This window comes from Onychostoma macrolepis, chromosome 07 (genome assembly GCF_012432095.1).
Source record: "Onychostoma macrolepis isolate SWU-2019 chromosome 07, ASM1243209v1, whole genome shotgun sequence".
NCBI classification, from domain to species: domain Eukaryota; kingdom Metazoa; phylum Chordata; class Actinopteri; order Cypriniformes; family Cyprinidae; genus Onychostoma; species Onychostoma macrolepis.
This window is the reverse complement of record NC_081161.1, coordinates 42,658,588-42,946,945: the sequence shown is the minus strand read 5'-3', so window position 1 is coordinate 42,946,945 and position 288,358 is coordinate 42,658,588. Positions and strand designations below refer to the sequence as shown.

The window sequence follows — 288,358 nt, the reverse complement described above, 5'->3', positions numbered from 1 at the left end:
CATCCAAGATGTAGATGAGTTTGTTTCTTCATCAGATTTGGAGAAATTGAGCATCAGTTGCTCACCGGTGGATGCTCTGCAGTGAATGGGTGCCATCAGAATGAGAGTCCAAACAGCTGATAAAAACATCACAGTAATCCACACCACTCCAGTCCATCAGTTAATGCCTTGAGAAGACAAAAGCTGCATGTATGTAAGAAACAAATCCATCTTTAAGGAAGTTTTTAAATTTAAACCATTGCTTCTGGCCAAAATACGAGTAATCCATAATAACGTTTCCTCCAGTGGAAAAAGTCTATTTACTGTTGTCTTCTCACATCAAAATCCACCCACATATTTGTTTAGAACAGTTTTGGACTGGTTTCGCTTGTAAACAGTGTTTGATTTGTGCATATTTCTCTCCCGATTCAGATGAGACAACTTTTCACTGGATAAAAAAATATTATGGATAGAGGACTCGTATTTTAGCCAGAAGCAACAGTTTGCAGTTTCTTAAAAACACACAGTTTTTCATTTCACATGTCATTAACTGATGTACTGGAGTAGTGTGGATTACTTGTGGATTATTGTGATGTTTTTATCAGCTGTTTGGACTCTCATTCTGACGGCACCCATTCACTGCAGAGCATCCATTGCTGAGCAAGTGATGCAATGCTACATTTCTCCAAATCTGTTCCAATGAATAAACAAACACATCTACATCTTGGATGACCTGAGGATGAGTAAATTTTCATTTGTGGGTGAACTATTCTTTCAAAACAGCTACTGTTTTGTAGTAAATCAATAATCCTTCTATTTAATGCACATAATAATGAGCTTGTGCGTATAATTATTATAAACTCGCGAAGAATCAGATCTCTTTAATATCTCTCCTAAGAACCCCATTTGCCGTAGAAATCTCAACAATGTCTCAGACGGTGAGCAATGAAGTCCTCTGCGTATTCAAAAGCCACTGAATCTTAAAACTGCTTTTTTATGTGCTCATTCAACACTTCCTTGATTTGTAATTATAATCTTCCTGAACTCAGACTCAAAAATAGCATCAAGAAAAAAAAAAAAAGGTTCTTCAAGAAAGCGACTCGCTGCTGAAATCGAACTCAGCTCCCTCTTCTCCTATTCTTTCTCTGCTTCTCTTCCTGTGTTTCTCCCTGTGTGACGCTTAATTGCATAACTCTGTGTGTAGGCTGCTCGGGGCTTTATGTAAGGAGGCCTACGCTGCAATCGGAGATCATCTGTCTCTCCTCGGATGTTATCTGGTTAGGGTTTGCGGTATGGAGGTTACTGACCCATCAGTTTTGTGTGCTGATGGCACTCGCTCTCAGATTCTCTTGCAGTGGGTTAGTGCTTGCGTTTGTGGGTGGTAAAGTCATCTGGGCCGTTGATGTTTATGTAATAAACCCTCTCCATAAACCTCTACAACGTACACATGAAATAAACAAAGTGGGACTGAGATACAATAGCTGGCATTGTGCTGCTGAATGAAGCGTCTGGTATATTCCGATACCGTTCACACCGTTGAACCGTTTTTCTCACAATTTCCAGTCAAGGCTGCGTTTAGCCAGAGGAGAATGTAATTTATTGTATCTGAATGTTTTTTGGGGGGGGGAGAAAAAAAGCTGGAAGCTGGATGGAAATGTCAAGGTTTATGACTCACTCAGTGTGTTTGTGAAAGAAGTCTCTTCTCACAGAGTCTGCATTCATTTGATCAAAAATACAATAAAAACAGTGAAATATTTTTAGAATTGAAAATAACTGGTTACTATTTGAATATAATGTAAAATACTTAATATTTATGTAAAATGACTTTTTTCCCCTGTGATTTAAAGCTGAATTTTCAGCATCATTACTCCAGTCTTCAGTGTCACGTGATTCTTCAGAAATCATTCTAATATGCTGATTTGCTGCTCAAAAAACAATTCTGATTATTATCAATGTTGAAAACAGTTGTGCTGCATCATATTTTTTTAAAAACAGTGATGCATTTTTTTCAGTATTTTTCGATAAATATGAGGTTCAAAAGAAACATTCAGTTTTTTGTTTTTTTCGGTAACCAATTTAGATCAATTTAATTAATCCTTGATGAATATAAGGGGAAAAAAACAACTTAATAATTCTTCATACAACTTATTAAGTCTTCTGAAATTAGTTATATATATATAATTTTAGAAGTTTTCTATAATTTATTTCACAGTAGAATTTGAAAATATTTGAAAACAGAGACTAAATATTAATAAATAAATATTTGACGAAAAAAAAAAGTTTTTTCTTGGCACAAAGAACAAGAATTTGGACTGTAAATTATGATGCAGTGATATTTGCTTGGACGTTAGAATTTTTTTTTTTTTTGCCAGAACATTCAAGCCCAGTGCATTTTCATTGTAATAGAGCTCAATTAAAGCACAAAGTCAGTTTTGAAAAATAAATGGTACACATGTTAATTAAATAATTAATTTAGTGTAATACTATCAGTCTTCTATTCAAGCTGATATGATGATTTGATGTGCTAATTAATTCCTGACATTTTCAGGCACAAATAGCACCATTTTCTGAGAGTGACCGATAAAGAAAACCAACACATTGAATTTGTTAGTGTAACACTGCCAAACTCTGTGTGTTTGTGTGCTTGGCAAACCTCTCTGTATTGAGACTCTCGATGCACGAATGCAATTACATGCACATTTCTGCTTTTGGAAGCTGCAAAACCAGTGTATGTAGATTGTGCTCGTGACATTTACCGAAGCAGATCCTATTTAAATCGATCACAAAAACTAAACCTCAGAGTTTCAGCAGTTGCACACTGTTGCATGGTTACTTTTATGTCATCGCTGGCCTTTCTTCATTGTGAAGCGTATAAAACACCGACTGCAGCTGAATCTACCTGTCTGATGGTGTTTGAGGAGGGGACGTGGGCTTCAAAAACGAGATAAAAATATCGCAAAGAGCTCTGATTGTGCCGGAGAGCTCTCTGACACCGCTAGAGAGCGAAAGGGCAAGAGGAGCAGAAATTAAAAAACATCCTCTCTACTTTGCCAACAGTTCCTCGCCGTTTTAAGCGCAGTCTGTCTTGTGCGCGAGCGTGTTTCGGGTGAGTAGGTGTCTGTGGATGAGTGGGACTGCCTGGTAGGACGTGTAGGCATCTGTTGCCATGACAACCATCTGCTGTTATGCATAAGCATCCTCTCGGGCTGCCCACACAGTGTCATTGCAACGAGATATAGAGAGAGCGAGCGTTTGAAGCAGTGACTACTGCACGGCTCATTGTCTGCGTGTTTCATGTAGGCCCAGACAGAACCTGCAGAGTTTTTCAGCAGTTTCTCTGCAGGTAAAAAGTGTTAAACTGTGAGAACTGCAGTGCACATTTGCATAAACAGTGTTGGGTGTAATGCATTACTAAGTAATTAAGTACTGTCATTTAATCACTTTTCCCTTGAAAAAGTAATTGGATTACTCTTAATTTTTCTGTAATTTAACTACAGTTACTTCTGATGTAATTGCATTAAATATGTGACTCTGGACCACAAAACCAGTCATAATTAGCACAGGTGTATTTGTAGCAATAGCCAACAAACAATACATTGCATGGGTCAAAATTATTATTTTTTCTTTTATGCCAAAAATCATTCAGATATTACACAAAGATCATGTTCCATGAAGATATTTTGTGAATTTCCTACCGTAAATACATCAAAACGTAATTTTTGATTAGTAATATGCATTGCTAAGAACTTCATTTGGACGACTTTAAAGGTGATTTTCTCAATATTTTGATTTTTTTTTTTCGGATTCCAGATTTTCAAATAGTTGTATCTCAGCCAAATATTGTCCTAACATAACAAACCATACATTAATGAAAAGCTTATTTCCGCTGATAAAAATAAAAGCTGATTCAGCTTTCAGTTGATGTATAAATTTTAATTTAAAAAAAACTGACCCTTGTGACTGGTTTTGTGGTCCAGGGTCACAATATAGACTATGGAACAATTCTATATAAAACAATAGTGGATTTAACATAAAAATTAAATGTATGTTTTTAATGTAACCTACTCCCTTTAAATGCTCTGGTCTGTTCACTATTAATGTATGCAGTTTTACGTCATTTATATGAGAGAATTAAAAGAGCAGTTTCATGTCCATCCTTGTATCTGAGGCTGATATGGGATTTAGAAAGTAATTAGTAAAAAGTAATGCGTATACTTTTTAGAGAGTGTAACTAGTAATCTAATCACACTGTTATTAGCTGTTATAAGATGTAATTAGCAGCTAGTAACAAATTACTTTTTTAGAGTAACTTACTCGACACTGATTATAAATATAATACGTTGGTCACATTTTACAGTACAGTCCCTTTAGTTAATGATATTGACATTAACTAACAATGAACATTTTTTCTACAATATTTATTGATCTTTGTGAACATTAGTTGATGAAAATTGCAACTGTTCATTAATTTTCATATTACAGGGTTCCCACGGGTCCTTGAAATCCTTGAAAGTTTGTGAATCTGATAAAATATCTTCAAGGCCCTGGAAAGTTTTTGAAAATAAACAAACATAGATACAGGTCCTTGAAAATTCCATATTATTCTCTCCGGTCTGCTAAAGGCCAATTCACACCGCACAGACAAACGCCAACAAACTGCAACAAACTAGTCTGTTGGAGTTTGTTGGATCAGTGTGTTACCCCTGTTGGCGTTTGTTGGCGTTGGTTGGAGTTTGTTTTCACCCGACTGAACATGCTTAATCTGCGTTTGTTGGGTCGTGGAATGTCTGAGCAGTGTGAAAGGGTTTTCCAACAAACTACAACAAACTCTGACGTGGCCACGAACCGTTTCCATGACGATGCACATATTTCACTTAAAGCGTGCTCCACCCACGGCCTCTTTTCTTTTATTCGCCATCTTTTCAGGTGAAGAATGACACGCAAAGACATTAATAACAATAAAATTTTGATTCTGGTTACAGGATCATCAGTTTCGTCCCCAATCAGACTTACACCATCAACACCAGACGCGAGCGGCACGGTGCAACGTGACAAAATACAATAGAGGTTCTATTGATTATAATCAGTGACGCTGTCTACACTGGATGCGGCGCGATGGGACAACTGTCGCGTCCGGTGTAGACACAATGTTACTTGACTCTTTGCGATTCGAAGTTTGTTGGTGTTTGTTGGGGCATTGTGAACATGACAGTTATTTTTAATAAAATTCTAAATCCAACAGCCAATTTGAGCCAACTTGTTTGTTGGTGTTTGTTGGCGTTTGTCTGTGCGGTGTGAATTGGCCTTAATGTGTTATTTCGCCAACACTTTGTACATACCAGCTTGCTTGATTTACGTTGCACATTTATGCGTTACGTTAAGTGTTTCCCATGAGGTACTTTGTGTCGTTCGTTGCCATGACGTTCACACACACACGAAACTACTAGGATGGTACCTCAACGTTTCACAGACACACCGTGAAACATTGCAAAAATAGGCTGAAACCGCTGAAACGTGAGACTGGAAAATGCAAGTTTCAAGATATTTGGCTCACCAAAGAAGATTACAAAGAATGGCTTGCCAGAGATCCAAAGGATGTAATGTTGAATTGCTTTGCTCGTTAAGATAATGTAAAGCCATGAGGCAAGAAAAACTTAAAAGCATATTCATATATCTTAAAACTTCTGGTTACATGAGCCTAAGCTCTTTTCAATAAAATCCATGCAAAAGTTAATATCAGATCATTTTAGAATACAGTATAGTATGTACCAAATATTATTCAATTTTATGCAAAACAGAAATATGACAAATATCAGATTTCTGTCATATGGCCAAAAATAAATGCAAAAAAAAAAAAAAAAGCTTTTTTGCATAGTTGTGTTTGACACAAACTGTAACAATGTATCTTACAAGGTGATGCGATGTAACCTTTGCTCTCACTTGAAATGTGTCCCCACATTAAGTCCTTGAATTTGAGGGTATTGGACCTGGAACATCCTTGAAAGGTCCTTGAATTCGAAGTTAACCAAGGTGTGGGAACCCTGATATTAGCTCAGGTCCATTAAATAATATTAAAAGATACAACTTTTAATGTAAGACACTACAGGTTGAATAGGGTACAACAAAAGTACATTAATAATTTAAAATAAATTTTAAATATACATTGTTCACTGTTAGTTCATAATGATTACTAGTGTAGTGAACAAATAGAGCAAATATATTTAATAAACAGAATTTTGTGAATGAAGGAGTTTCCATGAAGTTTTTGCATGTTTGTTGACCCCTGTCCCCTGTGTTATAGATGGACTCGAGGAGTTTGAGTGTTTTGGATCGTCTTCTCCTCACACACTCCATATGGTTGCAGCTGTCAATCAACCCTGACTCCGCCCACCAGATCCTGCAACGTGAGATAGTTGGGGTGAGAGAATCCCAACAGCCTCTTACAATCAAATCATCATGTTTTATCACTGTTATTCACAACCTAAAGTCATAATTACAGTAATAATGCAGTGATGCACCTCTGTATAACCTTTGACTGTGTAACAATGTCCAGTATGATGGGTGTAATTTGCAGCTAATCAACTAATTACACTTCAGAAAAACACACTGAACTGGAGACAGCCTGTTGCATTACCTTCAGTCGGTTTTATTTTCAGGTTTATTTTCTTGTACTTGATGCTGACTTCTCAATATCTTTGTTTTATTCCATTATATATCAACTGTATTGTTATATATATTAATTTAACATGTACAACATCATCTAATGGGGGGGGGGGGTAACGCATTACAAGTAACACAAGTTACATAATCAGATTACTTTTTTCAAGTAACTAGTAAAATAACGCATTACTTTTTAATTTACAAGAAAATATCTGAGTTACTTTTTCAGATAAGTAACGCCAGTTACTTTTTTCCCATTTATTGATTGAAAGCTGTCCTGTCCGCATGTTGAGAGAAATCTGGAGTAAGGTGTTACTTTAGTTCCAGAATAAATGTGAACATGCATTAATTCATCTCACTCACAAAAAAAAAAAAAACCTGCAATAATTAAATATGTTAAATAAAACAAATATCCTTTATGTATTTAATCCTATTTTATAAACCAATGTCTTTGCTGTTGACCTTCAATGATCCAATTCAACCATACTAATAAGCAAAAATTACTCAAGATAAACTATCATTTGTTCTTCTTTTTTTATTGCTGAAAAGTGTTGAACTTTCTTCTTCTGTGTTCTTCTGTACAGACGTGATTTTACTTTTCCTTCAGCCTGTGGCTTTTGGTGTGAAAGGGCTTTTACGTTTGCCAAAAATAAAACTTTTTATATTAAAAACAAACAAGCAAACCCAGCCCAGATTTAAAAAGTAACTCAAAAGTAACGTAATGCATTACTTTCCATAAAAAGTAACTAAGTAACGTAATTAGCTACTTTTTTAGGGAGTAACGCAATATTGTAGTGCATTACTTTTAAAAGTAACTTTCCCCAACACTGGGTTAATGAATGCTGTACCTCCCCTCTTTGTCCACAGACGTTTCTGGTGTGTAAGTGTAGCGCCTCCCACAGGAAGGTTTTGTGTGTGCGGCTGCAGGATGGAGGAGTGTCACAGTATCCCATCCGTGAGGAAGACTCCAGTGAGTTCAACATGTCACAGCTTTTAAACTAAGCTAATGGTATTTTCTATCCCCTAAACCTAACAAACAAGCCTTTGGTCAACCATACTGTTTATTTGTTGTTATATTGTGCTGTGGAGCTTCTATTATTTTTAAGCAAATTATAATTACTATAGACTAATTAAAATCCTAAACAACTGTTTTTTTTAACATGCAATGTAAGTTATTATTTTGTCTATGCATGTCTGCCTGACATGCATTTTATTTAGTACTCCTCAATAAGACAAGCTTGCACAATTTCATTATCCAAAAAAAAAAGAAGGTTTTATGCCTGGTAGTAATATCTTCTATGTTAAATTATTGCATCTTCTTTTTCACCGTCTAGCATTTTCTCTTGAAAGTTCTGCCCTGAGCTTCCCTGATCTCTGCAGACTAGTGGCATTTTACACTGTCAGCAGGTAACAAACATCAAACATTATAGGAAAATGATTTGTGTAAATTAAACAAGTGTTTTATCTATGATGTCATTTCTGCTCTTTATGTATGTGTTCAACAGAGATGTATTGCCTTTCCCACTTGAGCTCCCAGATGCAATTATACAGGCCACAACACACACCCAGCTGGAAAGCATTTCGCATTTGGGTTTAGGTAAGAATGCATGTTTATCACGACCGTTTCCACCCCTCTTTCTGACCTTTAAAACTAAACTAGCCATTTTTGCTGATGTACCTTTAACACTTACATGTAAACACCCACTTAGCATCCTTAACACCCTCTTGCAACCAGCTGCAGCGCTTTTCTGTGCTTATGCCCACTTGCGGGTGTGCAGTTTTGTCCTCTATAGTTTTAAATTTTCCCATCCATCCTTCAATAACAGCCTCTTTGCAAAGTTAGTGTTTCCTTTTGACAACATCTCAAAATCTGTTGAAATGTACTGCTAAAATAGTGCTGAAATGTACTGCTCAAACTCAGGGATAATTGTTTGGTGCTGGGAGCAAGAGTGACTCGGCAACATTTGGCAAACTTTCCCAACACCTTACCCTTATATTTAGTTACCAACTAACAAAAACCACATGGCTAAGCCATTACAGCTAGCATGCCAAATAACACCCTTATTACCATACCAAAACAGGGCAGATCATGTTTCACTAAACCGATATTGCAAAAGGATCTCATGTTATGTTTTCATGGTACATTGAAATCTTTAGTTTTGATAAATACTGGAATATGGCTCAAATGCTCTAAAATTCCTAAGAAATATATATTTTTCTCAATCTCAATTCCACTTTTTGCTATCTTCCATGGCTTTTTCAGAGTTCTGGAGCTCTCAGACGTCTCCTGGCCTTCCTAACGGCCCCCCTCCGCCCTCAGCGCCTCACCGAACATTCAGATTGATCAGCCCATGTTTCGTCAACCCCCTGTTCCTTCAGCCTCCCCAACCCAGCAGAACCGCCTCACACAAACGCCACCGCTTTAAACGCAGCCTCAGGGTCCGTGTGTCCAATGAAACCTCTCTCAGCCTGTCAGGTGGAGAATCGGACCTAATCCAAGGGGAGACACATGGACAGAATTCCAACCAGGGCGGCCCGAGACGAACGGGAGGGTTAAATGTGCTCAGGAGGACCCCAGCACTTACTCCCACTTCAGAAGAAGAAGATGACCAGATGTTGGGACACATACCACCTGTAAGTTTGTGTACCCTTAGCTGACTGATATTTTGCAGAGTGAGTCATGTTTCCCTTTCAACGTGGGATTCAGACACGGTTGTCCAACCCTTTGTCTTGGAGGTCCGTTTTACTCCAATACACCTGAATATTATCCACTGAATATTTGTATGTTTCTCTCATTTAACACATTCGATTCAACGCATCAGCTCATTAGTAGAGTCTGCAAGACTTGGGTGTGACCTTTGAGAGAGACATACAAAATATGCAGTGATTTGAGATGCCCAGGAGAGGTTTGAGAAGCACTGCTCTTGAAGACCTTGATTAGCTGGATCAGGTGTGTCTAATTAGGGCTAGAGCTAAACTCTCCTTAGCTCTAGAATCTTTAATCCTGCCCTTGGCCCTCCCAGGATTAGACACACCTGGATTAGGGTCTTAAACAACATTAGCAACCTATTATTTCCCTCTGTTTTTAGGGCTAGTTAATTGTTAAAGTGGGGGTAGGCTTGGGGTTAAGACTTTGTTTGCTAGGATCAGTGTATTTCTGGATCAGTGTTCTTGTTGGTGCTGGAAGTCTGATCATTCAAGTAAGATTTTAGGTATAGGGAGGAGGTTAGGCCAGAGGGTGTCCAATCCTGCTCTTGGAGGGCCACCTTTCAACAGAATTTGTTCTAGTCCTAATTAAACACACTTGAACGGGCTAATCAAGATCTTCAGAAACTTTCAGGCAGGTGTGTTGGAGCTAAACTCTGCAGGAAAGTGGCCCTCTAGCAGCAGAATTGGACTATTAGGCTTTGGTTGGGATATGGCGGGGTAGCCAACCCAGTTCCTGGAGGGACACCTTTCTGCAGACTTCAGTTCCAACTCTCTTCAAAAACGCTTGTTGCTTTCAAGTGATTCCGAACACCTTTTTTATTGTGTGTTTGATTAGGGTTGGCGCTAAACTCTGTAGTGTGGTAGCCCTCCAGGTGTAGGGTTGGCTACCCCTGGGATATGGGGTTGAGCAAAATTCTGATCAACCCTCATTTCACTCTCATATTAGGGATAGTTAATAGTTATGCATATGGAAAGGGTTTAGAGTGTCTTCGTTTTACAGTAACGTTGTTTTGGGACCAACAAAATGCAACACATCCTACTTGGCTTAATCTGTGGTTTTCAGTCATGGTCCCGAGGACACACTGCTCTTTTTTTTTTATCTGACATACACCATTTAGTTTATGGAGCTCTTTTCGAACCAGCTGATGATCGGTGTGTTAAATAAGAGTGATGGGTCCCCAGGACCAGGATATCACAGTCCCCATGCAACTGTGCAGTAGTTAGCGCGGGTGGAAAGAGGTTTGCACAAATATAACCATTACTGTTTAACTGCCTCCTACAAACAATATAATGATAATCCACATACTGTGCCTACACTGCACTTGTGGTTCTGGAAGGTCATGATCGTGATGTGTGTTTGAAACTGTTTCCCTAGTGCCAAGTTCTAAAAATAACATTGTTTTTTTTTACCTTACCCTCTCCACATCGTGTGGTTCTCTAGAGTAATTCCTTACCCCAGCAAGGCAACACTGAACTCAACAAAGATACTGAAGATGGTGAGGTGTGTCTGGCTTTGGAAAGGACTCGAGCTCCTTCCCTTGCTGAACTGGACAGCAATAGTTCCTTCAGCAGTCTGGAGGAGGAGGAAGCCCAGGCGGACCTTGCCCACCAATGGCCGCCTGCCGCACGTGGCACCCGTTTTCCCTCAGCAAACCCCACATCGACTCTGCGCCGCATGACCGCCGCTTTTGTTTGTGTGTTCGCTCCGGAGCGCCGAGTTGCCAGATTGGTGGACGAACTCTCGCACGACAAGCGCTCCACATTTGGGTCGCTGGTGCAGGACTTTTTAGAGAAGCAGAGGCAGGAGATGGAGGCCTCAAAGCATAGTTCTGCTGTGGAGCTGCTTCAGGGGGTGAGAAGATTTCTGTCCCAAGCCAAAAGTCTCCTTCTGGAAGCAGGAGAAATAGAACCTCCAATTGAGACACTGGTGCCTGAGAATGAGAAAGGTAAGGAGGCATCACTTGAGGTTTGATCAGTGACCCAATGTTGATGCATTACTTCCTGTAGCTCAAACAGTAGAGCAGATGCTTACAATGCCAAGGTTATGAGTTAAATTTCCAGTGAACTTTTAAAATTTATATCTTGTGTAAAGGAGGCCAGCTGGTAAGAACTGCACAAACCCCACTCTCCTGATTTCAAGAGGCGTTAGACGCTGTGGGCTTTAGCCTCTTTGTTAGCATGCCTGCCTCCCATGCTGGCGATCTGGGTTCGAGACTTGCTCAGAGTAAGGCGGTTAGGACCGGAGGGGTTATATTGGTGCCATGACCCAGTTGGGAGTGAGGTTTAGGGGGGTGAGTGTAAATCCGCAGCCAACAGTAACAACATCCTTGTTAGCGTGCCTGCCTTCCATACCGGCGACCTGGGTTCGAGTCCTGCTCGGAGTGGGGTGGTTAGGGTGGGTTACACTTGCATGCAATATGTGAAACCTCCAAGTTTTTGGTTACCAGACCAGCAATCACTAGGCCAGGGCTTCTCAACTCTGGCCCTCGAGGACTACTTTCCTGCAGAGTTTACCTCCAACCTTTATCAAACTCCTCTAGTAATTCTAGTAAACTTTCTAGTAATTCTGAAGACCTTGATTAGATTGTTCAGGTGTGTTTGATTAGGGTTGCCGCTAAACTCTGCAGGAAAGTGGACCTTGAGGGCCAGAGTTGAGAACCCCTGCACTAGGCTACACCACCCCCCCAATTTTAACCAGTAATATAGAATAAAATATTAATGAAAATAGACCTGTTTACTTTTAATTAAAGAAAATATGAGTCAGTTGCCAGGACATTGCTAGAAAGTTGCCTGGATGTTTTGAGCGGTTTGAAGATGGTCATCCTTATGATAGTCTTGTCTTTAAATTTGGCTCAAGTTCCTCTTTTAATGTCTTTTTGATGTCTTATCTATTAAATAACTATTTGCTCATTTTAATGTCTGTCAGGCGAAAACTGAAGGTCTGATTGTTCATGAAAGTAAACAATCAACAAGAAGCGTGATGCTTCATTCAAGTTCTGTTCACAGCACAAATGGTGCAGTTAAGTTGCACTAAGTTTAATACACTAGGATGCACTAGGAGTTTGTTCAGATCATTAACCCTAAGCATGAGCAATATTAATTGTGATGCTTGACTTGGCAAACACCACTAAGGCTTTTACAGGAAGTAAATGACTCAACGCTATGAATTGCATCATGGAAACCAATCAGTAGGTTTTAAAAACTCTAAAACCACTGGAGTGGATAAAAGATGTGATTGGTTTCCTAGAATCCTTTGAAATAATGAATTTCTGGAAAATAGCATTAATGTTTGAATTGCAATGTTACATGTAGCTTTTTATTAGCACAGCTGTAACATAGTTTTGGTGTGAGATGATGACTCCCGTTCTATGATGCACTTGTAAAATTGTATATACGTATTTCCAAAAATGTTCCTTGCAGAGTTTCTGTAGGTAAATGATGTTACTGTTAATGCAGCATGCTAACTTCTGGCAGCACCGCAGAGCTTAAGACACAAGTTTAAGTTACTGTGCTCTATTTTTGTACTGCAGAACAATTACGTCAGTCAAATAAGAACATCCAATCCTTTATAAACCTGCATAGCTGGGATTATGAGCTGCTCATGAGATATCTCCCCCAAATCAAAGCAAGAAATCTAAAAGCCGGCCACATCCCCGGAGATGGATACTGTTTCAGATGTTGGTGGAGGCATTCGTATTTTCCACTTTGCATTTATCATTAGCACATAGCACATTCCCACGCATACTTCAGGAAGCGTGTGGAGAGAGAGAGAAGATATAGAAGGAGGGATGGGGAGGAGATGTTGCTCAGTGCACAGATTTTCTTGTTTGCTATAATGTGTCTGGCTCTTTCTTCTGCTGTACAAACATTAATTTGCCATTGAACATGGCTTATTTATTTTCGTCAAGTTGCTCAATGGCTGTGTGCCTTTGTGTTCACTAGCAAGGACATAACCGTGTTTACATAGAGCTACAGGAAAAACGTGCACGTTCCAAATAGTTTTAGGCAAACATGAGTAGGCCAGTATGCAATCTGTGCCATATCTTCTCATTTTCTGCTAAATCAGTTAAGGCCTTGCCTTAAATCAGTGTAAAACTTAAGCATTCATTTTGGTTAATCAAAGCATTATTAAATTAGAAATTAATTTATGAAGAAATATTCTGGGTTCAATACAAGATGTGCTCTATTGGCAGCATTGATGGAAAAATTTGCATGCACAGTAATGCATTTACAATTTTAGTCTACAGGTCAAGGCCTTGCACCACAATAAACATTAAAATACAGACTTTTTCTAAAGCATGGTGACTATTTTGTGTGAAATTCATTTAAAATCACTAACCTTGTCTATTGAAAGTTACATCCAATATTTCAATCCCTGACAAGGCCATACAAAGCCATCAAACACTGTAAATTGCACACAAGGACACCAGAAAGAGACTGTTATCATTCAGAAATATCCACCCACAGTATTTCACAGGGACGATTTAGAAACTTTACAGCTTTAAATAACACCATGTGCTTTAACAACAATACAAGATGCATATTTCCTGTCATGTGACCCACAGATCTTGCCCTGGAAAAGGCTCTGTTTGGCTGTGTGTTGAAGCCGTTGAAGGTTCAGCTGCAGCAGACGCTCGTTTCCCTCCACACTAAGGATGGCTCTTTACAGAAGATCACCGACAGCTTGCTGGCCTACCAGGAGGGGGCGCTGGAGCGCTTGGCTGTACGAGTCGGCGTCCTGGACATTCGCGGCATGGACAGAGCGAAGGCAAAGCTCACACTGATGCAGCGCAGCCATTCGCCCATTGACAAGGTGCTGCTTCTGCTGCAGGTGTGCAAGAGTGTTTACAAAGCCATGGGAACACAACCTGGTGAGCAAAGATTTAGATACTGGTTTCGCTGTTTCACTGTTAAATTTTAAGGGGTCATGAACTGTTTGTGCCTTGTTTGTAAACGAATCCGTGGTAAAATTAAGTGAACAAAGGACTGAGTTCTTACTGACGTGGTCTGGATCTTCATTAAAAATCAAGTTCATTCATTCTTTCCTAACGTTGGGATCAAAAGGAAGGCAATGCAAAGACTGTTTTTCCACAGCTTGGCACTGCACAGCACCTTGTTGTCTTCGGAGCATCTTTATCATTTGGTTTCTGCGTAGACCTGCGTGTGTCTCTCTCTTTATTTACACTGCATGCACGAATCGGTGGGCGGGGCTAAACAGGCAGTGATGTAGAAACAGGTGTTGATCTTCTACCGCGGAGGCGGTGCTTATCCACACTATTACATCATATAGTTGCACATTCCACAAGCATTCCAAACGAAAGGTTTTCAAACTGCCTTCAATATAAGCTGTTTTTAGACTAACAATAAAGTTTTAGGAAACATACAGGATGTTTTTATAGCACAGTGACCTCTTTCTTAGGGATTTTTGATTTCTTAGTTCATGACCCCTTTAATACTTATTTCTTCTTTGCAGATCAGGATGTGGGGTCTGAGGACTTCCTACCAGCGCTGTCCTTTGTGCTAGTTAAATGTAATATCCCGCAACTGCTGCTGGAGACGGAGTACATGATGGAGCTGCTTGAGCCGTCATGGCTGACAGGAGAAGGTAAAGGAGAACTCGCCTCAAAAATAAGCACATACAGACTCTGTTTAAAATCCACGTTCGTTAAGACTCACTTCTAACGGATCCAATCAGCAGATGGCACTTTTATGCTACCGTGTAAGATAACCGTAAGATAATTTGTTAGGTAACAGGTACTGCATGCATCCTTGACAGAATCCCAGACTGGGAGGAACAGAATCAAAGGGATATTCAAAGGAAATTATAAATATGCAAATTTACATTAATTACAGGAAATGTCAATCAAAATGATTTCATTTAAAAATTAACCAGCTCTAAAGATCATGAAACTCATGATTTTTACAATAAAACACAAACCTTTCAAGAAAGACCTAACATGCGCTCCGAGCTGCAAGTGGGTGTGATTTCCACATCATTTATCATTTATCTTCATCAACTTCAATAGCCATATTCCCAGTGAAGAACTGCATTACCTGAACAGAGCAACAGCAATCAAAAGTTGCTGTTACCATGGAAACCCAGCAGCGAACACACTTCCATGAAGTCTTATGAATTATGTAATCCAGTTGATCTACCTACACTTTAGAACTAGTTATGTACTTTCTTTTTGAATTTAGATTTTCTTTAAAAGTTTTAATTGTTGATGACCCTGAACTGAGGAGTTTATATGGTTGTTTTTTGTAGGTGGATACTATTTGACAAGTGTGTATGCCAGCCTATGTTTGATCCAGAGCAAGCCTGGGGCCACGCCCACCTGCAGTCTGACCAATGAGGCTCAAGAGTACTTGAGGGAGTGGAGCAGGAGGCGGGGCCAAGAAGCCAAGACCCAGAAAGACAGTCAGCTGAAACAGGTTGAAACCATAGACTGTGTGTGTGTGTGTGTGTGTATATATATATATATATATATATATATATATATATATATATATATATATATATATATATATATATATATATCCTGTTATATATTATTTATTTAATAATTTTTGTTCCAAAACAATTGACTTGTTAGATATAATGTAACAAAATTTGTGATTAGGACAGACTGTTCACCAGGAAATAATGTACGACAGGTTTGATTGGATTTTGAAGTGGTGAAACAAGTTAGGTAACATTTATAAATGAATGTTTTTTTCTCTGCCCACACAGGCTTGATTACATCAGCCGAAATTTTGAGAATATATTTTGATGATTGATTATGAAAACCAGTTTTTTTTTTTTAAATAGTGTTAACAGTTTAATCATGCACACTGAAACTGTATTATGAATATAAACACTTGATTATTTATTTATTTGCAATGAATGGGTGCCGTCAGAATGAGAGTCCAAACAGCTGATAAAAACATCACAATAATCCACACCACTCCAATCCATCAATTAATGACTTGAGTAGCCAAAAGCTGCATATTTGTAAGAAACAAATCCATCAAGATGTTTTTAACTTTACACCATTTATTCCAGCTAAAATACGTCTCCATAATATTACTTTCTCCAGTGAATAAATCCATCTCATCTGAATCAGAAGAGAAATATGTACAGATTAAGCACCGTTTACAAGCCAAAACACTTCATAACAAATATGTCGATGGATTTTGATGTAAGAGGACTTTTGAGATAGTTTTTCACTGCAGGAAGCGTTATTATAGATTATGGACTCATTTTTAACCGAAAGCAAAGTTTTTAAGTTAAAACTTCTTAATGATAGATTTGTTTCTTACAAACATGCAGCTTTCGCTTCACAGTATGTTAACAGATGGACTGGAGTGGTGTGGATTATTGTGATGTTTTATCAGCTGTTTGCACTCTCATTCTGACGGCACCCATTCACTGCAGTGAATTGCTGCATTGCTGAGCAAGTGATGCATTGCTACATTTCTCATAATTTTCATCTTGTGTGAACTATTCCTTTAAATCAGCTATGTGTGTTTGTGTTTCTTCTTCAGAGGTTCGTGCGAGTGTTATTCCAGGACGACAGTCGTAGTGCAGTGCGAACACTCCTCTGGAAGGCGGGGGAAAACGTCGACGCTTTAGCCCAAACCTGCGCCGGTCTGTTCGGCGTGACGGAGCCGCAGCACTACTGTCTGTTCTGGAGGAGTGAAGGGGAAATGCGTCCTCTGCCGGCCCACATTCAGCCCCATCAGCTGGCCGCGCATGAGGGAGTGTCGCTGTCGTACCTCCGCTGCGATCACGACTTCAGCAAGATGCGCAGACTGACCAGAGGAGGCGCCGTAGATCTGGGCGAGTCGGTGTGCGAGGAGTGAAGAGACGCAGGTGCAGAATGTGACTTTTACATTTATATTTGTTGTCACGTTCGTGGCAAGAGGATTATGGATGTCACAAAGTATTTGAATGCTGTATATGTGTTCAGTTCTATGGATGATGGTGATTATTTTCGTGTGTGTTTGGGTGTGTTGTGTGTAATCAGAAAGCACAATAGCATTTCAAATGAATCGAAGCAAGACACTTGGTAATAATGCAAAAAGCAATATCTGCCAAACAGGAGATCTGGAAACGCTGTCCAGCGATCTGAGATTCAGCGGTCACTTATCGATTGGCTTGCAGAGGTGTGCATTGCAGAGTAATACCAAAGTGTTGTTGAATATAAACAAAAAATAAAAATAAAAATGAGTTATGTTTAAACAATACATCATATATGTACACATCTGACATGCTCTGAGTAATGGCTCTGTGTCTGCACTGGACGCATGTAGCATGCTGCATTGAATCACTGGAGCTGTTTACACTGGACGTGTCTGACGCGATGCACTTTCAGTTCATGCTTTCATTCGTCTGAAATACAAAAACATATTTACAAATATCATGTGTGAATTGATAGATATTAATTTTATTTAATTCTACATTGGTGTCCATAAGGCCACATAAAAATCTGGATTTTATTTACTTATTTATTTTTTTGATGAGATTTTCCCCTAAAAAAATCACATTCATATTTTCATTTGAAGCACCATTGCAGCTCAAGATCTCAAATTGTTTTTAAGAACATGCATCAACTTCACTCAAATGCTGATTAATTTATTTTTAATAAGTATGTTTTATCAAATTAGAAAAATAGGCAAATATAATTATTTCATATGTAACATCTATTTCATATATTAATTTTTATACCAATTATTTTTTGTTAAAATATGTGGTTGTATATTTACCATTAAAAAAGGTAAAGATATTTTAATGTTTTATCTCTTCTGCTCACCAAGGCTGCATTCATTTGATCAAAAATACAGTAAAAACAGTGATATTGTGAAATACTATTATAATTTAAAATAACTGTTTTCTATGTGAATATATATTCAAATGTAATTTATTTCTGTGATGCGCAGCTGAATTTTCAGCATCATTATTCCAGTCTTCAGTGTCACACGATCCTTCAGAAATCATTCTAATGTGCTGATTTGCTGCTCAAGAAACATATGTTGAAAACAGTTGTGCTGATTCATATTTTTGTGGAAACCTTGATACGTTTAATTTTTCAGAATTCTTTGATAAATAGCAAGTTAAAAAGCACAGCGTTTATTTGTAACATAAGTGTCTTTAGTGTCACTTATGATCAATTTAATGCATCTTTACTGACAAAAAGTAGTAATTTCTTAAATTAAAAAAAAGTCTCACAGACCCCAAACTTGCGAACAACAGTGCAGATTATTTTTATTGTTGTATATACAGTAACTATATCTATATAGTTGGAAACAAAGTTATTCACACATTCTGCTCTTGCTGAACTCGTAACATTGACCTATATTGTATATTTATATATATTTATATTTCGTTGTGAGATGACGTGCAGCTTCAGCATCTCCAGTGTAGACAGCGACACGCTTCCAGTGTGAATACAGTGTGATTCTGGAGTGTGAAGGAGTCTGGAGTATGTTGTGAGTTTTGCAGTAACACTGCTGGCACTACAGTTGGTTTGTGGTACTCTGATTTTACAAGTTTTACTTGAACTGCACTGTCTATTTTATTCACTGAATATTACCTGATCACCGTGGACTTGTTCACTGAATCACCACTGGCCTGATATTTGTGTTTATTTGATTTTTTTCCTTCATATCCTTCTGAAAGCAGACTATTTCAGTGTGTGAAGGATGTAGTGAACATGTGGCGTCATGATCATTTGTGAATACTCATGTAAATAGACTCCAAAGAACCAGCTGGTTGTGTTTTGCAGACGTGTTCAGCACTAATATTGTATGTTGTGGCGCTCGCTGAATGTACGGCTCTGGTTTCAGCTCACGGTGGGCAGATAAACGCAGACACTGTCAGGAGTTGCCCACAATTCAGATCATCCCGGGAAGCAAATGTTGTTAAATCAGGATGAATTTCCCTCTCGGATTGAGGAGAGGAAGGTGATTCTCAAAATGGCCATCAAGTGTCAAACTTGGGTGTTTCATAGGCAGGTTTTAGTTTTAAACCAGGGTCATATGCATGAAACGGTGCCGTTTGTGCCTGAAAAATGCTGGATTTTTACAAAAGATTGTATTGTTTTCAAACCAGAATTAGTACCCCATTTAAATTACTAACTATTAGCCAGAAAACAAAACATGGTCACTGCCTTACACAGCATTTAATGTTACTGTTACCATAAAAAAAGCTATTTGGACCGTGTTTGGACTGTAATTTCTATACTTATAATTTGAATAGATAATTCTAGTAGTATCACTAGTTTTGTGTGCCTTACAACATTAAATAAAAAACTTTAATTAAAATGATACTTGCATTTTTAAATGAATGCAAATATAATTTAAAATGCAATCAATTTAAAAATGCAATCACATAATTTTTGCATTTTAATTGAATTCATTTTTTAATTTTATATTTATTTTGGGGACATTTTTTTACACTGATGTTCAACTCCAAATAATTATCCTGCATTCCAATTAATAGCAATCAAACTGCAGTTGGGTTGTTTTGATTAAATAATAATAACTACAAAATACAGCTAACTAACACAATAAAGCATAATAAAAACATGATTTATGAAAATTAATCAAAACTAGTTATCTGTTTTTGCAAATAAACTCTTCATACACACACACACACACACACATATATATATGCATACATATACGCACACACACACACACACACACATATACATATATATATATATATATATATATATATATAAGCCGTCAAATGATTTATCGCGATTAATTGCAACCAAAATAAAAGTTTTTGTTCACATAATATATGTGTGTACTGTGTATATTTATTATGTCTATATACACACACATACATGTTAATATTTAAGAAAAATATGCTATGTTTATGCATTAAATATATTTGTCTGTAATATAAATAATATAAATATATACATGCATGTGTTTGTATTTATATAATAAATATACACAGTACAAACACATATATTATGTGAACAAAAACTTATTTTGGTTGCGATTAATCGTTTGACAGCACTAATATATGTGTGTGTGTGTGTGTGTGTGTATATGTATATGCATGTGTATATGTATATATATATATATATATATATATATAGCTGATTTGTATTACTAATATTCGGGCTTGAACATCAGTGTCAAAATGTCTGATAATTTGGTTAATTTTAGTTAATTCTAACACTATATAGCCCATTAAAATGTAATGGTGATGTATGGGAATAATATGCAAATATTTCTCATTTAATTTTTTAATGATTTTCTTTCACATTAAACACTTGACAGAGTTCAGTGGATCATTGGACGTGTAGACACACACACACACACAGAGACGGCAGCGTTTCCTGCGAATGTCCCTCCAAACGACTGTTTGATCAAACGCTCTCTCACCGGGTTCACTCTGACTCTGAATGTGACGTTGTAATACTTTCTTTCTACAGTGAACTGTGCAACTATAATGTAATGCTTCTTCTATGATTCATGGGGCTCTGATTATGACTTCAGTTCAGCTTTGATGCTTTTTATTGCTGGATCAGTTGAACTCGTGGCCAATGCATGCGTTCGTTTGTGATGCGGTTCATTGTGATGCATGAATGAACAATATGCTTCATATGGCATCATCACGCTCAGATTAATTTCTTTGAATGTTTACTGCCTTGGGAACGATGCTGTACGCTTGTTCACTGACATACAGTATTAAACATGCAGTATTATGAATGCAAACGCCTGACATCTGTCTCTCTGGAGCCTCTGGTTGCCAATCATGGATTATTGTTTGCTGTTTTATACACTCACATCGACCTGAAGTAAGTTTGTAGTCTTTGTAGTCCACCAGATGGCAGCAGCAACTTAGTATAATGTAGTTTTGCAGCTCTTTTTCTGATTTGAATCATATTTGGTGGATTGTTGGAAAAATAACAATAAGAAATATTCATTATCAACAAATGACTTTTATTGGTCTGTTTTAATATGTAAAAATGTTTAGCCAGGTCAAACTCTTCTCTCAATGTCTTTGGTTTCAATTTGCCATTTATTTCATTACATTCCTTTTTTGTGTACAGTACATGATGTGATTCAGACTTTATACTTTGAAGTCAGAATTTGCTTGGATAGAAATCTCAAGTTTTCAGTGAGTTAAATCTGACAAAACCATAACTGGTTTAAAATGAAAAACTGTTCATAAATAAAGAAAAATATTTAATTTGTTATTTCTAAAAATAACATTTGGTGTCTTACACTGTAAAAAAAAAAAAAGTTGAGCGAACTTAAAAAAACATTTTTTACCAGCTTCAGCAGATTTTTGAGTTTGCTCAACTTGTTTTTGTGGGAGATTCTCAAATTTTTGTTGTATAAACTTAAAACAACAAGTTGAGAAAACTCAAAAATCTGCTGAAGTTTGTTGCCTTAAAATTTTAAGTTGGCTCAACTTTTTTTTTTTACAGTGTGGTTTGGTTTTGCTTAGTTTATAGTAATTTTAGGTGCTTTCATCTTTTATAGAGAGAGAGAGCGCTTTCATTTTTATTTCAGTATTAGTTTAATTTTAAATTTACGTAAAACGTTTTTACCTTTTCATCTAATATTTTTTTTAATTTCAGCTTTATTCAAAATTAAAATTTCTACTTTGAGCAGAAATTTGCTTGGCCGAAAGTCTCCAGGAATTAGTTAAATCTGACAAAATAGCCTTGAGGACTCATTCAAAGAGAAAAACAGCTCATAAATAGAGTAAAAATGCTTTATTTTTATTTTTAAAATGATAACGTTTGGTGTTTTAGTTTGGTAAGACAGCAGTAATAATATTAAATCTCATTGAGATATTATTACAGTTTTTATTCATATTTTGAATTAGTTTTTATTTTATATGATCTGTTTTCATATTAAATTTTAATTTTGTTTTTGTCATTTTTATTTTATTTTTTTTTTTAAATATGTCTACATTTATTTCCATTAATTTTAGTTATTTCAGTTTAGTTATTTTAGTACATGAAGATCAACTAAATGAAAATGAGAAATGTTGCCTTAGCAACTAAATGGAAATAAAATAAGTTTTAGTTTTTTTAATATTTTTATTTTATTTTCAGTAGAGTTTATTTTAATTCAAGTAACGAAAAATGTTTTGTGGTTTTAGTTCACTATAATAACCCCGACTGTGACCTTTTAGTATGAATGAGTATTTATTGGATCATTTATTTTGATAGCTAGGTAGTGTTTGAGCTGTATTTTCAGGCCTGTAACCATCCTCAGATGTCTGTGATGTGCAGTGGTAAAGCGTGCGAGTCTGCACATCTTCTCATCTCACTGCTACTCCCAGTTTGTCCAGCACCTTCAGGCCTTTCTCCTCGTACTCGGCTCTCGAGAGCCAGAAGGACTCCTTGTCTTTCATGATGTTGGCCAGCACCGCTCCTCCCATGAACACCATGTGTTTGCGCCGCGGAGGGTCTTCAATGCGGATTTTAAATTTCTGTGTGCGAGAGAAAGTTCAAGAAAACAGTGAGGACAACTTCGAAATCAGCTTGACTGAAGCTAAATTAATTACAACTAATACAAGTGTTCAGTTTCTGTATCTTTAGAATCTGAAATATTTTTATAAGTTTATTTTGAGCGGTGCCTCTGTTATCTTCATTTACATGTCAGCAGCAGCTCTCTCTCTTGCTTTTCTAAGGCCTTTGTGATGTAAAACTGCTCACCTGGGGCCTCGTGGATGAATGTTTTGTACACACTAATTGAGTTTTTGAACACTAGAGATCAGCCAATAATGGATTCTGCGATTAATTACAGTCGTTGAAAAAAAAAAAAAAAGCGAATTCCCAGTTAATCAGTCAAAAGATTTTAAAAACTATATACTGAACTGGATTAGGTAAAAATTTATATTATGGCATTTTATGAGGTACATTAATTTGAAAAAAAGATATTTTGAGAGAATATATCTTTATATATATTTTTGTACTGCATCAGTGTTTTACAACATTTTCAGTTGGCATTTATTTTTATATTTTCATTTTAATTATTGTAATTTTGTTGTGTTTTTATCATTTTTACTAGTATTTGTATTATAAATATTTCTATATAATTATTTGTTAATTCAAATTCAACTTTAACTTATTTCAGTTAATTATCAGTTAAGTTTCAGTTAAGTTTTTCTTAATAAAAATAGAAAAATTTGAATTGAAATTGAATTTTCTAATTTTGTAGTGTTTTTCTAATTTCTAAAGTTTTTTAACGAATTTTTCATCTAATATATATATATATATATATATATATATATATATATATATATATATATATAAAATTTGAGCTTTATTTCAATTACCGAAAACATTTTATTTATTTTTTTTAGCCCACTAGAAATTAATTTTTGTCTTGTTTTAAGCATAAATTTGTCATTTTAAGGTTTATGCTTAAAATAAGGAAAAAAGTATTTTCTAATGGGAAAATAATACAAATAATCTTAAAATAAAGTCTTATTATTGAACATTATTTTGCTTCTCACATAAATTTATCTTGTTTTGAGGGTGTTTCTACTAGGGAGAAAAATCTAGAAATCCTAGCGTATAAATGAGCAACATTAGCGTTAGCATAACAGCTTACAGAAAGTTTCTCAGTGTCTCCCTTCAGCACTCTCTCCAGATACAGCTGCTTGATCTCGCGCTCCAAACGGGAAGGAAGTCCCGGGTACATGGTGGTTCCTCCGGACAGGACGATGTGCTTGTACAAATCCGACCTTTAGATGGACGGTAAGACATGAAGGAACATTCCAGATGGAAATCAATTTAATTTCACATAAATAACAACTGCACTTTAAAAAAAATAAAAGTTGACCTATCTCAAAAAAAAAAAAGGCAATTTATCATACTCAACTTGTTAAGTTAACTCAACTAGCAAACGACAACTTAAAAATTTAGTTCACCTAATGAATAAAAGTCAGTCTATTGAATTTGAAAATATTTGTCATATCAACTAAAGATTGTTTAGCATTTAACAATGCTAATCCTCTTTAACAATCTTCTTTCTTTTAGATTTATGTTTATTTTCAAAAGCTACTTCATAATATGGATGGTATCTGCCTCTTAAAACTAAAGGCAAATGTTTATGCTGATAGACAAATGTATTAAATCTAGAAGTTGCAATGAGATGCACATATACAGTACCTCAGTGCATGATTCTCAACCATGGTGAGGATCAACAAATGTTAAATCAGTAAAAATATGAACTCTGATGCACATGACAGCTAACTGACAGAGACAACAGCAGCAGCATAAATTAAGCCAGTAAAATGTAAAACAATGATAATATTTGAATAATAATTACCATTAAAATGTTTTCAATCTGCATTGCATGCTGGGAACTTGTGCAATATTGTTCAATGTAAAATAGTTTTTTCAGATGACTCAATTTGAAAAGCTGGGGGAACATTTGGATATGTTGTGAACAAATACTTGAGTATCTAAGTCAAGGCAAACAAAACAACTTTTGCTAGCGACATGTTTACAGTATTTTTGTTCGGTTCACGCAAAAAAATTGCATCTACTAAAAATTCTTTTTTCAGGATACTTTTTTTTTTTTAGTAGAACTTTTCGAAAGCTGGATTTTTTAGTCTGTGACATGCTGAAAATGACCTCAGAAAAAGTGCCTCGGTTGTATTTAACCTGAAATATCTCTTTAAAAAACTAGCTGTGCTGAGGAAAGTCTCTCCCAAAGGCCTTGGATAAAAATATCTCCTAACTTGTTAGCAGAGAAACATTTGCAGGACAAATCTGTCCAATTACTGACCATACGTCAAGTCAACTTTTGCACCGAGTCAAGCATTAAGCGTCTAACTGAGGATGATGCTGTTGAATTACTCTGACCTGAGGTCAATGTCTGCTGCCTGGATGGTGTTGAAGAGCAGTTCGGCCACACCAACACCCTCCACGTTAATGAGATGAGGCTGGAAAAGAGCTTCTGGTGCGCCGAACCTCTCGCCTCCGACCATTATCGTCCGCCCGTCTGGTAACTGCACACAAAAAAGGTCAGTAAAATTTTTATTTTCTGTAAAGAGGCCAGTCAAGTTTAAATATACATGCATAGAGCAGCTCTTTTGTGCCCCCTATTTGCAGATACATAGACTGCATTAGTGCCTGACTGCTTTTTGAGTGTTTTTTTTTTTTTCATTCATTTTTCTTACAGGGATTATTTTAAAGTTTTCATTAAAGAGTTAAAAGCCATGAACCAAACCAACCTGCTACAAGGTGAATCACTACACTGATTTGAAGCAAAAAAAGTATTTGAAAATTGAACAAAGAGACAAAGCTACAAGTCTGGCTTTAATGAGGGGGAAAAAAAGACAATCCCATGAAGCATTAAAAATGACATAATCGCATTAAAAACTATGGTGAAATACAAAACTAATGTAAAGTTGTTGATTTTTTTAACAATATTTTACATTTATTACCAAATATCATTATATATGCAAATATTTTGTGTATAAGTATTGTGAGAGCATAGAGAGACAGACTTGATTACATTATTTGCATGCTTCATGGGAGTGGGTGGAGCTAAAGAGCTCTTGGCTACTCTCTGATTGGTGGAATTTTTGCACAGCATCATGGGTAATGTATTTTTTTGTAATTTTTTTTTTCACAAATTCCACTGTTTAAAATTTATATTTTTTAAATAAATTGAAATAATGCTAACAGATGGTTTGAACAAAAACATATACCACTGATTAACAACCAAGGTCTGTCTTTAAATATTTATCATTAAAAATAATTTTTTAATAGAAATTGATGGTTTAATTGCAAATGTCAACTGGAAAGTTAAAGTAATATGCACTATATATGTGACTCTCAGTTAATTTTGCCTTGGGACCCAAATTTGAAATGGAGAAGCAATGTAGTATCAAACTTAGCCTATTTTTGTTCATTGTTTGCGAGGACATTTCCTAGAATATCTACAATTTCATCAAGTGTAAGTGTATTTTGTGTGTTTTTAAGTGCATTACCGAGTAGGACTCCACCAGGACAGTGGTCTCATTGGCCAGTTTCTGTTCCTGCTCAATGTTGTAGCCAACAAAACACAGATTCTCCTTCATCATCCGCACCGTCTCGAAGTCCGCCGTGTGGTTGAAGGCATAGCCTCGCAGAAGCAAAAGCTGCATGGATGAAATATAATGGATGAAAGATGTATTTTACATCTTACAAGTGCATCTGTGAATTACTACTGATTACAGTAAAGCATTTACAATGCATGTCAAGAGTCCTGACATTAATATGTCACAGTTTACACAAAATATGAAGCAGCACAACTGTTTTCAACATTAATAATAATCAGAAATGTTTCTTGAGCAGCAAATCAGCATGTTAGAATGATTTCTGAAGGATCGTGTGACTCTGAAGACTGGAGTAATGCTGCAAAAAATTTAGCTTTGCACCACAAGAATAAATTACTTTTATAATATAAATTAATTTTATAATATATTCAAACAGAAAACAGTTACTGTAAATTGTAATAATATTGCAAAATAGTAGGTTTTGATCAAATAAATGCATCCTTCTGCGTACCATAAATTGAAGAACACTGGTGTCCAAAACAACTTTGGACCTCACTGATTTTCACTGTATGGATACAGAAGTTTGAAAAGACATGAGCAGAGGTAGAAAGTCCAGGGGTCAGAAAGTAATACGTTTATTCCAGTCATGAACTCAGCCAGCTAATTTCACCAATTAGTTCTACCTCCTGGCTGAAAAACTGTGCTAATTAGCAAATCCAGTTGACTGGAACAAAATACTGAGGAGGACTTTTACTTTCTGAACCTGGACTTTCCACCTCTGGACATGAGGATGAGTAAATGATGACAAATTGCTTGTTTTTGAGGTGAACTGTCTCTTTTAACATGTACTGAACTGGTAACGTTGCACTAAAGTGGTCGTCCTCAGTTTCCATGGTGAGAAAAGAAAAGTGGAAAGGGAAATGTCACCTTAATCAGATAGCGCGTGATGTCGCGTCCTGCGATGTCTAAGCGGCGTGTGAGGTGCGGCAGAGAAAAGCCCTCATAAACAGGACAGATGTGAGTCACACCGTCTCCGGAGTCGATCACCACACCGGTCAACAAACCTGCCACACAAACACAGCACACACTCTGGGTTGCCAAGTCTGCGGTTTTTGGAAGTGGGCCCCTTTTAAACAGTTGTTGCGAGTTGATTTTGTGTTTGACATTTTCAATGTTGGGAAGGTTACTTTGGAAATGTAATAGGTACCCTATTTAAAATGTAACGAGTAGTGTAACTATTTCAATTACTTTATTAAAGTAACTGATTACATTTGATTACTTTTTGGTTACTTTTCTAAATTTCTAACGGATGTTTTCAACTGTTAATCATTTTAAAACATGTAAAGCAGGCAGGGTTAACCTTACAGTAGTGCTCAACACTGATTACTGTCAGACTTCCAGAATCATTCTTCACCTGAATTAAGATTATAGTAATTTAATTTTAAAGCACAGCCACCACAAAATCAGACTTTAGCACCTCTTCTTACTTTGAGGCCATTCTGAGGTTAAATACAGATTTAAAATCATTACAAGAAAGCGTTTAATAGCTATGGTTCTGTTTTTGAAATCAAATCTTTGCATAGCTATGATAGGAAACACTGGCATCTAACAATGCCTTGGAAAAAAGAGTTAATCTTAAAAAAAATTAAAGCATTTACTTAAACCCAAATAGGAAATAAAACAGTTAAGCATGTGTCCTGAAACATTGGTGTCTCATATTTTAAAGCAGTCAATGCAATTTGGGAAAGAAATCAATCATATCTGCCTGTGTGTGAAAATATTAAGATGTAACCCCCTATGTAATCGTTAACGATTTCATAAATAACTGTAATTTAATTACACATTTTTTCTCAGTAAATGTAACGAATGTAACCGTTACATTTATTTTGTAATGTAACTACGTAACGCCGTTACATGTAACTACACTGTAAAAAAAAAAAAAAAATAAAAAGTTTGAGCCAACTTAAAATTTTAAGGCAACTAGCTTCAGCAGATTTTTGAGTTTGCTCAACTTATTTTTGTGGGAGATTCTCAAATTTTTGTTATATAAACTTAAAACGACAAGTTGAGAGAACTCAAAAATCTGCTGAAGCTGGTTGCCTTAAAATAATTTTTTTTTTTTTTTTACAGTGTAGTCACTCCCCAAAACTGGACATATTGCATATTTGACTGAAATGTTTATATTGATATAGTTATGCTAATAAAAATGCTACCCATTTAATATCTACCAGTGACAAAACTGTGCTAGATTACAAATTTTATGAAGGAGGGAGGGTACCATTCAGAAAAAACAAACTGATTATGAGTGATTTTTCAAATCGCCACTGCAACTGCCGTAAAAAGCTCTGGTTGCCTTTTAAACATTCAGCTCAGACGAGCGCTAGGACTGCACATGCGCATTGGCTGGATCAACCATAACGCTATTTGAGCTTAAAGGGATAGTTCACCCAAAAATGAAAATTCTGTCATTAATTACTCACCCTCATGTCGTTCCAAACCTGTAAGACCTTTGTTCATCTTCGGAACACAAATGAAGATATTTCTTGATCGTGTGAGGATCCTTGCTGTCTATGAAGAGCTCTCAGATTTCATCAGAAATAATTTGTGTTCCAGATGAACGAAGAACTTACGGGTTTGGAACAACATGAGGGTGAGTAATTAATTATATCATTTTAATTTTTGGGTGACCTATCCCTTTAAGAAGTTCACCGGCCAGTTTTACCCTGAGCGTAGAGAGTCAGCACGGCCTGAATGGCCATGTAGATGCCGTGGAACTTGTAGGTCTCGAACATGACCTCGGCGATCTTCTGCCGGTTCTTCAGCGGGTTCAAGGGCGGCTCCGTCAGCAGGACCTTACAGTCGGGAGGGCTGATGTTGAGCCGCTGCGGGCCGAAGGTGTGATCCCACAGGTGCAGCATGTCCTCCCAGCAGCGGACCATCCCATTCTCCATGGGGTACGAGACCTCCAGCATGGAGCGGCATTCGCTCGCCTCTTCACCAACCATCAGATCCTGCAGAGAGGTGAACACTGTTGACTTCAGTATTGAACGAGTAAAAAACAATAACAAATTATTAAAGCATTGAGGGTACTGAATGAACCTTATTTATTTTAATAAGTAGCCTAATATTTATTCAATTCATTTAAAAATGCATCCGTGTATTCAATGAATTATATATTCTGCAAATTGTTCTATTGGCTATAGTTTCTGCAGCAAAAATAATGAATCTCATGCAACTCTAATAATCTGCTGTCTAATGTCAACAGTCTTGATATGTTTTTAAATAAAATTATGTTGTATATCTGAGAAATATTAATCTATATTAGAATAATAGATAAGACAGTGTATATATTGTTAATATTACTTTTTTTTTTGTGGTTATTGAAACAGTCTTGAAATGTATGAGAGTACAAGAGATATATTATAGCATTAAATAATATCGAATAAGGCACTTAAATGTACAATAAAAGATATATTAAAATGAGGAATAGAACTATTCTAAATTTTAAAAAAATCTGTAATAAATGAGAGGTGTTTTTATTTTTATGTTGTTAAATGAGTGTAATTTATTTATATATTATTTTAGCATTATATATTTATTAATGGTTTGAATTGTTTTAATATTTTCAGGTTGTATTTCAGTTTAAGTTTTAGTAGTTTTAAGATCTTTTGTCATTTGTATTGTTTTTAAAGTATTTTTAAGTATTTATATTTTCTAACTTTATTTAGTTTTTATTTGTTTTAACAGTTTTATTTCAATGTAATTGTATTGTTTTAAATGTATTTACTTCACTACTTGGTATTACAACATTTTAAAATTTCATTCATTTTTTCCTATAATATTTTTTATATTTTTATTTCAGCTTTATCTTTTTTTTTTTTTTTGGCTGGATAACTCACCTTGATCTCTATATTCCCGACTTTTGTATCTGACCGAATGATGGGACGTCCCACCAGGGCTGGGAAGATGTGATCGGGAAAATTGGAGCCAGCAAAACCACACTTGACAAACTGCAGACATTACGTGGGAAGATGTCAAGTGAGTGGTGTAAAAAGTAAACCTCAGTTCTCTTATACCTGTTTCAGGTTTGTAAGGTCATGCTGCAGATATCGCACTGAATTAGCTTGTTTTGAAGAACTGCAACTTCCCCAGCTCCCTCTAACTTCCCTGCTTTCACTAAACTGTGTTTTAAAGCTTCAGGTCATCAACCTCCAGACTAGCTCATGATGTAGAGAAGCACAACACTGACAAGCTTCAAAGTTTAAAGCACTTCCTCATTTGCGACCAATAACTGTGTATCTTTTCCCCTGCCACCTTTTAAGGTGAAGTGAACAGTGTTTGTGGGCAGACGTGTTCAAACAGATTTCAGCAATGCAACAGGCCCCTGCACGAGCCCACGTCAGGCATGCAATGCAGTCAATACACTGAAGTCATGGAAAAAAGCTTCTGAAATCTCATGTGTTTAAAAGTTTTGTTAAGAATGTTAGAAGCTTTTAAAACAGCAATATATTTAGTTCTATGTAAGTTTCTGAGTTTCTTTCAACATTAATTTAAAGACAAATGTGACCTGGACCACGAAACCAGTCATAAGGATCAATTTTTCGAAATTGAGATGTATACATAATCTGAAAACTGAATAAATCAGCTTTCCATTGATGTATGGTTTGTTATGATAGGACTATATTTGGCTGAGATACAATTATTTGTATTATTTGATATATTTACGGTACAAAATTTACAAAATATCTTCACGGAGCATGATCTTTACTTAATATCCTAATGATTTTTGGCATAAAAGAAAAATCACTTTGACCCATACAGTGTATTTTTGGCTATTGCTACAAACATACCTGTGCTACTTATGACTGGTTTTGTGGTTCTGTGTCACAAATAGTGTTGATGTTCAATCCTGTGCATCAGTATCAAGTATTTAAATCAGTGATATTCCATAGCAGCAGATATATTGCTTATCTAGAGTTTTAGCCTCATAATTATAACTTGTGTATCTCTTACCCCCGTCCCATTGTCACAGACGATCACTTTCCTCCCGCTGCTGTCCATGCTGGTTCAGATGAGCTGCAGGGACTGTCCGTGCATTCGGTGAGGATGTAGGCGCTCGTCAGTCTCAGTCTGGCTGTTTTGTGAAGTGAGGTCAGATTTAAAGGAGGAACACAGCGGCTCCGCCTTCACTGCAATCGGTCAAATCCCAAAGGAAAAACCTTGCACAGTTACACTCTAAAATTATGTCATTTCATGGAAAAGTAATGCACAAATCTTAGAGTAAAACCTGTTAATTGCTGAACTGCCAATTATCTTATCACACAGTAAATATATTATATTTTGAAAAAAATATATATTTTAAATATGTAAACAAGATATAATTTAAATTACTGTAAAATATTGTGAAAAATGATACATAAAGAAAGCAGTATGTATACTTTTACAGTAAAAAAAATTAGTTGAACTCTGTAATTTAATGGAAAACCATTGCAGAAATCTTACAGTGAAACCTGTTAATTGCTGAACTGTAAGTCACGTTGTCATACAATAAAATACTACGTTTTAAAAGATAATACATGTCATTTAAAATGACCTTATAATTGAGAAAATGTTTAGAATATTTAACAAAGCAACTTTTACGGTAAAACGGTAAAATAAAAAAATTAGATCCCAAAAGAAAAACCTTTTATCTTGCAGAGTTACACTTTAAAAATGTGCAATTTAATGGAAAATAATGCAAAAAGTTGTATAGTAGAAAACTGTTGATTGTTGAAATTATTTTACAGTAACTGTATTTTATTTGTATATGAATTTTTATGCATTATATTTTAGAAAACAATAGATATTTAAAAAAATATATGGTTAAAAACAGGAGTATTGTGAAATATTATTATAATTTAAAATAACTGTTTTCTATTTTCAACCTAGAATTAAACTGCTGGTTTCGTCTGGCCAGAAGAGAACGGCACACTTTCTCGACTCACTATTTCCCGGTTTAATACTGTAAAGCTGCTTTGACACAATCTGCATTGTAAAAAAGCACTATATAAATAATGAAATGAATAACGATATGTAAATTACTGTAAAATATTACCTTATAATTGAGAAAATATATACATAAAAGTATAAAACATAAAATATATACATAAAATATTAAACTGCTTTTTATGAAAATAAGGTGAAAATATATTATATTTAGCAATGCAATACATATACTTTTAGAATAAAATACATGTATGGATCAGAAGATCAGAATTTCTTCTTTTGTGTTTTACAGAAAGTCATGACCGTAAGTAAATTCTGATAATATTTTAATTTATTCCTTCAAATGGTGATTTAGGTTTTGTAAAGCTGTATTATTTGAACGGGTCATTTAGTTGATGGTTATAAGCTACTTGTACACTTGTTACAAGTGTACAACAGCCTTCGTCTTACCAGCTGTTTAGCATCTACAATTCACACTTTGAGTCTCTTAGCTTCAAAAATAATTTCATTTATTTCAAAATTGCAAACAACAGACAAATGAAAACAAGACAGTCCCGTTCTTCATGTGACTTCGGTGAGTATGGGTGTGGAAATTATTAATGACGGACGATCATAGTTTGATGTCGTCCTCAAAGTGTAGGCACATAAAAAGCTGAGTGACTCTGTTCACTGAAATGATGTGTCATCTGTGAGATGTTAATATAGAAACCTGTTCCGTCGTTGTTTATGAATTCAGAAATTCACAGCATATTTCAAGGTAAGCAGCATTAATATTCCATTACATGCGAGTTAATCTACGTTCATCCAGACTACATGATTATATTCACAGTTCAATGGACCTAAATCTTCATTTAACAACAAAATGCACAAGCAACTGACACAACCTACACTATATTCTTATGAAAACATACAGCAGCAAGTTACTTCTACCTTCTGTTTTCAGCGTGTTTCTTTTTTTGGACAAGCATATCAAACCGTTTCACGTTTGTAGTGCTATGAAAGGCCTGGCTGGACGATCTAGACTAGACTTTCAATACAAAATTTGCATAATATATGTCCTTCTGCGTGATATGCCTCATATTTTGTGCCACCTGAGTATTAGAATGATTGAAAAAGCCAATGAACCTGAAGAGATTGATTTGGCACGTGCCTTTTGAGAGGTCCAGTCTTAAAATTGTAGCTCCTCTTTGGTCAGGGACGGACCAAACACGAAAAAGGGAGTAACTGAGAACTTTGTCCTTTTTAGTCAGATTTCTTAACAGCAAATCGAGCTGATTTCTCAGTCTTTCCTTTAAGTGCATGTATAAGCAGCAGTCCAGATGCTTCAGACTCTCATGTGTTTCCGGCGCAGGCGTTCTTCACGACTCAAAGTCGCTGTCGCTGCTGACGGATATGTCCGGCGTGGAGGCCCCGGTCCCCCGCGGCCCCGTGCCCGAGCTGCAGTCGCTGTTCTCCCCTGGGCTCCGGGGACGACACGGTGAGGAGCCCTGGAGGTGCGCGTTGTGCTCCGAGGAACATTCTGGAGAGCTTCCAGAGGGAAGGAGGGAGGAATCTTGCTGCATCCTGGGGAAAAAAAGAGAGGTAGATGAATATTTACTCTTGAGATGCAAATCAATAATATACAATAATGAAAATTCCACTATGAAGAACCTTCATGGAACCATTGATGCCAAAAAAGAACCGTTATTTTTAAGAGTGTGAAAGGACCATAAGGGAAGTCCATGTAACTTGAGCACTTTATTAACCCTTCTGAAGCTATACAATATTTGGTGTCAGAAACGCACCCAAATTTAACTTGTAACTCATATGCGAATATAGTCATATGCATACTTTTATGGTGCTTTTGTCCTAATATTAATTAATGGACCTGAGCAAACATGAATTAACAAAGAACAGTTTTACACTTTTATTACTTAACAATTGAGAAAATGTTTAGAATATTTAACAAAGCAACTTTTACAGTAAAACAGTAAAATAAAAAAACCTTTTATCTTGCAACCGTTACACTTTAAAAATGTGCAATTTAATGGAAAATAATGCAAAAAGTTTTATGGTAGAAAACTGTTGATTGTTGAACTTATCTTACAGTTACTGTATTTTATTTGTATTTGAATTTTTATGCATTATATTTTAGATAACAATAGATATTTTAAAATGTAAAATAACTGTTTTCTATTTTCAACCTAGAATTAAACTGCTGGTTTCGTCTGGCCAGAAGAGAACGTATTTCCCGGTTTAATACTGTAAAGCTGCTTTGACACAATCTGCATTGTAAAAAGCGCTATATAAATAATGAAATGAATAACGATATATAAATTACTGTAAAATATTACCTTATAATTGAGAAAATATATACATAAAAGCAATATACATACTTATACAGTATAATATTAAACTGCTTTTTATGAAAATAAGGTGAAAATATATTATATTTAGCAATGCAATACATATACTTTTAGAATAAAATACGGTTATTTTTTTACAAGTATGGATCAGAAGATCAGAATTTCTTCTTTTGTTTTACAGAAAGTCATTTACGTTATTAGTGTCTTTAGTATATTTAATATATTGTAGTATTTATTAAAGTTATATATATATATATATATATATATATATATAATACTAAAAATATAAGTTTTCAAGTATTTTAGTATTTTATAATGCTTTTGTAATTTTTATTAGATTTGGGTTTTTATATTTCTAATATAGCTTTAATTTCAGTTGTAGTGTAATTTTTGTACTTAAACTAATTGCAGTTAGTTGTTGAGGCAACATTTCTCGTTTTTATTTTATTCAAGCTATATTTCAAATAATGAAAATGATTTTAATAGTTTCGGTTAACATTAACAACACCAAATGAGCAATAAAATACAAATTGGCTAACTAATCATCATGTTGTCTTGTTTTTTGTTTCTCAGCCATTCATTTTTACAGTGTAGCTGTAATAGAGCATGTTGGTTTCGTTTGTGTACCTGTTTTTAGCAGACGCCGCTCTGTCCCGCTGTCTTCTGTTTTTGAACCAGTTGCCCACCTGAGTGGGTGTGAGTCCCGTGGCCTGAGCCAGATGACGCTTTCTGGAGGGGTTTGGATAGGGATCCTGCAGGTACCATTCCCTCAGGAGGCTACGGTTCGCTCCTGAAAACACAAAACCCAGAGTCCAAAAAATCACATTGACTTCAAAGTTACAGTAGCGTTCAAAAATTTGTTGGTAAGAGTAATAATAATAATTTGTTGGAGTTGGTAAGATTTTGAATATTTTTAAAGAAGTCTTTTCTGCTCACCAAGGCTACATTTATTTGATCAGATATACAGTACAACAGTGAAATATTATTAAAATTTAAAATAACTGTTTTCTATTTGAATATATTTTAAAATGTAATTTATTTCTGTGATCAAAGCTGAATTTTCAGCATCATTACTCCAGTCTTTAGTGTCACATGATCCTTCAGAAATCATTATAATATGCTGATTGGCTGCTCAAGAAAGTATTATTATCAATGTTGAAAATGGTTGTACTGCTTCATATTTTTGTGGAAATTGTAATACTTTTTAGGGGGGTTGAATAAAAAGTTCAAAAGAACAGAACTGATTTAAAATATAAATATTTTTAAAACATTATAAAAGTCTTTATTATCACTTTTGATCAATTTAATGCATCCCTGCTGAATAAGTGTTTTTTTTTATTTACCGACTCCAAACATTGAAATGCTAGAGTAGAGTGAATCACAAATTCATCCTTTTTTTTTTAACTAATTTCTTTAATTTTCCAAGAATGTTCCTCGTTTTTTGCATAAATCCTCAGATCTTTGTGCACATTTTCAGAAATGCTTAATGTCTTTTAAAAAGCTCGAGATGGATAACAGCATTAAATCTCATTAAAGCACATTTAAAATAATCAGTCTGCAGGGTAGGATGTATTTATAGATCACTATAACCTGGAGAAACATTGTTATCTGGGTGCTAAAGAGGATCAGTCTCATTACACTGACAAAAAAAACAAAAAAAAAATGCCAGTAACATCTATTCTAAATGAACCAGTTTTGTTCAAGTCAAGAATCAGCTTTCCTTCATATGCACTGTTTACAGTGTTGATTTGTTGCAATTAGCTTCACAGTATACACTCGTAGTCGTGCAATAGTCGATATTTCATCATGATGTCCTTGGAAATCCAAGCTAAGAAGGGCAGAAGTTGTTATTAGGCTTAAAGCACTGTTCTGGGATCAGGCCTTCTGAAGTCAATCCCGGTTTGTGTGTTAAGGCGCTAGTGATCATATACGTCTTATCTCGTTTACCGTCTGCTGCAGTGATTACGCTTCATTTCCTGCATTTCCACCTTTGTGAAGTGAACCGGCACGCAGACCACTTTATAATCCACTTTCTGTTTCAATTCACATTCGGCCTGTCTGCAAAAACAATCACGGACTCAGAGAATCGTTATGAGGGCTTTGCAAAGCAGTTTAGCTGTGAGTTAATCTGGCCACTCGCGTCTGGAGCAGGGTGAAAAGGTAGAAAGTCATCATGGGGAATGAGAGCTTAACTGCCACAGGTGGTCCTCCTCGGCTCAAGAGGCTTAAGAAGCGCCGGCGGCGTCTCAATGCGCCGGGAGAGTCTCTGCCTGCAGGAGCTCGGCATGCTCTCATAGCTGCTGAAGAATAATGCAGTGTTTGCATTGTGGCGTGGAGAATGAAGCGCAATTAATTCCTCATTTGTTTGCACTGCGACTGTTTAAATGTAGAGCTATTTCTACTTCCAAATGACTTTGTTTGTCATTGCCTAATATAGTCAGGTTGATTCAGTCACATTCAATTATATTTTTGCCTGGAATTGAGCCAGGAGAAGTAGATTTTACAACAAGAAGCACTTTTGTTTTTAGATGACGAAACATTTTAGTGCACAAACAATCAGATGCAAAGCCTGATTCATGTACACTTTGTTTTGAAGTATTGCACTTTCAGCATGCTTCTGTCATTTAGACTTTGTTAGACTTTAAGTTACACTGTAATTGTTTTTCAAAGTTGTAAATAAAGACGATTGTAGCTCGTTTAACAAAAATAAATAAATTTTCAGTGTTTTTGCTTAAAAATGTCATGTTTAATTCAGTGTTACTTGCCGTTTCTTTCTAATCATTTGTGAAATTTAGTAATTTCTGACTGAAAATTATTACATTTTTTAGTGTATATATATATATATATAGTGTGTGTGTGGTGTTCTAGTTGATCAACAGATATTGATTTTGTAATATTTTTCATAATATTTACATTAAATTCACTATATTACAAATATTATATAATTTATATAAAGTCATTCTGAAAATAAAACTTTTGTAGCCTACCTTATTTACCCGTAAGGGTGCATATTAGTAGGCTACTTTAAAGGTACATACTGCGGTGGCCAAAATGATTAGAACTTTAGTATTTTCAGCAGTAAAACATGGTTTTAAGTCAGATATTTCTATCTTTTGCTGTAGTGTGTCAGTAGGAAATATCAGTTTACATTTCCAAACATTCATTTTGCCATTAATTGTAGTAATCCAGTGAGATCTTTGTTTGCTCCACACAGAGATCTGATCTGATCATCATCAGTCTGTCTGGAATGATATGAAGAAACAGAACAAACTGAGACTCAATCCAGAAGAACTGTGTCTCCAAGACGCTTCAAGAAGTGCACCGAGGGCAAAAGGATGCTCACACCAAATGTTGATTTAATTTAGTTACTAGAAGTTAATTAATAAAGAAAATCTATTTATGACATTATCATGACAGCATCCTCATTTTACAGCATTTTTGCACAAGTGCCTAAAACTTTTAACAGTACTGTAGCTACTGACTTCATTTTTTAGTTACTCCCTAACATGGATTTTCCTGAGAATGTTTTGCATGTGTCTCACCTTAAAGCAATGCGCCTTCTCTCCAGCCCATTTTAAGCTAGCAATATAATCATTTTTAAACAATAGTTGACTTAAATAAAACAACCCAGCATGTTGGGTAAAAACATTAACCCAACCAGCTGGGTCAAAATAACCCAGCATGTGTTCTGTGCAATATTTACCCAGCGCTGGGTTGCCAAGTAACCCAAGTCGGGTTGTTTTTCTTAGTTACTCCCCAACACAGATTTTCCTGAGAGTGCACAATGAAGTTTTGCGCGTTTCCCGTGTGTCTCACCTTAAAGCAGTGCGTCTTCTGCTCTCCGTCCCAGATGGTCCGAGGAAGGGGGAACTTCTTCCGGATTCGGTACTTCTCCACGGGACCCAGCGGCCTCCCCCTCAGGCGCTCCGCCTCGCGATAGTGCGCGTCCAGCCACAGGTCCTGCAGCTTGGCGTGAGACTCCCGAGTGAAGCGGTGGCTCTGCAGGATCTGATAGAGAGCCTCGAAGTTCCCGCCGTGGAAGGCGACCAGCGCCCGGGCGCGCATCACCGACTCCTGCCGGTTGAGCAGCTCTCCGGCGGAACCGGGCACCGCGGCGGGCAGCGACCAGAGGAAGCGACCCAAGCGCTCCATGTCTCCAGTCTCCTCCAGATTCTCGCAGACTCGAGCCACCTGCTCAGGTGTGAACAGCGGCAGAGGAAACATGGCTAGGTTTTAGGGTTGCGTTGGCGCGTCTGTTTATATCACCATTGCGCGCAAGTTTAGCTTTCCAATCACTCCAGGATACACCTGTTATATAATGCCCCTCTAAAGCGACCGATTTCCCGGTAGGATCTGGGGGGGATCGCGGAACGGCGGTGTCTTCCAGTTCTAGTAAAGGAGGAGCGGCAGAAGTCAAGCCTATTTATAGAGAGATAGAATTAGCATCTTTGCGCTTGTTTTGAGGAGGATTATGCGCCTCGGTCATTAGCCGCTCGGCGGGGGTGCTGTTCGCGGAGGGACTGACGGGATGATCGGGTTGTTTGACTAACTGAGGAGCACATTAACTGTCACAGACTTATTTCTTTCTGCTGGATGAATGGAAACCTGATGCAGCCAGTGAAAACCGTTCTGGTCTATATAGCACATGATCATTCATATAGCACTATGAATGCATGAACCATGATGCATGTTTTTTTTTTTTTTGCATTTAGAATAATTTAGCATTTAATTATTACATCTATCAAACGAGTTGCAGATTATTTCTGGTTGATGACTGACTAGTCACTTGCTTCTTACTAGTAGGTGAAATAAGAATATGGCAATTTCTATTTAAATATTTTAAAATAATTAATAATAATAATAAATAAACTATAATAAAATGTTAATTACAAAGAACAAATATTTAACAATATTTGTAGTAATTAAAAAATATTTATAAATATTCTTTATAAAAATTATTATTAATATTGTCTATCTTTGTAACCCATAAAACCTATGCCTTGTTGGTGAAAATGAGTAGAAAACTTAATTTAAAAATCAAAACAATTATAAAAAATATTATTTTGCACAGACAAAATGCTGAACTGTGCCAAAAATGGAATTGAGAAAAATTCCTTTTTTTAAAATTATTATTATTTTTTTTTTTTGATTGAATTTTGATCAAACTGATGTAGATTTTCACACTTTTCTCTGAACAGTTCAGCCAGTCCTGAACTGAGGAGCACATTAACTGTCAGAGACTTATTTCATTCTGCTGGATGAATGGAACCTGATGCAGTCAGTGAAAAGCGTTCTGGTTTATATAGCACATGATACCTGTTCTACCTGTGAATGAGATGCAGTGCTCAGCGATGTGAGATTGAGAGATTATTAGCACAATTTTAACTACTCTGTTAAAAATGAAGGTACACTGTAAAAAGTGATAAGTTTACTTAACTTAAAAAAATTTAGGAAACCCGGTTAAGTAAATGATCATTTAAAAAAATAAGTTAATTGAATTGTCAAGTTCACTTAACTTTTTTTTATTATTATTATGTACTTAATCATTTTAAGGCAACGGGTTTCCTCAATTTTTTAAGTTAAGTCAACTTATCACTTTTTACAGTGTAGGCTATCTTGTTTGGTGTTGATGTTTCCATGAACATCCATGGAACTTTTCCATTCCACAGAAGGTTCTATATAGTGGAAGAAGGATCTTTTTTAGATTATTAAAGATTCCTAATATTTCGAAAAAGTGGTTCTTTTAAAGAACTGTTTGCTTCTTTGAGGAAATGGTTCTTCTATGTCGTTGCTGTGAAAACCCACTACTGAAACCTTTAAGTAGCCTACATTAAAGGTAATGAAATGTCTTCGTTATGGGGTTAACAGAACTATTCAAGCTGATATAAATACACCTTACTGTTCTTATTTTAGATATCAAATTATCATGTAGGATGCATTTTTGCATGCACTATTCACGTCTGATTTCTTGAAAGTTTGAAAAATTAAACTCATGTCTTATGTTAAAATATTTGCTGGTATAAAGATATAATGGCATTGATGAACATGCAAGTGATTTTTTTGTAATTTACAAATTGTGCACGTACATGATGCATGCATTTTTTTTTTCTTAAAAATAAGTTGCATTTATAATAATTTAGCATTTAATTATTAAATCTATCAAACGAGTTGCAGATCATTTCTGGTAAATAACCGACTAGTCACTTGCATGTTAAATAAGAATATAACAATTTCTATTAAAATATTTTAAAATAATTAATAATAATAAATAAATACATAAACTAATTTGCATTACAAATAACAAATATTTGTAACCCATAAAACCTACTGCCTTGTTGGTGAAAATGAGTAAAAACTTTAAATTTAAAAATCAAAATAATTATAAAAACATTATTTTGCACAGACAAAATGCTGAACTGTGCCAAAACTGGAATTGAGAAAAATGTCCAAAAGTTTTCACACTTTTATTTTCAGATTTATTTTTGATTTTTTTGGCTGCATTTTCCCTTATTGGACAGAAAGATGCTCTAAGCATTTGTAGCCTTCTCAGTGAATCCTTCTTCTGTTTCGCTCGGGCGCTGTATGTGATAAACAGGCTCATGCAGTCAGAAGGTAAATGGACCAGAGGCCTGGGGTGTTGTCATACTGCCTTTAATTGGGATTTGATCGGAGCGAGGCGCTTAGGCCATGGAAATCACGATCACATGCCGGTCTGAGGAGACGTTTCGAGATGCATGTTGCCTAAATCGCTTCAGAATCCACCACAATCCCGAATGACTAATACCTCTTTAATTAATCTGGACGCGGTTGCACCGTCTCCTCTGTGACCCTGGAGCAGCTCTGAGCGCCTGATGCCCAACAGCACCTTAGGCCACTTTATTACAATAATATCCCCCTCCAGATCTCCTGCCCATTAATCAGGCCGGCACAAGACAATTTTACTATTAATCCGGTTTAACATAAGCATCTGTCAACAAATTGGTTAAACAAACCTGCAACTATACCCTTACTGCGGAAATATGCCGGGCTGAGGCTGATTACACGTCTTGTGGACTCACTGTCAGTTTTCATGAGTTTTTTAGTAATCAAAGTTCTTGACGTTTCATTACACTTTCTTCAGATCAGTGTGTTTTGTTTCACAACTTATGTAACTTAATGTTAATAAATAAATATCTGACATCAGCTGTATATATATATATAGCATGGAGAATAATATATATTAATAATAATAATATCTTTTAAAGTTTATATATATATGCATTTTTATTCTTCCTAAGATTAAAAAAAAAAACATAATGGCACCTTATAAAAAAGACCTACTAATAATAGTAATATAATACTAATAATACATATACTAGGTACTAATTTTTGATTGCTTCTCTTGTCATCATCTGTAAGTTGCTTTGGATAAAAGCATCTGCTAAATGTAATGTAGTTATAATGATGTCACAATAATATCATACTTTTATTGAGGATTTTATATAGGAAACAGATCATATCAAATATACATAGACATATCGAATAATTAATAAATAAACAAACAAACTAATACACAATCATTCAGAATCATTATTAAGGAGACACAGACCTGAAATATAGATATAGACACAATTTCCTTTATTTTATACTTTTATCATATGCATTTTGTTTTCCAGTCAACATACATTAACATTTTTTAATATAATGACAGAATTTATGCTTTTTTTTTTTTTAACACTCTTTGATAGAATGATTCAAATATTTAAAATTCGCTTTAAATCACTTTTTTTAGTTCCAGTTTTGTGGAATGACCATTCTGGGTTTTTTTTTTAAAGTTCATAATCACCGTTACATTTCTGAAGAAAGTATTGACTTCATCGGTCATCGGCATGGATTTTAAATTTTTTTTGTTCAGACCTTCTCATGAATCTTTAAAAGAAGCACTGTGTGCTGAAACAGATCGTGTCTGTGCAGCGTCTGCAGACTGCATATGGCTCATAATCGTGCTCTCGGGGCAACTGATGTTAAATCTTCATACGGACTGCTCAGTAAAGGTTGCAGTCAGGTGAAGGTCGAGATTTGGAGGCTTTTATCTGATCTGTCTAGATCTACATTGATCTGTCATTATGGGGGGATTTGTGTATTCTGAAAGTTTGTTGTCATGAAGCACAAAAGCCTTTGTTATTCCATTAACATCTGTTACCTGTAATAAATCACTGCTAATACACTCTTGCAGGACATTAATAATGATCTAATTAATAATACTTAAATAAGAATACTCAAAAAGTCCTATTATTATTATTATCATAATTATTACTGTATTTGTGTGTATATAAAATATCAGTCGTTTTTTTTTTTTACAAAAAATTGTTTATGCATATATTAATACCTTTACAGCACAAAAGTTAAAAATAAACAAAAATATAATAATAATGATGATGATGATGATAATAATATTTATTATTATTATTATTATATGAGCTGATTTTAGCCATTTTAATTTGACAAATTATATAATTAAAATTAAAAACATTAAAGTGATCAAATTTATTAATCTGACTCTCAGATGCTGCTATTAACACACACACATTTGTTTTTGTGAAAAGTGGGGACATCCCATAGGTGTAATGGTTTTTATACTGTACAAACTGTATGTGCTATTGCCCTACACCAACACTACACCTAACCTACCCCTTACAGGAGACTTTGTGCTATTTCAGATTTTCAATAAAGTCCATTCTGTGTGATTTATAAGCGTTTTGAAGTGGGGACATGGGGTAATGTCCTGAAAAGTCACCCTCTGCTTGTAATACCTGTCATACCCTTTTCATTATACAAATTTATGTCCTCATTTGTCACAAAAATGCACGCACGCGCGCGCACACACACACACACGCAGCACGCAAACATGTCCAATCTGTTTTAACACTTCAAGAACAGACTGACTCCAAATCTGCTTAACACTTCCCAAGCTTCTACAAGAGGATGAATCATAAGATGAAGATGGGCTGTGTGTGTGTGTGTGTGTGTGTGTGTGTGTCTCACTTATTGACTTATTGATCGATACTTCAGTCAGTGAATGAGAGTAAAACACTTGGCTTGTAATCCAACAATTTTGTGGTCTTCATTCTCCTTTAATCTGTAAAACATTATGAGTGATTTGGAAATTGTGAATTTAATTTTCCCTCTAAAACCTTAATTAATTAAGGTTCTATGATCACTTTTATAAATCACTGTTATTACTTTTATTTCAGTCGGTTTCAGTGTGTCAGTGTCATGTTTTTGTTTTGTAAAAATATTGGTAAATATGCAAAACCTTTAAAATAATAGTACAATTTTATTATCTAAAGTGATAATATTGAGTAAATGAGAGTAAATGATTTTGTTTTAATATGCAAAACATAATAAGTGCATTATCATACATAATGCTGTAGCTGTTATTTCTGTCATTATTTTTTAAATAACATTAAAATATTACTTTTTAATAAATTAAAAAATTAAATTAAAAAAATTAATTAAAAAGCAAAACATGGCTTTAAGAAATCTTGTTTTTAATTGATTCAGATGTTCTAAGGTGATTAAGTTTGTTATTGTTTTTCAAAAACAATTACATTTAATTAAATTTTATTTAAATCAGTTAAAAGGAATAGCTGCCATTTCTGTCATTATTTTTTAATATTACAATATTACATTTAAATAAATTTAAATGATAAATTAAAACAATGCTTTTAAATGTTTGATGTTCCAATGTTTTTCCAAATTTTAGTTAACATGGAAAACCTTTAAAAAATTAAATATTAAATTGAAATCAATAAAAAGTAATAGGTGGATTATCAAAAAATGAATAATGCTGTAGCTGTCATTATTATTATTGCTTTTTTGCTGCACACCAACCAGACCAACAGATTGCAGTTCCTACAGACAGATTAAAAAATTACAAAATCAATCAAATGCTAATTGTATGCACAATATGCTTATTAATTATCTGGTCTTTGTTTATATGGTTTATGATTGGATAAGCCGAGTTCATGTATGAAGTGTCTCTTCACATTATTTCCAGTCTTTGCCATGGAACCCCACTTGGCATAATTAATTAGGCTTAAATTGGGCTCCTTAACGTGGCCAGCGGGCAGAAGCTGCGGGTGGGATGGAGAATTACCACGGCCTAGAAACCCACACAAACACACTTAACAAGTAAATGGGTGGAGAACTAATTAGTGTTATCTGCTTATCATGGAGCACCTCATTTACCCAAGACAAGAGCGACACACAATCACAAAAATGTGCTTAAGGGCTGAAACACACACACACACACACACACACACACTAATACCCTATTGCAAACAGCTAATTACAAACTCGTTTGCAAATCAATGCCACACTGTTGCCATATCCCCTCCTCCCTCCACACAAAACACACTAAATAAACGGCTGCTCCACTTCCCCGCGTTTCGTTGTGGAGTGGAGGAGGAAAGATAAACTGTTTTCCAATCAGCAAAATAGGAAGAGTACAAACACACACACGTTTGTTTCTCTATCATGGTGACTTGTGTTGTGTGTGGGTTTTTTATATTTATTATATTATATTATTAAAGATATTTTAGGGCATTAAGCTGTTTTATCTACTGGGCAACTAATTTTCTTTTTATATTTTTATTTCTTTATTTGTATTTTTATATAATTTAATACAAAATACTATAATATAATATAATATAATATTTAGGAATTTTAGGACATTTTATTAAGTCGTTTTACTCATATATTATATATTATATATTATATATATATATATATTATATTATATTATATTATATTATATATTATATATATTATATAAAAGATATTTTAGGGCATTAAGCTGTTTTATCTACTGGGTCAGTAATTGCATTTTATATTTTTAATTTCTATATATATATTTGTATATAATATAATATAATATAATATAATATAATATAATATAATATAATATAATATAATATAATATAATATAATATAAATTCAAGAATTTTAGGCCATTATATTATTTGATTTTATAATTTTATTATTTGACTTGTCTTTCTTATATTTGTATTTTTGTCTTTTTTTTATTATATTATATTTATTATTTTTAGGGCATTTTATTGCGCGGTTGCATTTATTGGGTATAGATAAATCTAAGAATGTAAACACAAACAGGTAAGCTGAATAATTAAAAAATTCCCATTTAGTTTAATGTTAAGATGTAAATGTGATTTTCAGGACTTGTAAGGTGGTGAAGTTTATTGTTGGTTTGATTTGGGAATTTATTCAGTCTTTGATTTCGGTATGTGGTCACAAACTCACCTGCTGACCTTATTCACGCTTATTCACAAGTGTTTATTCACATTTTATAGTTCAAGAAGTTCTAGCAAGCTCTGTTGATTATTAAAGAAAATATACAATGGACAAGAAGACATGTGATGCTTTTGGTTGTATTGAAGTTGTGTTGAATCTGAAAGTGAGAAAATCATATTCCAGTGACTGTTGTTGTTGAACTGCAGTGAACACACAGCTCTCAGACAGTAAATGCCCCACCACTTAAGATCAGCTTACTAAAGCTAACCAGTGGAGCTAATTTAAGCATCTCCATTCGTAGAAAATAGCTGGCAGTGGAAGCGTCTCCAGTTTGTTTGTTTGTTGGCTGAATGTGATTGGCCTCTGACACAATCAGAGAGAGAGTCTCAGTGTTCAGACTCTCATACAGGACATCAATATTCCTCGTTACTCCATTAGAGGAACTATTCTGGTTTCTAGGCAAATTTTTACTGACGTGTCTTAAGTATTATTACTTTTTGTCATTGTTTTGTTTAGGATGAGTATATTAACAACAGGAGTTTAAAAAGGTCAGTAAGATTTTTTTTTTAAATACTTTTATTCATAAAAGACACATTCAATTGATTAAAGTAACGGTATAGATATTTATAATATTACAAAAGATTTCTATTTCGAATAAATTCTGTTCTTTTAAACTTTTGTATTCATCAAAAAAAAAAAAAAAAAAAATCATCATCAAAAAATGTCACAGTTTCCACAAACATATGAAGCAGCACAATTGTTTTCAACATTGATAATAATCAGAAATGTTTCTCGAGCAGCAAATCATCATATTAGACTGATTTCTGAAGGATCGTGTGACATGAAGACTGGAGTAATGATGCTGAAAATTCAGCTTTGATCACAGCAATAAATTATATTTGAACAGATATTCAGATAGAAAATTTTTATTTTAAATTGTAGTAATATTTCACAATTTCTCTGTATTTTTGATTATTAAACGCAGCCTTGGTGAGCAGAAGAGACTTCTTTCAAAATCAAAATGCAGTGTAAATCTGTCTCACAACCACTTAAAAAGATCAATAAACAAAAGTGATGATATATAGATGTTATGATTGGCTTCTCTTGACCTCTGTAGTGATACCTGATCATAACAGCACTTCTGGTTTGCAGGATTTATTGGGGCTCAGGAATAAATGATTTGTATGATATAACAGGTGTTACTGGAGTTGTTTAGGAATCCTGCAGGGCTCATCCTGACGGCTTATTCTCACCTAATACTTTAATACTCATTAAGGCCTGCCTCTGTGACTTCCAGCATCACCCTGATCCGCTCACAAGCCCCGCCCACAGGACCTGTCCATCACAGAACAGCAAAAGAATTACAATGTTATAGTCTACTCTTGACTATATATGAGTCCAGAATGCAGCACTGTGTTAAAGTCTTTTATTCTGTTCAGCACAAGATTTAAGTGTACATTCAGGTGTTTTACTGTTTAAGAAATTGCACATCTGCATTAACTTACAGTAATAGAATGTTAAAAATTTATTCAAAATATGCTAAATCTTTCTGCCAGTGATATCAGAATGACCTTCTGACCTAATGATGTTTCCTCCTCTCTGTCTCTCTTTCCTCTGCTTTTATTCTCCTTTTCTGAATCATTTTTACACTTGCTGTTTCTTCAGTTGTCAAGCTTCAACTTCAAAAGAAAAAAAATATATACATTTCAGCTCTAGAAATAAAGTGCTACATTCACTCTTAAGATTTTTTTTTTTTAAAGTGGCAGTATTGTTTTATTAGACACATGATAATTTTTTTTTAAAAGGAAATGGTCAGTTTCTCAGTCACTTGTGTTGTGTGTGTGAGAGAAACAGATGAAGGTGTGTCTTGTTATAAATGCAATTGCATCATTTTGTGTTGCATTTAAAGCAGTATTCTTCGTTCACTTGATTCAGCTTTACTTTAAAGTGTTTTCATTTAAGCGTTGCGTCATGTACTGAGGTGAGCACCTGGGCGTCCATCTGTGTTTGTGTAAAATCCAATGAAGCGCAGGCTATAATGCTGCTGGATTGCTCTCCTGTGTCACTCCTGCTGTTTTAGTGTCGTCTTTCATTAGAGCTGCCCTACACATGATCACGGTATTAGCAGGATCGGTTTAAAACACCGGCAGCCAAAGCATCCAATGACACATGTCTCACTGCCCCACTGATGACAGACAGCTTACCTTCTCTCAGAGCTGCCTTTGATTAGGTGAGATGATGTGGACCTCATGTTGTACAACATTAACGAACCGTGTAAGGGAGGTTATAGAATAATATAGATAGATAGATAGATAGATAGATAGATAGATAGATAGATAGATAGATAGATAGATATTACATGATAAAAACTGTAATATATTTTTCTTATACACTATATATGCTAGATAGATAGATAGATATTATACAATATACTGGATAGATGGATAGATGGATAGATAGATAGATAGATAGATAGATAGATAGATAGATAGATAGATAGATAGATAGATAGATAGATAGATATTATACAATATACTAGATAGATAGATAGATAGATAGATAGATAGATAGATAGATAGATAGATAGACAGATAGATAGATAGATAGATAGATAGATAGATATTACACAATATGTAGACATATAATGTAATATATTTTTATTATGCACTATATTCGATAGATAGATATTATACAATATACTGGATAGATAGATAGATAGATCGATAGATAGATAGATAGATAGATATTACATGATAAAAACTAATATATTTTTCTTTACTATATATGATAGATAGATAGATAGATAGATAGATAGATAGATAGATAGATAGATAGATAGATAGATAGATAGATAGATATTATACAATATACTGGATAGATGGACAGATAGATAGATAGATAGATAGATAGATAGATAGATAGATAGATAGATAGATAGATAGATAGATAGATAGATAGATAGATAGATAGATAGATAGATAGATAGATAGATATTATACAATATACTAGATAGATAGATAGATAGATATTACATGATAAAAACTGTAATATATTTTTCTTATACACTATATATGATAGATAGATAGATAGATAGATAGATAGATAGATAGATAGATAGATAGATAGATAGATAGATAGATAGATAGATATACAATATACTGGATAGATAGATAGATAGATAGATAGATAGATAGATAGATAGATAGATAGATAGATAGATAGATAGATAGATAGATATTATACAATATACTAGATAGATAGATAGATAGATATACAATATACTGAATAGATAGATAGATAGATAGATAGATAGATAGATAGATATTACATGATAAAAACTGTAATATATTTTTCTTATACACTATATATGATAGATAGATAGATAGATAGATAGATATACAATATACTAGATAGATAATAGATAGATAGATAGATAGATAGATAGATAGATATTATACAATATACTGGATAGATAGATAGATATTACACAATATGTAGACATATACTGTAATATATTTTTATTATACACTATATTCGATAGATAGATAGATAGATAGATAGATAGATAGATAGATATTATACAATATACTGGATAGATAGATATTATACAATATACTAGATAGATAGATAGATAGATAGATAGATAGATAGATAGATAGATAGATATTACACAATATGTAGACATATACTGTAATATATTTTATTATACACTATATTCGATAGATAGATAGATAGATAGATAGATAGATAGATAGATAGATAGATATTACACAATATGTAGACATATACTGTAATATATTTTATTATACACTATATTCGATAGATAGATAGATAGATAGATAGATAGATATGATAGATAGATATATACATTATATTTTATACAATATACTGGATAGATAGATAGATAGATAGGCAGATATGATACGATATATATTATACAATATACTGAATAGATAGATAGATAGATAGATAGATATAGATAGATAGATAGATATGATACGATATATATTATACAATATACTGGATAGATAGATAGATAGATAGATAGATAGATAGATAGATAGATAGATAGATAGATAGATAGATAGATAGATAGATAGATATGATACAATATATATTATACAATATACTAGATAGATAGATAGATAGATAGATAGATAGATGAAGATAGATAGATAGATATGATACAATATATATTATACAATATACTGAATAGATAGATAGATAGATAGATAGATAGATAGATAGATAGATAGATAGATAGATAGATAGATAGATAGATATTCTTTTCACATGCAAGTGACTAGTCTATTTGTAGTCAACCAGAAATGATCTGCAGTTGTTTGCAACAAACTCTTTGCAAAAATACTCTTGTCTTAACTAAAGGGGTTTGTTGAAACTGATCACTGGGCTTTGTTTTTGTAGAGTCGACACCCACCTGTGCTTTATCTAGCAGCGACTGGCATCAGCCTCTCAGCCCAGTCTGTGTTTACTGGAGTCAGTAACAAAATCTGCTCACACTCTCGTGAGTTGCGTGTGATGAGAAACAAATCGGTCAACCGGACGGAGATGCTCGGCCCAAACCCCCTCACGAGGCCCAGCTGTCCGAGCCTGCCCTTCTCTCCCGGCTCAGGGTGGCTAATCTCAGGCCTGCCTCCCTCCTGCTAGCGCTGCTGCTAATTGCTTGTGTCATAAAGCTCTGTGACCCAAATAAGCCTTGCTCCCCAAAGCTGCTGGGATAAGCCCCACTTTACCTCACCAAACCTGCTTAATAAAACGTCTTATCCACACCAACCCCTCACCCATCATGCCTTCTGCTTCCTCTCCCACATTTCTTTAGGCAAGAGAAGAGAGAGAACAAGAGGTTCAATGCAAACATGTACAGAATGTACAGAGATGACAGACGTCGTACGTTTTCAGAGACATCGCAGATGAAACCTTGAGCTGTTCTGTAAATGGCTTTGGATTAAAGGAACAGTTCACCCAAAAAATCAGGCCGTCCAAGATGTAGATGAGTTTGTTTCTTCATCAGAACAGATTTGGCGAAATGTAGCAGTGCATCACTTGCTCAGCAATGGATCCTCTGCAGTGAATGGGTGCCGTCACAATGAGTCCAAACAGCTGATAAAAACATCACAATAATCCACAAGTAATCCACACCACTCCAGTCCATCAGTTAATGTCTTATGAAGTGAAAAGCTGCGTGTTTGTGAGAAAAGAATCCATCATTAAGATGTTTTTACCTTCAAACTGTTGCATCTGTTTTGACATTATCTAAAACAACCAAAATAGCAGCTTTTTCAAGTTAAAGACTGTTAGCTGTATAAATTTCCCTATAGCTTTACTCTTGATAAAAAGGCTTTATACAGAATAGTTTCAATTTGATATGGAATAATACATTTTGGCATCCTGACAGTTACCATGGCAACTAATTTATTTCAAACAGTGTGAACATTCCAAATAGAATTTCTAAACTGTCTTGTAGGTATTTACGGCAATTCCAACATGACATGAAGGTGTTTGCGAAGTTCATAAATAGAATTGTAAACAACTAATGTAATCAGCAAAAACAGCTATTGTAATTTGTGAATGAAAAACTGTTATTCCCAGCTAACAAACATATGTTTTGCTACTGTTCCCAATAAGCTATTTCTAAATGTTCTCAAGGTTCAAAACATCCAGTTTATTAGGCTAAATGCTTTAAAAACTTTTTTTTTTTTTTATATAAATATGAACAGTAAAGGAACATGCCGTTTTATCATTTTTATCATTATGGTTATTGTTACTTTTGAATAATCTGTAACGTTCTGAAACAAGTAGTAGGCCTGACATTTAAAAAAGAATGTTAAATGAACATCCAACTACAATGTTTCAGAAAGAAAGAAAAAAATCCATGAACCATGTACAGTCATGGCCAAAAAATATCGGCACCCTTGCAATTCTGTCAGAAAATGCAACACTTCTCTCAGAAAATTGTTCCAATTGCAAATGTTTTGGTATTCACATGCTTATTGTTTTTGTTTGCGCTGCAACAACACAAAAAAAAAAAAAACAGAGAAGAAAAGTCAAACTTGATAAAATTTCAAAAACTCAAAAATGGACTGGACAAAATTATTGGCACCTTGTCAAAATTGTAAGAAATAATTGCTTTTCAAGCATGTTGATGCTCCTGTAATTTGTATTTAGACACTCCTGTGGCAAGTAACAGGTGTGGGCAATATAGTAATCACACTTGCAACCAGTTAAAATGGAGAAAAGTTGACTTTGTGTTGTGTGTCACACTGAGCATGGAGAAAAGAAAGAAGTGTAAAGAGTTGTCTGTGGATTTGAGAGAAAAAATCCATAGCACTGTACTCATTCATGGTTACAGGAAGCGATTGATTTCAGTTATTTTTTCCGAAGGGAGTGCTACCAAATATTAAGTTAAGGGTGCCAATAATTTTGTCCAGTGCATTTTTGGGGTTCTGTGTGGAGTTGTATCAGATTTGACTTTTCTTCTGTTTTTTTGTTTTGTTTTTTTGTGTGTGTGTGTTTTTCCAATGCAAACAAACAAAAAAATTAAAAATAAAAGTGTGAGTACCAAAACATTTGCAACTGCAACAGTTTTCTGAGAGAAGGGTTGCATTTTCTGTCAGAATTGCAAGGGTGCCGATATTTTCGGCCATGACTGTATAAATAATGTTCTTCTGCTAATGTTTTGAAAACATTAAATACCAGATAATTTAGAATGAACGTACCATACTCCTTACCTTTGTTAATAACTTTGAGAGCATTAGCCAAAGTTCTCAGAACGTTTTCTGTTAGCTGGGTTGTCAATAATATATTACACTACAAAACATTTTGCCTCTCCAGTTACGTTTGTGTCTTTACAATAAGTTAATTGATATATAGGCTATTGGATAATTAAGAATGGTGTCAAACTAATCGAAATGAATCGCATGCCATATGAAGAGCAGCAGTTTACTTCTGTGGTTGTTTAATCACGTTTAGCAGCAGATGTAAACTGAAATGAATGTTTGTTTGCGTTCTCCTCAGCATGGGGTTATTGAAGCGTGTAAACGTGTAGCCTAAATGCTGTTCTGCCAGATCAAGATCTGGTCCATCTAATCAGAGGTGAAGAGCAGCTAAACCTTATGACACACATACACACAGACACCAATTCACACGAACACAAGGTGGCACAGCAAACACGTGCCTCACTTTGGCGCAAATCAAACGGGTCCACCCGATTTTCTGCTCTCTAATCATAATTGTAAAATCGCGCGTTTTTTCCACACACACGATCATCTAGTTAAAGTTACCCAAAACTCTCCTAAGCAATCCTCTCAGCCTGTCAGAACGTCAAGAAATGTGTTGCAAGTGACCAATTGATTCCTGTATTATTTCCTTGGTCTTAAAATGTACAAAAAATAGTTGCTTTGTTACCCTGATAGCACACCTACATCTTGGAGACGTCTATTTGACGTCTGCATTTACATCTGCAAGATGTATTTTTTAGAGTGTTTGCTCATCTGCAATACGTCTATAGGACGTTTCCTTTTAGAAGTCAAATAGACGTCTAGATGTCTTTAAGATGTTTATGATTTAGAATGTATGTAAAACTGACTTTTGAAAGACGTCTGTCGACGTTTGGAGACAGCAGATGCTTTCCAGATCAAGAGATCTTTAACAGACATCTTGCAGACCTATGTGTGCTATCTGGGTATGAATTTGCTTTGCTAACACAAACACTAAAAGTTCACTTTCAGGACGGACTGACCCAGAAGCTGAAGAAAAAATAGCGGCTTAACCTGCTGTAATGTAAGTAGTTTCGGGTAAAACACTAACATAACACAGTTTTTTATTTTTAACATAACACAGGTGAGGCATGAAACAGCTGGAGGGACGGTTGTCTCCCGCCTCACACTTTACTCCCTCTACTGGTTCAGTTATAAAATGACACTCAGATGTTTATTAGTGTAGGCTTCAGACTAATAAACTCATATATTCCAATGTAATCCACCTTATTTTTAATGCAAGAGCGCGCGCGCGCGCGGCCATTTGTAACTTGAGTGTAGGACTTCCGGTGTCATTGTCTTCCAGGATTTACTGTTGCACAAAACAACTCGCTGTGCTTCAAACTGGTATTTCTTATCAAATTATATTGTCATATGAAGTCTTTATAACTGTTTAATGCATTGTCTTAATTATAAATAGGCTACATTGGTTTGTAGCACAAATAGTTTTCCTGTTTAGGCTGCTGCATTTTGTTGTTCTTTTAGCGTTAAATGAATCTTGCACAGTCTTGCAGATTCACAGAAAATAGCGAATTTCAACAACAACAACAAAAAAAGTTGGATAGAAAGGGGTCAAAGTGTAAAAATGTGAGTGAAAATTGCAACATTATTATTTTTTTTATTATTTTGCCTACTTTTGTGGCCTTGATCTATCTGTTCACATCCATTTTTTGCTTTAGCTCCCAGATTTTACATCAACACAGTATCAAAACTGTTATAAATAAACTTAAAATCAAACATTTATAAAACGTTAAAATAAGACCCAACAATACACAAAATAGCAGTTTAGTTTCTTAATGTCTCTCAGCTTGCATTCATTGTATTAAACAGTCCAGATTGTAGTTCTGTCTCACTTAATTTTGTCAATAATTTGTAAATGATGCATTTCCATGATCATCTAGTGAAATTACTGTACATCCAATTAAATTGTCTTTTTTTAGGCACAAATATATCTGTCACTTGGTAGAAACGACTGAAATTAAGACAGATGCCAATTAAATATCACATCTGTCTAATTTTGCTAGTTTCTACAGATGCATTTGCACCAAAATGCATTGAGTTTGACTGGATGCATCTTGACACCAACAAACAAAAACTATATACAGGTATATATAGGCTATATTAAGTGTTTTCTATCATCTGAACTTTGCACAGTTATGTTCTTAATTTCAATTTAGTTTTTCCTTGCCGTAAATCACTCTATAACAGACCTACAGTGTTATATTATCAGAAACATATAATGTGCAATAATTCATCTGCTATAGAAGTTAGACTGAAAAAGACCAACACAAATGTTGTAGATTTATTGTAAGATACAAAACAAACAAGTCAATATTAATAATAAAAGCAAAAGAACTTCATTCAACAATAACTAAAACAGTGTTAGTTTCATGTATAACCAAATAAGTACATGTCCACTTTATGTTACAATTTTATAAAACACTTTACAATCTTTTTTTTTGTTTTGTTTTGTTTCAGTATCACAACGAGGTTTCTGATTTGACAGTGTTTTTCCAGTGTCACAACATTCATGCTTCCATTACTACACAACACTATCAGGGTAATCGGAGTTAAATAACCAAAGTGTTGCTTTTATGACATAAAAAATAAATAAATAATTGGCAAAATAATAGTACAAATGTAAAACTAATGTAAAAATAAACTCTTTCAATATCAGGCAAGATTTTCACATCAGAAAAAAAAAAGAAGAAAAATACTATAAAGTAAAAGAAAATGGGTTGGATTTTCCCAAAACAAAGGACAATATATACGAGCCCCAGTCAGTGTTAAACACTACAAATCTGACATATACAGTATTGCCTGTTCAGTCTAATCATCTGCAGTCACTACAACTGTACATTCCTGCATTAATCTAGTGTTGCTTAATTGTCATCTACCCCTAATCCACAGTATAATTAAAACACTAATATGAGTTTCAGACGCCGCTCCCTGTGTGTGTGTGTAATATCATCAGGCTCTGTGAGCGTCTTTAGAGTTGTTATTAGCATAAAGGTGGCCTATCGACCTTAATATGTTAATAGCTTTACAACTAATCTCTGGGTCTTTACAAGACCTCGTCTCGTCAGTAACTCAAACACACGTCACAACATGAGATCGAGAACTGTATACGTACTCATCATTGTAATGTCATTAGCTATTGCATGTCATTTCTCAAATCGTTTCTCAGATTAAGGCAAGACACTACAGGCAATAACTGTTTTTTCATGCACTGGACAGTTTTGAAACAACATAACCTGTTTCAGACTAGTTGATTAATCTATTATTTTAATCTATTTGTGTCTGTAGATTTCAATTAAAATACTTGTTTTATAGGGTTTTATTTCTCTACTTCAGCAGCACTTACACCAAATCTTAAAATTTGAGGGTTTTTACAAAGAGGTTTGGTTATATATCACTTGCCTGACTTTATTCAACATTTTATTTCTAAACACATTTTTCTTAGTGATATAAAAAAGAAATCCAAATGCATCTGTGCAAACATTTGACTTTTATGTGTCAACAAAATGAAACAATTTTGAACCTGGCTTAATTCATGTTCAGATTTATGTTCTGGAAATGTATGCAAATTAGTGTATTAATTAGATATTGACATAATTTGCATATTTAGACATACCATTTTAGATAACTTGCTATACAAAAAAATGTTTCTTAATGTAATCAATCAACTAGAAAATTATAGCGATATATATTAGTTAATGTTTTGTACCCTATTCACCTGGGGTGCCTTGCCTTAAATTTGGGGAAGAAAGTGAAAAAAATGCATTGAAAACCTCAGAAAAGTAAGATGAAAAACAGCATAAAAAATCAAATAAATAAGTTAATTTTGAGACATTTTACCTTGCTCTCAAATTTCAAAGTAGTCACAAATGTACTGAAAACAAAAATGATAAATAAAAAGGACCATCTTTATTTAGTTTCTCTCTTTAAAGCGTGAAGGATCATGTCTTCAGCTTATTGATGAAAGAATGATCTCCTTTGACTGTAGAGTTTTTGATGTTTGAAATGAGATACAAACAGGTTCTTTGTTTCAGTTTTGTGCATCTGTGATTCTCAGATGAAGTCTGGAAGATGTTGGTTAGGATTAGACGTGATCTCTCTCATCGCCATCTGTTTTCTCAGCAGTGGCGAGGCGAGCTGGGATACTTGGCCTTCAGGCTCTCCTTGAAGCTGCGGAAGAGGATGCGGTTCTTGCGGTTCTCCTCGTCCTTTCTGCTGTGAAACTCTCCCTGGACCTTGAACCCTTTGTGCACCACAAACGCATTGCTCACCACAGAGAAGCGGTACCCGGAGATGTGAAGCTCACAGGCCTGAAGAGAAGAGAGAAATCAGTCAGCAGGTAAATTAATGAATAACAAAAATAAATTCATATTTTACACCACAAGAGGGCTCTCAGTTCACACCGGAACTCAGTCCACTTTCTATTTACACTATACAAAATATTAATTAGTATTATTGCAATATATATATATATATATATATATATATATATGCATTTACAAAAAAAAAAGCAACATTTTATAATTCATGTATTAAATACTTAACTTTGTTGGTGTAATTTTACAGCATACATATACATATATGTTTAGAATATTATATTAATATTAATTATTAGTTTTGGGGGTTAAAACAAACAAACTGCTACAATAATTAATATTAATTATATATTAATTATATTTGCCCACTTAAAAAAAGAAAAAAAGAAGGGTTTATCATTTTTATGGTAGGTTTAAATTAACTGATAGAGACAGAATATCAAACAAAAAATCCAGAAAAAGCAGCATACAAATGTAAAAAAAAAAAAGGTTTACATTTTAGTAAGTCAAATAAGTATTTGACCCCTTCGCAAAACATGACTTAGGCCTAGTACTTGGTGGCAAACCCTTGTTGGCAATCACAGAGGTCAGACGCTTCTTGTAGCTGGTCACCAGGTTTGCACACATCTCAGGAGGGATTTTGTCCCACTCCTCTTTGCAGATCCTCTCCAAGTCATTAAGGTTTCGAGGCTGACGTTTGGCAACTCCAACCTTCAGCTCCCTCCACAGATTTTCTATGGGATTGAGGTCTGGAGACTGGCTACGCCACTTCAAGACCTTAATGTGCTTCTTCTTGAGCCACTCTTTTGTTGCATTGGCCGTGTGTTTCGGGTCACTGTCATGCTGGAATACCCATCTTCAGTGTTCTGGCTGAGGTTCTCGTCCAAGATTTTACAAAACATGGCCCTGTCCATTTACCCCTCAATGTGGTAAAGTCGTCCTGTACCCTTAGCAGAAAAACACCCCCAAAGCATAATGTTTCCACCTCCATGTTCTTGGCATGATGATGTCCTTGGGGTCATAGGCAGCATTCCTCCTCCTCCAAACACGGCGAGTTGAGTTGATGCCAAAGAGCTGGATTTTCGTCTCATCTGACCACAACACTTTCACCCAAGCCTTCTTTGAATCATTCAGATGTTCATTGGCAAACTTCAGACGGCCTGTACATGTGACTTCTTGAGCAGAGGGACTTTGTGGGCGCTGCAGGATTTCAGTCCTTCACGGCGTAGTGTGTTACCAATGTTTTGCTTGGTGACTATGGTCCCAGCTGCTTTGTGATCATTAACAAGCTCCTCCCGTGTAGTTCTGGGCTGATCCCTCACCTTTATCATGATCATCCTTACCCCATGAGGCAAGATCTTGCATGGAGCTCCAGACCGAAGCCGACTGATGGTTGTTTTGTGTTTCTTCCATTTCTGAATAATCACACCAACAGTTGTCTCCTTCTCACCAAGCTTCTTGCTGATGGTTTTGTAGCCCATTCCAGCCTTGTGTAGATATACAATCTTTGGTCTTGCCCATGGTAGTGGAGAGGTTGGAATGGAAGATACAGATTCTATGGACAGGAGTCTTTTATACACACAGCGAGCTGAAATTAGGAGTATCTTCTTAAAGTGACAGGACTAATCTGTGTTCCACATGTGCACATAACCAATCTGTGGGAGCCAAAATTCCTGCTGGCTGGTAGGGGATCAAATACTTATTTGACTTACTAAAATGTAAATCTTTTTTTAACATTTGTATGCTGCTTTTTTCTGTATTTTGTGTTTGATATTCTGTCTCTATCAGTTAAAATAAACCTACCATAAAAATGATAAACCCTTCTTTTTTTTTTTTTTTAAGTGGGCAAACTTACAAAATCAGCAGGGGATCAAATAATTATTTTCCCCACTGTATGGTATTCTGGAAACATCATATAATATGTTTAGGATATTATATTAAATTATTGTAAAGTTATTATATATATATATATATATATATATATATATATATATACACAAACAATATTTTTAAAAAATATTATAGTTATATAATTTGATACTCTAAATATCATAATATTGCCTAATATTCCAAACACACACACGTGTGCATGCTGTGAAAATGTAAACATCTTTTTAAAATTATTATTATATTATTTTATGTATATTATTTTATTATGCATTATAATATATATATATGATTATATATTAATTGCTTGTTGGTTTTAATTGCTTCTATTGTCCTGTATTGTATGCATCTGCCAAATGACAATGTAAATATGAATATATAAACAATATAATGCATGTTTAAAATATTGTAGTATATTATTATATTTAGAATATCATAATATTATATTACAACATTAATTGTAAGAGTGTGTAAAAAAAAACAAAAAACAAAAACAAAATATATATATATATATATATATATAATTAATCGACTCACAATTTATGCATGTACAGTCATGGCCAAAAACGTCGGCACCCTTGGTAAATATGATCAAAGAAGGCTGTGAAAATTAATCTGCATTGTTAATCCTTTTGATCTTTTATTTAAAAAAAAATCACAAAAATCTAACCTTTCATTGGATAATAAGAATTTAAAATGGGGGGAAATATCATTATGAAATAAATGTTTTTCTCAAATACATGTTGGACACAATTATTGGCACCCCTAGAAATTCTTATGAGTAAAATTTATCTGAAGTATATTAACATTCATATTCACAATTTTGATCACTCCAGGGTGATTATGAACATGAAATTATCCAGCCATGGCTTCCTGTTTCACAGAAATATAAATAGGAGGGAAAACAAAGCCAAATTCCCTTAATCATCCATCACAATGAGAAAAACCAAAGAATATATTTCTGATGTGCAGCAAAAGATAATTGAGCTTCACAAATTAGTGAAGTGGCTTTAAGAAAAGAGCTAGAGCAGTGAAAATTCCCATTTCCACCATCAGGGCAATAATTAACAATTTCCAATCAACATAAAATGTTAGGAAACTGCCTGGAAGAGGACGTGTGTCTATATCGTCCTAATGCACGGTGAGGAGGAGAGTTTGAGTGGCTAAAGACTCTCCGAGGACCACAGCTGGAGAATTGCAGAAAATAGTTGAGTTTCTGGGTCAGAAAACCTTAAAATAATTTGTCAAACAGCACCTACATCAGCACATGTTGTTTGGGAGGGTTTCAAGAAAAATTCTCCTCGCTCATCCAAAAACAAACTCCAGCATATTCAGTTATCAGACACGACTGGAACTTCAAATGGGACTGGCTTCTATGGTCAGATGAAACTAAAAAATGAGCTTTTTAGCAGCAAACACTCAAGATGGGTTTGGTGAACACAGGGATAAAAAGTACCCATGTGTACAATGAAATATACTGCTGTATTTTTGATGTTGTGGGCCTATATTTCTGCTGGAGGTCCTGGACATCTTGTTTAGACACATGGCATCATGGATTCTATCAAATACCAACAGATAAAAAATCAATAAGTGACTGACTCTGTTAGAAATCTTATAATGGGCCATGTTTGGATCTTCCAACCGTACAATAATCCAAACACAAACCTCAAAAACAACACAAAAATGGGTCACTGAGCACAAAACCAAGCTTCTGCTGCCATTCCAGTCCTCTGACCTGAACCCTGTAGAAAATGAGTGGTGAACTGAAGAGAAGAAGCACCATCATGGAGCTGTGAATCTAAAGGGTCTGGAGTGATTCTGGATGAAGGAATGGTCTCTGATCTCTTGCAGGTGTCTCTAACCTCATCAGGCATTATAGGAGAACATTTAGAGCTGTTAAACTGGCAAATAGAGGTTTCAAAAAGTATTGAATAAAAGGGTGACATTAATTGTGGCCAATGCGTATTAGAGAAAAACATTTATTTCATAATGATATTTCCCTCAATTTTAAATTCTTATTATCCAATGAAAGGTTAGATTTTTGTGAATTTTTTAAATAAAAGATTAAAAGGATCAACAATACAGATTAATTTTCACAGCCTTCTTTGATCATATTTACCAAGGGTGACGATATTTTTGGCCATGACTGTATGTATGCAATAATATTATAATTAATATAAATACTAATAATACTAGTAATAAATCATGTTCATAAATTCAATTTTTTTTTTATTTAACATGAATTATATATATTACACATATATGTATGTGTGTATGAATGTGTATGTATGTGTGTGTGTGTTAACGAACAAGAAGGTAGCTAGTCTGACTGACACTGAGTCCAACTGAATTTGGATGACTTTTTGCATGATGCAACTTATAAAATAAAAAATGTTTTGCTAGACTTTTCCAGTCTGTATTGGACTGTGTGCGGCCTGCTACCTTCTTGTTCGTTTTCAAGTATTCCCTTGGCTCTACGCACCTGCAGTAAAAGGGTTTCTTTTTTCCTATTTGGAGCGCTAAAATCTTTCTTTAGTGTGTGTGTGTTTGTTTGTTTTGCATTTGGCGAATCGATTGGTCGCGTATACACTTCCTGCAGGGGTCCACCTCTCCGTCCCTCACCTGACTGATGCGGTTGAAGCCGTACTGCCTGAAGTTCTCGTCGTAGAGAGGAACCGTTCGAGCGCCGATGTAGAAAGGCTCCCACGGATCGGCCCAGTTTATAGTGTACGCCACTTCCAGTGGCCCTGAGCCCCTGCTGGCCAGATTGACCCACTGCGAGTAATTCGTAGGAGCCTGACAGCGAGGGCAAAGCTCATCGTAAAACGGCCGCACCTCACCCACTTGATAGAGCTGCACCAACTCCGGCTTCGTCTCGGGCATCTTACGAGTGTGTCTGATCTCGAACGCAGGAAGCACGAGGACTTCGTCCACAGCCGGTTCACGCCTCATTAGCATGGTCACGAATTGGTGGTGCAGATTGGCGCTGGGCATCATGTCGATATCGATGACCAGGATGTAAGCGGCATCTGTGCCGCTGCGAGCCACATTGCGAAGAAGGTTGTTGGGGTACGAGACATTGTTCCCAATCGCGTAGTTTTTATACTTGTCTCTGTGCGATTCAAGCTTGGCGAAAACGCCGGAGCAGCCCATCTCCTCCAGACCGGCGAAATGCTCTCGATCTTGCTCTGGGAAACTCGCCATTTCGCCCGAGTGGCAAACAAGATGGAAATCCACCAATGCTTGAACCTTCGGGCAAAACAGGCTGAGGGCGTAAACGAACGCCGTCGCGAACTTGACATCTTGACCGTTGGCGAATATCGCAACGGATAGCGGATTCTGCCAGCGATCCAGCAAAGAGCTTAAATGGTGAAGGTTGTTGATGGTCGTATGCGTGGCCAAAGCCAGGTGGTGCGATCTGGGATCCGCGCCTGGCTTCTGATTGGTCGAGAAGTCGCTTTTGATTAGGTTCTTATACACGCGGTACTGTCCACTCCCATCGAAGATCCCACCTGTGGATAAAGAGTATCTGAGATGTTCCCGTCTGGGGTTCTTCTCTCCTTGGTTTGCGGTCTTTTTGGAGCCAAAGAGCTCAGAATACTTGTAGCGCTGCTGTTTGCCGTGCAACTTTGAGAGGAAAGACAGATATAAAAGCTGCAACAGCGCAACGATGAGAAGGGCACTGAGTACCACCTTAAACACGGAGCATTTTTTAGAGAAATGCATTACAATTACTAGCACCTTTTGGTTAATGCTAATGAAATAAAGAGTGCTCACACAGATCAGCTAGGGTTAGCCAGCTATGCAGCCCTCATGCATGCAGCAGCCGACTCTGCATTGATTTGCATTGCAGCCAGATGTAGTGCGGGTCAGTTTAAAGGAGATTTGACTTGCATATTTGGATGCATGCATTGAAAAGACGCCTGTGAACAGCAGAAGAGAAACGCGTTCGTGAAGCGCGCACACACTGCGCATGGCGGCGCATGTTTGTTTACTGTTCCGGTTAACGTTACCGTAAACACCGTAAAATGGGCTCGGCTCACTACTTGTGCTCTGGCGTGCCTGTACGTGTCTGTTTCGACTCCATAAACACTTCCTGTTAGCAACAGCCAGAAGAAATACCAGTAAACACTTATTAGACATCAAAAAATAGATGTGTTGTGACCTAAAAGTGCATTTGTATGGAATCAAAAGGATCATGTACATGCACATGTGTGTATCAGACGAGGTGGCCGAGTGGTTAAGGCGATGGACTGCTAATCCATTGTGCTCTGCACGCGTGGGTTCGAATCCCATCCTCGTCGGAAATTATTTTTTAATTTATATTTTATCTTGGTTAAAATGACAGACCGGAAGTCCTGCAGTTTTGGTGTATTACGTGCTAAATGTGCTCAGTAAGCGCTAATCATCAAGTACAATGATGTTTTTGCACATGGTGCCATAGTAATGCTTAGGTTTAAAATTATAAAATATACAATAATATAATAAAAAATATTTTAAACATAATATTGTAATCGGTGATCTTGAGACGGCATTTTCGAGACTTTGCAGCCCCCTACAGTTAAGCGAGTGGAATTTCCTGTCGTAAAAGTCGACGTAATTACAGTAGATAGCTGTGCACGTGCGTTTGTTGCTGCCGTAAAGCAATCTGTCCTTTTCGCGGAATTTCATGCCCGCTCACCAAACTTGCATTTAAAAAACAAACAACAGCAACAAAAAACTTTTCACATAACTAATAGATACTTAACAATAATGGTAAACGTAATTGATAATAAAACATAAAAATAAATAAATTTAAAACAAATTGCACACACACAAAAAAAATAAGGAACTATTAGGGGTATTAAAATCAAATCTTCAACACTAATTCTGAAAAAGTCCTTAAGATGGATAAAAGTTCCTTATGCCTCCAATGCTATCAATATGTCTATCACTAATGATAGACTTTAAACTATTAAAAAAAATGGGTATCTTTTTTTTATCATTGTTTATGAATGTGATATTTACCTATATATTAGTAAACCCCAGAATAGAGGTTTGGGGCAGTGTGAGAAAAAAACTAAAGCTGTTTGACGTATTCGTCAGTGTATCATCAGAATGATTTTGAAACTTATAGTAAAAAAAAAAAAAACAACACAAAAAAACTTGCATACAGCTACTTTGAAGTAGTGTCATCCACATACCATGGTATATGCATATGGTAATTGTTCTGTATCATGGTATATATTGTAAAATATTCCATAAAAACTAGAGTTGTAAAATTATTGTCACACAGAAGTCGCTTTCAAAACAAAGAGAAATCATTTACAGTATAGGGCTGCATAATTTAGTAAAAAAGTACATTTTCTCACAGAATTTGAACTGTGATATAAACATTGTTTGAATAATAATAGCAAAATTATTTTTATATTTTTTGAAAATCTATAAAACATGAAGACAAATATATTACTATTGTACAAATATACTGTATTGTACTATTTACACTAAATTATTAACTAAATTAGCAACACATGCTTTTTAAAAATTTTTGCTCCAATTTATTGACAAACAAAACACGCAACGCTGTGAACAGATCTTGCTGAATTATGTATTTTTAATTCAATAACCAAAACAACCACAAAAACAAAACAAACATAAAAAGGCGTCGTCCACAGGCGTACAGTCGTGACACGATAAACAATGGATTCGAGCTGCGGTCAACAGTCAGAGGTCCAGGGTACGAGACAGTCGCTGGCCGTCGTTTCACTCTGCACCAAATATTACTAAATATTACGTCTTCCCAAAGCAGAAGAAAGTGAAAGTCAAGCCTCAAAACCATTTTGAACATGGTGAATTCATGCAGTCCATTTAGACATGAAATGAAACAGGTTTTATTTGTAATAAACGGGACTGAAAAGTAAATAATGAAAAACAATTTAGCCGCAGCATCCTCGTTGTGAACGGCCGTAAATGTTCGGATAGGAAAGGTGTTGTTGTGAGTGTTGTGTTTTAATATTACCAATGTACAAAACATGCATGAAAACCGAGACTTTCACTCTCTTTCGTGTTTTATAACTGGCATCTGTAAGACTAAATAGAAACATGCCAACTCAGTCTCTCCGCAAATATTAAAGCGCCAACGATTTCTAACCAGCGTTTACAGAAAAATCCACTAGGAGACGAGCACTCCGGCGCCTCCTTTAGAGCCTCCTCCTTCACTCTCTTTGGCTTGACTGGCGTCGGCTTTGCCCTGTTTGTCATCCTCTCCGACTAATCTGATGTTGTAGCGTTCACGGTACTCCGTCAGCTCCCGCCCTTTCGCCTGCATCTGTGTGTTAACGGACTCCACGATCTTCGTAATCTGATCGGAAGGAGAGAAGCGTTAATAATGCATCGTTTAAGACGGCCAAAGGTTTGTGAATCCAGCAGCAGATTTGTACCTGTTCTTTATTGTTTTCTAATGCAGGCAGGACTTCTTTGACCGTCCTCTCCACAAGCACACCGCCCACTAAACGAAAGCACTTCCGCGACGGATCGACTTCCTTTAGCGTGTCAATGACAAGGCTGTGGAGAGGAAGTGATGAGCATTAGAACAAGAGTGCATGTGTTTGCACTGCCTTTCAAACAACCACTCCAGTCCAGCAATTAACATCTTGTGAAGTGAAAAGCTGTGTGTTTGTAAGAAACAAATCCATCATTGAGACATGTTTAACTAGAATACAAGCCCTAAATCCTTAACATTGATTCTCCTGTGAAAAAGTCTGAATCAGCAGAGAAATATGCACGGATTACAAGTGAAAACCAGTCCAAAACAGCTCTAACAAATATGTGGGTGGATTTTGATGTGAGAGACAACAGGAGATGGGACTTTTTTACCGGAGGAATTGTTATTATGGATTCATATGACTGGAAGTGACAGTTTAAAGCAGTTTAAGTTAAAATGTGAAGAATTTGTTTCTTACAAACACGCAGCTTTTCGCTTCACAAGACGTTAACTGATGGACTGCAGCGGTGTGGATTATCGTGATGTTTTTATCAGCTGAGGATCCATGTGGGAAGGGAAGGGAAGTCAGTTTTATTAAACACACCTGTGTTCGTTGATCTCCATCTCAAACTCTGCAGCTTTGGAGGCCATACTGCGCTGCTCCTGTCGCATCCTCTGGAAAGTAGCCACCACCTGATTCAAACAAACACAAGCACACATATTAATAACACACATATTAATAAGGTAGTAAATTGTAAAAAATTAAATAATAATAATAGTAAGATCGTTAGATTCAAATATACAGGTGCATTTAGAAAAAACGTTTTCTGTCCCCTTTATGACTTGGGGAGGGGGGAAGCTTGCTAAAATTATTTTTATGAGGTAATTATTATATGGTCTCTTGTTAATGATTTAGTTTCCTAAATGTTAAGAGCACTAAAATGTACTTTTTTTCACATTATTATTTTAACTTTTGGACTTTCATGTAATAAATATTTATATTTATTACAAACTATATTTACAATTTATATTTATTAAATAATTAAAATGATTAAAGTTACAATGTAATCAAATTATTAAAATTTTAAAATATAAATTTAAATAAATATATGTGAGATAACATTAATATTTCATAATAGTTTATATTATATGTGACCCTGGAGCACAAAACCAGTCTTAAGTCGCTGGGGTATATTAGTAGCAATAGCCAAAAATACATTGTATGGGTCAAAATTATTGATTTTATGCCAAAAATCATTAGGATATTAAATAAAGATCATGTTCAATGAAGATATTTTGTAAATTTCTTACCGTAAATACATCAAAACTTAATTTTTGATTAGTAATATGCATTGCTAAGAACTTCATTTGGACAACTTTAAAGGCGATTTTCTCAATATTTTGATTTTTTTTGCACCCTCAGATTCCAGATATTCAAATAGTTGTCTCTCGGCCAAATATTGTCCGATCCTAACAAACCAAACATCAATGGAAAGCTTATTTATTCAGCTTTCAGATGATGTATAAATCTCAATTTCGAAAAATTGACTGGTTTTGTGGTCCAGGGTCACAAAACCAGTCTTAAGTCGCTGGGGTATATTAGTAGCAATAGCCAAAAATACATTGTATGGGTCAAAATGATCAATTTTTATTTTATGCCAAAAATCATTAGGACATTAAGTAAAGATCATGTTCCATTAAGATATTTAGTTAATTTCCTATCATAAATATATCAAAACTTAATTTTTGATCAGTAATATGCATTGCTGAGAACTTCATTTGGACAACTTTAAAGGCAATTTTCTCAATATTTTGATTTTTTTGCACCCTCAGATTCCAGACATTCATATAGTTGTATCTCAGTCAAATATTGTCTGATCCTAACAAACCATACATCAGCTGAAAGCTTATTTATTCAACTTTCAGATGATGTAGAAATCTCAATTTCGAAAAATCGACACTTATGACTGGTTTTGTGGTCCAGGGTCACATATGTATATACAAATTACGCACATTATGAAACCTGTTAAACACGTAAAATCTATGTTAGACCAAGGAATGCCTTTAATTGACGGGACTTCTGTCGTGTAAGTGTTGTATGACAGGAATAGTGACAGATTCCTTATAGAGACAGGAGGGCATGTGCTAGTTTAATGGGTGGAGACATTCAACCTAACGTCAAATACCCAGATTATATAGATTTATAAAAATTACAGTATCTTTTATGTCTCGTGCGCTGATCTGGGGTTTGCATTGCATTGGCGACTATAAACTAGCTCGCGCGCGTCTCAGTCTGAACCGAAAACAATACACACATTACACACCCAATCTACATGCTTCACAGCCCGTCTACAACGCGAGCGAGCCGACAAAACCTGAACGCATCCATTTGAATGCACTGAGGGGCGTCGGGCGCTCGCGGCTTTGTTGTTTACAGGAGACGCGTTACTCGCTCGCGGCGCAGATAAAGCATTCACGCGCTACTGTAATAAACCCGACGCGTCGTTACCTGCTCGGCAGACGGAGCGGACTGCTTTCCGCCGCTTTTACCGCTCGTGCTGTTGCTGCTGTTCGCCGCCATGATGAACTGCACACAGCACCGCAGTCAGGACCCCCAACGGTCACATGAAGGGCTGACCGCGAACACTCCTGACTGAAATTACCGCTCTCTTAGAACAAAGGGTATAAGTTATTTTCTTAGAATAGAAAGCGCAGTACGATTTTTTTTTAAACCACACATAAAATGCCAATTTCTAATATTGGTTTCCTATTTTAATACTATTTAAAATCTGAATTTTCAGCATCAGTCTTCAGTGTCACATGATCCTTCAGAAATCATTCTGATATGCTGATTTATTATGAGTGTTGAAACTGTTGTGCTGCTTCGTATTGTTTTTTTTGGAACATGTGATACTTTTTTTCTTTGATTCTTTGATGAATACAAAGTTAAAAAGAGCAACATTTGTTCAAAATAGAAATCTTTTTTCTAACAATATAAGTCTTTACTATGTCTTTTTATTCATTTAACACATCCCTCCTGAATAAAAGTATTAATTTCTTTAAAAAAAAGAAAGAAAGAAAGATAGAAAAAATGTACTGACCCCAAACTTTTGAATAGCATTGTGTATTGTAACACAAAATTTATTTTTTAAATAAAAGCTGTTTTTTTTACTTTTTATTAATCAGAGAATCCTAATATATATATATATATATATATATATATATATACCCAAAAATATAAAGCTGTTTCCAACATTGATAATAAATCAGCATATTAGACTGATTTCTGAAGGATCATGTGACACTGAAGACTGGAATAATGATGCTGAAAATTCAGCGCTGCGTCGCAGAAATTAATTCTATTTTAAAGTATATTAAAATAGAAAACTGTTATTTTAAATTGTAATAATATTTAACAAAATAACATTTTTTTCTGTATTTTTGATCAAATACATGCAGCCTTGATGAGCAGAAGAAACCGCTTTAAAAAACATTAGAAATCTTACTGATCCCAAACTTTTGAGCGGCAGTGTATATATATATATATATATATATATATATATATGGAAATCTAATTTTAAAGTAAATATATAAAAATGCTTATTTTTTAGTGATCACACAACGACTCTCATGTGATTGGTCCTTCCTGCTCTGCGCTGAGAAAAGTAACAGGTAACACGTGACAGCGCTGTCTCTGCGCTGTTTCTGAAATTATAATAATTAAACATGAGTAATAATGCTGGTAAATATATAATGATACTGATACTGGTGATAAACAATTTAATGAAAATGCAAGGTACGTAAATATAAGAATTATTACTTAGGTTCAAAGTACTGTCCAATCAGAGGCAGCGACCTGGCGTCTAAGCCCCGCCCACTCTGAACTTCTGTCTCGTGCTAATCGACCTTTTAGTTTGGATTGCACGCGTATTTTAGTCAAACATAAACTGTAATCTGTGACAAAATGACAAGGTTGTTCTTTAATTCACATTCGTATTCTGCGAACAGAGCCAGTTCTGTCGTGCGTGTTTAATATGTCAGCCGTAGGGTCAGTTACTGCTTTAGCAGTGGGTGAAATGAGCTCAAAGTGCAAGCTGTGATTCATCAGAGAGTCCTTCAGTCAATGCGTCTGTTTGCCGCACTGATACCGAGCAGGCCTTCTCTCGCAGCGGCTCTGTGTGCTCTGAGATCGAGGGCAGAGCGAGCACACACCAGGTGAGTGCTTCTGCTTTAGTTTGGTTTGATTTGATTGCTTGTGCAGTGCAACGCTCCTCATGTCCTTGCATTTTAATATCAGATCCTCTTTGATGATTTGTGAATGTGCATGAGGTTCTGATGAGAGAGGTGTTAATCAATATATGCAATTACTGCATTTGTTGTAATTGCATTATAAACAGACAGCTATAACTAGCCTGCAGTTCTCATTAATGTCCGCTTGGAGGCGCAACAGTGGCAGTCTAACCAGTGTAGATATAGAAATAATGCATTTATTACTAATGCAAGTATTACTCATTTACACACTTGTGAGCTCTTATTTTCTTTAATGAAATGCAATAACTATGTTTAGTTTATTTTGTGTTTTTCAAATTTTATTCAAACTTATGCAATTTTTATATTTGTTTTCATGGAACTATACAATAATTCACATCTAAATTGTGCTTTATGAATAAATAGAAATATATCATCAAAATATTGATACAAAAATGAATGCATTAAACTTTAACAATTGAATTAATGTTTTAAAACGCAATTTTACAAAAAAGTCCTTTTATTTTTTGGTGCTGCACGATAGAGGTTTACTGTTTAAATTAAAAATATACATTTTTTAAAAATCACTCAATTTCCATTTTCAAAGCTTTAGATTATTGAATACTTTTAATAAACAAATCATATTTAATATATATTATTACTTTGAGATGTACGTTCTACTCTACAATAGTAATATATTTGTCAATTTCTTTGTTAAACCAAACTTTTATTTTGGCGGGTTGTAGATAAGACCTTTGAGTTTCTGTGTGTTTTAATAAATTGTATTATTAATTATTAATTATTACTAAGTTGAGAAGTACATTCTACTGTATAATTGTAATATATTGCTGACGATTTTATATATATATATATATATATATATATATATATATATATATATATATATATTAGTGCTGTCAAACAATTAATTGCGATTAATCGCATCCAAAATAAATGTTTTTGTTTACATAATGTATGTGTGTGTACTGTGTATATTTATAATGTGTATATATATATATATATATATATATATATATATATATATATATATATATATATATATATATATACACACACACATACATGTATACATTTCAGAAAAATGTGTTATGTTCATATATTAAATATATTTATATATAATATAAATTATATAAATATAAACATGTAAATACATGTAAATATTTTCAAAATATATACTGTATGTGTGTATTTATATATATACATAATAAATATACATAGAACACACATTATATAAACGAAAACCTTTATTTTGGATGCGATTAATTGTGATTAATCGTTTGACAGCACTAATAAATAAATAAATATATTGGTGGGTTGTACTGAAGACCTTTGAGTTTCTGTGTGTTTTAATAAATTGTATTATTTTTTTGAGATGTACAGTATTTTTATGATATTTCTGTTGTAATAAAACTGTTAAATTGAACTTGTGTTTTAGCGGGTTGTAGTTCTGTGTGTCTCTGAGATGTTTTTCTCAGATGAAATGCAGCTCAGATCGGCTCTGGAGATGGTACTAGAAACAGGCACGTTCTTCATTTGTTTTGACAGGATGTCATCGTCGTCATCACTTCCTGTGGCGGCCGTTTGTCAGATGACCGCCACCCCTGACAAAGAGGCCAACTTCAGCGCAGGCTCGCGATTGGTGGAGCAGGCCAAAGAGGGCGGGGCCTGTATGGTGTTCCTGCCGGAGGGCTTGGATTACATCGGCTCGAGCCGCGACGAGACGCTGCATCTGTCTGAGAGTCTGGAGGTGACATTATCAGCCGCTACGCTCACCTGGCCAGGTACGACACACACACACACACACACACACACACACACACACAGCACTGATGCAGACGACTGACCAGATCTGACTCTGAGGAGCTCTTTGTGTGTGTTGAAGGAAGCTGGACGTGTGGCTGTCTCTGGGGGGATTTCACGAGAGAGGACACGACTGGGAAACAGACCGCCGCATTTATAACAGCCATGTCATCATTAACGGACAAGGTACATATAGTCTAGTCTGTCCTAGGCATAGTTCTCCACAAAATCAAAGAAAAAAATATGAGACATTATATTTTGTGAAAAAGAAAAAGGTTATACTTTATTTTAAGGTGTCTTTGTTACAGTGTAATTATACATCTATGGACTGAGTAATATTAAATAACTACATTACAATACTACTATATGGTTGGGGGTTAGGATTAGGGTTACTTTGCATGTAATTATGCATAATTTAGTGTTATTATAATAATAAGTACATGTAACAAGGACACCTTAAAATAAAGTGTTACCAAGAAAAATTATAAGTTTATTTTAGGGTCATTTTTGCGCTGTACATTGCACATGTGAGGTTTTTTTTTGTAATTTTCTGGAGATTAATGAGGTGACTTATTACTGTGATGCATATGTTTTTAATATTTAATTATTAACTCATTAGAAAATATCTAATATTAATGTAATACTTTATTTACATATATGAAATATTTACACTTTGATATTTTAATATTTATAAAACTATTATAATACAATGATTTTTTTTAAAACAATTTACGTTGAAATGTACACTATTTGTCTGGAAATATTGTAAAACAATTATTAAAATAATAAAATCAGTATAAAGTAAAAGAAAATGCTACAATGTTTAAATACAGAAAATACAAAAAAAAATTCTACAGTGTCATTTAAACTAATTTAAGTTATATTTTATGTTTTTGGCATTACAGTGATGGTTTTTTTATTTTATGTACATATATTTTTTTTTCCATATTTTTAAAATCAATTTTTCATATTTAAAAAAATACAGCAATTCTAATTTAAGCTTTTAAGTTATTTAATTGTCAGGAAAATATTGTCACAAGGAAAAATTGTTCTCACATAAGCTTTTTATTTTTGTAATTCTCGGGTGATTTAGATTATTAATTACTATGATACATATGTTTTTTGTTTTATATTTAAAAAATACTATAATACGTTGATAAAAAAAAATAAAAAAAAGTGTAAATTAAAGGCAGAACATACTGTCATGTTTAAATACAGAAAATACTCATTTGTGATATTTATGGTATTTAATTTTGATGTTTCAATAATTATTTATTTATATTTTGATTTGATTTTATCAGCATCAATAGCTGTTTTCATTTGTTAGATCACATTTTTTAGATGTTTAAATACGTTTAATTGTCATGAAAATATTGTCACAATGCAAAAAAAAAAAAAAAAGGAATGAATTTTTTGTGGAATGTGTTGACGGTGTTCTGTCACAGTCAGCAGAAGTGTGTGTAATGTGTTGTGTGTGTGTGTGTGTGTGTGTGTGTGTGTGTGTGTTCAGGCGAGCTGGTGTCTGTGTACAGGAAAGCTCATTTGTTTGATGTGGAGTTGACGAGTAAAGGAGTGTCTCTGAAGGAAAGTGCTTTCACCATTCCCGGACCTCGACTGGTGCCTCCCGTCCAGACGCCCATCGGAAAGGTACTTCAGCCCAAAACGACAGACACAAGCAGCCATACAGCGCTCAGTCTTCATATGAAGGTGTATTGTAATGCCGTGATGGTGTTGTGTTGATTGCAGGTTGGTCTTGGCGTCTGCTATGATCTGCGTTTTCCTGAGCTGTCCTCAGCGCTGCAGAGACACGGAGCAGAGATCCTCACTTACCCATCAGCCTTCACCGTGGCCACAGGAACAGCTCACTGGGAGGTCAGGATATCTTATGGGTCAATAACACAGCCCCGCTGGTTAACACAAAGATTGCAGATTTCGCAAAAAAAATAATTTTCATTATTTTCAGGTGTTATTAAGGGGATTTTATTTTAAAAATACTGTAATGCAATTTTTTTTATTATTGAAATGAGCACAAATTAAAGACTACAAATACTAAATACTACAAATATTAAATGCTATAATGTACAGAAGATACTACAATGATATTTAAATAATAATTTAAATAATATATTATAATTGTTCTGCATTACAGTAATGAGGATTTCCATATCAGCATCAGTAGCTATTTCCATGGCAAGATCAAATTGTTTTAAAACAAAATACATAAATTTGGATGTTTGAATATATTACATTTTCATGAAAATGTTGTCACAATGTCACAGGCTTCTTTTTCTTTATGCTAAATGTAATTTTATTTATTTATAAAATGTCATTTATTATTTTATCAGCTTTAATGCACTTTTCAGAATATCAGAAGCGGTAAAAGATCAAAAGATTTGGTTTTTAATGTCAAAAAGAAGTTTTTATAATATTTAATTTTAACTTGTCTGCAAAGGAGTGGTAAAAATACTGATGCTCTTTGGATGCAGTGAAACAGCCACAGACGAAGCAGAAAACATCCGGCTCACGTTTGCACTTTCTTCTGTCACTGGCCATAATTGTAATTATGTAAAATAATGTCAAACATGTGAAAATGGGCTGAGAGTTGAACAAATCAGCGTATTTTGGCTCAGAGGAAGACGGGAGCTGTGTCTTTGTGGCAGTTGTTCTGGTGTTTATGGATAATCCAAGACACAAATGCTCGTCAAAAACAAAAATCCTACAAAATGCACATCATATTTCATGAGAAAGTGTGACGTGCTCGAGCAGAACAGACACTATTTTTGGACTCAACACCCTGAAATTAGTCAGAAACAAGTATTGGATTTCATTCATTCAAATACGATGCAGGATGCTGTTATGAAATAAACTCTGATTCTGATATTCCCGTTGAAAAAAACGATTCAACTCTGTGAAGAGTAAAATCGGATGAGATGCCAAGCAAATCACGATACAATTGGAGCAGGAGTTAATATGAATGTACCTCTGAGAGGAACTGACGTCTTTTCTTGCCTCTGAAGGATGCGTATTAAAGTAGTGTTCGCAAGCGCAGCTCTGCTTCGTTTACAGCGCTAACCAGTGTTACCAACTCATTTTCAGGGGAAGTTGCTAAAGGAAGGTCGGTTTGTTGCTAAAGTTGCTTAATGACTTTGTAATTACGACGGAAAATTGTGCCACTACATCAAGTCTCGGCAAAAAATATATTTTATATATGTTAATTTAGATTTGTTTGTAAAATAATATAACTGTATTTTTAAATATAACATTGAATTGAGCACTCACACATTTTTGAACAATTACAATTTAATTAATTTTTTTTTTTTTATTTATTAGCTGGTAAACTAGTAAAACTACACATTCTGAACAGTTATAGTTTTAAGCAGTGTATTAGCAGTTAGTTAGTCTGCTACACTCTAAGAAAAGTCTGTAAAAATAGGGCACAATCTATATGTTAATATTATTTTCCCTATTGATTTTTCACAGGTTTTTAACAGCATTTTAAATTACGTATTGTATTTTGTGTTTTCAGGTTACAGGATTACAATGGATAGTTGATAATTGATAATGGATGATGCATAATGTCCTGGAAAATTACTAGTACTTTTCCTTTTTTTTTTATATATATATATTTTTCTTACAGTGTCAACAATTGCAGGTACAAGCTAACAGCAAGGTGTACCATGAACAATTATTAAATTATTATTATTGTTATTATTAAATTGAACAATTGCAAATAGCAGCTAACTTAAGTCATGTGATGTGTGTGCTGCTAGGCATCTTTGGTTTCCTCTTTTTGTGTAATTTAGATGGAAAATGTGTGCCTTTTTATCGTTTGAGTCAATTATCAAAAGTTGCTAAAAGTTGCCAAATTGTAAAAAATAGCTAAATTTGTTGCTAGGTGCTTTTGGAAGAAAAAGTTGCTAGGGTAGTCTGAAAAGTTAATAAATTTAGCAACAAAATTGCTAAGTTGGCAACACTGGCTGGTAACCCAGGAAACACTGTATCATTGCTGTTCATAGCGCCACCTGCTGGCAGAGAGTGAATCTGCGTCTGAGAGTGAATATGTTTTATGCATAGTTTCACAAAACTAAAGTCAGACCATTCTGTTTTTGCTTCAAATTTCGAAATGATACAATCTAATTTAGATTAAAAACTGCTCATGTTGCATGTATGCAGCATCTTTGTTTGAATCATGATTCAAATGCAGTGGTTGCCTCTCATTTTAAAAGGAAAGGGCACAAACAAAGCCTTAGTTTTATATGTATTTATTTCTTTTATTTGTGTAACTTATTTGATTTGGGTTTGTTTTGAAATTTCAGTTTAGTTTTGTTATATTTCAATTTCACAAAAAAACATGCAGCAATAGCCTAATAAAAGGACACCTTTACATTTACTGTATAATGTCTTCAATCTCTTTTTTTAATTGTGAGAAAATGTAATCGTGAGTTGAGTGAATCGTGCTGATATGAAGTGTGTTCCTCGGACAGGTTCTCCTGCGGGCGCGGGCCATCGAGACGCAGTGTTTTGTTCTGGCGGCGGCGCAGGTCGGAGCTCATCACGCGAAGCGGACGTCGTTCGGACACGCGCTGGCCGTGGACCCGTGGGGTGAAGTGATCGGGGACTGTGGCGGCTCAGACGCGGGTTTAACGCTGGTGCAGATCGACCTGCAGAGACTACGGGACGTCCGGAGGGACATGCCTGTGCAGCGGCATCGCAGAGACGACCGCTTCTACTGCAGCCTGGACTGAGCTCCCTCTTTTTATTATAAAAGGAACAATGAACATTAAAGGGTTAGTTCAGAAAATACTTTGAACAGACAGAAAACAATATATTTTCAAAAATTTTCGGGGAATAGAATGTTGTATATAATCAAGCAAATTATAAATCAATAAATCCCTCTGTAAAAACCTTCAGGGTACAGACAGGAATACAAATGTGAAGTTTGGTGTGTGTAAGTGCTGCTGAAGTGGAGAAGTGGAGGAGAAAAAAACTCATTTTGAGAAAACGCCTTTAAAAATATGTATTGTAATTGAAGTCTATTGACACAAATAGATAAAGTGTTATAAAAGAAGCACTTAGCAGTGTCTTTTGGATGATTTCTTTCCACTAAAACACTTGACAGGTGCATGAAAAACTGCCTGCAGTGTCTCCCCTTAATTAACATGAGCCACAAATACATGAAGAACAAACATAAAAGACTTTACATATAAAAACCAGAAGCAAGCAAGAAACCACTACTTCAAATTAAGAAGTAACCACCCTTTTATCGATGATGATTACAACACATTTATAAATATAATATATTTTCTGTGTTAGAAACAATATGTAATGATGCCTTCTGTGCATTTAATGCATGACTCTGAACTGCTTCTTAATAAATTTGACCCAAGTTGGATCAGAAATGTCAAGCGTTTCTTTAGTTGTAGTTAGACACAGACAGTCTTGGATAACCGACTCTGAAAGGCAGGATTGTTTTATGAGCAGCGACACCTGGAACAAACATTTAATGATGTTTGTGTCTCATGCCTTCGTCGGTAAGTTTTCAGAGACAAATAACTCGAAAACTAACTTTAAGCAATGAATACAGGACTAGATGAACTTGAAATCCTGATGTTGAAACTACCCCTTTGCTTTTTAAAGCTCATTTCTGTATTATTATTATAGTATATTTAAATTTTTTACCTTTATTAAAATGCATCATTCTTATTATATTATTCTTCATCTTTATTGCGCCACAATTTGTTTTATTATGTAATTATAATTTTATGTTATAGAAATTCAGTATTTATTATTTTGTTAAATTATTTCTATATTATAATGTTACAATATATTATCAAATTGATGTTATGTTTTATTATTTTATCAATATTCTTATTAAATACTGATTTGCTTTCATTTTATTATATTTTTGTTTATTTTATTTATTTTATTTGTTTATTTTATTTACTTTAAGATAATATAATTTGTATGTTTTTTTAATATTACGAATCTAGTAGGTTACATGCTATTTTTATAAAGTATATTATTATTTTGTATGTTGTTCTATAAATTTAATTTTTTAAACCTTACAATTTATTATTCATATTAACTACCCTTTTATTGTTTATTCTTTTCATTTATTTTATGTAATCTTTAGTTAATTTAATATTAAATTATTATTTTAATATTACAATATCACAGTATAGTACTATTACTACTACTACTAATAATATTTAATAATTATACGTTATTAATTTACTGTACCATTATTCTAATGATTAAATACCCATTTAATTTTCACTGCCAGTGCCATTCATTACTTATTTAATTCATTATATTTGTTTTGTTTGGTTTTTAAATTTAATTTAGCATTAATATATTTTAAATTAAATATTTTTATATTATGAATCTAGTAGGTTACATGCTATTTTTATAAAGTATATTATTCTTTTGTATGTTATTCTATATTTTATTTTTAAACCTTACAATTTATTATTCATATTAACTACCCTTTTTATTGTTTATTCTTTTCATTTATTTTATTATGTAGTCTTCAGGTAATTTAATATTAAATGCATTGTACGTTATTATTTTACTTTACCATAAGTCTAATGATTAAATACCCATTTAATTTTCACTGCCAGTGCCATTCATTATTTATTTAATTTATTATATTTGTATTGTTTGGTTGTTAAATTTAATTTAGCATTAATACATTTTAATATTTTTTATATTACGAAACTTGTCGGTTGCGTGTCATATTAATTTAAATGGAGATGACCGGATGGAGGCGGAGGCGGAGGGGACACCGGAAGTGAACGTCGTCGACACAGGAATGGGCCAAAACAAGCCGCGCCAGAGCAGAATGACAGCCGCTTCTTGAGAGGAAGATGTCGTTGCGTGTTTTATCAGCGCTGCTGGGATGATCTGTGTCTTCAGAGGTCGTTTCGAGGCATCGCAGAGGTAAGATGCTCACATCTGTGCGGCTCCAGGAGCGCGTTTCTCTCCGAGCGCTCCGTTCAAAAGCACCTGTCAGTTCGGTTCCTCGCGATGGTCACGCGAGCGCGTTATTATGCGTCGCTTTAGAGATATTCCCACGCACGAGTGTCTGTGTCAACTGCTTTCAGTGCTATTTGAACAGAAGTGAGATGCTGTCAGTCCTGCTGCTGCTACTTTATGATGCTGTAGGGTTTACTCCAGCTTTTTCTAGGTTGGTGAATGTATTAAAAGCGGTTAAATTGCACGACGTTACACGATTGAGATGCACACACAGCACGTGCTGAGGTGAGATGTGCTTCATGTGTGTGTTTGTGTTGCAGATTGTCTGTTGAGTTGAGCTCTGATCATTAACATGCGTGTCACTGGTGTCGAGGCCTTCAGCTCAGAGTCACACAGATGAGTGTGTGAACACGAGCTTATAACACCAGCACATGTGTGCATCAGTGTGAGGGACAGTCAAGAAATACCAAGTTACAAACTGAATAGGGTTTTTCCATGAAGTTACAATAAATATTTGTTTTTGTATGATGCATGATTTTTTTTTGTTTAGTTTTTAATTTCCCCCCATGCATTCACGATAAATGAGCGTTGAAACTTGAGCTTTAAAAAAAAAAAGCCAAATTTTCACAGTAGTTCATACGAATCATGCATGTTGTATGTCAGAGGATTTCTATATATATATATATATATATATATATATTTTTTTTTTTTTCTTTTTTCTTTTTATTTTTTTTAAATAGGCTAAATAATAAAATAAATACATTTAGATTACAAAAAAATGCATGATTTAATCTAATAAATTAAAATAGTATAATCAAATAAACTAGAAATCGAATAAAAAAAAAATTACATTAAATTAGGAAACGAGTAAAGTAAAATTAAATATGTACTAAAAAAGTAATGTAGCTAACAATACAGTGCTGTAATGAGTAGAAAAAAATAATATTGAACTTAATAGAAATACAATATTTTCCAAATAATATTGGACTTTTATAACATTAAAAGTCACAGAACAAATAGGGTCCTTATATGAGAAACTATATTGATGACTTAAGTTTTAGGATGAGTCTCACACATGAGGATGATCTTGTTTGGGCCTTTATAGAGTTTGGAAACCCTGTTAAGTTTTCTGATAAATCCACAGATGAGAGATTTGTGTAAGAACAAACCACTGTAAATCTTCACATGAGTCCTGGATCTACTTGTTTCTTTCATACGACTTCATGAGAAAAGTATCAATAATGTCAAATTTATAAACGAATCACTCAGACTGGTTTGTGAAGTGCAATCGGACATTCAGTCGTGATGAACTTGTCAAGAATGTACCAAGAAAAGAGCGAAAGAGAGGAATTTCAGTAAATATGAGTTTGATTTCAGCCTGATCCTCATGCAGTGCTCAAATCATATGACTTACTGGATTCAAATCAAACATTTCTTGGATTACAGTGCATCAGTCATGCATGGTTATTATAGTTAACTACAATTAAAACCGTTAAAAAAATGTGTTTTAGTTGAAATGTTAACTTAAATAAAATAAATATTACAATATAAAAATAAAATAATTAATAACAATAATATTTTAATATTAAGATATGAGATATATATATATATATATATATATATATATATATATATATATATATATATATATATATATATATATATATATATATTAAAAACATAAACAGTTTATTTCACCTAGTTGCAAAGGCAGCATTTCTCATTTTTATTTAATTTAACTTGACATACTAAAATAGGTAAAACTAACACATAAAAAGCAATAACTATTTTATATATATATATATATATATATATATATATATATATATATATATATATATATATATATATATATATATATATATATATATATATATATATATATATATATATATATATATATAATAAAAACCTAATAAAAATGACAAAAAAACAAACTAAAATTTTATCAAAAATTAAAGTGAAAAAAAGAAAATATAAAAATATCTAACTCAATGTTAACAAAAACTAAAATAGTACATCTGTGATAGCAGTGGTCACATGTCTTTTTTTGCATTGAGGAGCCAAAAGTGTTGATTGGAAAGGCTGTGTTTTGTTTGAGTGGTGTGAAGCACATCATGTCATGGTTGCCTGGACTGATAATCAGACCGTTTCCCTTTTTAAAAGAAGATTTCTGGTGTCAGCAGTAAATATAAGCGTCTTCCTCTTTCGTCTTCGAATGTCTTCCTGCTCTGAGAGGAACTTCTGACCAGAGCCGCAGACGCCAGTCAGCTTTAGCGGCTGATTTCTGTCGTCAGATACCTGTTTTTGATCGCTGTGGAGGGTATGATGTCTACACACACATGATGCTTTCAGAGGACAGGTTTATTAGCCTGTTTCTCTGCCGTATCTGTGTCATTTTTACTGACGGTTGAGTAAATAAATGCTACTGATCCCGTCATTTCACACGCATCTGAAAACGCTGATTCATCTCTAAGCAACAGTCACCTAGGTGATACTTCCATGACAACAGAGAGAGAGAGAGACAGACACACACAGACACAGAGAGAGAGAGAGAGAGAGAGACACACACACAGAGAGAGAGAGGGAGATCTGGAGAAAGTTGTGTAAAACAGGAGTTCCCAAACTTTTCCATTTACTGTAAGCTTAATCTTAAAGGGGTCATCGGATGCAAAATTCACTTTACACGTTGTTTGAACATAAATGTGTGTTGGAAGTGTTTGTACACATCCATCCTATAATGATAAAAATCCACCCAGTTTTTTTTTTTTTTTTTTTTTTAAATCCCTATTTTAAAATCTCCTTTCTTAAATCAGGCTGTTCTGAGATTAGGGGTGGGTAATATGACCAAAATCTTATATCACAATATGACTAATTTTATATCACGATAACGATATATAATTTTTTTTTCTTTTAAAAAGGTTTTTATGATATTACAATCTTTGATACCAAAGAATTTTCATAATCCTTGTCACCAATGTCAATATCAAACTAATACAAGCCTAAAAATAGACAAAAAAAAAAAAACTACAATAAATAAGAAACGCTACATGCATTGTGTAAATTAATTAGTCTTCACTGTGTTAATTATATCTATCTATCTATGATAGATGTAATTAACACGTGTATTATGTATTATGTAAGATTCTATACATATAATATATCATTTTTTATTATTATTTCTTCTTATTAAAGTTACAAAAGTGATTTAGTCAAGAGCAGTGAGAGATTTTTCTAGCAATGTGCTATGATTAATATGAATGGCAGACAGAACGAATATTGGACAGCTTCCCCTTTAAGACCGAAGTCCGGATCCAGTACTGTTACATATGCGTTTTCTCTTTCAGCCGTTTCCTCTCTCTTAAGACCTAAATCGCTGGCTTTGAGGATACTTGCCAAGACGGGATTCTGATGCATATAAGTGTGTTTATGTAATCGTTCAAAGTCAATAAAGCAGCAAAAAAAAAGGAAAAAAAAAGCGCGGTCCTCTCACATAGAAACGGAGACGGCGCATGCATATAGCTCTGTTGTTTGTGTTTCAACGGCTTAAAATTGGTTGTTTTAACACCGATTTTGACACCACGAAATAAACAATAGAACATAATATGAAACGATAGACTTTATTTCGTCCATTCGATATATATCGTCATATCGCACAGCCCTATCTGAGATTCCTGTCAGAATGACGTAGTTCTGCACAGGCGCCTCCCACGATAGTTGATTAACAAGACCGTCTTGCATTAGACCCGCCCGGAGTGAGCTGAGAGCTGTCCGCCTCCGGTGCAGGAAGACAAGATGTCTCAGTTTAAGAGATCGAAGTGTTCTGTTGTTGGATGTAATAATGAATAAAGCAGTCATCATTTACTCCCGACATCTGCTGAAGACGCAGAGGATTAACGTTACTTTCATTTCGAAGTGAATGTGCCGATCTCCGATCTGCCTAAATGTGTTTATGTTCGCACGAATCATTCGTGATCCAGCTTCATCTACAGAAGAAGTGAGTATAAGGGTTTTTTATGAATCGCCTTTCCTAATAACGTGCTAGTTAGCCAGTTTCGTGGCTGAAGTTTACAGTCTGTTTGTCACCCCACGGAAGAGAGGGGCGGGGTCAGCAGAGCTCATTAGCATTTAAAGGGACATGGACTAGAATGGCCTGAAGAAAACAGAGCTGATTTTGACAGGGGGGGAAAAAGGTGTGTTTTAAACTACCATTGAGAAATTTTAACCAAAGTATGTTATAGACTTTTCATTAAAACCCTGAAGAATTATATCAACTTGTGGAAAATGGGCATCCGATGACCCCTGTCATAAATTTTATATGGCAGAAATTAAGTAGCCTATTTAAGAAAAATAACCATTTTAATTTATAGTACAACTGTAAAATGTCACTACTAATATATATATTTTATTTTTTTTTTTTTTTTAGCAAAGCATAAGAAGCGAAGCAGAACTATCTAAAACAGATAATAATTGTAAAAAATAATAAAAAATGTCTCATTTTAAATAAACACTAAAAACTGAGATGACACATTTATTTCAGCCAGAAATGTACTTTTGCAATGGTTAAATAAATGTTCAGCAAACTTTGGTACATTTTTTTTTTTGTCTCTATGTAGTGATGATATGGCAAGGAAATAATAGGAAATTTTGTAAAAAAAAAAAAAATATGCTAGCGTGTGGAAATGTTTAAATATTGTAGTGTTACAATTAACCCTGCATTTGTGCCCCGAAACTACATTTCATACTGTTGACAAATATGATGCAGGGCAACAACTCCATAAATGCAGTTATGCCCTAAAATTACAGATATTTGGGCAAAAAAAGCCCCTGTATGAGTTTTTATCTCATATATTTATATGATATGATAAGCGATACCACATGAGTGCTGTTTTGTCACGAATATAACGAGTGCAAATGTGATTTTATACAACAGTTCAGTAAAACTAGTTCATATTTTGTTTTATTTTAAATTGTGTGTGTGTGTATATATATATATATATATATATATATATATATATATATATATATATATATATATATATATATATATATATATATATATATATATATATATATATATATATATATATATATATATATATATATATACACGCACATACACATAAATAATAATAAACTAATATACAAAATGAGTATCTGAATATCTAATAATAATAAAATAAATGAATATGATTTAAATGAACATCTGTATGTTAGCAGGATGGTCTGTTTCAAGTAAACATCTGAAGGAATCCCTTGTAATGTGACACATAGAGAGCATCAGGTTTATCAGCGCTGTGATTCCCTCCTGAACTCTGAGAAAGGCTCTCCGATGTTTCTGGGCATAAAAACACTCAAATTGAAGTAAATCAATTGAATTTCTTGTTTCAACCGGATTTAACCCGGCCGTCCTCCAGACAGTTTGACTCTTCACAGAGCGGCTCTTGTGCTCGAGTCCTGCGGACAAACACCAGCTAGATCCCTCAATCTCATGATTTGCTTGCAAAATTAACCTGTTACTCAAAACATCCTCTTCATTCAGTTACAAAGCAGCAATAGAATGATTTCTGAAGGATCATGTGACACTGAAGACTGGAGTAATGATGCTGAAAATTCAGCTTTGATCACAGATATAAATTACACTTTACAGTATATTACAGTACAAAAGAGTTATTTTAAATAGTAAAAATATTTCACAGTATTACTGTTTTTATTGTATTTTGAATGAAACAAATGCAGCCTTAGTAAGCAGAAGAGACTTAATAATAATAATTAATAATAATTATTTAACAACAATATTTTGTTATTATTATTATTGATAGTATTATTCAAACTTGTATGACAAATGATATTTATTTAATAATTATTATTATTATTATTGATATTTATTATGTGAATAATTTAACAACAAAACTAATATTCATGTGCTATGTATTATTCATATTCACATTTTTATGATTCTTCTTCTTATTAATTGTATTATTAGCATTATTATTCAAACCAGTATGACGACAACAATAATAATAATAATTATTATTATTGTTGTTGTTATTTAGCTGCCAAAATTACGTATTTATTATTTACATTATTAAACAATAATAATAATACAAAAATAATATAGTAATAATAATGATTTATACCTGTGAGAAAGATTATTTTATTTAGTTTATTTATTGATATTATTAATAATAATAATAATAATAATAGACACATTCTTTTCATGTCATACTGTCTTCGTGTCTTTTTCTTCTGATTATATGTAAAATTTCCACACATGATCAGATGCTCACAGATGCTGGCATTGTGGTTAATTATTTCCACCGTTATTATTAATGATGTGAGTCAAGCGGAGGCTTGTGACTGTAACTCTGCACACAAGGACTCGTGATTCGTCTCAGACCAGGACACAGAGATAAGAGGGAGAGAGAGAACATGAAACACAAACACATACACATGTGAAGTAGGAAATACAGAGAGAAACACTGTGTGTTTGAGTCGAGAAGGAAACTTGTTATGGATCAGACGGCTGTGTTGTTATGAGATGATTGAAGACTTTATGGAGAACAAACACACACAGACTCCAGATGTAAGTCACCAGATTTCTGTTTTTGTCTACATCTGACTGTTCAAAAGCCTGATTACGTCTAATATCAAATATCATAAAAGTGTGTCAAGTTTGCATTCATACAGAAGTGCTGTGATGACTTTGTACTTTGTACTTTTCATACACCGTACTGAATGATTAAACATTAAAGAGTGAACGTGACTTTTGACTCTTGACTCCTGCTCTGTGACACACCCACACGCACACACACACACACACACACACACACACACACACACACTTGCTGCTGTCATTTACCCTGCTGTTTTCACTCTCTCTCTCTGTGAATGTTTAACACTCTGTCCAGTAGGGGGCAGCAGTGATTTAATCACAATCATAACCCCACAATGCTCCTCTGATTTACTTATGCACGTATGCATAATATATTTTATGTATTATCAATTATTAGTAGTATTTGTATCGCTATGCGTGCATGATGCAAATAATGTTTTTGTAAAATAATGTGTTATTTAGATTCAATATTTATAATATATTTGTAATTTTGTATTCAACAATAATAAAATATAATTATTGTTATGCAAATCAGTATAACAATTATTTATTATTTAATACATTTTAATAGTATTGCTATTATTATTCAAATTTACATGACACACAGTAATTTATGATTTAATAATTATATTGTTATTATTATTATTAATGTTATCATTATTGTTGTTTTTATTATTAGTAGTAATATTATTATTAAATATGTATAATAATACAATTATTATTATATTCAAAAATTATTATATTCATAAAATGTGTTTATATGCATTTTATGTATTATCTTGTATTATTATTAATTAATATTATTGCTATTATATTCAAAATTGCATGACACAATTAGTAATATTTATGTATTGGTAATAATATAGTTCTTTTTTTTTAAATATTATTTGACAACAATGTATTTATTATTATTATTATTTACGCCTGTATGACACAATTGATTTATTTTGTTTGTTTATTCCTGTTTATTTAATAATTAAAAATTGTATAATTTTAATAATAATGATAATACTATAAAAAAAAAAAACAAGGACTGAATCACCTGAGTATTGGACTGAATCCATCTGGATCTGTGGCTCATGTTTACAGGATACACAACAACAAAACAAAAGAAAGCTTCCCATTGTAATATGAGCTGTCTGCTGTTGCAGCAGTGGTTTAATTACAAATATTTGCCAGAATATATTTATTGTTATTACAGTAAAGCTTAGCATTAAACACCACTGTCATCAAAACAGTAATTCAGAAAGCTTTGTTACAGCTTTGTTCACACAGGAGGTGTCATTATTATTACTCTGTGCTTTAGTACGGCTGTTTCTGTAGGTAAATGCTTAGGGCTCAGTACGATTTAAAAAAAAAAAAAAAAAAAAATGCTGTTATTCAGAAAGGATTCATAAATCACAGCATAGACATTTATAATGGTTTATTTATGTAATGTTTATATTTTATGGTTTAAATGTTAAATAAGTTTTATAATTTATTTTATATATTTTTATGTTTAAATAATCAAATAAACATTTAATTCATGTTTTAAAATGTGGTTAATAATAAAATAATAAATCATGTAGCAAATTAGAATCTTTTTTTTTTTTACTTTAAATGTTATTAATTCATCACTTTAATTTTTAACTACTTAATTTTAAAATATGAATTAACAGTTTTATATATATGTGACCCTGGACCACAAAACCAGTCATAAGTAGCACGGATATATTTGTAGCAGTAGCCAACAATACACTGTATGGGCCAAAATTATCGATTTTTCTTTTATGCCAAAAATCATTAGGATATTAAGTAAAGGTCATGTTCCATAAAGATATTTAGTACATTTCCTACCGTAAATATATCAACTTAATTTTTGATTAGTAATATGCATTGCTAAGAACTTTAAAGAAATTTGGACGGTTTTAAAGGTGATTTTTCTCAATATTCAGATTTTTTTGGACCCTCAGATTCCAGATTTTCTAATATTTGTATCTCAGCCAAATATTGTCCGATCCTAACAAACCATACATCAATGGAAAGCTTATTTATTCAACTTGATGTATAAAATCAAATTCAAAACATTGACCCTTATTACTGGTTTTGTGGTCCATGGTCACATATGTCTGATAATTTGTCCATTTAAAAGTGATTTATTTTTGTTCGTATTTTTGCATGATGATTAAATGTGTAAGTTATTCCTTCACTTCAGTCGTCAGTGTGGCTTCTGGTCCTCTGCGGATCTGTGAAGTGCTGAGGAGGTCAGCTGACTGTCTGTGTTGCTCTTCTCAGGCTGTCGTGTTGCTAAATGGAGTCTGAGCAGTTGTTCAACAGAGGCTACGGCAGGAACAGCTACAACAGCATCACCAGCGCCAGCAGCGACGAAGAGCTCCTCGATGGTGCCGGCGTCATCATGGACTTCCACACCACTGAGGACGACAACCTGCTCGACGGGGACACGTCTCCAGGTACAGCCGGCCCACATCTGCTGCTCACTTACCATCTCAGTTATGACCACAGGTGCTTTCAAGTGCTTTTGGTTGAATAAAATGCACTTTCTACTCTTTTAGAGCTAATGCTCATTGTTGGTCTCATTGATTCCCAAATGCTTTTGTCAGTAGAACTGAAAATATTCACATGATGAGGTTTTAAGTTACTATTTCAGTAATTTAACAACACATTCACATTTTAGTGATATTCTTTGATGTCGGTTAACGGTCGTATGACATGTAGGTAAACTATATATATATATATATATATATATATATATATATATATATATATATATATATATATATATATATATATATATATATATATATATATATATATATATATATATATATATATATATATATATACACACACACACACACACACACACACACATACACACATACATACGGTGGTGTAAAAAAGTGTTGGCCTCATGGTCCAAAAGAGTATAACATTTTATCAAACTAAATGGTTCTTGCTGAAGCTACTTTTTGTATATCCGTCTCTTTCCCCCTCTCAAAAGTGGACTTTAACTTGCAATTTAGATTTTTTTTTTTTACTCGCAATTGCGAGTTTATATCACGCAATTATGAGGAAAAAAGTCAGAATTGTGAGAAAAAGTCACAATTACCTTTTTAAATTTTTATTCAGTGGCCGAAATGGGCTAATATATAATATTTTTTAAATATGAATATTTTATATGAATTTCTCTTCTTTTTTTTTAATGGTCACACGACATGAAGGTAATCAAAAATAATATTTTTAAATTATACTAAATGTATATTCCTATTTATTATTGATACAAACTGAAAGTAATATTTTTACATCAATATTTTTATTTATCAATATTTTTTAAAATATAATTTTGAAGCATTTTGGCTTGATTTGTTTTATTTTTTTATTTTTTTTAGATATTTATTTTAATTTTACAGTTTTATGATTTCAATTAATTAGACATGCTTTTTTGATAAATACAATTTAATTTCTAGAAAAATTAAAATGGAAAAAATGGAATTTGGGGAAAAAATAAAACTGATTTCACAGGTCCCTACATTATAAATGTCTTTACTGCCACTTTTGATCAATTTAATTGTTAGGTCATGCCTCCATGCCAGACGATTAAGATGTAGCCCCGGACACCAGATCCCGTCAGAAAATATCAGTTTTGACTGCTACCAGAACAACTCTTCAGCAAAGTAGTCTAATACCCAAAACCTGTTAACAGGAGGTCTTGTCTGGTAAGCAAAATACTCAAGACTGTATTAACAGTCAGCCAGGAAGTGGACTGAGGAAAAAGCCAGTGAAGAGCAGAAGCAGGAGACGAAGTGATGATAAAAAGGATCAGAGTTAGTCTTAGTTGCGTATGTTTCAATGCTCAAGACTTCGTCTGACCAGAACAAATTCAACATGTACTGTTACACCAAAACTGCTTCAAAACAACAAACCTTGAGTTTCCATAAACATTCCCGCGTATCTCTTATTCATGAAGACAAACAGCCCTTGAAACCACACAGTCATAAGACTAAAAATGGAAAAGCATTATAAAAAAACCACAATATAATATAATTAGTGCTGTCAAGCGATTAATCAATGCAAAATAAAAGTTTTTGTTTACATAATATATGTGTGTGTGTGTATATATATATATATATATATATATATATATATATATACACACACACACACACACACACACACACACACACACACACATATATATATATATATATATATATATATATATATATATATATATACACACACACACACACACATAAATAAACAGTACAAACTTATTTTGGATGCGATTAATCGTTTGACAGCACTAAATATAATATAAAAGATGAATCAGTAAAATGGGTATATAAATGTCTAATGATTATTATAAAGGATTATATGATTAAATGGAATAATAAAATGATTAAATGATATGATTATAAATGAATATAAAAGAAAGTAAAACACAACACAAATGTATGGTTGCTCTTGAAGCAAAACGCACACAGTTTGCATTTGAGGATCCTCCGATCCTTCATAATGCATACTTGCTGAATAAAAGTATGAGTTTCTTGCAAACGGTAGTGTTTTGTGTTACTTTTCTGAGTGTGCCTCGTCGGACAGCAACAGGCTGGTGATTTTGGTGGTTTGGCACACAAACGCACTGCTATCGGGTTTCTGACTGCAGAACACCGCTTCATCTCTAAGTGCGTGTCATTATTAAAGCAGTGGGATGACAACATGCATAAAAACAGTGTTGTACAGTTTTGCACACAGAGGTCATGAGATCTGAGTTGGGCTGCTCATTATTCATGAGTGTCTCCGTAGCGGCGTCCCGCAGACTTTTGTTTGCTGGATCACACACACAACAAGAGCTTTTGTGTGTGTTTGTGTGTAACAGCGAGGAGTCGCCTTTCAGTGTCATTCAACAAACTCTCTCTGAGACTTACCCGTCCGACTCGAGACACAAGCACACTGTAAAAATAAAGAGTTGAGAACTTGATGCAGTAAGACATTCGAGTTCTTTCAACAATAGTATTCTAGTTCTTCTCAGCAAAGATGCTTAGTTTAGCCAATGTAAATTTGTTTGTTCATGCAATGCTGATTGTCTTGTTTTGCTAATAGAAAAATTCTTGCAACAGCAACTTTTTTTTTTTTTTCTTGAAGAATGTATAAAGTCACCACATTATCAAATTAGCTTGTTTACGAATAACAAACTTTAATGGATAACTTAGTCTAATATGCAGACAATGGTTGCAATCAACAAATGTTAAAAAGATGAGCTCTTTACATCAAAGTACAGCAAATAACTAACAATAATGACAAAACAACAACAAAAAAAGTTTAAATGAAGTCAGCAAACAGCAAAACAATAATCCTGTAATTTATTCACGCTGCAATGCATGCTGGGAACTCACAAAGCCTTAACATTTCAACAATGTGAAATTCTTTGTTCAGACAACTGTGTTTGACTAGTTGGGACAACATTTGGGGTAATTCTGTTGATCTGACGAGGGTTTTTATGTAGTTTCAAGAAAATAGCATTTTGTAGTATTTGAGACAAGAAAGGTTTGGTAAACATGGAAAATGTGCAGTTGCATTTTCTTTACAGTGCAGGGAATGATGGGAAATCGGGTGTAATTGGCGTGACGTAACGAGCCAGTCCGACCGGAAACATCTGAGTGAAATATATCTTGGCTTAAAAGAAAGAAATGACACATGGGAACCAGTCCGGCTGCTCTGTCAGCATGAAGGCGGTGCTTCAGGAAGTTTGGACGGACTCACGCCAGTTGTTGTGTGTGACGACGTGTCGGATGCGGGCTGTGAGGGTGTTTGGTTTCCAGTGAGAGGTGTGTGTGTGGGACACTGATGTCATGTGAAGCTGAAAACACTAACCAGACTGAGACTGTGATTGCTGCTTTGATTTAAACACTATTATAAAAGCCGATGGGTGACCTGATCACATGGTCCAGAGCGCTTACCTGGCAACAGCAGGATTATTGTTAAGGTAAATGGAGATTTTGTGGTGTGTGTGTGTGTGTGTGTGTGTGTGTGTGTTTGATAACGTTTGGTTTGCTGTGTTTGCTGCTGATTCTTGCTCTGTCCTAGATACTGGACTGAATCTACAAGATTATTTTGAGGCGGTCTACTTTGTTGGACACTGAAATAAGGCGCCAGGTGCTTGTGTGTGTGTGTGTGTGTGTGTGTGTGTGTGTATGTGTGCTGTCAAATGATTAATCGTGTCCAAAATAAGTTTTTGTTTACATACTATATGTATGTGCACTGTGTTTATTTACTATGTGTATATATAAATACACACACATACAGTATATATTTTGAAAATATTTACATGAATATGCATTTACATATTTTATATTATATGTAAATATATAAACATAGCATATTTTTCTTAAATGTATACATGCATGTGTTTGTATTTATATATACAGAAAACAAATAGGATGTTGCTTTCTGCCATTTGAGTTTCCTTTCTGTGAACAAATTAAGCCTGTCACAAAATTAACTGAAACTCAGCATATATAGGCTGTTATATTATGGTTTTTCCCTTGTTTATCTGTTAATTAAATCAAATATATTTCAAAAATTTATTCATTGCTTGTATATGTACTGCAGATTATATATATATATATATAATGTAATATAATATTTAGTATTACTACTGTACTACTGTTAATATAATATTATATATATATATATATATATATATATATATATATATATATATATATACATATACATATACATATACATATACACATACACATACATACACATACACATACACATACACATACACATACACATACACATACACATACACACACATACACATACACATACACATACACATACACACACACACATATATATATATATATACGGTGGAGAGGATCAGCGCTTTCAGTTCAACACAGAATGCTTCTTGCTTCTCTAATTTTACATGCAACTAGGCTATAGCCGAAATCACAGCACAGCCATTGTCATTATCTTATGTGTATTTGATTTCATCAGACGACGGCTCGATTATCAGGATTTTTGTGCCGATTAACATCTTGGAAGGGAGAACTGACAAATCTAATAAGAAATAATAAATGTACATTTTGCATGTTCAGAAGAAGAGAGCTGCCCTGTTCTGCAAAAATGTAAACAGGTTTGTGTCAGTAAATTGCTCAGTGCACAGAAAGAGAAGGAATGGGAACCTGGTATTTTTTTTTTTTCATGTGTCTAATAGACATGAACAAGTTATTTGAGAAACATCTATGACCTTTGAAACATGTCTACTCTTCATGCTCTGTTGACTACGGTTTCACTTTTAATAAACATACAGTGGGTACGGAAAGTATTCAGACCCCCTTAAATTTTTCACTCTTTGTTATATTGCAGCCATTTGCTAAAATCATTTGTTCTTTTTTTTTTTTTTTTTCTCATTAATGTACACACAGCACCCCATACTGACAGAAAAACACAGAATTGTTGACATTTTTGCGGATTTATTAAAAAAGAAAAACTGAAATATCACATGGTCCTAAGTATTCAGACCCTTTGCTGTGACACTCATATATTTAACTCAGGTGCTGTCCATTTCTTCTGATCATCCTTGAGATGGTTCTACACCTTCATTTGAGTCCAGCTGTGTTTGATTATACTGATTGGACTTGATTAGGAAAGCCACACACCTGTCTATATAAGACCTTACAGCTCACAGTGCATGTCAGAGCAAATGAGAATCATGAGGTCAAAGGAACTGCCTGAAGAGCTCAGAGACAGAATTGTGGCAAGGCACAGATCTGGCCAAGGTTACAAAAACATTTCTGCTGCACTTAAGGTTCCTAAGAGCACAGTGGCCTCCATAATCCTTAAATGGAAGGCGTTTGGGACGACCAGAACCCTTCCTAGAGCTGGCCGTCTGGCCAAACTGAGCTATCGGGGGAGAAGAGCCTTGGTGAGAGAGGTAAAGAAGAACCCAAAGATCACTGTGGCTGAGCTCCAGAGATGCAGTCGGGAGATGGGAGAAAGTTGTAGAAAGTCAACCATCACTGCAGCCCTCCACCAGTCGGGGCTTTATGGCAGAGTGGCCCGACAGAAGCCTCTCCTCAGTGCAAGACACATGAAAGCCTGCATGGAGTTTGCTAAAAAACACCTGAAGGACTCCAAGATGGTGAGAAATAAGATTCTCTGGTCTGATGAGACCAAGATAGAACTTTTTGGCCTTAATTCTAAGCGGTATGTGTGGAGAAAACCAGGCACTGCTCATCACCTGTCCAATACAGTCCCAACAGTGAAGCATGGTGGTGGCAGCATCATGCTGTGGGGGTGTTTTTCAGCTGCAGGGACAGGACGACTGGTTGCAATCGAGGGAAAGATGAATGCGGCCAAGTACAGGGATATCCTGGACGAAAACCTTCTCCAGAGTGCTCAGGACCTCAGACTGGGCCGAAGGTTTACCTTCCAACAAGACAATGACCCTAAGCACACAGCTAAAATAACGAAGGAGTGGCTTCACAACAACTCCGTGACTGTTCTTGAATGGCCCAGCCAGAGCCCTGACTTAAACCCAATTGAGCATCTCTGGAGAGACCTAAAATGGCTGTCCACCAACGCTACCATCCAACCTGACAGAACTGGAGAGGATCTGCAAGGAGGAATGGCAGAGGATCCCCAAATCCAGGTGTGAAAACTTGTTGCATCTTTCCCAAAAGACTCATGGCTGTATTAGATCAAAAGGGTGCTTCTACTAAATACTGAGCAAAGGGTCTGAATACTTAGGACCATGTGATATTTCAGTTTTTCTTTTTTAATAAATCTGCAAAAATGTCAACAATTCTGTGTTTTTCTGTCAATATGGGGTGCTGTGTGTACATTAATGAGGAAAAAAATGAACTTAAATTATTTGAGCAAATGGCTGCAATATAACACAGAGTGAAAAATTTAAGGCGGTCTGAATACTTTCCGTACCCACTGTATATTGCATAAAGCATCCATATTGTCCATGCCCATGTTGATTTAGAATATTAAAAACTTAAAGTATTATTTTAAGGTACATTTAGAACAAATAAAAATGTGCGATTAATCACAAGTTAACTCATGGCAATCATGCGATTAATCGCGATTTACATATTTTAATCGATTGACAGCCCTTATATATATATATATATATATATATATATATATATATATATATAAGGGGGATATCATTATGAAATGTTTTTCTCAAATACACATTGGACACAATTACTGGTACCCCTAGAAAGTTTTATGAAAGTAGTATATTCCCATTCATATTCACAATTTTGAGCACTCCAGGGTGATTAGGAACATGAAATTATCCAGCCATGGCTTCCTGTTTCACAGAAATATAAATAGGAGGGAATATATATATAATCTGAATACAACAAACTGGCATTCATTATTATACAAAAAAGAATCTGGTATGGAAGGCTCAACACAATAGAACCATATTAAGCTCAAGACAAAACACATAACAAAACATTCCAAAAATATATAAAACAAAAATTAATAAATAATACTTTAAAAATATATGTAATTACAACAAATTATATAATACAAACAAATTAAACCGTTTTACTGCCTTTTGATTTTTCATTGTACTAAGGGCATCTGAGAAGTATTTTAGATCATTTTTAAAAACAATAAACAAAGGAAGGTATTTAAAATATCTACATTTATGTATAACGTATCTTGCTAATAATATAAGATTGTTTATCAAATCATAGAAACCGTTTTATGAGGGGCGCAGTAAACAGAACGCGACGCGGACGCGCTGACGTCACGGGCTGCCGCAGCGACGCGCTGGAGTGACGCAATCACGCTCGCGTTCTCTGGTCATGGCCGTCGCTGACGCCGCCGCTGCTCGAGCTCGCCCGTGATCCGCGGACCGCTGCGATCGGTATGGAGGAGGACTCCGCCGACCCGTATCTCCCGTATGACGGCGGAGGGGACACGATCCCCCTGCAGGAGCTCCGCGGCGGAGGTACACGCTCACTGCGCGCGCGTCGTGTGTGCGCTCAATGTCACCGATGCTTCGGGTGTGTTTATGTGACAGGTTTCCACGCAATAATTAGCGTATGATGCATTGCAGTCATCGTAAACGAGTAGCATTTGCAACACACACAGTGAGACAACACATTCATATATGCGTGTATATATTTATATATATGAGTATGTATGCTGTATGTTAATTCTGCGTGTTTGATATCAGAATTAATAACATGGGTGTTTTCTTGATTCCTTATGGCATGTATGTGGCTTGCACTCGTTTTGCTTTACTATAGGCCCAAAATCAGTTAAATCAGGTTTTACTTTTATAGCAAATATCTTAAACGTAGTGTAAACACTGTTTTGCATTTCTGTTGCTCTCTGGATTCAGCTGAGACTAAGGTTATAACGTTAGTAGTTAAGTAAAACTAAAATTATAAAACGTTTTTGTTTTTGGAGTGAAATGAACAACTAATATATATATATATATATATATATATATATATATATATATATATATATATATATATATATATATATATATATATATATATATATATATACCTTAAATCTAAAACTGGAATAAAATTATATATATTTGAAAAAATGATTAAAAGAAAGAATAAACTTACTAAAATTTTAAGTAACTTAAAAAAACAAATGTAAAATATGAATCTGGGTAATAATCATCTCTCGGTGATGATGCAGTCAAGCTGGCTGAGATTTGAATTCGTCTGTCATTCATAATTCATATTGGTTTCAACAGGAGAGACTTGTTGCTGTTGTGCGAGTGCAGTAATGCATTAATGCAGGATGAAAGCCGCAGGAGTTGAGGAATAATCCATCACCGTTCTCTCTGAGGCGCCTCGTACCGTTCCTCGTATGTCTGTGAGATCGATTATTAGCCTTCGCGATGTTTCCTGTAAGCGTGCTTGGATTTTCTGCTCATGCTACGCGTCACATGCGTCTTAATGCACATTAACACCCAGATTTCTGCTGTTGCTCAGACTGAAACTAAGCCCTGTAGAGTTAGCTTTATATTAAATCCTACATGATTCAGCAACAGATGTAATGACCGTTGCATCAGAGTCTTCTGATTATGAACCCCCTCTCTCTCAGTGATGTGTATATATAATATAATATAGTGTGTGTGTATATATGTATGGGTGTATATATATATACTTTTTGAGTAAACCGATCTTGTTTCGAACATTTTTGCATGTTTTACTTGGAAAACAAGGCCAAGAGAGACTGATTTAAAAACTGTAATAAATTAAATGGCAATAATAAATAAATAACAAAACGAGCTACTAACATGAACACAAAACACTACAAACATTAATAATATTTATAAGGTATTCAAATAAAATAAGAATTATTAGCTGTTGATTTTGTTAAATTTCTCCCAGTGAGCATTGCAGCACATGTGACAGAGTCTCACTGTGGCAGTGTTATAGGAATCAGAGACATGCTAAAACACGCAGGTCCACTGTTTCTGTGCAAAAACTGCATATAAGGCATTCCTCTGCTTCCTGATCCCTTCGTTTTCGCAGAGCAGAGGAAGCATCGAGGACATGTGAAGATGTGGATTGTGCTGTTGCTGTGGGTTGCTCTTCCTCTCTCACAAGCACAAGCTCTTTCAGATCATCATGCAGTGAAATGTGTGGCGGTGGTGAAGGAGCCCGAGGGTTTTATGCGCGCGTGAGTCAGCAGGGATGATTTAATTCGCCGTATCCTCATCGAGTCGCTCCGAGGGAGACGTGAGCTTCAGATGAAATGCACTGCAGTCTGTTTTCATCTCCGCTGTTTGCTTGAACGCATTAATATTGCTCCTGTGAAGACCGTTGCGTGAGATTTTGATAGCTAATGATCGTCATCGTTATATTTCACTCGGTCCGTTGCCAGTGAGTTCCAACAGATGTTATTTAAAAAAAAAAATAATAATATTGATAATATAATAAGCTAGTATTAGTATTGACACAAAACAATAAGAATATTAAATACTCGTAACATTATTCATATTAATAAAATATTAAATATTAGCTATTGATTTAAAATATTAATGCTAATAAAATTAATAAACTGAATAACAAAAACTGAACTATTAATATTAAAACAAAACAAGAATATTGATAAATAATAATAATCATATTTATAAAGTATTAAATCATAGCTATTAGCTAGTATTAAAAACAGTAGTAGTTAAACAAACTAAATGTGTAAATTAAATAATGAATAGGCCTAATTGTGCTACTAATATTAACACAAAACCATAAGAATATTATTAATATTAATAAAGTATTAAATAAATTAGAATATTAGCTTTTATTCTTTTTACCAATATTATTATTCTTTCTTTTTACAATATTATATTAATTAGTAATATGAATACTTAAGTAAATGCCATATAATGAATAACAATAATAAAGTATATAGTAATTATTAGTAATAAATATATAAAAGTAAACTAACACAGAACAAAATATAAATAATAATGTTTATTAATAATTGATAAATGCACACATTAAGTGATCTTAACAATGAAATAAGAAATTAACACACAACAATGAGAATATTAATATTATTAGCATTAATAAAGTATTAAAATAAGAAAGAATAGCCATTAGCTGATTATAAAACTTGATGTAATTACTAATAAACAATCTTCATGAAATAACATTTAAATTCAGTTTTCTATTCACTGATGCAGATGTCATGTGTTGCAGTTTTGAGCCTTTTGGTTTTATTAGTAACACACATTTTCATCACACGCTGGTGTAGAAGTTGATCGCTGCTGAATGTGGCCTGTTTTTCTCCTCGTCACATGACCGACAAATGCATGTATTTATACTTGTAAGACACATTTCTTGTGCTGTTTCTGGTCTTGCGGTAGTATTTTTATGCGTGTAACCTGGTTAGGTGTGAGCTGTGTTTTCCTCACAGCGAGGTGCGGGTTAGTTTGTTTATAGAAAAGGGAAGCGTGTACAAGCGTGTGTTTCTCTAGCGTGTGAGGTTGTGTCGTTCAGCTCGCGTCTGGCTGGATCTGTGTGGAAAAGCTGATTAGCTGCTGATTATCAGCTGACGCTCTGCAGTTACGGCCGGTCAGACGACCCAGATCGTGTAGTAAGTGCAGCCAACAAAAAAGCTGTTGTAATGACTGTTGGACATGCAGGTTTGCTCAGAGAGTTCAGTGACTCACTTGAGTGTTAAATTGAGGTTTGCTCAATTCACTTACCACAACTAAGAAACGATTGACATTTTCTTGATGCAATGATTACGAATCCTGCTGATGCAAATGCATAAATTTTGAAACATGGATTTTTGAATCATGAATCATTTGCTTCAGTCAAGATAATTCACTCCCCCTCAGGTCAAACACAATGTGGATGAGTTTGTTTCTTCATCAGATTTGGAGAAATGTAGTATTACATCACTTGCTCACCAGTGGATGCTCTGCAGTGAATGGGTGCCATCAGAATGAGAGTCCAAACAGATGATAAAAACATCACAATAATCCACTCCAGTCCATCAGTTAATATGCCTTGTGAAGTGAAAAGCTGTGTTTGTAAGAAACTAATGCATTGAGACTTTTTTTTTTTTACTTCAAACTGTAGTTTAGAGCTAAAATATGAGTCCATAATTAGAGATCGACCGATATATAGATTTACCGATATTTTCCCTATATTTAAGCATTTTTCCATAATCGGATATCGGTTTTGTAATATCGGATTCACCGATAAACAGCGCCATCTTGTGGGAGTTTTGAGAATTGCACGCAGGATAGCCAGCGCGTCTGAGGGAAGACAAGACAACAACGGTGTGCACAGGTACTTGATTTGCTGTCGTTAGTAAACTTTATTTAACATTACAGCCATGAATGCACAAATTACATGTTTTACATAAATGCCTGATATGTAGGCCTAGTTTATGCAGCTTGTCTCTAAGAAATAGAGACTAACTCAGTCACATAAGATAATTCGTCAGTCTGTCCCAGTAAAGACATAACTTCGCCTGAATTAAATATGCAGCCATGAAAGAGCACATGTTGGAAATAAAAGCGCTGAATTTAATTCTCTCTCTGTTGTATATGCTCATCATTAGTCTCGTGAAGCCGCTTTCATTTTGCTGTTCACTCAGCGGTTGATGCTCAGGAAATGCTCCAGCACGGCCACCACATGTAACTTTTAACAAGATTCACTTATTTAAAACACCCTAAATTATATTAACATTTACTATATAACCATTATTTCGCTAATAAACATCTAAATAAATACAACTCTATGGAAATGATTTATTGATCACAGTTTGAGTAGCCTATAGTTCTGTGTAAATGCATAAACCGCGCTGTCAGCAGGCATTTCATAATCTAGATTCTAGAACGACAAAAACATGAATAATTCTGATAACATGCCAGTTGAGAAATGCAATAAAATAAGTTATATTCCAATATTCAGTGAATTAACATTATCCAGTGAATTATTCTTCCCACTTTAGCCTATTAAACAGCTTATAAACCTAAAACTGTAGTTTAAAATGAAGTTGGTATGACTCCTGTCCTTTTATTTTCTCCATTTGAAAACATTAGACATTCTACATTTATTTTGCTTATTGTTAATATTAGTGTTGCTGCTGATGCTTTTTATAAATAAAATGTTTTTTTATTGTGTAATATGAAGATTAAATTTAACATGAAAGAATTTAACATTAAATTTAACATTTTTTTTAAGATGACTGAAAGGAGGAAAAACCAAAGTGAAGTATGGACTTACTTCACTCAGTCTATAACAGTAAATAAATATCGGTTATCGGGCACAAAAACATGCAAATAATTGGTATCGGTTAAAAAAAAATCAATATCGGTCGATCACTATCCATAATCCATAACGCTTACTCCAGTGAAAAAGTCCATCCCTTGTCATTCGCTCACATCAAAATCCACCAATATATTTGTTTAGAGCTGTTTTGGTCTGTTTTGTCTTGTAAACGGTGCTTGATCTGTGCAGATGTCTCTCCTGATTCAGACCAGACCATCTTTTCACTGGAGAAAGCTTTATTATGGATTATGGACCCATATTTTAGCCAGACGCAACAGTTTGAAGATAAAAATGTCTTAATGATGGATTTGTTTCTTACAAACATGCATCTTGTCACTTCTCAAGGCATCAACTGATGGACTGGAGTGGTGTGGATTATTGTGATGTTTTTATCAGCTGTTTGGACTCTCATTCTGACGGCACCCATTCACTGCAGAGCATCCGTTGCTGAGCAAGTGATGGAATGCTACATTAAACATTAGGAGAAGCATTTCAGTATTCCTTTTGAATGCATTTATAAAATGAGAATCAGATCATTAATAGACATCAATTCGAATCTTGTTGTGAATCAGATTTAATAGAATCATTCCGAAAACCTGTAAATTGAATCGACCCAAAGATTCACACCAGCTACGGCTCTTCTGAAAGCAGTTCTTTCAGTCACTTCTCTGTGTGTGTGTTTAGGGTCTAACTACATCATGTCTAATGGAGGGGGTGGAGGCGGGGCCAGTAGCTCCACCCACCTGCTGGACCTGCTGGAGGAGCCCATTCCAGGCGTGGGAACCTACGACGACTTCCACACCATCGACTGGGTCAGAGAGAAGTGCAAAGACCGAGAGCGACACCGCAAGGTAACGCAGCAGCTGCTAGCATTGCGTTTCTATGGCTATGATAGAAACATTCTGTAGTTTTGTCACACAAATAGTATATGTCACAATATAGTTCATTATTTTTTTTATAATCTAATTAAATCAAAACTTCACAAAGGAACCCCATTTCATTCATTCATTTATTATTGAACACAGTCTCATTTAGTTCATTCATTCATTTTAATTGTGGAGAACTACATTTCTGTTGGTTTGGTTGTTTATGCGTTCATTCATTCATTCATTCATAGAAACTTGAAGTCAATCTTAATTATTTTTTCTTGTCTTGAACTTTATCTGTTTTGTATTTATGCTTTATTTTTAATATGATATTATCATTTCTGTTTCATTATTTATTAAATTAAACCATTTATGTTTTTTATTTTTGTTTGTTTACTTATTGATTTTTGCTTTGGCAAACTGAAATTCATCTATTTATTCATTTTTTTCATTTTATAAAACTACCTCAATCTATATTTTACGTATTATTTTTATTTATTTTTTCAGTTTGCATTTATTTACTTGTATAAACTTCATGGATACAAAAGATAGGATTAATCGCAACAAATGAATAATAAAAGAAGTTATATAACATTTGAAAATCAGTAATACAACAAAGACGATCAGTACTATTACTGTAAACTGTAGTTTTCTCGTTCAAAGTTTGGTAATTTATTTAATATAATTAATAAAATATAACGGGGCTCTACAGTGTGACCATTTCAGTCATGTATCACAGACGTATCCTCTCATTATAACAAACAAAGTGTAGACCGAGTGTAAATAAGAGATTCACTGTGCAGTGTAAGGAGCTGCGTTGATTATAATGGAGTTTTGTGAGATCGCGATGAACTAAGATGAGTGACAGCTTGCAAATGTGATATTGATTTAATACAACAGTTCATTAAACAAGAAGTTAATATTAAGTGACTTATATTGTCTGACTACAACACTATTGCCATATTTTGCTCTATTTCGTCAATGAAAATAGTTTCAGACAAAGTCACATCTGAGCTGCTGCGCATCTCCATTCAAACACGGCGGTGTTTCATTTATGAATGAACTGCGTTTTTAGTGAGTCAATGATTCAATTACCCATTCATAAAGACAGATGCTTCGTTCCTGAATGAATCGGCAGTTCGAATGAATCAATTAAATTAATGATTCAGTGATGAAATGACTTTATTTAAATCATTTAATATTTCTATATTCAAAATTGTATATTTAAAACATTAACCTCAACTTGAATTTATGAACTGCACTCATGCCGCCTCTGAGCCTCATTAAATGCCTGAAAATACACATACAAGCCACTTGTTTGTTCTTCTGTGCCACCTCTGTAGTACAAATTTATTTATTAAATACTGATTTCATTTTATTGGTAACTTATTCTACTACTTATTCTGTTATTTTAATTGAAAATGTTAAAAAGCTTATAAATATATATTATTTTAATTTGACAAAAGATGACATACTTTTAATAAAGTTAGAAAAATGCCATTACAAAGGTAAAAACAAAATTCCCTGTAAATCACTGAGTCAAATATCACCTCGTAAGGTTCATTTTTTGATCAAAAGTGTTTATTATTGATTAGGTGCTCCTAAATTTTTGTCTGTGCTCCTAAATTTAAAATTAGAGCCCTGTATTATAATAATAATAATAATAATAATAATAAACAATTAATTATAATAATTTAATATAATTATTTGATTCGTTTGTTACAGTGATGGTGCCACATTAGGCTCATTTTCTAGAGCACATACAGTGGGTATGGAAAGTATTCAGACCCCCTTAAATTTTTCACTCTTTGTTATATTGCAGCCATTTGCTAAAATCATTTGTTCTTTTTTTTTTTCTTCTCATTAATGTACACACAGCACCCCATATTGACAGAAAAACACAATTGTTGACATTTTTGCAGATTTATTAAAAAAGAAAAACTGAAATATCACATGGTCCTAAGTATTCAGACCCTTTGCTGTGACACTCGTATATTTAACTCAGGTGCTGTCCATTTCTTCTGATCATCCTTGAGATGGTTCTACACCTTCATTTGAGTCCAGCTGTGTTTGATTATACTGATTGGACTTGATTAGGAAAGCCACACACCTGTCTATATAAGACCTTACAGCTCACAGTGCATGTCAGAGCAAATGAGAATCATGAGGTCAAAGGAACTGCCTGAAGAGCTCAGAGACAGAATTGTGGCAAGGCACAGATCTGGCCAAGGTTACAAAAACATTTCTGCTGCACTTAAGGTTCCTAAGAGCACAGTGGCCTCCATAATCCTTAAATGGAAGGCGTTTGGGACGACCAGAACCCTTCCTAGAGCTGGCCGTCCGCCAAACTGAGCTATCGGGGGAGAAGAGCCTTGGTGAGAGAGGTAAAGAAGAACCCAAAGATCACTGTGGCTGAGCTCCAGAGATGCAGTCGGGAGATGGGAGAAAGTTGTAGAAAGTCAACCATCACTGCAGCCCTCCACCAGTCGGGGCTTTATGACAGAGTGGCCCAACGGAAGCCATAAAGCATGGAGTTTGCTAAAAAACACCTGAAGGACTCCAAGATGGTGAGAAATAAGATTCTCTGGTCTGATGAGACCAAGATAGAACTTTTGGCCTTAATTCTAAGCGGTATGTGTGGAGAAAACCAGGCACTGCTCATCACCTGTCCAATACAGTCCCAACAGTGAAGCATGGTGGTGGCAGCATCATGCTGTGGGGGTGTTTTTCAGCTGCAGGGACAGGACGACTGGTTGCAATCGAGGGAAAGATGAATGCGGCCAAGTACAGGGATATCCTGGACGAAAACCTTCTCCAGAGTGCTCAGGACCTCAGACTGGGCAAGGTTTACCTTCCAACAAGACAATGACCCTAAGCACACAGCTAAAATAACGAAGGAGTGGCTTCACAACAACTCCGTGACTGTTCTTGAATGGCCCAGCCAGAGCCCTGACTTAAACCCAATTGAGCATCTCTGGAGAGACCTAAAAATGGCTGTCCACCAACGTTTACCATCCAACCTGACAGAACTGGAGAGGATCTGCAAGGAGGAATGGCAGAGGATCCCCAAATCCAGGTGTGAAAAACTTGTTGCATCTTTCCCAAAAAGACTCATGGCTGTATTAGATCAAAAGGGTGCTTCTACTAAATACTGAGCAAAGGGTCTGAATACTTAGGACCATGTGATATTTCAGTTTTTCTTTTTTAATAAATCTGCAAAAATGTCAACAATTCTGTGTTTTTCTGTCAATATGGGGTGCTGTGTGTACATTGAGGAATAAAATGAACTTAAATGATTTTAGCAAATGGCTGCAATATAACAAAGAGTGAAAAATTTAAGGGGGTCTGAATACTTTCCGTCCCCACTGTATATTCAAGTGTAAAACATTTGAATGGATGTTTTGTTTTGAGGCAAATGAAATTCCTGCTTGACTGGAAGTGATACTGATACTGTCTGCTAGAAACTGCAGATCCTGAATCAGCAGGTTTGTGCATCTCGGTTTACTTATGTTTTCTCCGTCTGTGTAGATAAACAGTAAAAAGAAGGAATCAGCATGGGAATTCACCAAGAGTCTGTACGACGCCTGGTCCGGGTGGCTGGTGGTCACGCTAACAGGATTAGCATCAGGTAAACACAAACACACACACACACACACATATATATATATATACACACATACACATACACTCTTACTGTTTCTCTCTAGCAGCTGTTCTTTCAAACTCACTTTCACACATTGAGCCGCCCACTATAGTTTCTCTCTCTCTCTCACGCACGCACACACACACACACACACACACACACTGCATGAGTGGAAACTGTTGTGAGGTCGTCAGATACTAGCGTAAGCGACACTGTAACACAATATAAATGTATTAAAATTCTCATTGAATGCAGATGAACTGAGGGAAGCTAGTCTGCAGTGGAGAGAATCACAGAAAACATCTGTTAATTTGGTTTAAAATACTTTTCTTTAAATTCAGTCCCCAAATGATCTTTCAAATGACTCATAACCAGAAACCGCTCTGTTAACCGACTGCAGCTGTCAAATTAGTTCAGATAGAGCAGTGGTTCTTAATGCAGGTCCTGAGGACACAAGCGCTCTGCACAGTTTGTTTGTCTCTCTCAGTTCAGTTCATGGAGCACTTGTTCTACTGGACCGGTCAGGCCAGTGATTCAGTTTTCTTAATTGCCCTGCTGACATTTTCACTGACCCTGCCACAAATAAAATAAAATGGTTGTTGCTATCATTGTTTTTGACCCTGTTATCTTGTATTCTAATGAATAAGCTCATATGAAACCAAAATTTTAGATGCCAGTTAAATTTTACAATTCTGGATTCCGATTTCATTACCACAGCACTAACAAATATAAAGTTCAAACATTATTAGAGACAGGTGAAGTCAGTAAATATGAACAAATTACAAGCAATAGCACAATAAATAGAATAGAAATACAAATTTTAGGTTTGTAGGTGTTCAAGTACAGAAATTGAATAATTGAATGTACAACAACATTGCATTTTCTTCACTGTAAATTAGATATGGATTAATCATTGTTAAAGCTACAAAGTTATTCAGCTAATAGCAGTAAGTGATGTTAATCCAGAAGAAAAGAAAAGAAAATTCAAGGACACTGACAGCAGTTGTCATTGCATCCCAAAGTTTAAACAGGAACTTTAAACTTTGGAGTCTTTTTATTGTTTTTGAAAGACGTCTCTTCTGCTCACCAAGGCTGCATTTATTTGATTTAAAAATACAGTAATATTGAGAAATATTATTATAGTTTAAAATAACTGTTTTCTATTGTAATATGTGTTAATGTGCATTTATTATTATTATTATTATGTTGAAAGCAGTTGTGCTGCTTCATATTTTTGTGGAGACATTGATACATTTGTTAATTTCGTTGTTACTGTCACTTTTGGTCAGTTTAATGCATCCTTGTTGAATACAAGTATTTATTTGTAGCATTAAAATTAATTTGTAATGTAGCATTAAAATTTAAACGCCTACAGATTTGATGCAGGTGTTTCATCAAACTGTCTTTCAGTTTTAGGAAATATTAGCTTATAACATGCACCTACAGGAAATAAAATGTTCCTCCACAAACCTCAATATCGTGGTCACTAGACCCACACACACACACACACACACCCCTTTGGTCTGTAAGTCATGGTTTAATATTCTGAACACATGCTGAACTCAGCGTGTTTCTAAATTCACCCTGAGCTTGAGCGTTTGTACTTTTGGTTAATTGTCAGACATTTACTCAAAGCTGCATACAGTAAGACCTACTACTGGAACAATCACTGTAAAGAAATGTTTTACTGAAAAAAGTAAAAATGCTGAACAGAGTTTCCTTACCAGATACACTGAAAAACTGTAAAGGGTCTAACATCGCATTATAATTCATTTTACTGTAAAATACTGTCAAATGTATGGATAAACAGTAAAATGTCTTTCCTAGAAGTCCCTGTGTAATACATTACATATGAATATAGTTTGTTTCTTTTTAATTATTGTAAATGGTAATGTACGTTAGAGGGCTTTGTGTGACGTTTTGTCTTAGTTTAGGCCGTTTTCTCATTTGTCATCAGTGCATTTTATGGTAAAAAGCAGATTTGGATCATTTTTACAGGGTTTCTGTGGATCTTTAAAAGTCTCAATTCAACCTTCCACCAATTAAGGCCTAAAAAGGTCTTCAATCAGAGCAGAAAGCCTTAAATTCATAAAGTCATTCCATTTAAATGTTGCATGCGCTGCCAAAAATGAACATGTCTAAACATCTTCCATTTCTTGATACGTTCTTGTACAGTGTATTTCCGTCCAGAAAAATATTGGCTTTGACTGCAGTACTTCAGTACATTGTGAATTGCATAAACACCGATGCTCTTCCTCGTTCCCTCAGGAGCGCTAGCCGGAGTGATCGACATCGCGGCCGACTGGTTGAACGATCTGAAGGAGGGCGTGTGTCTCAGTGCCATGTGGTTTAATCATGAGCAGTGCTGCTGGGACTCCAACGAGACCACCTTCGCCGAGAGAGACAAGTGTCCTCAGTGGAAGACGTGGGCCGAACTCATTCTGGGTCAGGCCGAGGTCAGTGTCAAACTCTGTAAACACTACTGTTTGAGGTCTGTGCGGTTTTCTTATGTTAGGAATTGATACTTTTATTCATCAAGGATGCATTTTAAAGATGCAGTAAAACATTTGTTACAAAACAAATGAACACTTCTTTGAACTTTTTTTTAACATTGATAAGACAATCAGAAATGTCTCTTGAGCAGCAAATCAGCATATTAGACTGATTTCAGAAGGATCATGTGACACTGAAGACTGGAGTAATGATGCTGAAAATGCAGCTTTGATCAAAGAAATAAATTACATTTTACAATATATCCAAATAGAAAACAATTATTTTAAATTGTAGTAATATTTCACAATATTTCAGATTTTAACTGTAGTAATTTTAACACTACATTACAAAGCGCATAATATTACAATAATAACACCTTCCATTCTTGCTGGTCTGCAATAACACATGACACATCATGTCTGCGCAGAGATATGCAAATATATATGTTGACAGGCAGGTAGGACAACATATCGTAGCCCTTGAACCGAGATATATGACTGGACAAACATTTTATGGTCCTACGCCTTCCATAGACGATATAAATACATTTAGACCATGTAACTTAATGATTGCTAGGATGTGAAGAGACTTTCAACCAGCATAACAAGACATGTTTTTGAACCAAATCACCTACCCTGCCTTTAAAACAGATTTCACCTCATATTTTTTTTTTATTTGGTGTCCAGTTTTTCTAGTGGGACATTATTGACGTGTTACAGGTAAAACCTAGGCTAACATTTTTATGTTATTATAAAACAAACTTACTATAACAGGTTGACATGATCCTGAATTAAACACATAGTTTCTTTAAATTGTCTTTCAGTTCAGTAAAAGCTTACTGAAGACTGGAGTAAGATGTTGAAAATTCAGCTTTTCATCACAGGAATAAATTACATTTTAAAATATATTCACATAGAAATCAGGTATTTGAAATTGTAATAATATTTCACAATATTACTGATTTTACTGTGTTTTTAATTAAATAAATGCAGCCTTGGTGAACAGAAGAGATTTCATTCAAAACATTACAAAATCTTACTGACCCCACACTTTTAGTTTGTTTACACGGATGATGTTTTGGTGTTTTGTGTCTAGGGTCCAGGCTCCTATATAATGAACTACTTCATGTTCACGTTCTGGGCGCTGTCCTTCGCCTTCCTGGCCGTGTCTCTGGTGAAGGTGTTTGCGCCGTACGCCTGCGGCTCTGGAATACCTGAGGTAATCCTCAACATCACCTACACAGATCAGACATCGCCTACAAACTGGTTTTACCTCATATTTCACAATCAATGGGATTTTTGAATGAATTAAATGAATAGCTGTTTAAATTGCCTTTTGAGTATTAAAATGGACCAATAAAAGTGTTACATGATTATGCTTTATTTACGCTTTATGCATAGTTTTATGTCGCTGTAAATATTTGTTGAGTCTTTAATTGTTGTCTTTATTTAATTATTTATGAATTATTACCTTTATCTTAACATTTTACACTTTTTTTTTAATTTTATTTTATTTTTTTATTAGTTGTGTGCCTGTATAAAATCATACTGAATCCAAACTGAGCTGATCGTGTGTGATATTGTTCGCCATACCAGCCATAATAGACATAATTTATAGTAGACCAATATTGATAAGCAACGGTCCTCATGACAGTTTCCAAAGTAGTACTAAACCATCACATGTGTTTATTTAAACAGTTGTGAGCATCACAATTTTTGGGCAACCAGTTTTGCTAGTTGGTCATTATTGACGCATTGATAATTTTTATATTATTAAAAAAACTTACCATAAAAGGTTGCCAAATGCTACATTTAAATGAATAGCTGTTTAAATTGCCTTTTGAGTATTAAAATGGACCAATAAAAGTGTTACATGATTATGCTTTATTTGCGCTTTATGCATAGTTTTGTCGCTGTAAATATTTGGTGAGTGTTTGTTATATGCAGCAGATTGCTGCATGTTCTTAAGAGCTCAGGTGACCGAAGAGAATGAGCTCTAGCTCTGATTTTCTCCCTGTTTCTATGGTTACCAAAAGTGTTATGTAAGTTTTACAAGAGCTCAGTTTAGTCCTGAGCGGGTTTGTTCTGTCAAACAAAGAGAAGCCACTTTCCATGTATAGTGTGCGATGCTCATGAAAGGAGGCGTGTAACCTTCAGAAAATATGTTACTTGCCCACATCAGGAGCTTGCTTTTTTATATTTATTTAATGATTTCAAACCTCATAAAATAATTCTATTTTTAATTTATATTTATAATATAAATCTATTCAGGGTATCGGGTTCATAATTGATAGAAAAGAGCCTAAATTCAGCTCAATCAAAGTGTTGATTTGTATTTAATGATAAACGTGTATTTCCTGTGAATTAAAGAAATGTTTGTATGATCATTTTTCTTAATTTCGGTAAAGGTTCAGCTTGACAAAGGTAGTCAACACTATTTTTTTTTTTTTTTTTTAAATACTTTTTTTTAGTTATTAACTAAAGCTAAAACCATCATGGAAAAAAAGAAACAAAAGAAACTTAAAATAAAATAAACTGAAATTTAAAAAAGAAAAAAAAACTATATAGGCATATTGTTATAAAAAAAAAAAAAAAGTAATAAAATGACAAAATTACTAAAACTTTAAATACAATTTAAATGAAAGCAGAAAATATATAAAGAAAAATATATAAAACTACAATAGTATCTAAAAATAACACTGGCTATTATTTGTCCCTCCATTATACTGTAGAAAGCGTCAAAATGCTATTTCTTGGATCACAATTTTGTGCGCATTTGTGGAAATTCATGCGTAATTTTAATTGTTGAAAATATACCTCTAAATACTTTTTATGTTAAGTTCTTTCATATTTTCTTTTACACTAGTTAACATATTTAACAGTTATCGCAGCAGCAACAAAAACATTAGATTTGTGCCTCTAATGCAGTAAAAATCATGGGGCACCAAAATTTGAAGTGGAAAGTGCCAGATGATGTTTGATGTTAATTCAGTGTGATAATTGCTCTTTACTAATGTGCATCATGTGTGTTTTGTAATCATACCTGACGTCTTCATCTCTCTCTTCGGTCCTGCAGATCAAAACCATCCTGAGCGGTTTTATCATCCGCGGGTATCTGGGCAAATGGACGCTGATGATAAAGACCATCACTCTGGTTCTGGCCGTGGCGTCGGGCCTCAGTCTGGGGAAGGAAGGGCCGCTGGTCCACGTGGCCTGTTGCTGCGGCAACATCTTTTCCTACCTCTTCCCCAAATACAGCAAAAACGAGGCCAAGAAACGAGAGGTTAGACACCGTTGGTGGACATTAGCTGCATTCTCTTAAACGGAAATCTTCTACAATTTTAAGATGTCCGCCTGTGTTTCTTCCGTCCGTGAATCTGTTTGTCTCTTTGCTCGCAGGTTTTGTCGGCGGCGTCGGCTGCTGGAGTGTCTGTGGCTTTCGGGGCTCCTATAGGAGGAGTTCTGTTCAGTCTGGAGGAGGTCAGTCTGCATTCATGTGATTTTTAAAAAATATAGTAAAATTGTGAAATATTATTAGGATTTAAAATAGCTGTTTTCTATGTGAATATACTGTAAAATGTCATTTATTCCTGTGATCAAAGTTGAATTTTCAGCTTCATTGCTCCAGTCTTCAGTGTCACATGATCCTTCAGAAATCAGTCTAATATGCTGATTTCCTGCTCAAGAAACATTTATTATCATCAATGTTAAAAACAGTTGTGCTGAATAGAAAGCTCAAAAGAACTGCATTTATTTGAAACCAAAATCTTTTGTAACATTATAAATTTCTTTGTCACTTTTGATCAATATAATTATTCCTTGCTGAAAAAAAAAAAAAAAAATCACACTGAACCCAAACTGGAATGAAATTGTCTGCCATATCAGCCGTAATAGACGATCAATACCATAAAATGTAAATATAATTGCCGTAAATTTATTTTAAATTGTTTTTATCAGATTATAGATTTATTTTAATTTAAAAATGTATTTAATTGTCGTCTTTATTTAATTATTTATTACCTTTATCTTAACTTTTTACCCCTTTTTTTTTTTTTTTTTTTAAGTTGTGTGCCTGTATAAAATCGTTCTGAATCCAAACTTATAGTAGACCAATATTGATAAGCAACGGTCCTCATGACAGTTTCCAGAGTAGTACTAAACCATCACGTGTTTATTTAATCAGTTGTGAGCATCGCAATGAAAGAGCTTCATAAATAAATATACAAATATTCTCATCTCTAGCTGTTCGTCGTTGTTTTTCCAGCTAATTCCAGAGGTGTGTTTCTGGTGTGGTTGATGTATTTAATACTGTAATGAATGCGCTGATGTGTTTGTCTCTCAGGTGAGTTATTATTTCCCTCTGAAAACTCTGTGGCGCTCGTTCTTCGCGGCTCTGGTAGCGGCGTTCGTGCTGCGCTCCATCAACCCGTTCGGGAACAGTCGTCTGGTGCTGTTTTACGTGGAGTACCACACACCCTGGTACCTGTTCGAGCTCTTCCCCTTCATCCTGCTGGGGGTCTTCGGAGGCCTGTGGGGGGCCTTCTTCATCCGGGCCAACATCGCCTGGTGCCGCCGCCGCAAGTCCACACGCTTTGGTACGCACGCGATGTTTGCATTAGTGCCAGTGTTTTAGTTACATTCATACACTTAGGACAGGGCTTAGAGTAAACCAGGATTAGGCCATAGTTCAATTAGGATTTTTTTATAAACATTACTGGTGTGCATCTTGAGACAAAACAAAGGCACTGATATATTTTAAGATCAGTCAGTGCAAGTTTCTTTCAGTTGAAACGGCTCAGATTTACACTTTAGTCTGGGACTAGGCTTAAGCCTTGTCTGTGAAACCCGGGGTTAGTGTTGTCAAAAGTTCTGACTTCAGAACCAGTCAGTACTGCATTTAATAATAATAATCACAGTCAAGTCTGTTGAGTGCGTGAACACTATGGCCAATAAGCGAATGAATCCGCTCAAATGTTAGCGGGAAATTGATGTTTTTAAAATTGCAGTACTGACTGGTACCAAAGTTGGTACTTTTGACAACACTAGATACACTATTATGGGTTTTGTTAAGATTCAGTGGCCAGTTTATTTAAATTTTATGACACAATTAAAATTTTAAAAACACAAATAAAAGGTCTTTTTTATTTAATGGCCATAAAATGTAAATAAAATCTGTTATCTGTAATCTCTCTACTTTATTACAAATTATTATTACAGATTTTTAGATTTATACATCATCTGAAAGCTGAATAAATGAGCTTTCATTTATGTATGGCTGAGATACAACTATCTGATAATCTGACATCTGAGGGTGCAAAAAAATCAAAATATTGAGAAAATCACCTTTAAAGTTGTCCAAATGAAGTTCTTAGCAATGTATATTACTAATCAGAAATGAAGTTTTGATATATTTACATTAAGAAATTTACAAAATATCTTCATAGAACATGATCTTTACTTAATATCCTAATGATTTTTGATATTTGAATTTTGAAATGAATTTTGAAAAATTGATCATTTCGGCCCATGCAATATATTTTTGGCTATTGCTACAAATATACCCCAGCGACTTCAGACTGGTTTTATGGTCCAGGGTCACACATTTTATTTAGTTAATGTTTTATTTTAAGTATTTTAAGTTTGTTTTTTTAATATAGTAATCATTTTATATGACCATGTTTTTTAGGTAAGTATCCGGTGTTGGAGGTGATCACTGTCGCCGCCATCACGGCCATCGTGGCGTTCCCGAACCCGTACACGCGGCAGAACACCAGCGAGCTGATCAAAGAGCTGTTCACGGACTGCGGGCCGCTGGAGTCGTCTCAGCTCTGCCAGTACCGCAGCCAGATGAACGGCAGTCAGGCGTATCCCGAGGGATCAGACGCCGCCGCCACCCCCGGCGTCTACTCGGCCATGTGGCAGCTCAGCCTGGCACTCATCTTCAAAATCATCATGACCATCTTCACCTTCGGGCTCAAGGTCAGAAAACGGTGCTTGTGTTTGCATTTCTCTATTGTGATATCACTATTTTTCCAAACAGTGCCAGTGAAATTTGAAAATTCTTGATACTATTTTCAATACCACAGCATTTAAAACCAAAACTAATCAAACACTTATTTATTTGAGGTAGAGACAACAGGCGTTTCATGCCCATGCACATGGCTCTGGATGATCTTCTTGTTGAACATTTGTTGTTTTGACAGAAACTTTGTGGAAAAAACGTGGACGTCTAACCTTAACCCTATGAATTCACACTCTCACATTCATTAATTTGTGTAAATTTGCATTTCATTTGCATGTAATGGCCCTAAATAGAGACTTTTTTAAAACGTATAGCTATATAATAAAAAAAGAAAAGAAAAAATCTGTTATCTCTCTATTTTATGTATTTTTTTTTGTTTTTAACAGATTACAGTTTTATTATAGTATTGATTTACTTTATTTTAAATTATGGCCATACAATTAAGAAAGTATCTCTTTTTGTGTGTGTTTAACACATTACAGATTTATTTTTGCTTAAATTTTATGGCTATAATTTTTAAAGTCTCTTATTTAATTTAATTTTATTTATTTATAGATTTACTGATTTATTTTACGCATTAATTTTATGGTCATAAAATTTTAAAAGTGTGTTTTATTTATATTATTTTAAACAGATTACAGATAGGTTTAAATTATTCGTTTTATTTTAAATTATGGCCATAAAAGGAAAAGTATTTATTTTATTTGTATTTTTTACAGGCCATAAAATTTAAAGGTGTTTTTTTTTACTGATTTCAAATGAATTTTATGGTCATAATGAATGGCCACAAAAATGCCCACTTTATATTATGTGTTTTTAACAGATCTTTTATTTAAATTTTACTGCGATCATTTGTTACATTTTTTTTTTTTTTGTCTTTTATTTGTGGTTTTAACCGATATTATCATAGTCACACCAATTATAGTTGAACATTGTGTGTATCCACTTCACAAAATAACCTTACAAAAAATAAAATAATAAATATTGATTTTATATATATAAAATCAAATTTCAGAAGGCTTTTTGCCCAGTTTGTCCAAACCTATTTTAAGTGCTTGTTACTAATCCTACCCAAACAAAGTACCAGTGTTATTTTCCCAGTGATGTGTTGAAGATTGGTGTTATGTATTTGCTGTGGTCAGGTGCCGTCGGGTCTGTTCATCCCCAGTATGGCCATCGGGGCGATCGCGGGGCGTATCGTGGGCATCGCTGTGGAGCAGCTGGCGTATTATCATCATGACTGGTTTCTGTTCAGAGAGTGGTGTGAGGTTGGCGCCGACTGCATCACGCCGGGACTCTACGCCATGGTGGGCGCCGCGGCCTGTCTGGGTGCGTACGCATGCATGCTTTCACCTTTCTCTGTGTCCTTTTCTCTTCTGCAGACTAGGGATGGGCGATATGGGCTTAAAAATATATCACGATAATTTCTTGTTGCGATAACGATATCAATGACGATAATTCAGGGAATCTTATGCATCCACTAAGAGACGACAAAAAATCCTGTTTCTTTAGAGTTTAAAATTGTTTTAAAGTTAAGGTCTAATATTTAAACTAAACTAACTTTTTGTATTCTATCTATTTGTTTTCTTTTTATTTATTATACAATTTAAAAAAGAAAGAAAAAAAGGCCTCTGAAACTAGCTTGCTCTATTCTTTTTCTATTCTATCCATTTTCTTTTTATTTATTATATAATTAAAAAAAAAATAAAATCCTTGCTACGTGTACTGCATTAAGCGAATTGAGACTTATTGCACTTGCATATCATTACTCTTCTGTTGATTTTGATTGCTTCCATTGTCCTCATTTGTAAGTTGCTTTGGATCAAAGCGTCTGCTAAATGACTAAATGTAAATGTAGAGAAAAGTATTATCTTTCCTATTTTTACCCTGGTGTTGTGAGCATTACTGAGTACACATGTAATGTAATGACTCTTTAATTCATACTGGAAGCCGGAGGGCGCTCTTGTGCAGAAACTCCACATATGCATCGCAGAAGTAATTGCACTGACAAGTCAATGCTCCAAGAAATAAATATGGACAAATGTATCCAGTTACAGACAGTAAACATACGATTTAGACAATATATGGTTTATCTGTGTTCTTTAAGCAATCTTGGGAATTTTCATGCAATGCTAATCGACATAAACTTTATCACTATATAATACTATAAAATAGTATGATTTCTGCCTCATTCTGTGATATGATTCTGTGATCTGTTAAGATATAATAGCCAAAAATACATTTTATGGGTCAAAATGATCGATTTTTCTTTTATGCCAAAAATCATTAGGATATTAAGTAAAGATAATGTTTCATGAAGATATTTAGTAAATTTCCTACTGTAAATAAATCAACTTAATTTTTGATTAGTAATATGCATTGCTAAGAACTTCGTTTAGATGGCTTTAACGGCGATTTTCTCAATTTTGATTTTTTTTTTTTTTTTTTTGCACCCTCAGATTCCAGATTTTCAAATAGTTGTGTCTCAGCCAAATATTGTCCTATCATAACAAACCAGCTTTCAGATGATTTATAAATCTCAATTTCAAAAAATTGACCCTTATGACTGGTTTTGTGGTCCAGGTTTTGCTTCTCGGGAAGACTAATTCTCATCGTGGGGAGAATTTTTACCAGTGTATCACAAACGATAAGATCTCGCCCATCCCTACTGCAGACTCTCTAATGTGTGCTGTGGTGTTTGTGTAGGCGGCGTGACGCGTATGACGGTGTCTCTGGTGGTCATCGTGTTCGAGCTGACCGGCGGGCTGGAGTACATCGTTCCTCTCATGGCGGCGGTGATGACCAGCAAATGGGTCGGCGACGCCTTCGGGAGGGAGGGAATCTACGAAGCCCACATCCGTCTGAACGGATACCCCTTCCTGGACGCGAAGGAAGAGTTCACGCACACCACGCTGGCGCGGGAAGTGATGCGTCCGCGGCGTAACGACCCGTCGCTGGCCGTGCTGACGCAGGACGACATGACGCTCGCCGAGCTGCAGAGCATCATCTCCGAAACCAGCTACAACGGCTTCCCCGTCATCGTCTCCAAAGAGTCGCAGAGACTGGTGGGATTCGCGCTGCGCAGGGATATAACCATCGCTATAGGTGAGAGAACTTCACCTTTCAGTCTGCTTGATCGCACACATTCTCACGTTTCTTTTCTTACTACATTGAAAATTATGTTGAAGTAAATGAAGACTGTTTTAAGAGCACTTTTTCAGTATTTTCTGCCAAAAAATTCAGATTCAACACAAACATATCATTATTGTGAAAAGAAGTATAAGAATAGAATTTAAAGTAGAATTTAAAATAACATGTAAAAATGTAATTTATTTCTGTGATGCAAAGCTGAATTTTCAGCATCATTACTCCAGTCTTCAGTGTCACATGACCCTTCAGAAATCAGTCTAATATGCTAATTTGCTGCTCAAGAAACATTTATTGATATCATATTTTTGTGGAAACCTTGATGCATTTTTATTCAAGATTCTTTGATTAACAAAGTTTATATATTAAAGCATTTATTTGAAATAGAAGTCTTTTTTAACATTATAAATGGATTTACTGTCACTTTTGATTCATTTAATGCATCCTTGCTGAATAAAATTATTCTATTTCAAAATAAAATTACATTTTATATATATATATATATATATATATATATATATATATATATATATATATATATATATATATATATATATATATATATATATATTTTTTTTTTTTTTTTTAAATGTTGTCCACATCAGTCATATCAGCCATAATAGACCACCAATACCTCAAAATGTGTTAAAAACACAAAATTGTTGTTACCATTATTTATTTAATGGCCATAAAAAGTAACGAAAAAAATCTCTAATTTTATTTATTTGTATTTTTAACATTTTACAGATGCATTTCATTTATTTATTTTACATTTCAGGGCCAATAAATAAATAAGATAATAACTATTAAAGATTTACTGACCTCAAACTTTTGAATAGGAGTCTTTATGTAAAGGTGTATTTTAAAATGTAAAAAAAAAAAAAAAAAAAAACTCATCATCATATGCATTTCATGAAAATTTCCATGAAAATAATATTTTAAAAAATATATTTAATTTTTAAAAAAAAATTTGTTCTCTCTCTCCTCTATTTTTGGTGTAAAATGTCACCGGAGATTTTTCTCACGAAATTCACCCATAATAATTCATTATCTTACTGTAGAAACGCACATCAGAGTTTCTCTGTCCACGAATAGACCGCTAAAACGACTGAAAGCTGTTGTTCTGTTTCTCGTCTCTTCAGAAAACACCCGGCGTAAGCAGGAGGGAATAATGCTGAACTCACGGGTGTATTTTACCCAGCATGCCCCGACCCTCCCAGCCGACAGCCCGCGGCCGCTGAAGCTGCGCAGCATCCTGGACATGAGCCCCTTCACCGTCACCGACCACACGCCCATGGAGATCGTGGTGGACATTTTCCGCAAGCTCGGCCTGCGCCAGTGCCTCGTGACGCACAACGGGTGAGTGGCCAACGATTCTGTGTTTGAACTAACGAGCGTCCCGTCAGCAGACACACACATACACACACGTGTCTGCTGATGAGCTTCAGTCGAGGCGTCATACCTCTGAGGATTCACATGCCTCTCAGCTGCTAGTCTCTTGCTAAACCACTGACAAAACACATACACACACACTCACACACACAGCCTTCACAGGACCCAATCGAGCCGACGATACTGAACATTCACAGTGAGTTTACTCGTGTTACGGAAATGTTTAAAGCGTTTATTTGCACATTTTAAACAATTACAGTTAAGTTAATCTTCAGTTAAAATTTTGGATGAATTCTTTTTTTTTTTTTTTTTTGTAATCAAGTCTCTTAGGTTCACCAAGATTGGAGTAATAAATGCATCACAGGAATAAATAACATTTTAATATATTTTCAAATAGGGATGCACCGATACCACTTTTTTCAGTACTCGCCTGATACTGATACTTTCATTTTTGGTACTTGACGATTTTCATTGTATTTGCAAATTTTTTAAAAATTGGGTACAGAAACCAGAAGAGTATGTATAATGTTAGTTTGTTAACTTCATTTATCAAATAGATACAGTCAAACCAAAATTTATTCAGACACCTTCCAACATTTCTCACATTATCACAGTTTATTCGCTATAGTTTAGAAAATGGTAATAAAATATGACACGAACTCAGAGTTAAACTGTGTTAGAACAAATTCATCTTGATAATGTCAGATAAATTTGATTGAAAGGTATATAATGGATTACAATCGACCAAAAATTATTCAGACAGCTGTTAGTATGACAATATTTACACAACTATCAATACTTTGTCAGGCCACCCTTAGCCTTGATGACGGCCTGTAGTCTCCTGGGCGTGCTGTCAACCAGGTTCATGCAAACCTGAACTTCAATTTTTTCCCAGACTCAGTCTGAATAATTTTTAGTCCCACATTTGGAAGAGAATTTTTTGGGTATAATGTGTCACAGTTTACTTTATTTTGCTATCCTCACTTACATAAATGAACTATAGTGTCCTGCACCCGCTAGTAGAAAAATAAAATATAAAATTATATCTGGTCTCTGAATAATTTTTGGTTTGACTGTATATCCTTCGGTTATTTTCACACTCAATTATGCCCATTAAAATGTATTTTACAAGTTTTTGTTACTTTCACTGTTAATTTTTTTGCTCTATGGTACATCATTAATTTAATAGCATTAGTGCTGCTCCATTGCAGCGGCTCAGTACTGTAATGACGCGTTTTGCTGTAATAAATCGTTATAAATCTCCTAACTGAGAGAATCTAAATCTTCATCTGAAACGTGCTGCGATTTATATTCCAAAGCCACTCATATAATGCAGAATCACTCATGAAGCAAGCAAAACGCTCAACGCACGCTCGTATTTATACTGGTGCAGAATGAGAGGGACAATACAGAACAGCCAAGCGCATTTCACACAGGCTGCTAGTTTCACTTTCGCCAGAAAGTCGTGTATGTTTAAGGTTTAAAATAAATGATGTTCATAGTGAATGCCCCTATACATTGTCTTGTATTTACAATTTAGTTTTAATCCAAATGATACGTGCTAAGTGAGCGAACATCAATTAAGATCACGCAACAGAAGTGCTCTCTCTCTCTCTCTTCCTCCCTACCGTTAAGTAACTTGTGCATTGTTTTGCTTGTTTTTGACACATCCGACCGTACTACAAACTATACAGTGACGTCTGTGAGAGAGGGACATTCACTCGACAAGCTCGCGCATCTGAGCCGCCGCGTGCTCAATCCACTCGGCGTGCTTTGCTTATCAGCTCGCGCACATCAGCTGTACAGGCGTTAATACTGAATGTTTAACATTAAATTCATTGCATACATATACTTCGTAGACATCCTTAATCTCTAATAACTTCATTCTGCTGTCTGTTGTTCTGCTGTCGGTGTTTTTTTGTCTGAATAGGGCACTTGTCACATGCTGTGTGGTATCGGCGTTTGGCGTTTTTAATGAGTACAAGAGCTAGGTATCGGCCCGATACCGATACTGGTGCATCCCTATTATCAAATATAAAACAGTTATTTTAAATTGCATTAAGATTTCTCAGTATTACTGCTTTTACTGTATTTTTGTTTAAAAAAAAAAAAAGCCTTGGTGAGCAAAAGAGACTTCTTTCAAAAACAATTAAAAAAAATCTTTTGGACAGTATCGTATTTTATGTGAATCAGCTCAAACTGCCCGTTATATGTGAAGTACTTCAACTCTATGATTACGCAATTTTTGCCATCATTCAAAAATCGCCAAACTTTTTATTTTTATTTTATTTATTATAATAGTTTTATTTATTTTTTTACAAAAAGATAGTTTATATTTATGCATTTACTAGATGCTTTTTTTTTTTTTATCCGAAGTAGCTTATTTAATCAGAAGTTCAATTTTAGTTAAATGTAGTTTAGTTTAATGTAGATATATTTGTAGATATATTTTGTTTATTAGTGTTTTAATGATTTAGCCCAGCTAATTAAAGGCTTTTTTTTTTTTTTTTTGACTGCACCAGTGCCTTGGGAGTATTTCATCATCTTTATTACAATATAATGTTGTAGTTTTGTCCTTTTACTTTAAACAGGAAATTTTAAGCGCCCTGCCTTGTGTAGCACATTCAAAATCTTGATTTAAAAACTGACAGTCTTGGCATTAATGCATACTAAAAAATTGTTCAGACAAGTTATTTACGATCCTTACAGTAAGAAAGGGCAAACAAATGAGGTATAAGCCTGATCAAATTTGCATGATGTGTTTATATATGCCGTGGTTGCAGCTAGAAGGAGTTTTAAAGGAGTCAATTAAAGCAGTTACTGGACAACAACAACAACCAAAAACTAACAAATAGCAGGGAAAATACAAAATACAATCCGGCCAATAACATACTTTTTTACCGAAACAACAGAGAGTGGGAAATTTAATTAATACTTTATAATGAATCAAATTTAAGATGTATATAAACACGTTAATTTCAATGCACAATATGTAAACAGTTTCAGGGTCCCAAATGTCAGTCTGCTTAATTACATTTTGTCTCACATTTATTTTATTATTATATTATTGACAATTATTATACGTTTTATCATTAAAGTAAATGAAGCCTGTTTTAGGAACATTTTTTGCATTTTGACATTATTTTTTTTATTATAATTAAGCCCATTTTCTTCCTAAAATTCTGATTAGTGCAACATATGGATGTCTTGCGTTCATTACTGCAATTTAAAAAGTAACATTAATTTTATTAATGCTTATGTACTAATTGTGAACAATTCATCCATGCAAACACTACCATTCAAAAGTCTGTGGTTTTGTTTTTTCTTTTTCTTTTTGAAAGTCTCTTGTGCTCACCAAGGCTGCATTTATTTGATCCAAAATACATGGACATTTTTTTACAATTTAAGATAACGGTTTTCTATTTAAATATATACTTTAAAATGTAATTTATTCTTGTGATTAAAAGCTGAGTTTTCAACCGCGATTTAATTACTCCAATCATTAGAAAATAAATTAAAGTTTATTTAATATTCAATTAATTAATTGATCAAATTTATTTAATGATCAACACTTAAATAAAAACAAAGTCGCATAAGCATTTCAATTCAAATAAACTTTTTAAAGATATTATGTTTCTACTCCAATTTATTGTTAAATATAACCATTTAAATGGTGGCTGGTAATAACTTGTTTTCATGACACATTTATTCAAACATTTTAATTGAATTCAACTTTGGACTTTGGATTGCAAAAATAGACACTGACTGAGCCTAGACCATATTCTGAGTTACAGATTACGGTATCTTCTCCAGAGAAATAAAAAATAATGTGACTGCAGAAGCGATTGAGTAGTTTTTGTTCCTGTACGGTAAAGTCGCTCTCCAGACTCCTCCCAATCCTGATTTAATCACATAATCATTTTTGTTTCACACACACGGTGGTGGCTGATATTTACAATTTGATTATGTTCAGTTCATTTGTTTAATTGCAACTTAACATCTGATTATTTTGATGATCTTAGTAAATTTCTGTTCATATTGCTTCTGTTGTCTTGTTACTCTTATGTTGTTTTGATTTCTATTTGTTTGTACTTGAGTTGTCGGTGTAATTTTTGTTGCTAAGTGATGGTCGTCACGGTGTGTGTTGCAGGATTGTATTGGGCATCATCACAAAGAAGAATATTTTAGAACATCTGGAAGAGCTCAAGCAGCACGTGGAGCCCTTGGTGATTAGCCCCTCCCACTCTGCCTGTTAGACTCCGCCTCTTAGGAGGGACGCATGAAACTTGAGTGAAAAAAAAAGAAAAGAAAAAAAAGAGTGCTGTATGATGGTTGCCCTAAAATACCAAAGTCGCAATTTCAGCTAGTTAAGAGATAAATAAAATATTGTTGTAGCATTTAAGTGAATTGGATAAATTTATTCTCATTTCTATTCACTGATGTCTGCAAGAGTTTTTATACCACCTAACTCTGAAATCGATCTTATTTTGAAATTAAATGCAAAAATTTATTGTGACAACCTGAATAGCAGTTCTCTCGAGGTGGTAGAACTGTCCTGTATGTGGGGTCCAAACACTAAATAACGTGCACCAATTTGTGGTCAGTAACATGTATTAAAGGAGTATTTCTCCCAAGAATGAAAATTTGATAAATTTATTCACCCTCAGGCCATCTAAGGTGTTTGTTTTATCAGAACAGATTTTGAGAAATATAGCATTATATCACTTGCTCAGCAATGGATGCTCTGCAGTGAATGGGTGCCGTCAGAATGAGAGTCCAAACAGATGATAAAAACATCACAATAATCCACAAGTAATCCACACCCCTCCAGTCCATCAGTTAATGCCTTGTGAAGCAAAATATATATGTTTGTAGGAAACAAATCCATCATTAAGGTGTTTTAGCTTCAAACCCTTGCTTCTGACCAAAATATGTGTCCATAATCCATAAAAATGTTTCCTCCAGTGGAAAAAGTCCATCCCTGTAGTCCTCTCACATCAAAATCCACCCACATATTTGTTTTGGACTGTGTTTGTTTGTAAATGATGCTTGATCTGTGCAACTTTTTTCACAGGAGGAAGCATTATTATGGATTATGGACTCATATTTTAGCCAGAAGCAACAGTTTAAAGTTACAAACATCGTAATGATGGATTTGTTTCTTACAAACAGTCGCTTCTCAAGACGTTAACTGATGGACTGGAGTGGTGTAGATTATTGTGATGTTTTTAATCAGCTGTTTGGACTCTCATTCAGAGCATCCATTGCTGAGCAGGTGACATAATGCTAAATTTTCCCCATATCCTTTCTGATGAAGAAACAATCTCATCTACATCTTGGAAATTTTTGCAAATTTTCAGTTTTGGGTGAACTGTTCCTTTTTTTGTCATCGTTTTTAAACAACATTGACATAAGTGAAGCTAGCATAACGCTATATAGTATGAAGTTAAAAGCATTTTGGACCCTGCTTCCAGGACTTTATTCCTCTGCAGACATCATGTTTCTTGTAAAATTTGCTTTCACTCAGATTGTTGCTCCTGTCCACCGCCATCCCTGCAGGGTAGACTAGTCTGTCACATTAGCCGTGGTGTCTTTGAAATGCACCTTTATGTAGCCCCTCCCTTTCAGTTCTGCATTGTGCACGTGTACTCACAAAGCACATCTAATACACATGCCGTGATGTCCTTCATCTGAATTTGATTTCTTTGTTTGTTTTCCTTTTGTTTATTGCTAAATTCCTCTCGGGGGCGCCTGGTCTGCGTCCGCTGGGCTACAGATTGATGACATCTGACCCCTCGCGCAGCTCCGCCCTTAAACAATTGGCGAGTAACTGTCATGTGCAGCGGACTATTTTCTCATTCACCAACATATCTATTCATCTCTGTAGTCATAGTAGCTGTTACTAGGATGCTGTGTTGTTACCTGTCGATCTAGTGTGACTCTAGAATCCTAGCACTTGTAGTATGTAGTCAGCAGTTCCTTAAGTCCCACACCTTGTCCTCTTTCAGTTGTCTGACGTTCAACCTATTCACTTTCTTCCTGTCGCAAACATCTTGCAGGCATTTCACGAACATTTCACAAAGGTTTGACAATCATTTCACGAGCGTTTCATGCCACTGATTTGGATGGACTATCGCAATCCCAGCTCTCGTCAAAATTGTCACACCTTTTTTCTGTGATACAAACTGTCATCAAGCTTAAATCCCCTTTAAATCAAAAGCAAAATCAAGAGCATATTTAAAGTTAACTTGCACTTTAATTCAAAATTTGATCAAGAGAAATTAGTGTTTGGGTACAGATACTGTATCTAGAAAAAAAGTGTTTGGGGTAAAGCGTTACGTAATCACATTGTTTTAGAAGTAACGTGCTGCTAGTCACTTAAAGTATTGCGTTACTTTTTTGAATACACACTATAATGCTATGATAAAGTTACTTTTTGAACTTATACACAAATAACGCAAAAGTAACAATGTGGTGTAATCAATTAAATTTTAAGAATATTCTAACGCTACTATAATACAGTAATGCCGGTACATTACACATGACACTTGTCTGATAAACACCTATATTTTAAAATTTTGTGAAAGGTAATTAGTTTTTGGTTACAGACACTATCCATTTAGAAAAACAGTGACACAGGTAAAGCTTTACAAATAACATGTCACATAATCACATTAATTTAGAAGTAATGCCACTAGTTAGCAAAGTATTGCATTAGCTTGTGCATTATAGTGTGAATTCAAAATAGTACTTTTATTCGCTTAACATACAAAAGTCGGAGAAAGTTACGATGTAGTGTAACTAGTTGCTTTTTTAAAATAAAGTAACACCTACTGTAATGCACACAACGCGATTTTGTTGTAGAAGCAACATGCTGCTAGTTACGGAAATTTTTGCATTACTATTTTGAGTTCATACTAAAATGCATAAGTTCACGCACAAATAATTTACACTGCGGTTGTTGTTTTTTTGGGGTTTTTATAAATACTTTTTGCCATCATGTAGCACCTACTGATTGGCAGTAATGTCCGTACATTGCAAATGACATTTTGTTGAACACCTAGCTATATTTTGAAAGTTCGAGAAAAATTAGCATTTAGGTACAGATGCCTTATTCAGTTAGAAAAATACTGTTACAGGTAAAAGGTTACAAGTAACATGTTACACAATCACACTGTTATAAAAGTAACATGCTGCTAGTTACACAAATTATCGCATTACTTAACACTTTAATGGCCAAGTTACTTTTGTACAAGTAATTAATGCACAAAAGTAGGGGAAAATGAACACTGTGGTTTAATTAATATTTTTTTTAAATAAAGTTAATTATTTTGTTGGAGTAGTGTAACCGCTACTGTAATGCAGGGACATTGCAAGACTCTGTCTTTGCTGCAAATGAGGGATTAATTTTTTTTTTTCTAAATGGCACTATTTTTGGGAGTGGAGTACTGTAACACTCATTGCACTTTCAAAGAACTAATGCACTAGTACTTTTTCCAAGTAACGTTCCCCAACACTGTAAACAAACGAAATGCACAACTTCTATACATCCTTTTAATATGCTCTTGAATTTGTGTTGGAAAAATAACTTCACTTTCTTGTTCTCCAAGGCCAGAGTGTGTGGATGAGATGGAGGCGTTCACTCACTCGGTTTCACTTCTGTTTCGCAAAACACTTGCTTCTCACTGTGTAGGTGCTGTCAGCTCATAGAAATAACGTAGCGTTTCCTGCCCTGAGTAACACAGCATAATCTTCCACACTCTCTGTCCTTCAAACCAGAGACTGTCAGCTCTCTCTTGCCAAGACTGAAGTATGGAGTCATCAAAATTGGAACAAAGATTTGATTCAAGAGTCAAAACGAGAATAGAGTTACACAAAATGCATTTTGTTGGAACTTCCTTGCAAAACTTGGCAACAGAAGATGTCAGTGCTCTGCAAACATGTCAAAAATGCACTAGTAAATTTCTCTACCTCTTTCTGTCTCTCTTTTTATAGGCGCCTCCTTGGTATTATTACAAAAAAAGATATCCTCCGTCATATGGCCCAGATGGCAAACCAAGACCCCGAGTCCATAATGTTCAACTAGCGTCCTCCTCTTCCCGCTACGAGGAAGATGAGAGTGAAGAGGAGGTCCGTTTACTGGACAACTCATCCCTCTGACCACACGCCCCTACGGTACCCTAAACCGCCCAAGTACAAAACAAAAAACACTACGCCAGACGGGACCTCACCCTGGTCACATCCTCTGGATACTTGCACAAGACTCCAAAACGAGTCTTTCGAGGCAGAGCCTGGCTGCTTGAAAAACTTAAGAGTTTTGGGAGAAGCTCGAGTCTTGGACGCCCCAAGTGGAGCAACTTTCTCCAAACGCTAACACGCTAAACTAACACTCTCACTCGCATGCAAAAACACCCAAGACACCTCACGGGACCTGCTTGTTTGACCTCTTAGCCTCCTGCCTGAGAAAATGCGTCCTAAAGAGGTGACAGGTCAAGATGAACCGCTGGAAACGCGAGGAGGGACCTTCGCCGCAGACCGCCGTGACCCTCACTGCCCCACCACATCCCGAAATGGACTCTATAACAATGTTTACTTGTAGTGTGTGTGAAAAATACAAGAAAGACGGTGAACGAGATCGTGTTTGAACGCACCCCAACATTCCAGTCGGGATCTGATGCTGTGAAGCCGTAGAAATCGTTGAAAAGTGTCCCGTACGTAATGGATACGTTGCCCGTGCAAGTGATTTTTTTGTGAGCGATCCGTGAGGATCCAGTATTCAGCATTGCGAAAAGATCAAGCATACAAGCGTGGGATTTGTGCTACCTAGCGAAAAGAATGTTGGGAGGAGAACAGGGTGTAAATCGTCTTAATCGTCTTCAATCTCAACACTACGACGGCCAGTCTAAACCACAATGGGATTGTAGGTAACGAGACAAACGAGTCTGTCTGGCAGGTCTCTGAGTGCCCACACTTTATGAAGTTTTGTGCTTTTCGTTACTGGGAATGAAAAACCAAGACGCTATTATTTTACAGCTGCTATCTTGGCTATTATATTTAAATGTACTAAGCAACTCCTAATAGTTTGAAAATCTAAAAAATGTGACTTGACCAACTTTTTTTTAACTTTGCAAACAAGCATTAATGTTGGCTCCAGTGCATTTTAAATTTGCCATTTTCTCTTGTATGCTCACATTTCATCCCACGTGATATAACAATGTCTACTGCTGTTCATCCTCGTCTGAATAATCAAATGTTTGATTGCCCTGAAATCATACATTAAATATCTCTAATTGTTTATCCGTATCTGATGGCTATCTAAGAACAGGCTCTAAAGGATAAATCCCATGAAGAAATGCCCCGGTCATATTTCATCCCAAAATAAAATGTATTTTGCCTAATGAAAATGAAGCCTATTTTGAGAACATCATCATTGCATTTTGAATTTCAAATGATGCATATTTTACCCCCGAATTATTTTTGAGAAATTTAATGTAAAAAAATATTGTTCCCAGTACTGAACCATCAAGCCAAATTGTCATGAAAACATGTCAAAATGCATATAAAAATCTTGGTCCAAAAACCAAGCTTCATTATGCTACGTATTTTTTCCTTTTAATATAAGACTGAAATATGACCCAGGCATTTTTTATGACACTAAAACCTACATGTAATAACAGGCTAACAACTAAACTGTTTTTGGATATGCCAAATGATATGCACAACTGCACCGTTTCGTACTGGCACTGAAAAAGCGATAATGAAATGTGACTGTTAGAGATGGTAAGAATGGAAACTCTAGTTCATTTGTGCTTGCTCCTGTTGGCCCCTTCATTTTTTCTTTTTCTGGGAAATACATGGCACAGTTTTGTGTAAATTTGACACTAGTGGTAACCATTGCTGTATGTTAAACTGCATATACTAACCTACCAGCTGCACTACATCTGTTTTTTCTTAAATTTAATTTTGAATTACATATTCGCATGGTCATTTCTTTTCCAAAACAAGGCCGAAGTGTTGTCTTTTAACTGATTGGTGAAATTCTGTCCTTTCGCTTTGTTTCCATGTGACCGGCATTATAACCTCCCCCCCCCGCTGATTGATTGACAGTAAATGAGCCATGTGGGCGGGGCTTCTGTGTTTCATTAGCAGTTGATGTTCCTCTGTTAATCAGTGAAGAAAACAAAATGTTGTTATATATTGATCTCATTTTTTTTTTTTTTTTTTTTTTTTAATTTATACTAGTGCTAGAGTTGTACAATATGGAGAATTTTATGTATGATTGATGGTTTGATTGTACATTAAAAAAACAAATATGTAAAGAATAAATTGTTTTAAATGAAGTGTAAATCCTGTGTTTGCGCTGTCTTGCTCTGTCAGACTGTGAACCATGATGACGACCGTAAGCTCAGACCTCGAGACTGCGTGTTGAGACGCTGCTCTCAGGTCAGGCAGAGTAAAAGTACGTATTCCAGTCAGGGAGTATGAAATCATCAGCTTCAATGTTTATTAAATGACATGTCACAGGACAATTTGCTGCTGTAATGTTTTTACACGAGTAAAGAGTTTGTCCGGATGCAGACGGAGAGTTTTGGAAACCTGTTCGAAAGGTTCAGTTTGGTGACGACAGTGGCGAAGAAATTACTTCACTTAAAAGGTAATGTTTATTAAATTTTTGGTCACTTATAATTGCTTTAATCAGAGCTATTTAAAAGTTGTTCTTGTTCAGCTTTCTGAACGAACACGTGCACTCAAGTGTTTTTGGAGGGAACTAGTGTTTTGCAGCTGTTATTATTTGTAAACATACTAGCAGTATATTAAGGCAAGACACCACAGGTGAATAGGGTAAAAAAAAAATCACCATATTTCTCCAGTTGACTTAAAAAAAAATAGTTTAGAAAAAAAAAAAAAAGATTAATAAATATTGTATTGCAAGTTTTCTGAAATGGTATTAAATATGCAAATGATGCATTAATTAAATTTCCAGAAAATATAATTGAATACTGAACCCTTTTTTTTTTTTTTTTACGTATTTAGTTAAATTTCTTTGCAGAGGGGATTTTAGATAATTTATTTTTGTCACTTCATAAATCAAAATACTTTTTTTTTTTTTTTTTTTATTAATTTTTATGAAATCAAGCAAATGGTAGATAAACAAACCCCGCTGTAAAATCCTTCCGAATATAGATGTGAATAAAACTGATAAGTTTGAAAGTGCTGCTGAGGTGGAGAAAACTCATTTTGAGAAAACAGCCTTTAAAGAGATTATTAAATTATTATAATTGAAATCTAGACTGATGAAGTGCTTAAAAATTGAGCAAGCGGTTATAAAAAGCCAAATAGCATAAAAAGACTGTTTTTGCCTGTAGTGTCTTAAAATAAAAAGCGTAAACATGCTTATATTATAGCGACAGATAAACATTACTAATAGACCTGGTTTAAAAAAAAATTAAAAATACTACACTACTTCATTTCCTTGTTTGGGGCAACTATATGGTCTCTAACCTGTATAGGTTTTCTTATGGAAATAAAATGTATTAAAGACAATAATGTCTAAATAAATGACAGCTAATTTCACAGTGTAATGTAAGCTGAAAGCAAAATTCCCACAATCTTCTCTAAATGTGTGATTTATGAATTTGTGCAGCAGGGAGAGGTTGTACCACACTGGGAGCAAGCGAATGGTTTCTCAGTGTGGTTGCACAGGTCACTAGCGTCGGCGCCAGACTTTCCTGCCTGAGGACAGACTGTCTAGATTCTCACACACACACACATGCATCAAATTTGTATACTGTGAGACAAGCTACCCAAAGGCTCAGAAGGGGGGAAGCCTTGTATGCTGAGAGATGAAGAAAATCAATTTAAATCTGGTTTCTCTTCTGCTTGATTGCAGTTTAATTTCAAGATCAGCACATTTTTAATTCTCCTTACAAAATCAAATTAATATGGAACTCTGATTATTGTCTTGAATACGAATGAACACATAATTTTAAGAGTTTAACTACTTAATGTCAAATTGAATGGTAAATGTTCACCTTTTTAGCCTTTTAATGCATTAAATGCATCTTTACTTACATTTGGTGTCTGTTTTCTAGCAAATGCAAATTGCTCATTTCCATAAGCCAAAAGCCACCACTGTTAAGTGAAAGCTCTTTAACAATTAAAGCATATTCACATTTATTTGTAAGCTATAATGTAATTAATAAAAATGCATCTTCCCAGTATTCATTTTAAATGTGTCTGTAGTAATCAACTTGGATGTGAAGTTTCAGGCAGTACATGAGTATCATTTTATCAGCGTCTGGCCGCTCAAAGGGACTTGTCCAGAGGAATCCTCTCTCATTTTAATGGGTTTTCAGAAGAGCTTTCAGCCTCGTTTCATCTGCAAATGTTTTGCTCTCTGAACATGTAAATGGATCATCGCAGTGTTTGTGCAGGTGCTCTGGACGGGGAAATGATACCACATGCAACAGTACTGTCTCTCTAACCGGTTTATTAAGGACTTTATAGTCTGTCAGTCCATATAAACATCAGAATGCATTTTAAAGTGGCCCTTATTATGACGACAGCTAATCGTTACTTAAGTCTTTACCACATTCAGATAAGGTCTATAATATTTGGAGAAAGCATGTGTTAGCATTTGCTCATAGGCAGTCAGTTCTCAAGATTTTTATTATAGATTTTATTTTTTTTAAAAGAGGTTTGGTAATGTGACATAAATGTTTGATTTGGTTGCACAGAGACACTCCTCCCATACGAAAGGCAAATTGTTTAAAGTGTTCATTTCCTTCCACAATTTCCAATCTAAAAGTTTCTTTTAAAATTTGGGGGTCAACAATATTATGCACATGCTAAATATCATTCTAGGAATATCTGTTATGTAACATGCGTTGCCTTAATCAAAATTGCTCATTAACTACAACAGAATTTTGGTATTAAAAAGTGCACAGACGTAATATCCACTCTTTGGAGTCTTGCTTTTAGTTTTTATTTGTAATATAAAACCTTGTCTGTATGTGTTTGATGAATGTTTGGCAGGCTTTACATGTACATGGTAATGCTTGTTTGAAACCTGTAATGAATTTCAAAATGACAAATGTCCTTGTTAAAAATTCAAAGTTTTTATGAGTCACATCAAAATGCTTACCGTACTGAGTATGGTTTCTCTCCTGTAAGCATGGCTCCTGAGGTTTCCAGCTCAAGTGCGAATAGTTCATGGATGCACGTTATTCCAAAGAAAAACTGGTCTTCATAATCTTGACTCAAGATTCACTTCTTCCTCTGAAACGACTTTCCTTCTCGGCTTACTTTATCGTAATGGCAGGAATAATCTCCATTTACCTTTAACCACCGATCTGCTTCGAGAAACAACTAACAAAACAAAATTACGTTACATAAATATTGTTGAATCCAGTCGATTCCAAATCAACATATCAAGTTCTGTCCTACATTTCATTGAAAAGATCTTCTACCTACATAATTTTGTAATTATCCCGAGACAGTAATTAGCTGTTGTGAGTCCAAAGTATGTCACTTACATGGTTTTCTATGATTCCGTGATTATCCTGAGACAGGCCCTACTTCATTTGCCGTTGTGATTTAAAAGTGCTGTATGTAGGATTTTGACTCTACTAAAGCATACAAATACCATAATATGTTTGCAGATATTTAAGAAACATGCTAAGTTAACATACTTGTTCATCTGAAAAACAATTCTACAGTCAGTTTTTCTCTTTGAAAATGTGTATTCCGGCCCTGAATGTCTGTGTTTGTTATGGTTTGTAAAACCCGCCCACTGCCAGTTTACCCAATTGTATTTCGGCACCGCGGGTTGCCAGTTGGCGGAAAACACAGCGTATTTAACTTCAATCATCGGCATGGTCGCTCGTTCCTTTTAGTGTCGTTAATCTGGCAACCTGCGCGTGCGTCAAGTCTGAGGAGGAGGGGCCGGGTGAAAAAAACCGTCTCCAATATTTTGAATTTGGACTGCAATACCTAGTTCAACCACTGGGTGTCAATCCTACATACAGCACCTTTAAAAATACTTAAAGGTCCCCATGACATGCTGCTTTTTGGATGCTTTTATATAGGCCTAAGTGGTCCCTAATATTGTATCTGAAGTCTGTTTCCCGAAATTCAGCCTTGGTGCAGAATTTCAGCCACTATGAGCCAGTCCCACAATGAGCTTTCCTTAGGACGTGCCGTTCTGGTGTCTGTAGCTTTAAGGACGAGAGAGGCGGGGCAAGGTGGAGGGTGGGGGTGTGGCCTTAACCAGCTTGCGCTACCATGCGCTAATGTTGACAGTGGATGTATCGCAATGGCTCATAGACACGCAGTCCTTCAAGCTTTTCAGTTTGACCCAGAATCTGATCCGGATGGAGAAGCACAGGATGAAGAAGCTGCAACTCAGCGGCTACAGCAGGACGTCTCCGAATGGTTAGTTTAAAATATTGTGTCTGGATACGGTACTTTAGTTGGCTTATGTATGCTGTTACAGTTATTATCATGTAGCTAATGCTAGCCATAGAGTCGGATGAAGGAACTAAAAAAATACTTCGGTGTTCATTTGTATATCCAAACACTGAGCAACTATCATGCTTCGCTCGTTTGCAAGCCATGATGTCTCTCGAGGAAAAAAAAATATTGCGCTCGCCTCGCAAGGTAGTAGCTCATTTTCTCATGGGCGCCATCCCAGTCTGTTTATGCGCACGCGCTGCTGGAGTCAGTGGCGGGAAAATGTTAACGGCATTTTACGTAAGGTTAACTTATGGTTGATATTTACATATAATTATAATACATACGTAATTATAAATTACATACTTTTAGTTTAGTTGTTTTTTAATTGCTGCTCAATAAATTAAATTTAATTTAAATGATATTTTATTCCCTTAATTTGCGAATCCATTCTGTATGACTGCAGTCTTACAACCGCAAGTCTAATAAAACATTTTACCTAAATTATATTTTAAAAAGTCTACTTGTCTTGGAGCAACATGAGGGAAAGTAAATAATTGTTAATTTTAAATTTTGCATTAACTATTCCTTCAAATCAGACGCATTCATTCACATGATGCAAATCAACAAGCACAAACTCGATCAAGGCCGAGTTCAACAATGCATTCAGCTCAGTACTTACTAATGCACTTCAAATATTTGAATAGAAACCTTGTTTTATTCAAGCATTTCAACACTTGAATATCCAACACCATTTCAGCATGGCTGTTGTGAACTGAAAACAACTTATTTGAAGGCTAACTTCAAAATCTGCGTCAATATAATTCCAAAGTTTGAGTGGAAAAGAGGAAAAACACACGACATTGTTCTTCAAACAACATAAAATGATCCGCAAATGATCAACAAGTGCCTACAAGGAGTTATGATGATATTTTGATGATACAAAGGCTTATTAAAAAGATCTGAGTGAATGAAGACAAACACAGGGAATCATGGGTACACAGCAGCTTTATTTCACTACTTATAAAACAGCGTTTTGAAGAGCACCATGGTCATCTCTTTCTCTGGCAATCCTGACCAGGAACACTCATAATGACTAGTGCTTAACCTGTTTAGCTATATCAGCAGTGCAGCGGACTGCTAGGTTACTCTGGATTTAGAGCCCCATTACATTGAAGAATTCTAACTTGTTTGCACTGAAACTAAAAAGTGAGCCTTTTTAAGAAGCAAGACTATATAGGTCCAGTGTTTCTGGGACATCAGAAGAGATTGAACATTATTATCGGGGCTCTGTTATAAAGAACTCTCTGTTGGATCCTCAAAAAGACTGGTTAAAATATAACAAAAACACTCGAAAGAAAGAAACCTAGCTGTGCGTCTGAAATCAAAAGTAACACTTACTGTAGTACTACTAGTAAAGTAATAATACTATCATTAATTACAGTAACAGTATAAAGACTCCAGTGGAAACTCAACTGAATAAAATGCCTCGTAATCTCAAACTGAAATTTCTACAATGCTATTCAGTGTCGATGCCGTGTTTACCTGACAGATGATAAATAACACATAGCAGACAAGATCACGCAAACAAAAGTTTTGTCTCTCCGAGTCCAGCATTGAAAACAGATCGACATGCATTCTTCATGCATAACAAGAGGGAGAGACTTCTGACATATTTTCAAAAATGTTGGATTTCTATTGAATGAAAAATGCACTTCAGCCTCAGACGGTGTAAGTGTTTTACTTTCAGCCAAATGTATTAATCAGTCGTGCGTTCTCGTTTATTCGTGAAATGGATAATCCGAAACTACATCCAACAGAACTACTTTATGTCTGATGATTAAGATGTGTCCTTTGTATCCCTCAAGAGCCCTAGTTTCTGGAAACTATTAAAAATAAATAAATCATGGGCAAACCTGGATTTTCTAAATAAATGGAGAACTTCGCCCAAAATACATTAAGCTTAAGTATTCATTGTCATGGGAAATATAACTTAAACAGGTCTATCTCACAAAGAAATGACGAGGCTATATTTTACCCCAAAATTTACGGAAAAATTTTTGCATAAAAGAAAATTAACCATTTTTAAGACTATTAATAATTTTTGGGGATTGTGATATGATTTTAGGCAAATTTTGCCTCCAAAATATTACTGTAATGCAAAAAAAATTATATATTTTTCAAATATTTTTACTTTTTTTATATATAATTGCAAAACAGTACGAACAATTATTCTGTTCCGTTTTAATTGAAACCAACCTAAATTAAATTCAGTCATCACAAATACAACCAAGATGTATAATTGAACGAATATTGAGCATTTAACTTTTGTGGAAAAAAATTAATAATAATAAAAAATAATTAATTGTACAGTAATGAGAACACTTTATGAATTACAGTAGCTTCTAAAAATTGAGGGTTAATCTCATTCAAATATCACAATGCAGTCTAGAAACTACGGAAAATGGGCTTTATTTTCTTTACGCAAAATACAATTTCTCTTCCACCCCCCCCCCCCCCAATTAATTTTAAGGTAAAATATGACCCAGAAATATGAGTTTTGCGAGATTCACCCAAACACAAATGAAGCTATTCTTCATCTTTCCTAAGATGACTAATAGAAAGCAACTACTGAGAAGAAAAACAAATCTTGACCTTTTCGTTTCCCAAGAAAATGCATAGCGAGGTCATTATCCTTCCCTCAGGATATTACACATGGCTTTCATAAGTGACTTGGGTTTTCTGTGCAGCATCACCCCCTTGTACAGAATCACCCCCTTGTACAGAATCACCCCCTTGTACAGACTCCGCCTGGTTTTCGTTCTCCTCAGACTCCTCCTCCAGGGGCAGCTGAGCCAATGGTGGTGGAGAGGAGACAACTTTGGGAGGAGGCGGAGCTTCCATGTTACAGCATCCTGCTGCAGCTAACGGTGGATGAACCGAAACCTGAATGGCTATGTGTTGAGGCTGCTCGTGAAGCGACGCGTCATCCGAGTCCGCGGCGGGAGAATCGCTGCGCTCCCGCTCCCTCGCCCGCTCTCTTTCACGCAAGATAGTGAAAACATCGTCGGAAGTGCTGGCAGCTGCCTCGCCGTGACTCTCAGGTGCTTGTCGGACAAAAGTGTGTCTCATTTCCTCCACGCCGACGACCTCGAGGATCTCCTCCATGAAGGTGCGGCAGTTCATGATCAGCGGCGGGAGCGGTATGCTACGCGCTAACTCCTCGATGTAGCGCGCGAACTCCATGGTCTTGAACTGTGTGACCTTCGCCAGCTCCAGCGTTTTTGCTGAGGTAATGATAGGAATTCGCTTCGCAATCTCAAAGGCCTTTTGGAGCTTTTCCGCGCCTTCCGTGCGGAAGAACTCATTGATGGCCTTCTCAGTTTTCTTCAGATGGCTGCTCATCATGCAAAGGCGAGTGATGTTCATAATCATGATGATGGTAAAGGTCACCAGACACACCACCATGTAGTACACGCCCATATCTCCGTTGGTGAAGACCACGCGCAGCGTCACCGTGCAGTTGGCCTTGCCATGTGTGTTGGAGGCCATGCAGGTGTATTTGCCGCGGTCTGCGAATGTGATGCTGGTGATGTTGAGGACGCCATTATCCAGAATCCACCATTTACCATCTGCAGAAAAAGACAGAGAAAAATCCCTTATTGAAGACTGAAAGTTTCTTTTTTTCCATTAAAAACAGAGTAAACTTGAGTGAAATCCAAAAACGTTTACAACAAAATGTTACCAATTCATAAAAATTTGGCATAGTCTACTCCATTGTCTTCTTACAGTGCGTTCAAGTCAAGATCGTATTTAAGAGTTAAATGTACATAAATGTCACCACAAAGTTTAATTAAGAGTGGTAAATTTATCGTAAATTACCCAACTTTATGAGTTGGGGGTGTGTCAGTGAGAAAACATGGCGAAAGCAATGGATAAATCTGTATAAATGGTAAATTTGTTCAAATAAATACTTTTTTTTTTTTTTCCTTTTACAATAAAACCATTTAAGTTGCATGTACAAATTACCATAGTACTGCACAATATCAACAGAAAATATAATGATTCAATTTAGAGCAGTAATACAGTGTTTCCCCTGCCATTATATTGGGGGGGGGGGGGTTGTTTACTAACGTTACTCATACAGAAGCACGCGTGACGCTCGCAGTGATATTAGTGTCAGCCCTCTCACTAATGAGGACATAAATACATGAAAAACTGCTCTAAGAGTCACTTCATGATCATTTGAGCGAAACTATCCTCATATCATATACATGCAGAAAGGCAAAAGTATTCACAGCAACCCGTCAAAATAAAAGTGTGGTTTAACTTGAAGACATTGCAGCAGAAATATTTTACTATTGTTCGGTAGAATGTACGTAGTAGGCAACTACTAATAAAATTATTAAAACCTTATTTTTAAGGAATAATCATACAATATTGTGTTTTATTTAGTGCTGTCAATCGATTAAAAAATTTAATCGCGTTAATCACAATCGTGGACTGTGATTTATCATGATTAATCACAAACTTAAAATACTAGGATTTACCTGTAAATGTGTTGAAAAAGAAATGCATGACAAACTAGTTTAAGGAAACAGAACCTTTCACACTTCCGCCAGGTATGAGACATAATCCTTATTATTCTTTTATCATTATTCTTTTGTTTTTATTCAGCCATTATCAGCCTTTAAACTGGCAATAAAACGTTTACCAAGCCACATCGCTTCAATCCCAGTATACATTTACCCAACTATTATCAAAAGTAATTCTAAATAAATACAACAAAACATTTATGTTGACAACATGACAAAATGCATTATGAAGAAGAATTGGACCTGTTCTGCAGCTGCATTAGAGCTAATATTAGCATCATGCTACATAAGACAATTTATGATATTAATAGTACACTTTTACTCAGAACTCACTTCAAACCACCATCGAGTGTTTGTAATAACTTCCTTTTGCGATCACATGTTGAATTTGGTCGTTTACTGTTGTTAAAATATGCTATTTATATCCTTTTATATCGCTGCACAAATTAGCATTTCAGATGTACACATTCAATCTCAAAAAAAATCACATACAGACCATATCCTATCGTAATCATGTGTTTATTATCTTATATAATCTATATGGCTGTTGTCATGTTTATTTCTGCTGCTCTGCTGAAACTCACGTTGTTTGTGATGTTATAATCACCTCTCCGATCTTAAGTTGCCAGGGATACATTCCAAGTATAATACACATTAGTAAAAGGATCTATTTTAATTGTTATTTGTTTATATACACTTTGGTGCATTATAAAAGTAGCCCAAAAACCGCAACCCATGGCTCTGTAATTTTTCCCGCGACTGTATTTTCAAAATAGCCCACTTGTGCCGTTACCCTGGCAACACTGGTTCGCTGCACCCTCATCACACAATGATAGATAACCTTCCGCGCTGCGATGACGGGAAGAAGTTGGGGTCAAACCTTATCAAGAGATTAATTTGCGTTACAAAAATGTACGCGTAAAATTTTTTTGATTAAATCGCATGCGTTAACGTTGACACCCCTAGTTTTAATGTTTTAATTGTAATATTAAATCCCCTTTATTTTCCAAAAAATAAAATGTTTAATTTTCATTAAATAAAAGATCAATTAAATGACTGTTTTATGCCTTAAAAACGTAAATACACAACACACAATTTCTGAGGAAAAAAATCATAAGGTTATTGTAAGAATAAATGAAATTTGTTTTTATGCCTTCAAATAATTAGGGTAAACATACCCATTAAGCACACTTCCATATTTGAGCTCAGATTATAAAAAGAAAAAATAATTTATCCTACTTGATGTCTTAACCAATTGATGTGTTTGTTACTATATTCCTCCTATAATTTCAAGTCAATCAGATCATTGCACACTGAGATACGAGTCTCCATGTGTTCACACCAGTGGGGATTTCTTTAAGACTGCAAGGGAAGCTCGGCTTCCCCTATAATGTCAAAAAATTAATGGCCAAGTATGTACTATTGTGTTAACATTTTATTGACTAAAAATGCGTTAGAACACGTTCATCTCGAAGACGAGTTCATTCAGAAGCAGCTACATATAGCAGGTCGGACTCGATTTCCTTCTCATACATTCCCGTAGCGTCAGTGTATTTCTCTGTTGAAGCCGAGCGTCCATTGACTTCAATGGGGCTGCTTTGAACATTTTTTTTCAGTTCTTCCAAACTAGACGGTCATTGGATAAATGCTGCGATTATGTCCCGCCCACAGACACTCAGCGTCTCTGGGGGTGAATGGAGGAGTGGGCTGGCCTGGACTCCGGGCTTCTGCGTGATGATTGGAGGATCTGATCTTCTTTTGATTGACAGCGATTTTGTACTATAAAAAGTCGCTGACGCTGAAGCTATTCGAGCTCAGTCCCATCGCGGCTTTGCACTTGGTTCTTATCAATCATTATATATTTTTTTATTATTCATTTATAATGTTATGTTTTAATATACATGCTGCTAACTCAGAAATTTCAAGATATGCGACCAAAAAATGCTCCTGACACTTTGGCAACACGACACGAGCAAGAGTGCTGTTTTTGTTTCGTTTCTGTGTTTGATCCAAATCCGCGTTGATTTGGGAGAATCACTGATTCACTGAGCCATTCATAAAAACAGTCATTTGATTCGCTCCTGAAGGATTCAGCCGTTTTGAAAGAATCATTTGAATGACTCAGTGATTCAATCACGAACTTCTGCCACCTGCTGGCCGTTTTTAAGTTTCCCGTCTAAAAGTAGGCATATTACATTATTTTCCAACATATTTCTATATTCAGAATTTAGTATTTAACGCCTAGTTGGTACGACAGAGTCACAGAGCATTTTCTTGAAAAGGAACGTAGGGCAGGATTTACGTATAAATAAATGGACAATTTTTATGATGTAGGCCGAAAATGAGCTTCCCCTCTTTGAAAGACCAGCAGCCGCCATTGGTTCACACTGTCTGGCGGCCATTTTGAAAGCTATCTGAAAACCTTCACCAAAAGAGGAGCCCCTTAAATGTGTGGTTTTTAGATGTTTAAGCCTTTATTTTGGGTACGTTTCACTACTTATTGTAAAATTAAGATATTAATGTTCAGACTTTTGCATATTATAACATGGAACTTGGATGTGGGAAATAATTACAGTTAGATCCAAAAGATAGTTTTAGCAACACAGCGCAGATGCTACAGAACACAGTTAGCTGACTAGCTGTATAAGATTGTGTGCTACGCTAACATATTACTTCACAGGCATTACTGGCTTGCACTTTTACATCCATAATATTATAAATTGTCAGTTTATTGCTAGTCTGTCTTTTAAAGATTTCATATTATTTTAAGGTGAGCTTAAAGTGTACACAACTATGAAAATCACACAACTTCAGCGTGACATCAGTAAGAAAAAGTATAATTTCATAGATATTGTTAATAATAGTTGTTCATGTTAAAATATGTATGAACTTAATACATAATCTAGATTATTTAATTTGTAAAATCTTGTCATTTTAATAAATATTACATGAAATTTATCAAAAAATGTTGTTGCTCCAATTAAGCTCAGTGTGCTCTCTTTAAGCTCTTCCACATTGAAGATGTCTATGTAAATACTTCATAAACAGACTTTAAATATTAACTGATGGTTGTCACTTTAAGTTAATCTGTATAAAATGGTTAATAACTTATTTTCACAGCTTTAAGAAGACAAAATCTAGACGTAACTATAGTTTATGCCCATGTCATCCATTCAATGAAGGAGCCATCAGAAACCTGTCATATCTGTCCAGGAAAAAAGCGACTAAAGGCTGGAATACACTACATGACTTTTAAAATTTAAACAGATTTTTAAAACACCAGTGTATGATGTGATCCTCAGTCGTTTAGTGTATGATGGCCAGTTTTCCTTTGTGATTATTACAAGTCTGGGCATCATACACCAAACGAATGAGGATCACACACTAACAGGCCTTCAAGTTGTTCCGATCACAACAAACTCATCCAGAAACGTGAGCATTGTTGCTAGGAGACACGTGAAATGAAATGAACACAATATGTATTCTAGAATCTGCTGAAAAGATCAAACATGTTTGATCTCCTCCAACTGGGTGGAGTCAAAGTCTGAAGCTAAAAAAATTGGAATCTGTGACCATCATACAATTATTCTTTAAAAAGGTTGTTTAAAATAAACATGATGTGAGCTTATCGGGAACAGGGGTGTGTTTAAAGGATACAAAGATGACGTATATCTCAATTGAAATGCTTTTGTCATTTAAAATAAAATTAAATATTTGTGTGCTAGAGATTATTATATTTTAACATAACTTTTTGTACTGAAACCAATTTCTTGTGCACTAAAAATGTCTCAACGTAGATGTTGGTGAGCTTAATAGGTACGTTTACCCTAGATATGCTAAAACACAGAATTTGGTAACAATAAAACATAAGGTTGGAAAAAATAAAACATTTCATAGCGCCCTAAACAGCCAAAAGCAATAAGCACTAAAATATAGGGCTGGGTATCGATTCAAATGTCCCGATTCGATTCGATTCTCAATTTTTTTTTTTATTATTATTACATTCAGTGAATATAGTTTAAATACAAAAGCTATTGATATTTCTAACAAAATGAACAGTAAACATCAGTTTACAAATAGTGAATTAATAAAAATAAATTAAGAAACACAGGCCTGTATTTTAAACCTATTGTTTTTTTGTATAGGGTCCTTTCTTAAACAATAATAGAGCCCTATAAAATGTTCTTAATTTTTCTGGTAATCAGATGAAGGCATAAAAAAATTAATTTAATTTATCCTAATCAAATGAAAATTAAACCCTTTTATTTTTTGGCAAACAAAGTGCTGCACAACAGGTTTACTGTTAAAATTAAAAAGAAAACAAATGGGATTATTCCTTTAAAAATAAAGATTTATTAATATTTATTAGAAGTAGTAACATTGAGTCTTAAGATTGCTCTTAACGTTAAACTAAACTTTTATTTTGACAGGTTGCCGTGAGGAACTTGCAGCTGCTGTGTATCAAGTGATACGATGGTAGTTTTCTCAAATTAAACTGTAAAATGCTAATGAAATGACTCTCAGAGCAGCAGTGTGTTAATATCATCATATAGTGAGACGGCAGAAGATGAAAACACCGCGAGCGTCGTCCATGCTTTAGTATGTGTGTAGTAAACAAAAGAGTGCGTCGCATCATCCGCCATTCATTCATTCAGGAAATCATGGCGCCCTATGCGTGATATCAAATACTTAATTTCACCTGAGCATTACGAATCACGCGTATGCAGGGGTTAAATTGGGATTTTTTATGTGGGGGGGCTCTATGGTATCGAGCTTATATATATATTTACATTTAGTAATTTAGCAGACACTTTTATCCAAAGCGACTTACAAATGAGGACAATGTAAATATATATGTATTGTGTGTGTATGTGTGTGCGTGCGCGTTTTTGTGACAAAAGAATATAAATATGTATAATGCCAAGGGTATGACAGGCATTACAAGGAGAAGGTCCCCACTTTTCAAAACGCTTATAAATCACACAGAATGGAGTGTATAGCACAAAGTCTCCTGTAAGGGGTAGGTTTACACCTATGGGATGTCCTCACTTTTCACAAAAACAAACGTGTGTATGCGTTTTGTTTTTTTGCAAATAAGATTTATTCTAATGCAATATTCTCATCGGTTTTCTATCAGCTGTGACCTGGCTGTGACATAGGCTATAAATCTGCATGTTTTTTTTTTTTTTACCTTTATAGAGGGCATTTTCCCACTAATCTCATTAACTTTGATTTCAAATTCTTACATTTGATCTATAAATTCAATTATAATAATGTGATTGTTATTATCTACACGTTATCAAATAATTTACACTGAAAAATACAACTACATTAAATTATGAGATACTTTTTTTCTTTTTTAAATTGAATATACAAACAAGAAATGATGGTGGAAATTATACTTTTAAACTAAATTAAAATGCCAGTAGGTGCCAGTAGTGAACATTTAATGAATGAGTCATTGAGTCGTTCATTCAAATGATTCATTCAAACGGCAGATGTTTATGTATGGGCTAATGAATCGGATGGTTGTTTTGAGATGCTCTGTGGTTCCGCCAAAAATGTAAGTGACCTAATATTATTGTATTTGCTCATTGAACCGTTTATAGAACTATTAAACAGTCGTAATGGTGAAAACGTTGAGTGATGTTGCCTAACTAACTGTATTTTAAACATAAAAACTTTCCATTTTGAATTTTTACCTCAGTGTGCTAAGTTTCTGAGTTGCGCGTTCCTCAGCAGCGCAACCTTATACTGTCAATAGATGCATTATATACAGTAGCTATATCCACTATTCGCCACTTACTCTAAATGTAATCAAATCTGAATAATACTTGGTGTTTACATAGTTATTTTTGGTTAGTGATGTTTTAATCATGTTACTTGTCTGGCATTAATGAAGCGTTAATGTCGGGCCCTGGAGTCTTTGTGCCGGGGCTCAGCCCCGGACGGCCCCGGCCCAATTTAAACCCTGCGCATATGGCTTTGTTCTTGGTTCTCATCAACAGCATCTCCGCCATGATAAGCACTGAATGAATGACAGGCTTTCTGTTGTAACGTCGCGCATCGGTAAATAAGGGTGACATCTAGTGGAGACGACTAATGATAAGAATCACATTAATCAGATCTCGTTTTAAATGTTTGCTGAAATAAATACCGGACAAGATCGATTCGTGGCTTTTGAGAATCGATATTGAATAGGCGTCATTAAAAAAAAACGATTAATCAAAAATTCAAAAAATTTTGCCCAGCCCTACTAAAATAACTCAAAGCGAAACCTGCAGTTCTGCTCATGGATAGCTAGTTTTTCTTAATATTATCTTCTAAGATCAGAGATCTAGATCTGATGCCAGTAACCCGACAAATGATTAAATCCAGCGATTAACCCATCTGCAAAACTGCTGAAAATGGCAACCCGCTTATCTTGTAAACAGATTCATAAGTGTCAACCAATCACATTAGTGCATGCCAGATCACGATCAAGATGCCAGAACAAATGCTTCCCATTTTTCTAGGTAATATGCATCAGACGTAATAAACAAAAAAATGTGAGAAAGACATCTTGACATTACAACAAAATAAGAAAACTAAATGTTCACACTGAATAAGCGGATAAAGGAGGTTACATGTAAAGTGAAACTGATAAAAGGCAAAAATCTAGGTGTGCAAATCAGGTTTTGCGTAAACAATTTACGACCTTTCCACCAAAGAGAGAACGTAGTTGAAGACATGACTAGACATGCTTCCAAAATAACTGGTGCATGTAAACACCCTTTTTTGTAAACCCAGTTCCTCAAAAATGGAAGTACAAAACAGTTCCGTGAACAATGCAGCCAAGCTTAATCGACTTTGCATAACCCACAGACATGCATTTATATGAAGACATTGATCCAAGGTCAGTTTTTCTGCCTTGTTTGTGCAGAAACTCTTAAACCGTCCACCTAGTCTAAAGGATGCACATACATAATGCACAAGCCGCCGGTGTTTAAAGTGCTGATGGGAATTTATAAACTCCATATCAATAACTCCATTTTTGGCACCAGTCCACCAACGCATTACTTACTGGCAGCAGCCTGAGGTCTTTTAAACGGACCTTTATGAAACAATTCAGCAATGCATTATGTAAGTAAAGTAAAATTATTTTATCTTTAGCTGCTGGCTATTAGCTGTGCAAAGTCAATTGTATGAAATTAAAATGTACTATATTTACTTTCATAATGTGAAATCCTGGTCTTATTGTGAATGAACAACAAATCAAATTAGCTTTCCTTCAGCTGATGTAATCTAGGCCAAAGTGCTGCTTATTTTTAAGAGTGTTAGTAGTATTTCAGGAAGTAGATAGTCCTTTTCAACACAGATTAACGATAGTTAAAATGAAGTTCCACTTCACACTTTTTCTTTTCTTAAATATCCTGTTTCACTGAAATATGACCGTAAAATGGGTTGCAAATACTTAGATAGATGCACTTAATTAATGTTGATGTCAAAGCTAACAACTATGTCAAACCATCCTGGTTACAAAAAATGATTTTGTTTAACAATAGTTCTCCCAAAAATAAATTTTAGCATTACATCACTTGCTCAGCAGTGGATCCTCTGCAGCGAATGGGTGCCGTCAGAATGAGAGTCCAAACAGCTGATAAAAACATCACAATAATCCACACCACTCCAGTCCATAAATAAATGTCTCGTGAAGTGAAAATCTTTATGTTTGTAAGAAACTCATCAAGGTGTATCATTAAGGTGTAATAACTTCAAAACCTTCAGCTAAAATAAAAGTCCATAATCCTAAATAACACATCCTTGAGTGAAAAAGTCCATATAAAAAGTCCTTTCATTAAAATTCATCAACACATATTTGTTTAGAACCGTTTTCACTTGTAAACAGTGCTTGATCTGTGCAAATTTCTCTCCCGATTCAGCCGAGATGACTTTAAGAGGATATAGCATTTTTATGGATTATAGACTCGTATTTTAGCCAGAAACAGTGGTTTGAATTCAAAAACTCCTTAATGATGTATTTGTTTCTTACAAACACAGCTTTTCTTTTCACAAGGCATTAACTGATGGACTGGAGTGGTGTGAATTATTGTGACGTTTTTATCAGTGGTTTGTATTCTTATTCTGACGGCACCCATTCACTGCAGAGCATCCATTGGTGAGCAAATGATGTAATGCTACATTTCTCCAAATTTGTTCTGATGAACAAACATCCACATCTTGGATGACCTGAGGGTGAGAACATTTTCAGCAAATTTTCATTTTTTGGGTGAACTATTCCTTCACTATATATTGAAGCCTGTGGTGTCATTCTCTTCATAAATGCTGTGCAAGATGAACCCCGCTGAACGGTCTTTAGTTCACACTAATCTTCACACAGTAACACACCCTGTCCAATTCACTCCCCAGGCTGAATAGCAGAAATGTTTCCATGTCACTTCAGTAAAAGCATTGTTATTATTTTTCATTAACTAAGCTTGCACGACACCATCAGTAATCCTCCAAAAGTCACTCATCAGGAACTCGTGAGTCTATAACACTCCAGCTGGGAATGACTGAGTCACGTTTTATATTACCAGATTTAAAGATCAAATCGTTGCATAACAGATTAATCTCAAATCTCAAAAAGAGTGGATGTAATAAATGATAATGGAAAATATCCACTGTGGTCATTCCCAAAATAAATAAAACATTAAGCGTTTGTGTTATATATATATATATATATATATATAAATAAAAGAAATCCTAAAAATCAGCACAAACCCCTATAACATGTTAAAGGAATTTGCATCAGAATATTAGAATGATTTCCGAAGGATCATGTGACACTGAAGACTGGAGTAATGATGCTGAAAATTCAGCTTTGATCACAGGAATCAATTACATTTTAAAATATATTAAAATAGAAAACTGTTAATTAAATTGTAATATTTTACATTATTACTGTTTTACTGTATTTTATATCAAATTAATGCAAGGGGGAATCATACAGACCCAAAACTTTTGGATGCTAATGTAATAATTAAATTATTCGTTTTGTTGTACATACTCACAAACCCAATAGGAAGCCTTTACACTAAATTGAACACTACCTGCTATACACGATTATAATGGAAGTAAACTCATTACATGACGTGCGTATCGTACGGGAACAGTAGATCAGATTCATATTTAGTGTAAATGGATTACACCGACAGAATCAAATGAAGGTATAAAGTGACCAAGTGTAGGTCCAGTGATATATGAGAATGCATTGGTGTCTGAAGGTGATTTTTACAGTAAACGTACCACTTTTCTCAGTGTCAAGCAGGTGTCCGTGCGAGTTGAACCACTGGATGTTTGGAAAGGGGTCGCCGGTGATATTACAGTCAATTAAAGCACAGTTCCCCTCACGGGCGATGATCTGGCTTACTTTGGTGAGTACCAGGGGAACCGAGCCACCTCCATCTGCCTCGGTCCCATTCTCTCTTCCGTCTCCATCCACTGCTGAGATGTTCAAAGCCTCTGTCGCACAGAAACTAATCATGGACGCTAAATAAATGATCACGTATCCGTTGGCCTTGTTCATTTTCTCTGGCTTTCTGTAACAACCCTCAGGATGAGATGTCATTCTCCACCGGTCCTCATGTTACAGTCACTGGTTATCTGCAAGCTGGCAGAGAACGCAAACCACCGGTGTACATGGTCCTTCCAGCAGATGCATCACTGAAAAGACAAAATAAAGAGAGAAAAATTCATGAAAACATACTTGATTTGTCAGAATGACATAAGGGCTTTTATCTCAAGTTCAGCACACAGAAGCTGTGACTCCTCCTCCTCCTGTGACCTCATCAAACAAAATGTGCAAAAATAAGAAATGACTCATACTTGCAAAGCGGAAATAATAAAATAATGGTTAAAAGGTCAAATAAAGCCATTTAATAGTCTTAATTTTTGACACGTCTCATATTTAATCTCTATTTGACGTTTACTGTACATTCAAACCATTTGCAACCTTAATACTATTGCATTCGTGAAGAAAATGAAAAGAAAACAAGCTTTAAAAGGACATAAATACATGTTAATATGACATAACGTTACATGAAAACAAATGGTAACCCACGTATTAACGTTAATCTACTGTCATTTCAAAAGCTTTAACGCGCAACAAATCGATAGATTTACTAAACATTAAAGTATAAACCAACCAAGACAAGGTTTATGATGTTTTACAGTGATATCCACACAGTCTTGATGCCTAAAGCATATCTGACACGTTAAAATGTGTTGCAAACATCTCGAGCTAACAACGGCTAACTAACGTTAGTCATATGACGGGGTCACCATCCGCAACGGAAGACGCACAAAATACAAATTTTAACACATTCATCGGCTTTAACCATTACAATTCAACATTTAGAAATGAAATAGCAGCTAAAGTTTACATATATTCCACATGAATGTTAAAAAACCGTCGCATAACCTCTGAATACGCCGCTAACGTTAGCCTGATAGCCAAAAACAGCCGCGTTTCCTTTTGTTAAATTTTGCTAAACGGTTACAAATGCGGCGATATTTGCGCGATTAACAGCGTAATACTTACAGCATTATGTTCCCCGCTGTTATTATCTCTCGATGTTCGTCCTGAAACGTTAACTGTCGACGCTCCTCTGAGGATCTGGGTCTGGTTTTAACTGTGACTTGACTGCGAATCAGGACCCAAAAATCTCTTGAGACATTCGTGACGGTCCTCAAATAGATGTACTGTGAATGAAATACGACAGATAGGATCGAGTAAAGCGTTATGTTCGGTCTTTAAACCCCTCCTATCATCTCTGCCTATCTGCTTTCTATTCCTCCCCAATCTTTTTTTCCCTTTTCACTCGACTGACCCAGTTTTTCCAGTAATTGGTTGTGAATTTGAGCTAATTTCGTCACCCAGTTTGGTTTATTTCCTCAGTTAACAGTAAATGTGCAGTAAATGTGAAATATTTTCCTTATGAAAGGGACAGGAGTGACAGTATAATACTATAATGTGACCCTGGACCACAAAACCAGAAATAAGAGTCAATTTTTCATCTGAAAGCTGAATAAATAAACTTTTCATTAATGTATGGTTTGTTATGATTGGACAATATTTGGCTGAGATACAACTATTTGAAAATCTGGAATCTGAGGGTGCAAAAAAAAAAATCAAAATATTGATTCTTAGCAATGCATATTACTGATCAGAAATTGTTTTGATATATTTACAGTAGAAAATTTACAAAATATCTTAATGGAAGATGATCTTTACTTAATATACTAATGATTTTTGGCGTAAAGGAAAAATTGGTAATTTTGACCAATATAATGTATTGTTGGCTATTGCTACAAATATACCTGTTTTGTGGCCCAGGGTCACATATATATTATGTACCATACATATAGTATGGTACATTGTAGTACCTTAGAGAACTATGTAAATATACCACGGTAATCATTCATTATTACCAAAACGTTTCAAAGTACAATGTGATATCACCACTGTACTGTTATATTCGCATTCCCTTTGGACACAAAAAAACATTATAAAGAAACATTAACTTGTGTTTGAAGTGTGTGCCATTGTTTTTTAACAAAATCAACCCTGTAAAGGCCAGCTAATGTGAATATGCTGTATCTTTCCACCTGTCACACTAGATTGCACATTCAGACTTAAGAAATCCAGTTTAAGGATTAACTGCCCTTGTTGGTCAACGTTAAACCACAGCACTTTGACCATTTGTTATAACCAGTGTGTTACACTAATAAAACCCCAGGAAACTCACGTACACGCTATTAATCTTGTTTTAAAGCACTTATGAGTGCATAACTCAGTTCATGCACAATCACACCAAGATTTATCGCAGCCATCGAAGTGAGTGTGTGTGTGTGTGTGGGCCCTTCATAAACACTTTCCCTGAGTAGTGTACACAAAGAATCTGTTGTCCCTGAAACAACACACACAGTTTGAATGCGTTCAAAGGTTAAGAAGCACATTCTGCATTGTTAAAATCAACAAGCTCTCTATTGAAAAACATTTAAACAATGCAATGGAATTAATGCAATAATAAACAGACGGTTCATCCAAAAAAAAATAACATTGTCATCACTGTATGCTTTCTTTTTCTTCTGTGGAGCACAAACGAAGATACTTTGAATAATGTTGGTAACCTCCTACTGCCTTGCATAGTATTTGATTGCCCATAATATTTAAGTCAATGGGAGTCGAAAACATTCAAAATATCTTCTTTAAAAAAAGATGACGACAGAATTGTAATTTTTGGGTGGACCATCCTTTGAAATAAGGCAAAGATTTGGTACAAGCACAAAGCTGAGTGAGAATCATCATTGCATACAGTACAATACTGGAGTTTATTGATTTACTGAACCATTTTGTGTACAAATGGACCAACTTGCACAATGACATGCAAGTCCAATGGACAACATACAAAAATATGTGTAAGTAAATCAAACGGTGAGTAGCATGGATCGTTTTCACACCATTGCAAATGTAATTTTTGCATTACTATTTGCTCCAAAAGCGAGACCAAAATTCCAATATTGCATTCCCATGACTTTCCAAAATATGAAAAAAATACAGAGATGATTGCAGAAATGAGTCATTACAGCCTGTGATAAGAGTCCATTAGTCTAATCCCATTTTAAAAGCTTCTAAATGCAACATACCTGTACATTTACTACTCATTTGTGTTCAAAACAGCTCAAGTTAATAGCAACTAACTAGTCATGTTACAGGTCAATGTCCAGCTTTAACCTTCACAATTCACCATGAAGATTTAAAATAACGCACTATTGCAATAAAATACATCCCCTTGACCTTCATATGGTTAAACATTTTACATACTAAACCAGTTTTAAAATCACATAAAACGTCTCCCTGTAGACAGCGGCTGAAACTGCATTGTAAATCAACTTCAATTAACTCATTCCCTTAATACACCCTAAATAAAGAAAATGTGATAAAATGGTGTCATTAAACGTCATTTCAAGTTTTTTCATCTGTACCATATGAAAGGTGAAAATATGGGTTTGTTGTGCAAAAACCATTCTGTCTATGTGGCATGTGACAGCAGCATTTAATCGATGATATATCAGACCCTTGATTCCTCCTCCTGAAAATCAGCCGCGGCGCTCACATGGCATCCTTGATAAGATCAGCCAGTCTCCTGAAAGCCTGTGGATGAAGAGGAAAGAGCCATAAATGACGAAGTAAGGCCTTATTCTGAAGTACAGATCAACATCAGATGCACTCGAGTTCATTAGTGCTCAGAATATACTATTAGTAAGCATAATATAAAATGTGACTGATTTGAAATGCTATATATGCAGCAACATTTTAAAACAAAAAAGCAACAAGCTCACGAAAACAACATATTGTGATATATAATGAACTATATATCTATAATAAATGATATACGATGATATATTGCAGTTCAAAATGTTCTTTTCAAGAACATTTTCATTTATTCTTAATGCAGTAAATTGATCAAAAGTGGCAGTGAAGAAATTTATAATGTTACAAAAGATTTATATTTCAAATAAATACTGTTCTTTTGAACTTTCCATTCATAAAAATCCTGGCAAAAAAAAAAAAAAAAATCACAAAAAAGCCATTTTCTAAAACTATTTTCTACACTGATAATAATAAATGTTTCTTGAGCAGCAAATCAACATATTAGAATGATTTCTGAAGGATCATGTGACACTGAAGACTGGAGTAATGATGCTGAAAATTCAGCTTCGATCACAGAAATAAATTACATTTTAGCATATATTACAATACAAAAGTTATTTTAAATTGTAATAATTTTTCACAATATTACTGTAGTTTTGCACAAATAAATGTGATGTGTACACACACGTATACATATATGCAGAGTTTGTGTGTGTGTGTACTGGTATATATGGTTTGTGTGTATAATAACATGGGTACTACAACGTAAACATGGTTTATGAGGACACTTCCTGTGTCCCTGTAAAACAAAAGGCTTTAAAAAAAAACCATACAAAATGGTGTTTTATGAAATTCAAAAATTGCCAGTAGTTTCCTGTAAGGGGTAGGGTTGGTGTAGGGCGATAGAAAATACAGTTTGTACAGTATAAAAACCATTACGCCTATGGAGAGTCCCCACTTTTCACAAAAACAAACATGTACGTACGTGTGCGTGCGTGCGTGCGAATGTGTTGTACCTCATCGATCTGTTGTGGTGTGGAGAGAGAAAAGGCGGCTCTAACATACGGACACGGATCTGAGCTGTTGATGTTGAAAACTCCTCCAGGCACCAGAAGAACCTACAAACAAACACAAACTAAACCTGACAACGATTCAAGATAATTATTCAAAGCCCTTTAATATACACCTGCTGAACGTTTTGATTAGAACGGAGACTTCAGGAGAAATCAAAGTCTAGCATCACGTTTACAGATGTAACTCTTGACTGTCAATGCTCAAACAAACACAGCAATGATTTGAAGGTTAATAAGGTGGAATAAGAAAAGTATTTTAACACTGAAAATGTTAAGCTTCAAACACGAAGTAAATACGGTGTAAAGATGTTTATCAGGACTGACTCCATGCTCATCTCAACAGACACAGACGCTCTATTGAATGTGTGGGAGGCAAATCATGCGGTGTGTTATCAGGATCAGGTGCTTCAGTTCATTTACATAAACACACAGCGCACAGCAGGCACACGCACGCACACACACACACAGACAGACACACACACACACAATATTCATACTTTGCTTTGGCAAAAAGCCCCAGAAAACCTGCTGTATTGTATCATAAAGAAACAACGCCCCATACAAATGACTTTGACTCACAGGAAATGTTTGCAGTGATAAAGGAAAGTGGTTTTGTACAGAAGTGAGTATTTGTTCATGTAGCAGAATGAAAACATTTACATCACATTCAGCACAAATGTAAACTGTATGATCTTTTGTGTACGTGCGAATTGCACAGATGTGTGTGTGAGTGTGTTGAACCTCTTTCTCTAAAGCTCTCGCCATTATCAGCTGCTGTGTGTCTTTAATGCCCTTGAGTTTAATCCACAGGAACATGCCGGCCATAGGAGGATGCCATTCAGCTACATCTACAAAACACACACAGAGTGATTAAAGGAATAGATCAGCCAAAAATGACAATTTCCTGAAAATGTACTCATCCTCAGGCCATCAAAGATGTAGATGAGTTTGTTTCTTCGTCAGATTTGGAGAAATGTAGCATTATATCACTTGCTCAGCAATGGATGCTCTGCAATGAATGGGTGCCGTCAGAATGAGTCCAAACAGCTGATAAAAACATCACAATAATCCACAAGTAATCCACACCACTCCAGTCCATCAGTTAATGCCTTGTGAAGTGAGTTTTTGCTTCAAAATGTTGCTTGCAGCTAAAATACGAATCCACAATATTGCTTTCACCAGTGAAGTTCTTGTCTGAAACAGGAGTGAAATATGCACAGATCAAGCACCCTTTACAAGCCAAACAAATGTGTGGGTGGATTTTAATGTGAGAGACAACAGGAGATGGACTTTTTCATTTGAGGGAGAGTTATTATGGATTATGAACATGCAGCTTTTGTCTTCTCAAGGCATTAACTGATGGACTGGAGGGGTGTGGATTACTGTGATGTTTTTATCAATTGTTTGGACTCTCATTCTGACGGCACCCATTCACTGCAGAGCATCCATTGGTGAGACAGTGATGTAATGCTATATTTCTACAAATCTGATGAAGAAACAAACTCATCTACATCTTGGATGGCCTGAGGATTTTTTATTTTTAGGTGAAGTACGTATTCCTACGTAGTCAAACCTTTGAGCCATTTGTCTGCGGAGGAGAGCATGGCGTTCCTCTGAGATCTGTAAAACTCAATCACCCTGAGGAAGAGCAAAACAAATCAAAGGTCCAACAGAAATCTATAAAAGTAACAATATAGAATAAAATACAGTTATGAACAACAATTTAAATATAGTAAGCAGAACCCTGTGGTCATTTATATAATAGCACAGGAACTCTTATTGAACTCTTAGAGTCGTTAAAATCATAAATCCCCGGCTCACCCATCAATGTGCTTGAGAAAACCTTCTGGACCCCAGCTATGAAGCAGCTGAGAGACCATGAGCTGAAAACACAGAGAGAGGAGAGGAACAACAAAACAACTTTTGAGTGTCATTATACAATATGACTAACAAGAGGCTTGGTTATTTTTATTTGGGCTTCAGTTTGATTCAGCTACAAGCAACATAATATGGCCTGTATTTTGCATATCAGATACGTTTATGATATGATATAGCAATTATTAAAAAGAAAAAGAAAACAACACATTTTATACATTAATGCATAATCATTGTTAATCTTAGAGTATTTTACAAATCATCTCTCTACGGCAAAAAAAAAAAAAAAGGTAGACATTATTTTAAAAAGCAAAACAAATATTAGTAACTATTAATAAAGTCAATATTATTTAATATTTCTTAAACACTATTTGATGCAAAATCTTAAAAGTATTTTGCAAATCATTCCACCAAAGTGAAAAACAGGAATCACTATTCTTATGTATTATTTAATTTATTAAATAAATATTAATAATTATCAGAATAAACACTTAATATTTATTTAACATCATTTAATGACTTTGGTAATCTTAATTAAAGAGTATTTTGCAAATCATCCCACCACAGTGACAAAATAGAAAACAACATACACAGTCATGGCCAAAAATATTGGCACCCTTGGTAAATATAATCAAAGGTGGCTGTGAAAATTAATCTGCATTGTTAATCCTTTTGATCTTTTATTTAAACAATTCACAAAAATCTAACCTTTCATTGGATAATAATAATTTAAAATGGGGGGAAATATCATTATGAAATAAATGTTTTTCTCAAATACACTTTGGACACAATTATTGGCACCCCTAAAAATTCTTATGAGTAAAATATCTCTGAAGTATATTCATATTCACAATTTTGAGCACTCCAGGGTGATTATGAACATGAAATTATCCAGCCATGGCTTCCTGTTTCACAGAAATATAAATAGGAGGGAAAACGAAGCCCACATTTCCTTAATCAAATTAGTGAAGTGGCTTTAAGAAAAGAGCAAGAGCAGTGAAAATTCCCATTTCCATCATCAGGGCAATAATTAAGAATTTCCAATCAACATAAAATGTTAGGAAACTGCCTGGAAGAGGTCGTGTGTCTATATCGTCCTAATGCACGGTGAGGAGGAGAGTTTGAGTGGCTAAAGACTCTCCCAGAACCACAGCTGGAGAATTGCAGAAAATAGTTGAGTCTCAGGGTCAGAAAACCTTAAAATAATTTGTCAAACAGCACCTACATCAGCACATGTTGTTTGGGAGGGTTTCAAGAAAAATTCTCCTCGCTCATCCAAAAACAAACTCCAGCATATTCAGTTATCAGACACGACTGCTTCAAAAATGGGACTGGCTTCTATGGTCAGATGAAACTAAAAAATGAGCTTTTTAGCAGCAAACACTCAAGATGGGTTTGGTGAACACAGGGATAAAAAGTACCCCATGTGTACAATGAAATATACTGCTGTATTTTTGATGTTGTGGCCTATATTTCTGCTGGAGGTCCTGGACATCTTGTTTAGACACATGGCATCATGGATTCTATCAAATACCAACAGATAAAAAATCAATAAGTGACTGACTCTGTTAGAAATCTTATAATGGGCCATGTTTGGATCTTCCAACCGGACAATAATCCAAACACAAACCTCAAAACAACACAAAAATGGGTCACTGAGCACAAAACCAAGCTTCTGCTGGCCATTCCAGTCCTCTGACCTGAACCCTGTAGAAAATGAGTGGTGAACTGAAGAAGAAGCACCAACATGGAGCTGTGAATCTAAAGGGTCTGGAGTGATTCTGGATGAAGGAATGGTCTCTGATCTCTTGTGAGGTGTTCTCTAACCTCATCAGGCATTATAGGAGAACATTTAGAGCTGTTAAACTGGCAAATAGAGGTTTCAAAAAGTATTGAATTAAAGGGTGACATTAATTGTGGCCAATGTGTATTAGAGAAAACATTTATTTCATAATGATATTTCCCCATTTTAAATTCTTATTATCCAATGAAAGGTTAGATTTTTGTGATTTTTTTTATTTTTATAAAAGATCAAAAGGATTAACAATGCAGATTAATTTTCACAGCCTTCTTTGATCATATTTACCAAGGGTGCAGATATTTTTGCCCATGACTGTATGTATGTGTGTGTATATTATTATATATATATATATATATATATAATAAATATGATTATTAAAATACTCAAATAATATACAACTACAAAAATATTACCTAAAATATTTTAATATTTATTCAATAGTATTTAATAAATTTTTAATCTTACAGATTATTTTGCTAGTCATCCCACCACAGCAACAAAATAAAACAGAAAACAATATTTTATACATGATTTAATATATAAAATAAATTTACTGTTTGGATAAAGATTATTTATTATTACTAATATATAAAGTAAAAATTACAAGAATTACTATTAAAATAAATATTTATTAATATTAGATATTGATTAAACATTATTTAATGACTTATTATTTAGTAAACCACCCCAGCGCAGCAGAGACAGAACAGACAGTCAGTCTCGTCGCTCCTGTGAATCTCACACTTGTTTTTCTCGCTGCATCTCTTCTCCTGAGATTCACGCAGAGAGAATAATTAAAGTTCAAATTCGTCTGCTCACCGCTGGGAGCCCAAACACACTCTACAGTACAAACACACCTCCTCCTGCTCATGAATCCACTCCTACTCTCAGAGTCACATTTCTGTGCTTTCCTCTACGTGTTTTTGCAGCTGTGTATTAAAAGCAGAACACAAGGCCTGTCATGTACGGATTACAGCTACTGTGGAACGAGGAAGAACCCTCGACTGAAGCTGCTGCGCTGCTGATTCAGGAGAGATGTGAGCGATGGTCTGACCTGTGTGAAGGTGCTGGTGTGCATCGTGGAGGCCTGGATGTGCAGCACCACGTGGTCCACCAGTGGCTTCGGTCCAGTGACGAAACCGATCCGCAACCTGTCAGGAGAAACAGCACAAACACACACAAATGATCAGAGAATAATGATACTCCTGTTCAACAACAAACATACACGAGGGTTTCACAATCTGAGAAAAGCCCAAAGGTACTTAATATCTTTTATGAGTGATTTTATTTTATGGTACAATATAAAAACTATTGAATAAAATTCAATTTAAATGTACCTTTGCATAAATAATTAATATAAATAATAAATTAATCATAAATATAAATTGTTAATTCATGTTATTAAGTTTATATTGTGTGTATGTGTATATTATTTCAAATTTTCACAAAATTATATATTTTTCAGACATATTAAATATATGAATTAAATATTATTTAATTGTGTTTACATATAAATAATTAATATAATGCAAATTAAATAGTAATATAAATAATGTATACTGAATAATGTATAATGAAATAATAACATTTTATATATATATATATATATATATATATATTAATGATTAACTGATGTTTCAACAAAAATGAAAAACAATTATGGATTATATTATTATCTACATATATTAATAAATATAAATTACATTATTTATATTATTAAAGTTATTAATGTTTTTTAAACTATTGAATAAAATGTTATTTAAATACATTTAGATAAATAACAATATAATTAATTTACCGTACATATAACTAAACGACATACAAACACATAAATTATATATGTGTATATGATATATATTATAATTATTATTATTATTATATGTAGATCAATTATATGAATAATTCATGGTACAATATAATATTTATTCAATAAAATGTTATTTACGTGTATCAATTAATTTGATAATTTATGGTAAATTTAAATTTTAATTATATATATATATATATATATATATATATATATATATATATATATATATATATATATATATATATATATATATATATATATATATATATATATATATCATGTACTGCACAACAATTAAATAGCACTACTAATGTTATTTTCCGAGAATAAAATGCCATTGCCATGGTAAAAATGCATGGTAATAACAGAAGTGGAAAGATATGAGAGACAGGATTTCCAAGACATATCTCAGTGTTGTCATTCGCACAGGTTTTTCTCTGAGCTTTTCTCCCTTGAGTCAATATAATGAGCGTGACGTCCCACTGACTAACACCCACCCCGACGACAGGATCTTAGAGAAGGAGTCCGTTCGCAAGACGCGTCCGTCTTCGTCCATGGACAGAAATGTTGGAGCCCACGGCTGGAAGACAGCAGAGCAACAGAAGAAGAGAGCGGAGGATTGACTTTATTTATTTTATTACTGAGTGTTATCTTATCAGAGCAGCAATTGAGAGGCTATCAGAGAGGTCAGTATATGACTACTGCTACATGCTAATCTATCACACAATACAAACAGATGTGTGAACAGAGCGATAAATCAGAGCAACTTACTTTCTGGAACTGTAGGAAATAATACGGGTCGTCCTCAATGATAAGCAAATTATATTTCCTGGCAAGCTGCGAATTAAAAACACAATAGTAAGCATATTCAACACTGGCTGTCTGCCATTGGTCGGAAAAAGAAACAGCCCCGCCCCCAAACTCACGCCATTGGTTGAGAACAAACAGCAATATTTACACTTCTAGCAGCTTTATTTTCTTTCTCTGAAACCAGATGAGTGTTTCCTTGGCTGTGTTTGAGATTATTGCCTTGCTGAATTGTCGACCCTTGTTTCATCTTCATCATCCTGGTACTGTAGGTATTGGGACTGAACCAACTAATAACCAGCTAAATAATTTCCACTGACGAGGGGCAGGATTGCTTTCCAATTACTGATAGATTTCAGCTGGTGTCTTGGCTTTCCATGCCTTTTTGAACCTCCCTTTCTTCATGCATTCAATACTTTTTCCCTGTGTCATTCCACTTTATTACACAGAACTTAATTTCTGAACTTGCTTGTTTTATTTGTATATATATATATATATATATGGATTACTTGGGTTGTTACCGACATCTGGTGAAATTTCAAGTCAACAGCACCTTTAGAAATATATTTACTAAGAAAAATGGTGACGTGTTCAATACTTATTTTACCCGCTAATGAACTCTGCTTACCTCATAGACTTCCTGTTTCCTCTCAGAGGTCATGGACGCTCCGGTGGGGTTGCCTCCGTTCGGGATGGTGTACAGGACTCTCGGGATGCTGCTTCCCAGTTTCTGTGCTTCTGCCGGGTCCCAGCGTGCCAGAAGCTTCCTCAGGTCTGCAGGGATCATGCCGTGATGATCGCTCGCCACGTTAATGAGGTTACAGCCCAGCGGCTGCAGCTGTAGATGAAAGAGTTGGTAATGTTTACGTTTAATGGTTCGCGAGAGATCGCAGGTAAAACATGGTGATGATGGGAAGTGTGCTTCATACAGCTGCCAGCGTTCCTGAGTACGTGGGAGCGTCGAGGAGGACGTTATCTCCAGAATTGACCAGCATCTCAAATATCTGATGATCAGAGTGAAGAGGAAAATTACCACTTGATTTCATTCTAAATGACGCCACATAATTCTATTTGCATACCACTTGTAATAATCAAACACAATTCACAGATTACAAACATCAGGAACAGAGCGTATCCACATGAAGAGCATATATTGGGACAATGTTATTTTAGATGCTTTTAGAGTTTTTAATTATATGCATTTATATTTTCTGATTTCATTTTAATTTCAGCTAAAGTTTTAGTCTTTTTTTATTTTATTTTTTTTTAATGTCTGTGTAGTTTTTAGTTAAGTGCATTGAGTTAAATTAAATAAAGTTTGTTTTATATGATTTCAGTTAACATTTAATTTTATTTCAAGTAACTGACATGTAAGTTTTTACTTTTAGTTGCCAGTAATAACCCTGATTATATTGGTGAAAATTAGGATTTTATTTTAAGATTTTATCCTGAATTATTTACTGTCCTTTTTGATTTTTAAGTTCTAGTAATTGGGATGTCTGTTTCTGTTATCTTTTTAAAAATATGTCTATATAGTTTTCATAATTTTTTTAATTTGAGTTTTAGTTATTTTAGTACATCAAGTCAAACTAAATGAAAATTAGAACTTTTTATTTTATTTCAAGTAACAATTTGTTTTTATTGTTGCAGTTTACATTTATGTTTTGGAATAATTACAGTATATTATTGATATTTTTGGATTAGCTTTTATTTTACATTTTCAGCTTTCATTTTAATTTTAGATTAATTTTTAGTAAGTTTTTTTTTTTTTTTTTTTATATATAGCTTTAATCTATTTTATTTAGGGTTTCATTTCAGTATGCCAAGTCAACAGTTGTAGCTTTAAATTTTTTTATTTAAATTATTTCGTTTATTTTAAGTAACTTTTTCTGTTAACTGCAGCATTTACATTTATGCATTTAACAGATGCTTTTATCCAAAGCAACTGACATTTTTCCAGGGAATCGACCCATGACTTTTGGTTAATAGTGCATTTCTCTACTGTTTCAGCTAGAGGAAGGCTTAGTTAACTATAATAACCCTAACTACAGTTGCATATATAATATATATCTGTGAGCATATTATTATTGCCCACACACAGAACTTTAAAATCCATCTGATGGGTTCCAGATTGTAAGCAGATGCATGTGTGATGTTAACGGTGTGGATGTACTTTGCAGAGCCCCTCCTGACTGCCGGTGGTGACACACATCTCCATCTGTCCTCTCTCTGGACTGTAGCCGACGGTGGGAGGATTGTGGAGGCTCTTCTGAAGATCCTTCATCCACGAGACCAGCTCAGGAATACTGCGAGCACATGGACAGACACACACAGAGTGAGGAGCACTCCATGAAGAGCATCAACGGTTTCTATTTACAATGTATTTTAACAGCGTGGAGCGCTGTAGCCAATCACAGACAAGTTTGTTGAGCGTGTGAAGGCAACGTCCAATTAGAGGTGTTTAAGTTAACGCTCAGTAGGCCAGAGTTTGTTCAGCGTGAGCTCTGCGTGCTCACAAATCATTAAGTTATCCACCTTTTTCCTAACGAGCCTACTGCGTTTTAAATTATGGGAGGCACTTCCTTTTTGGGGAAGTTACATTCAGAAAGATTGCAACAAATCATTTCAAATCATAAGACTGCGCTACAAATAATCCTTATCCGTTATTTTGACTGAACGGGCAGTACATTTTCATTCATTTTCTATTTTCAGAAGTCAGGAGAATAACGTTACGTTTGGTGTATTAATGTAATATAACAACAATATCTACAGCTCTTTTCAGCCCACTGCATTATTTTCATGTTTCCTTTGTATTCCGCAGTAAGTAAACGAAAAAAGACAACATATACTGTGCATTTGTGATCTGCACTCCCGATTTAATTTACGATAAAAACAAATAATAATTCCCTGGAACGCACCAAGAATCTTTTCGTTTTCTCCACAAATCCTCACGTCTCTTTCCAGGTTTGTTTACACACGCATGCTGTAAAATATACTTGTTACAAAATATAGACATATATATATTAATATAATGATATTTAACACATCCGTAATATTGCTGCGGATAGAAGGAGGATCTTTAAGAGTTATGTTGAAAGTAATTTGTTAATGCTTTTACACATTAAATGTCCTTTTAATGATCGAAGGGTGAGTAAAATAATGTCAACTCGTTGTACTCATTGTTTTTGAAAATGCTTATTACTGCATTCATTTTGCTGATTGAAGTGTCATGAGGCGTAGGAAAAAGGTGGATAACCAACAAAGTCTAAACACAATGTACGTAAGATATTCATAGTGGAGTTTTCACTATATCACTATATCAGTGATATCTGCTTCATTATAAAGAGAGCGCCTTTTATTCAGTACCAAAACTGCTACGAGAACCATAATATTTTTATTGGTACTGACTACTGAAATTTAACACCACTAAATATTGTGTATATTGTGCGATACCCGTATGAGCCGGAGTACTGCAGCGCTCTCTTCATCAGCGGCTCGTCCAGCACCACCGCATCTCCTCCCTTCATTTTAATGCTGGCCGACTGGAACGGGAAGGTGTTGGGATTGGGAGCTCCTCCGGCCAGAGAGATCAGAGACGGGGGAGATCGCTGCTGAAGCTCCGCTGGACCAGAACGACAACACAAATCAGGCCATGTCGTGGGTTATAAACAGTAATATAATAACACAAATCAGACTCACTCAGTATGCGAATAGGTGACGGTTTCCTCGCCGCGCTCACAGCTGTCAGAAAGCGAGCGTAATTCATGCTTCTGAGGGGACAATTTGCAAATTAGACATCAGAAACAGTGATTTTAATTTCTGTGCATCTGCACTCCATTGTTTGTTATAAGCTTCCAGAGAAGGAAGCGAGCTTAATGGTATTATCCAGATTTACAGGATAGATTAATATGATCATAAGTAATTCATCGCTTAGAAATTTCATGTGTAAAATGCCTATTAACGTATCCTCATTAGACTGAAATTGGTTGTAAATTATGATATAAACTCCAAAAAAAGAGAAAAATGTTATGCTGTATATTCACAAATAGAAAATGTAAAGTTATTTCATTTTTTTGTGTGTGTGTGCACCCGTTTGTTATAAAACTGCATAAAATGAATGCCAATGGATTTTGTATCAATTTAGAAGCAATCCTAATGGTGTTTTTTAAAAATGGTATTTATGATGATAATAGAAGAAACTATATCTAAAGTCTTTGACTAAACTATCTCTGTAACTGCATAGAAATTAAAAGATCCCTGTAAATGGTTCCAAATTATGATAATAATATTATAACTCCAAAAACAATCAAATAAAAACATTCACAAATAAAGCTAATACATAAATAAAGTGAAAACGTTCCAGAGAAGGAATGCCAGTGATAATTCATATTACATTCAATGAAATAATTCAGAATTTGGAAGCAATCCTAATTCCTTTAATCCCAATCCTTTAATGATATTATCCAGATTTACTGGATTGAATAGTGTTATTACAGAAGAAAAAAGCCCATTAAAGGATGCTTATTAAATAGGAACTGGTTCCAGCTTTTTACATTGTAGCCCATTAAAACAATCAGTGTTTTATTTGATTGTTTTCTAAATATGACAAAACGTTGTCCTTAAATAGACGAAGCAAATAAAAGTGATAAATTGTGCAACAGAAGGCACAAGCCAAGTTTTTGATTATGCAATTTAAGATCAGTTCAAATAAAATTCGTGTGCAACAGGTGTTTTTTTTTTTAATTCACTTCTGGGTTAAAATCTCGTTCATCTTGACGACTGCCATGCTCCTCGCGCAGGACTCAATGCTGTGCCGCCTGGAGTTCAACTCAGCCAAGCGTAAACAACTCACATGCACGTGGCAGACGCAAATCAACACATATACATCAATACATAATACGAATCATCAAGAGAACTTCAAACTTTGCTAAACGACGCACATTTTACAGCCTAACCTCTAAAGTAACATCACTGACCCGTGACTTCCTGCACCGCTGCCCTGATCGTCTCCCGCAATGCTTTCTGGGCCGTGTAGTTTTCTTAGAGAGACTCGCAAACAGCTGTTGTTCTTCGTTCAGGGTGTAGAATCCGAATCCTACATGAACTATATTCACTATTCATTCTTTCTGGATATTTATATTCGCCAAACGTGTATGCGTGCTACTAGAGATGAAAAAGAAAGCCAACCCTTGATGCTCATCCGGTTTTCACAAACGACTGTGATTGGCCAAGCCTGAGCGGCCAAAACATGACATCGCCATCCTTATAAAATCGAAAATAATAAAATATGGCACATAATAACAGGTCATTTACAATTAGCAAAAAAAACTAGTTGTTTTGGAAGCTGCCAGTTCCTAAATGTTTTTTTATTTTATTTTATTTAATAACAATATACAAACATTATTTAAGAACGAATGAAAAAAATAAATAAATAAATAATTAATGAAAACTCTGACAGATTTATTATCGCTAGATGTGACGCGAACTACATTACCCACAATGCTTTGCCGCGAGGTCGCGCATTTGTAAACAATGCTAGAAAGCTAAGGATAAAAATAGAGATATTTACGCGAGGCTTGGCTATATTATTAGCGTGTCGTAGTTGATATTTCGTTTTAACACCGAAGGTATTATTCTTTCACAGGTTTAGTTTATTAACAGAACGCTTTTATTCAGTTAACGGGCGACTTGCACATGAATTAGCTCGTTTGCGTTCATCTGATCTGGTCTGCAGTTGGAGAAAATGTATTCTGAATGATTATCGTGGTGATTAATTAAGGTCAGACTCATTTGCGTGTCCATGGGGAAACGGAAAGACATGATTCACCCCAGATTTCTCGCGGGTAAGTCTCATTTATAGAGGAGAGAGTCTTAGAATTGAGTTTTTCTTCACCCACGTGTCTTTTTGAGTAATAAAAACATGCACGGTACGGTAATGACCCTATTGTTTACCATGACTTCGCGTTCATTTATTCCCTGTTTGTTTTCTATTTACGTATGTGTGGTTGTTGGTGTTTGTTCTGTAGGAAGCGGGGATGATTACAGCGTGCACAAGAAGAAACACAAAAAGCACAAGAAGCACAAGAAGAAGCACCATCGCGATGATGGCCACAGTTTCTCCTCCGAGGCGCTGGAGTCAGACTCCGGGCTGCTGCTGCTGAAACCTCCGCAGCTCAAGCTCAAGATCAAGCTAGGAGGACAAACTCTGGGCACCAAGAGGTCAGTCAGTTTACCTGTTTTTCAGCAATAAAGGAGACCGAGATTCTTCTTCTTCTTCCGTTTTTTGGCGCGTTGCATTCTTTGTGCATGTCGCCACCTACTTTTGCTGTTGTGCAGTCATGATTTATTTATAAGCAGTTTTTCCTCTTGACTTTTTCTCGCGTATCCATCCATATATTGATATATAATTATTTGATGCTCCATTCCATCTCCCAAAGTCCCACCTGGTGCTGTTCTCAGCTCCTCCAGATTGGCCCCTAAAATCTGGAAGACTAGACTAGAGCATCCTTATTCTATATTTAAATCCGTTCACTTAATCCAGTAGTGTATATATGTATTTTATTAATATTCTGTATCCTACTGTAACTCTATTAAAATCATAACCTAACAAATATGCCAAAGCCTTATTACCTCTTTTGTTTAAATATGATATTAATTCCTTTCTTTCCTCATCATACCTTTTACAATCATTTATGTGACCATGGACCACAAAACCAGTCTTAAGTGTCAATTTTTCGAAATTGAGATTTATACATCATCTGAAAGCTGAATAAATAAGATTTCTATTAATGTATGGTTTGTTAGGATCTGACAATATTTGGCCGAGAATCAACTATTTGAAAATCTGAGGGTGCAAAAAAATCTGAATATTGATAAAATCGCCCTTAAAGTTGTCCAAATGAAGTTCTTAGCAATGCATATTACTATTCAAAAATGAAGTTTTTATATATTTACAGTAGGAAATTTACAAAATATTTACATGATCTTTACTTAATATGCTAATGATTTTTGGCATAAAAGAAAAATTGATAATTTTGACCCATACGATGTATTTTTGGCTATTGCTACAAACATACCCCAGCGACTTAAGACTGGTTTTGTGGTCCAGGGTGAGATATCACATGCTCCGCTGTTTCTTTCTCCCCACAATTCTCACATAAACCAGTCTCGTGTACTTCAGTGTCCAAGTCTCATCCTAGTAATCATGACCTCTTCTTTTCTATTTCTACCATTTATACTTTTCTTTGTATCTGCCATTTTTTTTCTTCTTATATTATTAGACTGAGATTTCTAAACGAGCTTTTTTATTGATCTTCTCGTGAAATTGATTCCAAATGATGGTTAGAGTTCACGGAGAAGAAAAAATACACATTTTTAAAGTTCTAGGGCCTCTAAATGATCAATATGATCAAATTTTGCTGAAAACCTGCTGCACTCAATCTACTACATGCCTTCTGTCATCTAGCTCACGCTTCACGTCTTTTTGCTGTGAAACCTTTAAGTATTTTTGTAAAGTAAACATAAGAATAACTTTTTTATATTGTAACTAATATTTCAAGATGAACACTGACAGTGCTTATTTTTGGGTGAATTATTATTAAGGCATACAGATCCGGGCTGGTGACCAAACATTTGTATGTTCAAACCCAGCATGAGCTGATTCATAAGTGTAAAGTTGTCTCTGTAACGAGTGTAATGTGATTCATCACCTTTAATAAAGCGTTTACTGAATGTTGTTCTTGTTTCAGTGTGCCCACATTCACAGTGATCCCAGACTCTCTGCGCTCAGTGTCGCCTCTGAACGTAGAGAGTGACGACGATGATGATGATGAAGATGACAATGAGGATGATGAAGAAGACTCTGATGACGACGTGCCATCAGAGGGAGTTCCTATAGAGCAGTACAGAGCCTGGCTGGGTGACTCGACCGTTTGAAATGGCAAAACCAGTGACTTTTTTTATTTCGGTGACTTGCAGCCAGTGTTAATGTGCATGAGTGTGTTTTTGTTGGTAATACCAGATGAAGACAGTAACCTGGACCCGTCTCCCATGCCGGACATGGACACGGACTCGCTGCTGGTCGGCCCGATGGATGAGGAGGAGCGATGGCTGGACGCGCTGGAGAAAGGAGAGCTGGACGATAACGGAGAGCTGAAGAAAGAGATCGACGAGTCTCTGCTCACAGCCAGACAGGTGTCATATAAAACACACACAGTCAACGCTCATTCAAGTAAACAAAACCTCTATACATGGATGCACAAACCTTACCTTAACCCGACAGGTTATTATTGTTAACTAAAAGGGGAAATAATAAAAGTGAAATAATAGAATATAAATATTAGATGAGAATCTTTTTTCAGTTATTGTTATTTCTAATTTTCGTCTAGTTTAATTTGAATCACTAAAATTACTAACTGGAAAAAAAATGTAAAACCAAAACTGAAATAAGTTAAATTAAACCTAAATAGTAATATTTAAAATAAACAAATGTAACATAACATTAACAAACATAATTACTAAAAATTTAACTTAAATTAAAATATAAACTGAATGTATAAAAATAAGTTAATTAAAACTATAGAAGTATGTAATGCCAAAAATCATTAGGATATTAAGTAAAGATCATTGTTCCGTGAAGATAGTGTAAATTTCTTACCCTAAATGTATTAACTTCATTTTTGATTATTAATATGCATTGTTAAGAACTTCATTTGGACAACTTTAAAGGCGATTTTATCAATATTCAGATTTTTTTGCACCCTCAGATTCCAGATAGTTGTATCTCAGCCAAATATTGTCCGATCCTAACAAACCATACATACAATGGTACAATGGAAAGCTTATTTATTCAGCTTTCAGATGATGTCGAAATCTCAATTTCGAAAAATTGACACTTAAGACTGGTTAAGAATTGACACTTAACACTTAAGTTTTGTGTAATTTTTTTTTTTTTTCTTTGAAAGAAATTCATACTATTATTCAGCAAGGACAGATTGAAATGATCAAGAGTGACAGTAAATTTATACATTTATAATGCTACAAGACATTTCTATTTTAAATAAATGTTCTTTTGAAATTTCTATTCATCAAAGAATCCTGAAATAAAATGTATCTTGGCACAACTGTTTTCAACATTGATGATAATCAGAAATGTTACTTGAGCAACAAATCAGCATATTAGAGTAATTTCTGAAGGATCATGTGACACTGAAGACTGGAGTAATGATGCTGAAAATTCAGCTTTGATCACAGAAATAAATTAGATTTTACAATATATTCACATAGAAAACAGCTATTTTAAATTCCAATAATATTTCACAATTTTACAGCATTTACCATATTTATTTACCAAATAAATGCAGCCTTAGTGATCATTAGAGGCTTGAACAGTGCTCTGTGTTATCACACAAAATTGAAAATGAACAGTTGTTGACTGGTGACTTTAACTGAAGAATTTAAGGTACCTTATCACAGTTTATTCTCGGTCTGAACAGAAAGCGCTCCTACATAAGCAGCAGAGCCAGCCGTTACTGGAGCTGCCCATGGGATACAAAGAGAAGGAGCTGACGGCCGAGATGATGCAGAAACGTGAGGAGCGTGCCCGCAAAAGACGCCTGCAGGCCGCCAAGAAAGCCGAGGAGAACAAGAACCAGACCATCGAGAGACTGACCAAGACCAGCAAGGCCAAGATCAAGAGCATGAAGGAGCGCAAGTCCAAGCAGGCGCAGCTACCCATGGTGAGGTACAGTAGTAACGCTCAGGGCGCCGCCGTCTCGTACCCCGCCGGGATCCCCGTCCCGACGCCCACTGCCCCGCCAGAGCCTCCTCCCGCGCCCGTGAGCTGCGGCGTGTCCGGATGCTCCAACCTGAAGAAATACTCCTGCTCCAGGACCGGGACGCCACTCTGCAGTCTGGAGTGCTACAGGAAGAACCTGACGCTGGTGCAGGAAGTCGCTTAAAGCACCGTCTGTCAACGGTGTGTGTTTACAAACAGTAGGTCCATGCAATTATGTTCAACAGCAGACACAAAATTCTTTGATTAATCAGTGTACAATCATGCTGAAGTTTATTTATTTTGCATTCAAAGTGCAATTCATGAAACACAAGCACACACTTTACAGTACGGTTCAATTTGGTAATATTAGGTTCTCTGAACTAACAATGAACAATTTTTACTGTAATAATTAATCTAACTTAATGTAAATGTATAAATATTATATACACATGTACGTATGTATAATATAAATATATATACATATAAATGCATATGTGTTGTATATAAACAAACACATACGCATACACACGTGTGTGTGTGTGTGTGTGTGTGTGTGCGCGCGCGTATGTATGTGTGTGTTGTTTAATTCATTGTTAGTCCATTCATAACACATTAACTAATTAATTTATACAACCTGACCCATTTAAAATGTATTAGCATTTGTAGAAATTACATTAAGCTAAATTAATAAATGCTTTATAGTATTTATTGTTAGTTTGATATCTAATGCAAATTGAACTTATTGTAATGTGTTGCCCAAATTCAATTCAATGTGACAGTTAGTTAATTACAAATTATCATCATGAAGAATCATGAGAATACATTTCTGTGCAAAAAATGACTTTGAGCTGAGATTAACAACATGATGTCAAATACAAATCATTCTGTAAAAAAACTGTTGTTGCATTGAATTTGTGTGTAATAATGTTTTATCACACATTCATTCTGCTTGTGTTTAATGAATGAAACTCACTACCATTAAAACTTAAAAGCACCCTTTTATTTTTGTGAGAAGTCTGAAATAAAGAATGCCTCATGTAAACCTTGTATTTATTTCATGCATTTGAAGCCACATAAAGCGTAATTCTAAACTGAAACTAAACCAAATTTATGAAAGTAACACTTTATAGGAAGGTTCAGTTTATTAACATTAGTTAATGCGTTTTATGAACTAATAATGAACAACTTTTTACAGCAATTGTTAATCTGTTAATCTATAAATATAATTTTGTTTATTGTTCATTCATTGTTAGTTTGTTCATAATACATTAACTAATGTTAATTTATACATCTTGACCTGTTTAAAATGTATTAGCATATGTAGAAATTAATCAATTCTGCATAAATCTATTTGATTGTTAATTTATATCTAATACATTAACAAATTTAACTTACTATAAAGTGTTATCCAAAAGTCTTTTTTTATTATTATTCAATTCATTGGGACAATTAAGAATTGCAAATTATTTACAAAGGAATTCATGAATCATGAAAATGAATTTGTGTAAATAGTTAATAAAACCACTTTGAATTTAATAGGTTTATGTGAATAATTCTGTACACTGCATTCTGTTTTGCATTGAATTTGAATATAAAAATGTTTTATAACATGTTCATTCTTGTTTAATTGTGTAACAGAGTCATTGTTGAAAAACTAACCAGACTCGAGCGCAGCCTTACTTTTGTAAAGAGACTGAAATAAAAAACAGCTGAAGTAAATCTGCTTTCATTTATTTGATAAATGATGCACATTTGTTTGATGAACAATGTATTTAACTTAGAGGAACATGGAGTTCTACACCTTCAATAAAATACAAAATCATTTTCATATCACAAAGTTCAGAAGTGTTGTTAAGGCTTTGGTCATAAAAGCTGCTTAGAAAACATCATTTCACTTGATCCAGCAAGGAAAAGTCAAGTGAAAACATCATTTCATGATCAGTTTTTCTGCTGAGTGTGTTCATAAGCCTGTAGCTTGTGCTCTTTGAAGAAATCCAGCATAGTTTGAGGTATTAAAGTTGTTTTTTAACATTTCAATGCATTTTATCATCTAATTCATCAGACTGGTTCATTAGTTTATTACTACAGACGTTGCTGCCTGTTTTGAACTTCCATTGTGCAAAAAAAAAAACCCACAACAACATATGATTAAAACAAGGATAGTCATTTTATCTTAAAAGAATGCTTAAACCAAAAAAATTTAACTTTGCATAAAATGTCCTCACCCTCAGGCCATCCAAGATGTAGATGAGTTTGTTTCTTTATCAGATTTGGAGAAATGTAGCATTACATCACTTGCTCAGCAATGGATCCTCTGCAGTGAATGGGTGCCGTCACAATGAGTCCAAACAGCTGATAAAAACATGACAATAATCCACACCACTCCAGTTCATAGATTAATGACTTTAAGTGAAAAGTAAGCAACAAATCCATCATCGAGATGTTATTAACTTTAAACTGATGCTTCTGGCCAAAATACGAGTCCATAAACCATTATAATACTTAATTCACAAACATTTGTTTATATCTGTTTTGGACCGTTTTCACTTGTGCTTTCAAACAGTGCTTGACCTGTGCATATTCCTCAGACCAGACAACTTTTTCACTGGACTGGAGGAAGCGTTATTATGGATTATGAACTCGCATTTTGGCAGAAAATGATGGTTAAATGTCTTAATGATGGATTTGTTTCTTACAAACACGCAGCTTTTTACTTAAAGATATTAACTGATGGACTGGAGTGGTGTGGATTACTGTGATGTTTTTATCAGCTGTTTGGACTCTCATTCTGACGGCACCCATTCACTGCAGAGCATCCATTGCTGAGCAAGTCATGTAATGCTACATTTCTCCAAATCTGATGAAGAAACAAGCTCATCCACATCTTGGATGACCTGAGGGTGAGGACATCTTCAACAAATTTTCATTTTTGGCTGCTCTTCTCCTTTAAACATGAACCAGTAGTTTTCTGTCCGCGTCTATAGTGGATTTACCTCCCAAAAAGCTTGTCGTAGAGCAGACTGTGCTGTCTGACGCTGTGCTCGTGTTACAGTGCTACACGGCCAAGCCGAACGACAGCCGGAAGGCCATTTCCACAGGAACTTCGGCCACGGAGTCATGGAAACACACGTAAAACTCTTGAGGAACGGGTTCGAGGAGCATTCGCCTGGAACACAAACGAGAGATTGCAAATCAGAGGTGGAAAACATGACACTTTTGATGTTTTCCTGCTGTATGCATACCAGCATCTCGCATATCTAAGCTAATTTTTCATGTTTTGCATTTACAGACAGGTGCATGATGGGAGGATGTTTCATTTCAGAGTGTTTGGATTGGCATTGTAATGCAGTCCGTAATGGAAAATAGTGCATGTGAGATGTGAACACGTGATGTGAGTTAAAGACATTAAAGATGGGATTTTTTGAGCTGAAAACTGTAAGAACAGCTGTCAATCACTCGTCTGAGCGGGTTAGGTGGCAGAACACGTACCCTATAACCCAGTAGGTCATGGTGGGTGCTGGTTTCTTCTGATCGGTCCAGTTCTCTGGTTTACACTGAAACAAAACTCCATGTTCTTTGACCGGACCCAAACCTCGAGTGCTCTGTGGCCGCTCCGACCCTCTGCGGTCCTGAAACACATTTACACACGTCTGAGATGACCAACCCGTGCCAATATCACTATAGCAGAGAATCATACCTAGAGCTAGTAACTTGTTTATTAATTAAATATCTTGACACTGTTTAATAGACTAGTTAGATAACGACTATTACAAATTATTCTCAGTAATTGTAATAAAGCTGACATAAAATGAAAAACATGAACTAAAACTACAAATGAACTGAATGAAATATGTATAAACCGGTAAAATGACGTAAATACTGTAAAAATGGTCATTGATCAATTTATTAATTTAAAAATAAAAATGTTTTCTGTTAAATTGACAAATAAATACTTCAAGTTTAAATTAAGTATTAAAAATGAAAATGCACATTTTACAATTGAAATTGGAAAAAAAAAACATTTATAGAATGAAATGCACTGCTGTTCAATTTTGTCTCTTATGCTCACCTAATTATTTGATCAAAAATACAGTAAAATCTGTAAAATTGTGAAATATTATTACAATTTAAAATAACTTTTTTCTGTGTGAATATATGTTACAATGTAATTTATTTCTGTGATGATGAGCAGCTGAATTTTCAGCATCATTACTCCAGTCTTCAGTGTCACATGACCCTTCAGAAATCATTCTAATATGCTGATTTGCTGCAGATGGTGTCAGTGTTTGAGGTGTGTTACTCGTGAGGGGAGGCTCTGCTGGAAGGCTTGGCGTATGGACAGACAGCAGTGGTAGAAATTCTGGATGAGCTGTGGGTGGATGGAGCCACTTAGATGATTCATTTCTCTGTGTGTGGGAGCGATGAAGATGCCCTGCACCGTCTCCATCAGTACGTAATGGAACAGTGTGTTCTCAGCGCCCGCCGTCAGCCTGTCACACACACACAACTGTGACTGCCTGAACAGCATTCACATGACGTGAAGTCAAACCGCTCAATCTGTTCTTGAGGAGTAAGCAGATATTTTGTCATTTAAAGTTACAACCAGAGCTGGGTAGATTACTCACAAACTGTAGTCTGTTACTGATTCCAAAATGCATGACAAAAACTGTAGTTAGTAACATAATCCATTACATTACACTATATGATAAGATTACTTTTAACCTAACTTGTTTATCATGCTGATAATCTCGTACCATATTGATATAAAAATACAAAGACTAAGAAAATAGATTTCATTCATAGTAATTAACAACATTAAACAGTGCATTAAATATTGTTTTCCCTCCTATTTATTTTTCTGTGAAACAGGAAGCCATGGCTGGATAATTTCATGTTCATAATCACCCTGGAGTGCTCAAAATTGTGAATATGAATGGGAATATACTAGGGATGTAATGATTAACCGCGAGCCGGTTGAAAATCGATTAAAAAATGTGACGATTCAAATCGGTTGAGATGCTGAACTTTGAGTTGAGTTTATATGAATGCATGTCTGAGGGGAACTTACTGTCTTTAGAAAAGTTTAGATGGTATTTTTTCTTTTCATCTTGCCTCTGTATAATGCATATTAAAGTTCATAAGTGCAGCTGCTTTGTTTACAGCGGAAACCAAGGAATCGCTTTAAGCGCCACCTGCTGGCAGAGAGTGAAACTGCATCTCATTCAGCTCGTCTGCTGTTTCTGTTTCATGCAGATACTTATGTATACAGTAGTGATGCGCGGATGGCGGTTGTATCCACGGGTCAAGTAATAAACAAATACATTCTAATTAATTGCGGGTGGATGAGATGAATCAGTAGTGATGCAAATATTCTCTAAAATATGAACGTGTTTTAAATTCATTTTTTTCATCAGGCAGACAGACACAGATTTCATTTTTGTGTGTGTTCACCTGTTCGTGAAGTTGCAGTGACAGATACAGTGGCATTGCAGATAAAGTCTGAATGGAGTAAAGCGTGTGTTTATGCTATTAAGAAAGTGTAGACTATAATCTGGCCAAAGAAGAACTTTTGTTTTTTAATTAAATGTTCATTTAAAAGCAGCCTATTATCATTGTATTAGCCTGTTACCGTTACCCATTACGGCTCCGACGACGTTTTGTTCCGTCCTCCACGCGGTGCCAAATCACACCAGGAGTGAAGCAACTGGATTCACAAGACCACGAGATTCTGGGATGCTTCTGAAACGTGCCGCGGCGTGGCTGGTATAATATATACATATCTAGGGGTATAAACACAAGCAATGACTTGACTAGAGCGACTGTGATCAGCTCCGGTGGCCGCGTCGGAGCCGTAATGCACAGATCAGCTCTCACATCACTGAATCTGCTGTTAAAAATGAACCATCCATTCATCATATCATCGTGCAAAACTAAGAATTAGTCTAATTAGAATCATTGTAATGTGACGATCGGGTGTGGGTCGGGTCGGTTATTTCAATCAGAGAAAAATATAGGTGCGGGTGGGTGGCGGGCGGATAATCTATTTGAAGCAGCGGATTCAGGTGACGTTTGAGCTCATCCACGCATCTCTAGTATACAGTAGTTTCACAAAACTGAAGTCAGACCATTCTGTTTTTGCTTCAAATTTCGAAATGATACAATCTAATTTAGATTAAAAACTGCTCGTGCTGCATGTATGCAGCATCTTTGTTTGGATCATGATTAAAATGCAGTGGTTGCCTCTCATTTTAAATGGAAAGAGCACAGACAAAGATCTTTTATTTGTGTTATTTATTTGATTTGGGGCTTGTTTTAAAATTTCAATTTAGTTTTGTTATTTAAATTTGCATTATATTTAAATTTTGTTATTTTAGCAGAGGCTTTTATCCAAAGTGACTTACAAATGAGGAGAATAGAAGCAATCAAAACCAACAAAAGAGCAATAATATATGCAAGTGCAATATTAGTATATTATTATAGTGTTATATTTCAATTTCACAAACGTGCTGCATTTTGTCCAAGCAATAATAAAAGGACACATTTAATTTATAATTTGTCTTAAATTGCATTTTGTAAAAAAACTAAATACAAAAATCATGAATCGAATCGAATTGTGAGTTGAGTGAATCGTTACATCCCTAGAATATACTCCAGAGATATTTTACTCATAAGAATTTCTAGGGGTGCCGTTAATTGTGGCCAATGTGTATTTGAGAAAAACATTTATTTCATAATGATATTTCCCCCCATTTTAAATTCTTATTATCCAATGAAAGGTTAGATTTTTGTGAATTTTCTAAGTAAAAGATCAAAAGGATTAACAATGCAGATTAATTTTCACAGCCTTCTCTGATCATGGCAGGGTGCCGATATTTTTGACTGTATACTATATATACACACACAAACATTTAAAAAAAAAAAATTAATTAATTAATTTTTGTTTACCTGCATGTCATGTGACCATTGACCAACGCCAGAGAACCAAGAACATGCAAATAAAATACTTATTTTAAAATATATGGGGTACTTCAAGTAAAAATATTAGGTGAAAGAGGTTCAGATTACAAAAAAAGTCTGGGAATCCATGCATTACATGTAAAAAATAAATAATGTGAATTTGTGCATTTTAATGTGTTTGAAAGAAAAAAGCCTTCCAAAGACAAAGTAATACATAGTTAAATAACCAACTGAGTGGTAATTTAAATAAAAACTAATGTGTTCATCAGTAGTCGATGCAATGTTGAAACTTTTTAAACCTAAAATGAGTTTTGGAAATCCATTGGTCAAATGCTGTGTAGACACCTGAATAATGACTGATCTCTGTATGAATGTCCACAAAACTGGACTTTCTGAGTGTATATAAGTGGCAGGCTATTTTAGAAAGGAAAATATCAAAGATGAAAAAGAGGAATTGGAGAGAATCAATAAATTATGAATAATATGTTGCTATTGTGTGAATAGTATGTAATCATGTAATTAATAAAAAAACCAACTGTAGTCTGATTACATGGATTTTAAAATGTAATTTAATCTAATTACAAGTACTTATTTTTTGGAATCTGATTACGTAATCCAGATTACATGTCATCAGTTACTGCCCAGCTCTGGTTACAACCCTTTATGACACTTTTCTTCCATTAAACACAAAAGGTAAAAATGACAAAATCATAATAAAAGTACTATAAAAGTTGGTCATATAACTAGATGAACTCACTTGAGAACGTTGTGCATCTCCTCAGTCTCTCTGTCAGTCAGACTCTTCCTCAACGAGCCCAAATAGAAAGGGTTAGGATGCTTTAACCTGGGAATCTGACAGAACACACACAAAAAAAACACAAAACAAGAAAAACTCACATAAAGAGTTTACAGTTTGTGCTGGACTACACAAAATATTACTGAAGAGTTACTGCTATTGAAGTGCATTTAATGTCAATTAAAAAAAGGCTAAACTTGAAAATCAAATCAAATATGATTGAACTGAATTACATTTTGTGCTGGACTACACATCATATTATTATAGAGGAGTTATTGTTATTAAAGTGCACTTAAATCTAGAATGTGAAAGAAAAAGCCTAAACTTCAAAAAATAAAAATAAATAAATAAATATGGTTCTCGCTCTGTTGCGCTCTTCATCTAACAAGCGCCGCTACTGTCTGCTGCTCTGACCTACATGTGATGAAAGCTAGTTTCCATGCATTTGCTCGAGCTTGTCTCTCTCTATGAGAATTTAAGAGCCTGAAAGGTTCATCCAGGCCATCCATTCTATAAATTATGTGCCGGCAGCTGAACTCAGATGGACGTGATTTATAACGGCAGTTCCTGATGCTGTTATATGAGAGGAGAGGCTGTTCTGGCAGATACTCAGAGGATGTGCTCAATAACAGACGACTGGATCATAACTCATATGCAGCGCTGATATATATACACTCTGACATCTCAGTATTGGAAAAATCAAATTATATTACTTAGATGTCACTTCTCTTTCTCTGCAAGTTATTATGGGACAGTACAAAGCAATTGTTATATGTCAGTACTTTCTATAGAAACTGAGCCAAATTTTTGACCTAAAAGTCAAACTTTAGTTGAAGCAATAAAAGACAAAGTGAGCGTTTGAATTCAATCACTATTTTTGTGATTCAATTTAGTGATGCTAGCGGTGCAGAAACCACACAATTCACCTTTAATTTAAATATATTGCTATACTACACAAACCTACTCACATCAAATACTTTATATAAAATAATTGATGCTTTTATTGTGAAAGATGTAATTTATTTCAACCAATTTAAACGTTTAAATATAGTAATTTAATTTAATTATTTTGACTTGCTTGTAATTTGGTAATAAAATAATTCAAAGAATCATAATCAATTTCAGTAAGTATAGGGTATATGATAAAATATTAACATGAAGAAATATGATAAATCAAGATCAATCTCTCTCTTTATGTAAATAAAATAACTTTCGGATTTAAATAATACCTTCTATAAATAATACCTATAATAATATCTTCATAATATATATTTATTAAATCTGCATAAATTAATCTAATTTATCTGAATAACTTAATTTTCAGTATGATAAATATACTACTATGAAATATTCCTACAACTGAACTTTAATTATGAAGTAAAATTATACACTATAATATACGATACAAGCAAGAAATGTTCCTACAGTTAAACTTCAATTGTGAAGTAAAATTAACTTTATAATTTAAATATATACTATAATATATGTGATCTCTGGACCACAAAACCAGTCTTAAGTGTAAATTTTTCAAAATTGAGATTCATACATCACACGAAAGCTGAATAAATAAGCTTTCCATTGATGTATGGTTTGTTAGGATCGGACAATGTTTGGCCGAGATACAACTATTTGAAAATCTGGAATCTAAAAAATCCAAATATTGAGAAAATTGCCTTTAAAGTTGTCCAAATTAAGTTCTTAGCAATGCATATTAATAATCAAAAATGAAGCTTTGATATATTTACGGTAGGAAATTTACAAAATATCTTCATGGAACATGATCTTTACTTAATACCCTTATGATTTTTGGCATAAAAGAAAAATTGATAATTTTGGCCCATACAATGTATTGTTGGCTACTGCTAGAAATATAGCCGTGCTGCTTATGAATGGTTTTGTGCTCCAGGGTCACATATGCTATAAAAATCTGCATGAATACATATATTTAAAATTATCTGTAAAAATTAAGTGCAATAAAAACTAGCATGAAATATTCATACAATTGAATTTCAACAGTGAAGTGAAATCAAATGTGTAATTTAAATAATATAGTCAAATATATACCATGAATAATATCTGCATAAATACATACATTTACAAAATCTGCATAAATTAATTTCAGTACAATAAACACTTCCATGAAATATTCCCACAATTGAACATTACAATTTAAAAAATTAACTATAACATATACCATAAATAATATAATGTAAATATATTTCTGCATTACTGTAGGCAGGAATTTCAGGAAGTGATTCATTTTATTAATGCATAATGTAATTTATTATTTTATTTGTTTGATTTCAGGATGAAATATGGCTTTTTTTATGTTTTCTGTAAAATGTGCAACTAGTGAAACAACACAACATGAACTATGATTAATATGAGAGAAAAAACCTTGAAAAATCCTGCGCTGCCCAGGCTGCCGTCTGACCCTCCCGAGCCGAAGGAGTCTCTGCGTGTGCCACTAGAGGGCGTCCGGCGCACTGCGTCCGGTGTGGCATGAGGACTCAGACTTGAGGTGAAGGACGGCGTCCCGTCGGCGTGACCCTCGCTGCCGCTGTCAGACAGACTCCTCTGTGGACTCTGCCTCCGTCCTCTCAGACTTGACGACCCTGACCCCGCCTCCCCGAACAGACTCCGCCCCATCCCGCCCGGCGACGGGGGTTTGATGGCTGCCGTCAGACGGCTGAGGATCGGTGAGCTGCTGATGCCGTCTTGTCGGTCCCGCCCACCGGCAGGAAGGAACCAATCGGCACAGGAGAGGCAGGGAGTGGGCGGAGCCGAGAGCCGGTCCTCAATGGCAGCATCCAGACTCTCGAGCTGAAGGAGTGTGGCTTTGACCTGATCCACATAGACACAGTCGGGACCAGGAGATCCCAGAGCAGGCGAAGCACAACCACCGGCCTCCAGCAACACACACTGCATGAAGTGCCTCTGGAAACATCAGTAAGAAAAAAAAACAATGTTGTACATTGGGTGTGCATTATATTCTCAATAATTCAATGTTCAATTAGCTCCACACAAGTAGTAATCCACACTGGAGTAATCCACACAACTCCAGTCCATCAATTAATGTCTTGTGAAGTAAAAAGCTGTGTGATTGTAAAAAAAAATTTTTTGGTGGGAAATTTACAAAATATCTTCATGATCTTTACTTAATATCCTACGACGGCGTTTTAGTGCCTCGTTAAAAAAAAAAAAATCTAAGATTACGAGATTAAAGTCGTAATATTTTGAGAATAAAGTCGAAACTACGAGAATAAAGTCGAAACACTACGAGAATAAAGTCGAAATATATCGAGAATAAAGTCGAAACACTACGAAAATAAAGTCGAAATATTACGACAATAAAGTCTAAATGTTTTGAGAATAAAGATTATAGTTATAATATTTTGAGATAGGCTATTCTAGCCTTTTGCGCATGCAAATGGCCCGGATTTGGAGCACAGGGAGATATTCCAAATCTCAGTTTTCAAAATCTGTCAGTTTTATAGCGAAATACAAACAATATGTAGGCTATATTGCAATAATGTGTTTGTTAAGCATAAATACAGCGATCTGTCACGCCACATTAAATATCTTGAGAATCACATTTTTTAAGACACATAATTTGTGTTTCGTTATAAAACTGATTTTGCTGAGACTTTGTTTTATATTAAAAGGACTAAAAGCACAAAGCTTAAGCGCACTACAAATAACGAATGCAATGGAAGACATGAAATATTATTTCTAAGCATATTGTCCCCGCGAGTATGACACATGGTATGATTTCTGCTAATAATCCCACATATATTTGTAGTGTATTAAAAAAGCGTTAAATAAGAAAGCTACAGCGCCCCCCAAAGGAATATCGATTGAGTGTGTGAGCTGATGTTAAGATAAACAGTTGTTCCGGTTCAGTCTGTTAATAAATATCATATTCTTGATATTAAGCTGTTTCCGCGAGTCCTTAAAATTGACATCCCAGTAAAATGATGCAGCCGCTCGGACGCAACAAGATTCAAATAAATTCCGGTGGCCTGGCAACTTCTCCCGGTGCTCTCAATGCGGGCCATTTGGGGCTATACTCTCAAAATATTACAGCTTTAATTTCTATGATTTAAATTATCGAAACATTTCGACTTTATTCTCTAAACATTTCGACTTTATTCTCGAAGCATTTCAACTTTGTTCTCGAAACATTTCGACTTTATTCTCGTAATATTTCGACTTTATTCTCGTAATATTTCGACTTTATTCTCGTAATATTTCGACTTTATTCTCGTAATATTTCGACTTTATTCTCGTAATATTTCGCCGTCGTAATATCCTAATGATTTTTGGCAAAAAAAAAAAACGAACGATAATTTTGACCCATACAATGTATTGTTGGCTATTGCTACAAATATACCCATGCTATTTATGACTGGTTTTGTCCTCCAGGGTCACATATAATATAATATAATATAATATAATATAATATAATATAATATAATATAATATAATATAATATAATATAATATAATATAATATAATATAATATAATATAATATCTGTTTTGGACTGTTCTCACTAAACGGTGCTTGATCTGAGCATATTTCTCTCCTGATTCAGATGAAATGGACTTTTCCACTGGAGGAAGTGTTATTATGGATTATGGACTCATAGTTTAGTCAAAAGTAATGGTCTGAAGTTACAAAAGTCTTAATGATGGATTTGTTTCTTATAAACATGCAGTTTTTCACTTCATAAGACGTTAACTGGATGGACTGGAGTGGTGTGGATTACTTGTGGATTATTGTGATGTTTTTATAAGCTGTTTGGACTTAGTAAAAATACAGTAAAACCCGTAATATTGTGAAATATTATTACAATTTAAAATAACTGTTTTCTGTGTGAATATATTTTAAAATGTAATTTATTTCTGTGATCAAAGCTGAATTTTCAGCATCATTACTCCAGTCTTCAGTGTCACATGATCCTTCAGAAAACATTCTAATATGCTGATTTGCTGCTCAAGAAACATTTATTATTATTAGAGATCGACCGATATATGGATTTACCGATATTTTTCCCGATATTTAAGTATTTTACCATAATTGGATATCGGTCTTGTAATATCGGATTTACCGATAAATGCCGCCATCTTGTGGGTGTTTTGAGAATTGCACGCAGGATCGGCAGCACGTCTGAGGGGAGACAAGACAACAACAACGGCGTGCACATGTACTTGATTTGCTGTAGTTAGTAAACTTTATTTAACATAGCCATTAATGCACAAATTAGATGTATTACATAAATACCTGATTTATGCAGCTTGGCACTAAGAAATAGAGACGAACTCACGGAGTCACGTAAGATAATCCGTCAGTCTGTCCCAATAAAGATGTAACTTTGCCTGAATTAAATAATATGCAGCCATGAATGAGCGCATGTTGGAAATAAAAGCGCTGAATTTAATTCTCTCTCTGTTGTATATGCTCATCATTAGTCTCGTGAAGCCGCTTTCATTTTGCTGTTCACTCAGCGGTTGATGCTCAGGAAATGCTCCAGCACGGCCACCACATGTAACTTTTAACAAGATTCACTTGTTTAAAACACGCTAAATTATATTATCATTTACTATATAACCGTTATTTCGCTAATACACATTTAAATAAATACAATTAATTATTTATTATCTCCACGAGCGATCGCAATTTGAGTAGGCTATTCTGTGTAAATGCATAGATAAACCACACTGTCAGCAGGCATTTCATAATCTAGAATGACAAAAACATATTAATAATTCTGATATGACATACCAGTTGAGAAATGCAATAAAATACGATGTTTTGTTTGTTATATTTCAATATCCCAGAGAATATTATTCAGTGAATTAACATTATCTAGTGAATTATTCTTCACTCTTTAGCCTATTAAACAGCTTATAAACCTAAAACTGTAGTATAAAATGAAGTTATTACTCCTGTCCTTTATTTATTTTCTCCATTTGAAAACATTAGACATTCTACATTTATTTTGCTTATTGTTAATATTAGTGTTGCCGCTGATGCTTTTTATAAATAAAATGTTTTTATCGTTGTAATATGAAGATTAAATTTAACATGAAAGACTGTTAATTTTCAACCTTTTTTTTTTAAAGATGACTGAAAGGAGGAAAAACCAAAGTGAAGTATGGACTTACTTCAGTCATTTATTTATTTACTTTATAACAGTAAATAAATATCGGTTCTGATTATCGGTTATCGGGCACATAAACATGCAAATAATCGGTATTGCTATCAGTTATAAAAAATCAATATCGGTCGATCACTAATTATTATACTTCATACTTTGTGGAACATGTATTTCATGTTTCTTTGACGAATAGAAAGGTCAAAAGAACAGATTTCTTACCAGGCCCACTATGAGCAGGAAGTGTCGTCCATGTGGTTCGCAGTATCCAGGATGTGATGCGGTGCTGGCTTGTGTTCTCCGCTGTGGAAACACCTCCCTCCACACCACCAGCTGCCCCACGCGCTGCTCCGACGCCAGCGGCAGCAGACAGTAATGCTGACAGTATAAACACACGTCCAGAAGGTCTTCTTTAGGCAGGTGGTTCGCTATCAGATATCCCTGCCAGACAGACAGACAAATAACAGATCTGTGTTCCTGACCTTCAGTAGTGTAAAAATGAGCGTGACCAAAAATAAACACTGCTAAGTAGAGAAGCCCATTTCCGCCACTGAATAAAAAATAAAACAGGTAATTACGACTTTTTATCTCACAATTCTGACTTATTTTCTCACAATTGTGAGTTTATATCTCGCAATTCTGACTTTTTTCTTGCAATTGACTTTTTTCTGGCAACTGAATTTTTTCTCTCAATTGCAACTTTTTATCTCACAATTCTGACTTTTTTCTCGCAATTGACTTTTTTCTTGCAATTGCAAGTTTATATCTCCCAATTCTGACATTTTTATCATAATTGCGAGTTTATATCTCGCAATTCTGACTTCTTTTCTTGCAATTCTGACTTTTTTCTGGCAACTGAATTTTTTTCTCTCAATTGCAACTTTATATCTCGCAATTCTGGTGTTTTTCTCGCAATTGCAAGTTTATATCTCACACATCTGACTTATTTTCTCAGAATTGTGAGATATAAATTGATAATTGCGAGTTATAAATTGCAATTATGTAAGTTTATTATATAAGAATGTTGGTAACCAAACAGTTGACAGTAGCCATTAAAATGGGGGAAAAAATGCTATGAAAGTCAATGGCTACCATGAACTGTTTGGTTACCAACCTCTTCTTCTGTGTTCAACATCTGAAAGAAACTCAAAGTTTTGGAATCACTTGTGGGTGAGTAAATGATGACACAGTTTTAATTTTTGGGTGAACTATCCCTTTAAGGAGCAACAGATGGAGACTTAACTAATCAATCCTCTTCACATCATCATTCATAATTAAAAGAGTCTCTTCAGCTGACAGCTGCATTCACAAGCAGCAGCACGTCGCCCTTCTGTCAAACTCGTTTCAAAGATTAAACCTGAATGAGACTCCTTTCACAAGCATGTTTGAATTTCAATTACTCACTGACAGCAGGCGTGTAGCACTTTCTACAGCAACATGTGATGCTGCTTGAGTCACAATCAGTGATAACATGTGGCTTCAGGAGGGTCATCACTCACCTTGTAAAACAGACAGGAGCCCAAAATGACGTACAGACGCCTCATGCCATAGAAATCCTCAGACTGACCAATGAGAGAACAGAGAAAGGGTTATTTTATACCAGTGTTACTACATTGTCATTGCTATACTATCGTAGTTTATTATGGCACAGTGTTATTGGTTTTAAATTTAGTTACCGATAATAACTTTGCTTAGTACTGTACATTTAATGAGAAAAACAGTTTACAATATTTCCCTCCCACAAACCCAAGCCCTTCATGTTGAAATTGTTATAAAGGCATTTAAAAGTATTTCTATCCAGTATTTACAGAATAATCCAAATACAATCTGACAGACAGTAACTGAACCATCAGCCATATCAGACTAATACAGTAAGACTGTATCCAGCATCCAAAATGAACTTTCTGTACACATACACACAAAACTGTACTGTCCATCAAACTGTATTTTTAAAAATTGTATTTTTTATTCTCCAAGATATTCAATTTGTGTTTAAATTATGTAGCCATTTTCCATTTTGTGCACCACATCAGTGTTACTTTAGTATTATTTATATACTATTAATGCATTTAAGATTTTGAAGAGTTTTTTATATATATTTTCAGTTTTCATTTTAATTTTAGGTAATTTTTTTTCGGTGCTCATATGCAATTTTACACACACACACACACACACACACACACACACACAAAATATAAATAATAATTTTATTATTATTTATTATAATATATAAAATTTTGCTTTTAATATCATCTATATTATTATTTATTAATGCATTTATTAACATTTTAAATTAGTTTTTATTTTTAGATTTTCCATTTACATTTTAAAGATTTTTTAAAATGTGCTTTTGTCAATATAAATTTTTATTTAGGTTTTTTGTTTTTATTTCAGTAACTTATTTTAGTGCTTCAAGTTATATAAATAAATATTTCAGGGCAATAATCATAATTTGTTTACATTTTTATGTTTTCATCTAATATTTCATTAAATATTTATATTTATTATAATTTAATATCAAGTACCAAAACTATCTTTTAAAAATAAGCACTACAGTATCTCTGCAAAACACAACCTAACATCCAATCATCAAATCATATATTGATTTTATTCCTTAATGTTTTCCCATAGTTATGCAGTTATGATAATAAAAAAAACGGGTTATCTGAGCTCAATAATTCATCTTACCATGTCACCAAAATCTGACGACTCAAAGTCTGAGAGCACAGTGTCCACTTCTACCTGAGAAACAGCCAAAACATAATGAACACCTGAGAGCACGCCATTTATTAATATTACACCCATATTGTTCCAGTTTCATGAGGATGTTCACCAAAAAACAGCAGCATATGGATTTGGACAACATGAAGTTGAGTAAATGACAGAATTGGATGAAATATTCCTTTAAACTAATGCATGAGGCATTACATGAGACATGTGATTACATTCAGAGCTCATGCATCATTCAGTAGTCACACCTTTATGTCTGCTGGTAAAGTGAGCCACCGCACAGCTGGCAGCCCGTCTAAGAACAGGCTCCCGGAGATGTCGGGGCTGGGCGGTCTGGAGCTGTCTATCAAACGCGAGGGCTGGATGAGCTGCTGGAAGAAGAGGCAGAAGAAGTGATCCAGACGAGGACTGTTCTCCTCCTCACAGAAGCAGCTGAGGAGAGATGGGAGTTTACACAGTCATCAGCTGCTGTATCCACACACACACATAACGCTCTCCAGAAATATACAGACACACATACCTCTCAAGAGAGCCGTACATGACCTTGAGCGTTCGGACAACTCCCTCAATCACAGTCTGCAGATACAACAGAGGAACCCTGCGGGACAGACGCACATTAAACTGAGAAACAAACACTCAAACAACCTCTATAATTCACCTCAAAACTAAAATATTACTGAATACTCATAAAAACGAGATGGTACATCTCAAGGGGTTAATCCTAATAGATTAAAAAAAAAATTAGGAATTAAACAAAAACAATGCTAAAAGCTAGCAATAAAATAAGAAAAGATGAAAAATGGAAAGATGAAAACTACAATTAAACTAAACAAACTTTAAATAATAATAAGAATTAATATTACTGTTGTTGTTGTTGTTGTTATTATTATTATTGTTGTTGTAAACCCGCATTTAAAATGAACCTAAAGGCATGACATTTAAAAATAGAAATATCCAAAATAAAATTTCTGATGCTTTTATATTAATAAGTCAAATAAAGTTAAAATATATACAGTATATATATATATATATATATATATATATATATATATGTATATGTATATACACACATATATATAAAATAAAATAAGATTAAAAAGATAAAAGAACAAAAATTGTTAATTAAACAAAACAACACTAAAGCTAGAAATAAAATAGTGTGGAAAAATGAGAAATACAATGAAACTAAAAAATGTAATTCATTAAATATAATATTAATAAATATTGTTCTTGTTGTTATAATTGTTGTTGTTTAACCCTAATTTAAAATGAACATAACATTTAAAAAATACAAATATCTTTTAAAAGTCTAAACCAAAAAGTGTGAACATCCACTCTCAATAGAGATTAATATAAATAAATTAGAAATCTCATGCTTTTGTAAAATAAAATAAAAATAAAATAAAGGTTTTTCTGATTACTTGAGAGACTTGAGAGTGGATTGGGACACATCCTGAGAGACGACATTTTTGTGGCATTCTTCACTTGGAGCAATAAACAGCGATGGTCATGAACAAGCTGAACATCTGGGATTATGGATCCGGTTACTGAGATTATTGATTATTATTGAGAAGATGACGTCCAAGATCATGTGTCATCAGACGAGCTGATTATAAAGATCAATACCAATTACAATCACTGGAGTTATTATCTAGATTACAGATAGTCGTATGCGGACGGGATGATTATAGAGATTATTGTTTAGTTTTAGGAGCTGAGCTGATTATAATGACAGTTATTATAGTTATTATCTAGATTGCAGTGGGCTGTTGGCAGGCGGGATGATTATAAATATGAGAATTACCTGCTGGCAGGTACAGCGATCACCAGAAGATTGGATCCTTCCTTCCAGTAGCCCACATGAACCAACTGCTGCAGGAGCCACAGAGACGAACTACAGAGACACACGGACACGATATACAGCACCAAAACCACTCACAACTTCAGCACTCTTATTAACACTCATAATAATCAGAAATGTTACTCGAGCAGCAAATCAGCGTATTAGACTGATTTCTGAAGGATCATGTGACACTGAAGACTGGAGTAATGAAGCTGAAAATTCAGCGCTGCGTCACAGAAATGAAATACATTTTAACATATATTCAAACCGAAAACAGTTACTTTAAATTGTAATAATTAATGAAGCATGGTTTTTTTTTGCTTTTTTCATCAATTAAATGCAGTCTTTGGTGAGCATAAGAGATAAATATTGATAAAACCCCTCACCTGACTATCTGTCCTCCCGTGACGTTCTCCAGCATGTCACAGAGCGTCAGGAAAATGCCTCTCACCGCTTTCAGATGAACCGCAGCTTCAGACGCCGGATACTGGTACAAAATCTCCTGCTGCAGAGAGGAAACACAAATCAGTCTCCCGGCTAATACTGACCCCAATCATTTTACAGCATATTTACATAATCATGATAAACATAAATGCTTTATGACTTTTATCTGAGACCATTTTGCTTAAATGGAGGACAAAAGTAAAAATAATAATAATAAATATCTTAGAGAATAAATAGCTTAATAATAAATATATTAGAGAATAAATATCTCTCAAAAATAAAATGAAGTGTGAGCATTCACTCTGACCAGAAAATTTTTATTTTAAATAAAATTGTAAATATCTTTTTATAAATATTAAAATATTAAAAAATAAATAAATTAGTAAATGAAAAAATTAAGAAGCATGAATTGTTCATACGAGTTGCAAGTTGGGTAAATAAATAAAAGTAAAAAACAAAAATAAAATATTATAAAATAGTAATAAAATTTTAAGAAGGTTGAATTGTTTTCATGATTAGGATTAAGTAAATTTGGTCAAATAAATTTAAATTAATTAAATTAAACATGAACTTTTTGAAGAAGCATGGATTGTTCATAAAACAAGGAACATGTATCAAGTAAATAAAATAAAATAAAACAATTCAATTCAATTTAATAATTAAAACAAAATAAAATAAAACTTTTTAAGAAGCATAAATAGTTCATAAGATAGGAACATGTATTAATTAAATTGAAAATAAAATAAAATAATAAAAAGTTTTGAAGCAGCATGAATTATTCATAAGATTAGGAACATGTATTAAGTAAATTGGGTAAATTAAAAAATAAACAAGTAAAATATTAACTTTTTTCTGAAGAAGCATAAAATTAAAACTAGGAACATGTAAATCAGCCATTTTTCATAAGTTATGTTCCTCTTTCACGAAACACATTGACTTTAAATTACGACTAGCTCATAGCTCATGACTTTGCCAAAACCCACACATATTCCCATGAGGAGCCGCTATTCTTCTCATGCGTAAACTGCAGCAGCATGAGACGCTTGAGGTTTGTCTGCAGGAGGGAACGAAGGGGAGGGACGTTTCCTTTGTCATTTTGATTAGTATGCGGAGCAGGAACGATTCAACCTGGCAACGCTTTCAGACCACGAGCATTTGAGTTCGTGTGAGAAATTGAATTCTCATGTCCTCCTTCAAACCACACACACACACACACACACAAACACACACACACACGCAAACACACACACACGCAAACACACACACACATCTCTTATCTCTTCTCTTCCAGCGTTCAGAGGTGGTCGTTTTGGCTTGAGGCAGCACTGCGGCCTGTGGTTTGAGAGCTGCAGCGCATAAAAACACACATTATAAACGCTCAAACTCACATTAGAGCTCGGCGCGGTATCAGTCAACGAAAGAGGTTTTTAAGTGAGTCAGAGCACAAACGCTTCCACTGAGAGCAACACAGAGAGATTTAGTGCTGCTCTGAACTATCAGCACCTGGATGGATGCATTTACAAAAGCTGCTTCGATGTGTTCAAAACTCCAGCCTGACAGGAGCCGTCTGTGGGCCAAAAAACAGCTTAAATCATTGTAGAGGGTGTAAATCTGTGCAAGACTAGGCCAGAGTTGCTCATTCCTGCAGAGTTTAGTTTTAAACGCGATCCAACACACCTGGCTGCAATTTTCAAGCAAAGCCAGAGACACTGATTAGTTGATTCGAGTGTGTTTAGTGTTATTAGATGGATCTAAACTTCACAGGAAAGTGGCTCTGCAGAACCAGGAACAAAAAGACCTGTACTATCTCGTTAAACTAAACTAAACTGAAACTGAAATAAAGCTGCGATAAAATATCATTTCTAATTTTCTTTTTAGTTTACGTTAGCACTAAAATTACTAACTTGAAATAGATAACTTAATAGAAATAGAAACTTAATCTGAAATGAAAATAATTAAACCAAAATAGTAATATTTAAATAGAACAAAAAGTAATAACAATGGCAAAACAACATAACAAAATGACTAAAATCTAAAAACAAAATGTAAATGAAAACTGAAAATATAAAAAGTCAATTAAAAATAATAATAAAAATTATAATAGCGCATGAATAATACTAAAATATCGCTTCCCTGTACTAGGTGAAAAATGTCAAAAACATCATATTTCAGTAAAAAATATCTTTAAAAAAAGTGAAAGAAATTAAATATTATTTAGCATAAAGAAATTGAAGCTAGTTTATACTGATTTTAATTTTAAAATTGCATTGTAATTTGCAATATACTTTATTGCAAAAATATTACAAGAATAATCAAAATCTGGGGGGGGGATTAAATAGATTAGAAATAATATTTAGCATTAAAGCAAAGTTATGAAAAAAACATTTATGCCGATTTAAATTTAAAAAAATTCAATAAATAATTATTAAATATTTAAGAAATAACTGTAATTTGTTTAATGTTTTATATTTTATATTTTAATAAATTACAACAAAATAATTTCCCTCTTTTTATCTTTCCATACATATTATGTATTACTGTTTCAGTAACTCGCATTACTTTCCATATATACATATATATATATATATATATATATATATATATATATATATATATATATATATATATATATATATATATATAAACTTTTTAATTACATTTTTATTATATTTTTAGATTGTGATTTTTTTTTGGGGAATGTGTTTAATTGTCTTGAAAATAACCATAATACAAAAAAAAAAAAAAAACATTAATGGCCTTAAACATATTTCTAACTACAATTTTCTTATTTTTGTTATCATCTTGTTTTTTTTAATCTACACATGTTCTGTACAGGTTTTGTGAAAGTCGCCCTGCTGCATTTCCACCAAACGTAACTTTTCATTCACATTTTGCTTCTCTTTATGAATTGAGTAATTCAAGCCTTTAAAAACAAAACTTTCCAAAGTCCTGTCGAGCGTTTTTTCTCTCTGATGGGAACGCAGCGTCTCGCAGTGAATTATTCAGCCAGGCGCAGGCAAACGTCACGCTCTCTTCTCCTGTTTCCTCCTGTAAACGCGAGCCGAGAGTCAGCGGCACAGCAGAGCCATTCATGCTCAATCCTGACTGATTTAACTGGGGAAACTCTTTTGGATGTTAATGGATTAAGCGCTGAAAAAATCCTCATACAGCTGCTCAAGCTTTGCCCAGTTCTCACAAGCTGAAAATGACATTTGAAATGCAATCAATGGGGAGAGTCGCAGAACACGTGTTCCTCTGAATGAAGTCAAACGGACTGACCTCGTCCTGCGGTGAATCAGAGTCCAGTTTGAGCGAGAGGTACATGACTATGTGTGGGACATGTGCGATGGACATCTGGAGCTCGACGGTGTCCTCGCCCCACAGCAGCCGCACCAGCTGACTGACCGCAGGAGCTGTTTTCGCTCTCGAGTCCGGAGCCATCCCGGCGGGACAGACCGTCTCCAGAGTCAACCTCACCTGAGAAACAACCTCAAATTAATACTGTGATGATGACAGGACAATACTCTAATACACTTACACTAATAAAAAAAAGTCTATAAAACAGGAATCACTGTACTGTGTGATATATATAGACATTTTCCATATTGAGTTTGAATGGACTGAATTGCATGCGTTTTAGTGTGAAATGAAATGTTCTATAAATAAATATATTATATTATTATATTATATGTTTATGATTGTTTTATATTTTTTATGTTTATTATATTATATTATGTTTGTTTCTGTGAATTGTGGGGACTTTCCATAGACTTCTATTACTTTTATACTGACCAAACGATATTTTCTATCCCCTAACCCTAAACCTACCCCTTACAGAAAACCTGTGTGCCCACAATGTAGCACAAACACACACACAAAGGATGCAAAATTCACTTTTACATGTTGTGTGAACTGAAATGTGTGTTGGCAGTGTTTGTACACAACCACCCTATAATGATAAAAATCCAACCAGTGTTTTTTAAAAATCCCGATAAATAATATCCCCTTTTTCAAATCAAGTCATTCTCAGATTCTTGTCAATGTGATGTCGCACAGACACAGGCCCCTCCCACGACTGTTGATTGACACTAGCGTTTTACCTTAGACCCGCCCTGAGTGAGCTGTTACAGTCCACCATTTTTTCCCCGCCGGAGCAGATGTAGACAAGAATGTCTCCTAAGCAATTGAGGTGTTTTGTTGTTGGATGTAATAATGAACATAGCAGTCATAAATTAATCCCGAGATCTGAGCCGCTAAAGATTACGATTGTATTTGAAGGGAATGCGCCGATCCCTGATCTACCTAAATGCGTCCATGTTCGCGCGAATCATTTGTGATCCAGCTTCACCAACAGAAGAACTGAGTATGAAGTTTTTTTTATGAATCTTTGCAAATCGCCTTTCCTAATAATGTGCTAGTTAGCAAGTTCTGCGGCTAAAGTTTACAGTCTCATAAGAACAGCTCGTCACCACACGGAAGAGAGGGGCGGGGTGAGCAGAGCTCATTAGCATTTAAAGGGACGTGCACTGAAACGGGTCGCTGTGAACAGAGCTGTTTTTGACAGGGTAAAAAGGGTTTTGTTTTACACTACCTTTGAGAAATTTTAACCAAAGTATGTTATATTCTCTTCATTAAGACCCATTATCCGAATCCAAACATATCCTTACACTAAGTTCCGCCGCGCTTGGTATATTGTGTTGGTCAATATGTAAATGAGATATTGTGCCCGTGTTATTTAATTTACGCGTTGTCAGTAAATCATCCACACCCATCGGCTGATATTAATTTATTATTTTAACTTTTTTTTTTCAGGTATTTCTGTATCAGTAAATGTACATAAATTTAACAAATAAGGAAAATTAACCTAAATTATTGTAAAAATCATTATAATTTGCAATATAATATTTTAGAATATTTATTTTTATTTATTTTATAACAATATTCAATTTAGTAATTAATTATAATTTTACTGTATTACATGAATGAAGGGCATAAATGTGTGTATAAAAATGTCTGTGAAATTAATGGATAATGTCCTGGCTGAAAAATTACCAGTATTACCAAAAATGACCAAAACATCTCTTTTTTCTAGAATTAATTTTCTTATAGTGTGAGAAATTGTTCATTTCAGCATGAACACTGGAAATACGACAAGAAATGATGGTTATTTGAGATCCCCAAATTTATTTTACACACTAGCCAACAACTTTTTTCCTTTGCACCAAGGTCAAGCAAAATTAAACTTAAAATAATGGAGCATATTGAGCACAGCGGTATAATAATGGTTGTTATTGCCAGGGTTGTATTACTTGGCATAAATAAGTATAACTTATATTTTTGGTGCAACAGCCTGACATCAAGCTTAACTTAAGTAAATAACCTCAGAAAGGCTGAATGATGATGGTGTAAAGAGATGCGGTTGTGTAAAAAGAGACTCAATGTGCTCTACCACAAGTTGTTTCAGTAATTCAGAAACATAAACAGTTTTTGCAGTAATACTGTGCCATTCCTCCACATCTGATCTCTTTGTGTCTAATTTTCCACATGCAAAATTATTTTGAAAGTGGCATTTGTAATGTTACAAAAGATTTCTATTTCAAATAAATGCTGTTCTTTTGAAATCAGTTTCCACAAAATTATAAAGCAGCACAACTGTTGATAATAATCAGAAAAGCAAATTAGCATATTAGAATGATTTCTGAAGGATCATGTGACACTGAAGACTGGAGTAATGATGCTGAAAATTCAGCTTTGATCACAGGAATAAATTGCATTTTAAAATACATTAAAACAGAAACCAATTTTATTTTAAATTGTAACAATTTTTCACAATATTATTGTTTTTACTGTATTTTTCATAAAATAAATGCATCCTTGGTGTGCAGAAGAGCCGAAGCATTTAACTCACACATAAAGTTTAAGATTCAAGGTAAACATGTTGCTCCAAAGTCAGCCATATATTGCTGCTAAAAAAAAAAAGTAGCTTTCTAAGATTGTACAGATCATAAACGCTGTGCACTCAGAGATCAAGGAGAGCAGCAGCTCACAGAAAGCGGCGTATTCACTCCCACGCGGCTGTTTGACATGTAGAGCCGAGCGCACATGAGTGTCTGCTGACCGCAAACAGCTGGAGGACAGCGGGCGGGAAAACCACGGCAGCCTGTTATTAGAGCAGCTTCCACACCGACCTCACATTCACATCACACATTCATCCTCAAGTCGCAAATACACGTAAATATAGATATGATGTCTTCATAGATTAGGGCCAAAAGAGGTCTAGCTGACACTTTTAAGAGCTATTATTATACAAGTATTATTTTTTATTTATATGTTGCTTCAAAAAAAACAAAAAACAAAACAAAACAGTATTTCATGATACTTACACTACTGTCGGTAAGATTTTGTAATGTTTTTGAAAGACATTAGTCTCTTCTGCTTACCAGGGCTGCATTTATTTGACCATACAATTTAAAGTTTTTCAATTTAAAATTTGTACAATTTAAAATTCAAATTCAAATTTTCTATTTGAATATATTTTAAAATATAATGTATTCATGTGATGGCAAAGCCAAATGAAATTGATCAAAAATACACTATAAAATGATAAAGTCAGTTTTTTACATATTTTTCCATTACTTTAATTCATCAGATTATTTTAACCAATTTCAACTTCATTTATTAATTTACACAACATTCACCTTGATTTTGTAAGTCAGTTTAATAGAATTTAAGTTCAGATAACTTGTACAGCCAGTTTGATTATGAATGTTTTAAGTTAAAGTAAGTGTAATTTTTAGTGTACAGTAAAAACTGCAATAATTATCAAAATTGTGAAATATCATTACTCCAGTCTTCAGTGTCACATGATACTTCAGAAATCCTTCTAATATGCTGATTTGCTGCTTCAAAAACATTTCTCATTATTATCAATGTTGAAAACATTTGTGCTGCTTAATATTTTGCAAAAACTGTTTCTTCAGGATTTTTTGATGAATAGAAATTTCAAAAGAACAGTATTTATTTGAAATAGAAATCATTTGCAACATTATAAATGTCTATTTTGATCAATTTAATGCATCCTTATTGAATAAAAGCATTACTTAAAAGCATAAACACAATCTGACCCTGTGTTGGTGTCAGTGTCCAAAGAAAGGCTGCTGTCAGTGGACATGATGGTTTTGTTCTTGTGGTTTAGTAACTCTTCAGATCGGTCTTAACATTGAAAGTCAACGATCAAGCAACTCATACCTCATAATTTCACCAGCCGAGGCGAAGCTCATTTTAAAATCTTGGCAAGTCTTTTGAAACCTCACAAGAGCACAGTTCCTCTACCCTAATATCATAACAGTCTCGCCTGTCCTTTTTTGTCCTACGGTGTAATTTGCTATCGGTTCTCGTCCTTTAATCACTTTCTCCCTTTCTCCTCTCCACAGGATAATGGCTCTTTTCCTGTGGCCTACAAAAACAAGCGTTACCGTAACCGCCGTCGCTGCCGGGCGACGCAACTCTGTAATTTAGACATTCCGTCCTCTTTCAGGCAACTGAGTGAACAAAACCAGCTTGAGAAGTGATCAAATGGAAAGCATTCTCAGAAAGAAGCGGTATCTAGCTATAGTTACAGAAAAACACGGCTGCAGACCATCAGCGTTTGACTGAACTCAACATCTTCTGTGAGTGATGCTTGCTTGTGAGAAACTCATCCCCACATTTAAAAATAAAGGGTTTTTATTGGCTTCTATATGGTTCCATAAAGTGCTTTTAACAAGCTTTCCAATGCAAAGGTTCTTTATAGTGGAAAAGGCTTCTTTAGATTTTTTAAATGTTCTTCACTTGAAGAAAAATGGCACTTTTAAGAACTGGACAAAGGTTCTTTGCAGAGCCAAAATGATATGGAATCACTTTGAAAAACCCATTTTGGAACCTTTATTTTTAAGAGTGCACTGCAAAAAAAATGATTTCTTTCTTAATTAAGCTTTTTGGACTCTCTGTTGAGTAAAAATAACAAACAATCTAAAAAGACTAAAAACACTACATAAGATGTTAAGACTTGTTCTTTGCATCTTTCACAGGAGTGTATGCTGACTTTCTGCAATGGATCTGTTTCAAACAAGTTAAAAAGCAGTCTCTTCCGTTCACCAAGGCCGCATTTATTTGAACAAAAATACAGTATAAACAGTAATATTATAAAATATTATTAAAATTTAAAATAACTGCTTTCTACTTTTAAAATATTTTAAAATGCACTTTATTCCTGTGACCAAAGTTGTTTTCAGCATCATTACTCCAGTCTTCAGTGTCACGTGATCCTTCAGAAATCATTCTAATATGCTGATTTTCTGCTCAAGAAACATTTGATTATTATCAATATTGAAAACCATTTTGCTGCTTCATATTTTTTGTGGAAAACTTTTTCATCAGGATACTTTGATTAATAGAAAGTTCAAAAGAACAGCATTTATTTGAAAATGAAATCTTTTGTCACATTATAAACTGTGATCACTTTTGATCAATTGAATACAACCTTGCAGAATGAAGGTCTGAAAAAATAAGTGGTTATTTACAAGTCTCAATGATATTCTGATCTCTATATAGCGCAAACCTCTCCATTAATGTAAGAAAAAAAATCTTAAAACTGATCGATAAGAGATGTAACAGCTCATCTCTCATTCTTGCATGAATAGTGCAGGACACATTGCGTGCCAAAGTTTAACAGCCGGGTTCAGATCACTAATGTTTTAAACGTGCATTTCTAAAATTAAATATATATATATATATATATATATATATATATATATATATATATATATATATGGTTTTTGCAACTGTTTTAAGTTTATATGCTTTTATTTTCAAACACCAATTGAGTTGAGTTTAGAGCTCATTTGCAATGTGCATTCAGACTACACACAGCTTCTGGGTTTGGGGTTCAGTTGAAGTGTTTTGGGTCAATCACTATTTTGCCATAAATGGAAAATGCAGCTGAAAACGGCAAAGCTGAAAACCAACATTTTGCAACAAGCAACATCCTCATCAACCCAAAGATATCAGCGGCAGCTTACGACATGAGGAAACTATCAAAGCTTAATGCACATCGACAGTCCATTTGTCTTGTTTATGACAAGATTACCGCCAATATTTCAGCAAGCACATTTAAGCAAATTAGGTTTAACTCTTAACAATTTGCAGAATCATTTGTTAATATAAAAAATACTGTTAGTCTGGAGGGTTTTCAGGACAATAATAATAACAGTCAGGCCGAGCACTTACTCGCAAGCCCGAGAGGCACAAACCAGAAACCAAAACCACTTTTAGAAAGTGCTCATCTGAAATGATTATGTCTTGTTAAAAAAAAAAAACCTCTCATTTCAAGCCAATTAAGTCAAATTAATCCCTTAACAACAGACCTCAGCTCCCAAAATGTAGAGTTGACCTGATGTGCCCTCAGCGTTTGTGAGTTTACGGGAGGTCTGCGGGCAGGAAAACTGAGCGTTTGTCTTACAAGTGGTGAAAAGCATCTGTGATTTAAGATTTTTCTCAGCTTTTATCCTTATATTTACCTCAGGGTTGAACTATTTGACTGCTGCAGACGACTACAGAGCCAAATAAACATTCTGAGCTATACTTTTGTTTATTTTCATTCTTCAAACTTCTAAAAGACTTTGGCTCATTGTTTCAATGTTTCAAGCATTTAGTCTTAGAAAGATGCTCATTTGCAAGGAAAAGACAAAACTCGCACTTACCTGTGTGGGGCCTGGTATACATGACAAAACCCTCTCAATGTTTTCTGAAGTAACATCCACATCGTCCACAGCAACCAGGGCATCACCTACAGAAAACATGAAAAACTAACATCTGCAACATGTCGCTTGATTCTCCACTGTGCAAACAGCTTAGGTAAATTCTATCTCTATCACAAGATAAAAACGAATGCACATCAAACAGCACCTCCACCTGCCTTCGGTAGATTTGCACACTCTTCCCTTTGCGGCATGCAAAGATTTCCCTCAGTTATTTCAGATAAATGGTCTAATTACTTTAGTATGGACGGGCGTTTGAGAAACAATCGTAAAAAGCTGCTGGGGAAAGAGTTTTCGGGGTGGTGTAACCCGTTTGGAATTTCTTTGGTCTGTCTCGGGTAGAAAATGACTGCGGGTTCCCCTTGAATGTCGCTTTAGGACATCAACAGAAAAACATTCACTGTAAATATACAGCGCAATTGAAAAAACAGCTTCCAATTGTATGATTTCATTACCAAACGTGCTAGGGACATAAAACTAGAGTGTTTAACAGGCAGTTGTGAGAGAGAATATAAGTAAAACCAACCACAACACCAAGCTGTAACTTGACATAACATGCAATTTGACTTCAAGTTGCTTCCAATAAGCAACATTATGTTCTCTAATAAGTTAAAGAGGTCATATGATGCGATTTCAAGTTTTCCTTTCTCTTTGGAAGACTAAAGTCTCAAAACCAAAGAGATATTCTTTATAAAAGTTAAGACTCAACCACGCCCCCCTAAAACGGCTCATTCAAACACGCCCCCACATGTCTACGTCACGGTGTGGGGAGATTTGCAAACGTTTACGCAAAGAAAGAGGGCGGGACATTTATTCTTGCTGTAGTATTGTTGCTGCCGCCGGCGCCATGTCCTGGAGACGCTGTGTTTCGTGGTGAAAGCGAAACTAGTTTGTTTGGGCTTCAAAAAGTGGACACAACTAGAAATCAGTGGTTATGTTGTATTTACAACACTGTTCCAGAACAGTTCAACCCAAATATTAGAGTGTGTGCAGCGCATTTTACGAAGGACTATTTCCTGAACCTGGGAATAGCCTGCCAGCTGTGTACAGGGTTCCCACACCTTGGTTAACTTCAAATTCAAGGACCTTTCAAGGACTTTCCAGGTCCAATACCCTCAAATTCAAGGACTTAATGTGGGGACACATTTCAAGTGAGAGCAAAGGTTACATCGCATCACCTTGTAAGATACATTGTAACAGTTTTCATGTGTCAAACAAAAATATACAAAAAAGCAATTTTTTTTTTTTTTTTTTCATTTATTTTTGGCCATATGACAGAAATCTGATATTTGTGGTATTTCCGTTTTGCATAAAATTGAATAATATTTGGTACATACTATACTGTATTCTAAAATGATCTGATATTAACTTTTGCGTGGATTTTATTGAAAAGAGCTTAGGCTCATGTAACCAGAAGTTTTAAGATATATGAATATGCTTTTAAGTTTTTCTTGCCTCATGGCTTTACATTATCTTAACAAGCAAAGCAATTCAACATTACATCCTTTGGATCTCTGGCAAGCCATTCTTTGTAATCTTCTTTGGTGAGCCAAATATCTTGAAACTTGCATTTTCCAGTCATCACGTTTCAGCAGTTTCAGCCTATTTTTGCAATGTTTCACGGTGTGTCTGTGAAACATTGAGGTACCATCTTAGTAGTTTCGTGTGCGTGTGAACGTCATGGCAACGAACAACACAAAGTACCTCACGTGGGAAACACTTAACGTAACGCATAAATGTGCAACGTAAATAAAGCAAGCTAGTATGCACAAAGTGTTGGCGAAATAATACATTAGCGGACCGGAGAGAATAATATGGAATTTTCAAATACCTGTATCCATGTTTGTTTATTTTCAAAAACTTTCCAGGGCCTTGAAAATTTTTTAGCAGATTCACAAACTTTCAAGGATTTCAAGGACCCGTGGGAACCCTGTGTGTACAAAGACTGTTTTTATAAAGTGGGGCAATTCCAACTTTGCAAGGACGGTCTGGTGCTTCTGACTCACAGCCTGTAAGTATGTTTTCACATTTAAAGAATTTGCCATTGACTATTCAAACGCGAGTTTTGAGCAGTGTAGATTAGTGCTTGATGTTTGTCGTTTCTACGATCACAAATGCAGATATGGTAATGTTTACGTGGCTCACTTCTCAGAACGATGAGCTTTGTAAAAAATCGGCGCTTTTCAGAAAGGCGGGGCATAGAGGAGCAACAATAATGTACAGTATGTGGAAAATAATGTGCTTTTTTAATCTTAAACCGCACAAACACATTGCAATACACCAAATACACAAAATAATGTTCTTTTTAGCAATGTCATATGACCCCTTTAATTAATTGATCTGAGAGACACCCATTTATACAAATTGGTACGTATCTGCTAAACGCAATGTCCAAACATAACAAAACTTGAAACACACTGACAAAAGGACATTTTGAGGACACACACCAAATTTCATCCAATTCTGCCTATAGGAGGCGCTAAAACTAGTGATGTATGCTTTCAAAACAGTGCTTTGTGAAGCTTTGAAAGCTCTGTGAATCATTTGTTTCGAACCAGTACTTCAGAGTGCATATAAAATTTTCAAAAATCACATGATTTCTGTTAACAAGGCTTTGTTACGTCCTAACTGTTTCGAAATGTTTCAAAGCTTCAATGGCTCACAAGTAAGGCTGATCAGAGTGAACCCATGAACCAGTGTCTATGGTTTCTAACTAATCTTGGACCAGTTTTATAAATTTGTAGACATTTTAATGACACATTGGTATAATAAAAAGGAAAAGTAACAGGTAATATTTTCTTATTGGCCTGTTTAGCCAAGCCCTCCATAAAACAAGCCTTGCAAATTAATAAAAGAACATATGTTAAACAGACACTTCATATTTACTGGTACTTGATGATTTGCTAATAGCATTTAATAGATTACACTTTCAATAAAATATTTGCACTTGGTTTTTAAAACGTGTTTATGCATGTTTGGCCTGGATTTAAACAACTTTGACCAGCAGGCATCAAGTGTTTTGAGCGCTTTGAAGCAGTGAATTATTTTGCAAAGCAATTGGTTCAAATTTTCAAAAATTGTACTGAACTTGTGAACTGTAGTGCAAGTCTGTAAGTAAAAATACTAGTAAATTTTCCTAACTGACCCACTCCTTGTCTAGCTGTGCTTACCGATAAGGATTTCTGCACACTTGCTAGCGGGACTGTGAGGGACCAGACCATGGATGATGAGTTTCCCCCCTTTTTTCCCTGCATTTCCTCCTGGACGGTGAATAACACCCAGCAACGCCTCTAACAAACCGCCTCTCTCAGGAGATGGAGGCGAGGAACCGCCGAGACGTTTGGGGTTCAGATACACGCACACGTCCTTCAGACGCTGCTTCTGGACCACGACTCCAGTCCGCTGGCCCGCCTGATTCTTCAAGATGGAGGTGGGACGCTGGGAAGACCCTGAGTCTTTTCCATCAGCGGCTTTCCTTTGAGATGGTCGCCGCTTTCGCCTCAGGATCTTGGTGAACTTCTTGAGTTTTGCTTCGGTTTTGTTGCTGGAGGCCGCTTGCTTTTTGCCATTGTCTGTGATGATCTCCGCCTCCTTTTCACTGAAGCGAACGTGATTGGTGGCAGCGGAGTGACTGGCAGAGACCTGGGCCAGCAGAGCTTCTTCCTCTCCCTCACTCAGCTCCAGATAGAAGAGTTCACCGTTCTTCTGGACGTCATCCAGCCATTCTGGCTCCAGGTCACTGTGACAAAACAAAGAGTACATTAGAGCAAGTAATGAAATCCAGAATACAGTAGCCTCAAAAAAATACTTGGATGGACAATTAAAATTTCTGACTGTCATTATTCTCAGAACTAACTTTTCTGAGTCAGCCCAGCTTCTTTTCCTAAAATCTATCCATTCCAACAGCTATGTGAATAAATATGAACTAACTAAACCAATTCAATCAACTACATAAAGTAGAATTCGACTGCAGGTTTTATTTTGGTATTATTTACATACTATTATACATTGTAAAAAAATATTTTTCAAAGTTGTAAATAAAACAAAGATTATTGGAGTATGTTGTATAAGAAAATACTATGTCAGTCTTTCTACTTCAAAATTACATGTTTAGTTAAATGTGTTACTTGCAGTCTCTTTATAATTAATTGTGAAATTTACTAGCAATTTCTGGGTGAAAATGGTTTTAAAGCCATTTTTGTGTAGTATTTATTAACATTTTGAATAAGCTTTTATTTGATATTTTCAGTTATCATTCAAAGTTTTAGTAATTTTTAAGTTCTTTAGTCATTTTAGTAACTTTAATAATTTTAATCTTAATCTTATTTTATATATATATATATATATATATATATATATATATATATTAGTTAGTTACTTTTTTATTATTTTAGTTTTAGTTAACAATAACAACACTGGACATTAACTATTCACAATTTCAAATTTAGAAAAAAAGCATATATTAGACTAAGACAACTGATTGATATTTACTTCGGAGGCGTTAAAAATGAGACAAATTCATTTTAAAACTAATACTCCATGCAGTTTCTCAAATGATAAAAATGCAAACTGCATGTAGACATATAATTATACTAAAAAATTAAAAATGTTATTTAAAATAGTTTAAGATTAAGTATAGCAAATGATCAACTACTCACGTCTCACAAACACAATATTCTCCAAAAGAAGACATTTGTTGCTTTCTATGTGTGTGAAAATATTGCAGTCTCTCACTTTTTGCAACAAACTGCATTTCTGTACCAGTAATGAAGCAATACATGATATAAGAGTGTCTTGAAACACAAACTAAACACTACATAAGCAATGAGTCAGAATGCTTCAGGCAAAGCCACACATCCTAAAGCTTTGAAACCGAATCCTCTCCTTCATTCCAGAAAAACTCAACTCAATATTCAGCCAGACATTATGTTTTCTTCCCCATTTCTAAATTAAGCCACACAACTTTGGTGGTTAGCTCTTGGCAACCACGTCCATAAATTCACTAAAGATGGTGAATAGCATATAATTATTTATGATGGCTGACTTTCCAAATTGGAAACAGAAAATCCCCTTAAAAATGAGAGAGGGCAGAGAATGGACAAAGTCTATTTTCCCTTTTCATAAGCCTCTCTTTCTAAATGTGGGTCAGAAGAGACCACTCAACCAAAATGAACCAAAACATGAAGAGTTTTGAACTAGCTATAATAGATTTGGCTATTTTAATACACTTAAATAATAACAAAACAAAAGCTAACACCATTATATACAGGTCTAATATGCTTAAATACATACAGCAAAAGAATGCAGCCAAGTTCACAACGATGTAAAATAACAAAAATAATGTTTCATAGTGAAGCATGCAAAATGCTAGATATCTAATTAGCAATCCAGTTATTAATAATTACAGTTTTTGAATTTGTTTATGCTCTTACTCGGAGTAATCTGAGTAACTGTAACCTGACGCATCAGAATCAGTTTCGCTCCCTCCTTCATCCGCCTTATTTTCGCGTATGTCGGACTCAAAATCCGTCTCGGTTTCATCTTTAAAATGTCTTGAAGCCATTAGCGCTTTTTATACTCAATAAACTGTGCTCGTGTCCATTTAGATATGTTTCAAGAGGCGCATTCTTCTTTTGAACGGCTACAGCGTCTTGCCATGTTATCCGCATACGGGTCTCGTCCAACGGCCACGTGACGCCTTTCTCAACCCGCGATTGGTAGAATCGAGTCGTTTCTATAGCAACGCGGAAGCTTTTGTTGAACAGCGTGGAAAGTAGTTACGCTACGCATTAAAAGAAACGACAACAACAGAATCGCCCTCAGAATCATTTAATAGTGTGTTAATAAGCATGATTAAAAACAAATATCATAATAACGGAATAGTAAATATTACGAAAGCTTCGTTTTAAAATAAATAAGACAGCTAACGCTTCTAAATAAATTAGCGATTTTGTCATATTGATAGAAAGTTCGGTCTAAAGCCGTAATTACTAATTTTAACAATATGTAAATGTGTCTGCACTCAAGTGGCCCCCAAAAACCGCACAAGGTCTTTAAATCCCCTCCGGCATGCGAGAAAAAGCTGCTCGGCATTCAACAATTCTTCAACTATGTCGCTGAGAAAAGCAACAAACAAACAACACACAAAATATTACCAAATAAAACAAATCCTACGAACCTGTAAAGAAGCACGCTCCGTATAGAATCAAAATCCTCCAAGTTATTAGAGAAAGACTGAAAGGATCTTCCATCCGAGCAATTATTAAACATTATTTATGCTTCATACTTATAACAAACGGTTTCGTCGTTATTAATAAATTAGTCCTTGATGTAGTTCACAGATCCAATCCGACTATTAAATTCCTGAGTTTTAATATATTGGCGATTCAATGAAGAAATGGTAGGGATTCTCTTTTGAAAGACTGTTATTGTCCAAAGAGTTTAAGAGCTCCATTTATGGCGGAACCAGACGATGGCGAATCCAGTTTCTATAAAGGAGCAAAGCAAGAAGTATGCGGTCTTGAGTATTTCTCCAGACGACGACAGACAGAGACTGACTGACTGACTGACTGAGTCGATGCTCGTCAAAGGCTTATTCTCATGGCAAATGGAGCATGTGCTTGTGTGTTTGAGAGAGAGAGAGAGAGAGAGAGAGAGAGATGCTGCCTCCGATATAAGCCTAAACACAAAATAAACGTATCGTTTACCTGCTTAAACGTTTAATCCGTGTAAAAAGTCTGCTGCAATTCATAAGGAATTCATATATCCATCATATATTCTCAGTCTGGCATGAAATGTAAAACATATGTGGGCATAAGAGCTTTTTACCAAAAGTCACACGTTAGATCTGTCAAGTGACTCATAAATCCTCAAATCCCAGATCATAATAACTATCATCATACAAGCACGATCCTGCTTTCTGTATTTATTCAAAGATTAAATCAGACATCTGTCATTTAGATCAAAAGCCATAAATGAATGAATGAATGAATGAAGGAAGGAAGGAAGGAAGGAATTTTAGATCACATTTATATTTTGATCCTGGATATCCAAAGCCATAAACAAAAAAAAAAAACAAACAAACAAACAAATAAATAAATACATTTTAGATCACATTTAGATTCTGATCTCTGGATATCCAAAGCCATAAATAAATAAATAAATTAATAAATTGCAGATCACATTTATATTTTGATCCCTGGATATCCAATCCAAGGCCACAAATAAATAAATAAATAAATAAATAAATACATGAATAAATAAATAAATACATTTTAGATCACATTTAGATTCTGATCCATGGATATCCAAGGCCGTAAATAGCCTAAATAAATTTATATATAAATATATATATATACCTTTTATATTTTAAATGACGCTGTGAATCCCGTAAGTATTATTTGACTACTTGCATATTCTTACTGTTTCTGTCATATGTTAGAAACCGTAGTAGTAGTACGTTTAGAATATGTATGCTATTCTAAATTTAGCCAACCTCCCCATTTATACAGTAGACTAAACACCTAGTGGTTGAAATATGTCACTGCAGGTTGATTTCCATCCCGGAACGATGCTTGAAGTCGAGTTGCATGACAGGATTTAGTTATCTGAAGCACCACTACATGCATAAAACATTTAATGTAGTTTCCTCTACAATTCAGATATACCAATATGTATTACAATTTTCAAATGTAGTTGAATTAACCTTAACGTGCTTGGTTTAACACACATATAGCCTGCTCACCACGAAAAGGAAGGTCGACACCGAGGAGGATTGTGGGTAATGGCATTATTTGCAACTTTAGTTTATGTTTTACATGCTTTATTGAATGAAATAACATTTAATTCAGTTACAGAGTGCTTAAACACATAATAACGACTGTATTGTCACAAAAAGTTAAGGATTGGTGGAATTCAACACATGATGTTTAAGTCACCGCTGCTTCATCAGACAATACTGAAGTCACGTTTAACTTTGTGGACTTTATCAAATAAATCTATTTACATAATTATACATTGAATATGTGTGGTCTTGAAATGCGAAACATGCTCTTTTATAGTGCTATGCCCTCTTAAAGCGAGTAGTTTGGCGCGTTGTTTTTCTCATCGGTTGGAAGTCGCCGCGGTGACGTCATCGCGCACTACCGTCTTTGAGCCTCCTCGCGCCTTTAACCGGGTTCCCGCCGCGCGCGCTGTAAAGGTAAGACTATACTTTCAGGGATCATTTCTATAGTATTTAACTAGGAAATGTGTTTCGAAAGTGTTGTGTCTCCCAAACCACGATGATGAGTGATAGTGCGCTTCTCTGAGCGTGAATCGGGTGATGGTCTGTGATTTATTCGCGGATAATTATCATTGATGAACGTTCATAGGTTCTTTATGAATCTTTGAGGGGGAGTGCATGGTCCGAGTGGTTTTTTATATGAGTATAAAGATATGTTTCATAAAACTGGTAGTTCTTATATTTGAGTATGGTTAAAAGAGTTAAGAACGAAGTTGATGTGTATAATTCACAAATATAGGTTTTTGTTTACATTAGTGTGTTGCTCGGCAACTACGTTGATGGAGCCACAACCGTTTCTGAGGAACTAACGTTACATGTTTTAGTAATATCCTTACACTTTATTTACTCTGTTTTATTTTGTTTTATGAACGCAATAAGCCACGTGAAACCGTGGTTTACCGTGAATTTATAACAGCTACGCCCTTTAGCTGTTATAAATTCACTAAACCACAGCTTCTTGAGGCTTACTGCTTTATTAGATTTTTTTTTTTTTTTAATAATACTGTAATGCATTTTTAAAAAAAAGATATTCTATATACAAATTGTGTTTTTAATGTCAGGTTAAATCAAGGTTGTTCTAATCCACCAATTAAATGTAGTTGTATTTATGCTATCTCTAAACAATCTACAAAAAGACATTTCAGAAGCACTTCTGTTCCACCTTTGACTATTGTCAAGCACTCAAAACACTTGGTGCAACCTGCTGATTAAAACGGTGTAAATGCAACAATAACTCGGCCCAAATGTGTTACACATTTTAGAAACAATTGCAAATGCTTTAATGAAAGTCTATCAAATTTATCCAATGCTACCTAAAATAATTAAATACCATTAAACATGAATGGTTCTGTGTTCAAGGTTATTCATATGTAACGCTTGTTTTTGTGTTATTCTCCTTTTTAAATTATTATACACATTAAGTATTAAGATTGATTCAGTTAATTAAAAATGAACTTACATTATAAAACTGACCCAAGATCAGTTAAAACCATTAGACACTTGTTAATGGGTTCATCAGATCCATCATCCTCTATGATTTTTATAGAAATCTGTTTGGCGACATATATTTAGGCAAATTTGGATAAACTGTGAATTTATGTGTTTAAATGAGAAACAAAAGCGGTAAACAAAAGTAATACTAAATGCACACAATCCTTTCGGGTGGCAAACCAATAGTTTTCATTGGCAATTGGCGCATCAATATTTTAGTTACACTTGCACTACAATTTTTTCAATCACAGTATATTTTACAAAAATTACATTTTTATTGAAGGATATAAAAGTCCAGGGCCCGTATTCTTAAAGATTCTAATAATCCTCTCAGAGAGCTCCTAATTTAGCTTAAAAATTTGTAACTAGGAGTCTTAGCTTAAAAGTGATTCAGGACCAACCTGAGAGCAACTCTGAGCGAGGAAATTACAAAAACTTTTATCTCAGTGAGGATACTTCCATACTTCCCAGGGCCCGTATTCATGAAAAATCTTAGTGCTAAGAGTTGCTCCTAGTAACAAAATTCTAAGAAAATTCTTAGAAATGTGGGTGTTTCCCCTTAAAATTTAAGAAAAGATCCTAGTAAAGAAAAAAGTAATTCATAAAGCATCTTAACCCTTAAAAGACGTCTTAAGGTCCAAAATTGTTAGGAGTACGGACGAGGACATTTAAGAGGCTGAAGAGTTTCTTTAGCAGTGGAGAAAATGGACGAAACATGAAGAGGGAGAAGAAATGTGTTGCACACAATGCATGACAGTGAGTTAATAAAACGCTACACATTAGATCGTGCAGGAATCATGTTTGTGACCGATCTTATTAAAGACATGCTAACATCTCCGACACCGCACAGAAATAGACGTAATCACTACATTAACATATTTGGCAACTGGAAAAATGCAACTATGCAGCAGCGATTATTTGGGTCTGTTACAGCACTTTCAGAACCTTATTGTGTCGCTGTTCATTTCCTATAAAATACGTTAAGTATGACAGCATGGTAAATAAAGAATATATATATATATATATATATATATATATATACATATATAATGTGTGTGTGTGTGTGTTTTAAGCTAAATTAGGAGCTCTCTGAGAGGATTCTTAGAATCTTTAAAAATACTGCCCAGGTGTTTAAATAGTTCACTCAAAATTAAAATGAGCAGAAAATGTATGTTAAAACGTCTTATTGATTTATTTGTTTCTTACAAACATAGATTTTCACTTCACAATAAGTTAACTGATGGACTGGTGTGGTGTGGATTACTGTGATGTTTTTATCAGCTGTCTGGACTCTCATTCTGACGGCACCCATTCACTGAAGAGCATCCATTGCTGAGACAGTGATGTAACGCTACATTTCTCCAACTCTGTTCTGATGAAGAAACAAATTCATATACATCTTGTATGGCCTGAGGAAGAGTACATTTTCAGCAAATTTTCATTTTGGGTGAATTATTCTTTTATATACGGTACATACAATCTTCAGTGGGCTTTGGTGAAGGCAATACAGTATGCAGTTACAAACATCAGCCAATAGGTCGCGCTGATGCTCAACTACTTAACCAAAATGTGTTTTTAGTCAAGTTTGGTTATTACAAAGATAAAGGCCCAATGTAATGTTCCTAATGCGTTAGATTAAACGATGTATACAGTAAAAGAAAATCTAACAGCCTCTATGTTTGACACTGAAAAACAGCTTTCAACAAAAGATTAACAAACACAGACACAGTCATTACTTTATCACTTGTAATGTGATCCTTGTATATATCAGTGTTAACCAGTGGCTTTAATGCTGACAAAATTTTCATCAGCTCAGTATTTAAGACTGTTTGTGCAAAAACCATCCCTGAGACAACCAAATTAGAGCATTTAAAAATAAAAGAAATGTGATACAAAAGATGCAGTCAAATAAGTTTAAATATTATTAATTCAAGTCACTTCAGTCAAATATAAAGTTATCTAATATATAGATGAGTTCATAACACTATTATAGGCTCAAGGCCTTATAAACTCTATGAAACCAAAGCCTGTGTGTGTCTACACTCCTCTGGAGTGCTTATGTCCGTAGATGCTGCTGATGCCACCATGTAACCTTTTCCTGGAGGAATTCCAGCGGCAAGCGCTTTAGTCCAGTCTTTAGTGTCCCGAAATGTCAGAAGGATTTCAAACACTGGAACACATCAGCACATGTTAATTATACACCGAGTTTCACTACGGGATTATGATGGCAGTATGTAAAAGCTGAGTCAGAGAATGGGATCACCTTGATTGATGGCAAGGATTTTGGAGTGGAAGTTTTTGGGGTTTGGTCTCTTCACCATGTACTCATCAATCGGCAGCCGCGCCGTGCGAACGCCAAGCTCTTTTGCCCTCGTGTAGCTTATTTTCTTAAAGAATACAGCATGAGATCATGTTTAGTTTAGCTGTTTCTCCACTATAAAGTCTCTCATTAAATGTACCTTTAATAAATGACAATATGAACACAAGTATGAGCCTCACCTTTTGTATGGTTTCATCCACTAAACCTCCAAGGATGTAGACTTTATCTTCCTCCACGTACTCTAAAGCTAACAGGGAAACTTGTTAAATATTTACACAACTAAAATAAAGAAATAAGGTATTGTAAGTCGTAGGCCTAATGGTTAGAGAGTCGGACTCGTAACCCAAAGGTCACGGGTTCGAGTCTCAGGTCCAGCAGGGATTATAGGTGGGGGAGTGAATGTACAGCACTCTCTCCACCTTCAATACCACGATTGAGGTGAGACCCTTGAGCAAGGCACCGAACCCTCAACTGCTCCGGGTGTGTGTTCCTGGTGTGTGTGTGAACTTTGGATGGGATAAATGCAGAGCACAAATTCCGAGTATGGATCACCATACTTGGCCACATGTCACTTTTTTTTTATTGTAGCATTCACATTCATTTTATCTTTACGACCTTAATATCACACTCAACCAATTTTACTTTCGCATCTGACTCATTTATGATTGGAACACAATATTAAATGTGGAAAAATGACACAGATGTTGTTTAAGGCAGTGTTATTGTTAACTAAAATTAAAACTATTAAAAATGTTTTTTGGTAACTGAATTAAAGCTAAAATAAAATATGAATAACAGATGGAAAATTAACACTTTAAAAATGAAAAAAAAAAAAAAAAAACCCTTAATGACGTACTAAAATGACTAAAACCGAAATAAAATAATATAAAATATATATATATATATATATATATATATATATATATACACAACTAATAAAACAAAACAAAATTTAAGTTAAATATGAAAATAAAAGCAAATGAAAATATAAAAATAAAAGCAATTAAAAATATTAAGAAATACTATAATAATACAAAAATAATATTAAAGTTGTTTCATATTACATTAGGTTAATATATAATTTTGATAAAAATGCCACAAAGACAAACATCACCATTTGAAACAGTGTGAACAGACATGAATCATACACAACCAGGACCGTGCACTTAAAAAAAGTAAATAGGGTCAATTTTGATTTCATGTTGACTTTCAACTAATGCTTAATGCAATATAGAATATGTGTGATATGAACCTTCACTTGCGTCTGGGGTTAAATATATCACATCTTCAGAGGGAAACAGATGAAACCAGCTCTCCTCAGTCACATCAATCTGTGGGATTCAGAGACGCAATAACAAAACCTGTTTACGATACATCATTTCTACGATTCTGCTTTTACTATTGAAGGTTTTAAAATGAAGAGTAGACAAACCAAATAATTCAGGAAGCCGTCATTCATCCGAACACATTCCTTATGCAGAAGACTGTCCTCTTTTAATTCGGTCAGAAATATGCGGAAAGGCTGTAAGGCTTTCTTATTGCATCCATAGAGGCGCCTGATCTGACATGCAAGACGGCTGATTTCCTGTGAGAAAAAAAAAGTATGAATAAATAAATAAATAGATGATCTACATATCAAGCAAGCAGGGTCAGGTCTCAACCTGCCAGGTTGCAGAGTTTGTTTAGTAAATCTCACTTTGGCAGACAGACAGTCAGTCATGCTAAGATCAACACACAGGCCAGGTCCTGCTCCTCTGGCCTCTTCCAGTCTCTCTTTGGTTATCGCTTTTATGACGCGTTTACTGAGCTGCTGCTCATTCACATCTGCAAGATAAACATCTAATCGGTTAGGAAGCAGTCTCTGTTCCGGAATATCATACAGTATGTGACCCTGGACCACAAAACCAGTCATACGGGTCAATTTGTTTTGAAATTGAGATTTATACATCATCTGATATGGTTTGTTAGGAAGGACAATATTTGGCTGAGATACAACTATTTGAAAATCTGAAATCAGAGGAATCAAAATATTGAGAAAATCGCACTTAAAGTTGTCCAAATGAAGCCGGCAATGCATATTGCTAATCAAAAAGTATGTTTTGATATGTTTAGGGTAGGAAATTTACAAAATATCTTCATGGAACATGATCTTTACTTAATATCCTAATGATTTTTGACATTTAAGAAAAATGGACAATTTTGACCCTCTCAATGTATTTGTTGGCTATTGCTACAAATATACCCGTGCTACTTAAGACTGCGTTTGTGCTCCAGGGTCACATATACACTACTGTTCAAACATTTGGGGTCAGTTAGAAGTTTCTGAAAGTCTCTTCTGCTCACCAAGGATGTATTTACTTGATCGAAAATACAGTAAAAACAGTGAAATATTATTACAATTTAAAATAACTGTTCTCAATTTGAATATATGTCCGAATGTAATTTATTCTTGTTATGCATAGCTGAATTTTCAGCATCATTACTCCAGTCTTCAGTGTCACATGATCCTTCAGAAATCATTCTGATATGCTCAAGAAACATTTCTTATCATTATAAAAGTGTAGAAAACAGGTGTGCTGCTTCATATTTTTTGTGGAAACTGTGATACATGAACCAGGATTCTTTGATGAATAGTGAGTTCAAAAAAGAAAAGCATTTATTTGAATCTTTTATAACATTAAAATGTCTTAACTGACACTTTTGATCAATTTAATGCATCCTTGCTGAGTAAAAGCATTCATTTCTTTAATACTCCAAACTATATCTAAAAGCACTCAAGACTAATTGTTACAGTATAAATGAGTGTTTATGCATTAAAATATATAGCTGCCTTTCTCTGATTAACAGGACGTTTAAAAAGAACAATATTTATAAAGCTGTTTGTATGCCTTTACCGTCTTTAAAAAGGTATATATTTATATAATTAAATAAATAAATAACCTTAAATTCCATAAATACTTTAAAATTGTACATTCAGTTTAAACATGTGTGAGTGGAACATGAACACAGTAAGATTGCCAGGTAACATGATGCATTAAAACCCAGATCACCTTTATTTAGTTTGTTGAGCTTCTTTCTTTGTTTCTCCTCTTTTCTCTTGCTTTTCTTGGCCTCCAGTCTCCTCTCCCAGTTCCGCTGCTTGCGCAGGACATTCTTCTGCAGAAGCAGTGAAACAGGTGACGCACCGGGAAATGAATTTATCTCTATTATGACTCAGTGTCCGCTTACAGAGCGCGTGCTCTCCTGTCTGTCACACACGGGCTCGAGCTCCGCGTCGATGCGCAGGATCTCCAATAAATCGTCGTTTACGACTTCTTCTGCACGGCTACAGCTCTCTTCTTCCATTTGGTTTAATTTCTAAAGTGGGGTGGATGTATAATCCCCACAGAGCACCGACAATCACATCAAAATGCTTCGAATATAAATGTAGGCTCTGTCACGATAAAATGAGGACGAGTAAACAAAGTGAAAGTAAGTTCGACGTTACGCTGCTAAAGATAATCTCCGCCAAACTGAAAGATGAAGCAAAGAGTAACTGAAATACATTAGATACATAAACATCTAAATACCATAAACCCTGTAAACCACACAAACACCGGTTTGTATATTAAGGAGCGTCGTCTCGCGCTGCTCGGTCGCACTGTGATGACGTCACTACCACACTGTCGCCGCTACTGTAAACATTGCACAGAATAAAGCTGATTGAAAGTAATACTTTTTTTTTTTTCCTCCTATTGTTTGTGCTGTGTCTTAATGTAAGTTTTATAACCCCTGTTCGCCATGTTTTATGTCTTGATTCATCTTTAAAATTGTTTGTTAAGCATTTAATAATAATAATAAAGTAACTATTGCACAGAAAGATCAACTGTTTTACTGAATTTTCTTTTGGGATTGTGTACCATTTGGGTCAATAATAGAAGAAGACAAATTAAGCTTACATACTTAGATCATTTTTCATTCATAAACATTTTTATGAATTAAAAAAAATGAAAACAGCTGCATTTTTTAAATGACTTAAAACAATAAATTGTCAGTAAATTCAATATGGTTTTATATAATATAACCCATATACATTCTTATTTTATTTTTGTGCTATTTGATTTATTTGTTTCTGAACATCTGCTTGTGGAGTTTGCGTTATTGTTAAAATGTAAAATGTTTTTGCTATTATTATTCTCTTTAAAATTATCATTGCATCACAGCAAATGAACATGCATATCTTATTGATCTTTTACTGGTATTTACCAAATTTCACACGTTGGAACAAATTTAGAATCTAAAATCAGTTAATGTTTTCTCGTCAATAAATCATGCATATCCAATTCTACCTGTCTAGCAACAAATACTTTTTTGTGTTGATGTTTTTATATGCTTACGCATTTTATATACCGTACATTACTTTTTACAGTATTTTCCATGTTATTTTGCTATACTTGTACTTTGTTATATATCTTTATTATAGCTATATTTTCTGTAATGGCTTCCACATTATTTAGGCTACCAGAAGCTTTTATGATCCAAAGGAACTTACAATACAGGAGTATAGCCTACAATGTAATAATCATAATAATGAGATTATGATATCAATGCGTTATAGTGCAGCAGACCCTCATAAAAATTCCATACGAGGCATTTGAGTTCAGAGACATTTATGATAAGTGTCTTTATTGAGGAATCCCAGTGTATGCATGTGACAAAAGAAACCCTCATTCACACAAACCACCGAAACTAAATGAGTCTCACCTGGTCAGACGAGGAGAGGAGCTCCTGCCAACAATATGTGTCTATAGTATGTTCTAGTATATATGAATATATCTTATTTTAGACACTCGTGTTTTGTGATGTGGTGGCGGTTTGGTGAGGCATGAAGCGTGGAAATACTCATATCTGTTGAATGATATCTTTACAAATGCAGTCAAACTGCTGCATGCTGCTTCTGTGATCAAAATGATAAGCACTACTTTCTCATGAGCAATAAATCAAATCCCAAGACAGCATGTGAATTTCTTTAGTAAGTGGATGGTCAGTATCTCCCACGATACATATGTTTTGAATAATGAATGAGGCTTGTGATTAAGTGATCGCTTCAGGCTCTCATTTAACCTCCATCTGGACTAAAATCATACATTGTGAAATGTAATACGCAAGAAAACCTGCTGGGGAAAATGATTTCTTGAGAAAATGTTACTAGTCTCCTCAAAGGACACTAAGCAGAATGGATTTTTAAAAAAAGAAAAGATTTATTAAAAAACATCATCCATACATTCCAACACCAGAAACTTTGATTGTATCAGTATAAAATTAAAACAGTTAATAAATCAGTGCACAAGTCGGCATGTGTGTAGTGTAACAGACACATCATTTTGGTTCATCTTGAAATAACTGTCAGGACAAACATATTAATCAAAATGAGAGGCTTACAATACAAGACAAACAAACAGAAATCTTATTCTGAAGGCAGCAAAAAGATGTCAGAGACAAGTGTCTTGAGAGTAGTGAAAATCAAAGTGTTACAACATAAACATCCTCTACACTTTCTTGGTCACTCGCTCCTTTCTCTCAATAAAGATAATGAGTTTTTTAACCCATGGTGTCCTGGGGTTCAGACAGATCCTCTCTCCACTCGACAAACCAGCACTGAAAAGATAAAAAATATATATTACATTTATGTAGACTTTTCACTACAGTTGAAAAGTTTGGGGTCAGTAAAAAGTAATGAATAGGTTTATTAGCAAGGATAAACAGGAAGTTATTTTTTAATGTTACAAAAGATTTCTATTTAAAATAAACTTTTGAACTTCCTATTCAATATTACGCAGCACAATGGCTTTCTACGTTAATAATAACAATAATAAATGTTTTTTGAGCAGCAAATCAGCATATTATAATGATTTCTGAAGGATCACGTGACACTGAATACTGTAGTAATGATGCTGAAAATTCAGCTTTGTATTACAAGAATAAATTACATTTCAAAATGTATTTCAATAGAAAACAGTTATTTTAAATTTAATATTTCATTATTATTATTATTATTTTTAATTTTGTTCGTTTTTACAGCATTTTTGATCAAATAAATACAGCCTTGGTGAGCAGAAGAGGCATCTTTCAAAAACATCTCGGGAGTGATTTTGGTTCAAATAAAAATGATTGATTAGAACCTCAAGATGTGTTTTCATATATAACACGATGTATAAATATATGTGACCCTGGAGCACAAAACTAGGGTATATTTGTAGCAATAGCCAACAATACATTGTATGGGTCAAAATTACCGATTTTGCCAAAAATCATTAGGATTTTAAGATCATGTTCCATGAAGATATTTTGTTCAATAAGTGTTCAATAATTCAATGCTGTATTTAAAAATACAATTATATTTTAAAATTATATTACATTATATTATTTTACGAACAAATCTAAATTAACATATATAAAATATCTTTTTTGCTGAGATTTGATGTAGTGACACAATTTTGTGTCGTAATTACGTAATGATGTGATGCAATGACTATCATTTAGCAACTTTTAGCAACAAATCGACCTTCCTTTAGCAACTTTCACTGAAAGTTAGTTGGCAACACTGGTCCAGTCTCGTAACGGAGAGGTGAATTGAAATACTTTGGCAAGACGCGTCACTGGTTTGCAGAAATACTTACATAACCTCAGTGGTCTTGCAGTGTGGGCCTCTGGGCAGGATCTCCACGCGGCGCAGGTTCTCCTGAGGGATGATCCGTGACTCCAGCCTCAGACACACGCAGCGGCTGTTGTAACCCGCACCCAGAGGCAGCACGGCTGGGGGAGGAACGACACCACTGTCAGTCAGCTGGGAAACTGTGTCCAGCAATTACACAACTGTACACTGACATGTGATTTAACGGTCTTGTGCAAAATAGTACCCTATAGCGTGCAACAGTTTTGAGGAAATGTGAAACAAGGTCACCACGGTTCCATGGAAGATGCTGAAATGTAGATGATGTACAGGGACTCAAATGAGAGTCACCGGCCACATACATGGCTTGAAATATTCAGTGTTGGGGAAAGTTATTTTTAAAAGTAATGCATTACAATATTGCGTTACTCCCTAAAAAAGTAACTAATTACATTACTTTTTATGGAAAGCAATGCATTACGTTACTTTTGAGTTATACTTTTTAAATCTGGCCAGCGCTTGCTTGTTTGTTTTTAAGAGAAAAAGTTATATTACAAATGTAAAAGCCCTTTCACAACAAAAGTGAAATGAATACGCCTCAGGCTGAAGGAAATGTAAATTCATGTCTGTCCAGAAGAGAGCAAATTGCATGAAGAATATGATGATGTTTGTCTTATTTAACATATTTAATTTTTGCAGGTTTGTATAATATTCTGAGTTTGCATTTGACTGTTTTTATTCATTTTGAGGAATACTGAATCTGCTTTTTTTTTCAGGTGAGATGAGTAAATACATCATGTTCACAGCGCACACAGCGCCTCTGCACTTAGCCTACTCCTGATTTCTCTCAACATGGCAATACGAGAGCTGTCAGTCAATACATGGGAAACAAAGTAACTGGAGTTACTTATTTGAAAAAGTAACTCATGTATTTCCTTCTAAATTAAAAAGTAATGTGTTAATTTACTAGCCACTTAAAAAAAGTAATCTGATTACATAAATCACGTTACTTGTAATGCGTTACCCCCAACACTGGAAATATCAGCTTCAAAATTACTGTAGTGATGGTCGCTTTTGAAGCACTGCTTCATGAAGCTTCGAAACATTTGCGAATCATTTGTTTCGAATCAGTGCTCCGGAGCTAGAATAAAAAACTGCCAAAGTCACGTCATTTCATTAAACATTTGTAATTGTTTCCAAATGCTTCAAAATTTCAGTGAATCCAGTAATTAGAGTCTGTTTTATAACCTTATCTCGGGTCAACGTTAGCCTATAAATTTGTCGACTTTTTAAAAATGTTATCATTTTATAATAAAAAGAAAGCATAGTAGTTAATAGTTGTTGTTACATTTACACCGTTTTGACCAGCACAGTGAAGCAATTGGTTCAAGCGAGTTCCACTCAACCGTCGGGGAAAATACATACAGTCGCTTACTGGCACTTTGTTGAAATCAGAGTCGAGAGTATTTTTTAGAAATAGCATTAAATATTTGTCCTGCTGGAGAAACTTTACATGGTTTCTATTGCCAGTGGATCTGGTTTTGACCTGGTAGATAATCAGCAAACCAGCTAATTAGTGATTTAAGTTAAATATCCCTGCTAAAACAAACAAACAAAAACAATAGAAACCATTACAGAAATTCTAATGGTTTCCACTACAAATACGATTACAAACATTACAAACCATCAACTTTTAACCATTAAAACCATTTAAAAATGGTTTCCTGTAGTGGGTTTTGGGACATACTCCGTTAGGATTTATTGGTTTTAACAAGCCACCAATAGAAGGTGACCAATTACCAGTAGAGACAGGGTCCATTACAGTTTCCATTAAAACCAGTACAATCCCATTATAACCATTACAAATTCTGAGAGGGTTTCTCTTGTTTTTTTCAGGAGGGATGATAAACAAATAGTGAAGATGAAGCTTACCATCGGACAGAACGATGCTGGCTCCAATAACGGTTAACATCAGGAAGGCGTTCATGATGGTTGAAGCTTCTGCAGTTGATTTCTGAAACTCTGAAGATAATATGCTGCTATTTGGGCTGCTGCATAGCTTTATATATTATGATTTCAGAGGCCTCGTGATCCACAAAGTAGTGATTTTATTTCACTTCCCCTAATCGTGCTGTGTGTGGTTATGTCTATTCGTGTGCGTGTGAAGGCTCATGTGTAAATATGTGGTTTGAATCTGTTCACATGTTCATCAGCTGTGGGTCATCTGGACACATCTCATGTTCGGCCCGGTTTACCACGTTCAAAATCCCCCTGGAGTCCCAGACTGTTTTTACCAAAAAATTATACATCAAGTGCATGATTTGCATTTGACTGCTTACCGCAGGTGGAAAATTTCTTTCATAGCCCAAACAAATCTATTAATTGTTCATTATAAAATTAAAAATTAGAATATATTATTATATTAATATTGAATATCTATCTATCTATCTATCTATCTATCTATCTATCTATCTATCTAATCATATTGATCTATGACATATAAAAAATATCTATCTATCTATCTATCTATCTATCTATCTATTTAAACATATTGATCTATGACATATATAAAAATATCTGTTTAATCATATTGATCTATGACATATATAAAAATATCTATCTGTCTGTCTATCTATCTATCTATCTATCGATCGATCTGTTTAATCATATTAATCTATGACATATATAAAAATATCTATCTATCTATCTATCTATCTATCTATCTATCTATCTATCTATCTATCTATCTATCTATCGATCGATCTGTTTAATCATATTAATCTATGACATATATAAAAATATCTATCTATCTATCTATATCTATCTATCTATCTATCTATCTATCTATCTATCTATCTAATCATATTGATCTATGACATAAAATATCTATCTATCGTTCTATCTATCATTCATTCTATCTATCTATTTAATCATATTGATCTATGACATATATAAAAATATCTATCTATATATCTATCTATCTATCTAAACATTGATCTATGACATATATAAAAATATCTATCTATCTATCTGTCTATCTATCTAATCATATTGATCTATGACAAAAATATCTATCGTTTTATCTATCTATCATTCTATCTATGACATATATAAAAATATCTATCTATCTATCTATCTATCTATCTATCTATCTATCTATCTATCTATCTGTTTAATCATATTGATCTATGACATGAAAATATCTATCTATCTAATCATATTGATCTGTGATAAATATTATCTATCTATCTATCTATCTATCTATCTATCTATCTATCTATCTATCTATCTATCTATCTATCTATCTATCTATCTATCTATCTAATTATTGTTCTATCATTCTATCTATCTATCGTTTTATCTGTCTGTCTGTCTGTCTATCTATCTATCTATCTATCATTTTATCTGTCTGTCTGTCTGTCTGTCTGTCTGTCTGTCTGTCTGTCTGTCTATCTATCTATCTATCTATCTATCTATCATTTTATCTGTCTGTCTGTCTGTCTGTCTGTCTGTCTGTCTGTCTATCTATCTATCTATCTATCTATCTATCATTCTATCTATCTATCGTTTTATCTGTCTGTCAGTCTGTCTGTCTATCTATCTATCTATCTATCTATCTATCTATCTATCTATCTATCTATCTATCTATCTATCTATCTTATACTGCTACTGAGCAAAAACTCAACTCAGCTAAAAAAGAAGAAGAAAAAAAGAGTCTCTCACATTCAGATGCTTTTATTTACAGCAAATGTCTTAACATGTGCAAATATTTGTATTAACTTAAAATGATAAACAGCTGGGACATATACAGAACAAGTTTCACAAGAATCTGATAGAGCAGAATAATGAGTCCCTGAACAAGAGGAGGGTCATTGTCAGATGTCACAGTGAGTTTCTTGTGTTTCCAGTATTCAATGTGTTATTTGCTGTGTCTTTGTAATAAGTTTCACCATCACTTCTCAGCGCACAATAGTTTATAGAAATGACAAAAGAATTTGCAACAAAATACTGTTGACTGAATACCAATAATAAAATGAAGTGTCCTTGTGTCATTGTTCACAAACAAAATAGTCAAAATGCTTAGTCATGTTGTCAATATAATAGTGCACTCTGTTAGTATTACATAATGTAAACTATGGCAACAGTTTGAATGACAGTTATTGCACTGAAATGCAGAAGGCTGTGCTTCTTATGTATGCCATATATCCTTTCAAAAGTACAAATTTACACATTACTGTATGTGGGATATTGATTAAAAGAGACTGTTTCAAAATGTTTGAATAATTGAGGATATGGTGGATCTCCCAATATTTAGCTGCACCCTTCAGCCATTGTAAGCCATGATTGACAACATGGTGCACATCAGCGGCCCTTATTTCATCTGATATGCGCCTCTGTTCTTGGCCTCTTCTGCCTCTTCCTCTGTTTTGCCTCTGTACCCTTCCACCATTCATCTTTACTCCTCTTCTTCCTCTCTGCTGTTGACCCTGATCGTTTTCTGGATGTTCATCCGCTGTCAGAATGTGTAACTCTTGTGTTGTTCTCTGTCTATATGCTTTCCAGTTGAGGGATCATGAGATGCACCTTTGAGCAATTTCAGAAAACTGGTTTATAATTGGTTGATCTATATTCTCTTCATTAGTGAAAGTCAAGATTCACTTGCACAATTCATGGCAAATTTACAAAATGTCTAACAGAAATGTGTAGAAAATATGCTTGACAGTTTATGACAACTAGATCAACCATTTTGTATTTAATGACATATACGATGAACTAATGACTAGATGTTTTGAGGAGTAAGACTATTGCACAGAGAACTGTATAATACATTTTGATAATGTCAAAATGCAAATTTTAACTGATAATGTAGGAAACCGCAGACAAATGTACATAATCAGTTGCATGATTGTTCAAAATAATGAAAAACTACTTTTATGATGTGACAAATGACTAGATGATGTGGAGGTTGAACAAAGTAGTTTTGAGAATTTCATTTGTGATCTGAGAAATGCACCAAAGCGTCTGAGAAAAACATTAAACAGTATATACAACTATAGTTGCATTTTATTATTTCATCCATTTTTTGGTCACTACCCAAGAGTTAAGAAATTGTGCTCTATGTCTTGCAAGTAGTTCTTAATCTATGGAAAAATTCAAAAATTGGTCTAATAATTCAATGCTGCGTGTTGTGAGACTGAACAGAGCAGCAGTCTTACTATCCAGTACGTGAGAGAAGCACACTGTGTCGAGTGAATCATGTTATCAGGAAAGATAAATCTGCCAAAATATACACGAAGGAAGAAGTCAGCATCAGTTCAGAGGCATAATGCATGAAGATAAATGAGTTAATAAAAAAATTAAAAAAACCTCATGACAAGTTACAGCACAGGTGCATTTATTACTCATACGGGTACACTACTATGACTCCCATGCAGGAGAAAGGCATTTGATACATTAAACACTTCAGAGAGAAGACCAGTAGAAGTAAAAAAAAACATCTTGCATCATTTATTATGTATTATGAAATCACCATAGGACATTTACCCAGATAGCAAATAATCTCACTATTTTTTTTTTTTTTTTCATGTTTAAGCAATAGTTTACCACAGAATAAACAGTGTGATCATTTACCCATGTCACTAAACCCATAACCTTCCTTCTTCTTTGGATTGTATTCATTTGTAATGTAATTTTCTTAGATTTTGTCACGTGTATGTTCTGTTTAGGTTTGAGTTTGTTTTCATTGTGATTTCTTTTCTACCTGCCCTGACCTAGTTTTTCTTAGTTCCCTGATTATCATTTGTATCACCTGTTCCTTGTTAATTTATCCCATTAGTTCCTTTTGTTTGGTTGGTATTTATAGCCCTGCCTTTTCCCTGTTTCTTTGTCCTGGCTTACGTTGTTTAAAGAGGTTGTGTTTGCTCATGCTGTGTTGATTTATTAAAAGTGAATACCTGACTCCTTCGTGCTCTGTTGCGCTTCTAGCCCCAACAACCTGTGACAGATTTATTATAGCTAGAAAATAAAACAAATCAGTCATGTTGTAAATGTTTAAATCTTAAAATATTTTGAATATAATATATAAAACAGGTCATATTTAGTGAAGTGGACAAAGAACTAAAGAAAACAACAACAAAAAACTTTGTTTTATATATTTTCTACATTTCAAAATTGTCCATATTGTGTAAAATTGTCCAAAGTGTTAGTCAGCAATGTTGCTTTCAGCCAAAATGACATTTTCTTCCATGCAAATTTTAAATTTGCTTCGCCAGAATGTGCTTCTGTAATGAGCAAGTCACCTGCATCCAAAGAGTTTTGCAATGAGGGTGATACAAGTATATTTGCATTTAACCAATGCATTTCACAGGTCTGCAGAAATATGCAGAAGAAAATTTGTGCTACAACATACAGTAAGAAAAACCATAAACTTCTGCATGCAAGCACAGATGGGAAATTATCCTTCGATGATCTTTTTCACCCATTCATCTTTGGGATTGAGGCACGTCTGACAATTTTTCAGTGTGGCACTGTCAGACAAAAAAAGTTTCTTGGGCAATTTCTGGTCATCAAGTCACATTTTTAATTTGACTTCACTATGCATTCAGACTTCTGCATTGCATTGATCTCTGTCACACTTACATGATCTCCACGTTTTTGCACTGTGCTCCAGCAGGAATCATTTGTACTTTCTGTATTAGTTTAGGGTTAATTGGTTTTACCGAATATGTTTTAACACACTGGCAGCGTAGCTGTAGTCTGGCAGTGATCGCTTAATGAAACAAGATAGAAATAAGAGTATTAGTATCTCTGTAAGCTCTTACAATATTTATTCAACACATACTACCATTTTGAAACCCTTAATAAACAATAAATACCAAAAAAAAAAAATATCACAAACAATGGATATTGTCAGTCACATTCACAAAATGACTCTACTTAACTTCTGTTGTGAACAGCAGTGTCATGCATGTCAGAAAAACAAAGGCTGCTGATGTGAATTTCATTGTTGTGAAAGTGATCCATGCATAAGCATAAACAGTAAAACCGCATTACATCTGCAGATGTTTCTTAAAGAAATTGGCTTGTCAGTCTGTTGATGGTGTTTATACTTTGGCAGGACTTTCTCTTTTAAAGAGCCCTACCGCTGACATCACACTTACCAAAACCAATTGCACAACAGGTCCTCCTTCAGCAAACCCAAATTCCAGTGAATGATCCCAGGGATATTTGCATGTCTTTGCAAAAAACTTTATTAAGTAAAGCAGGCCTTCCCAAAAGGGGTATGTTGATCAAAGCCAATAATAGGTCATAAAAATGTAAAATTACAAGCTAGAAAAACACTAGAACTACAAAGAGGACTACATCAACTTTGGATATAGAACATGCAGTGCTGGGTAGTTACTGATTACATGTGATCTGGATTATGTAATCGGATTCCAAAAATTAAGTACTTGTAATTAGGTTAGTTACACTTTAAAATACTCCTAATCAGACTTTTATTGATTTTATGATTACATATTATTCACTCAATAGCAATAAATTATTTATAATTTACTATTTGTCCCAAATTCTTCTTTTTCATCTTCTTCATTTTCCTTTCTAAAATAGCCTACTGCTTGTGTAGACGGTTTCATCGGTCAGACGTGCCTGGGCTGAAGTTGTCACACTTCACAGGGAGCAAGGAGTCACGGAAGCCACACTGTTAAATGTTTCTGTTAATTTACACCCAAATTTCAACATGATTAACCTGTTATTTTTAATACCTGCGCCTAACTGTTAATTTTAGGAAATATATGTTAAATAACACCTCATTTTTGTTATTTAACACCTCATTGTTAAATAACACCTAATTTTTGTTATTTGACCGCAAAATCGAAAATTCAAGCAAAGATGTCGGATATGTAGGCTATGTTTGGAGATAAATGCTTTTATGCTTATTGTAAAAAAAAAAAAAAAAAGTTATTATTTATCAGTGGAGAAGTTAGCAATTTCATTTCGTTTTTTTTTTTTTAGGTTGCTAAACAACGACGGATTCACAGACAGAAATAATAAAGTTTGCGGTGTTTTCTGTGCATGCGCAAATGTGTTTGTTATCGTGGGTGTAATAGCCTTTAATTAGCCTATTAATACCATAGACTGTAAAAAATAGATTAATACCCTACACTCCGGATTTTACGCGAGACGGCCTATACATTTAGTTGAGGAACTGCGCTCCCAATGCGTGTGTGTGTGTGTGTCTCCCCTGTTCTTTCTGAACACGGTGTATGAAAAAAGGGACAAAGGCTGCAAAGGGGGAAAAAAAAGAACTGTCAATTCACACGTCGCCAGCCTCTTGCGCAAGTTAATGGACTTTCAGTGGGATTTCATTTGAAAATGGTGAGTAAGATGTATACATTACACATATGTTCAAACAGCAATGACTCTGGGGGCTGGGGAAATTCATTCTAATGTTCATTCTCAACTGCCTTTCAAAGTTAGAATGCTGAACTCCTCTTCCGTGCTCTTTTGCCATTCTTTTTTTTGTTCTTTCAATGAATTGTACTCATCACACTTTCTATTATTTTATGTTATTCTGTCTGTTTTGTGCTCTGTTTCTAAAATTAGCTTTTGTTAGGTCAAGCCATGTGATATAATTTTGGATTAAAAATTTTAAATTATGGAAATCATCTCTCTCTCTCTCTCTCTCTCTCTCTCTCTCTCTCTCTCTCTCTCTCTTTCTCTCATATACAGACCCAAGACTTTGCAAAGGATCCTCATTGTGTGCTTTGAGAAAATGGTTCGTGGTCTAAGCAGTGACAGTGTTTTTATTGTTTATTGCTCTTTATTGATGAAGAGTTCCATTAAGTGTTAACTATTGGTTTGAATGTATTCATACATGTTGAATTTTAGTGGTTTAGGTAACACTACATGTATATGAAGTTCAGTATTTTGTTATAATGAAAAATGTATTTGGGTTTAAAAATGTATTTGTTACTTTTTAAGCCATGAACATGAGAAAATGAGATTTGTTTGTGATTAATCTGAGCCTATGCGTAACATTTTTATGTGACCAGGAGTCACAGTGTATATCCTTTGAGTCTTTTTAACTGAATTTTAGCAGTTCATGGAACATTAAATGTTGAGGTTTAGGGCCCTATCTTGCACCAACGTAGCGCAAAGCCAAACGCAAGTGTCTTTGCTAGTTTAAGACAGACACAGTTGTTATTTTCCGTCCAGCGACCACAGATGTCGGCAATGAACATGATATACAGTATATTTCTGTGATTTGTCTGATCCATGTGTGCCTACATTTGTAAGTATTTACCTTTCAGTGTTTGTATTACAATAAAAAAAAGTTAATTTCAACACGGAACTATTAGTTTTCTTTCACTTAAGTGTTATCTGAAGGATTATGCCTTTTCTTGTATTAACACAAGCTAGAATATGTCTATAACAATCAGTACACGTTACTATGCTAACCCTAATTAACAATATTTAATGGAAACAAAATAAATGGTGATTTAACAGGAAAATAATGGTAACACTGCTGCCAGTTGTTTTTCTGTTTTTTCTGTGATTCACAGTAAATTCCTGTAGAAAAACATTACGGGGAGTGCACTGTAAAAAAACATTAACAGGAATTAACTGTTAAAATAACAGGAAAATAATGGTAACCCTGCTGCCAGTAATTTCCTGTCATTTAACAGGGAAATAATTAACAATGAGGAGACAAGGAATTCACAAAACGAGAGTCTTTAATAATCCAAATTGGAACATAGAGCACATGCAAGGAAGACATTCAAGGACCGACAAACACTAACTGAAAGGACTGGGGCTTATAAAGACAGGATAATTAGGGAAGAAGACGAGACACACCTGAAAACAAATAAAAAAATCAGACTGGGGAGAAACTGGGTCACGGAACACAAGGGGAGCAAAACACAACACAGACAGGTCCATAATCCTGAGAGAAGTTCAGAAGTTGAGGGAAAAAAGACTTAATAATAATAATAATAACCAACTCTTTAGTTTATTACCTTTGTTACCACATTCAGTCTTATGGAAAAGAACCATCATGACAGAAATTCACACATTTATAGACTGTAAGAAATAAAAAGCTACAATTTGAGACCAGAAACGCATCTCGTAACTGTTAGAGTACACTGTAAAAAAAATTGCGTAGTTTTTACAAAATAATTCTGCAGCTGTGGTTGCCAGAATAATTTTGTAAAAAATACAGAAAAACTGTAAACACATTTACAGAACAAAACTGTAAAATTGTAATTTACAAATGGGGAAATTTGAATGTAAACCACTAAATTAAACACACACTGCTATTAAAATCTGTTTTGTAATTTTAACATACTGACAACCACCATAATAAAAAGAGGTGGTAAAAGAGAAAGCCACATTAAGAATCAAAGCTCATCACAGGTAGCTTCGCCACAAGTAGAAGTATATACTAATATATAGAAGGCGCACAGAGTCATTCATGTAAACACAAAACACCATCATGGTAACACACATGATACTTAAATAATGCAATAAACTTTCATTAAACAACAGAAGATGTAACATAAAGCCCAAATGCACATAACTGATAACAAAAACTATTAAAAAACATGATTATTTAAACAAAATACTTTTAAATGTGGAGTGTCACGCAGGGAATTCTGGGAATATCAGTTTACAGTTTTTGACTGTAAATTATACATTTATTTGTTATTTTTACTTCTAAAAACTGTACAATTAACAGCATTTTACTGTAAAATTACATGAAATGTCTGGTTAGATCTTTTACAGTTTTCCCCTGTATATAGTACAGGAACTCACTGTTAACATATTAACAGTTTTTCTCAGTAGCGTTTTTACAAAATTTTACAGTTAAAATTACACTTATTTTTTTACAGTGTAAATAATAATAATAATAATAATAATAACAATATGCACCCATTTGTAAGGAAGGTTGTAAATTAATTAATTTCTCTATTCAATGCAGTCACGTCACGTGACAAAAGAACGAAAGACTCGAGAAATGAACTAATCAATTCTCTTTCCGGCTCTGACTGCATAGGTTTAGAGGAGCGTTCGACTTGAAGCAGCGCTGCGCAGAATGATCACTGTGTGACAAAGTATCGCGAGAGGTTATGGGGCTGTCACGTGATGAACGAACGACTCAAACCCGAAGACTCGTCAGATAAGAGGTGAGGTGAGCTAATCATAGACTAAAACTCCAAACTCCCTGAAAACTGCAGTTGTTAAGCCCCTTCTGAAAAAGCGCAATCTTGATAACACAATGTTGAACAACTATAGACCAATATCAAATCTTCCATTCATAGGTAAGATTATTGTAAAAGGTAGTTTTTAATCAGCTGAACAACTACTTAAACTTAAATGGATACCTGGACAATTTTCAATCTGGTTTCCGAACACATCATAGCACAGAGACAGCGCTTATTAAGATAATAAATGATATTCGCTTCAATTCTGATTCAGGCAAAATATCAGTTCTGTCAGGACCACTATCGTCAAAAGATAGATATTTAGCATAAGGTTTTGGTTTGGCGGTATGGTTCTGTTCTGTGCAAAAACTCCCTGCCTATCCATGCAGCCTGTCATGAATGAGCAGGGAGAGCAACAATAATAACCCCCTAGGGTAAACAGAACAGAACAAGCAGATATCATTAAATGTACATAATGATATTTAAGTGTATTTAAGTATGATTCAGCAAGGAATATCAGAAGACAAGTCCTGACTGCGAAAGGAGGAGCTGGGGATGGAGGAGGGTGATTTGCTCCTGAGCAAGCGGAAAAAGCTGCTGATTGATACGGAAGAGAGCTTATATAGGAATGCCGCGATAGGTGTTGTATTCCTATAGGTAGATACGATCAGCTGAGAATCAGCTGATGCAAGCTTGACTCACGTGACCTGCCAGAACTAACGCTAACGCTTCTTTTCTGGTATTACTAGATCTTAGTGCTGCATTTGACACTGTTGATCATAACATACTTCTAGAGAGACTGGAAAACTGGATCAGGCTTTCTGGGATGGTACTCAAATGGTTCAGGTCATACTTAGAAGGGAGAGGTTATTATGTGAGTATAGGAGAGCATAAGTCTAAGTGGACATCCATGACATGCGGAGTCCCACAAGGCTCAATTCTTGCACCGCTCTTGTTTAGCCTGTATATGCTCCCACTAAGTCAAATAATGAGAAAGAACCAAATTGCCTATCACAGCTATGCTGATGATACCCAGATTTACCTAGCCTTATCTCCAAATGACTACAGCCCCATTGACTTCCTCTGCCAATGCATTGATGAAATAAACTGTTGGATGTCCCAGAACTTTCTTCAGTTAAATAAGGAGAAAACTGAAGTCATTGCATTTGGAAACAAAGATGAAGTTATCAAGGTGAATGCATACCTTGACTCTAGGGGTCAAATAACTAAAAACCAAGTCAAAAATCTTGGGGTGTTTCTGGAGATAGACCTTAGTTTTAGTAGTCATGTCAAAGCAGTAACTAAATCAGCATACTATCATCTCAAAAACATTGCAAGAATTAGATGTTTTGTTTCCAGTCAAGACTTGGAGAAACTGGTTCATGCCTTTATCACCAGCAGGGTGGATTATTGTAATGGTCTCCTCACCGTCCTTCCAAAGAAGACCATTAGACAGCTGCAGCTCATCCAGAATGCTGCTGCCAGGATTCTGACTAGAACCAGAAAATTTGAGCATATTACACCAGTCCTCAGGTCCTTACACTGGCTTCCAGTTACATTTAGGATTGATTTTAAAGTACTTTTACTCGTTTATAAATCTCTAAATGGCCTAGGTCCTAAATACATTGGAGATATGCTCACTGAATATAAACCTAACAGACCACTCAGATCATTAGGATCGAGTCAGTTAGAAATACCAAGGGTTCACACAAAACAAGGGGAGTCTGCTTTTAGCTATTATGCCGCCCGCAGTTGGAACCAGCTTCCAGAAGAGATCAGATGTGCTAAAACATTAGCCACTTTTAAATCCAGACTCAAAACTCATCTGTTTAGCTGTGCATTTATTGAATGAGCACTGTGCTATGTCCGAACTGATTGCACTATGTATAATCACTTTCTATTCTTAAATGTTTTAAATTCTTTTAAAATCAATTTTTAAATCACTTTGTTTTTATTATTTTTAATTTCTTATTATTTTTAATGACTATTTCACTTCCTTTTATGTAAAGCACTTTGAATTACCATTGTGTATGAAATGTGCTATATAAATAAACTTGCCTTGCCTTGCCTTGCCTTGCCTTACTAAAGACCCAGGTAAACAATGAATTAATATTTTTCTGTTTCTTATACCATTATAGTTTTGTATTGTTTGTTGTGCGATCAACGTTTGCATAAGTAGTAGATGTGTAAGTTTGTGCCACAAAAGCATGCATGCGCAGTAACGTTTGTTTATGTTGTTGCCGTTGAAACCTTCTATACACTCAGAAAGTCTTCCAGTTTTGTGGACGTTTACACAAAGACCAGTCATTAGTCAGGTGCTACACAGCATTTATTTCACCTAATATAATTTCACCTAATATAATTCATTTTTTTTAAACAAGTGTTTTATTTTGATTGATGTTATTTTAAAATGATTTATTTTAATTTGACATTTTTTATGATTTAAGTATTTATTGGCTTTTCATTAAACTCACGAACACCCTGCAGTTCCTTCACGAACACCAGTTTGGGAAACCTTGTCAAAAAACAACAAATGGAATATATTTTATTTTATATCAATATGGGACAAGGTCAAAAGTAATCTAAAAGTAATCAAAAAGTAGACTGATTATATTTCCTGTGTAATGTAATGGATTACATTACTAACTGCAATTTTTGTCATGTAATTTGTAGTCAGTATCAGATTACAATTTGTGAGTAATCTACCCAGCTCTGACAAATGCAAATGTGGCGAAAAACCAGCTGAACATGTTAAGAGCTGCAAACACTTGCCAACTTGTAAACCCTGTGGTGTTTACAGCACACTGCTAAATGCAAGCCTTTCATTCTGCATTCACACATATGTGACCCTGGACCACAAAACCAGTCATAATGGTCAATTTTTAGAAATTGAGATGTATACATCATCTGAAAGCTGAATAAATAAGTTGAAAATGAAAGTTTTCCATTGATGTATGGTTTGTCAGGATAGGACTATATTTGGCCGAGATACAGCTATTTGAAAATCTGGAATCTGAGGGTGCAAAAAAAAAACTCTAAATACTGAGAAAATCACCTTTAAAGTTGTCCAAATGAAGTTCTTAGCAATGCATATTACTAATCAAAAATTAAGTTTTAATATAGTTATGGTAGGAAATTTACAAAATATCTTCATGGAACATAATATCTTTACATAATATCCTAATGATTTTTGGCATAAAAAAAATATATATATAGATAATTTTGACCCATACAATGTATTTTTGGCTATTGCTACAAATATACCCAACGATTTAAGATTTAAGCGAAACTACATTTGGAGCAGAGAAAGCTAAAAATGTAGAAATAAATACATAAAACTGTTTCCAGATATGCACAGCTAATTGATGGGCTGATCAGCAGAACTGCACATATGCTGATTTACACAGCTGCTAGTTTTAATCTGTAAATGTAAAAAAGATTGCATTATAATATGTAATGTTATGATCAATTGAAATATATTACAATAACATATAATTACAATAGCTTTATGTACAGTGTTACAATTCATAAGAAAAATAAATGTTTCTTAAGTGAGAATGCACACAGTAAAAATGAGCAGAATAATTGACAGACTCAAATATTAAGTAATTTTCCATTTTGATTTGGTACTACACAAGCATGTTAATTGTTAACAGAAACTGAACACCAGGAAGGTGTCACGGTCCTGCTGGAGCCAGGGAAACGCAGGGACCAGGAGTTTCTTCCAACATAGACTTTTATTTGGAATAGCAGGAATGCAGGACACACGAGTAACAATTAACAACAGACAAGACGACAGGGAAACACAGGGCTTATGAACGGAACGAAATCAAACGAGGAGAACTGTAACAGGTGGGGAACAAATCAAACACGGCTGGAGACTAAAGAACTCATAATGACAGGAACAGGAACAAACCAAATATGGGCACGAGGGGAGGGGAAACACAAGACAGGACTGACATTACTCCCCCTTCCCGGAAGGCGCGTCCCGCACCTAGCAACATCCAACGGGGAGGGGGGGTGGGCGCTCTGGAGGCCTCTAGGGACCAGGAGACATCATAGACGGCCTCCAGGGCGGCGCCCGTTCCGGCGGCCATGGCGGATCAGGGGACTCTGGATGTGCTGTACGGGACCAGCGGAGACTCTTGGGGACGCCTACGTGGCGCAGGCACTGGGGGGCGCTCTGGAAGCGCTGTGCTGTACGGGACCAGCGGAGACTCTTGGGGACGCCTTCGTGGAAGCTCCCAAGAGTCCGCTTCCCCTGAACCCCAGCCCAAGACCACCTCTAATTTCCACAGGAAAATTTTGCAGGAGAAGTTTATAAAAACATGATGCAAATATAAGGTAATTAATTTCATTGTGAACAGCTCAGGGAATGATACTGTAATGTTGCAATGTTTTGTGATAGGACAAAAAAGCACAATAAAGACCATGACAGTTTTTTTTTTTTTTTTTTATTATAAGCGTGTCTTCATTCAAAACCAATACAAAACTATCTGAACATATAAAACTACAATTCAGTGACACAATAACAATAAATATCATTTAATAAAATATAGTGACGGTCAGGCAAGGTTACAGTAAAGTTCATCTTTAATAAAACAGGTGGTAGAGAAAGCACATCTTCACATTCAATACTTCATTTATCACCCAGAGATGACAAAATAAAACAATTCTATAATACAGTAGTAATAGTTGAACCAGTTTCTTCAGCTACTCTTTGAACGGTGATATTCATTCACTGTTGGCTCTCGACTCTCTTGTTGATTCTGCAAACATAAAGAGACATGTCTTAGTATCTGAAGGATGCACCAAAGTGCCTCATTGTCCGAATTTAAAAGCATTAATTATTATTATTAATATAAGTGAATTAAAATTAAGCAAATTAATAATTTTAAGACGGATATTTAGAGTCATCATAGGCAAGAACTTACGTTTCTTTGAGAGAAATCACCCAGGCTTTTGTAGGATTGAGACACATCATTTGTTTTTTCATTGTTGCACTGTAAGAAACAAATGTGTAATTCTTTAAAATCGATAGAATGACTCTTTAGTATTGCATAAAATGATACACATGAGTCACATTCTGACTTCATCATTTAACTGAAACGTTCGTCCAATAATAGACATTCAGTCATCATTTAAATGCCCTCAAGTGTTGCTAAATTTGTATGACTGACTTTCTTCTGAGGAGCATAAAATAAGTTACTTATAGCAGAATTGTCAAACATTAAAACTCAATGGTGAAAATGTTCAAAGCAAGACTTTTGTATATTTATTAATTTTTTTTTAAAAGGAACAACTCTGACATTCTGCTAAACATCTCCAAATCAAACTGGCTGAAGGTGAGCAAATTATGACCAAATTTCATTCATTTAGGCGAACCATCCATGAAGCATCAAATGTTTGCACGCTCTCATGATCTTAAAGATCTTTGTCTGAATCTTAATATGAAAAATTCGTTGAATTTGGAAAAAGAAAGACAAGTGTTCACCACACAAGTGAACTCCTGAAATGATGTTTAAAAGTATGCCAGGATGCACCATGAGACAAGTTTTACTTTTGTCTGTCACTTTTAATAGTTACACATATTTAGTTTTAGTTAACTATGATAAGGGATTTCAACTTTTTTGAAGAAGCAATAATAAAGTAGGTTTTGATTGGCAGTGCACATTATATGTCTGTATTTGAAGTGCTGCTTTGGTAGGTTTCACACTCACATGATCTCCTCATTTTTGCATTGTGGTCCAGCAGGAGTCACCTTCAATGACCGTATTTTTCCAAAAGGGATTGCTGGCCCTGAATATGTTTGAATGCACTCACAGCGTGGATGCATGGGTTTCGATCTACCTGCAGTGACACAGAGAGAGTTGCTGTGAGATTAGCTCGAAAGATTCATTAAAAAAAAAAAAGTCAGAAAGCATGATGAATGAAAGTTAGTCTGCTTACCCTCTGTTGTGGACAGCAGTGCAGCTGTGCAGATCAGAAGCACGAAGGCTGATGTGATGAACTTCATCATTCTGAGTCTGTATTGTGAAGAGCAGTGTCAGTGAAGGTATCAAGAGTCTGCTGTAGTCACTCGGTTGTGTGTCTAACGGCGGCCTGCACTCTCACTTTTAAAGACTGACACTCCCACACAACACGAGAGAGTTTATTGCACAATTACAATTACTCACTCTTCTTCTCTTCCAAGGAAGTCTCTTTTTAAATGGCTATTATTCTAGTGAAATTTCACTTGAGAATAAAGGAATTTAGAAACAGAACAATAGTGCTGCCAAATGCCAACTGAGATCAAAAAAACCTAAAGGATTTTGAAGCTATAAAGGATTTTCTTTACCTAATAAAGCTTACTGTGTCAGACATACGCACATTTCTAAGGTTTCTGAACTCTCAGTACAATCAAACATGTTGCACAAGTTACTACATTCTTTCTGTCATCTGACTGATAGTTCATACTTTTTAGTAAAAGTAAAAACCTTTTAGTACAATGGTACAAACGTCCACCGCCAGCGTGTGCTTCACATACCTTTTTTACTGTAAAATCTTTACTGATTTTCATAAATATATGAATAGCTTTTATATTGTTAATAATATTTCAGGATGAACACTTACTGAACTGAAGCAACTTAGGTTTAATTAAATATCATACATCGTTTTTTATGATTCATCATAAATTGCATAATTGCATTGCATTATATGTTTTGAAACTACTGAGCTTTGATAAAAAACCTTTAAATGTCATCTACATTACAAGCCATCAGAATTTCATCTTATTTTTTTTTTCCATATAAATATCAGCATCTGCAACAAATAGCATATTTTTTTGGATAAAGCTGAGGTGTTTCTCACTATATCATATTAAATGTGCCATAAAAGCCTGATGCATCGAATATGATACTGCAAATATTTTTTTAGATTTTATTTAAGATATTTTGTCTAAATCTTCAATAAACTGTTTTCTATTGTCCTCTTGTATTTTCAGCACATGTTTTTCCTGTTTAACACTGTAAATCTGCATGGACACAATCTGTGTTGTATAAGCGCTATATAAATAAAGGTGTTCTATTTAAAAATGATTATTGCATATGTCAGGATTTACAGGGTTAAATATATATATATATATATATATAAACTGCTTTCATAATGGGGTTTAAGTGGGTTAAAAGGTCTTTCCCAAGTAACACACAATGCCGAAGCTGAAAGTAATTCCAGAAAGGATGAGGATTAGTCTGGGAAGGGTTCCAAAATCAAATGCTCTTCGTCTCCAAAGAACCAGAGTCAGAGGCATTATGACCAAATTCAGCACTGTAGTGAACTTTCCCGGAGGTAGCCGACCTTAAAAATTCCTCCAAGAGACCAGTGACGACTCAGGAAGCCCCAAGGTCAGCACAGAACAGGCCTCTTTTGCATCAGGGAAGGTGACTGTCCATGACCCAACTATCCAAAAGACACGGACGGAAAACAGCATCCATGAGAGTGTGGTGAGACGAAAGCCACTGCTAACTCGTCTGAGCAATACACCTTCATGATCCTCAAACCTTGTGGGAGAATATCTTGTAGACTGATGAGTCAAAACAAAAGTGTTTGGAAACCAATGACTGAGATCAAGTCCACCTGTCAACAGCTCAGTCAAAACAAAATTAAAAAGCTTTGAATTGCCTAGTCAGAATCCCGAGAAACACAATTAAGATGCTGTGACAGGATTTGTAAACGAGCAGTTCTGATGTCTCTGAACTAAAGCATTTCTGCAAACAAGAGCGGGCCAAAATCACACCACAGTGCTGGTGGCAAAACTAGATTAAAAAATAAATAAATAAAAACTGTACGTGTTGCCTTTGTTGTATTGTTTGAAGATAAATCTGGGTCGGTACAAATAATTTTTCACACCATTGTATATATAGGCTACTATGACACATTTAAACAAGTTTTATATATATATATATATATATATATATATATATATATACACATATATAAATAAGTGCTGGGCAGCAGTTAATCACATCCAAAATAAAAGATTTTGTATACATAATATATGTGTGTGTATATTTATTATGTTTATATAAATACACACACACATGCATGTATATATTTGAGAAAAATATATTATGTTTATATATTAAATATAATTATATATAATATAAATTATATGAATATAACTATACCTGTAAATATTTTCAAAATACTGTACGTGTGTGCCTTTACATATGCATAATAAACTGTACACACACATATATTATATAAACAAAAACTTTTATTGTGAATGCGATTAATCGTGATTAATCGTTGCCCAGCACTAATATATATACTGTCACCCACACTGTCCCCATTCCCCCATTATTGCAAATTATTTTGTCTATAAAAATTCATGTATCATTAGTTTGTAAGCTCTTATATTCTTTAAATGATAGAATGAAATGAAAAAAATAAAAAAACATTCACATCAGTGACAACACAAGGACCAGTTTTGTAAACGATCGCATTATACAAGGAGGGAGAAGAAAATAATTATTAGTAATGAAATATAAATATGTTCCATTTTCTATACATACTGTAGCTTACACAAAAACAATATTGTCTAAAAGATTCATTTTCATTCTGCAACAAAATGAAAATATTTATATAAAATAAAGCCTCGGGGACACACACACACCGCATCTAATCAGTTAATAACTACAGTGCAGTGAAATTTGTAAACAGTGGTTTCATCATCTTTCCACTGAAACATTTTTGTATATTGATAAGATGAATTTTTCTCACCTCCAGTTTGTTTGCACTTGCTCTGCTTTGTTGGAAGAGCGCCAGACTCAAAGTGCGGGAAGGCCTTGATGACGTATCAGGGCATGTGAGTGCAGATGAAATATAAGATAAAACGTTGTTTTACTGCGTCACTATAATTACACTACATGACTCATTTTAACACGGTAGCAACATTGTTTCCTTACCCACATTAATCAATAATTCACCCACAAATTAAAGCTTGGTCATGCTAACTCACCCATGTGTGTATGCGCTTTTCCTGACACAACTCTAATCCACCACATCCGTCAAGCTAAGTCAGTAGGACTTGTGCACTCTATTTCCACATAGCTTTGCATGAGAAATAAGAAAGAAAATGAAAGTTCTGAAATCGTGTGCACAAGTTCAGATGGATAAAAGTTTTGAATGTTTTGTAATTTAACATGTAGCCTTAGTCAGGATCAGTGTTGGGGAAAGTTACTTAAAAGTAATGCATTACAATATTGCGTTACTCCTAGTTACTAATTGCATTACTAGATACTTTTTATGGAAAGTAATGCATCACGTTACTTTTGTGTTAAAGCGTTTTTGCCACCCAGGCTGGGCTTGCTTATTTGTTTTTAATAACAAAAACCCTGAACGTTAAATTTTTGGCAACTGTAAATGCCTTCACAAAAAAAGTTAATACACCTCACACCTTAAAAAAAAAAAAAAAAAAACTTAAAAATTTACAGTAACTAACTGGCAGCTGTGGTGCCGTAAAAAAAAAAATACAGTAGCAACATTTTAGGTTTTTAGGATTTACATTTAAATACTGTAATTTCATTAACCAATTTAATGTTAATATACCAGCCTATTGAAGTACTGAAATCTGTGTTGTACCTTTGTAATACACTGATAACCTCCAAAAGCAGGTGGTGATGAGAAAGTCACATGATGAACCAAAGCTCATCATAAGCAACTTTAAAATATTTACTTGTATAGAAGTTGCACAGCGTCATTCACACAAACAATAAACACCATCATAGTAACACACATGAAACTGAAATAATAAAATATTTAAACATTGTTAAATCATTAAATTTATGAAATAAATAATATACATATATCATTAAAAAAAACAAACATAAAATTTGAAATTTAATGCAGGGAATTCTGGGAATGTCAATTTACTGTTATTTACTGTAAATTATACATTCTTTTTTCACTTAGAAAATAGGTATACTACCATAAAATTAAATGTAATGTCCAATACAGTTTTTCACTGTATATTGTAGGGGAGCGTGCGTAAGCCATTTAACAGGTTTATACTGTAAAGCATTTTACAGTATTTTACCGTTAAATTAACGGTCATTTTTTTACAGTACAGGCTGAAGGAAGTGTAAATTCAAAATGGCAACTAAGCTCTATTATGCTATGATAGAGAGGATTTTCAGTGAAAAATGTAACTTTGGGCCTGTTTGTCACACAAAAATCATATAGCCAAACTAAGAATTTGAATAATGCACACAAGTCACGTGGACTACTTTTATGATGACTTTACAGAGCTTTACTGACAGACGCGTGAACAGCATGAGGTGAGCCAATATGACAAATTTATCATATTGTACATTTGTATAAGCTTCTCAAGGTGCTTGTGATAAGGACAGGAAAAAAAAAAAAAAATCACAATTCATTAGCAAACATCACAACTGCTTTTGTTAGAGGGATTTTGAATTTCAAACATTTTGACAATAATGTCAAGTCAGTCGGAGATTTGAATATTCTATTTGTAAATTTGTTAAAGTATAGCTAACAAACAATCTATAAAAAAAAAAGATTGTACTGAAATTTAGTCAAATAATATAAGAAACGAACAACTGTTTTTTGTTACAATATAGACAGTTTTCATAGATTCATAGGTTTCCCAAAAGTACTTCCGGTTAATGATAGAAAGAATTTGTCGGCAAATTGCGCAAACTCCTACATTTCGTCCAAAAACAGCGTCGAATGGTTTCTTCCTGATAACGAGGAGCCTGAAGCAGACATGAGAACTAAGAAGGAAGAGTTGGAATACGAACAAATCGCATTTTAAAGAGCCCTGTTTTTATCCTGGAGTGATGAATCGATTGGCCCGAAGCTATATACATAGCTGCATTTCACTTCTGTGATTTGCACAAGCGACAGATGAATCTTTCTCCGTCAGACTATAACTATGTGTGACTCACAGGAGTATTTCATATGGTACTGTTCCATAATCTAAAGATAGCTATGTCAATTAATATTGCACATTTTCTGCTCATGCGTTCTTGTGAATTTCAAGATTTTCTGAAACCATTCATTTTTATTTGCTATCATTAAGTTGCATAATCTGAATTATATGCATCACTAATACACTCATAACTGCTGAGCACTAGTTAGTTGTGGCATAAGGTAAAAACAGGTAACTAACTCAAACCCTCTGAATATAAGTATCCCCTAAATGATTACATTTAAATGTAAAATCAACTATATAACTAATAACGTTTATAAATCTTCTAGCTCTCAAGACAAGTTGTTTTTTGTTGAAGTTCATTTGAATGTGATGAGGTAGTCTGGATAAGCCTGGCAGTCGTGGAAAACCACAAACATGGTGGGATTCTGCACATTATCCACCACACTGTCATAACAGAGGTCAGGTGCCACACGAACAGGGGGCGTCCTCATGTCCGCTTTACCCAGAGTGTAATTACCCGTAAGCACACGAGCCACAAACATGAGCTGAGTCCCGTCTGCTGCAGGAACTGCATAGGTATCTTGGGCAGAGTAGCTGGCGTTCACAGCAAAGTACGTCCCATGACCGTAGACGGTGGCTGAGAAAGGTATAAAAGTCATCAGTATCAATTAGTCTGCAAACTGAACAATTAACAAGACCATCAGTAGCTGACTGGGAATCTATTATACTGTTAAACTATAAAGAGGAAGTTCATCCAATGGAATAAAGGATATTGTTCACCCAAAAATGACAATTGTGTCATCACTCGCTGTTGGGTTTGTTACTCCCACAGTTATTGCATGACTTCAGAAGACTAGGAGTGAGTGAGATGAACTTTACTTCATGATGCTTTTTGACATTTGACAGTCATAGTCACTATGAATCAAGCTGTTAGCAAACAGGTTTGGAACAAAAATGCCAAACATCAGCTTTGGTGATATATATTGCTCACACACAAATACTGACAGAATTTCCATTTTTAGGCGGACTATTAATTTAATCAACCTTAAAAAAGCAGTTACCATTTTGCCCAGCAAAATTGCGATTAAAGTTTGACTTCATGATTAATGAGCAGGATGCCTCTGACGTGCCGTGATAAAGGATCATCTCTCCTGCTCTCACACTGGGATCATTTCTGTTCTCCAGCTCTATTTTACGCCCCTCATATAAGCGTCGAAGATTCATGTTCTGGATGCGCTGGATCTGTTGAAATACATTTGCACTCAAACAGCCATGTGCAAATATATTTAATAGACTTCACATTCACATCTGTTGTTCTTCATAAAAGCAAACTATAAAGACTATACTGCCATACAAAATCATTACATGGTACAATAACTAGATCAACACTTTCAAAAGGTTAAAAACAAAACAAAATTGATCAGCAGGTGCTGTTAGTCCAATCTTATAATAAGCCCTTGTTGTAGACTAGCTCTAATCCTAGATATAAATTAAGACATTATGTAGCTAGTTCTTTCAAATCTTTTTTTGAATGTCCTACGGTGTGGTTTATGTCATTTTAAGCACACTAAGATAGTGTTAGGTGTCAAACCTTGAGCACTGTTTTTGTGACAGTCTTCTTAAAGTCCGCCTTCACAGTCTTGTACTCCGTGGATGACTGATCTAAGTCAATCACCTTTAAGGGGTCACTTTGGCTCATGTTGTCCCAGTAGATTGGCAAAGTGAAATCTAAAACGCCAAATAGAAAGGGTTTTGACTTAGTTGGATTATTATGTATCAATTTATGACATAGATGTAGATCAGTGGTTTTCAACTGGACAAAGATTTTATCTGACACAATACTGAATATATATTTAACATAATCAGAGTCATATATTTTCATATAGGCTACTATGAAAGTGGTTCCCCACCTGAAAGGTTCTCCAGTCGTTTGAGAGCGGTCACCTGTCTTGAATCACGTGCTGTGGCCTTCATCGTTCTCAAATCCACAGTCCATTTCACACCCTGTGCATCCACAATACCACCTTTCACATCTCCTTTCTCAAGCTTAAAATTCATGTCTTTTGGTACCTTCTGCCAATTACCCCGTGGTCCCAGAATGCACCACGTGACTTGACTGAAGAGGAAGATTTGGTCTTTCTCTCTTACCTTAAGAGTTTAGGAGAAAAAACAAGTTAGGCTTTGCATATGAATAAATAAATAATAATGAAAACCAATATGATTTCATGATTTTAAGATTTTATTGCATTTATCATTTCACCAAAACACCCCAAAAGATTAGTATATCATATACAAGTGCAGTGTGTATGTTCATATGTATGTATATAACTCGGGGCACTCATAGCACAATGGCATTATATGTTAGCACACTGCCCACAAGGCAAATTCTATGCATTATGTGCTGAGGCAATTGTGTGGAGAGCTAATTATGTTTAATGTCAATTCAATGTAATTCTCACCTGTCTGCGAAGTGCATCTTGTATCAGTCTAACCACCTCATTCACTCCATCCTTCAGCCCTTTTACTACCCATCTATCAGAACTGCTCTGTTCTATCTGCAGGTGCAGTGAATCCACTTTAGAGAGCAGCTGGTTCATCTCACCCTGAGTGAGGCGCTCAATCTCATCAGGAGAGAAAGTTTGTGTGGAGCACTGGTCCTCATATGCCCGCTGAAGTTCTCTACAGGCATCAGACACTTCATTATTGGTGTGACCAATGACTAGAAATGCTGCTATGTTCTCTGTGTCAGGCAAAGATGTTACTAGAGAAGTCAAGTCCAAAGCGACTGGTAAGGGTAAGGAATGGGATCTTGATCTAGTTGATCCACTGTGCCCTCTGGTGGTTACACTGGTAGGTACAAGTGGTCCAGGAGCTGAAAATGGTGAATGTGCAAAATTGACAATGAATGTCTTGAATTACATTTTATAATGCATGAGATGGGCAAGTAATAAAATGTCTCTGCATTACACATATTTACTCACCTGTTAACTGTATATTATCACCAAAGATTTGCTTTGCAAACCTTCATTGTTATGGGAAAAAAATACATACAGCAAACTGCCTTACAAGACAAACATCCTTTTTTTTCTCATTGTAAGAAATAATGAAGCTACTGACCAGCACAGATTGCAGGAATGGCCACAGACCTGTAGCGGCCCTGCTCACATTGAACCACTATTTCTTTTGCCAAGGTCTTGATAACATCAGGGTTTCTCTCTCCACAAACATGCATGATGGTCTTACACGGGAAGCCTCCTGGTGGGGTTGTGAAGATCTGCCCGCTCGCTACCTGAGCTGCAGAATATATGTAAGAGATAGTGTTAGATGACATACTGCATGTATACATTTTATTATTTAAATCATTTATCTAGTTTTTTCATGTGTCATTTGGCACATTTTGGCATCTATGCTAATATTTTTCTGTTTCTTTCTTATTCTGTTTCTCAGTCCGTATCCGATCAGATGGTGGATCAGCACCGAGAGATGATCTCTATAGCCCTGTTCGTCAGCGGAGACCAGGACACCTGATGAGCCCCAGAGACATATCCCCAGTGAAGACCTCGACTAAAATACAATACAACTAAAAATATAATAAAATACCTAACTACATAATACTATTATTGTTAGAAATTGCAACAATATAAAAATAGAAATATAATACATTTATACATTTAAAACATAATATACAAATATGAAAAAATGAGTAAATGCATATATATATATATATATATATACATACACACACAACAGAAATATATTAAATGAATTAAACTATAAATTTAAATGATAATAAACAAATAAATATATATTATAAAAATAGACCGAGAAACAATAAATGCATTAAACTATACATTACAATTATAGCAAATGAATAAATCATATAAATGAAAAACTTCAAATAATGAATAAAACACAAATATAACAAATACATTAAATTATAAATTAAAATGCTCCATTGGGACAAGACCACGGGAATCAGATAAGCCCTTTACACAATCTGACATGGCTGCGGTTGGCATTGAACTGCGGGTTTCGTCTGGTCAGAGGAGAACTGGCCCCCGACTGAGCCTGGTTTCTCCCAAGGTTTTTTTCTCCATTCTGTCACAGAGGAGTTTTGGTTCCTTGCTGCTGTCGCCTCTGGCTCGCTCAGTTGGGGACACTTAATTTCTAGCGATTATCGATTGCACAGATACTATTTAAACTAAACTGAGCTAGACAATGACATCTCTGAATTCAATAATGAAATGCCTTTAACTGAAAATTGAGTGTTTAATCTTATCATTATACATTACTGACACTCTATCCTCCAATTTGATACTGTTAAGTGCTTTGAAACAATCTGTATTGTTAAAAGTGCTATATAAAGGTGACGACATTTTTAATTTTATTTATATATAATATAATATAATATATATATATATTTATGCCTAAAGGTTGACATTTGTGCGTTTCTAACTATTTTTACAAACAGGTTCAGTTAAGTATGTAGTGTCTTGAGGCTTTCTAAAACTCTGTCTAAAAGTCTACCAAACCTATACAACTTTGTGTTAAAAATACTTTCGATGTTTGTATACAGAGGTATTTTTTAGTTCATTCAAACATACTTGACAAAAGTCTTTTCATATGTTACAAAATCAGAAGATAATGCTATAAAAGAGGCTGTAGTTTATTTTTAAGGGAAATGTCCTTAACTTTGCTGTGTTGTTCATTATAGGGTAAACGTACCTATTAAGCTCACCAAAATCTACATTTAGACATTTTTAGTGCACAAGATATTGGTTTCAGTGCAAAAAGTTATGTTAAAATAAAATATTAATCTCTCACACAAAAATATTTTATTTTGTTTTAAATGACAAAAGCATTTCAATTAAGATATACATCATTAAATTCAAAAGGTCTGGCTGTGCTTAATGGGTACATTTTTGTACCTTTTAAGTACACTGCTGTTCCCATTAAGCTCACATCATGTTTTATAAAAATTCTTGTTTATTTTAAGGAAAATGTTTAAAGAATAATGTAATATTTATTAAAATGACAGGATTTTGCTAAATAAATAGTCAATTTCAATATAATCTAGATTATGTATTAAGTTCATACACATTTTAACATGAACAACTATTATTAACAATATCTATGAAATTATACATTTTCTTATTGATGTCACACTGAAGTTGTGTGATTTTCATAGTCGTGTACACTTTAAGCTCACCTTAAAATAATATGAAATCTTTAAACGACAGGCTAGCAATAATCTGACAATTTATAATATTATGGATGTAAAAGTACAAGCCAGTAATGCCTGTGAAGTAATATGTTAGCGTAGCACACAATCTTATACAGCTAGTCAGCTAACTGTGTTCTGTAGCATCTGCGCTGTGTTGCTAAAACTATCTTTTGGATCTAATGTAATTATTTCCCACATCCAAGTTCCAGGTTATAATATGCAAAAGTCTGAACATTAATCTCTTAATTTTACAATAACTAGTGAAACATACCCAAAATAAAGGCTTAAACATCTAAAAAACGCACATTTAAGGGGCTCCTCTTTTGGTGAAAGTTTTCAGACAGCTTTCAAAATGGCCGCCAGACAGCGTGAACACATGGAGACTCGTATCTCAGCGTGCAATGATCTGATTGACTTGAAATTATAGGAGGTATAGTAACAAACACATCAATTGGTTACAACATCAAGTTGGCCCTACTGAACAATAGAACCCTGCCCAAAACACAATAGAAAATGTAATGGTTTTAATGGTTATAATGGGAATTGTATTGGTTTTAATGGAGACTACAATGCAGTCTACTGGTATGTGATGGATTCTATTGGTGGGGTGTTAAATCCTATTGGAAAAATGCCCAAAATACACTACAAAAAGGAATTTTGTAATGGTTTTACTGGAAAAAGCTAATGGTTTATAATGGTATTTTAATGGAAACCACTGACATTTCTGTGATGGTTTCTATTGGGCTTCTATTGTTTTTTTTTAGCAGGGGGATAATAAATTATTTTTTCTTTTTATAATCTGATCTCAAAAATGGAAGTGTGCTTAATGGGTACGTTTACCTTATTAGATATAAGAACGAATGATATCTGACTGATATATAACCAAATTCAGCACTGTAGTGAACTTTCCCGGAGGTAGCCGACCTTAAAAATTCCTCCAAGAGCCCAGCGACGACTCAGGATCGAAGCCCCAAGGTCAGCAAAGAACCAGAGTCAGAGGCATTATGACCAAATTCAGCACTGTAGTGAACTTTCCCGGAGGTAGCCGACCTTAAAAATTCCTCCAAGAGCCCAGCGACGACTCAGGATCGAAGCCCCAAGGTCAGCACAGAACAGGCCTCTTGGGCATCAGGGAAGGTGACTGTCCATGACCCAACTATCCAAAAGACACGGACGGAAAACAGCATCCATGAGAGAGTGGTGAGACGAAAGCCACCGCTAACTCGTCTGAGCAATACACCTTCATGATCCTCAAACCTTGTGGGAGAATATCTTGTAGACTGATGAGTCAAAACAAAAGTGTTTGGAAACCAATGACTGAGATCAAGTCCACCTGTCAACAGCTCAGTCAAAACAAAATTAAAAAGCTTTGAATTGCCTAGTCAGAATCCCGAGAAACACAATTAAGATGCTGTGGCAGGATTTGTAAACGAGCAGTTCTGATGTCTCTGAACTAAAGCATTTCTGCAAACAAGAGCGGGCCAAAATCACACCACAGTGCTGGTGGCAAAACTAGATTAAAAAATAAATAAATAAAAACTGTACGTGTTGCCTTTGTTGTATTGTTTGAAGATCTAAAACTATTTTGTATGAAATAAATCTGGGTCGGTACAAATAATTTTTCACACCATTGTATATATATATAGGCTACTATGAGACATTTAAACAAGTTTTATATATATATATATACACATATATAAATAAGTGCTGGGCAGCAGTTAATCACATCCAAAATAAAAGATTTTGTATACATAATATATGTGTGTGTATTGTGTATATTTATTATGTTTATATAAATACACACACATGCATGTATATATTTGAGAAAAATATATTATGTTTATATATTAAATATAATTATATATAATATAAATTATATGAATATAACTATACCTGTAAATATTTTCAAAATACTGTACGTGTGTGCCTTTACATATGCATAATAAACTGTACACACACATATATTATATAAACAAAAACTTTTATTGTGAATGCGATTAATCGTGATTAATCGTTGCCCAGCACTAATATATATACGGTCACCCACACTGTCCCCATTCCCCCATTATTGCAAATTATTTTGTCTATAAAAATTCATGTATCATTAGTTTGTAAGCTCTTATATTCTTTAAATGATAGAATGAAATGAAAAAAATAAAAAAACATTCACATCAGTGACAACACAAGGACCAGTTTTGTAAACGATCGCATTATACAAGGAGGGAGAAGAAAATAATTATTAGTAATGAAATATAAATATGTTCCATTTTCTATACATACTGTAGCTTACACAAAAACAATATTGTCTAAAAGATTAATTTTCATTCTGCAACAAAATGAAAATATTTATATAAAATAAAGCCTCGGGGACACACACACACCGCATCTAATCAGTTAATAACTACAGTGCAGTGAAATTTGTAAACAGTGGTTTCATCATCTTTCCACTGAAACATTTTTGTATATTGATAAGATGAATTTTTCTCACCTCCAGTTTGTTTGCACTTGCTCTGCTTTGTTGGAAGAGCGCCAGACTCAAAGTGCGGGAAGGCCTTGATGACGTATCAGGGCATGTGAGTGCAGATGAAATATAAGATAAAACGTTGTTTTACTGCGTCACTATAATTACACTACATGACTCATTTTAACACGGTAGCAACATTGTTTCCTTACCCACATTAAATCAATAATTCACCCACAAATTAAAGCTTGGTCATGCTAACTCACCCATGTGTGTATGCACTTTCCTGACACAACTCTAATCCACCACATCCGTCAAGCTAAGTCAGTAGGACTTGTGCACTCTATTTCCACATAGCTTTGCATGAGAAATAAAAAAGAAAATGAAAGTTCTGAAATCGTGTGCACAAGTTCAGATGGATAAAAGTTTTGAATGTTTTGTAATTTAACATGTAGCCTTAGTCAGGATCAGTGTTGGGGAAAGTTACTTAAAAGTAATGCATTACAATATTGCGTTACTATAGTTACTAATTGCATTACTAGATACTTTTTATGGAAAGTAATGCATCACGTTACTTTTGTGTTAAAGCGTTTTTGTCACCTAAGCTGGGCTTGCTTATTTGTTTTTAATAACAAAAACCCCGAACGTTAAATTTTAGGCAACTGTAAATGCCTTCACAAAAAAATGAAATTAATAAACCTCACACTGTAAAAAAAAAAAATAAAGAAATCTTAATTTACGGTAACTAACTGGCAGCTGTGGTGCCGTAAAAAAAATACAGTAGCAACATTTTAGGTTTTACGGTTTTAACTTAAATTTACATACTGTAATTTCATTAACCAATTTAATGTTAATATAACAGCCTATTGAAGTATTGAAATCTGTTTTGTACCTTTGTAATACACTGATAACCTCCAAAAGCAGGTGGTGATGAGAAAGTCACATGATGAACCAAAGCTCATCATAAGCAACTTTAAAATATTTACTTGTATAGAAGTTGCACAGCGTCATTCACACAAACAATAAACACCATCATAGTAACACACATGAAACTGAAATAATAAAATATTTAAACATTGTTAAATCATTGTTAAATTTATGAAATAAATAATATACATATATCATTAAAAAAAACAAACATCAAATTTGAAATTTAATGCAGGGAATTCTGGGAATGTCAATTTACTGTTATTTACTGTAAATTATACATTCTTTTTTTTTCACTTAGAAAATAGGTATACTACCATAAAATTAAATGTAATGTCCAATACAGTTTTTCACTGTATATTGTAGGGGAGCGTACCGTAAGCCATTTAACAGGTTTATACTGTAAAGCATTTTTACAGTATTTTACCGTTAAATTAACGGTCATTTTTTTACAGTACAGGCTGAAGGAAGTGTAAATTCAAAATGGCAACTAAGCTCTATTATGCTATGATAGAGAGGATTTTCAGTGAAAAATGTAACTTTGGGCCTGTTTGTCACACAAAAATCATATAGCCAAACTAAGAATTTGAATAATGCACACAAGTCACGTGGACTACTTTTATGATGACTTTACAGAGCTTTACTGACAGACGCGTGAACAGCATGAGGTGAGCCAATATGACAAATTTATCATATTGTACATTTGTATAAGCTTCTCAAGGTGCTTGTGATAAGGACAGGAAACAAACAAAAAAAAAAAAATCACAATTCATTAGCAAACATCACAACTGCTTTTGTTAGAGGGATTTTGAATTTCAAACATTTTGACAATAATGTCAAGTCAGTCGGAGATTTGAATATTCTATTTGTAAATTTGTTAAAGTATAGCTAACAAACAATCTATAAAAAAAAAAGATTGTACTGAAATTTAGTCAAATAATATAAGAAACGAACAACTGTTTTTTGTTACAATATAGACAGTTTTCATAGATTCATAGGTTTCCCAAAAGTACTTCCGGTTAATGATAGAAAGAATTTGTCGGCAAATTGCGCAAACTCCTACATTTCGTCCAAAAACAGCGTCAAATGGTTTCTTCCTGATAACGAGGAGCCTGAAGCAGACATGAGAACTAAGAAGGAAGAGTTGGAATACGAACAAATCGCATTTTAAAGAGCCCTGTTTTTATCCTGGAGTGATGAATCGATTGGCCCGAAGCTATATACATAGCTGCATTTCACTTCTGTGATTTGCACAAGCGACAGATGAATCTTTCTCCGTCAGACTATAACTATGTGTGACTCACAGGAGTATTTCATATGGTACTGTTCCATAATCTAAAGATAGCTATGTCAATTAATATTGCACATTTTCTGCTCATGCGTTCTTGTGAATTTCAAGATTTTCTGAAACCATTCATTTTTATTTGCTATCATTAAGTTGCATAATCTGAATTATATGCATCACTAATACACTCATAACTGCTGAGCACTAGTTAGTTGTGGCATAAGGTAAAAACAGGTAACTAACTCAAACCCTCTGAATATAAGTATCCCCTAAATGATTACATTTAAATGTAAAATCAACTATATAACTAATAACGTTTATAAATCTTCTAGCTCTCAAGACAAGTTGTTTTTTGTTGAAGTTCATTTGAATGTGATGAGGTAGTCTGGATAAGCCTGGCAGTCGTGGAAAACCACAAACATGGTGGGATTCTGCACATTATCCACCACACTGTCATAACAGAGGTCAGGTGCCACACGAACAGGGGGCGTCCTCATGTCCGCTTTACCCAGAGTGTAATTACCCGTAAGCACACGAGCCACAAACATGAGCTGAGTCCCGTCTGCTGCAGGAACCGCATAGGTATCTTGGGCAGAGTAGCTGGCGTTCACAGCAAAGTACGTCCCATGACCGTAGACGGTGGCTGAGAAAGGTATAAAAGTCATCAGTATCAATTAGTCTGCAAACTGAACAATTAACAAGACCATCAGTAGCTGACTGGGAATCTATTATACTGTTAAACTATAAAGAGGAAGTTCATCCAATGGAATAAAGGATATTGTTCACCCAAAAATGACAATTGTGTCATCACTCGCTGTTGGGTTTGTTACTCCCACAGTTATTGCATGACTTCAGAAGACTAGGAGTGAGTGAGATGAACTTTACTTCATGATGCTTTTTGACATTTGACAGTCATAGTCACTATGAATCAAGCTGTTAGCAAACAGGTTTGGAACAAAAATGCCAAACATCAGCTTTGGTGATATACAGTGAGGAAAATAAGTATTTGAACACCCTGCTATTTTGCAAGTTCTCCCACTTAGAAATCATGGAGGGGTCTGAAATTGTCATCGTAGGTGCATGTCCACTGTGAGAGACATAATCTAAAAAAAAAAATCCAGAAATCACAATGTATGATTTTTTAACTATTTATTTGTATGATACAGCTGCAAATAAGTATTTGAACACCTGTCTATCAGCTAGAATTCTGACCCTCAAAGACCTGTTAGTCTGCCTTTAAAATGTCCACCTTCACTCCATTTATTATCCTAAATTAGATGAGGTCGTTTGAGGTCGTTAGCTGCATAAAGACACCTGTCCACCCCATACAATCAGTAAGAATCCAACTACTAACATGGCCAAGACCAAAGAGCTGTCCAAAGACACTAGAGACAAAATTGTACACCTCCACAAGGCTGGAAAGGGCTACGGGAAATTGCCAAGCAGCTTGGTGAAAAAAGGTCCACTGTTGGAGCAATCATTAGAAAATGGAAGAAGCTAAACATGACTGTCAATCTCCCTCGGACTGGGGCTCCATGCAAGATCTCACCTCGTGGGGTCTCAATGATCCTAAGAAAGGTGAGAAATCAGCCCAGAACTACACGGGAGGAGCTGGTCAATGACCTGAAAAGAGCTGGGACCACCGTTTCCAAGGTTACTGTTGGTAATACACTAAGACGTCATGGTTTGAAATCATGCATGGCACGGAAGGTTCCCCTGCTTAAACCAGCACATGTCCAGGCCCGACTTAAGTTTGCCAATGACCATTTGGATGATCCAGAGGAGTCATGGGAGAAAGTCATGTGGTCAGATGAGACCAAAATAGAACTTTTTGGTTATAATTCCACTAAACGTGTTTGGAGGAAGAAGAATGATGAGTACCATCCCAAGAACACCATCCCTACTGTGAAGCATGGGGGTGGTAGCATCATGCTTTGGGGGTGTTTTCTGCACATGGGACAGGGCGACTGCACTGTATTAAGGAGAGGATGACCGGGGCTATGTATTGCGAGATTTTGGGGAACAACCTCCTTCCCTCAGTTAGAGCATTGAAGATGGGTCGAGGCTGGGTCTTCCAACATGACAATGACCCGAAGCACACAGCCAGGATAACCAAGGAGTGGCTCTGTAAGAAGCATATCAAGGTTCTGGCGTGGCCTAGCCAGTCTCCAGACCTAAACCCAATAGAGAATCTTTGGAGGGAGCTCAAACTCCGTGTTTCTCAGCGACAGGCCAGAAACCTGACTGATTCTAGAGAAGATCTGTGTGGAGGAGTGGGCCAAAATCCCTCCTGCAGTGTGTGCAAACCTGGTGAAAAACTACAGGAAACGTTTGACCTCTGTAATTGCAAACAAAGGCTACTGTACCAAATATTAACATTGATTTTCTCAGGTGTTCAAATACTTATTTGCAGCTGTATCATGCAAATAAATAGTTAAAAAATCATACATTGTGATTTCTGGATTTTTTTTTTAGATTATGTCTCTCACAGTGGACATGCACCTACGATGACAATTTCAGACCCTCCATGATTTCTAAGTGGGAGAACTTGCAAAATAGCAGGAGTTCAAATACTTATTTTCCTCACTGTATATTGCTCACACACAAATACTGACAGAATTTCCATTTTTAGGCGGACTATTAATTTAATCAACCTTAAAAAAGCAGTTACCATTTTGCCCAGCAAAATTGCGATTAAAGTTTGACTTCATGATTAATGAGCAGGATGCCTCTGACGTGCCGTGATAAAGGATCATCTCTCCTGCTCTCACACTGGGATCATTTCTGTTCTCCAGCTCTATTTTACGCCCCTCATATAAGCGTCGAAGATTCATGTTCTGGATGCGCTGGATCTGTTGAAATACATTTGCACTCAAACAGCCATGTGCAAATATATTTAATAGACTTCACATTCACATCTGTTGTTCTTCATAAAAGCAAACTATAAAGACTATACTGCCATACAAAATCATTACATGGTACAATAACTAGATCAACACTTTCAAAAGGTTAAAAACAAAACAAAATTGATCAGCAGGTGCTGTTAGTCCAATCTTATAATAAGCCCTTGTTGTAGACTAGCTCTAATCCTAGATATAAATTAAGACATTATGTAGCTAGTTCTTTCAAATCTTTTTTTGAATGTCCTACGGTGTGGTTTATGTCATTTTAAGCACACTAAGATAGTGTTAGGTGTCAAACCTTGAGCACTGTTTTGTGACAGTCTTCTTAAAGTCCGCCTTCACAGTCTTGTACTCCGTGGATGACTGATCTAAGTCAATCACCTTTAAGGGGTCACTTTGGCTCATGTTGTCCCAGTAGATTGGCAAAGTGAAATCTAAAACGCCAAATAGAAAGGGTTTTGACTTAGTTGGATTATTATGTATCAATTTATGACATAGATGTAGATCAGTGGTTTTCAACTGGACAAAGATTTTATCTGACACAATACTGAATATATATTTAACATAATCAGAGTCATATATTTTCATATAGGCTACTATGAAAGTGGTTCCCCACCTGAAAGGTTCTCCAGTCGTTTGAGAGCGGTCACCTGTCTTGAATCACGTGCTGTGGCCTTCATCGTTCTCAAATCCACAGTCCATTTCACACCCTGTGCATCCACAATACCACCTTTCACATCTCCTTTCTCAAGCTTAAAATTCATGTCTTTTGGTACCTTCTGCCAATTACCCGTGGTCCCAGAATGCACCACGTGACTTGACTGAAGAGGAAGATTTGGTCTTTCTCTCTTACCTTAAGAGTTTAGGAGAAAAAACAAGTTAGGCTTTGCATATGAATAAATAAATAGTTAAAAATCATACATTGTGATTTCTGGATTTTTTTTTTAGATTATGTCTCTCACAGTGGACATGCACCTCGATGACAATTTCAGACCCTCCATGATTTCTAAGTGGGAGAACTTGCAAAATAGCAGGGAGTTCAAATACTTATTTTCCTCACTGTATATTGCTCACACACAAATACTGACAGAATTTCCATTTTAGGCGGACTATTAATTTAATCAACCTTAAAAAGCAGTTACCATTTTGCCCAGCAAAATTGCGATTAAAGTTTGACTTCATGATTAATGAGCAGGATGCCTCTGACGTGCCGTGATAAAGGATCATCTCTCCTGCTCTCACACTGGGATCATTTCTGTTCTCCAGCTCTATTTTACGCCCCTCATATAAGCGTCGAAGATTCATGTTCTGGATGCGCTGGATCTGTTGAAATACATTTGCACTCAAACAGCCATGTGCAAATATATTTAATAGACTTCACATTCACATCTGTTGTTCTTCATAAAAGCAAACTATAAAGACTATACTGCCATACAAAATCATTACATGGTACAATAACTAGATCAACACTTTCAAAAGGTTAAAAACAAAACAAAATTGATCAGCAGGTGCTGTTAGTCCAATCTTATAATAAGCCCTTGTTGTAGACTAGCTCTAATCCTAGATATAAATTAAGACATTATGTAGCTAGTTCTTTCAAATCTTTTTTTGAATGTCCTACGGTGTGGTTTATGTCATTTTAAGCACACTAAGATAGTGTTAGGTGTCAAACCTTGAGCACTGTTTTGTGACAGTCTTCTTAAAGTCCACCTTCACAGTCTTGTACTCCGTGGATGACTGATCTAAGTCAATCACCTTTAAGGGGTCACTTTGGCTCATGTTGTCCCAGTAGATTGGCAAAGTGAAATCTAAAACGCCAAATAGAAAGGGTTTTGACTTAGTTGGATTATTATGTATCAATTTATGACATAGATGTAGATCAGTGGTTTTCAACTGGACAAAGATTTTATCTGACACAATACTGAATATATATTTAACATAATCAGAGTCATATATTTTCATATAGGCTACTATGAAAGTGGTTCCCCACCTGAAAGGTTCTCCAGTCGTTTGAGAGCGGTCACCTGTCTTGAATCACGTGCTGTGGCCTTCATCGTTCTCAAATCCACAGTCCATTTCACACCCTGTGCATCCACAATACCACCTTTCACATCTCCTTTCTCAAGCTTAAAATTCATGTCTTTTGGTACCTTCTGCCAATTACCCCGTGGTCCCAGAATGCACCACGTGACTTGACTGAAGAGGAAGATTTGGTCTTTCTCTCTTACCTTAAGAGTTTAGGAGAAAAAACAAGTTAGGCTTTGCATATGAATAAATAAATAATGAAAACCAATATGATTTCATGATTTTAAGATTTTATTGCATTTATCATTTCACCAAAACACCCCAAAAGATTAGTATATCATATACAAGTGCAGTGTGTATGTTCATATGTATGTATATAACTCGGGGCACTCATAGCACAATGGCATTATATGTTAGCACACTGCCCACAAGGCAAATTCTATGCATTATGTGCTGAGGCAATTGTGTGGAGAGCTAATTATGTTTAATGTCAATTCAATGTAATTCTCACCTGTCTGCGAAGTGCATCTTGTATCAGTCTAACCACCTCATTCACTCCATCCTTCAGCCCTTTTACTACCCATCTATCAGAACTGCTCTGTTCTATCTGCAGGTGCAGTGAATCCACTTTAGAGCGCAGCTGGTTCATCTCACCCTGAGTGAGGCGCTCAATCTCATCAGGAGAGAAAGTTTGTGTGGAGCACTGGTCCTCATATGCCCGCTGAAGTTCTCTACAGGCATCAGACACTTCATTATTGGTGTGACCAATGACTAGAAATGCTGCTATGTTCTCTGTGTCAGGCAAAGATGTTACTAGAGAAGTCAAGTCCAAAGCGACTGGTAAGGGTAAGGAATGGGATCTTGATCTAGTTGATCCACTGCTCCCTCTGGTGGTTACACTGGTAGGTACAAGTGGTCCAGGAGCTGAAAATGGTGAAAGTGCAAAATTTACAATGAATGTCTTATAATGCATGAGATGGGCAAGTAATAAAATGTCTCTGCATTACACATATTTATTCACCTGTTAACTGTATATTACCACCAAAGATTTGCTTTGCCGTTGCTTGGAATGCCAAGAAAACGTTAATCTTCAGCAGAATGATGCGAATATTTTTGAGATGTTGGAGATTCGCTCCTTGTATACCCTCCTTTACTCCCTCTAGAATGGACTTGGCCACCACATTTGGAGCCAAACCTCCTTGTCCTGCAAAGCCCACAAATTTACCTTGAAATGGCCATTTATGATGCCAAAACATTCCTGCTATTCCATTAATGCATATTTCTAATCAGAAAAACAGTTTTTCTCAGTATTTTTCAGCTGTTAAAATGTATGGATATATCTCACAATCTGACTTTAACATTTTTCAAATTACAGTATTTTTTACTCTGAGGTGGAAACAGACCTTCATTGTTATGGGAAAAAAATACATACAACAAACTGCCTTACAAGACAAACATCCATTTTTTTTTCTCATTGTAAGAAATAATGAAGCTACTGACCAGCACAGATTGCAGGAATGGCCACAGACCTGTAGCGGCCCTGCTCACATTGAACCACTATTTCTTTTGCCAAGGTCTTGATAACATCAGGGTTTCTCTCTCCACAAACATGCATGATGGTCTTACACGGGAAGCCTCCTGGTGGGGTTGTGAAGATCTGCCCGCTCGCTACCTGAGCTGCAGAATATATGTAAGAGATAGTGTTAGATGACATACTGCATGTATATATTTCATTATTTAAATCATTTATCTAGTTTTTTCATGTGTCATTTGGCACATTTTGGCATCTATGCTAATATTTTTCTGTTTCTTTCTTATTCTGTTTCTCAGTCCGTATCCGATCAGATGGTGGATCAGCACCGAGAGATGATCTCTATAGCCCTGTTCGTCAGCGGAGACCAGGACACCTGATGAGCCCCAGAGACATATCCCCAGTGAAGACCTCGACTAAAATACAATACAACTAAAAATAACAAAATAACTAAAAATATAATAAAATACCTAACTACATAATACTATTATTGTTAGAAATTGCAACAATATAAAAATAGAAATATAATACATTTAAAACATAATATACAAATATGAAAAAATGAGTAAATGCATTCTAAAATGATAAATACTATTAAAAATTATATGCACATACATACATATACACACACAACAGAAATATATTAAATGAATTAAACTATAAATTTAAATTATAATAAACAAATAAATATATATTATAAAAATAGACCGAGAAACAATAAATGCATTAAACTATACATTACAATTATAGCAAATGAATAAATCATATAAATGAAAAACTTCAAATAATGAATAAAACACAAATATAACAAATACATTAAATTATAAATTAAAATGCTCCATTGGGACAAGACCACGGGAATCAGATAAGCCCTTTACACAATCTGACATGGCTGCGGTTGGCATTGAACTGCGGGTTTCGTCTGGTCAGAGGAGAACTGGCCCCCGACTGAGCCTGGTTTCTCCCAAGGTTTTTTTCTCCATTCTGTCACAGAGGGAGTTTTGGTTCCTTGCTGCTGTCGCCTCTGGCTCGCTCAGTTGGGGACACTTAATTTCTAGCGATTATCGATTGCACAGATACTATTTAAACTAAACTGAGCTAGACAATGACATCTCTGAATTCAATAATGAAATGCCTTTAACTGAAAATTGAGTGTTTAATCTTATCATTATACATTACTGACACTCTATCCTCCAATTTGATACTGTTAAGTGCTTTGAAACAATCTGTATTGTTAAAAGTGCTATATAAAGGTGACTTGACATGTTTAATTTTATATATATATATATATATATATATATATATATATATATATAGTGACGAGCGTCCCGATATCTCATCAGCATCGCCCTGGAAACGGAGGTAGAACACCTGCACTCCCTCATCACCGGCTGATCGGTCCCAGCTGCAGCTCGTCAGCCGCAGGCATTATAAGCCTAGCAGATCTTGCCATTGGAGAGTTCGTCCTCCAGAAAGACTGCCACTAACCGCTCTCTCTCTGATCTCTTTACGCCCTAGATAGCAGCCGAGCACGAGCACCCTGCACAAGGACCGAGGAAGAGAACGATTGCACCAGCGCACTCCTACTCCTGTTTGCTTCACTTTAAGGCAATAAATCCACCCTCCGGGGCATTTATTTGAATGGTCCTTGTCGTGTGATTCTTCACCCCGTGACACTATATATATATATATATATGGCTAAAGGTTGACATTTGTGCATTTCTAACTATTTTTACAAACAGGTTGTTAAGTATGTAGTGTCTTGAGCCTTTCTAAAAGTCTACCAAACCTATAAAACTTTGTGTTAAAAATACTTTCGAATTGTTTGTATACAGAGGTATTTTTTAGTTCATTCAAACATACTTGACAAAAGTCTTTTCATATGTTACAAAATCAGAAGATAATGTTATAAAAGAGGCTGTAGTTTATTTTTCTTACCCCCTGTTAGTTGAGTCTGGATTTGAGGTCCTGCCTTGGTAAGGATGTCCTTACACACTCCTGTGATGGACAGAATAAAAAGCACTCTCTTATGGTCTAAACTGTGTATCAAGAAAGTTTTGGTTATTATTTATAAATCTGCATGAATACCAGCTGTCTGGAAGTCCTTAAAGTCAGTGGTGTTCACGATGGCATCTGTAGTCTCATTAGTGATGTCTCCAAACACTAGATGGAGTTCAATCCCATGTACTGGCATGATGATCTCATCAAGGTCAGAGGTCAGTGAGTGAAACAGAGCTGTGGTGACAGTGAGGCAGGTTTGGTTAAGTGTGGGATTTTCCAGTGCAACAACAAATACCTTGTGTGCATGAGCACTCTTGGCCACTAAAACATATTCTGAATCTGATGTTTGATTTTCATTCACTAATTTTAATGTACAGCATCATGCTTTTGACGTCATAGTGTCAAAATGTGCTGTGGCATGTCCATGCGCCATTATATCTGAACTTGTAAGTGAACAAATATATTTGATCTTGATCATTTTGGATGGTGCCAAAATAACAAGGCTCAATGAATATTGTTGCAAGCAGAAAATACGAGTACATCACTACAGAGGCAATGAAGGCAGTGAGTGTCAGAAAAATGTAATTAATGTAAAATGTAATTAAAATGTAATTAAATAAATTTTAATATGATTTTAGTCAGAATGTCTGAAAAATCATAAATACAAGCACAAGTAATATGATTTCATGGTTTATCACGTTTGACCAATAGGTGGCGCTGTTCCCAAATTGATTTGTGTGAAGTGATGATGACACACATTAAATTTGGTGTCATTGGCTGCATCTGAAATCGCATACTTCTTTACTATATAGTAGGTGAAAAACAGTATGACAAAAGTATGTCCGAATTCACAGTAGTCATAAAAGAGTATGCAAAAAGTACCCGGATGACCTACTACTATAGAAAAAAAAAATAATAATAATAACAATTACATATACATACACACACACACACACACAAACACACACTGACCAACTGTTCCCACAAACATATCTGAAATTACTAGATAAATTAAGATTTATCTAGTAATCCAGTAATTCCAGACATGGAAGTTTGGCCGTTTATAGCATAATTGAGATCGATGTTCCTGGCATGATCCAAAGGAATCTATCAAGACCAGTCTGGTAACAATAGGCAAAAATAAAGAAAAGCTATTAGCATTTTTATGTAATTTAATTATCATTTTTGACCACAATGTGCCAGTGCCCCAAAACGTTTTGAGTACTTTCAGGGCATAGTGCCGATGACACATAGGTTTTGTGATGATGTGTTCATAAAATATGACATTTTACAACAAAATTGAAAATTGCTGATGCCCAAAATGGGTGACATGGGAAAATTGGATACTGTTAAATTGGATACATTCAGTGCTTGGCCCCTAAATATAATACATAATTCCTAAATCTCTTACCTTGCCCTGCATTGTCCACCATTTTTGCACTCAGATTCCCACAGATTGTCTGAAACATCTGCAAAGTATTTCCAAAATAGGGTTAGGAATAAACATTGCTGCAATAAACCTCATTACATTGTGTGTGTTATATAGATAGCTTACCTCTTCAGAATGAGCATAATTAGGCATTATTGTGATATGGATGGAGTGTAGGTGACCAGTGGGTCCAGATAAAAATTCACAGATCTCATGAGTAAGAATATTAACAGCATCTTTGACTGGTATTGACAGCACCATGCCGGGTCCAATTACTGGCAATGCAACCGAACCCCAAGAGTTCTGCTCACACAGCTCAAAAACTCTGCCAAGTCCAGAGCGAAGCGCCTAAGATTAACATCAAAAACACAACCTTAAAAAATACATTACAGATGGCAAATATACTAAATATGTTCTTTAAATGCCATACATTCAGTCTTTTCCCCTATCAAAACACATTTGACCCCTTTTAATGTCATACTTTTTCACTGTTGTGCTTATTTCCTTTTGGCGCACATTCCATGAAGAAAACCTTGGAGCATCCCAGCGCTGGTGTCGCATCTACCTCCAGCACGTCTCCAGGCTTAAGAGTTTGATTTCCCTTGGCATTGTTGAAGTTATTTTGAAGCTGCCGTCCTGCTTTATTCAACAGGGATGATCCAATCAAGGTTGAGGTCATGTTTGCTTGGATCATTGGAGCAATGAACACATCTGCCTGTTAATTAAGTGAATCGTGAAAGTTACGTAACAGTGCTGTTCAAGAAGTATAACGTATAAATTCTGGTTGTTAAAAATGATAATTCAGCCTTACCTGTTGTTGCTCAAGGCTACCAACCACAACTTTAATGTTTATCTCTTTGTCAAAGTCCAGAGAGTCTTGGGAAGATGCAGATGCAGATGCAGATGGCTGGAGACTGATACTGCTCATGTATCTGGGCACTTTACCTCTTTCCCGCTTATCATCAATAGGCAGTATCGCAACCAAATAAGAATTCTTCACTAATTGCAAGGTTCTTGCACCTTCACCTTGAAAAAACTGTTGAACTCCAGGTCCTTTCACATCACATTGTTTAGTGGCAAGACTCTGAAGAAATGAATCAAGGCTGTCCTTCAAACTCTCAACTTCACAGCGAGGTCCCGTGAGGTGGACGCATGGGGAAGGCAAACACATTGGCTTTATTTCCACACTGCTCTTCTTCACACCTGTCATTGCCAAGATCTCAGGGAAGTGCGCTGCCATCTCTGGCCTGGGAAGAGGCAGGGTAGCATGATGGTTCTGGTGATTCATTTTGTATTCCAGCACAATGTTCTTTAGCTTACTGACTTCAGTAGTGTAGCCCACCAGTTGCACTTTGGGGTCAGTAGTTGATTCATCCTGGTATTTAAGCTCCACTTTAACACTTTCACGATTGGCCTGCCTGACGGCCTCGCTCAAATCCTCCTTCAGTGTATTAAATGCAGATGACTTCTGAGTATTTTCGAGACGCACAGTCTCCAAACATACGTCTCTCTGCACAGCAGTGGCTGCCTCCTCTAGTGCTCCGTCAGACAGACTCAACAGAAGAAGATCTGAACCTGAAGTCTCGAGCAGAACCGGGCTGCGGAGGCTCTGCTGAAATCGGTTTTGGAAGCGCTGTACACTGCCACTTGATTCCAAGAAGGTCAAAAGAGCACGATGTGATGGGATCCTCTTCTCTTTGATTCCTAGTGCTAATTTTAAAAGCTCTTTTTCACCTGCTTGGACCTCTTTCTCTGGACCCTTCAGAAGAACAACACCTGCTCGTTCCTGTGCGATCTTAAGCGTGGGTAAATTAGCTTTTATGTATGGCTCGAACTGCTCTTTGATGAGGTCATATTGTTTCTCAGACACGCAACATTGTTGTTGAATCTGCTGTTTGTCCTGCAAGCCGCTTAGAAATTTCAAAATCTTCTCTACTTCTGTTCGTTCTCCGACCACCACAGCTAAACTTGTTAGTTCTTCAAAATACATTTTTAATTTATCACTTTGGAGGAAAGAGTTTTCTTCCAGAATCGCATATTTGTCCCTTTCAACCTCGAAGTGGATGATATAGCGCGACTTTAGAGTCTCGAACACTTCATCCACCGCAAATTCCCATTTCTTCAGGGGAAAAACATCTGCGGCAGCTGGGTCCCTCGTCACCACCAACTCTTCACAGTCAATGTTGATCTCGAAGGTGCTGGAGACCTTAGAGAGGCGTGTCTCCAAATCTGAATATTGGCTTTTACATTCACTGAAGAAGCGTAGTAGATAATGGTCCAGTTTTAAAACCTTCTCCACACTTTTAGCACTTGCACACTTCTAACAAATGAAAAAAAAAAGAATAAAAGACAAGTATTAATTGGTCATACAAAATGCTTCATAATATGAAGGAAAAGTTAAATTCATTTATCAGGGCTTAGCAATAAGGATATTTCCTGATGACCTGGTCTACTTCAGTTTTTACCTGCTTTACCATCATTTAGTAGACCAGCTACAAATAAGATAACATAACCGGCAGGAAACTAGTTTGAAAGATATAAACGCACATATACAGGATCAACAAATGTAAATGGTAGTGATAATGCTGATAGAGCAACAGCTTTATCAACTCCATTATCTGAAACTTTCCGACACTGGTCCCGGCTTGGGATGTGCAGTAATGTGCAATATTGTAATTGTTGTCTTAACAATGTAACCCTATCGGGTATGTCACTCACATCACAAAAAACGAACAAAAACACACCTTGACGGCACGTTGAATATTTTTTAATGAACTGCATGAATCAACTGAATCAATCATTCAATTGACCCATTCATGCACTTCATCATAAATCCAATGAAAACAGTATGCCAAAAGAGTAGTATGTCCCAATTCATAGTATTAGAAAAATTGTAGGCAAAAATTACCCAAATGACCTACTACTTCCACAGAGCTTCTGAAGTGTGCATGCGGTGGACACTTTACTATCCCATGATGCCACAGGAGAGGATTTATGAATGGCAGTGAAGCAACAGAAATGATGCTGGTCATGGTATAGTAACATAGCGGTATGTCTGAATTTCTCTCATACTAGCATGTTCTAGCATACTAGCATGTTTGCGAAGTAAGTTGAAATTCAAATGTAATGCAGTACGTACTCAGACAGTAAGCTATTTCGGACATGCCTATTAAAGATAAATGAATCAGCTGTTTGAACGACATGGTTGAAACAATGACTAATTCATTAAGACTTTTACTTGCAGCTATTTCAGTTTTAAAGTGTTGTTTCATTTGGTTAATCATTTCATATGAAAAAAACAAACATTTTTAAAACAATAAACTCATTATTTACGCGACTTGCAATTGCAGTGTAAATACATACTTGGTTGATTTGATTAAATGTAAGGATCTGACATAAAAGATAAAACATCCACATTTAGAAAATATTGCCCTTACAAGGGTAAAAAAAAAAGGGGGGGAGGAACACCACCCCATTTTTGTCACTTCTGTGAATGCAAACAAACCGATTGCTAACATTAACTGCACAGTTAGATCCAGACTGGAGAAGGTCTAGCAAAAATATATTCTAGTATATTAACTATATAGTTCAAAGAGTGTACATTGAAAGTGAATTAAAAACAAGAGCATTTATCTAGCCCAGTGCTTCCCAAACCTGTCCTGGACGACCCCTAGCCCTGCACATTTTCTATGTCTCCCTTATCCAACACACCTGATTCAACTCATCAGCTCATTACTAGAGACTGCAAGACATGAATTGGGTGTGTCTGATAAGGGAGACATACAAAATATGCAGGGCCAGGAGTCCTCCAGGACAGGTTTGGGAAGCACTGATCTAGACCATTTCAAGGGTTAGTAATCACTTTGTTTGTATTGACATTTTTCGGCTCTACACACCTGAAGCAGCTTGATTTTTGCTCAGTTGGAGTACAACATTCTCTTCAATTATCATTTCTGTGGACCAATTGATGGCACAGAATATTTTGGGATTTACAGTCATGTACATTTACAATTTACATTTATGCATTTAGCAGACGCTTTAAAAGCAACTTACAGTGCATTCAGGTTATACATTATTGTTATTTTTTTATCAGTATGTGTGTTCCCTGGGAATTGAACCCATGGCCTTTTGCGCTACTAACACAATGCTCTACCACTGAGCCACAGGAACACTTATTATTTTTTACAATTATTTAATGGACACTTCTCACATTTTTGAGGTTGTATATAAATATGGTTGGGTAAGCATATAGTGGTGAACTACAACTAATTCAGCATATAGCAACAAGTTGACTATTAGCTTTATATTATTTTATTTTCATTTTGCAAAGTTAATATAGCCCAAGCTTTATGTTTTATGAAAATTTCAAATATAACCTTTTGGTAGATTTACCATGCTAAAACCGTGGAAACATGTCATTAAAATCTATAAAAAAGGGTTTATGCAGATTGAGGCTGATGTATGGGAGGAGAGCCTCAGTAGGATTCGATCTTGCTCTATTAGTTCTAGGCATCAGTTAATTCAGTTTAAGGTGATGCATAGACTGCACTATTCAAAATCTAAATTGCACAGAATTTTTCCTACTATCTCTCCTATTTGTGACAGGTGTAAATCTGCAGAAGGCTCTCTGACCCATCTCTTTTGGACATGTCCAAAACTATACGATTTCTGGTGTGACATATTTAAATGGTTCTCGGATATGTATGGTTGTATTTTACACCTGATCCAGAAATTGCATTATTTGGTTATTCTATTTCTCTGTTAGATCATAATGTGTCTGTACAAAGTACAATCATTTACGGAATGATTATTGCGGGGCTTGCTGTTTTAATTGTTATCTCTAATGCCATTGGTTACTTCCCCTTTTCCGGAAGTCAGCTGTGATTGGACGCCTGTGAAAAGGCGATCCATAATTCACATGTGACCTGAGACATGGCTTCATCAACAGACCAGATGCAAGTTGTCATTTATTTATTTATTTTTTTTTTATAAATATAACATGGCTGTTTTAATGAAAATGAATTGCATGCACTGTCAGTAGAATACATCATTATAATAAAAGTTTATTAACATAAATTAACATAAATTCTTCCGTTTACTAGTGATTACTAGTGATTACAATCTTGTGATGTTACAAAGATAAAACAGGATAATAAAAACCTTTTTTTTATAAGTATTTTATTAGTTTTATATTGCACAATAAACAACAACAATAAAAGAACAAAATACATGAAATAATAATGATTAAAAAATAAATCAATAAATAAAAAAAAATAAAAAAAACAGACTTTTGAGAACAACAATCAGGGCATACAAACAGTTTCAATGGAAAAATGACTAGGCACTCAATAGGGGGCAGACAAGATACTAAGCATTACGTTGCTGGTCAGAGTCAGCATTACATTGGTCCAAATGATCTAGAAATGCTTGCCATATACTGTAAAACTTATTAAGATTACCAATAACTCCATACTGGACTCTTTCCATATGCAATATTCCAGTAAGATAGTTCAACCAGGTCTTAAACTGAGGAACAGTGTCCGATTTCCACAGCCTCAGAATGACACTCTTAGCAATAATCATTCTGTAAATGATTGTACTTTGTACAGACACATTATGATCTAACAGAGAAATAGAATAACCAAATAATGCAATTTCTGGATCAGGTGTAAAATACAACCATACATATCCGAGAACCATTTAAATATGTCACACCAGAAATCGTATAGTTTTGGACATGTCCAAAAGAGATGGGTCAGAGAGCCTTCTGCAGATTTACACCTGTCACAAATAGGAGAGATAGTAGGAAAAATTCTGTGCAATTTAGATTTTGAATAGTGCAGTCTATGCATCACCTTACATTGAATTAACTGATGCCTAGAACTAATAGAGCAAGATCGAATCCTACTGAGGCTCTCCTCCCATACATCAGCCTCAATCTGCATAAACCCTTTTTTATAGATTTTAATGACATGTTTCCACGGTTTTTAGCATGGTAAATCTACCAAAAAGGTTATATTTGAAATTTTCATAAAACATAAAGCTTGGGCTATATTAACTTTGCAAAATGAAAATAAAATAATATAAAGCTAATAGTCAACTTGTTGCTATATGCTGAATTAGTTGTAGTTCACCACTATATGCTTACCCAACCATATTTATATACAACCTCAAAAATGTGAGAAGTGTCCATTAAATAATGGTAAAAAATAATAAGTGTTCCTGTGGCTCAGTGGTAGAGCATTGTGTTAGTAGCGCAAAAGGCCATGGGTTCAATTCCCAGGGAACACACATACTGATAAAAAAATAACAATAATGTATAACCTGAATGCACTGTAAGTTGCTTTTAAAGCGTCTGCTAAATGCATAAATGTAAATTGTAAATGTACATGACTGTAAATCCCAAATTGGTTCAAAGGTCCTTTGGATGAACAAATTATTTGTTCATATAAATAAGCAAGAGTTGCTGTATAAACTTTTTAATATATTTTGTATTACTATGTCAAATTTTAGGGGTTGATGGTAATATATTCTTTCATTGTAAGAAGGTTCTGCACTTTACCCTACTTATATTTATAAAAAAAATAAATAAATAAATAAATGACAACTTGCATCTGGTCTGTTGATAGACAGATAGACCTTTTCACAGGCGTCCAATCACAGCTGACTTCCGGAAAAGGGGAAGTAACCAATGGCGTTAGAGATAACAATTAAAACAGCAAGCCCCGCCCCACGACTGACAAAAATAGAAGTGTTTGCGCGAGCGGGTGAGAGAAGATCTAGCGCGAGGGCTTGTATTGCGCGCAGAGGACAAGCGATGCGCGCGCGAGTGTTTGAAATTAGCTCGCGTGCTCCCGTTTCCTCGCGTGTAGATCTGTTTTCCTCTCGCGGAAGTGATTTACCGCGCGCGCCAGCATAAGTGGTGCGCTCGGTTATTAATGGCATAGATTTGACGCCATAGAATCACTGGTCAATAAAGCGCTTTACTGCAGCGACTCAACCAAATGCATCTTATACGAGATAAATAATATATACACGATATATATAAACCGGCTGAAATGTTTTGAAATCACTTGTATCCTACCTGATCGAAAAAAATCCAGTCTTTCACTGTGCGTCAGTTTGAGTCTTGTTAAAGTTTTAAATCCTTGCCGCCAAGATGCTCCTCTGTCGGTCACGGATTATGGAAAGTGAAACTTAAATTTATAGGGGTGGTTGGATTTATTCACGCACGTTAAAATATTTATTTAATGCTTTTTTTTTATCTTTTCAGATTCTTATTTACAGCATTATCATATAGGCTGTATATTAACTTATTGGGAGAAAACCGGTAGTTCGATGTGAAATCAGACATTGAGCACCCCCATATAGCCAAAATGGCATGATCATAACACCCCGCGAATATTCGACTGTGAGATTGGGAGTCGAATCAGGCTCCTCGAATCGAAGCATGGAATCGTCGACTATTCGGGGTCACCCCTAATCTGATGGCACAAGAATATAAAAAAAAAGAATATGTCAGCCGTCCATGACAGGCCTAAACCAGTCAAGGTACCAGCACAAAAACATATTCAGCAAAATTAGCATATCAATAAAATATAATGTTATTTTCTGTCAATATTATATAGTGTAGTTCTAGACCTTCCTTATTGTCAAGCAGTTATGCATAGTAGATGATTTCTGAGAACTGTTCAGTGTATTTATTTTTACTATGCAGAGAGTCATCTCCCTATTGGTTTCTGAAAACAGGTCTGCCCACATTGTATCAGCAGAAAACAAGGTACAGCACACATATAAATCGAAGCTAAATCTCTGTTTGTTTTGTGACTGTGCCATTTACCTGATTTGCAGATGCTGTAGGTTGTTTGCTGCTGTCAGCAACATTTTCACGTTTTAATGAAACATGGATCTCCTCTTGTCCTTCTGCTTTGATGACATGATCCTTTCGTTCTAGTACTCTTTCCTGGGCTTTAAATACAAATACATTTTAATGAGAATAATGAACTGTCAATTATAAATGGAATATTTTTATTGTTACAGTTGTATTGATAAGCATAAGTGAGATAAAAGAATTATATGGTTTTTAATAACACCAAACTGCAATAACAAAAAACATGCTTACCTTTTTTGTCCATAAAACTTATCTTGTAGGTGCTGTTACCCACTTTGTAGATCTCACAGTCTCCTCCTCCAGACTTTCTCTTGATTTTAAAGTATAGTTGTATTTGTCCAAGTTCCTCATCTGAGAGACTCTTTGCCTCAAAAAACACATCGTGCTGGTAGCTCTCCATTTTTAATCTGTTGTTGTGTTGAGCTTCGAGGTAAATATGTGCTCTAAAATGCTTTCACTTTTGCTTGACTCGTATTACAGGATGTGGTTTACATGGCCAATTCTCTAGCTTCCTCTTGATGCTGGCAGATTTAGGTAAGTGGCACAGAAACATAGAATTGTACAATAACATTATTTAACATTATAAAAACATAACAGGAATGACAGGACAAAGACTGAGTGGCAAACCAACCATGCTAGCATTTGCCCAAGACATGGGTGAGATGCTTGGTAATTAAAGATTAAAGATAAAGTAAAGGGAAACAGTCACTTGGGTGATGTTTGAGGTCTGCTTGGAAGGTTTGTCATGACACAGCAATCTGAAACAGAGAAATAAAATGAACAGAAAGTGCACAGAACATGGGTGGTGGGTTGGCTGCAAGCTTGGCCAAGCTGGAAAGGAAGTTATTGCGCCATGTATATTCTTTCACCTCAAGGTGGTTGGAGAAGGCGGAACAACTGACGAGCATAATGTCAAAATTAAGCAAAAGCATTCTTTCATCTAATCCATCACATCTATTCTCATGAAAGGGAACATGTCAACTGAGAAGAAAAGTTTGGAATGTCATTCATTTCTAAGACATTTCTAAGAGTGATGAATCAATTGCTCTGAAACAAAATATCAGTGACACATACATTTACAAACTAAAGGTTCTTTATCAGCATCTGTGGTTCCTTTAGGAGAGCCATTAACATCCATGGAACCTTTCCTTTGCACAAAAGATTATTTATAACGGAAAAACTTCCTTTCGATTATTAAAATCTTATTTACACTAAGAAAAAATGGTTCTTTTAAGAACTTTTGACTGAAAGGTTCTTTGGGGAAGGTTCTTTTGTGGTTTGACAGCGTTGCACTCCACAGATCTCCACACCACATTGTGCTGATGCATTGATTTTCCATACACATTTTTCATTCAATTCCACATTTGTTTTTTCGTGCACTCTTGCCTGTATGGTAATTACGTTCAATGTTTTTAACCTGAACTGAATAAAGATGTTGTTCACACAATTATTGCATATAAATAAGTTAAGTTAAGTCGTGACGTATTGTCAAGTATGGTGACCCATACTCGAAATGGTGCTCTGCATTTAACCCATCCAAGTGCACACACACAGCAGTGAGTAGTGAACAAGTGCGCAGACACACACACCCGGAGCAGTGGGCAGCCTTGCTCCAGCGCCCGGGGAGCAATTAGGGGTTCGGTGCCTTGTTCAAGGACACCTTAGTCATGGTATCGAAGGTGGAGAGAGTGCTGTTCATTCACAATCCTCACCTTCAATTCCTGCCGGCACGAGAATCAAACCAGCAACCTTCAGGTTACAAGCCCGACTCCCTAACCATTAGGCCACGACTACCATCGAATGTAAATGCAACTACTATAACTAATAACAATTTATAAATCATCCAGATCACTTTACAGGGAACAGACCAGGTTTGGTGCCAGGCTTCATGTCTGTGTGACCCCGAGTGTAATAACCCGTAAGCGCATGAGCCACAAACATGGACTGAATCCCGTCTTGTTTCTCGCTCAGTTATTGCATGCTTTTATTGACAGTAGCCTACTTTTACCTGATAAGACATGCCTTGACTTACAGATCTGTAAAGAGCTGTTTCTGATGATCGAGATGGGAGAGGTGTGACCCCCGCGAGGTGCATTTACAAAGGCTGATTCAAAGCATGTTTTATTTTTGTAGTTTCGCTGACACTAGTAGTGCAGGAACTGCCTACTCCAGCTTTATATTAATCTCAACTTTTAATACATTATTAAAATTAAACGTTCTACTTGTTGTATTTTTATTAATTACTGTAAACAAATACTAATAAATACTGTTACAAATCAATTACTCATTGTTAGTTAATTTTATAATGCATTAATGAGACATTAATTTATTAATTTAACCCATTTAATCCCAAAATTTTCCATTAGTACCCCTTTGAAATAATCAATAATATATATTTTTTAAATTGTGTGTGAAAAATTGTGTTTTATGTTCGATCACAATAGTGACCGGTGGGATATGGAGAGTACTGAAATCACATATTTCTGCAGTCATAAAAATTGTTATATATCTTAGCTCAGCTATTTTTAACTGTTTGATCACATTATAGGGTTACTATTATGCATTAAAAAACCTTATGCAACATTGATAGGAACACTGATGTAAAAAAAATAAATAAATTAAACCATCACCGCTGTTACATGCAATGCGCATAGGTGTGTGTGCTTGTTTTCTTTCTCGTCCCTCCCTCTTTTGTTATTGCTCGAGAGACTAGGTGTATTCGACTTCATGCAGCGCCATGAAAAACGATCGGCGGCTGACTTGAAGAAATGCATGCAGGTTAGAAAATTTGTCCGACTTGAACCGGCGCCGACGCTACGTCACTGTCAGGTGTGGCATCAAAGTACCGCGAGAGCATTTGGAGAGCAGCCGGCTCAGTCAGCTCGCGCAGTTTCTCCAGAGGGACTGCGGGAGCGCTGATGACCACACAACTGTTTCATGATTGGCCAAATTCACCACATGACAACAATGACGTGTGTTCTAACATCTTCAATTCCAATACAGCTCACAAATATTATTTACTAGGAAAATATCACAAGCGTGTGAAAAAAATGGAAGCTAAGACAAACTTGGAACATTTTATAAAAAGAGATTAAACAAAGATAAAATAAGATAAAATTAAGAACATAAGAGCAAGAAAGACCTATGAAGCTTTTTGTTACTTTAAATTGTTGTAATTTTACCCCTGGCATAAATTGTTTCACTTTACATATTCTTACGAATGTTTTTTTTTGTTTTTGTACTTATGAGTTGTATATTCCTTTACAAACCCTTGTATAATTTTTGCATAATAATAATAAAAAAAAAAAATACTGCTCACAAATCTGTTTTTAGAACAGTAAAACTTTTTTTTTTTTTTTTACTGTATATAGTCACAATGTTATGTTGAGTCACATTTAAATAAAAAAATAAAAAAACACTGATTAAAGCTTATATACCCCCACTTTATTGGTATTTAAATATATGTTTATGTTGAACTTTATTCTAGAATAGATGGCCCTGTATTAAGCTGTATATAAAAAGTGTTTCTGTTGCTCATGAAAATATTTCTGAAATGTCCGTGCATTTGACAAATATTGCATGTTATTAGGCTTGTTTGAGATGCGCCTTGCCTCGCCTGAAATGTAGGCGGCTGCAGTGAGGGGAGGAGTGAAATAAGGCAGTCAAGACGGACAGTTTTGAGCTCTCGAAGTGAAACAGATACCTACGAGATCAGAGGCAGATATCGAGTTATTATCACTCATATACTGTGCTGCTGATGAACATGATATAATTATCAGTTCTGTTGCTTTTATATGAATATAAATATGATCAACAAGACACTCAAGGTGCTTGCTATTTAATACCATACGAAAGGCGTATGTATCATCCATTTTTACTTTAATACAAACATGTATTTTAGATTTTTATAGAAATATGACAACAATCACATATCCCACACAGAGATCACACTGTCATAGTGTTTGGGAATATTCATGTGTAATTTAAATACATAATCACATGAAATCAGATAAAAAAAGAGAACATTTTAGCAGAGAATGCAGCATCTTGTCTAGACCAATGAGCGTTAAGCTGTGTCGTCAGTCAGTTGTTTCCCATCATGCTTTTGGCCAGCGCAGTTGGTGGAGAGCAACTGCGCGCGACTTCTCAATCCGACACAGCCGCCTCGCCGTCGCAAGAGTTTTTTGGCACACGTCAGCATGACATCAGAGCAAGGCGGACATAACTCGGACACTTTTCTAACCGGCATGCACCTCGCGGTGATCACCGGTGATCGGTTCTGTGCAGATTTTGCTCATCTCAAACAAGCCTACTGTATTGCTCTGCTGCTTGCTCTCAGGTTCCTGATTGGATGTGTTGCCTGCTTATCATCCGTGTGACCTCGCCCTCTTCGTCCAATCTGCTTTCGCCCTGCTGGTTTAAAGATGGAAGGAAGGAAGGAAGTTAATTTGTGCTTGATTGATGTGCTGTGCGTCTGTGTACGCTTTGTTTGCTGAAATGAAGTCTTTTGTATCTTATTCCTTGATGTGATGTTTAACACTTACTGTGTATTTGAGTTACGGTTCGTTTTCTCCTTGATTAGGGAAAAGAGAATGGGTAAGCATATCGCGCGATATACACTTTGCAGGTAGTAATGATGAGTGTTTAGATACATTAGGGAAGTGGTGTGCGCCATTCTTGTACTTTGGTTATTATTGGTGAGAGTAGGAAATTTAGAGCGTCGATACGCTGAAGATCTCGGTTTCTTTTCTACATTTTCCTTTGTTAGTTAGGTTAGGGGATATGGGGAGTTTTATGGGAATTATTCTGTTTTTTGATTTGGGCGCCACTCAAGTTCCTTTTCCCTATATATTAGTGGTAATTTTGTTTTGGTAATTATTCGTTAATTTCATTTCTACTAAATTATTTTCTTTATTATTATACTCATTCCAGCAATTATAAATAGTGCATACCATTCATGTGTTCTTGTGGCTTTGGCTTTATGTAATAAATTATTCACAATCAAGCTTTATCCGTATTTATGGTCATTTCTCTGCCTGGTTCAATCCATCTAGCAATAATCTATTTTTCTAAGTCTTACAAACCAACTCTAGACTATTCAAGTTCGTAACATTTAATGGGGGCTCGTCCGGGATAATTTTTTTTCAGGGACATTTATTATTGCTGGTGTTGATTTCAAAATTTTAACTTTTTTTTCTAAAATATAACATCAAATTTTTAAATCAATGCTATGAGTATTACAACATCATTATTGTAACATTTTTCTAGCATTTGAATTTTTTATAAAAAAATAATCTAAAACGGCTCATTCAAACACGCCCCCATATGTCTATGTTACAGTGAGGGGAGATTTTCAAAACACCACCCAAATGTATACGCAAAGAAAGAGGGCAGAACTTTTATTCTCGCTGTAGTATTGTTGCTGCCACCGGCGCCATGTCCTGGAGACGCTGTGTTTCGTTGTGAAAGCAAAACTACTTTCTTTGGGCTTTCAAAAGAGGACACAACTAGAAATCAGTGGTTAAGTTGTATTTACAACACTGTTCCAGTTCAACCCAAATATTCGAGTGTGTGCAGCACATTTTACAGAGGACTATTTCCTGAACCTGGGAGTAGTCTGCCAGCTGTGCTCAAAGGCTGTTTCTATAAAGTGGGGCAATTCCAACTTTGCAAGGACAGTCTGGCGCTTCTGACTCACAGCCTGTAAGTATGTTTTCAAATTTAAAGAATTTGCCAATGACTGTTCAAAAGCGAGTTTTGAGCTGTGTAGAGTAGTGCCATCGCCGCATGGAGCGACAGCTCTGAGGATTGCCGTGGAGCCGAAGCTGATGAATACATCAGACCAGCTGGCTCCTCCTGCTCCATGTCCCTCCATCGTCTCCACCCTGGACTCTGGTCGTTGTCCTCCTCCCGGGTATCCGTCCTCCTCCCGAGCCTCCTCCCAAGTTCTCACAGCCCTCCTTTTGTTTATATTTAACAGAGCTTAGCAATTTATTAATTTTGTAATCCTATTATGGTGTTTTCAAAAAAGTTTAAAACATGAATAAAAAGCGAGTTAACTCTGTAACCAACAGTTCACTCAACAATCTGGTACGTGAGTGTGCACTGGGAGACATAGCTATGTTAAATAAAGACATGCTCATTTTATATTCAGGACACAGTAAAAATCACATGAACAATTTTGTTATATTATATTCTATTCTAGTTATATGAATTATATGCTCCAGTGATTGTCTAGAGAGTGCTAATTTCATTTAAATACTGTCTTTCTCACCTGTCTGTGGAATGCATCATGTATCAGTTTAACCACCTCATTTAACTCCATCCTTCAGCCCTTTTACTACCCATCTATCAGAGCTTCTTGTATCTAGCTGCAGGTGCAGTGAATTAACTTTAGAGAGCAGCTGGTCTATCTATTTCATCAGGAATGAAAGGGTGTGTAGTACACTGACTGTCATACACCCGCTGAAGTTCTCTACAGGCATCAGACTATAATATCAATATAATATTAATATTATTAATATTGCAACTGCAGCTCTGCTCTCTGTGTCAGGCAAAAATGTCACTAAAGAACTAAAATTCAAAGTGACTGGTAAAGAATGTGTTCTGATCGATCTAGCAGAACCTTTATGTCTGCTACTGGTTGTACTGCTTTCTCTGGTGGTTGCACTGGTAGGTACAAGTGGTGCAGGAGCTGAAAAAGATTGAAGTACAATATTGACAACAGAGTGATGCACAGATGGTGTATTTTTCTAGGTCAAAACCTGAAAACGAGTTGCATTTTATCCATAATAGTTTTTGAAAGGATTTTAGATCAATGTCTAAAATAAGGTCTGTGGTTAACAAAAGCTCAGGATATGTAGGATGTTTCATTGTACAACATAAAATACATCAATAATAACACTTTGTAAACTTTTAAAGCTTGCTCTTGGTCTTTAAACTCGTATGCTTACAAGTTTGCTTTTCCAGCCTCATTGTGTTTATAATCGTGTTCTTGCAAACTCAAACTTTCAGGGAAAACGTTTCTAAATAAAGACTTAAAGAATTGTTGAAGCTTAATGGTGGTGACATTCACGTTGTGCGACTGTGGAGTAGTTTACTTATAGCCTACATTTAGCTTTTTACTTCTGGCAATATAGGCTTCAACATTCATAATGAACAAGTCATGATGAACAAAACATGTATGAATAATACATGGTCACAGAGCTTATTTTCTTAATCCAAAAAGCCAATGGAAAAATCAGAAAACCAAATCAGAAAACCAGAGTGACCTCCAAAAACAGCAACAACAAAAAAACAACAACATCACTGATGACAGTGGAGCCAGAATATTGTCATATGGGTGGCCAGGGCAGGGGCCAGCAACCAGTCTGAATTAAATTAGTTAAACTTATTTTTATAAATACAAAAATGTACTGTACTTTAAAAATAAAGTACTGAACTGTTTTAATGCTGAATACAACTGAATTGAATAAAATTAAGAAAAAATCTTGGTAATTAAAGTAAATGGTGAAATGGTGGACGCATGGGGAAGGTGAACATTTTGGCATTATTTCCACACTCTTCTTCACGCCAGCCATTGCCAAAATCTCAGAGAAGTGCTCTGCCATTTCCCGCCGGGTCGCCTCGTTCTCAGATGAGAAGGAGAGCTCCTTGCCACGGTGGTTCTGGAGGACCCGACTCCTGTGGTCCCAAGTCCGGTGGTGCTGGAGGACCCGACTCCTGTGGTCCCAAGTCCGGTGGTGCTGGAGGACCCGACTCCTGTGGTCCCAAGTCCGGTGGTTCTGGAGGACCCGACTCCTGTGGTCCCAAGTCCGGTGGTGCTGGAGGACCCGACTCCTGTGGTCCCAAGTCCGGTGGTTCTGGAGGACCAGACTTCTGTGGTCCCAAGTCCGGTGGTTCTGGAGGACCCGACTCCTGTGGTCCCAAGTCCGGTGGTCCTGGAGGACCCGACTTCTGTGGTCCCAAGTCCGGTGGTCCTGGAGGACCCGACTTCTGTGGTCCCAAGTCTGGTGGTCCTGGAGGACCTGACTCTTGTGGTCCCAGAGGTTACTGAGCAGCCCGCTCTCCTTGTGGAGTTATGGGTAGGTTTAGGGATGGGGTTATGGAATATACAGGTATGTAGGTGGATATAATATACTGTCTGTACAGTATAAAAACTACTATGCTTATGGATGTCTCTGCAATGTTAGAAATACCTGCGTGCATGTGTGTGTGTTTGCATGCGTGTCAGGCAATATAGTCAATGAGTGGACTTTATATTTGTTTTTGTTGTTTTCCATTACTATTTCCATTGTTATTTTTACTGTTATGTTTACATTTGTACTGTTTGCCACTTATCTTTTCCAGTGTAAAATATTTTGTTCCTGTTTTGTTTAACTGAATCTGAATTAAATAAAGCGAATAAATACATCTGAATTAAAAAAAAACAACAACTGTAATTTATTATGTGTAATAAATGGTTAGCCAGCTTTAGAGCATTAAGAATGGGTGTCTCAACTGTACCACGGTACTGTTTCAGCTGTACACTATATGGGTACAGTTGAGACAAAGATGCACCTTATGTTTATGAGTTCATTGGGGAAAATATAAACTACTTATGGCTATTATCAAATTATGATATTTTAGTACATAAAATAAATATCATGTGAAAAATCGCTTCATTTCAGCATCTAGTTTTTGTGTAGTGATGAAAAAGCAGAAAGTGTCTACTGTACTCAGTCTACCCTTTTTTTTTTTTTTTAACTGAAGACCCTAAGCTGTGATTACCACAATGCATCTTTTTTGTGATACTCAGTTATTTGAGTATAACTGTTGCAGGATCATTAGTTGGAAGCCATTTATTGAGCTAATAGCATATGTAATTGTAAATTTCTACAATTTTTCAAAATGTATATTTGCAACTTTATTTTTGTACCTGAAACAGGCTTCCATTTAGCAAAAGCAATCAGCAAATGCTAGTATTTTGCTTTTATAACACTCACAATAACATGCTATTCTCCAGTATTTGTTGCATTATTTGACAAGTTAAATAACAAGAAATTCAAGACACATGGACTGTCCAAGATTTGATCTGCAATTCAAATAATAGCTTCAGATTAAATAAAAAATCATTTCAGCAAAACAATAAGGATAAACATTTGAAAATTTGCTTCAACATATTTAAAACAGAGAAAAACAGCAGAAAACAATTCAAAGACACTTCACTCAAGTCTTGATGTTGTCAGACAAATTATAAATATAACTGAATAATGTTGAAAACAAGAACAATATTAATTTTAATTAATATTTAATATTTGATAATGTTCTGGACTTCAGACTTTCACACCTCTGTAACAATATATTGATAAATCCCATCAGTCTGAACTGTAAAACACACAAAATATGTAATAAGTGACCTTTAAAGTACTGATAATAATGATAGATCAAGTTAAACTCATCTGTAGAAGAACAGATGAGAAAGAGAGAGGTCTCACCATGAGCTCTGTAGCATTTGACTCCCAGTATGATGGATACTAGCAGATACGGAGAAGCTGCCAGAAGAAAGCTGAGCAGTTTGAGAACTGAGAGAACCGGCAATGGAGCTTCTGAACCTGAAAAACAAAAAACAAACCAAAAAAAACCCCAATACTTTTTCCTCAGGTTCTTTTCACACCCTCTAGCACATCCAACTGCTCTGATTTTATTTTATTTTTTCTGCTTTTGAAATGCTGCCATAAAGTACAAAACAATTACATGTCAAAATGAAAATGATACTGTATAACATTTTGCCAATTACTTTGTAGGCATTAGAGGTGGATTGGTCTGACTTTATTTAGCAGCCTTGAGCCTCACAGCCTTGAGTTTATTTACACTCATGTCTGACACTGACAATCTGCCATCAACACTCAAGCGTCATATAAATATTTATTAATTTAACCACATAATTTTATTATATGTAAAAGTTGATTTGTGTCTGAATGTAGTCAGATTGATGAGTTTCTGATACTCACCTGATACGGTCAGTGTAACTTTATCACTGGTGCGTGAGTATCGTGATCCTCGTGTTTCTCTTCCAGTACAGCTGTAATTACCCGTGTGAGATTCACTAACAGCACTGATTCGGTATTCCTGTGATTGACTGACATGAATCAGTGAATCATCTTTATTCCAGCTGTAGATCCAGCTGCTGACATCTGTCTCTTGAATGTCACATGTGAGAGTGACCGTCTCTCCTCTGAATATCTGTGATGGTTCAGGCTGAACATTCAGACAAGGTTTGGGTCTCTCTATAATTGAAGACACAAAGGTTATGATAGAGCATCCAAAGAAGCCAAAGCATGGAGTGAATCGATTCAACCTGTCCTAAACTCTGTAAATGTCACTGCACAAAAGAAGATAAGTTAGTGGCCACTTTTGGACTGAAATACGAGTTGAGCAAGGTCCTGATATCAGTCAGTGCAGATCACTCACCCAACACAGCGAGAGTCACATTTTCACTCAATTGAGAGCAGAATGATTGTCTGCAGCCGTAACACCTGCATTTCTGTTGACTTTCTACAGTGATCTTGAGTTCTTTCTCCACAGAGTTGTCCTGTTCTTCTCCACACTGCCAATTGTATGTCCAACCTTCCCCCTGTATGTCACATGTGAGAGTGACAGCCTCTCCTCTGACTATCTGTGATGGTTCAGGCTGAACTGTCAGAAGAGGTTTAGGTGCCTCTATAAGAGCTGAACAAAGAGAGGTTATGGTAAACATCCAAAGAATCCACAATAATGTTCACATCTACACATGTGACAGTGTTTATTTCTTGTCTTTGTTATTTGGTGCAAAACATTTTCGTCATCAAGAGGGTCCATGTGCAGCCCAATTTTTCAAGTATGTATCGCTCAGAGTCCAGAGACCTCCAAGAGGGAGGGACTTACGCCGCAAGTAGGTTGGGAGAGGGTAGGTTTAGGGTTGGGTTTGATGTAGACGATATTAACAAATCCCACCCATTTGGAGCTGGCTCTGGCCTCCGTTTATTCCTAACTCCAATTTTTAGGTGTTTTGGACTTAGCTTGGCCTCACCCTCATGCCTCCCCGTTAATCAGATATGGCCATAATGTATCTCAGACACTGAATATTTCGCAACACTCATTAATTGTGGTTAATTTGGAGAGGCTAAAAAAAAGAGCCAATCAACTGCTCTCAAATTGCTCTTGCAGTACTTTGATGTCTCACGTCACAGTGACATGACTTTGGCGGGGTTTTAAAAAAATTCTAACCGATATGCATTGATTCAACTCAGACACCAATCCACTTTGTTTTGAACACACATTGCATTTCAAATGAGACAAGTTACTGTACTAACTGTCTTACAATGACAGCTGTCAGTGTGAAAACCTTATTTTGGACACAGAAGGACCATCATTCAAGTTGTACTTAAATATGCCATGGAGGGATAGCTATATAAAAGATTTAAAAATAAATATTGTGGGTATTAATTTGGAAGCGAGCGTTTACAGATAACATTGCAAGCAGGAGAAGCCTCATGGTCGTCATGATCGCAGCTGAAAAAATCCCAGATCAACACTGTTCATGTAAAGGCTATTGTACACCGAGTCCGAAATTTTCGTATGCGTTTTTTCCCCCCGTTTTTCGGATTCGTCATCCTTTCCTATCAAAATGCTTGCTACAGATGCGAAAACGCAGAAAATCAAACCTGATCAGATTTTTTTTTTATGACGGACGAGTTTCGGAGGCAGTGTGTAAACGTGATTGACAAAACGTGAAGTTGAAAATTTCGGACTCAGTGTGCAATGACTTTATAAGATTATATTAATTTACAATTAACCAGTTTAATATGAAGAGAGTGAAATGTAGACCTTCGTTTACGTGTTTTTGACCTACACTGTACAAGACGTGAGACCAGTTCCCTGTTTAGGTTTGTATGGTAGCATCCCTTACGAAAATTAACCATGGTTTTACTACAAATAAAACCAAAAAACCATGGTCACTGTAGTTAAACCATGGTTACCACAAATTGACCATGATCTTGCTACACGAACCATACCATGGTACAATATTTGAAGTAAAACTGTGGTTATACAAATGGCAATCAATGCGCCAAAAAAACACTTTTACTAAAATAAAACCATGGTTAATTTTCGTAAGGGATGGACGCACTAACTTTAACGTTAGCTAGTTTTAGCCAGAGATGCCTTGTTGAAGCACAAGATGACATTAACATTCTGCTTGAACAGATGAAAATTGTAACTTAATGAGAGTATGCCAACCAGAAAATGAACATTTTAGTCTTCATTGGGATTGGGGGTGAATGCTTAGGGACATTTTGCTCTGTTTTGTTTGGGTTTAGGAAATAGAATTAAATAAATTCCATCGCCTATCCTCTCAGGATACGTGGAATTAGTGTTACAAGTACCCCAGGCACATTGTTTTTCCATTTTTGTAGCAAACTCCATAAAAATGATGCAAGCGTCGGATCTTCCAGTGTTTTACTATGGCACTGAAACCTAAAGTTCCGCTCCCCGTGCAACTGATACTCGACTAGTCTGCGTTCGAGGGGAGGGGCTTACCAATAGGCCGATTCCACCTCTGAACAGCACTTTGGAGTGAGTACAATAATGGATGCCAGTTTGAAGCAGGTTTAATTGTGTGTGACAACATCCCTCCTTAACTGGCTTTGCAAGATGATGCAGAAATGAGTTCAAAGGAACAGCTTTTTGGTGCCAACACCCTTCAAAGGGACATTCGCAAACTTCCCTAAGCACTTCCCCTTGCAGAAATCCCCGTCGCTATTTTGTGCATTGTACTTCAAGTGCCAAGGGAAGTTTTTATGCACTTGTGCAACTTAGGCAATGACATACATCCGAGTCAAAGAAACGGAGCAACATGAGTCTAAGTAAATGATGACAAAACTTTCATTTTTGGGTGAGCTGTCCCTTTAACATGTCATCATACATTCTGAGCATATTGTGTTATATGCATTGCAAAGCATCAGACTCACAATATAACAGCATCACTGATCTCTGAACTCGTCACTTTTTCTCTCTCCTCTACAGGTGACGTTACTACTGTCAAATATACATCCGTTTTTAAGATGAGCTCTCTGTCAGAGCTGAAGGATTGAGATGATCCCTCTATAAACTGACTGTATGTCCAGTCATCTTCAGTTCCTGGGGCTGGTTGCATAAATTGTTTAGACTAGTCTTAAAAAGTTAGTCATCTAATTTCTTTTCTTCAAGACTGCTCATGACCTTTTAAATTCAGTTATGAAAAAGTAGATTGGTCTTATTTGTACTGGAAAAGTAAGACTGATTACTCCTTGGCAACTGCAAGTTGGTCAAACTAGTTCTTAAAACAGTCTTAACATGGTGGCTAAGTTTATGCAACTGGACCCTGGTATTTCACATCTGACTGTGACCGTTTCATGATTGTCATGCTCTATAATCACCTCGGGCTTTGCTCTTTCTGTAGCATCACATAAACACTCAGATTTAGCCTATACATTAGTTTTATTCACAACTCATTTATGCCATCAAGGACCCAATAAAATACATAAATAACAAATGCACACAAACACACACTGAACACAACACGCACGCACGCTATAAAACTTTCCCCGCCTGTTACATGTGTGATTCTTTGAAGAAATATATAAATCACCTTGAGTTTGTCCAGGGTGGATGTTTGAAAGCAGCACTTCAAAACAAAGAGAGACAAATCATATTGATTAATAGATGTTGTTGCTATAAATATATAGAACAGGACTATATGAATATCTGACAAAACAGTGGTTAGAACATTAATTATTCATTTCATTCATTTTAAATCACCATCTGAAGTTTATGCTTATAAGGTGGACGACCAAAATTAAAACAGGCCTATTAACAGAACAATAATTTGCTAATAAATGTAAGCAACATTTATTTTTTTTGATAAAAGCTCAGATCTTGTGCTTATGAGATTTCTGTTGTAGTGTTGAGCAGAACTGCAGATCTCAAAAGACACCTGCTCCTCACAATACATCTGAACTTCATTCTTGAGAAAATACAGTATTGATTTACAGTACATTAACAAGAGTCACAGTCAGGATACATTGAATTAAATGGTTTAAAACATTCAGACAAACACTGCTGGATTGTGTTGTTGGGTCAGCGAGCTGGTTACACCCGTAAAATGACCTTTTACACTTTTTAAAGCCACAAAGAGAACAGCTTAACTATCATTCACTATTCCTTCATAGCAGTCAATAACAAATGGAAAGTTTGAGGTGACAGAGGAAGGGTGAAGAAAACATCTATGTGTATTACTAAGAATATGTAGGTTATGCTGTCATGATATAATTAACCCACAGGTGAATGCAGATGTTATTTTGCCATCAGTGTCTCAGATGGGAAGTGGCATCATTGTGGTCAGTAACATCACTGATCAGAGTTTGCGTTACTGCAGGACCACACGTCTCATAAGATCACGTGGATATTATACTGCTGAAATTTTCAACAAATAAATTTCCATAACAAAATTTGACATCAAATAACAATCTGAGCAAGTTACATCACAAGTAAAGAATAAATAGGTGCACAAACTGCTAGTGAAGATCAACTGAAGAAAACAAAAACCGTAATTGTGAAAAAAATTATACAGAACATGACAGTATGTCCAATTAAACTGATGAACCATTGCAAACCCTAAACTGACTGACTAAAGATCAATACACTGAACTCCTTCATCGACAGCACATCAGAGAGTATTTGAAGAGTTCAGATGCAAATGCCTCTAATTAAGTGCCGTCTGAAATATTCTTCTAAAATGAGCATTTTTATCAGGAAGGGTGCCTATGTGACCCTGGACCACAAAACCAGTCATAAGGGTCAATTTTTCGAAATTGAGATTTATACATCATCTGAAAGCCGAATAAATACGCTTTCCATTGATGTTGTTATGATAGGACAATATTTGGCCGAGATACAACTATTTGAAAATCTGGAATCTGAGGGTGCAAAAAAATCAATAAAAAAAATCAATAAATAAATAAAAATATTGAGAAAAACGGCCCGAGGAAGAAACTGGTTCTACACGGTGCAAAAGCCCCTAATGAGGCCCCAGTGCTTTTTCATCTTATCTCAGGTGAGACGCTTCTTACGTTGTTTCTGGTTCAGGAGTGGCTTGGTTCTGGGAATGTGACAGCTGTAGCCCATTTCCTGAAGACGTCTGTGTGCGGTGGCTCTTGATGCGCTGACTCCAGCTTCAGTCCACTCCTTGTGAAGCTCTCCCAAGGTCTTGAATCGGCTTTTCCTGACAATCTTCCCAAGGCTGGTGTCATCCTTGTTGCTTGTGCACCTTTTCCTACCACACTTTTTCCTTCCAGTCAACTTTCTATGAATATATTTCGATACAGAACTCTGTGAACAGCCAGCCCTTTCAGCGATGACCTTCTGTGGCTTACCCTCCTTGTGGAGGGTGTCGATGATCGTCTTCTGGACAAGGGTCAAGTCACTAGTCTTCCCCATAATTGTGGTTGCTTGTTCTACACTAGCCCAGGAGGTACCCAGTATTTATACTCAAAATTAATCGAACTAATCAAGCTCAAAACGGAATATTCAAATTTTTTGAGGTAACTGAATTATTATTATTTTTTAGCTGTAAGTTGTAACCATCAGAATTAAAACAAAACAAAAATAAATACTCATAAAATATCTATCACAATATAGGCATTGCGGAAAACTGAATGCAAAACAAATAAATGTACAGTATTTTCACTTTACGGTTCAATAACAGTGGGGTTGGAAACAAAGTGCACAACACTTATTTAATATATTCAGATGAAAGTTTACAGTATTAACCAATTCTTCAAAAGCAGTTTTTCAGAGCCCCCAGTTAGACTGTTTTAATCCGAATCCTAATTATACAGTGCATTTAGTAAAACAAATAAAATAAAAATTAAGTACATTTTTATTAAATTAAGTAAAATCAAAACCCATCACATAAGGTCAATGAATCTCTACCAGAAGTAACAGATGAACAATTCCTTACCAAATTGCCAATAATTAGCTGGATCCTTGATGACTCTACAAGAGGAAAGTAGAAATGGTTTACTGAAAAGTAGGATTTCATTTAATACCATTCCTTTAAACAATTTGAATTCATTTAAATGTACCGACATTTGCCATTATATGATATTCAGAAAACACGAACAGAGCATGTCATCTTTGAAACACACACACACACGTTTGTTTTTATGAAAAGTGGGGACATCCCATAGGCGTAATGGTTTTTATATTGTACTTACTGTATGTGCTATTGCCCTACACCAACCCTACACCTTACAGGAGACTATCTGCATTTTTAGATTTAAAAAAACCCCACACCATTTAATGTGTTTTTTAAGCCTTTTGATTTACATGGACATAGGCAGTGTCCTCATAAACCACCTTCAAATTGTAATACCTCTGTCATAATACAAATTTTGTCCCCGTAAACCACAAAAACCAGTACACACACACACACACACACACACACACACACACGTTTACTTAGCTATCTAAATGGGGACATTCCATAGGCGTAATGGTTTTTATACTGTACAAACTGTATGTGCTATTGCCCTACACCAACCCTACACCTAAACCTACCCCTTACAGGAAACTTTCTGCATTTTTACAATTTCAAAAAACCTTTGTTTACTTTATATTTAAACTGGTTTTACAAATGAGGACGTCCCCAAAGGGAGGTTTTTGGAGATTTTTTCAGGTTTAGCTCACTTTGGGTACAAATTTGTCCCCAAAATATGGTTAAGTGCGCACACACACACACACACACACACACACACACCACACTTGTTTCGCTATCCTTGTGGGGACATTCATAGGCGTAATGGTTTTTATACTGTACTTACTGTATGTGGCAAGGCAAGTTTATTTATATAGCACATTTCATACACAATGGTAATTCAAAGTGCTTTACATAAAAGGAAGTGAAATAGTCATTAATAAGGAATTAAAAATAATAATAATCACAACAATAAAAACTAAGTGATTTAAAAATTGATTTAAAAAGAATTTAAAACATTTAAGAATAGAAAAGGATTATACATAGTGCAATCAGTTCGGACGTAGCACAGTGCTCATTCAATAAATGCACAGCTAAACAGATGAGTTTTGAGTCTGGATTTAAAAGTGGCTAATGTTTTAGCACATCTGATCTCTTCTGGAAGCTGGTTCCAACTGCGGGCGGCATAATAGCTAAAAGCAGACTCCCCTTGTTTTGTGTGAACCCTTGGTATTTCTAACTGACTCGATCCTAATGATCTGAGTGGTCTGTTAGGTTTATATTCAGTGAGAATATCTCCAATGTATTTAGGTCCTAGGCCATTTAGAGATTTATAAACGAGTAAAAGTACTTTAAAATCAATCCTAAATGTAACTGGAAGCCAGTGTAAGGACCTGAGGACTGGTGTGATATGCTCAGATTTTCTGGTTCTAGTCAGAATCCTGGCAGCAGCGTTCTGGATGAGCTGCAGCTGTCTAATGGTCTTCTTTGGAAGACTATTACAATAATCCACCCTGCTGGTGATAAAGGCATGAACAAGTTTCTCCAAGTCTTGAAACAAGTGTGTGTGTGTGTGTGCGCTTGTTTTTCTATTCAGGAGGGGACTTAAACCTGAATACACACAGACTCATGGGGACTCGTGTCACGGTGTGGACCTAAATTGAGGTCCCCATGGGCAAACAAGCTAATAAATCACACAGAATTAAGTTTTAAGTTTTTGGAAAATCTAAAAATGCAGAAAGTATGTGCTATTGCCCTACACCTAACCCTACCCCTTACAGGAGACTTTCTGCATTTTTAGATTTTCAAAAAACTTAACTCTGTGTGATTTATTAGCTTGGTTACCTGTGGGGACCTCAATTTAGGTCTCCACCGTGACACAAGTCCCCATGAGTCTGTGTGTATTCAGGTTTAAGTCCCCACCTGAATAGAAAAACAAGTAAGTGCGCACGCACGCACACACAGAAGTATTTATCTTCAGCAGGTTACATGTCCAGTTGTAAACTCTTGTATACTTTACTATTTTTAAAAGGAAATAAAGATAGTGATTTTCTTACCTGATTTTGCCCGTATGTTTGCAGGACCTCGCAGATCACATCTGACCCTTCCTCTGTGTTCACATTGCAGTTTTTGTTCTCCGTAGACTCAAAACATCAATTTAGTTTTGTATCAGGCAAATACAAAACAATTCGGGACCGAGCAATCTCGATGAGCAGCAGCTCTCAATCACAGCCGATAACGGTCCTGTTTTCACATTTACAAAAGTGTGCACAGTTTCTTTTTCTTTCTTCTGCATCTTCTTCTTCTTTTTTTTCTTTTTTGGCATACCGCACTTATCAGTGCATTACTGCCATCTGCTGGTGAGGATCAAACACTTTCCTTATCAGAGTCCCTTCTCCTCAATAGCGTCTGTCTGCGGACTGCAAGAGAGGGGCGTAACTGGAAGGAGGCGTAACTTGAAGAAAGGGGCGTAACTTGAAGTTGTCCAAATCACACAGAACCACGCGAGATGTCAAAACGAGATGTTATTGGCAAGATGGCCGCTTGTATATTGACAAGGTGAGAATATTTTTTTATTTTTTATTTTCAGTAGGTGTAAGCAATATATAATTCAAAAGGTGTAAAGACGACAAGGCTAGTCAAGAGTAGTCCCAGACTAAAATGCATGTCTGGGCTGTTTTAACTGAAAGCAACTTGAACTGACTGATCTTAAAATAATTGTTTTGTCTCAAGATGCCCATCAGTAGTGTTTTTATCCAAGGCACGTTTATAAAAGCTACTCAAATGTCCTAATTGAACTATGGCCTAACTTGTGTTGGATAAAAAGGGAGTTACATCAGCAACTACCTCAACATGTAAATGCAGTATTGAGCAGATAAATCACAGCTGACTGACTCTTGTCTGGATGTTACAGGGACAGATGAGACACACGAGTGTATATCCGGTGCAGAGTGACTGATGAAGGAATGCTGCCATCAAAGACTCTCAGTGAGTACACTACAGACATCAATAAAACATCTTTTAAATCTTAAATTGTAGTTTATTTTAATTATTGTAATTTCAAACAACTATTACAGCACTTTTCTGATTCTTGATTCCTGTGCATTTGCTGCAGATCTTTTGTGGTGGAGCAGGACCTGCAAGACAAGGTGACAGCGACATTTGTGGAAAAAGGAAAACCTGAAACAAAAGGATAAAGTAAGATCATTTTATTACTTTTAATACAGAGATCAGATGACATTGTGCTGTTAAAATGACTGCTTGTGTATTATGTTTGGCTGTTTTGTATGATCTGAAATGTCTGCAGGCTGCTGTGAGCGCTGAGGATGGAGAGTCCACAGCAGCATCCTGGAAATGATCCAGTGCCATGAATTAGACGCTCCAACACTGCACCTGCCCTCATCTGGACTGGATGCTGCTGTGGTCTCTTCATCATCAGTGACCCCAGAGCCAGCGAGAACATCTAGAGAAAGACCAAAAGACATCGAGGATGTGACATTGGTCAAGTTTATTCTGCTGGTCTCTGTTCATACAGTGAAGGCTGACTTTCAGAAGCTTCACAAGCATCATCAAAAAATAGTCATGAAGCTTTTATCGAAAGTGATTTCCAGTGCTGTTATTACAGGGACCTACAATCCCCTGGATCAACCTGGAGAAAAGAGCCTTGCTGAAGGACACACCGGTGACAAACCAGCAACCTTCTGCTGACCAGTTCAGTGGTTTAGCCCACTACAGAAGTAATAAAGCTACAACTAAAAAAAAATGCATGTAATTGTAAACATGAAATAAAATTTGGCAAGAAATGGAAAGCTGACAACATGAATTGTAAATGTTTAACTCTGTTTAAATGTTTTACAGGTAGTCATGCTCATGGAGAGCAGCACACGAATGTTTGAAGCAGACACAGATTATCCCGCACATGTTCTCCTGCTCTTGCCTCAAGGTTGTGTGGTTCAGGGGTGTCATCATGGTCTTCCTCATCCTCTGGGTCAACGATGTCCGCATTGAGAAGAGCAAGGTTGTGAAGCACAGCGCAGCTGCAGAACTGGCTCAGCTGTGTTGAGATGACTGTAGGATGTGGGTTCACCGTCTGTAAAAACATGATTGTTAGAACAATAAGTTTGAATGAAGCTTTGTTTCATCTGTTGTTGACTTGTATATTGTATGTATTTATTGTGATGCTTCCTTTTATTCATTCTTATACTTATTTATTCATGTTTCTTATTGTTGTCATTAAATAAAATATATTTTAATGTATTAATTGCTTGACTGAAAATTGATGTATTCACTTCGACTGCATTTGTTCAACTAGTGTATATTCATGTATAGCCATGTCACGACAAAAATTTAATTTAGCTTGTTTTACTTGTTTGTCATTTTAAGTTTAAAAAAAATTATAATTATTGGTTAGCACTTATCATTATTATTGCGTGTAAGTGTTGGGGTGGGAAAATGATGCAATTCATTCTGGGGTAATCTTAATTTTTAAGTACAAATACTTACATTTTTAGAGTATAAAATCAACAGTCTTCTCCAAAGGCGAGATCTTCGAGCAGCTGCCCGACATGTCCTTTGTGCTGACATTTCAAACGCTGAGGAAAACCGTACTAGATTGAGTTAGTGATGCTATGAGGTGTTAGTGCACCTGTCTCTCTTTTTTTTATTATTGCCGAACTTATTACATAAAAGATCAGGGAAAGATGGTTGTATCTAACAATGAACAATCATAAATGGCATAAAACGGTAAACAAAAATTTCATGCGTTCATCATAGTATGAGATAATATACACAGAAAAAAGCACAGTGACGAGGTTAAATATCTTTGAATAATTCATCATGACGATTTTTTTAGAAGCGAGGATGAAACAAGAAAGTTAAATTCAACAAGAAAAAGAAAACAGGAGATTTAAGCCACGTTTGCTTGTGGATGATAAAATAATTAAAATATTCAAGAGATAACAATTTTGGGTTTTGTAATAAAAATAAAATAAAAATGCTTTAAGGATAAAACTGTGGATCACATTAGTGGAGTTACAAATATAAGAACTTAAATCAACACAAAATGTATTGACTACTACAACCACAAAATAAAAGGGCAGCTGTTTCTTCAACAAGACCACAAAATGAGCAAATTTAGATGAAATTAAAAATTAAACCTGTTACTCATATCTTTTGTTGCGCTTGTTATAACGTCTTAGGTCACGTAATAACGTCAACATAACGGATGATATCCAAATCGCATTCATACTCAACGCATTCAGGCTGTAGAGTATGTACTCTTTTAGCGCTCGTTAAGTAAGTACTTATTGAAGAAAGTATGCGGTTTCGGACGCAGCCCGACAACATCTCGTTTTGACATCTCGCGTGGTTCTGTGTGATTTGGACAACTTCAAGTTACGCCCCTTTCTTCAAGTTACGCCTCCTTCCAGTTACGCCCCTCTCTTGCAGTCCGCAGACAGACCCTTCTCCTTCTCCTTCCCTTCTGCTGATTGAGTGAACTGTTCTTTCTGCCTCAGAATGACATGATTTCATTCATGGTTGTTATATTTGATAGATTATAGCTCATTCAGTCCTTTTTACCTGTTGAAATACCTTTAAATGGCCAATAAAACCCATAAAATGATTTGAGGCAGAAAGAACAGTTCACTCAGTAGAGTCTGTAATCACTTTTTGGTAAGTGTAAAACTGCATTTTATGGGTATTTCAACAGGTAAAAAGGACTTGATTGCATTCATGAGTTATATTTGATAGATTATAGCTCATTCAGTCCTTGTTGCTACCTGGTCTCATGGCATTTACGTACCTGGGTGCACTTTTTAGCGTGACACGAAATACGTACCAATAAGTACATATCACTGCAGTTTCCAAAATAAATGAACACTTTCACAGAAATGTACAGAGTTGCAATTAATAAAGCGTAATTTTCGCACAATTACTTGAAGAATATCATACTATGACTTCAAAACAATATCAGTATGCTGGGAGATTTGAAAACTCATGCTTTTGAATGTTAGCATCGCACACATCCAGCTTCATATCTGTGGATTTTCATAGATGATAAGTTTGTTCGGTAGCTCACGGAGTACGGAGACGGACTTAGGAGACAAGAAGCTCCAGTTTGAGTCCCGTGTAACTATGGTTCAACAAAGCAGTTAAAATCTGTGTAAAAGGAAGTTCAAATGGCACAGTTGCATCAGCTAATGTCAGTTTTGCAATTGTTAACACTATCGGGTAGGTTTAGGGCTGGATTTGATGTAGGGCATATTTCCAACACGATAGAGCATTAACCTTTAGTGACAGTCCCCGGATATTCGTCGCAATACGTATCTGAAGCAACATAATAAAAAACAGCAATACGTACCAATATCTACGTAATAAAAACGTGCCAGGGTTCACATATTGAACCTGTGTTTTAGCGAAACGTGCAGCAAGGTACGTAAAACGGTGTCGCACTTTGTGCGCAGAGGTACATACTTTTATGAGACCAGGTTGCCTTTTTACCTGTTTAAATACCTTTAAATGGCCAATAAAACCCATATAAAAACAATTTTACACTTGCCAAAAAGTGATTACAGGCAGCAATCAGTTTTCGGCAGATGATCAATATTACAGCTTCCATACATGTCCGCATACATAGGGTAAAAGACCCTCGTTTTGACTCACGCTTTTTACAATGTACCGTTTCAAAGCAGCTTTACAGAAAATTATGAAGTTAACGTTTATAGACCAATTCCGCGTAGACGTCACAGTTACGTCACTAGCAGCTGCGCGCGCATTGTGGTGGCAGATACACACGGTAACAAGTGGAGTGATGTCAGAATCGGAATGCAAATCATTTTTGTAGAATACTGTCGTCACAAACGCCATTTGAAGCTAAACGCAGACGTTTAAACTGACAGACTAATGAATGAAACCTGCTATGATTACTCTACTTTTAAAGCATAAATTTGATATAAACAATTGGTCTACATAATATTCACAAATGCAGTTCATAGGGAATATATTATATTTGCCCTACAGTTACAGCATAAAATACTATTTAAACCTAACATTTTACATTTAATGTTACCTGTTTTGTCTCACAATTCTTTTTTGAGACTTTTTTTCTCGCAAATGCAACTTTATATTTCGTATTTTTGGTCTTTATAACTCGATTTAACTCAACAATGGCGAGTTTGTCCATTCTGGGGGGGGGGGGGCAATCTGGTTTCATCCACTAATGTTAACCTTTTCAAATGACGCGGTCCCGGACAGTGAGGGTCCTTATATATGCAGGTAAAATCGGAATTTCTCCAGTTATTGTTAAAAAAAAACAACAAGCTAACAAACTCCATAGCTAGCCTTAGTGAAGCGGTCAGGGGGATCTTTCTGCCTCCACCTAAGCTCCGCCCACAGAAAAACGTCACAATGTTTACTAACAGGAAAAGGGTCTATAATACAGACTATTAACATCTTCATGTCTTACAATCGCATTCAGCAGATTAGAGCTGTTTACATTTTGTGACAATAAAAAAAAATCAAGCAGTCATATCGCTTTAGTAGGGGAGCATGGGGTGATTTGAGCCTTTGGGGAGGTTGAGCTTGAGCCACCCCTTGTTTCTAGACAACCTTAAACAAAATTGGTGATATGACCACAAATATTTGAAGAGAGTTATCCATTTTAATAACCATGTGATGGAGAGAGGTCCATGGGATAACTGGTAACTCAATTTAAGTAAAAAAATAATAAAAAGCATTTTTTTTTATGTTCAATGACTCATGCTTCTTGTGTCCAAACAATTACAGACAAATCTGAAAAAATATCACATATGTGTTTGTGCTTTAGGAAGTTATAATATGAGGCTATACTGTTAGCATAATGTTAGCCCTAAACTGCTGGATGATGCAAGTTTGTTAAAATGGTCGGAGAAAAAACCAGCATATGCTGGCAAGGTAGGTTTTGAAGCATGGATGCTGGATGCTGGATGAGCTGGTTTAAGCTGGTCATGTGCTGGTCCTAAGCTGGTTCTAAGCTGGTCCTAACCATCTTAGGAACAGCACATGACCAGCTAAGGACCATCTTAAACCAGCACATGACCAGCATAAACCAGCTCAAACCAGCATCCATACTTCAAAACCTACCTAACCAGAACAGGGTGGGGTAATATGAGCCAAAATCCTGGGGTATGTTGAGCCAATGCAACATGTTCTCACTCTCAACTCGTCACATATTGACGCTTGGTCAGGATCCCTTGGCATGATTTTTTCGACGCACAGGGGCATCCTTTTAGCATCAATTTTCGACGTGCAGGGTCCTCCATTGTTTTTCAGTTGTTTGTCTTAATTTAATGGTTTGCATGCATTTGTAAAAACAGAAATACTTTTATATAAATTTAAACTTTCATTGGAGCACCTAACCTAACTTCACCCCTATGCTAAACACAATACTTAATCATGAATAACATTAGCCTATGGGTAAACTATTTTATATGTAAATAACATTAAGAAACTGTAACTGAAATATAATGTAAGGATCGATATAGGCTCCCTATAGGCTCAATTTAACCCTCACTGGGGGCACGCTGAGCCAAGAGAGCACTTTTTTGGGGGGGAAATCATATTTTGAAAGCAGTTTATTTTAGTGATTATTCCCAAGGATGCACCACATCCTGAAATTTATATGAATATTTAAGTTGGACCCA

General features: G+C 35.2%; 17 protein-coding genes, 3 long non-coding RNA genes and 2 other non-coding genes across 36 annotated transcripts in view; 8 read left to right on the top strand and 14 right to left on the bottom strand.

Annotated features, from left to right (window-relative positions):
• Positions 1 to 20,014, top strand: part of rin1b (Ras and Rab interactor 1b) — a 27,713-nt gene extending 7,699 nt beyond the window's left edge. The window contains exons 2-11 of the mRNA XM_058783266.1: positions 6,281 to 6,397; positions 7,507 to 7,609; positions 7,974 to 8,046; positions 8,145 to 8,236; positions 8,903 to 9,273; positions 10,790 to 11,294; positions 13,914 to 14,219; positions 14,822 to 14,953; positions 15,614 to 15,780; positions 16,873 to 20,014. Coding sequence (XP_058639249.1) covers positions 6,281 to 6,397; positions 7,507 to 7,609; positions 7,974 to 8,046; positions 8,145 to 8,236; positions 8,903 to 9,273; positions 10,790 to 11,294; positions 13,914 to 14,219; positions 14,822 to 14,953; positions 15,614 to 15,780; positions 16,873 to 17,190 — 2,184 coding nt within the window. The 3' untranslated portion in view covers positions 17,191 to 20,014. The remainder of the gene's footprint in view (positions 1 to 6,280; positions 6,398 to 7,506; positions 7,610 to 7,973; positions 8,047 to 8,144; positions 8,237 to 8,902; positions 9,274 to 10,789; positions 11,295 to 13,913; positions 14,220 to 14,821; positions 14,954 to 15,613; positions 15,781 to 16,872) is intronic.
• A 339-nt stretch (positions 20,015 to 20,353) lies between these two features.
• zgc:101810 (uncharacterized protein LOC493612 homolog) lies at positions 20,354 to 31,487 on the bottom strand. The gene is made up of 8 exons (XM_058783310.1): positions 31,379 to 31,487; positions 30,265 to 30,375; positions 29,088 to 29,376; positions 27,293 to 27,429; positions 26,318 to 26,467; positions 25,185 to 25,330; positions 23,926 to 24,058; positions 20,354 to 22,798 (listed from the first exon to the last, which is right to left on the bottom strand). The coding sequence occupies exons 1-8, from the start codon at positions 31,424 to 31,426 to the stop codon at positions 22,628 to 22,630; spliced, it is 1,185 nt and encodes a 394-aa protein (XP_058639293.1). The 5' UTR covers positions 31,427 to 31,487; the 3' UTR covers positions 20,354 to 22,627.
• A 1,370-nt stretch (positions 31,488 to 32,857) lies between these two features.
• six7 (SIX homeobox 7) lies at positions 32,858 to 39,190 on the bottom strand. The gene is made up of 3 exons (XM_058783324.1): positions 38,482 to 39,190; positions 35,323 to 35,477; positions 32,858 to 33,913 (listed from the first exon to the last, which is right to left on the bottom strand). Exons 1-3 carry the CDS (start codon positions 38,917 to 38,919, stop codon positions 33,709 to 33,711), a joined length of 798 nt encoding a protein of 265 aa, XP_058639307.1. The 5' UTR covers positions 38,920 to 39,190; the 3' UTR covers positions 32,858 to 33,708.
• Positions 39,191 to 55,051: 15,861 nt separating this feature from the next.
• Positions 55,052 to 63,286, bottom strand: b4gat1 (beta-1,4-glucuronyltransferase 1). The gene is made up of 2 exons (XM_058783302.1): positions 61,607 to 63,286; positions 55,052 to 57,091 (listed from the first exon to the last, which is right to left on the bottom strand). The coding sequence occupies exons 1-2, from the start codon at positions 62,708 to 62,710 to the stop codon at positions 56,900 to 56,902; spliced, it is 1,296 nt and encodes a 431-aa protein (XP_058639285.1). The 5' UTR covers positions 62,711 to 63,286; the 3' UTR covers positions 55,052 to 56,899.
• On the top strand, positions 63,207 to 63,288 carry trnas-gcu (transfer RNA serine (anticodon GCU)). The gene has a single exon. It is a non-coding gene; the product is annotated as a tRNA-Ser (tRNA).
• A 1,269-nt stretch (positions 63,289 to 64,557) lies between these two features.
• pfdn2 (prefoldin subunit 2) lies at positions 64,558 to 68,115 on the bottom strand. The gene is made up of 4 exons (XM_058783331.1): positions 67,957 to 68,115; positions 66,052 to 66,140; positions 65,404 to 65,527; positions 64,558 to 65,324 (listed from the first exon to the last, which is right to left on the bottom strand). Exons 1-4 carry the CDS (start codon positions 68,026 to 68,028, stop codon positions 65,136 to 65,138), a joined length of 474 nt encoding a protein of 157 aa, XP_058639314.1. The 5' UTR covers positions 68,029 to 68,115; the 3' UTR covers positions 64,558 to 65,135.
• Positions 68,116 to 69,313: 1,198 nt separating this feature from the next.
• nit1 (nitrilase 1) lies at positions 69,314 to 77,224 on the top strand. Its single transcript, XM_058783316.1, is given in 7 exon segments — positions 69,314 to 69,662; positions 71,262 to 71,455; positions 71,458 to 71,497; positions 71,599 to 71,702; positions 73,027 to 73,163; positions 73,263 to 73,388; positions 76,001 to 77,224. Coding segments are annotated over 7 exon segments (954 nt in total). The 5' UTR covers positions 69,314 to 69,570; the 3' UTR covers positions 76,262 to 77,224.
• Positions 77,225 to 78,288: 1,064 nt separating this feature from the next.
• On the top strand, positions 78,289 to 128,276 carry clcn3 (chloride channel 3). Of its 6 annotated transcripts, XM_058783258.1 has the most exons (16): positions 78,289 to 78,455; positions 87,382 to 87,557; positions 100,599 to 100,765; positions 104,309 to 104,408; positions 106,692 to 106,879; positions 108,012 to 108,134; positions 109,992 to 110,198; positions 110,315 to 110,395; positions 111,258 to 111,510; positions 112,602 to 112,894; positions 114,080 to 114,266; positions 115,644 to 116,042; positions 117,227 to 117,443; positions 121,627 to 121,702; positions 123,253 to 123,298; positions 125,472 to 125,611. In XM_058783258.1, the coding sequence occupies exons 2-15, from the start codon at positions 87,398 to 87,400 to the stop codon at positions 123,265 to 123,267; spliced, it is 2,466 nt and encodes an 821-aa protein (XP_058639241.1). In that variant the 5' UTR covers positions 78,289 to 78,455; positions 87,382 to 87,397; the 3' UTR covers positions 123,268 to 123,298; positions 125,472 to 125,611. The 6 variants fall into 6 exon arrangements, with proteins under 6 accessions (XP_058639241.1, XP_058639237.1, XP_058639240.1 ...); XM_058783254.1 differs by lacking the exon at positions 123,253 to 123,298 and having other exon boundaries at positions 125,472 to 128,275; XM_058783255.1 differs by lacking the exons at positions 78,289 to 78,455; positions 123,253 to 123,298 and adding an exon at positions 84,765 to 85,077 and having other exon boundaries at positions 125,472 to 128,276.
• Positions 128,277 to 129,727: 1,451 nt separating this feature from the next.
• On the bottom strand, positions 129,728 to 131,460 carry LOC131544870 (uncharacterized). Its single transcript, XR_009272260.1, has 2 exons — positions 131,012 to 131,460; positions 129,728 to 130,844 (listed from the first exon to the last, which is right to left on the bottom strand). It is a non-coding gene; the product is annotated as an uncharacterized LOC131544870 (long non-coding RNA).
• Positions 131,461 to 132,917: 1,457 nt separating this feature from the next.
• On the bottom strand, positions 132,918 to 147,385 carry mfap3l (microfibril associated protein 3 like). Its single transcript, XM_058783307.1, has 3 exons — positions 147,105 to 147,385; positions 145,811 to 146,227; positions 132,918 to 135,559 (listed from the first exon to the last, which is right to left on the bottom strand). The coding sequence occupies exons 2-3, from the start codon at positions 146,130 to 146,132 to the stop codon at positions 134,637 to 134,639; spliced, it is 1,245 nt and encodes a 414-aa protein (XP_058639290.1). The 5' UTR covers positions 146,133 to 146,227; positions 147,105 to 147,385; the 3' UTR covers positions 132,918 to 134,636.
• A 1,493-nt stretch (positions 147,386 to 148,878) lies between these two features.
• aadat (aminoadipate aminotransferase) lies at positions 148,879 to 163,409 on the bottom strand. 3 transcript variants are annotated; one of them, XM_058783305.1, is made up of 14 exons: positions 163,320 to 163,409; positions 160,786 to 160,856; positions 160,540 to 160,708; positions 159,260 to 159,392; positions 158,016 to 158,090; positions 157,715 to 157,924; positions 157,051 to 157,116; positions 156,777 to 156,859; positions 155,524 to 155,620; positions 152,615 to 152,676; positions 152,367 to 152,431; positions 151,535 to 151,641; positions 150,737 to 150,838; positions 148,879 to 149,720 (listed from the first exon to the last, which is right to left on the bottom strand). In XM_058783305.1, the coding sequence occupies exons 2-14, from the start codon at positions 160,850 to 160,852 to the stop codon at positions 149,679 to 149,681; spliced, it is 1,278 nt and encodes a 425-aa protein (XP_058639288.1). In that variant the 5' UTR covers positions 160,853 to 160,856; positions 163,320 to 163,409; the 3' UTR covers positions 148,879 to 149,678. The 3 variants fall into 3 exon arrangements, with proteins under 3 accessions (XP_058639288.1, XP_058639289.1, XP_058639287.1); XM_058783306.1 differs by lacking the exon at positions 163,320 to 163,409 and adding an exon at positions 162,042 to 162,292; XM_058783304.1 differs by lacking the exon at positions 163,320 to 163,409 and adding an exon at positions 162,063 to 162,291.
• Positions 162,497 to 168,561, top strand: ino80b (INO80 complex subunit B). 2 transcript variants are annotated; one of them, XM_058783315.1, is made up of 5 exons: positions 162,497 to 163,013; positions 163,113 to 163,305; positions 164,835 to 165,004; positions 165,107 to 165,279; positions 166,581 to 168,561. In XM_058783315.1, the coding sequence occupies exons 1-5, from the start codon at positions 163,007 to 163,009 to the stop codon at positions 167,043 to 167,045; spliced, it is 1,008 nt and encodes a 335-aa protein (XP_058639298.1). In that variant the 5' UTR covers positions 162,497 to 163,006; the 3' UTR covers positions 167,046 to 168,561. The 2 variants fall into 2 exon arrangements, with proteins under 2 accessions (XP_058639298.1, XP_058639297.1); XM_058783314.1 differs by having other exon boundaries at positions 162,511 to 162,929; positions 166,581 to 168,558.
• Positions 168,562 to 168,621: 60 nt separating this feature from the next.
• Positions 168,622 to 202,159, bottom strand: intu (inturned planar cell polarity protein). Of its 5 annotated transcripts, XR_009272224.1 has the most exons (17): positions 201,020 to 201,264; positions 198,758 to 199,326; positions 195,531 to 195,616; positions 189,070 to 189,267; positions 185,733 to 185,851; positions 185,308 to 185,397; positions 184,024 to 184,101; positions 183,752 to 183,935; positions 183,462 to 183,515; positions 182,273 to 182,335; positions 180,996 to 181,214; positions 177,012 to 177,551; positions 174,576 to 174,670; positions 171,162 to 171,351; positions 170,351 to 170,490; positions 169,779 to 170,027; positions 168,622 to 169,087 (listed from the first exon to the last, which is right to left on the bottom strand). XR_009272224.1 is itself a non-coding variant. In XM_058783250.1 (16 exons), exons 1-16 carry the CDS (start codon positions 201,855 to 201,857, stop codon positions 169,916 to 169,918), a joined length of 2,829 nt encoding a protein of 942 aa, XP_058639233.1. In that variant the 5' UTR covers positions 201,858 to 202,159; the 3' UTR covers positions 169,693 to 169,915. The 5 variants fall into 5 exon arrangements, 4 of the variants coding, with proteins under 4 accessions (XP_058639233.1, XP_058639231.1, XP_058639232.1 ...); XM_058783250.1 differs by lacking the exons at positions 168,622 to 169,087; positions 201,020 to 201,264 and adding an exon at positions 201,766 to 202,159 and having other exon boundaries at positions 169,693 to 170,027; XM_058783248.1 differs by lacking the exon at positions 168,622 to 169,087 and having other exon boundaries at positions 169,693 to 170,027.
• A 1,630-nt stretch (positions 202,160 to 203,789) lies between these two features.
• Positions 203,790 to 204,002, top strand: LOC131545089 (small nucleolar RNA U3). Its single transcript, XR_009272327.1, has one exon. It is a non-coding gene; the product is annotated as a small nucleolar RNA U3 (small nucleolar RNA).
• Positions 204,003 to 204,906: 904 nt separating this feature from the next.
• trmt10b (tRNA methyltransferase 10B) lies at positions 204,907 to 210,868 on the bottom strand. 2 transcript variants are annotated; one of them, XM_058783319.1, is made up of 9 exons: positions 210,410 to 210,868; positions 210,232 to 210,337; positions 208,878 to 209,005; positions 208,614 to 208,766; positions 208,434 to 208,512; positions 207,361 to 207,428; positions 207,125 to 207,248; positions 206,954 to 207,031; positions 204,907 to 206,233 (listed from the first exon to the last, which is right to left on the bottom strand). In XM_058783319.1, exons 1-9 carry the CDS (start codon positions 210,524 to 210,526, stop codon positions 206,139 to 206,141), a joined length of 948 nt encoding a protein of 315 aa, XP_058639302.1. In that variant the 5' UTR covers positions 210,527 to 210,868; the 3' UTR covers positions 204,907 to 206,138. The 2 variants fall into 2 exon arrangements, with proteins under 2 accessions (XP_058639302.1, XP_058639303.1); XM_058783320.1 differs by having other exon boundaries at positions 206,104 to 207,031; positions 210,410 to 210,864.
• A 977-nt stretch (positions 210,869 to 211,845) lies between these two features.
• Positions 211,846 to 215,918, bottom strand: cxcl19 (chemokine (C-X-C motif) ligand 19). Its single transcript, XM_058783344.1, has 3 exons — positions 215,766 to 215,918; positions 213,841 to 213,976; positions 211,846 to 212,818 (listed from the first exon to the last, which is right to left on the bottom strand). The coding sequence occupies exons 1-3, from the start codon at positions 215,818 to 215,820 to the stop codon at positions 212,710 to 212,712; spliced, it is 300 nt and encodes a 99-aa protein (XP_058639327.1). The 5' UTR covers positions 215,821 to 215,918; the 3' UTR covers positions 211,846 to 212,709.
• A 13,585-nt stretch (positions 215,919 to 229,503) lies between these two features.
• On the bottom strand, positions 229,504 to 231,214 carry cxcl8b.1 (chemokine (C-X-C motif) ligand 8b, duplicate 1). The gene is made up of 4 exons (XM_058783345.1): positions 230,984 to 231,214; positions 230,755 to 230,884; positions 229,969 to 230,037; positions 229,504 to 229,803 (listed from the first exon to the last, which is right to left on the bottom strand). The coding sequence occupies exons 1-4, from the start codon at positions 231,051 to 231,053 to the stop codon at positions 229,773 to 229,775; spliced, it is 300 nt and encodes a 99-aa protein (XP_058639328.1). The 5' UTR covers positions 231,054 to 231,214; the 3' UTR covers positions 229,504 to 229,772.
• A 3,916-nt stretch (positions 231,215 to 235,130) lies between these two features.
• On the bottom strand, positions 235,131 to 264,398 carry LOC131544788 (protein mono-ADP-ribosyltransferase PARP14-like). 2 transcript variants are annotated; one of them, XM_058783245.1, is made up of 16 exons: positions 264,276 to 264,398; positions 263,876 to 264,165; positions 263,594 to 263,721; positions 256,565 to 258,073; positions 256,235 to 256,468; positions 255,880 to 256,101; positions 255,736 to 255,793; positions 254,412 to 254,558; positions 254,262 to 254,321; positions 252,293 to 252,469; positions 251,814 to 251,996; positions 238,427 to 238,839; positions 237,878 to 238,115; positions 237,559 to 237,695; positions 237,029 to 237,209; positions 235,131 to 236,604 (listed from the first exon to the last, which is right to left on the bottom strand). In XM_058783245.1, the coding sequence occupies exons 2-16, from the start codon at positions 264,042 to 264,044 to the stop codon at positions 236,324 to 236,326; spliced, it is 4,137 nt and encodes a 1,378-aa protein (XP_058639228.1). In that variant the 5' UTR covers positions 264,045 to 264,165; positions 264,276 to 264,398; the 3' UTR covers positions 235,131 to 236,323. The 2 variants fall into 2 exon arrangements, with proteins under 2 accessions (XP_058639228.1, XP_058639229.1); XM_058783246.1 differs by lacking the exons at positions 235,131 to 236,604; positions 237,029 to 237,209; positions 237,559 to 237,695; ... (1 more) ...; positions 238,427 to 238,839; positions 264,276 to 264,398 and adding exons at positions 249,916 to 250,090; positions 250,440 to 250,575; positions 250,758 to 250,995; positions 251,304 to 251,716 and having other exon boundaries at positions 263,876 to 264,183.
• LOC131544835 (protein mono-ADP-ribosyltransferase PARP15) lies at positions 243,217 to 249,074 on the bottom strand. The gene is made up of 2 exons (XM_058783332.1): positions 248,536 to 249,074; positions 243,217 to 246,507 (listed from the first exon to the last, which is right to left on the bottom strand). The coding sequence occupies exons 1-2, from the start codon at positions 248,696 to 248,698 to the stop codon at positions 246,227 to 246,229; spliced, it is 444 nt and encodes a 147-aa protein (XP_058639315.1). The 5' UTR covers positions 248,699 to 249,074; the 3' UTR covers positions 243,217 to 246,226.
• LOC131544865 (uncharacterized) lies at positions 261,057 to 264,189 on the top strand. Its single transcript, XR_009272254.1, has 3 exons — positions 261,057 to 263,304; positions 263,471 to 263,533; positions 264,125 to 264,189. It is a non-coding gene; the product is annotated as an uncharacterized LOC131544865 (long non-coding RNA).
• A 6,767-nt stretch (positions 264,399 to 271,165) lies between the features above and the next one.
• LOC131543879 (low affinity immunoglobulin gamma Fc region receptor II-like) lies at positions 271,166 to 279,139 on the bottom strand. Its single transcript, XM_058781689.1, has 5 exons — positions 279,076 to 279,139; positions 274,097 to 274,354; positions 273,637 to 273,912; positions 273,121 to 273,237; positions 271,166 to 273,010 (listed from the first exon to the last, which is right to left on the bottom strand). Exons 1-5 carry the CDS (start codon positions 279,137 to 279,139, stop codon positions 272,967 to 272,969), a joined length of 759 nt encoding a protein of 252 aa, XP_058637672.1. The 3' UTR covers positions 271,166 to 272,966.
• Positions 279,140 to 282,094: 2,955 nt separating this feature from the next.
• Positions 282,095 to 284,015, top strand: LOC131544855 (uncharacterized). The gene is made up of 5 exons (XR_009272242.1): positions 282,095 to 282,236; positions 282,592 to 282,665; positions 282,793 to 282,875; positions 283,303 to 283,414; positions 283,536 to 284,015. It is a non-coding gene; the product is annotated as an uncharacterized LOC131544855 (long non-coding RNA).
• Positions 284,016 to 288,358: the final 4,343 nt, after the last annotated feature.

What these genes read in the sequence shown, in the direction of transcription:
- zgc:101810 (XM_058783310.1), bottom strand. Translation starts at nt 31,426, where the DNA reads ATGGACAGCAGCGGGAGGAAAGTGATCGTCTGTGACAATGGGACGGGG. An exon ending in GCAGCAGACATTGACCTCAG is followed by an intron (nt 24,059 to 25,184) that starts GTCAGAGTAATT and finishes GTCCATCTAAAG; the next exon opens with GTCGGATTTGTACAAGCACA. An exon ending in GAGACACTGAGAAACTTTCT is followed by an intron (nt 22,799 to 23,925) that starts GTAAGCTGTTAT and finishes TCTCGCACACAG; the next exon opens with AAATTTAAAATCCGCATTGA.
- six7 (XM_058783324.1), bottom strand. Translation starts at nt 38,919, where the DNA reads ATGTTTCCTCTGCCGCTGTTCACACCTGAGCAGGTGGCTCGAGTCTGC. An exon ending in CGGGAAACGCGCAAAACTTC is followed by an intron (nt 35,478 to 38,481) that starts ATTGTGCACTCT and finishes TCAGGAGCGAAC; the next exon opens with CGTAGCCTCCTGAGGGAATG. An exon ending in GCGGCGTCTGCTAAAAACAG is followed by an intron (nt 33,914 to 35,322) that starts GTACACAAACGA and finishes TTTTTTCCCCAG; the next exon opens with GATGCAGCAAGATTCCTCCC.
- b4gat1 (XM_058783302.1), bottom strand. Translation starts at nt 62,710, where the DNA reads ATGCATTTCTCTAAAAAATGCTCCGTGTTTAAGGTGGTACTCAGTGCC. An exon ending in GCTTCAACCGCATCAGTCAG is followed by an intron (nt 57,092 to 61,606) that starts GTGAGGGACGGA and finishes TCTTCTCTTCAG; the next exon opens with GCCTGTGAGCTTCACATCTC.
- pfdn2 (XM_058783331.1), bottom strand. Translation starts at nt 68,028, where the DNA reads ATGGCGGCGAACAGCAGCAACAGCACGAGCGGTAAAAGCGGCGGAAAG. An exon ending in ATGGAGATCAACGAACACAG is followed by an intron (nt 65,528 to 66,051) that starts GTGTGTTTAATA and finishes TCCTCTCCACAG; the next exon opens with CCTTGTCATTGACACGCTAA. An exon ending in TAGAAAACAATAAAGAACAG is followed by an intron (nt 65,325 to 65,403) that starts GTACAAATCTGC and finishes CCTTCCGATCAG; the next exon opens with ATTACGAAGATCGTGGAGTC.
- clcn3 (XM_058783255.1), top strand. Translation starts at nt 87,398, where the DNA reads ATGGAGTCTGAGCAGTTGTTCAACAGAGGCTACGGCAGGAACAGCTAC. An exon ending in ACCGAGAGCGACACCGCAAG is followed by an intron (nt 100,766 to 104,308) that starts GTAACGCAGCAG and finishes CCGTCTGTGTAG; the next exon opens with ATAAACAGTAAAAAGAAGGA. An exon ending in AGCAGCACGTGGAGCCCTTG is followed by an intron (nt 121,703 to 125,471) that starts GTGATTAGCCCC and finishes CTCTTTTTATAG; the next exon opens with GCGCCTCCTTGGTATTATTA.
- mfap3l (XM_058783307.1), bottom strand. Translation starts at nt 146,132, where the DNA reads ATGACATCTCATCCTGAGGGTTGTTACAGAAAGCCAGAGAAAATGAAC. An exon ending in GCTTGACACTGAGAAAAGTG is followed by an intron (nt 135,560 to 145,810) that starts GTACGTTTACTG and finishes CTTTTTCTGCAG; the next exon opens with ATGGTAAATGGTGGATTCTG.
- aadat (XM_058783305.1), bottom strand. Translation starts at nt 160,852, where the DNA reads ATGAATTACGCTCGCTTTCTGACAGCTGTGAGCGCGGCGAGGAAACCG. An exon ending in ACACCAGCACCTTCACACAG is followed by an intron (nt 152,677 to 155,523) that starts GTCAGACCATCG and finishes CTGTGTTTTCAG; the next exon opens with CTCATGGTCTCTCAGCTGCT. An exon ending in CGCAGACAAATGGCTCAAAG is followed by an intron (nt 151,642 to 152,366) that starts GTTTGACTACGT and finishes TGTGTTTTGTAG; the next exon opens with ATGTAGCTGAATGGCATCCT.
- ino80b (XM_058783314.1), top strand. Translation starts at nt 162,887, where the DNA reads ATGGGGAAACGGAAAGACATGATTCACCCCAGATTTCTCGCGG. An exon ending in TCACCCCAGATTTCTCGCGG is followed by an intron (nt 162,930 to 163,112) that starts GTAAGTCTCATT and finishes TTTGTTCTGTAG; the next exon opens with GAAGCGGGGATGATTACAGC. An exon ending in CTCTGCTCACAGCCAGACAG is followed by an intron (nt 165,280 to 166,580) that starts GTGTCATATAAA and finishes CGGTCTGAACAG; the next exon opens with AAAGCGCTCCTACATAAGCA.
- intu (XM_058783248.1), bottom strand. Translation starts at nt 201,150, where the DNA reads ATGGCTTCAAGACATTTTAAAGATGAAACCGAGACGGATTTTGAGTCC. An exon ending in AGTTACTCAGATTACTCCGA is followed by an intron (nt 199,327 to 201,019) that starts GTAAGAGCATAA and finishes GTTTTGTCACAG; the next exon opens with TGACCTGGAGCCAGAATGGC. An exon ending in CGTCAGATTTTGGTGACATG is followed by an intron (nt 182,336 to 183,461) that starts GTAAGATGAATT and finishes CTCATTGGTCAG; the next exon opens with TCTGAGGATTTCTATGGCAT.
- trmt10b (XM_058783319.1), bottom strand. Translation starts at nt 210,526, where the DNA reads ATGGAAGAAGAGAGCTGTAGCCGTGCAGAAGAAGTCGTAAACGACGAT. An exon ending in GACAGGAGAGCACGCGCTCT is followed by an intron (nt 210,338 to 210,409) that starts GTAAGCGGACAC and finishes CTGCTTCTGCAG; the next exon opens with AAGAATGTCCTGCGCAAGCA. An exon ending in TGGAATTCCTCCAGGAAAAG is followed by an intron (nt 206,234 to 206,953) that starts GTTACATGGTGG and finishes TTTCTTCATCAG; the next exon opens with AACAGAGTTGGAGAAATGTA.
- cxcl19 (XM_058783344.1), bottom strand. Translation starts at nt 215,820, where the DNA reads ATGAACGCCTTCCTGATGTTAACCGTTATTGGAGCCAGCATCGTTCTG. An exon ending in CAGCATCGTTCTGTCCGATG is followed by an intron (nt 213,977 to 215,765) that starts GTAAGCTTCATC and finishes TTCCTCCCCCAG; the next exon opens with CCGTGCTGCCTCTGGGTGCG. An exon ending in TGCAAGACCACTGAGGTTAT is followed by an intron (nt 212,819 to 213,840) that starts GTAAGTATTTCT and finishes TTATCTTTTCAG; the next exon opens with TGCTGGTTTGTCGAGTGGAG.
- cxcl8b.1 (XM_058783345.1), bottom strand. Translation starts at nt 231,053, where the DNA reads ATGATGAAGTTCATCACATCAGCCTTCGTGCTTCTGATCTGCACAGCT. An exon ending in ACTGCTGTCCACAACAGAGG is followed by an intron (nt 230,885 to 230,983) that starts GTAAGCAGACTA and finishes GTGTCACTGCAG; the next exon opens with GTAGATCGAAACCCATGCAT. An exon ending in TGCAAAAATGAGGAGATCAT is followed by an intron (nt 230,038 to 230,754) that starts GTGAGTGTGAAA and finishes TGTTTCTTACAG; the next exon opens with TGCAACAATGAAAAAACAAA.
- LOC131544835 (XM_058783332.1), bottom strand. Translation starts at nt 248,698, where the DNA reads ATGAATCTTCGACGCTTATATGAGGGGCGTAAAATAGAGCTGGAGAAC. An exon ending in CAATTTTGCTGGGCAAAATG is followed by an intron (nt 246,508 to 248,535) that starts GTAACTGCTTTT and finishes TACCTTTCTCAG; the next exon opens with CCACCGTCTACGGTCATGGG.
- LOC131544788 (XM_058783245.1), bottom strand. Translation starts at nt 264,044, where the DNA reads ATGGAGAGCTACCAGCACGATGTGTTTTTTGAGGCAAAGAGTCTCTCA. An exon ending in CCAGACTCAACTAACAGGGG is followed by an intron (nt 252,470 to 254,261) that starts GTAAGAAAAATA and finishes TATATTCTGCAG; the next exon opens with CTCAGGTAGCGAGCGGGCAG. An exon ending in TCACAAAAACAGTGCTCAAG is followed by an intron (nt 237,210 to 237,558) that starts GTTTGACACCTA and finishes GTATTTCAACAG; the next exon opens with ATCCAGCGCATCCAGAACAT.
- LOC131543879 (XM_058781689.1), bottom strand. Translation starts at nt 279,139, where the DNA reads ATGGGGAAGACTAGTGACTTGACCCTTGTCCAGAAGACGATCATCGAC. An exon ending in CGACACCCTCCACAAGGAGG is followed by an intron (nt 274,355 to 279,075) that starts GTAAGCCACAGA and finishes CTCTTTGTTCAG; the next exon opens with CTCTTATAGAGGCACCTAAA. An exon ending in TGTGACTCTCGCTGTGTTGG is followed by an intron (nt 273,913 to 274,096) that starts GTGAGTGATCTG and finishes CTTCAATTATAG; the next exon opens with AGAGACCCAAACCTTGTCTG.